Source organism: Balaenoptera borealis (assembly GCF_965194805.1).
Source record: "Balaenoptera borealis genome assembly, chromosome: 4".
NCBI classification, from domain to species: domain Eukaryota; kingdom Metazoa; phylum Chordata; class Mammalia; order Artiodactyla; family Balaenopteridae; genus Balaenoptera; species Balaenoptera borealis.
Window position 1 is genome coordinate 130,819,765 of NC_138861.1, and position 213,447 is coordinate 131,033,211.

The window sequence follows — 213,447 nt, forward strand, 5'->3', positions numbered from 1 at the left end:
ACTATCAGAGAAGGCTCAGCCCTCTATCTCCAATATATGATTGGGGTCTGTCTCACTCACAGGGACCCCTCAAGCTTTTCCAAACGATAAACCTCTTCTCAAGTTCCAGAATGTAACCTCAACAACCTATAGATATAAATAATTACATAAGTACCGTGATGTCCTGTTCTGCTTCCTACCACCCATATTTTTAGGATCAGGCTATTATAAAACATATGCCTCTTCTAGAGAGACTAATAACATGGCAGCCCTATAAAACTATATTTCACAAATATTTATTCAGCACGTTTTAGTGGTAGCAGGATTAATGCCAGCAAGGAATAATTTTTGTGAAGCTGCCATTGTTTTCTTAATTTCTTCTTGAGGGAACTGCCTATGTCAATAGGAATAAGACTTAGCATAAGACTGAAAATAATAACCATATTTTTTTTTATAAAGTGATGAACTTTTTGGCATCCTCTCTAAGAAGTCAGACTTCAGGACCTCCATGAAAAAGGGACAGCTGGCATAAAGAAATAAGATCCTGAAATAAAATGGCAAGACAGGAAAGCAACCAGATAAGAGGGTTGCAGAGAAAGTAAATACCCAATAACACTTATAATTAACTTTGGGAGAAGAAAAGATCAGAATTCACATTATAAAAACTTGAGACCATGAGGGAAAGGACAAATTTGAGACATGGTCTCAAAGCACAGAGAAAAATGATAAAGAAATGAAAACCAAGGAAAATAGAGAAGAGAGATGTAACCTAAGAATTATGTTTTTCTCTCAGGAAGAAACTAAAACAATTGGAAAAAATCAAACCTATAATTAAGCAATCCTCTAAATTTTAAAAAGAGTCTTGGGGTCTCAGATTAAAACAGTTCACCTCATTCCAGGGAAAGCCAACTGAAAGAAATTCATCATTAGACGCAGCCTGGTAAATTTTTTAAATCAAAACAATAAAGAAAAAAAAGTCTTATAAACTTCCAGTCTGATGGAGGTAAAAGGAGAAGGGAAAGTAACACAGATTGGTCTCATTTTTAAAAATTTCTTCTACAGTGCTAAATGAAAAAAAGAAACATCTACAGCTTTTGAATAAGAACAAATTTTATAACCAACCAAGTTGCTTTTCATGCATAAGACAACAAAATGACATTCACAGATATGCACAGATTTTAAAAATATTTCACAAACATCCTTGCTCAAAAAATTCATAGAATATATACTGGCCAAGAATAAGTCAAAATAATAAACACTAATATCAGGAAATCATATATAGTAAGATTGATAAGTCCTTTCTGGAATTAAATTCCAAATTCAGGAATTTAGTTGGATTATCTGTACTCAGGAGGATTCTGCCCTCTAGGGGTAAAGCTTGAGTCTCTCTCTGAGTTCCTCTTCATTCATTTATTAAACAAATAATTTGTAAGCACCTCCTTTGTGCCAGACACTGTGTTGGGCTCTAAGAATATAGCAGTAAATCAGATAGTTGTAATCACTTCCTTAAAAAAACCTGCAGTCTAGTGTTTCACTTCTGTTCCATTCTCAGTAGAAAAGATCATTCTTGGGTCACATTCTTCATACTACATTAAGCAAGAATCTCTTCTCATATCTGCTGTCCACTTAAAATAAAAATAGGTGTTATCATGTTCCAGCAATGTTAGGACAGTTAAGTTATTTTATACTTGGGACACTGTGCCAGAAGAATTATTCTACGAAAGATCTTTGGTTTCCCCTCCACAGAAGCAGAACTGCACAGAGCAAGATAAGTCATTTTCATTGCCAGGAAACTCAAATAATGATTTTCTCCCTCTTTAAAGATCATATTTAATGAACAGAGTCATTTGAACTTTTTAACTGGAAAAAAATGCAGATATTATTTGTCACAAAACACATTTTCATATTGCCTTACATCCAAGAGTCAGGTTGGTTTTTGTGTTGACTATACCTTAAAATTAACTCTTATAGCAACTAAGTACATGAAAATGTTCATGGAGTTTATAGAGGGCCTTAACTGACCTTGGTTTCAGTAGTAGGAAGGGCAACCAGTTGGACAAGGAAGAGTTCAAAGAGGTGGCCCCTTCAGGGGAGATGGGGCAGCAGCTTGCGGCTGGATTTCCAGGAGAAGGCAAGGGGCCCAACGAGGCAGACGGAACATAGTACCAGGGCATCCGAAACGGTGACTGGGGCCTGCCAGCCACCATCACCCTGGAGATGTGCTATACCGTGGCCGACTCACAAGACTGCCAACAGGCGAGAGAAGAGGCTGACACAAGACAAGGTTGCTAGAAAGAGGGATGAAGCAGAAGTGAAGTCCTGGGAGCCTGGGGCAGAAGGGGCAGAAGAAGTGGTGTCTTCAGACAAATCTGGGACCCAGAGATCCGCGGTAGGAATCCCGCCCACAGCCCAGGAGGGCAACTGGTGACCATCCTCCGTGAGGGAGGTAGGGAGGTAGTTTAGAAACCGTCTTCTTTGTCAACCTGATTGGCGCATTGGGAACGGGGTCAAGGCTTCTGGAAAGGAGACGCACTGGTGGTGCAGAGGGAAATAGGAGAGCAAGGGCACGGGAAATAGGCAGGACTTGCAGAAGAGGCTCTAACCAGCACGGGCGCTGACAAAGTCATTTCAGGACATGCAGTTCTAGGTGGCAGTCTGAGTAGTTATGAACCTTGGACTCTAAGAATGAGAATCAAGGCGTTAAAAATCTCACAAAAGAAAGAATGGGGGGGGGGAAGCCATCAGCGCAAGAGAAATGTCATCAAATTTCTGGGAAATGAAAGAAGAGAAGGACAAGTGTTGTCTGATGAAGCCCTAACCAAAAATACACAGAAAAGAGGCTGCACACAATGAGAAAGACAGACTGCCCCACGCACCCCAGAAAAGATTGTGCCTCACAAATATCAAGTAGCATGGAGGTGAGAATGGCATGCAGGACCTAAAACAGAAGAATTAATTGAAAATCTGTATATGAAACAAGGCACATACACACACAATACCCTGGAGCTCAGAACCCCTCTCACCAACTCCTTACCCCTACCCCCAGCCACAAAACAAAAAAGGAAGGAAAGAAGGAAAGGACGGAGGGAGGGAGGAAGGAAACAGAGAGGAGAGGAGAGGGGAGAGGAGGAGAGGAGGGGAGAGGAGTGGGGAAGGGAAGGGAGGCGGGGAGGGGAGGGAAGGGGAGATCTTTTAAAAAGATTGCAGGGCACGTCTAAGCAGAACCAGGTTGGATAGTGAGTATGGCCACCCTCAGAGCCAAGCCATGCACATGCTGATATTTGGAGGTGCCCAGTAGGCAGCAGGTCTAGAGAGAAATCAGTCCAATCAAAGGATGGGGGCTCCAGGAAACAAATCCCAGGAGGAAAAATGTGGGGAAGGTGCCGTAGAGTTCCCACAATGCTTGGATATTATAGACACTTAAGAAACAATAAAGGCAGATATCATGACGTTGGAAGATAAAAATATACCAGGAGGTGTCAGTTTATTTATCTCTTGTAAAAATAAAATACAGTGTGTGTGTGTGAAAAAAAAAAAAGTATACCAGGAGGGAAATAAAATCATAGAACACAGCTAGGTTAGAGATTAGTCAATAATCTGAACTTTTCCATTTCAAATTGTAGGATCAATATACTGACAAAAGACTTAACTGGGACCATAGACCAGAGTGTTTATAGGATTAATCCTGACCATTTACAAAGCAAAATTACAGTTGACAAGAGTTGGAAGATGAAAAGGGGAGAGGAGAGGTGAAGTGTCTCTAGTACCCTTACCTTCCAAATGAGAGTTCTAGAGATTCTTTGACAGTTGTGGGAACAAAAAATGAAAATGTAAATATATTGTTTAAAGGTACATAGGTAACCTGAGAGGAACTAAGAAGAGCAACGTATGAACACTGAGAGGAGGGAGAAGAGAAGATGAAAGGAAAGTGGGGTAGATGAGCTTGATCACCACCTATTACAGCACAGAACCAATAGAAAACCTTGAAATGAATAAATGAGGAAAGAGTAGTATGTATACATAGTAGTATTACAAGTATTACATACAAATATATATATTTGATGGATGAAACTTCCTGGAAAAATTTAAATGGAAAATGATAAAAATGTTTAAGGCTTTAAGGCTATTTAAGGCTTTTGACACCCACCCCAATGAAGAATGGAACAGGCTGGGAAGTGAGAGGATAAGGACTTCTTTTCCTTATACTTCCACATTTTTTGACTTTTTTACCTGGTGCATTTATTGCTTTGATAAAAAATAAAGAAATGTTTCTTTAATAAAAAGAAGTCATTTGTGTAGTAATAAGTTAGTTAGTTCTAGAAATAGGGGAGTAGCAGGAATGGAAAGGAGGGGGCAGATGTGATAGACATAATGAAGGAAGAATTATTTGGACTTGATTGATAATTAGTTTAACATGAAAGACATAGAAAGGGAGGATATAAAAATAGTCCCAAAGTTTTGAGACTGAATAATTAGAAGAATTTTAGAGCTACTACCCAAAACAGGGAATTTGGGAGGGCAAACTTGTCTGTGGGATGTGTGATGAATATAGCTTTAGACATTTGTGTATGAAAAGACAACGGTTTAAAAAAAGTGAATTTAAATTTTTAAAATATTCCTTCATTTCAAGTATCAAAACCCAGAAGACAAATTCATTCTGCAGAAGGGAATTTTTTTTTCTCTATGTGCACCTCTGGCTGTATCTTTAAATGCTGTCAGGTTGAAAAATGAAGAGAAATATACATCATCCATAGAAAATATCCAAAGACTTTACAGGGGAAGGTGACGTGTTCCGTGCTCCATTTACAGGGTTGGGAGCAGGAGAGCAGGTGAGACTTAACTACCGAACATCTCAGGGGGAAAAGACAAACCAGTGCTTCAGAAAACACTGAACACCCTAAACCAGGGAAAACAAGATGATTCTAAGCCACCAAGTGACAGATGAGTAACCAAGTAGGGTATTAAATTTTAAATTCACTTTTTGTCTGAGTGTTGCGGGGAGGAAGATTGTGTAGGAACACCCTCTGCTGCTGAAAAATCAACAAGTTCCGTTAAGTAGAAGTGCAGTTTTATGTGATGGAAGTAAATTTATGCCAACAGCACCACCCACTGTCACAAGATAGACTGCCACAGACTTGGTGGGAGATTCTTCAAAGCGCATGTGTACATACCCATGTTCAAGGCGGGAAAAACCTCCTCAGAGGTTTTTGATCATTAAAATTAAGTATACATTCAAAATCCGGTCATAAAATGTTTTTCCCCATTTATGTCAGCTAAATTAACTAAGGGTATATATCATTTGGAAGTTTCACTTATACGTAGGATGTAGAGCATCATTCCTACCCTAATAAAGGGAAAATACTGTGTATACCACAAAAACATTTTTTGGAAACCATCTGTGGTTGGCAGAAAAATGCCCCCACTCCCACTCAAAAAAAAAAAAAATCCATGTCTTAATCCCGGGAATCTGTGAGTACATGACTTCATATGGCTAAAAGGTATTTGCAGATGTGACTTTGAAATGGAAAGAGCCCCTGGACTACCCAGGCAAGACCAGTGTAAACAACAAAGGTCCTTAAAAAAGTCGGAGACAGAGAAGATGTGAGGTCAGAAAGCAGAAATTGCAGTGAATTAATTGTTGGCTTTGGAGATGCAGGAAGGGCCCAAGAGCTAAGGAATCCAGGCATCCTCTAGAAGCTGGAATAGACAAGGAGATGGGTTCTCCTCTAGAGCCTCCAGATTGGAGCACAGTCCTGCCAATGCCTTTATTTTAGCCCAGTGAGAATGCTTTTGAATTTCCAACCCCTTGAACTGTCAGATAATAATTTGTGTTATTTTAAGCCACTGAGTTTGTGATGAATACGTGATGTCTATATATTAAAAATCAGATAGTGGCACTCCCCTGGCGGTCCAGTGGTTAAGACTCCATGCTTCCAATGCAGGGGGCACAGGTTCAATCTCCCTGGTTGGGGAACTAAGATCCTGCATGCCACAAGGCATGGCCAAAAAAATAAAAATAAAAAAAATAAATATCAGATAGATAGATATTTGAATTTGTAGTTTAAAAGTTTCCAAAAAAAAAAAAGCTCATGACAGGCTTCACTGGAAAATGTACCAAACATACACGGAAATTTTTCATACCAGTTCTACACAGACTTGCACAAGATAGAATAGAAATACTTCCCAACTCATTTTATGACAGTAGCATTACTCTGATACCAAAACTAGACAAAAACATATTTCAGTAAAAGAAAACTGCAGACCAGTGTCTCTCATGAACATAGAAACAAAAATTCTCAAAAATATATTAGCAAAACCAATCCAGTAATATAGAAAAGTGATAAAGCATTATGACAAAGTGCAGTTCATCCTGGGAATGCAAGATTGTTCAAGATTTGAAAATCAGTTGATGTAATTCACCTTATCAATAGAAAAAGAAGAAAACCCAAGAGTCTGGTTCAAGATGGCAACATAGGAGGATCCTGAATTTACCCTCTCTAACAGACACACCAAATCTACAGCTACATAGGGAACAATTTCCTCTGTAGGGTTAAAAGAAAAACACACCTAGCTGAGTGACTCCTACACATCAAACAAATGAGGAAAAACCCCACAGTGAAGCAGGTAGGAGAGGCTGAGACACAATCTCACCATAAACCCCACCCCAGAGCGACACCCCACAATGGGGACGGAACTCAAAACCCCAAGCTTCTCCCGGAGGAGCTAAGGGTTTGAACCATATACCAGGCACACCGATTTTTAACACCTACCCCTGACAAACCCTCAACATATCTGGCTTTTGAAAACCAGTAGGGCTCATATCCATGAGACCTACAAGACTACAGCAAACTGAGAAACAGTTCTTAACAGACTGGCACAGATCACCCACCCAGGGCCCAGCACAGAGGCAGCCAACTGAAGAGTGCCCACACTTTCTGTGAAAGAGACTTGTGTGAATATCTTAAAGTGTCAGCCTGAGGGGCAGGCATCTAACTGAACACACCTCTAAAGGCCTCCTGAAATATTCTCCAAAGATAGAGGCCAGCAGGCACCATATCTCACTCTCCCTGTGCCTCGCTCCAGGCCACTGGTATGTCCAGAAAAGAGCTTACACACTCATCTGGTGCTCCAAGTGTTGCGGCTGCTGCCCAGATGTGTCCACATCTAAATCGCCTGCTCTGGCGGCCAGCGCAGCTCACATTCACAGGTCCCGTGGAACTGTAACAAATGGAGAAAGAGCTCCTAACTGGCTACCTCCAGCGCACAGCAGAGATGCAAAAGACTGAGGCACCCAGTCTCTCTGTGAAAGAGGCCTGTTATACCTTCCTGGCTGCATCCTGAGGGGCAGGTTTCTAATTGAACACACAGCTTAGGGCTAACTGTAATTCTCTCCAGAGACCCTGGAGGGCAGGCACTATCTTCGTGCTCTCCCTCTGCAACGCTCCAGGTTACCGGTATCTCCCACAGGGGAGCTTGGGCACATATCTGGTGCCCCAGTTTTTAGTCTGGTGCCCTGGTTTTTGTGGCTGCCGCCCAGGGGACACCCCTTGATCCCTTGGCTCTGGTGGTCAGCCGCTGCTTGCCTACCTGAGGCTGTAACAAATGTGGGGATAGTTCTTGGCCGACTGCCACTCTCAGGGCACTTCACAGACAGCAGACAAAAACACACCCTCAGTCTTTCTGTGTAAGAGACCTATTTGCTTATCTTGGAGCTTTGATAAGAGGGCAGGCTTCTGGTTTGGCACAATTATAGGGACCTGTAGAGGTGCTCTCTGGGGAAGGATGCCCGTGGGTGCCACCTTTGCACACTCACTCTGCCTCGCTCCAGACTGCCAGTCTCTCCCAGGAAGGAGCTGGTGCACTTGTATGATGCAACAATTTTTGCAGCTACTGCTCAGGAGACATCTCGTGGTTACCTGGCTCTGGTGGCCAGCGGGGCTTGCACTCGTATGTCCCACAGGACTCTTACAAACAAATAATCCTTGACTGGTTACCCCTACTCAGGGCACAGCACAGAGACAGCAGACTGAAAGGAAGAAGTAAAACTGTCATTTTTTTGCAGATGACATGATACTAAAGAGAAAACCCTAAAGACTCCACCAAAAAACTGCTAGAATAAGTGAATTCAGTAAAGTTACAGGATAAAAAAAATAATATACATAAACCTGTTGCACTTCTATACACTTATAACAAACAATCAGGAAGAGAAATTAAGAAAACAATTCCATTTACTATTGCATCAAGAAGAATAAAATACTTAGGAATAAATTTAACCAAGGAGGTGAAAAACCTCTACACTGAAAACTATAAGACATTGATGAAAGAAATTCAAGAAGACACAATAAATGGAAAGATATTCCATGTTCATAGATTAGAATAATTAATATTGTTAAAATGTCCATATTACCCAAAGCAATCCACAGATTCAATGCAATCCCTATCAAAATTTCAATGGTATTTTTCACAGAAATAGAACAAACAATCCTAAAATTTGTATGTAACCACAAAAGACGCCGAATGGCCAAAGCAATCTGGAGAAAGAAAAACAAAGTTGGAGGCAACATGCTTTCTGATTTCAAACTGTATTACACAGTTACAGTAACCAAAACAGTCCGGTATTGGCATAAAAACAGACACATAGATCAACACAATAGAATCGAGACCAGAAATAAACCTAGGGATATATGGTCAATTAATGTTTGACAAAGGAGCCAAGAATATACAACGGGAAAAGAACAGTCTCTCCAATAAATAGTGCTGGGAAATTTACAGCCACATGTAAAAAAATGAAACTGGACCACTAAACTACACCATACACAAAAATTAACTCAGAACGGATTAAAGATTTGAATATAAGACCTGAAACCACAAAACTCCTAGAAGAAAACATAGGTGGTCAGCTCCTTGACATCAGTCTTGGTGATGATTTTTTGGACACCAAAAGCAAAAGCAACAATAGCAAATATAAACATGTGGGGTTACATCAATCTAAAAGCTTCTGCACAGCAAAGGAAACCATCAACAAAATTAAAAGGCAACTTACAGAATGGGAGAAAATATTTGCAAATCATACGTCTGATAAGGGGTTAATATCCAAAATATATAAAGAATTCAAATAATAATAACAAAAAATAATCCAATGAAAAAATGGGCAGAGGGTCTGAATAGACATTTTCCTATAAAAGACATATGGATGGCCAAAACAGGTACATGATAAGGTGCTCAACATCACTAATCAGGAAAATGTAAATCAAAACCACAATGAGATGTCATCTTGCCCCTGTTAGAATGGCTATTATGAAAAAGACAAGAAATAACAAATGTTGACGAGAATGTGGAGAAAAGGGAACCCTTGTGTACTGTTGGTGGGAATGTAAATTTGTACAGCCCCCATGGAAAATAGCATGGAGGGTCCTCAAAAAATTAAAAATAAACTACCATATGATCCAGCAGTTCCACTTCTAGGTACTTATCCAAAGAAAATGAGGACACTAACTCAAAAAGATATAGGCACCCCCATGTTCATTATTTACAGTAGTCAAGATATAGAAGCAACCTAAGTATCCATCAATGAATGAATGGACAAAGAAAAAGTGATAGCTACACACACACACACACACACACACACACACACACGCACAAAGAGTAGAATATTATTCATCCGTAAAAATGAACGTCTTGTCATTTGGGACAACGTGGATGGATCTTGAGGGAATTATGCTCAGTGAAGTAAGTCAGAGAGAGACAAATACTGCACGATCTCATTTACATGTACAATCTAAAAAGCAAACAAACAAATACTATTAGAAAAAGGGGTCAGATTTGTGGTTCTCAGAAGCAGGGGTGGGGAGTGGGGAATTGGAAGAAAGTGGACAAAAGGTACAAACTTCCAGTTATGAGATAAGTAAGTCCTGGGGATGTAACGTTCAATGTAACTATAGTTAACACTGCTGTCTGGCCTTTTGGAACTTGTTAGGAGAGAACCCTAAGAGTTCTCATCACCAGGAGAAACATTTTCTTCTTTCTTTTTTTTAATTTATATGAGATGATAGACATTAGCTAAACTTACTGTGATAATCATTTTTCAATATACGTAAGTCAAGCCATTATGCTGTACGCCTTAAACCTATCAGTGTTGTATGTCAATTATATCTCAGTATGCGGGGTTGGGGGCAGTACAGGCAGTTGATTCTCCACTTGGCTCTGCATTACAATTGCCTATGGAGCTTTTGAAAAAAAAAAAAAATAGCATGTCATATATACATACACATAATTTTCAAAGCTCTCATGGTTATTCTGATGACCAGCCAAGCTTGTGAAAAGAACGATATCACTAATTAAGAGTTTTCAGTAGGAGAGTAGTCCATTTATTAAAATGTCTTATTAATAGCAATCACTTGCTTTTAAAAAAACACATTTATAAGGGAGTAAGTGAAAAAAGGAAATTGACACCAATTCAAGAAGCAGTTTGAAAGCAGAAAACTGAAAGGTAAATATTAGAAGAGAGAAAGAAGCCGCTTCTCTCTTTTTGCCTCTATATCGCCTGCTTTTTTATCTCAAAGAAGGTAGTAGATGAAAACAGGAAAAACAAGTTGATAATAGGAAAGTGAAAAGTAACACTCTGAAATTTTAGGTTAGGTTTTAAAATCAGCTTTTCTACTAAGCAACTAGCATAAGCATTGCTTTAATTGATGCCCACATAAACATGCCACCAATAAATCAGAGACCCCCTTCAACTCTTCCCTCATTCCACACTGCACAGCCAATTCATTTTGCATGTTGTATTTCAAGCTTTTCACCCAAAAGCCAACTATAAATTCAGTTGTCAACTGACAACACTGTCAACTGACTAGCTTGAAAAAAACATATCATTGTTAAGTAGGTAAATTAAATAAGTTTTCTTTAGACATACACCCACACGTAATTCAGGAGGAAGGTAATGTTTATTATTCATTAATCCTTTGAATGCAACCACCATAATTTTTTCAGGTTTAATTTAGTAGCAAACTTGATTAATAACATTTCCAGGAGTTCACAATTTCAAGGCTAAGGTTCCGGTTAAGGTAATGCGGTTATAAATTTAATATAAATGAAGTTTTTAAAAAAGGCTGAAAGCAGTCTGACCTCTTAAAGGAAAATATAAATGATCCAGACTTTTAGTCTTAGTAACATAAGTACACTTCAGGACTACGACAGTGAAAGAGAAGGATTTTAAGTGAAGATCAGAAAGGAGCACCGCTATTTTCTTCTACAACATATATGTTTTGGTCATAGCATGCTAGCATGAATAAGGCCACGTGCCAGGCTCTGGCGTGCAGGAAGTGCAGTGAGATGCACTGCAGGAAGGCAGTGGTGACGGCGGCAGGCACGGTGTGGGGTCTCTCCCCAGGCGCACATCAGTCATCTTCTCCACAGAGCAGCAGGAGGGCTTTCTTATAGTCCCCAGATGTGTCCCCCTGAAACCCAAATGTACTCCGTTAACCCCCATGACTCACAGAAGCCACAGAAAATAAAAAACCAAGACATATCTGGCAGCAGATTTTATTCACATGACGTTTCTCCCAAGTGGGTAATCTCTCTGTGAGTGCCTTTCGCATCAGGAATGTTTTACAGAGAATTTCCTACTGATGCAACTGATGTTTAACTTTCTAATTTTACCCCTTAAAAGCACAGTTCTACCTAAGACAGTGAAGTACGTTCTTCCCTCTAGTAACACAGAGAACAGGGAAGCTTTTACAACCATGTTCAAGTCAAGGTTTCTAAACAAACTCTAAGTCTCTCATCACAGCAGTCCCTAACCTTTTTGGCACCAGGGACTGTTTTCATGGAAGACAATTTTTCCAAGGACTGGGGGGACAGGGGATGGTTTCGGGATGATTCAAGGGCATTACATTTATTGTGTACTTTATTTCTATTATTATTACATCAGCTCCAACTCAGATCATCAGGCATTACATCCCGGGAGTTGGGGACCCCTGTCCTATCACAGAGCATATGGCTGGCTACGGGGGGCAATGCTGGGACCGCCTGCCTGGTATGGCTTTGCCTCGAAGACGGAAGGGAAAGGTACTTGTTGCCTCTGCTGTGTCATGCACAGATGTGTGGGATAAGTTAACGTTTCAAGCTATGAGTCACTGGGAGAACCCTCTAGTACCCTTCAGCCCAGCACACCACGCACACACAAAGTTCAACGCTGTCCCAACTGAGATGCTGCTTTGCACACAGCCCACATTCCCCTTTATCAAAGAGAAAGACCAAGACAGAGAGACAAAAAAAGATAGACAGAAAGACAGACAGAGACAGGAAGGAAGGAGGGAAGGATGGAAAGGAGGCAGGGAGGAAAAGAAAGAATGAGGAAGTCAAAAGGCCTTAAGCCAAATTTAATTACAGGCCACAGCGTCCCTTGCTTTTAAAAGGATGAAAATGACAGTAATACTTAAGCTGTTTACTTACTCCTGAAATGACCTGGTCGGTTCTTTCCTGAACTATGAACCAATACCAGAGATAAGGGGATAACAGACAACAAAGAAAGGAAAGACCGATATGAAAGAAAGGAGAAACTAATAAAGACAGCTTGAACTGATAAAAGACAGGAAGAACAAACGTATTATTATCATGGACAAGACTGGGTTCAGTGAGTCGTCTGTCACCACTACTAAATAACGCGTCTAAGCTCACCAGGAGCCTCGGCCTCACCGAGAGCCGATCTTTCACTCAGGAGCCATCACCCCTACTTCAGGGGACATTACGCCAAACTTTGTAACTCACAGCTCTAAGCACATCCCTAAAATTCTAAACTTAACACAGGAATGAGGCTCTCCCACCCATGTCTTGCAAGCTATGCACTGGTCTGCTGTGGATTTCTAAACATAATTTAAAGAAAGGTTCTACTACCTTAATCATGGAATAAAGAGAGGTGGCAAAATTCTTCCTAAACTCCTTCTTAATGTTACACAGATCGATCTCACTTCTGGAAACCACAACTCTGATAAGGGTATGATCATCTGTCCCAGCTCCCTTTAAAAAAGAACAAAAGAGAGGCACAGTGTTTAAAAATGTCAATTATAGCATCAAACTCCCCTGAGTTGGGGTGAGTCAATAAAGTAAAACAATTTAGTAGAACTGAACTACCTGTTTTAAGGAGGAAAAAACCCTCAAAGTCTATCATCTAAAACACACTAGAGAGATAAATTAATTAGATAGAAGATTCAAGGCATGCACTTACCTTCATAGCATAGTAGAGGGTTTCTGCAAGGTAGGCAGGTATACTGCGAATGGATTTCACTACGAAAATAAGTAATATAATGGTCAAACGCTATTCTGATGTGAAAAGGATAAAGTAATTAAAATCAAAGCTGCCTTACGCTTATAGCTCTACTTAAATACAGTACGAAAGTAACACAGGCTCAAGAGCTGCTCATTTGCAAGCTGCTCTGATCTCCTGACTACAGAGAATCTCCATAGATACCGGCTTGAGTTTTCCTTAGAGTTCTGAGTTCTACACAGAAAGGCACGTCGGACAGGGGCTGCAAGTTTTTCAGTGCCCCTTTCTTCTATGAGCACCTTTTTGCTGTAACAGTTTTGGCAGCCTGGGCTGTTAAGCCACAACCTTCTTCATCCCCAGTAAATTATACAAACCTCCTGGGAGTTTTCATTCCAATATAGTCAAGCAAATAATGCAAGATTACTACCCCATCTAATCTGACAAATCTTAGACTATCTGTCTGGAACCTTAATATAGGTATTCCCTCTGTATTCTATTGATATAACATCCACGGTTCACACAGAGCAGCATGAGACTCACCCATTTTGGTAGAAACATCCAGATGAACTGGTAACAGAAAAGAGCATCTTCCCTGAACACGCACCTGTCTATTGTGTGTTAGGGCTCCTCAGAACTCAGCCTGCTCAGCTTCAGAAACTATCATAAAAATTCCTTAATATGCAAAAATAACAAATCCTTGGTTGGGGGTGGTGTGTTCTTTTCCAGTGCTTATGAAAACAGCCACCAGTAACTAAAACTGTCATAACTTTTATGTGTATTCTATTATGAAGGGGCCATCTAAAAGACTTCTATTAAAATTCATTAACTGTGGACTCAAAGGAAAGGTCACTGTTAGTGCTGGTTCGTGCACACATTTAGCGTATTCTCCAGAAGACGGAGAGCACAAAAACTTCAGCTCAACACCAAATACTCAGAACAGACAGCAGACAGAGGTTCACTCCAAACCCATACGAAAACTGGGACCACAGGGAACTCACAACCTAGATGCTCCCTGGAATTTGGTGAGTACGTAATACGACAATAAACTGCACAAACTCGTTTCTCCAATTTTTCCAGGTTATTCTGAATATTTAGCTAAAATAAAATTCTAAACTATTTACTCAGAAAAATAACTGCTATCACACATCTTCCATTATATCAAAGATACTTATTCTAAATCAGATTCCAATTTCTCAGTCTGCTTCAAAACTGTGAGGATGGTATTCTAAAGAAAAATAAAATTCCACAGATATCAGAAGTAACATTTACAAGCCTCTGAGATAACAATGCCCACATTTCAGGTTCACAATGAAACAGTAATACTTTTAATGCAGCTTCAAAATGATTTTTAAACAATTCTCTTAATGTTTCCATAAGATTAAATGAAATAACCAGATATTTCACGTATTTCCAATATCAAGACAGATTTTGAATTGGAAATTTAGGAGTTTGCTTCACCCAAATATCATGATAAGCTCTTTTTTTATAAAGAAATAGGTGGTTATTTTCAGATACAGCTTCAACTGAATAAAATACTTTAACTCTTAACACCATGAATATTACATACATTATAAAATTACCTACCGACAGCAAGGAGCAGTTGTTCCAAATTACCAGAAGTCTCTCGGTCAATGGTTTCTTCAATTTGAAATCCTGATATAGTCATGTATTTGTCAAACACTAGAAAACAGGAAAACAATTTCTTAATCACATAAGAATCACTCTTTCCAGAAAGATACTTCGTCTAACCAGGTACTGTCCTACCAAACACAAATCTCCCCTTTCTCCTTGCTGACAGACCTTGATTTTGTTCAGAGCCTCAACGTGCCAAGCCCAAAACAATGGACTATAAATGTTCTTTGTTCACTCATTTCCCAGCCCCTCCTTACTGGTTATAACCAATGAGATCTAAAGGGAAATCTGTGGGAGAGGATTCTGAAAAATCTTTCTCTTTCCTTATTAAAAGTAATAGACAGATATGGTGAGTTTACCCCTTTCTTTTCTTCTTGCTGTGAAAATGGTTGGTATGTTTGGAGCAACAGCAGTCATCGTGTGACAATGAGGTACCAAAGATGAGAAAGAGAACCAAAGCACTAAGGACAGCGGAGAAGAAAAACAGAAAGAGCCTAGGTCCTGCCAAATCAGCCAAGGAATCTTACCTACAGAAAGCCCAATGTTAAAGCCACTATTAGTAGGGTTTTCTGTCACTTGCCAGTGAACTTATTTCCACTTGATGCCACAAGTACTGATGAATACCCAGAAGTGAGCTCTTAGGTACCACTATCTAAGAGGAAATACTTGTAGTGAGCTATAGCTCAGTGATTTGTCACTATGAGTAACAATCTAGAGGCCTATCTCCCTCATCACCCTGATAGCAAAGAGTGGACTAAGGATCTCTAAGTTTTGTAAAAGCTACAATAGCAGCAGAGAATTATGAGATTTCTCAAGGTCACCAAAAGGAAGAAATTTAAAAACTGATCCATTCAGTAAGAGCCTGTTATGCAGCAGGTATTTGGCATACTGACTCTTGTACTTTCAAAATTAATCAAAGTACCTGTATCATACATTTTTATCACTCACCCCTTCTCAAATGAGACACACTTCGTGTTCCAAAGATAGTAATAAACTTTTCTTCATCTGTTCCCCATTTAAGTTCTCCAGCCTGAAACAAAGCCTGTGAAAATTTCAACCTCAGTTAATAAATTGTTCTCCCATCTCATTTCCAGGTTCTTAATCACACTTGTGTTTTATTCCCTGAATATTAATTTGCCTGATTCATCACCTTATATTTTTCAATTCTGATGTTTCCTACTCTGAAACTCAGCTCACTAAGTTTGGGGCTACTTGGGAGCTTGCCACTAAACTGTGTCAAAGCAATAAAGCAGAGCAATGGTGCCAGGTTAAATGTTCCCAAAATGTCTACCGTGACTTCCAATCATTCAGGAGCAATGATATGGTTGGTGGAAAGTTCTGATTATCTCACTGCTGATACATCCATTTACAGACTGGGAAAGTTTAACTAGGAGCTAAGGGGTCTGTGTTTTCTGTTTTGCTTGCTCTGTAGCTGTTCAGTAATACATGATGAAACTCCACATTCTCTCTTTACAACTGAAATTTAACCAATGCTAGCTACAAAAAGTTTTCCCATTTGTAAGAGATCACAACGAATTTTTTAAACACTGTGAGTATAGCACAGTGCCTGGCATACAGCAGGCACTTAACATATACTTGTTGAATAGTTTGAGTGTCTACATTTACTTTTTTACATGGAAAAGAATACATGTTTTCCAATGTCCGTATCATTGCTGAAAAAATTATATACAAACATCATCATTAAATCTGAGTCCACTTATTGGGTTGTAGATTATTTATTAAAACCCAAAGAATCAATCTTTAAAATGTCTATACTACCCTTTTAATCGTTTCAAGGTAAGTACACCTATTAAAGCAAGCCAAATGCAATCTGCTGAGACGACTACTCGGAGCTGCCTTTATGGCCACAAGTGGCAAAACAAATGATACGAGGTGATCAAACCACGTGTTTGGATGTAGAAATTTTGATCACAGTATGTTTAAGAATGTAGACTACGCTACTACAGATCTATTTTGTATTACACTTCCAGAGAATCATCTTTACACTCAATTTTGAAGTTAATTTATTTTAATGATAAAAATAAACAACATCAATCCTGGTCACGTGAGCATGCGCTTCAAAACTAAAAAGAGTGTTACTACGAAAGTCATGCAAGTACCTAAACCTTACAACTATATCAGGGTGCTGTAGACCTCTCTTAAGATAACTTTTTTAATCTAATTACAAAAATTACACATGTTCATTGATAAATTTTATAAAACAGAGACAAAACATAAATAAGGAAATTTAAATTACCAGGAGTATCAACATCCCAAAGATACCGGCTACTACCTCTAGTATGTTCTCCACATACGGATAAGAGATGCGTACACATTAACGCCTAAACGCGGTGAAGGGCTCATCCTCTACGATACCGCAAGCGCTGCTGAAGCCTCCTTTCTTATCAATTGTTCTATATTTCTAGGGATGTTCTCTAGTAGCTGTAGCAGTTGTATGGAAAAACCTGGTGAGATGGCTATTTTTAACTATAATCTCTTAATTTTCTTGGAAGAATTACGTCTGGGATCATTACCTAGTCTAAAGCTACTACTAACTAAATCATATGCAATAATAATGACGGTATCATCATATAGAGCAATACTTAAAAGTTTTTTGTTTTGTCTTGTCTTAACGTCAGGCTTAAATGAGGATGCCCAGTATCCAAGGAGCTCTTCTGGATGCGGGACCCTCACACCTCCCCACCCGCCCCGCTCCCTCACAGGGGGCTTGACACTTTAGCCCAAGCAGTTTGATAACCTCTGGTTCAGTGCAAAGTACCGAGGCTTTGGAATCAAACTAGAACTGGTCCTGCCCTATCTGTGAGTCTTAGATGAGTTACTTAATCTCTTCCTGAGCCTCAGCGTCTTCACCTACACAGTAGGAATAATATTTCTATGGAGTTATTAATGGAGATTATATAACTCACATAACAAATGCACTGAACAGTGTCAGGCAATCAATAGCAGGTACTCAATAAACATTGATTCCCTTCTCCCTCCTTCCTTTAAGAGTTCAACTTTCTCTCCAGAGAAAGCATAAAACAAGGATTTGGTAGGGGAGAAAGTAAAATCAGTTCAAGGCATTAAAAATGTTAACAAGTTAAGTGAATTAACTACAAAATGTTCAATTCCCAGGTGAATGACTCACTGAGGCTTATCAAGTCCCTGAAATAGCAGGAATCCTCTTAGTGCCAGGTAGCAGTAGGGAACAAAATTCAGATGCTTAGAGCAGGGCCCCTAGTCGTCGTGGATGGCGCTCAGTTAAGAGATCTGAGGTTCCCATTAGCGATAACAGTCCAGGCAGCCTCGCTACAAGGTATAAATGGGTGTGTTCCCTTTTCATAACGCTGAAAGGGTAATTGTTTTCAACAGGCTGAATTAATTAATAGCATTTTTATGAATCAAAGATCAACAGCCAGTCTGTATTCTGTGTTGTCCCTGGTCACTGAAAAGGTAAAGAAAGCCTGGATACTATTTCAGCGGTATTTTAAAGTAACTTCATAAGTCAGTTTTCAGATGTACAAAGTTTCCCCTTCAGGGCTCTGAATGGTCACGTCCCCTGCAGCAGAGGAAAGTGACGCCTATACAGCCTCAGTACTCAAAGTGTGGCCCCAGGACCGGCACGGGCATCACCTGAGGGCTCGTTAGAAATGCAGATCCCAGGCCCCTCCCAGACCTACTGAGTCAGAATCTGCAGTTTAAGGAGATCCCCAGAGGACTTATAGGCACATTAAAGTCTGAGAAGCACGCTCTACAGTGAGTGCTCCAAGCAGAGAAATCAGTGAAGACGAGGTAACAATGTACTGTTCCCGTTCAGTAGCCTCACGCTGCAGCAGCGCTCTCATCACACCACCTGCTGTGCCGGGAACTCTGCCCACCGCCCGCTAACGCAGGCCTCACTGCAGTCATCTGACACTACTAAAGCTGCTCCTTTCGCCGTGACCACGACCCCTGAAAAGCATCCAGAAGTCCCACTCCTGACAGCAGGAGTGTGAGAACCTGCACATCTACAGACCCACAGACAATGCAAGCCTGGAAAGCAACAAGCGCATCTCAGCAACGAGCAAGGTCACTAACAGCTTGGGAGTACAGGTTTGTAAGGCTGCTCTGGCCCTGTTCCCTCAAGTAGGCAGGGTTAAGCTGGATCTGTCCTTCCAATCTATACTTAATAAGCCCGTTTTACGGTAGCAGAAAGGAGAGAGAGGAGCTAACAGGGAAGAACGCCAAGACTGTTGTCTATGAAAGAGGAAGGGCTTTGGGGTCAGATAGGCCCAGGTGGAAATTCCAGCCCCATTCCCACTCAGTGGGGGCCATGGGCTTGTTTCTCGAACCCCTGAGCTTCAGTTTCCTTATCTAGAAAACGGAAATGATCCCCTCTATGTTAGAGTTATGCACTGGGTCACTCATCAGTGACTCATGGTTACTAAGTGCTAACCATGTGCCAGGGGCAAAGGATACAAACTGAACTGACAGCTCAGAGGGCCCTGCGCGGGCAGCCAAGTAAATAGGCAGCTTTGGTATTAGGTGGCAAGAACTGTGACAGGAAGCTTGAGATGCTATAGTCTCCCCTGTAAGGAGCACCTGACACACACCTGGGGGTCAGGCAGGGAGACCTGAAGAGCAGCGAATTTGAGGACTGACCCCTGAAGAGGAATTAGGTGAATGAGCGGAGAAGGGGCGGGAGGAGAAAGAGAGGGCAAGTAAGAGAGAGAGAGAGACGGAGGCATAAGAAAGCAAGGGACAGATAACGAAGTAGCTTATAAACCACATTCAGGGGCTTGAACTTTATCCTGCGGACAGTCAGACCCACTGAAGGGTTTTAAGGTTTTAAACAGAGATGGGACACAACAGGTTTGCACTTTATAAGGGATAGTGAGGCGAGTGCCAAACACCGCACAGCCAGCCCTCAGCAAACATGCATTTCCTTTCCTTTTCTCTCTCCAGCCACACAGAGATGACAGCGTCCCAACACCATTACGAAATCAACCCACCCAAAATTAGAATAATGTTCTCCTCTTTCCTATTAGCAAAGTCAGATCACACATCCAATGGTTACTTCATAGAGAACAGACAACTGGAGGAGTGAACATAGCTTTTCCCCTTTCAATGGTGCATGACTAGCAATCAAAATTTTACATTTTATTACAGGCATACCTCTTTTTATTGTGCTTTGCAGGTACTTCGTTTTTCACAAACTGAAGGTTTGTAAACCCTGTGTCAAGCAAGTCTATCAGTACCGTTTTTCCAACAGTATTTGCTCACTTTGTGTCTCTGGGTCACATTTTGGTAATTCTCACAATATTTCACACTTTTTCATTATTATTAAATTTGTGATCAGTGATCTTTGATGTTACTATTGTAATTGATTTGGCATTTTTTTAGCAATAAAGTATTTTTTATTTAAGGGAGGTACATTGTTTTTTAGATATAATGCTATTGCACAGTTACTAAAGTACAGTGTAAACATAACTTCTATATGCACTGGGAAACCAAAATAATTCATGTAACTTGCTTTATGGTGATAGTCACTTTAGTGTGGGGGTCTAGAACCAAAACCCACAATATCTCCAAGGTATGCCTATATTTGAAACATGTGACCAGAGAGACAGGACTACGATATGTGATTCTGGGAACCCAAGTAATTCCTTTATTACCATTTTCCAGTTTTCAGGTCTCATGTTTCAAATTTCCTAACACTTATTTCCTACATTTGACTACTTTATAAACCATACTGAGACTATAATGGAATTTAAAAGCCACTTAAGTACAAAATTTCATTAGGGAGTGACTAAAGAGCAACTGACAAAAGAACAATCCTGTTTAGAAGTCTATCAAAGGAAAGGTGGAGGAACTTTCAAATTCTACAATAACGTGTCATCTATTATGTAATAAAACACCATTTACCACTAAAATATTTTTTCTTCTTTATCCTTTCCTGCCAAGTGACATTGGCAGTAGAATCCATAACACCTGGTTTTCTTGTAAAATTCTCTATTTTGAGAATGTCCCATAATCTAAAGGAAAATAACATATCCAGGTGGAACTCATTATTTACATGTAATTTATTTTATTTCACTTCAGCCTTGGGATAAAACATTTTGTTGGCCAGATCAAAATGAGAGACATCTACTTACATGGGTCTTATGATTTGTACGACCCATTAGACTATTTTTAGATGCTATTACAACATGTTATGATTTGCCATTAGCATGGATTCTTCTTTTCATTTATGTCATAATAAAGTCATCACATATTAAGTCGCACTCACCTGAGCATCTTGTTCAACCTGTGCTTCATCAATTCCAGCATCAGCGTCTCTATTAGCCTAGAAGAGATAATATGTCACGTTATTGGATTACATGAATATTTTTGTTCTAAAGAAAAAAACGGTTCCACCTAATGGTTATGCACATAAAGCTTTTTCTCTTAGGAATAATATGCATTAATTAAGATCTTATCAATCCTACAATATTTTTACATTATCACACAAACACTGTCCAAAACCAACCTGACCCTCTTGATTTTAAAATCTATGAATAAAAGAGGACAGTGATATCCAAAAAAAAAAAAAAAAAAAAACTATGAGTTACCTACTACGAGTTCAGGTCAGATATTCTGAAACACAAACACACACTGGCACCACACAGCCAGAATCAAGCAAGTACCAGAAATAATTAAAAGAATTTTAAGTGACTTTACTTAACTAGATTCAGACCAGTCCGGCTTCAGATTTTTTAAGCCACAAATAGCCTCCACCCAGTACCTGAAGGAGGACCACCAACATCCTCTGGTAGTACCCCGAAGTGTCCCCCACCACATCATCTTCCAGGCTCGAGCCATATTCTGCAACAGAATAATTTCACACTTATTTACAGCTTCTTTCAACTAGAAAAGGATATCTTGCCCCATTAATCCAATGGAAGAGACACAAAGGAAGAAATATTTGATTAGCATAATAGTTCATGCTTCTCTGAGCACTCTGAAGACTGAAGGCAAATGTTTTAAGTGGTGAGTGGCTGGAAGAAAAGAAATTAAAGTCTCCCAAAAGCACTCAGTTCAAACCTAAATCGTGACTCGGCCATTTAGAAATGCTCTCAACCAACGTAGTTATTAATCTGTAGATACATGATGGTACTGGAAAGTCTCTAAACTACAGTCAATCTCAATTTTAAACTTTGCTTCCCTTTCTTTCAAATGTTTTACATGATTCATCTACAAAGGTCTTCCACTCTCAAATATTCTAAGTTTTTCTTTTCTTTGGGGCATGGCCATTCCTTCCCCTAATAAGAGTTTTTTCCTCTGCAACAAATAAAGTTAACTCTGAGAGACAGCAGTGATATTTTAAAATATGCCTTTCTCCCCTCCATTTCCAACTATTCGACATAAAGCCACAGCAAAGGGGAAAACCAGGATCTGCAAGAGTCTACAGGCACTTTTCACCGTCTCTCAACCAGCTTCCATTGAAGGAAAGGAGGTATTACTCTAAGGCATTTAAACATTTCATCATTATTTGAAAGGAGACAAACTTTAAAAGCTTGACACTTCTAAAGATACAAAAGAGATACATATTTATTTCAATCAGTTGCTCAAATACAAAACCTTGAAGGAATTTTTTATTCCTTCCTCTACTCCAACACCTATGTATAATCAACCATCAAATCCATTTAAATATTTCTCCTCTCTCTGATTCGCCTCATACCTCCCACCAACCTAGGCTGAGCCATAACTGCCCGGCTTACCTCTCCCAACACAGCTACCTAATCAGCCTCTTAATTCAAACCTTCTTCCTCCCTCAATTGTCCCTTCAATACTCTACTATCCATTCAGGAGCTTACAATGCTTTTGAACCAAGTCCAAACTTCTAATCCAGTCATATAAAACCATCTGTAACAGAGCCTAACTGCACTTATTCAGTTTATCTCCACAATGGGCATGCACATTCCCTCCGCTACAGTCACGTTCTCTCTGTTCCCTCAACATACTTTTCTCAAACTGGTCTCCATGCCATGGCAGACAGTGGGTGCACCTTGACCAAAAATGCCTTCTTCACCCGCTCGAAACCTATCTAGTCTTGAAACCCTGGCTCAGTGTCTGACCTCACTGTGAAGAAGCCTCTCCTGACATCCAAAGCCAAAATGACCTCTCTTTTCTGAATGAATTCTTTCATTAAACATGTTTGATGTTTGAATTTTACTATCCTGTAACTCTTGTAGTTTTTTCTAAGTCATGTCATCCCTAAATAGACTGCAGACTCCTTGAGGACAGGAGCTTTGTTATGTGCACCTTCTGCATCATTCATGACAGCCAGTATGCTGCTGGACACACAGCTAGTGCACAATAGCAGCACGGCTGACTGGACGGACCACACACAGTTACTATACCTCTTGTGGCACCCCATCTGTCATCCGGCAGCACAAAGGTTCATTCATCAATGTCGACATCCCCAGAAGGAGATATTTGAATATTATATCACGTAAAACTCAAGCGTGATCACCTGCAGCTGAGATACACGTATCACCTCTGCCTTAGTGGTTGGGTCCTATCCAACTACAAAAAGAGGAGCAGGAAAGAAAGATTCCAGCACTTCAAAAGGTAATTGTTTAGCTGCCATAAATTTCACACCGTTCTAACTTGCTGGGTTACAGGGTCATTTCTAAGATTAACCAACTAATGCCAAGATAGGGACCCATTTTCCCAGCTGCAGGCACTAGGCTTGGAGGTCTGCTGACTGAGCTGACGATCTGGACAGTCTGACCCTCCTCAGTCACGCAGAGGGCAGAGTCTTTTACAGAAAATCTGATGAGAAAAGAACTCCCTACCTTTACTTTTTATTACATTTTCTTGGTTCCATTAACAGGATATGCTTCAGATTGAAATATAGATTTTTTTTTTCATGCAAAAAAAATTTAAAAATCCAAAAGAAAAGACACCAAAAAGAAAAGTCAAAATGCAGAGTAGTCAAGCACTCCCCTTAGCTAAAATGACATACATTTACTCAGACATTATTGACTCTGATTTGGACAAGGTTTCTTTTCCTTTTTAGTAATTCTTAACTTCTACTAACATAAAACTGAAATTTTTAAGGAAGAAAAACCACTTACATCTTCAATTTAATGTGAAAGAGACAACCTGTATATCCCAACACTGACTGTAAATCCTATATGAAAATAAGTCCCATCCTCATCAGAAGTTTCTTACAAATACTAAAGTAGTTATAGGTATAGAAAAAGGCAGCCTTTTCCCTACTGAAAGAGAAACTAGCTTGAATGGTTGCTTATTTGTTTACTCATTCCTTCACTCATCCAGAAATCACGTATGGCCTGCCCTCCTATAACTCCAAAGAACTGCATTCACTTTAGAGAAATGACAAAGTGACAGCGGAAGTGAAGGGAGACGTAATTCGAAACAGTTACCTTCTTCATAAACTTGTTTTATGGCTCTCAGTTCTCCAGGTGTCCTTGAAGCAATAATTTCTGTCAGGACTTTTTCATTTGTCCCAGCTCCCTGTTTGGAGATTTATTTTTAATAGAAAAAAACGTGTTAATAAGATTAAAAAGAAAGTGATTTTCCCAGAACAGATGTTACCCCAACTGCATAAATACATATATATTATCCAACATAACATTCACTTCCTATATGAGTTCTATTAGTTATAGAAATACGAAATTTCAAATTAGTTTTCTTTCCAATTTTATCCTTTTTTGCCTAATGAAAAAAAATGTTTATTGTATGAATGTGTCTACATATATGACATATAACAGATTACATAAAATTTGTAATTTTATCAGTTTAATTCTAAATAGTTTTAAAGGGAAACATTTTAATGAAACAGGAAATAATAAAAAGGCTGAAATAGTAAAAATGGACAACTTTACATAAATTTACATGGAGGCACACTGATACTTAAACAATATGTACCTCGAAACATAAACAACCCTGCCCTCAAATTAAGTTCTCTATGGACCACAGGGAAATTCTGCAACACAGGTAACAATAAATATAGCATGGCTTAGTTATTAGGAATCAGTTATTGGATCAGCATAAAGGAATTGGGACTTGCTTTCTGGATTTTTAAAGAATAATTGTAGTTGGTTTTCCTTTTTCTGATTATAAGTCATATCTACACTACTAAATTAGAAGATACAAGCAATGACATAGCTGAACTTAATTTTAAAAGATAGCATATTTAAGCCTTAATTTCCTTATATTTCTGTTGCTTTACCAAAAAAATCAAACACTGAAAGAACTAGGTTTATGCTCGGGCAGAATTTTAGCCCCTGCTAATACTTCAGAAGGCTGCAAAAATGCCCATTTCCAGTAACCTAAGATTTTATTTATTCCAAAGAATCACTGTAGGAAAATGAAGACGCACAGAAAGGTTCCTAACTTGATAAACCCTCTCCTCCCTCCACCTGAGCTACATCATCTCCTTGTTGTTAATTTCAGTTTGTCCATGCAAAACCTAACTACTAGTGACTGAGTTATTCCCTGTCCCCTAAGTCTAAACAAATGATTCAATGTAATCACATTTATACAACATTGCGAACACCAGGCAAGGGAATATACATTTAGTTACTTGCTACAATGAAATTATATCAAGTTTACCAGCTGCTTCATTTTAGTATTTAGAAGTACAGGAAAGAAGGAAAGGGTATTAGAAAATCTTTCTTATCTCAAAATTCTCTCCAAAGCTTCATCTTTTATGCTAAAACGATTAACAATATTATTGTTCCCTAATCAGGCAACTTTCTAAACTAAAAGATAAAACACCTAATCTGTAACATTTTTAAAACATATCTCAAAATTAGAAAACAAGCATGAAAATAAAGTACAAAAGGCTGTAAAATACACTAAAATTTTAAAAAACCACTACTACTGAGTTAACTATAGAAAAAGATTAAATGACACACTTGTCATTTTCTCCCTCCTTTTCTTATTGCCTCCTACGCAGTTTCGTCCTTCAAGAAACCCTCAGTGAAATAATTCAATTTGTTTTAATATAAAAATACCATAACCTGCTGTATAAAAAAAATAAATAAAATTAAATTAAAAAAAAAAGAACTAGCTGTTAGAACAGCTAATTGTCATGTATAATGACTGTAATAAACTGATGTGATGATTTATATGTTCCAAAAAAAAAATAAAATAAAATAAAATAAATAAAATAAAAATAAATAAATAAAAGTAAAAATACCATAAAGTAATTACCAACACAAAATAATATTATACACGTGACAGGAATATTCCTCACACTCATCCTTTCACCTTAAGAGCATGCTTCAGTTCATAGGCATCGTAAAGCCGAGAGGGTTTCATCAGAGCCACAATTAATTTTTCAAATTTTCCAGTCAGTTCTGATTTCAGGTCATCCAGAAGGTCCTAACTCACAGAAAATATAAATTGGTTAACCATGCAGAAATTTTAAGGAGATTCTTCTTAAATGTGAATGATAGCCCTTTGCTCTAATGAATTCTTTACATTGCTATCTCCAAGTAGACGACACATGAGCTAAACAACACCCTGTGGCTTTTAATAATGTACTTTTGACATCTGACCTTAAGCTAAAGCAAAGCCACTCATGTGTCAAGGTATTTGTTTTTAAGATGTTTTTCTTAATCTCAGAGTTTTCAAAAAATGAATACTTTTCATAAAAAATATTTATTTTAAAATATTTTAAAATAAGCCTAAAATATTTTTAAAATACTCTTCTGAGAAACATGTCTATCTCAAAAAAAAAATTTCCCCAAAATATCATAATGCATTTTTACAAAAGACAAAATTTGGCCTATCACACCTAAACAAAACAATGTTTTCTTTTCTCTCCATATCTAATAATATTCTAATACATACATAATAGATTATGTTCATTACTATGCCCCTGACTACTTCAGGACAGCTGCTATTATGGTGAACTTGCATAATTATAAAGATAAAAGCAGTATTTCTCATCCATTTCAGTTTCAGCACACAGGCAACTAGAATTTGTGTTTAAAATACTTGCTTTTTTTTTTTTTCTTTGCATTTGTTTCTCGAAATAATGAACAAAAATTTTCAGAATAACAAAACTACATTTAAGTTTTTCACGTCTGTACTAATTCATTTAGTAACAAATTTAATTTTTACTTTGAATTGTTAATCAAATAAGAACATTTAAATCAATGAATTAAAAACTCATTTATTAAAATACCACTCCAAAAGGAACCAAGACTGTGACTGTGTCAGAGCAAAACATATTGCAATACAGGTTTACACCTGGAAAATGATACAACAATCCTGAGTGGGAAACACAGAAGGAAAGAAGGGCAGTTATCCCCATGGGATCTTTCAGCACCTATACAGTGTCAAGTGAGGAAAAACAATCATATGAGGATAAGCTGAGTGAGCATTTTAACCAACAGCTGATAACTAAGAAACAAACTAGAAAAGAAAAAAGGAGGATTAGGAAAGTCAGAATCATAAGATTCATGATATTTACAAAAGAATATTAGTAGATTTCAAACTAGTCTCAAAAGTGAAAGCTGCTCTCACATTCTACCTTGGGATGAAGTACAGTCTTACCCTGCCAAATAGAGTTTTAAAAGCCGCAGCGATCTCCTGGCGCTGAGCATTACTGCGGGATGTCAGCAGAGTCAGGATGCTCTCCTCATCGGTGCCTGCAATTACGTTCCAACCATTACATCCGGGCTCCCACATGCCCACTCTCTCAACAACCTTTGTATCCAGCTCCCCAGTCACTTTAATTCCTTGCCTCATAAAATATACTTTATTAAATAATTTATTAAACTATAAAATTTACAATATCAATATGTTATTTTTCCAACAATACGTACTACCCCTACACATTGTGAAGGAGATGCAAACATTCTCCTGACTTTTTAAAAACTGAGTGCACCCAGCTTTTCTTGCAACAAATAGCTACTCAATTAACAGCTCTTCACAAGGCATGATGTGTTGGGTGTTCCAGGGGGTTGAGAAAGGAGAAAAGATATAGACCCTGGTTTCAAGTTACGAACAATTTAGGGTAAAAAAATACAAAATTCTTTGTGTGAGGTAAGGCAGAATGTGACAAGGGCCTCAGGAGAGGTCCAGGCGTTAAATGGGGTTCAGAGGAGGTGCTCGTAGCGGAAAGGCAGAGGAAGACAGTTTGGGAAAAAGCTTCATGGAGAAGGTGACACCCACCCCAAACAGTCTTGAAGGATGAAAAGATTTTGACAGGCAGTGATGTAAGGAAGAAAGACAGGCTTTTAGAATCCAGGAAAAGCTCAACAGTAGGGAAATACAGAGCTTTCCTGAACGGCAGATCACCTGGCACGGCTGGATCAGAGCACACGCCAGGCAGTAATGTGCGCTGGGGCCGACGAGGTGGGCTGGAGAACCAGGGAGGGCCTTACAAGGCCAGAAAGCCTGCACCTCCTGCTACAACAGGAGATCTCACAAGATGTTCAGAATGGAGAGTGATGGGGTCAGAGCCAAGTCTGAGGAAGATGGATGCCTTCACACGGACACTGGTATAGAAGGAGCCTGAGGACAGGAAGATTAATTATAGGTGGAAGTCCTCATGATGAGAGGTTTTTAAACTGCAGAAAAGGAAAGCAGCGACAGAGAAGACAGCGGGATGTAAGAAACTTACAGAACTGGATATCTGATGGGACACTGAGAGCAAAAGCCTGCACAGCTGATCACCCTCAGGAATGTCTGTTTATCTACTCAGTCAGCTACCATACGGGTAAAGCTGAAAAGCTAAAAAAACAAAGAGGTTGAATTTAACTCCTGTTTGGTTCTAGAGACTAAATACTAGGGGTGGTCAGTCATTATTTTTGTTCCTTTAATGTTTCTCTCTATATACGTTCAGCTCAAAATATTCTAAAGTTAATCTTACTGTAAAACAATGACTTCTTGTTCAGAAAAACAAATGTCACATTTTTTTTTAGAACAAAAAGAAGGCTGAATTTACCCAGGCCCTTCATGGCGTTCCGAAGAGTTTCTGCATCGGCCCGCTCATCAAACCCAGGGAAGTCAGTCACAGTGCCTCTGAGCGCCTGACACGGGAAAAACAGCAATATTATTCACAGCATGACTAATACGACAGACAACACCAACAGTAAGCCGCTTGCTCTGTTTCATGTTCAGACTTTACATAAATTTATCATTTGATAAGATATATCAATACAACCCCATGTGAAATGGGAAACAGACCATTACAATGTGGATTAGCAGTGCACCAATTCAGCGCACGAGCTCTCCTGGCCCACCTGCGATACCATTAGCAGGAAGGCTGGCTTCCAAGGCCCTCTTCCTTCAGGCATCGCCCCCGTGATCAAGCTCCACCAGCACCTCCTGGTTCACGGAGGGCACTTCCTTGCAGGCTTCATTCCCGTTAAGCCTCTCGCCACTTTGATCTGGGAGCATGCTGAGCCTGCATTACAACTTGAGGCCTTTTGTGGCGCATGTATACCACGGAATATTACTCAGCCATAAAAAGGAGCATCACTGAGCTACCTGTAGTGAGGTGGATGGACCTAGAGGCTGTCATACAGAGTGAAGTAAGTCAGAAAGAGGAAAACAAATACGGTATGCTAACACATATATATGGAATCTTAAAAAAAAAAAAAATGGTCATGAAGAGCCTAGGGGCAAGACGGGAATAAAGACGCAGACCTACTAGAGAAGGGACTTCAGGATACGGAGAGGGGGAAGGGTAAGCTGGGACAAAGTGAGAGAGTGGCATGGACATAGATACACCACCAAACGTAAAATAGCTAGTGGGAAGCAGCCGCATAGCACAGGGAGATCAGCTCGGTGCTTTGTGACCACCTAGAGGGGTGGGATAGGGAGGGTGGGAGGGAGGGAGACGCAAGAGGGAGGAGATATGGGGACATATGTAGATGTATAACTGATTCACTTTGTTATAAAGCAGAAACTAACACACCATTGTAAAGCAATTATGCTCCAACAAAGATGTTAAAAACAAAAACAAAAACAAAAACTTGAGGCCTTACCCTAGGCACTGAACACTAAGCAATGCTCTTAATAAATCTAGTCCTGTTTCCTTATACTTACTTAGGGATTTTAAGATAACCTGGCAAAACCTGAAAAGATATTCAGTAGCTCATGTGCCAGAAGAATACAAATTTCTGAATTTAGAACTTTTAAAGATATATTAGAAGATACTGTTTGTAAGAGTTCCTATTTTATGTTATCATACATAATACTTTTAATCATCCAAATATTTTAATACCTCCAAAAAATGTTTGTAATATCATTAGATCTTTAGAATCAGAAGGCTTTATTATTACTGAGCCATAAATTTTTATCTTATGATAAAGGGAGGCTCCCAGGATTTATTTTTACCAATAAATGTTCTTGAAGTACCTCACAACTCCTGTCAAGGTTCCAGCCAAAACTGAGAAATAAACAGCTATAAGGGTTGGGGACTGAGAATACTTGTCTGGTTTACGATCACTTCTGTTTTATTATGAATGCATGGAAGCACGATCACCTACAAGGAAAAAAATTTCTCTTCCACCTTAACATCCAAGTGCTGCATTTGCCTACAATATCTTAACACCAACCACATTAAAAAAAAAAAAAAAAGACAACAAAGAGACACATCCATGGGGAAGAACTTCCATGGGACATGCACCAGAGGTCAGCTCAGAGACCTCTCTTCAGTGGCACTGAATCTCGCCTCCTGAAAAAGCAGCACTCAGGGATGCAGGAGACAGACTCTCTCCTTGACCAAACTTCAGGCAGGCTCCTCAGAGCCCTCTTTTTGACTAGGACTGGTCTCTAGCCTGCCAAGCCCAGCTGTAGCAAGAATCCTGCTAAAGTCAGTTTAGAGAGAATCCCGCAAACCTTCATATCTGTTCAAGTTCCTCATCCTCCATCTTTGACGTATAAATCCATGGGCTGCCTTTAGCAAGAATCCCTCTACCCTTAATGTCTCCTCTTAGTAGCTTCCCATCCACTGACCCCCTTCATCCTGCTCACTGGTTGTAAGTTCCCAGCTGCCTTTGCTATATCTGGACTTGAACCCAATCTCTTCTCTTCTATTGCAATAAGCATGACCTTTACTGCAATAGTTTTGAAAGTCTTCTTTACCATTTAACAAGTGTGAGAATAATTTTTTCTTTAACAATAGTCTCCTCTTGTTCAAGGAAAGAAGAAAGACTCTTCTTTCCTCTGAACAGAGTCAGCCTTGAGAGAACCTACAGGAAAACCTTAGTGTTGTAATTATGTGGCCAAAAGCATACAACCCAAGAGAAGAGGTGTTTCCCAGTTTCATCTCCCAGCCCCAGTGTTGACTGGTAGCAGCTTTCATCCCCCCAAGCCATCCCCCCAACACACAGCCAAACAAAAGATAGTGGCCAAGCAGGAAAAGGAGGGGCAGGGAAGCCTCACTTATCTCATGGGGAGGTCATGAACATAAGCCAGAGCTCTTCATTCTACTAAGTGGGAAAATGCGATACTGTGATTTACAATAAGAAACATATATATTTGGTCTTTGTCCCCATTTCCTGCACAGACCTCCTAAAACCCTTGGAATTCCCGGATGATAAGAGTGATAAATTTCATAACGATAAGAGCTTGATATTCATAGCAAACCCCCTTCAATCACACCTGACTTTGTTAATGAGGCGACTTTTAGGAAGCATCTAAGGATGGGGGTTTGGGGGCTGGTTGCCCGGGGAACCAACCATGCGATTAGAGGGTTGGAACTTTCAGTCCCGTACCCGCAACCCCACCTCAGGGAAGAGAGAGGGGCTGGAGATGGAGTTCAATCACCAATGGCCAATGATTTAGTCAGTCATGCCTATGTAATGAAGCCTCCATAAAATCCAAAAGGACACGGTTTGGAGACCTTCCAGGCTGGTGAACACGTGGAGTTGTAGGGACACTGGTTCACTCGGAGTGGGCACTGAAGCTCCAGGCCCCTTCCCACACACCTTGCCCTATGCATCTCTTCCATCTGGCTGATCCTGAGTTGTATCCTTTTATAATAAACCAGTCATCTAGTAAGTAAAATGCTTCTCTGAGATCTGTGAGCCAATGATGGGGTCATTGGAAACTCCAATCTACAGCCAGTCAGTCAGAATCACAGATGACAATCTGGCCTTGCAACTGGCGTCTGAAATGGGGGTGCGGGTATGAAGAGGGGTGGTCTTGCAGAACTGAGCCCTTAAACCTGTGGGAGCTGATGCTATCTCCAGCAGACAATGGCAGAACTGAGCTGAATAGCAAGACACCCATCTGGTACAGGAGAACTGCTTGTTGGTGTGTGGAAACCACACCCCACATTAGAGGTGGGTTCAGAACCCTTTTAGAAATCCACCCAAAGCCAGGCTAGCCTCCATTTCCACCCTATCTAAAAAGCACAGATGCATAAGGGCCAATAAACTCCCTGCCATTTGTTCTATAGCTTGACCATATGAAAGTGAATGGTTGAATACTGGCAGCTTCAAATGGTTCAACATAATTAAAAGGAGCAAAAGGTTGGGAGAGAAACTGGTAAGATTTGAGGAGATGGCCCTTCAAAATTGGTATGGGTTAGGAAAGTTATTTCTCTCAAGTCAAACTGCAGTTCCTCTCTGTTCGGTAAGACCACTTCAAACTGATGAGGACGACACCATCAATATCATCATAAAAATGAACAAATACCATGGGTTCTCTCACTGTGAGAACTTGGATGACTTAGTTCACCTGTCTGCTTATCTAGTCACTCAACAGCCATTTTCTGAATGCCTTCCACTGCCTATTGTACTAATCACTAGGAAAAAGTCAAGATCTCTTAAGTCAAGAGAAAATGATAGGCATGTAAATAGTCAAGCGCAGTAGAGTATACACACACAGAGGTTTCATCAGGGTAATATGAGCACACAAAGGAGGGACTGAGACAGGAAGAGTGGAGAGAAAAGAAATCAGAAAAACTTCCCCAAGATGTCTTGAAAGTTGCCTGTAATTTTGCCAGGCTGGCTCAGGAAAGTAGAAAAGGGCAGGCAGCTATTTCAGTATGAATTAAAAACATGGAAGAAGTAAACAATGCGGTGCTTTGGACAAAGGGTTAAGTATTTCAACAGACTGGAACAAGCAGTCAAATTGGATAGAAAAACAAACAAGGGAAAGGTCACAGTGGGGAGCGAGGACGGCGGGAAGCCAGGCTGAGAAGAGCAGCCTTCACCCCGTTGGCAAAGGAAGCCCTTGGAGGGCATTTAAGCAAGCATGCAAGGAACAAGGTCGACTCTGCACAGTAATATTACTAGGGCAGCAGTGGGGACAAAAGGACAGAATTGTGCACGTGTGGAGACAGAAAGACTGTTTTAAAGACTACTAAACGTAAGAAGGTTAAAAAAGACCTGATCTAAGTCAGGAGCAGTGGAAATGGAAAGGAAAAGGCAGACAGGAACAGGGCCAAGGCAGAAGGAAACCATTTAGGATGATTCATTTTTTGGATAAGGAACAGGATGGCTGGTTTTGCATTTCTCCACATACTGAAAGAGAAGCAGGCTTGTCAGTTACTAGGGCACATAAGTGGTAACTAGAGCTGTGTGAGGAGGCTTCAGGAAAGGCAATATTAATGGAATGGAAAGAAGAGCTGGAGAAGGGAAGGTCACCTACAATCGGAATGGCAGCTAATATCAGCTCAGGGTGGCAATGAGCTCAGAGCTTCACGTGGACCATCTCAGCGAAACCCCATTTTACAGATAAAGAAACACACTGGCTTAGAAAGGTTTGGCGAATCACCCAGGTGACCAGCAAGCAAGCAAGTAGCAGAGCTGGCACTTGAACACAGGCCATGGGACTGTGGGCTCTTAACTATGATTCTACGCAGCCTCCCAAAGGCAAAAAGAAAATCCAAAGAAGGTGATGGAATGGAAGACAAAGGAGAAAAATGTTCCAAGGAAAGGAAGAAAAGGCAGTGCCTAAACCATAGGGCAGTCAAGTAAGATGGAAGATGGAAAAGGGGCCACTGGATTTGGCAGCTAGGAGGTCTCTGGTGGCGGTAAAAGCCTGACTGGAGGACGCTAAAGAGTGAATTGAGAGGCAGCGCATCTCTGTGAACTCCCATTTTACAAACAGGCTTTTTTTTTATACTTAAAAAAATACACACACTTTAAAAATACTTTTTCCAGCTTATAGGCTCTGAAGAAGTTTCTAGTAGATAGAGAAACAGCGAAGAGGTTAAGAACAGGGGAGACAGAAGGAATTTGCCTTAAAAAGAAGAGACATCTGACCCCTGAGCCTGAAGGAAACGAGGTGAACAATGGAAAGAAGAGACGTATCCTTGAGTCTCAGCTACTGTGAAGAAGACATAACTGCTGGTTGTATTTTTGAGAGCTTTCTAAAGATTGGGAAACACTCTTGCTACATTTCCATTTGAACAGTCATCATGAAAGCTAGCAAAGCCACAGAGCGGTAGTAAGGGACCAGATGTGAATCACAGGACATGACTCACACAGAGAGAACCCTTGTTTGGACATCCTGTCCAAGCTCCATCCCCACCCACACAAAACCATCTACTGGGCAAATGGGACTCTGCATGGCTCACAGAGGGCTTCCCCTGCTTCCCATCTTTGCCACCGGCCTCAAGTTCAACATGTACACCTTCCCCAGATGAATTCCAACCGTAAGCAGCTACTGTTCCCCTCACGCACCCTCAGTTCATCCCCATCTACCTCAATCCTCTGCCACCAGTGCCGCACCAAGGGAATTATTATATATGCTCAGACAGTACGTGGCCAAAACATATAATTCGGTCTGTTAACTCTCAGCTTCAAAATTATCCATTCTTTTAGCTCTATAATTTTGTTGGCTTTTTTCACTTGCTTGCTCTAAATGAAAAAGTTATTTACCTTCAAAGACTAGTTATGCCAAAATAAAACGAATAAAATTAAACCAAAACACAAGTGAAGAGTTGCTTTTGTAGACACAGAATTTAAATGCACAGGAAAATAATACAGAAATAACACTTCAAATTTAGAGATGAGAAAACATTCACCTGGTCTGGGACATTTTAAGAGGAGAATTAAACCCTCTTTAAATTTGTCATCCAGTTCAATGAAATCAACACCTAAACAGCTACCCAACATTCCACATAGTACTAACTAAGAGCCAGAAATCATTAAGCAAAACACTGCAGCTGAGCAACTGTACAATGGTTTTTACCCACGGTTCTTCTGAGGCTCAGGTTTCGCAAAAAGCCTTTCCCCCACTCCCCCAAGAAAGGGTGGGGTGGGGAGGCCAAGGGCAGAGTTCTGCCTTCCCTCTCCAGTCACAGCAGTTCAGGTCTTATCTGACGGACACAGTACAGAACAGGCCCATTAATATTTCCTTTGATAATGGGTCCCACTGGTCAGCAAAGAAAAAAAAATTGAAAATCACTGTACTAAGAAAGAAATGAGATGAGCAAGAAAAGAGGAAAAAGCCAGGGCAACATGATTATGATTTGAGATGCAAAGTAAATTAAATATCAGAAAAAACTAGAACCTCCAAGAGGACTGAGGGGCACAAACACATACCATGAGGGGTCAGAAATAAGGTCTCAAGTCCTAATCTTCACTGTTGCTCAATCCCATCAAAAGAGGTGAAAATTATAGTTCAAAGCCTCAACTTCGAACTGGTCTATAACTTTTGCTAAGTTTCACATAACTTCCTTTCCCTTTCATGCTCCTTCTTATTTTTGCTTCTTTCTATTTTGTCTAATCATCCAACTACCTTTGACCTCTCAAAGTCAGGTGTAAGGAAACAAAGCATCACTATAAAATAGTTTACATTATGTGCACAGTGGTAGAAAAGTTTTTAGTAACTTAATAAAGGTTTTGTCAACATAATTTAGATTTTTGTTGTGTTTCTTTAATGCTCCTATGGCTACCTCCCTGCTAGTATAAGAATGCCTTCCCTTGGCAAATACTAATAAAGTGGAAAGTTTAACTGTCCATGAATAATGGTGATACCTTTGAGTCAGTAAAGTGGGCAAATGTATTAACCTCCGAAGAAGGGGCTATTTTACCTAGTTGTTGAATTGGCCATTTTGCACATAGCACGTGAAAAGCTATTTCACTAACCAATTCATTCACATCGATGCTTCAGAAAACAATCAAGTTTACAGATTTCTCATATTAGAGAAGAGTGTGCATGGATTCACAACTTTACTTCCTTTTGCATCTAAACAAGAGACAGAAATCTAACGAACTTGGCTGGTCCTAGAAAAAGGGAAGAAATAAGTTAGCTTCAAATCTTTAGTTGTAGGAAGAGATAAATAATACATAATCAAATGGATGACCTATAGAGATGAAAATAGATTTAAAGATCACATACACCCTGCTGTGTACTAGATAGCTCCACCTAAATGTTTTATAAAGAACTCAAATTCAACAAATCCACCAACTCTGCTTTTCTCCCACCTCCAACCTGCATTCCTTTCTCAGAGAAAAACACAATCAACCACTCCATCAAGGAAGCCGCTCACATTTACCTTAACCTGGCCCTTCACCAACTCCCACTCACTCATGCATCCAATTTGCCCACTCACTCCTACAGTCCCCTCCTATCTAAAGTCCCAGCTACTGCCTAGTTTAAGCCCTTAAGATTCACTGGGATTACAGCAAGAGATGCCCAAGTAGTCTTCCAATGTCCCGCTTCCCTCTCCCCTCCTCAACTCCCACACCACCATCCCGCCTCTGCAGCCCCCAGAAGCACAATATCACATTGGCCCCGGGGCTATCTTTGTTAAATACAAATCTGACCATGGCATACCCCAACTAATGACTCTCTGGTAGCTCTCCATTACCTACAAAATGGCACATATTCTTTAGCTCCGGCTCCCGTCTGCCTTTCCGGCACCCCTTTCCAAGGCAGGGCTCCATCTCCCCAACTGACTGCAGCTTCACGCCAGCAAGACCAGACTGCCTGCAGCTGCTGGCCCTGCCAAACTCCTTTACAGCCCCAGGCATGTAGTTTTGCTCCTGTTGCCTCTACGTATCATGCCTTTCCTCCTTTGTCCCATATGACTAACGTCGGCTAAGTTACCTCAATTTCCTCTTCTGTGAAACTGAAATAGTAATATTTATTTCCGAAACTGTATTACGACCACTAAATAATGCATAAAAAGGACTTGGCAATGCACCTGTCGTATCAATAAATCTTAGCTCCATTTCCCTTTTTATTTCCCATGTCTAATAATACCTGACACGCAGTAGGAACTCAAAAGCTTCAAATGTTCATGAATGTATGCATGAATGGCAAAGTAAAGAGAACAGTTAGGAACTGGAGTCCAAAGAAAATGACACCAACTGGAATATGTATTCCTTTCAATTAATCAATGGCTTACAGATGTAAATATTATACAAACCAATAAACTGAAAGATGGGTCCATAAAACACAAAGAAAAGGTCTTAGGAGCACTAATTTGGTAAACAAACAAACAAACAAAATCAACTGATACATTTGTGAAGTTTTAGACTAGCATACAGGTTATATGAATAGAATTTATTTCAGAAGTGGACCTCAGACTAACTTGCCACCTGTGTCCAAGGGGCACTAGCTCAAGACAAGAGAATTAAGGTTTACTGAACACCAGTGAATCGCTCAGCGGCTTGCAAAGCAGCCAAGCAGCTTGTGATTTAGTTCTTTCTCAGCATCCAAAATGAAGACCATAGTCAAGGAATCAGGAACGGAGAAAGACTAACCCAAAGCAGCATAGGCCACGGGTAAACAGGTGACCTGATCTAAGAACCCTCAAGGGAATCACTACAGAGAGATGCGGCCGTAAAGTGAATGGCATGAAAAGAGGCACTCAACATCCAGTCAACTCCTCTGGAACGAACCTCCCCTCAAATTTCCTTATTTACATTGGTCCTGCTTGCTCAGCACAGGGCCCTTGTGAATTATCATAGTGCGATGATTTCAAGCCAACCAAAAAAATTTCTATTCAAATTTTGTACAGCTTAAATATGTATCAGGCTGATAACTATGATGTTCATGAAGTTTCTGGTCAAAAATTATGTACCCTGCTTTTGCTTCATGACATTCCTGATGCTCTGAATATATTGACTCTTTGTAAACAACACTATAAATTAAACTGAGTTCAGACCGCCCAAAATGTAATTTTTTTAAAGTTTCATTATCCTAAAGAAAATTAAAGACATAAAAGCCTTAAATTGAATTAAAATGTATTAAATGGATCATTTGTCTATGAAATATAGCCAACTCTTGATTTTTCCAAAGAACACAGAACTACACGATGTACTTTCAAATACTTAAACAAATTAGAATATCTATGAAATAATTTGGCTCTAGCTAAATACTGAGATTAAAAAAAAAAACAAAAACCTGTGTAAGCAAGTAAAGCCATAGGAGAGAAATAGGTCAGGAGCCTATTTAAGAAATCCAAATCCCAAATACTGTAAGTCAGATTAAAGAAATGACCCTAAAACCTAATGAAAAATTCACACTTACATAATCAGAAGTTGATTGTTGAGAGAAAAAAGATGAAGGGATTCAAAAATATTTACTATATATAGGTAACTCAGGCAATTTTAACAGCTCTTTGGCTATTCCTTAGTAAATATCTTCAACTAGCTTGTACCCAAATTTAACATAGTAGATTTTATTACTGATCCAATAATCAAAATAATTTAGTACTCATTTAGCCTTTTATGCTAAAATAACATGGATGCTGTGGTTTCAAACCAGATAAATACAAAACCATTCAAATGAATAGTTTCAAACCTATAAAAAAGTAAATACTGTCCAGGAACTGTTTACATGCAGGTACATTTGTCATTTATATTCTCGTATGTCATGGAGAAGATACAGTTAACCAGTGTGCTCTCTTTGAGAAAAACTGGGAAGCCTCAGGTTAGACTATTTCTCTCCAAATAACAACAGTTAACTGGTTGAATCCCACATATTTCAATACTAATGGATGAGGATTAGGACCAGAAGGAGAAGGGCAGAGCTCAAGTAGTGGTACCCCACAAATGCCTCCAGCTCTGAATGTATTTACCTAACATGATAAGTCACTTTTTATGTTGTTCCCAATATTTGCCCAGTATTGCCAGGCAGGTTAAGAATCTGCCTGCCAATGCAAGGGACACGGGTTCGATCCCTGGTCCGGGAAGATCCCACATGCCGCAGAGCAACTAAGTCCGTGCGCCACAACTACTGAGCCTGTGCTCTAGAGCCCGTGAGCCACAACTACTGAGCCCACGTGCCACAACTACTGAAGCCCACGTGCCTAGAGCCCACGCACCGCCACAACTAGAGAAAGCACGGTGCATAGCAACGAAGACCCAACGCAGCCAAAAAATAAATTTAAAAAATTAAAAAAAAAAAAAAGCAGCATTGACATGAAGTACATTCATTATAATATAATTTATAATTTACTTACAAATATATTAATATAAATATTCATAAGAGTGTAAAATATCCCTAATAATATTTGTTTACATAAAAAAAGAAACTCCAATGTATCTGTCAAAGATCAATCAATGCTTTCTTGTCAAATTCGTAATAAGACAGTCGTGCCCGTGATCTACATATGCGATAATTGATTCCTGGATATCTGCAGACTGTTATCTGCAGGGTGGTCCCAATGTTAAGTAAGAAGAGAAAACCACTGGTATGGAAGATGTAGCTCATAAACATGAAGAATCACTGCTGTGGGAGGCTACATTTTCACTTTTCATTAAATAAGAGACATTAATATTTAACAACATATTTTAAATTGCCAGAATGTGCACCTCTAAGACTCAGCCATGATGCCATTACTCTACAGATGGCCAGAGAGTGGAAGCCCATACTGCACGTCAACAAAAGGTACTACCATGGAAACTGTTTGAAACCCAACACTGAAGTACTTCTGCTTTTCTACAATTACACTGGGGTCCAAAGGAAATTTTAGACAGTAAAAGTGCAATTCCATAATGTGGGCATTCTGCACACCATCAAATGTGAGTATAAAGCCAACAAAACTTCACCTTAATATTAAATACTTTAACAAAATGTTTTACTTCCATGGTTTCCAAGGATAACTAATAACAAAGCTAGTGTAAAATTCAATACTGTATCTTTCTTAATATTACTTGTAATTTTTATGATAACTAAAAACTGTGACTTGGATAGAAAACAGTCCTGGTTATACTGTAATAGAGGTCATGTACAAAATTCTATAATACAAGCCACCATTCTCCCAGGTTTTGTAATATATAAGGGTTTTTACACCATTTTTATTCTTTGAAATTATCAATGTCCACATTTGGGAAAATGTGTTCATTTATGCTATCTTGGGTAGAGTCTACATAATTAAAGGAACTGACTGAAAAGCTTCAGAAATCACTGGGTAAATTTACAAAAGAGACAAGAGAAACAGCCAAAAGAGCTAGGATACAGAGAATTATTCTTTAATGCTTACGAAATCATCATTTACATCACCACACCCGCATATCAAGATAGGAAAAATAATGCTCAGCAAAGTTAATTCCATATAAAAGTATCCTTTATATGGTGAAGAATCTAAACCAAAGTTTCCACTTGAAGTAATATGAGACTTGGTTTATTGCTATTAATACTTAAGTGCAAAAGAGGAAGTAAGAATGGAAGTACTGTATAAATTTAATAAAATTACCAACTCCTCTTAATCCTCCCATCTTCTCTTGGAAAGGATCATGAAACCTTATTCAATTTTGATAAGTCAATCTGATTTTTTTTAAAAAGTGAACTATACATGAAAGAGGGCATTGTTTGAGCAGTTGAAACACTTGTTTAAAAAAAGTTTCTGGACTCTGACAAGCCAGTTAGATCGATGAGATCTTGTAAAATTAGTTTCGGGGTGGAGCTGTCGTAAGCACCGATATTTTCTTCACAAAAGATTGTACAACACGGTCAATTTTTAAAGAGTGCTATATAGATTAAACGATTTTCTCCTCCCCACATTTTTGATAAATGTTAAGAACAGCAAAGAAAGCCGTTATTAGGTAATCAAATTCTGAAACAGTCCCAAGGCAGATTCAATTCAGAACTCGTTCCGCGAGTTCGCTACTTAGGAAAAGCAGCTCTTCGGTTTAAACTTTTTGCTTGGGGGGAGAAAAAAAAAATCAGTGCCAACGACGAACAGTTCCTTTTAGTTAAATTGGGTTGAGCGACTGGAAAAAGCTCCACTACAACTCTACTGGAAAAAGCCAACGCCCACCCATAGTATTCAAATACAGGAAACTTGGCGAAATAAATAAATAAAGCCAAGAAAAGAAAAAAAGAAATGCGTTCGCGTCACATGACCACAAGGAGCTGTACTTGCTCTGGTTCTAATTTCAGCCACTCTCTGGAATTTTAGGAAGGCTCCCTTTTACACATTCACTCACGGCTCCCTTTTACACATTCACTCACGGCTCCCTTTTACACATTCACTCACGAAGAGGGAGCGCCCCCCAAATCCGGCCACGTCACCGGCGTCTGCGCCAGCTGCGCTGCAGCGCCGGGTGGGAGCAGGTTCGGGCGGGCGCTCCCTAGGAAGGGGAGCAAAGGGGAAACAGAAAGGTGTAAGAAATTCCCGAAGGCAGATTCAGTTTACTCCTAAACTCTTCTGGCTTTCCAACAAATTCTAGAACTCCTGAACAGTTTAGAAAGTTGGTAAATCCGAGTGCTGCGCGGGGGCGCACGGCCTTACCTGTGCCATGGCGACTGCCCAGGTCAGGAGAAGGTGATTGATGCAGGACTGCAAGAGAAGAGAGAGACGGCGGGTTCAGCGAGTCGGACTTCTCCGCCGCGGCGCCCAGACAGCCCCCCGGGCGCCGCCGCAGACCCGCCCTCTCCGCAGCTCCCGGGACAGCCCTCCGCCGAGCGTCCGCGCCACCCCGGCGCCCCCGCTGCCCTCGGCGGGCTAGGCGAGCGCTCACTCACCCAGACCCGTACCTCCGGGAGAGCGGCGGCGCAGAGAGCAGGCAGAGACGCGGGCGGAGAACGCTCCAGGCAGCTGCTTTCTGCGGGTTCCAGGCAACGGAAACGGCAACGGCCCCGCCCCGCCCCCGCCGGCCCATCCCTGCGCGCCTCCGACACGCCCCTGCCCGGGCTTCAGTGCGCCTGCGTGGAGCCCGGCCGGTCTGAGTCCTCGCAGCCTGGGCTGGGTGCGGCTCCCCGAGGGCCCCGGGGACAGCCTGGCCTTCGCGCAGCGGGAGGGCGTGGGGAGCTGTCCAGGACTCCGTGTTTGGGATCGCTGGGGCCTCCCTCCCCTCCGTGGCCGCAGGAACGCGGACCTCACCCGGTGCTCGGCCTTAACGGTGCAGGAGCGTGAAGACCAGACAGTCTCTGCGGGCAAGGACAGCGCGTCTTTGACCACGGTCTAGAATTCCCAAGTTTATTTTTAAGTTTGTTTAAAAAAAATAAAAAGTGTCAATCGTTGCTTCCTAGATGGCCTTCTCTTAAATGTATATATAGCTCGTTGGTGACTTCCTTGGGAAATTTAAAAACCTCCGCCTGGGGTCGGTTCCTATTTTCAGAACCAGCCTAGAACTTTCAAATAACTCAAATTTGAGCCATTCCCTATTATTAGTTAAACGTAAAATACATGAGTATGAGAGAGAGAAAGACGGAGACACAGACACTACAGGAGATTGTACTAGGCTGGTGCAGAGAACGCAAAGACAGAAAGACAGTGCCCTTCTCAGATTTACTAGCGTGGCGAGAGGGGAGGCACCGGGCGGGCGCCGGGAGGCGGGAGGACAGAAGCCGGCAGCCCTAGACGCAGTAAGATATTCTAGGATGAGAAGCGCAAAGTGCTGTGGAGAGTCAAGGTAAGACATAAGAATCTAGTCTGCTAGAATAAAGAATAAAGAAGAGCTTTTGTCATAAATTAAATGTAGAACGAATGTGTTCTTTGTATAGATAGAACTTCTCATTTGCTTTCACGTATGAGCCACATGCTTAATCAGGCCTTGACAGAGTCACAGCAGAGTGATTGTTTGCTGGAGAGAGAGGCAAAATTGCAAAGCATGTGGAGCTCGCCACACACACACACACACACACACACACACACACACACTCCCCTTTCAGCTTGCCTTTCCTCTTCCCTGGAAGCCTCTTCCCAAGCAGCTGGCATCTCTACGTGGCCTCAGGCTCCCTACTTTGAGCACTTCTCCCAGAGCACTGTTGACAGGCAAAGGAGTCTGAAGGCAGCCCTTTCCTCTGCATCTTTTTCTCCTCACTTATGCTTATCATTTTCTCTCTGACCTTCACCAAGAGTAGCTCCTTCAGTGTGGCCTGGAGCATTCTTTTCCCCTCACACATCCACTTACTTGAAGTCCTTTTCTTCATCGTCTCTCTCAGTTTCTACTCTCAGAGTAATGGAATGACACCAGAACTCAGCAATCCTATGTTTAACGATGTTGTTGATTTTATAGGAAAATGATGCCCATCACAGGTTAACGACTTGCTGTGTCCTGCAGCTAAATAGTGATAGAGGGCTTCCCTGGTGGCGGAGTGGTTGGGAGTCTGCCTGCCAACGCAGGGGACACGGGTTCGAGCCCTGGTCCAGGAGGATCCCCCATGCTGCGGAGCAACTAGGTCCGCGAGCCACAGCTACTGAGCCCGCATGCCACAACTACTGAAGCCCGCTTGCCTAGAGCTGGTGCTCCGCAACGGAAGAGGCCACCACAATGAGAAGCCCGCGCACCGCAACGAAGAGTAGCCCCCACTCGCCGCAGCTGGAGAGGGCCCGTGCGCAGCAACAAAGACCCAACGCAGCCAAAAATAATAAATTAAAAAAAATTTTTTTTTAATAAAAAATAAATAAATAGTGATAGAATCAATGAATTATTAGACTCAGTGTTTTGATATACATACCCCAGTTGGTATTTCTTTCACTTCCAGTTACATGGACTTATTCAGTTCCTACTGTGGACCGGGTGCAGTTCTAGGCACTGGGGATAGGGTGATGCAGTAAGTGAAACAAAGTCCCTGCCCTCATAAGTCATACATTCTGGTGGAGGGGACAGATAATAAAAAATACCTATTATGTCCAGTATGAAGTTTTCTATAAAAAAATAAAGTGGAGCTGGGGAATCAGGCTGAGGGGAGCACTGTTTTGCAAAGGTGGTCTGAAGCTGTGGAGAAGGCCTGCACAAGAGTCTACTCCCATTAATATTACAGATAGAGCATGAATACAAATACTACAATGGGAGACAAACTGGAGATCATAAACGAGATGCATAAAATGGAATCAAAATGCAACTGGTTTCAGAAGAGAGACAGCTAATATTTTGTCAAGGGATTTAAAAAATTGATGAATGTGTCATTTGAATTAGGCTTCGAGGGAGGATATTTTGTCAGGAAATGAAGAGGCAGAAAGGGTGATCTGGTTAAGTGAACAGCAAAACCAAAGGAAGGAAAGTGCCTTTGTGTGTGTGTGAATTGAATTTCTAAAATTGCTGGAGTGCAAAGTGCGTAAAAACTACCACCTAAAGACTCTGCTTTGAATGGTATATTTAATTGATGGATTTTGAATGAGTGGTGTTTTTTAACTACTGGGTGTTATAAATGATGGGCACTCAGAAAATCTCCTTTATTATGTCTTAAAAACAGTATCTATCATCTATCCCAAAAGTCCCTGCTCAGTGTCCAAAAGGCATCCTCAGGCTCTCCACCAGATTCTTCAGTTAACTCTTTCATCCTCCTAATTTAAACTTTCTCTTTCTTGAGTTTAAAATTAAAGTCTTCTTAGTGCGTTGTCTTTATGTTGCATTAATTTTAAGTATTTTGTGATAATTTTGGTTTGTTTGCTGTACAGTTCTTGTGTACAAATAATGGATTTCAGCTATTTTCTGATGAGATAATCAGGTATCAGTTTACAGCCTAAAATTTTCTTTTCATTGGGGAAATGTACCAAATCTCAGTAACTAATTTACAAACCCATTTTTGTTTTTGTTTTTCTTCTTTTTTTCTTGGCCAAGCTGTGCAGCTTGTGGAATCTTAGTTCCCCGACCAGGGATAGAACCCACGTCCCCTGCAATGCAAGCGTGGAGTCCTAACCCCTGCACCGCCAGGGAAGCCCCCAAACACATTTTGGAACCTCAGTTTATTTGTAAACCAGAGATTTTCCTGATTTCCCTCTTTACCTCAATTATTTGGATCATTTAGGAACTAGCCAATTTATTCTAAACAGGTCTAGCTTCCTTGTGTTGTAATTTCTACATGTCTCAAATCTAATATTTTCATCATATATTCATTGACCTACTGTTTCCCTTAATTATACTCATGCATAAAGAGAAAAACAAAATGAGTATTAGGCTTTGTATAAGTAAGACAATATTCCCTAATTCTAGAAGTGTTAGTCTTGTTTTTTAGAATATAAAATTCTCAATTAGTCTTCTTTTTAAATTAATATCATTTAATAAATATAGTTGTTACAAATTATGATTACTTAAAGAAGAAGAAAAGAAGACAAGATAGTGAATTGCAAGAAATTAAGGATTAAATGAGCTAATTTGTAAAACTGCCTAGCAATTATAAGAGGATTGGTTTCATTCCTCCACAGTTCTTCCTCCTTTGCAAAACCCTCACTACCATTCTCAGCTCCTAACCTGATGATTCAGCCCCTACTCTCACATTTAAAACAAATTAATCTCTGATGGTCCCACTGCCCCGTGCGACAGGACCTGTCCTATCACCAGCCAATCCCTCAGGCCCGGCAGGCCCCAACTCTCCAGGGCCAAGCTGATGCTTCCTGGTTCTCTCCTATCCTTCCTCTACTAGAGTCTCCCATCAGTGGCCCCTATCAAGTACAACTGAATGAGACTCCCACCCTCTATACTCCTCTCTATATGCAGGCCCCCACGGTCCCCATCTGATGTGGCCAAAGACTCCAGAAGCACCGTTTGGAATTTAATTCAAGCCGTCTATGTGGCCTCATCTCATCCATCCCTGAACCTCCCAGGGTGAGAAGGTGAGGCCTCATTCTTCTGCAGATCCTGCCCTGTCCATTTTCACCATCACTTCTACCTCCCAGAAGTAATACTGGAGCGTAGCCAGCATTCTAGTGGCCCCCCGCACCAACCTTGCCCTTTAGACTTAAAGTGGTTGTAATGTCCTTTGGAGAAATAGGTCCAGATTTACTTTCAGAAACTCATCCTGAGCCAACAGTGTGAAATTAGGAGGAGACTTTAATCTCCCCTCACTGAGGTCCACATGCTCACCAGAAATTAAAAGCAGAGACTCCTCAGGAGATTTTTATCTTTAGAAGTCCTGCCACTGTTTTTATTCAAAACAATATTTGTGTTTATCCAGTAAAACGTAAGTCAGCTTCCCTAGCAGGAGACTGGAATATAGATCTTGGGTAAATAATTAGGTTAAAAAAAGGTTCTGATAGGAATCTTTCAGGCAGGATTTTTAAGCTTGATTAAGATCTTCAGAGCAATTAGTAAAAAGAAACCCAAAACTACTCAGCCTGTTTATAAAAGGACAAGCATCCTGTCTCTCTTGTTCATTGCTGAGTCCCCAACACCTAGCACAGTGCCCTTAGTAACACTCAGTACCTGCTCGTAGCAGCGCAGTGAATGTTTTGAATGGATGCGTGAATGGCTGAAGGAATCCATTGTGGTGTGGGTTATTAACTGCAAACCGTTGATATTCAAAATGACTAGGAAGACATGAAAAAAAGTTAAAAGGAAACCTTGTAAGAGAGAATTTTGCCAGTGGAATAGATGTAGTCCCAGACAGGGATTCTGAATTCTGGGGAGGACTCATCCCTGGGTGGGTAAAGTTTTGCTTTATGATCTTAGTAGTGTGTGACCTTGGACAATGATTTGATTTTTCCTAATTTGGGGTGGTGGCTAGGATTAGATGAGCTCACTTGTTTAATGCCTAAAAATAACAGGAAGACTGGTTTCAATTTCCCATCCCTCTTTCTCCTTCCAAAAGCTCTCACCACGAAACCCCACCCTCATCTCTTCCATGCTGATCATTCAGTCCCCACCCATCCCACTTAAAAACCCAGATTAAGTCCTTCTGCATCCACTGCCCCACTGCAGCAGGCTTTACCCACCAACAGCCAGCTTCTCAGCACTGGTGCCCTACCCCCAGCCCACTCCCAGTTCTGGAGCCAGTTGATGGTCCTCTCAGCATTGGTTTCTTTATCTGAAGTTTATCTTCATTCATTCAACAGCTTTATCGTGTGTCATACCCTGTCATAGGCACTAAGGATACAGTGATTTAAAAAAAAAAAAATAGAATCTCTCTAATTACAGTGCTCGGTCTAGCAGATTAAATGAGATGACACAGCAGAATTCTGTTAACCTTAGGGTAGGAGGTCAGAGTAGGAAGTAGGCTTAAACAAGGAAAGCCTTTGCCGGGTGGGTGTGTACGTGCGGGGGTGGAGGGGTGGGAGAAGGAGGGCAGGAGGGTGGTGTCCTTCCCAGAAGTCAGCCTAACAGGAATATCAAGGCACCTGATGGATGGAAGTAGTGTTATTTTTTTCCCCTTTATGCAACCTTATTATTTGGATGAGAGGGAATGAGGGTTCACTCTCTCACACCCTGAACACTGCCATTCTCTACACGGTTCCTCCTCTAAAACCTTACTAATTCCCACCCCCGGCAGCTCCCTCCTTTCCTCCATGTTCTCCTGGCATTCCAGCCACATCTGCTAGTACTCTCAGACTTCACCCACCCCTAGCCTCCCTTCCCACCCAGACCACCATCCATCCTTTCTCCTGCTTCGTTTCTTCTCTATCCTACCTATGGCCTATAGAGTAAGTCATTTCCCCACCGTCTTGTCACTTTCCTCCAGTCTACTCTCTTCACACGTCCAGCTGACCGCTACCCCACCATCATCTGCCCCTATATGCAGGCTGCTGAGCACAGTTGGACACAACAGAATCATACCATAGATTGGCCATGAAACAGATTTGGAGTCATCTGTCTCAACTGGGCCCTTGGCGTTTCTTAGTGACCCTTTAATATGTCCCTGCTCAGCTCTTTTTCCATCCCTCATCATATTTATTTTAATCTTCACTGCTCTCCTTAAGATTCTAGCCCTCATCCTTTCTCCCAGCAGACGACATTAATTCCTACTCAGCCAGTCTCCTTGCCCTGAATTCTCACCCTACACCTACAAACTCATCTTCACCCACGCCCATTCTTACCTCCTTCTTTCTCACTCAGAGGGTGAGAGGACCCTCTTCCTACCCAAGGTTTAAGGTTCATCCTCCAGGATAATGATCTTATTCTCATCTGTATTTAAATCTTTTCCTTTCACTAGCTTCTTCTCAGGCTAAATTAACAAAGCTGTTTAAGTCGGGACTTTCTTAGTTTCAAGTGACAGAAACCCAACTCAAGCTAGTTTAGGTAAAAAGAAAGAGAGCTAAGAGCGTGTCACCAGTCATACTTCAAGGTCTTGGGAAGTGAGTGCTAACTTCAACTTTATGGAAGCAGGATCCTTCCTTCCCACATTAATTTCATAGAAGTTAAAAAAGAAAAACAAAAACAAATGCCAATAAAGGGAAAGTATGACTGATCACACACTTTTAGCTCTCTCTGTCTCATTTTTCTCTCTCAGAGACCAGCTTTCTTCTTGTGGCAAAAACATGGCTACAAGAAATAATAGTTCAGCATGAAATAGAGTCCTAGGTCCTCCTCCAGGGATACACATAACAATCTAATATATATCTTTGAGTTCTGCAGGAAATAAAGCACCCACCCAGGTGGAAGATGGAATGATGATGTTGACATTTTCTGACTTCAATCAAGTAAAGCTTGGACTCCGTCATCCTTTGCCCCAATTCTATGCTGAATTCTCCTCTGCTCAAGCCCCTTCGTTAATTTGCATGTATCCTTAGCTTAAAACTTCCCCAATTTTGCTATCCTGGGAGATGCTGCTTTGGGAAAGATCCCCGGTGTTCTCCTTACTTGCTGCAACTAATAATAAATCTTTTCTTCTCCGGCTCTTTGGCTTGATTGTGTCTTGTGGCTCAATACCCACCAAGAGGCAAACCCAGTTTTCTGGTAACAGCGTTTCCACCTTCTACCCACTGTCAGTAGTACCTGCCCCCCCACCCCTGTTGTGAGAAATAAAAATGTCTCCCAACATTGGCATAAGTCCCCTGCAGGGCAAAATTGTCTCCAGTTGAGAACCACTAACCTATATAAGGGGTTCCTTGCTGAGCCACAGCTCCATGTTCATTCGTTACTGTGTCACCCAGCCTGCAGCAGGCCCGGCCACAACAAAGGACACTTCCAAATCCTCATCTTCAGCTCAGACCTCTCTCCTGCGCTCTAGGCTCACATAGCTCCCTGCCTGCTTCTCATGTCTCAGCCAGGATGGGCCACAGGTAACTCACAAGCAACATGCCCAAACTGAACTTACCATTTTTCCTTCAAGACCAGCTTCTTCCACATTCCCTGTCCTGGTTAAAGACATCACTGTTAACCAGTCACTGATGCAGAATCCCGGCAACACTTCTGGATCCTTCACTTTCCCTCGCCAGCCCCTCGCACCACCACATCTAAGGTGGTAGATTCTAATAACACCCCTCCTTGTCTTGTTCCGCTCCCTTCTACCCATTTGCTTTGCAATCATTTTCTACTGGCCTCTTAATTTCCCCTCTCTCTAATTTGTCTTCTAAATGTGAATCTGATTGTATTACTCCATGCTTAAAATCAACAGATTTTTTGTACATCCAAATTGCTTGCGGGAAATATTCAGAATTCTTTAGCAAGAGGTACTATGGCCTTTCTGAGTTTTTCCTCCAACTTTACCGCACTCTCTACTTTCTCGCTAATGAACCACATAAAAGTTCGTATTTTGCATTTACCTCCTCTGCCTGCCTCAAACACCCACCCCTACATTCTTTCAGTTTCCCTGGTGAGCTCCTGGTCCTCCTTCAAGGCCCGTCGCTAAGCATCTTCTTCTCAATTTTCTCTTAAGTCTCCTCTCTGGCCACGTGTGCCGACACCTTGATGGCAATCTCTCGACAGACCCTGAGCTCATCCACCCGGCTAAGCTGCTCCTGAACTCCAGACCCACACAAATGATGAAATAAAAAGTGTTTACTATTTTAAGTCACCAAGTTAGTTTTGGGGTACTTTGTGACAGAGCAATAGGAAACCAGTTCAAACAGTTTACCTGTAGAGGTCAACATGAACGAAATTCCAGACCCAAGTTTCAAGTGTGGGGTGCTGAGTCCTCCTAACTCAAGCCTCCAGGGGTCTTTAAACAATACCCAGGAACTGTCTTTTATTTCTCCAGTTTCTTTTTGAAACACGGTAAAACTAATTACATTTTTAGTGGATTAACTACTCAATGTTCATACAGTAATATGCAGAGTAACAGTTCAAAATTCTATTATTATTATTTAATATGGCCTTAAAGACTCAGGATGGGAGTTGAGGAAACATCAAGACATTTCTTTTTCTTTTTTTTTTTCTTTTTTTTTGGCCGTGCCACATGGCTTGCAGGATCTTTGTTCCCCAACCAGGGATTGAACCCCGGGTCCTTGGCAGTGAGAGCGTGGAGTCCTAACCACTGGACCACCAGGGAATTCCCAGAAGCCAGCTGACTCAGGAACCTGGGGAGTAGGGCCACAAGGATCTTGACATTCAAGCTTCTATTTTTCCAATAATAGAAGAGTCTATAAGACACAGAGACTCTAATTCCAGTATGTTAGATAATCAGCTAGGGATGTAATTTTTTTTAATTGAAGTATAGGTGCTATACAGTATTATATAAGTTACAGGTGTACAATATAGTGATTCACAATTTTTAAAGGTTATACTCCATTTATGGTTATTATAAAATATTGGCTATATTCCACGTGTTGTACAATATATCCTTGTAGGTTATTTTATACCTAATAGTTTGTACCTCTTAATCCCCTACCCTCTTGCTCCTCCCACTTTCCTCACTTGTAACTACTAGTTTGTTCTCGGTTAGGGATGTAATTTTGATTTTATAAAGAACACTCTCCACTATAAAGAAAAGTTCTAAACCTTTCTACACAGTTAGTTTACACTAGTGTGTAGGAACAGCTGAAATGTCTATCACAATGAGAATAGATAAATAAATTGCAGTATAGTCATATAATGGGATGGTATTCAGCAGTAAAAAAGAACACAACAGGAATAATCTCAAAAACGTGTTGAACAAAAGAAAAAGAAGCAAGACACAAGAAGGATAGATTCTATCTGATCCCATTTTTATGAAGTTCAGGAACATGAAAACTAAGCTAAGGTGATAGAAATCAAGAGTAGTTTTTTGTAGGAGTGAAGTTAACTAAAACAGGAGCAAAAGAATTTCCTGGACAGGATGGAAAGGTTCTCTATCTTGATTTGGATTATAACTACATGGGTGTAGATATTTATCAAAAATCACAATTTACTTATATTCATTTTACTATATGTAAATTTTACCTCAATCTAAAAAAAGACAACATAAAAAAAGAAAAGAAAGTAAAAACCAAACCATGTTTCCCCTTTGGATGGATAAACTCTCTTTTAGAAGGTGTAAACAGGGAATTCAGAACACCAAATAGAAAGAGCTTTCACATCACACAAGTGAAAGAAAGTAAATATTTCCAAATATTTTCCAAAAATTACCTTTGAGAAAAGTAAACCCCAGCCCCTGAGCCATGATAAATACCCACTGATTCATAACACAAGCCCTGCCTTGTCTCTCAAGCTGGCTCGGAAGGGAAAATCAACATCCACCTCTCCTCACTTGGGACGCTGCTCTGCTCATGAAGCACACGTTGCAGGAAGGGGACCCACCATGCAGCAGAAAGGCCGGCAGGCAGAGCAAAGGAGTCAGGGCAGTGGGCAAGAATTAGAGGGCTCCGCGGGTGACTCAGCGTGCAGGAATCCCACAAGGACAGAGGAAGAGGGGTTTGGGCTTAGAAAGGAGACTAAGAAGGAAAAAACATATTGACCAGGCCTTCACAGTTGCAAACTGGGGCTGCCTGAGAGACAGGTGGGATCGGCTGATGAAACAGGAAGGGAGCGCTGGACACGCTTAGCGGAGACTGGAGAAGGCCGGGGGCTGCGACACGAGGGGAAAGCAATTAGGAACAAGGGCTCCTCCGTCCCCTCTGCCGAGGGGAAGGGGAGAAGGCAAAAACAGTATAGCTCGCTGAGACAGAAAGGCATCATGTTAGGGGAAAACCCCTTTGTAAAGAATTTGAGCTCCTGCCAATTACATACTGACACCAGATTCCTCACTCGGTCTCCAGGGTCCTTCCCTGGCCCTGATGCTCAGCCCTCTTTATGCTTCACCTTTTCCTGAGGATGAGATCCAGACTCACAGAACTTGGTTTTATAAGGTCTTCACTATTTCCCCCAACACACATACCACAAATGCCCCTAACTTTCTTAGGGAAACACAGCTCCACCACTCCTGGCGCACCCCCTCCCGTCCCCCCTTCCCCCCTCCCGCCCCCCCTTCCCCCCTCCAGCACTGCCAATGTTTCCCTTGGGTTGTAGACTGCATGCCATCACTCCCTCCCAACTCTTCCCTAACCACCCAGCAATTTGCCTTTCTATGGGTTCCCCAACACCAAGTACCTTCCTCTATGGTAAGCCTTGCCTCAGGGTATTGTGGCTGCCTATTTATCTTCTTTTTAAGTATGAAATATCTCAAATTATAGAAAAGTAAAAAAGGATACTTTGTTCCCAATTAAACCTTGTTACAATTCATACCTTAATTAAACAGATTTTAAAATAAAGAAAATGTTGTAGACATAGAATATTACTATCGTTACTCTCCCTTACATATTTATGTATCTAATGAAAAACAATGTGTAGTATTTCTTGATATGTTTCCATTTTAATGTAATTAGTAACATACTACACGTGCTTTTTAGCAATTGTTTCACTCTACTTTGTTTTGACCTTACATTAACAAAGAAATTAGGACCACGAATAACAGATCATAAGAGGAAAACTAATGCATTTGACTACCTTAAAATTTAAAACTCTGTTGTCTGCTCATATTTAAAAATAAAGCAGTTTTTAAAAACTGCCTGGAATAGACTGGTATACATCCCTGTAGGTGATCTGACTAGGTTTTTGTTTGTTTTTTGTTTTTTTTAACTTTTAAATTTTATTTTATTTTTTTATACAGCAGGTCTGACTAGGTTTTACATTGTTTCTTGTTTGTTCCTTTGCTTTTGTTTTTAGCTAGCTTCCCACAGATGACTCAACCACACTCCCACCAGGAAAGTATAAAAAAATGTTTGGCTGCCCGTTCATTTCTTTTACAGACCAGCAACGAATCCTCCCATTGCCAGCAACACCTGCACCCCTCCTCTAATATTTCTAAATGTTTCTGAGATCCTGTAGTTCAAATCAGCCTTCTTCTTAGCTTTCCTTACTGCCAGCTTTGGTTTCAATTATTAAGTCAGTTTTGCCACTAGTCCCCCTGCTTTCTAGTTTCCAACATTCCATTGCTGCCATATACTCGACTTACAAGTATTTCATTTTTTGTCTTTATACGTTCATGGTTTTTTAAAAAACTCTTTACTGTTACTTTTATGTAATTTTGGGAGGGAGGGTGAGTAAATGTGTTTACTCTGCCATATTTTAACCGGAAGTCTTGAAGTTGCCTCTTTCTTGTCTGTGTTCCCTGTTCAGTCTGGTGGTAGCTGAGCCGAGGACTGTGTCTCATGTATCATGATAGTCTGGTGTCTCGCATATTGCCTGGCGTAGATGAGGCGCTCAGTAAGAAAGTAAGGGGTTATGGAATGAATACACACGTAGCACGGTAATTTTTCTGAAATAGTAACCAATGTTTTGCTTTGTTTTTCTCTCCAGTATTTCATTTTCCCTTTTTCAGCTAGACTAATCTGTTATTACGGCTTCAGGGACTGCATGGGACAACAGAAAGCAAACTCTGCCAGGATTTTGAGTTTCAAATGTTTCGGTCGTTAGGACAATTCAAAGGGCTTGCGGCATAAACAAAATATTGGGGCAAAGCATTGTGAAGCATACCTCTATCTCTCCCATAAATCTGGAGGATTGATCGAAAAGAGAGTCAGAGGTCAGCTCCAGGGAGGCATCAAAATCCTATAGAAAAAACAGACAGTGTGTCTAGACAGTTGGGATCATTTCATCCCACTGGAATGGTTCAGGAGCCCCGGAAAGTTTCCTTTGCATTCATGGATGAAAACAAGGTAAACAGAGAGAGCCAGTGGATCTAAAGGAGCCTCACAGATAAGAATGAAGGTCAAGAAATGCCAGACTAGACCACTGAGTGGGGAGACAGGATGGTGCCATGTCAGTGAATACATCATGAACAGATGATGCCCGTGTGGTAGATACATCGTGGACAGATGACACTGAGATCCCTCCCATCCCTGGTGCTTTGACACTATGTAAGTCCCTCATTATTTAAACACAATCCTAGGGAAATCCCCAAATTGAATGAGATTAGTTTCTGCCACCCAAGTAAAATGGAAGCTCAAGATTGAAAGTAATTTGAGTTACAAAAAAAATAAAATAAAATTATCTGTACATCAGAAACTAACACAAAATTGTAAATCTACTATACTTCAGTTTATATTTCCCCAATATTTCTATTGGTCAGTTGAAATTCATGTATAGTACACAAATATGGTGATTATTGACCACCAGATATTCATTTATAAATTCATGAAAAAATTCATGAGTATTTACACAACAGATGATCAAATATGTTAATATAGCAACATCCTAAATTAAAGTACAGATTTATACTTGTGAATGACAAATCATCCATAAAATCAAGCATGTAGGTAGATTGCTTGGCTAAACTGTTTCTATTATTTGTTAATCTTAACAGAATAAATGAGAAAATACAGAAGCATCTGTCAGGAATGTATGTCAGGACTTTTGCTTTCAGCTGAGATGAAGGCCAATGCTCTCTCTGAGAATGACTAGAAAAGCTGGATAAAATACGCAGAACAGTACCTGTTTGAACGCATTGAAGAACTGCTGGGGAAGCTCAGACTTGAGCAATAAGATTCTGGAGAAGGACGAAACTTGGACAGGAGTGCTGGCATTCTGCAATTGATTTTTCTTTGGGGGCACTTGCCAGTTCTGAGTACCTGGCAAGGGGCCAAGAATCTAAGCCAGAGATTTGGGCAGGAGATCACCAAGGGGCAGATAAGGCAGCAGAATTGTCGGCAGTTTGGGGGACTGGAGAGAAAAATCAGAATCTTGTGAGGCTGGGATGCCAGTGAGAAGGGTGGCTGGAAAACCGAGTCTGACACTTGACCTGTTTTCCCAAGTTCTGACACTACATGGATCAAGATGTTAAGAAACTAAATAGAAAGTCTCTATAAAGTAGAACAGAGATTTTGCAAACTCAAAAGACTCACAGGAGGACAGGGCCACAGTGAGCACCCCAGGTCCTCAGGTGGAACCCCAGGAGGGTGTTTTAGTTGGGTCGGGTTGTGTGACTTAAACAACAAACATTTATTTCTCACAGTTCTGGAGCCTGGAAAGTCCAAGATTAAGACTCTGGCAGACACCGCAATGAGAAGCCCGCACACCACAATAAGGAGTAGCCCCTGCTCACTGCAACTAGAGAAAACCCATGCGCAGCAACAAAGACCCAACACGGCCAAAAATATTAATTAATTAATTAATTAATTAATTAATTAAAAAAAGACTCTGGCAGATGCAGTGTCTGGCCAGAGCCAACTTCCTTGTTCATAGATGACCATCTTTTTGCTGTGTCCTCCCTTGTCAGAAGGGATGAGGGAGCTCTGCAGGGTCTCTTTTATAAGGGCACTAATCACATTCATCAGGGCTCCACTGTCATGACTAAATCACCTCTCAAGGCTGTACCTCCTATTGCCATCACATTAGGGGGTTAGGGTTTCAACTTATGAATTTGGGGGGGACATAAACATTCAGTCTATAGCAGAAGACTACTCTCTAGGAACAGGGACAGATCAGAGATGTAAAGGAGTCTCACAAAAACTGTAATGCACTATATGTCATTCTGGAAAAGGCAAAACTATGAAGACAATAGAAAGATCAGTAGTTGCCAGGAGCTAGGGGTAGGGAGGGATGAATAAGTGGAACACAAGGGATTTTTTAGGGCAGTGAAACTACTCTGTATGATACTATAATGATGGATACATGTCATTATACATTTGTCAAAGCCTGTAGAATGTACAATACCAAGAGTTAACCCTAACATAAACTCTGGACTTTGGGTGATAATGATGTGTCAATGTAAAATCATCCCTGGTTAAAAAAAAAAACAAAAAGTACCATTCTAGGACAAAAAAGATGTGGTACATATATACAATGGAATACTACTCAGCCATAAAAAAGACTGAAATAATGCCACTGACAGCAACATGGATGGACCTAGAGTTTATCATACTAAGTGAAGTAAGTCAGAAAGAGAAAGACAAATACCATATGATATCACTTATCTGTGGAATCTAAAATATGGCACAAATGAACTTATCTACAAAACAGACTCACAGACATAGAGAACAGACTTGTGGTTGCCAAGGGGGTGGGGGTGGGGGAGGAGTGGACGGGAAGTTTGGGATGAGCAGATGCAAACTATTATATGTAGAATGGGTAACAACAAGGTCCTACTGTGTAGCATAGGGAACTATATACGATACCCTGTGATAAACCACAGTGGAAAAGAATATGAAAAAGTATATATATATACACGTATATATATGTGTGTGTGTATATATATATATACGTGTTTATATATATATGTATGTATATATATAACTGAATCACTTTGCTGTACGGTAGAAAGTAGTGCAACATTGTAAGTCAACTGTACTACGATAAAATAAATTTTTAAAAAAATGTATCGCTCTGGTGAGGGACGTTGATAATGAAGGAGGCTATGCAAGTGTGCGGGCAAGAGGCAAATGGGAACTCAGTACTTCCTGCTCAGTTTTTCTGTGAACTTAAAACTGCTCTAAAAAATAAAATCTAAAAATAAACATCTGTAATGCAGCCTGCAGTTGGTTCTACCTCTGATTGGATTAAAGTGATCAGCTCCCTAGGAGAAGAGGTAAAGCCTCTCTGGAGGAAGATTTTACCCCGAAGCCCTATGATTTTTAAAATACTATGTCTGGATCAAATTGGATCAAAATTTCCCAGGCATTCCAGGACATAGAAACAAGTACTAAAACCATAAAGAGAAAGATAGTAATTGAACTCTACTTAATGCTCTGTGGTGACCTAACTGGGAAGGAAATCCAAAAAAAGAGGGGATATATTTGTACATATAGCTGATTCACTGTGCTGTACAGTAGAAACTAACACAACATTGTAAAGCAACTGTACTCCAATAAAAATTAATTTTAAAAATTGCTGCAGCCACTGTGGAAAACAGTATGGAGGTTCCTCAAAAAACTGAAAATAGAGTTGCCATATGATCCAGAAATCTCACTCCTGGGCATATATCCAGACAAAACTATAATTTGAAAGGATCCATGCACTCCTATGTTCATAGCAGCACTATTTACAATAGCCAAGACATGGAAACAACCTAAATGTCCATTGACAGGTGAATGGATAAAGAAGATGTGGGACATATATACAATGGTTTACTACTCAGCCTTAAAAAAGAATGAAATAATGCCATTTGCAGCAACATGGATGGACCTAGAGATTATCATACTAAGTGAAGTAAGTCCGAAAAAGATAAATACCATATATTACTTACATGTGGAATCCAAAATATGACACAAATGAACTTATCTATGAAACAGAAACAGACTCACAGACATAGAGAACAAACTTGTGGTTGCCAAGGGGGGTGGAGGGGAATGGGTTGGAAGTTTGGCATTAGTAGATGCTAACTATTATACATAGAATGGATAAACAACAGGGTCTTACTGTACAGCACAGTGTTCAATATCCTGTGATAAACCACAATGGAAAAGAATATGACAAAGAATGTATACATATGTATAACTGAATCACTTTGCTTTACAGCAGAAATTAACACAACATTGTAAATCAAAAAGCAAACAAAGATAGAAAGACACATTGATCCAGATATTTTGCTTATCAAAAAACAGTTAAATTAAGTATGATTAATATGCTCAAGAAAAATAGATGAAAAGAATGTATATTATTAGTTAAAACTATACATATGAACTGTGGAGTGCAACACTGTGCAGCTTGCAGGATTTTAGTTCCCTGACCAGGGACTGAACCCCAGGCTACTGCAGTGAAAGTGCTGAGTCCTAACCACTGGACAGCCAGGGAATTCCCATTATTCATGTCTGTATTTTCTGTATCTCTCCTTAACATATATAATCTCCATGAGGACAGGAGTTTGCTTTCTTCATTGCTGAATTCCCAGTGCCTAATAAAATGCCTGAACATAGTAGATGCTCAATAAATATTTGTTGAATTAAAGAAAAAACTGTAGCTGGAATTTACCAAACTCTTTTTATGTGTGTGTGTATGTGACCAAACCAAGAACATTCTATAAGGGAAAGATTTTTATAACTCCACAACTTGCCTTCATAACTATGAGCCCTATTGTCACTTTCATCACCATCAATTTTTCCTGTTGTTAATAATTTGTCTCACCTTTTCCAAAATTACGTGGCTACAAACGTGAATGATTATTTTGTACCAAGCATTGTTCTAAGTGATTCTTTGATTTCTCACAGCAATCCTGTGAAAAAAGTACTATTATTGCTCTCACTTTACAAATGAGGAAACTGAGGTCCAAGGTAGTTAAACAAGTGTTTATGGTCACATGCCTAGTAAATGGCAGAGCTAGAATTTGAACTCAGATGGTCCGACTCCAGAGCCCTCACTTTTAATTACAACACTATATAGAGTATGCGTCTTGTACAACTACAGTAGCCATAGATAGTATATGTTTTGGTTAAAATGATGTAGAATCCTGACAGGTCAAATTATTTAGGTCACCAAAATGTTCTTCTGTTTTCTCATAGCCCCAAACCATGAGAATGTGAGAGTTCCAATTTAACCTAAACTAAATAGAGATGTATTTTTGAATCCACGCTGCCCAATAATGTCTGTCTAAAGTACAAAAGACCAAGAAGAAATGTGTCTAATTTTAAGTAGAAGAAAAATAGAAAATAAAAACAAGTATGTGAAATTTGACCAAAAATAGTACCCAATACTAACCACCACCTAAGTTATTTTTGTAAACCTTTGCCTGGACATGCTCTAATTATTATTATTGCAACCTGTGAATTCTTAGCTGCAGAACTACAGTTAATTCACTTATCCCACCTGTGGGTAGATAACTTTGACAGAAAATCCCACCACGTACATAGGTCTCCACTCTTTCCAGCAGTACTCCCTGAAGAAGCCAAGTCTTCATTCTCTGATACACGCTGCTCTTATTGATAGACACACATACCTGGTTTTCCATCTTACCAGGTAAGCATTGAAGAAGTGTATTTGAAAGGAAGGTGGACTGCCCACAGGAAATCCCTCCCTGTCTCCCGCACTCCTTTTCCCAACAATGTCTTTTCACTGACAGAAAAATCTACCATTAGATTTGATTTCTCCAAATCTTCTATACAGATAAACATTTGTCATCATTTTCATGGTAGTATGAATTAATGAAATGACTCAATCTCGGGGCAGCTAGCTGTGATCAGGGGCATAAAGAAGTTAGAGTTTTGACTGGGATGCAGTAAGCACAAGTCATGACAATTTTGAACACAAACTACAGGGTTGTTGTCATTTTCTTAATCACTCAAAATGAAAACAATAATGTAATGCACCTCATAGAACTGAAGTGAAGACCGCATGAGATTAATGAGCATAAATATGCTTAAGATAATATTACGTACACAGTAGGGGGTTAACAAATGATGACTTTTATAATTAATTATAATGATTTTGGAGATAATGGAGAAATGTTTTAAATCAAATATATTTTAAAAGAATTGGCAAGATGGTTATGGCAGTAGGTCTGAATAAAGTTTAATGAAAGAATAAAATTAACCCCTCCATTCACCGTCCAAGATCATTTTTGCTGCTTTGGATGATGTATGAAAGACTAGGAAGCATCTTGTGATCTAACTGTTTAGCATACAGACCTAACTATTCATAGCTTTACAAATCTATTTAATATATTTAAGAAATTCTGCGGAATCAAAATGTCAAGTTTCTCTCTCCATTTATTGAGTGGCTCATCATCTCTCCATACGTCTATTTGCTTGTGAACAAAATACTCACCTAACATAATGCCCACCCACACAAGGTTAGGTGCACTCTTGTTTTTCTCATGTGAAAATTATCTTCCTAACAGTATCCACAGGATGTGCCCATTGAGCTATTGAGCTATATTTCCCAATAATAGTAGTGGATTGCACGTATAAACTCCAGCATTTTCTCATTGAGTTCCTTTTGTGACCAGAAACCTGTTAAGAGATTTTATAGGTGCCATTTGGATGCAGATCAAAAATAAGCTGTCTCCCCAGACGCAAGAACTCAGGAGCTGCCTCATTAGTGCTTTGCTCTAACCAACCGTCTCAGGGTAATTTCCCCCGGGGCTAGTTTTCTGGTTAGCCTTGTGGAGGATTTGTTTACTCAGTCACCTGAGAAGTGTGTATATTTATGAATTAGTATGACTGGAGAAAATGATCTGAAGAGGCAGAAGCCTCTGTTCAAATTAGGAGACCATGCGGGGTGACAGGCCTGGCTGGAGTCCTCGATGAATCATCGATCATTGGTTAGTGGCCCTACCACTTGCCAGCTGTTTGATCTTACGTCATTCACAGGCATCTTCCCTTTTCTCAAAAGATAAACAATACCTGTAGAGTGGAGGTTTTCTAAAATCCCTTTCTATTAATCTTACCTACAGAAGAGAAAATTGAAATTGAAGATTTTTTGTTTCTTATTAAGAGAAGCCACTTTCAAAGGCTGAGATGATAGCTACCTGTGTGGAGATAAAAGATTTTAATAAAATTAAATTACACAGACTAGTGGAAATAAAATCAAAGTCAACTAATTTTCTCAAGAATCACTCTCAAGTGTACCTTCAATGTCAAATGAATTGTCCACACAAATACAGTCAACTGATTTTTACAAAGGCAATTCAAAGGATAGTTTTTAAACAGTGCTGTAACTATTGGACATCCATATGCAAAAATAAATAAAACTAGAAAAAGACCTTATACATTTCACAAAAATTAACTCCAAATGGATCATAGGAGGTAGCGCATAACTCCTTATTCCTTATGTGTGGGCTACAAATAGCAACTTCTTTCCAAAGAGTACAGTATGGAAAGGGGGAAAAAAAGAATAACTTCATGGTGGAAAAACTTGACAAATACTACCTCAGCTAAGTGATCCAGATTAACAACAGCTATGTCACGTGGATAGCATATACTCCTGATACAATTGCTGAGAACTGTGCTTTGCCTCTTTGATCATCTTCCATAAAACCCATAATCCCACTCTAATCATAAGGAAAAATCAGACAAGTCCCAATTGAGAGACCCAGAAAATACTTGGCCAATGGGAGTTCCTTGGTGGCCTCATGGTTAGGATTCCTGGTTTTTCCTGGCTTTCACTGCCATGGCCCAGGTTCAATCCCTGGTCGGGGAACTGAGATCCTGCAAGCCACACCACGTGGCCAAAAAAAACCCAAAAGTTGGAAAAAAATAACACCTGGCCAATACTTCTCATAATTGTCACCAAAAACAAGGAAAGTCTAAGAAACTGTCATAGCCAAGACACGATGACTAAATGTAATGTTATATCCTGGGTGGAACCCTGGAACAGAAAAAGGACATTAGATAAAAACAAAGGAAATCTGAATAAAGAAAGGACTTTGGTTAATAATAATAATAATAATAATGCATCAATATTAGTTCATAATTGTGTTATATGTATCATACTAATGTAAAATGTTAATAATAGGAGAAATTGGGTGTGGGGTATATGGTACTCTCTGTACTATCCTTGCAATTTTTTGTAAATCTTAAACTATTCTAAATTAAAAGTTAATTTAAAAGAATTATATGAACTTTTTGCGTATTTTCGGCAAAATGTTCACACCAATAATATTGCTTTGAATTTTTTTCCTCTCTCCTTCCTTCATAGGGAATGATACAGCTGCTGCATAATACAATCCCACACTTTACTATTACTTGGTCCTTTGAGGATCTTTCCATTTTGGAAATAAGTTGCGCCCATAGAACTACATCTTTGAAGGTAAAATACCACCAACCGAAAACAAGGGGAAGAACAACTCACTTTGTGTGAGTATTTTACCCACAAAACAGTAACAACCACAAACTATCAGGTTACTAGTAAGAAAAAAACATCCTTAGGAGCCCCACTGGTTTCGGGATGATCTTATTTTGTAAAATTAAATTATATGGAGTGTGCCAAAAGAGGCAAAAACTACAGCAGGCTGGATTCTTTATAGCACTGTTTGTTAGTTAAACCTGCCTTATACTTTGATTTGCTGCCTATTAAAATGTTTCCCGGGAATGTGGTCTGGCACATGCCCTGCTATGCTGAGGGTTCAGAAATTTGCATTTTGGTCCTAATTTACCCAACAACAACTGAACCTCCATTTTTTTCCACGTATAAATGTGGAGCTGGGTTGAGCTGGCCTCTAAGGCCTCTTCCTGTTTTGTGACTGTAGACATAAGAGTAACTTATTACCTCTGACTGACACAGTATCATGGATTTGTTTTCCAGGTTACCTGGCCTCACCTGGCACACAGCGGGGTCCTGAGGGATGAGAGTGTAGGATGGGTCAGAAAAAAAAAATAGCAGAAGTTTAATGTAGAAAAGGAGTCTTAGAAGGGATCTGATTCCTGGTATTTGAAGAACGGTCATGTAGGAAGGGATAGCAGGCGTGTTTGGCAGAATTCCAGAGAACCCAGGGCCAACAGACGTGGAGGAGTGGCCTACATATGACCCAGTGTAACCCTTGAGGGGTGGTGGCCTCAGTCACAGAAGTCCCAGAGGAGAGGGGCTCCCTCGAGCAGTAATGACTCCTGGGAGGCTGAGGAGGCAAGTTCCCGCTCACCTGGTTGGGTGGTTTTTAGAATTGTCTTGCTTCCCTTCCCCACCTCATCCCTTTCCTCCCAATGCGCCCACCTCCACCCAGGTTCTGATACCCAGCCCTGCAATGGTTTCTACTACAAATATTTTGTGTCTGTCAAGTGTTTGGTGCAGAGAAAAAAGAGGAGCGGCACGGGTCCAGATCACTTAAAAGCCCCTTGCCATGCTGAACAGAAAGCATTTCTGTAGCTACAACAGAAAGCGTCAGCTCCGCATGGCTTCCCCCCTCAGCAGTCGTCCTGTTCCCTCAGCAGCCCGTCTTCTTTCCAAGTCACCATCATATCCCTGTGTAATATCTCCCTTCACAACACAACACATTGTTTCATAATGAAGGCAATTTCACCACGCTTGGAATTAGCTCTTATTGGTGTTTTTAAATGCTTAAAATTCCTACATATTTTAACCCAGCTACCTAGGAGATCTATGTAAGAAGTCTCCCTTAAATTCACAACTTCCTCTTTTTTTTTTTTTTTTTTTTTGCAGGGAAAGGCCTGTATTGCCAAACTGCAACACTGGAATCCAGAGAAGCTCATTTCTCCGCTCATTTGGAAACCCCGAGGCACTGAGTACGCATACCGATTTTCCATCCCTTAAGTGATGTATTGGTTGAAAGCCACAATGCATTATAGACGGGCGTTCCTGGAACAATGGCTTTTTCTCCAAGACCACAGTTCTCTTCCAGGACATCACTGAAAATGAGAAGAGCACAAACATATGCTCGGTGGGGCCGCCTTCCAGAGGAGTCCTGCTTTTCACATTTTCCCTAACAACTCAGAAAACAAGCACTCTCAGAGGAAGGACATAATCTGAAACATTTCTTTCTAATTCCCTCCTGCTCAGAACAAACCTTGAGATCACCATTTTGCAGCCTACCATGGAAAACACAGTCTTATCATAGAATGTACACGTCAAAGTACAGCACTTTTTTATTTCTATAGCACAAGTTGAGTACCTGCTTCACAGTTTATCAGTTCCATTGATAATGAGAACAATATAAGCAACTGTCTAGCTTCTGAGTCACATGATATTTGATTATTGTTCTTTTCCCAGACAAAGATACCAAGTAGTAAAATTAAGGGCCCAGTGACTAATGACAAGCTACATTATCTCTAAGTAGGTTTCAGACTAAGTTTATCAGGGGTTACCTGTGTCTGACCAGCCACCCCAGCTGCCAAGTACTCACTGCTGTGGCAGGCTGTTTCTCTATTTAATCCCCTCCAGGGGCCCTTTCTCAGGAGGGTATAACCAAGAGAACCCACCACGGCCACTAGGGTGCTTCCCCTGTATGTAACATCGACCTCTGTTGTTGTTCTTATCCCATTTCATGGAAATCATCTGTTCACATATCTGTCCTGCACACTAGATTGTGAACTCTTTGAGGACTTATGTCTTATTTATCTCCAGAGTTTCAGTGCCTAGAGCAAAATAACTGTTCAATGTGTGTTTGTTGAGCCAGTGAACAAAACAAAGAACGGCCATCAGTTAGGCCCAGTGGTTAAAAAGATGCACTCTGGTGGCAGATGTCTGTGGTTTTCAGTTCTGGCTGCCCCACTTTTCAACTGTGAGACATGACACAATTAACCCATCTGTGCCTCAGTTAATCTGTTAAGTAGGGTTAATAATAGAACTCCCTGCATAGGTTTGTTGAGTAGTGTGTATGAAGCATGTAGGAAAATGCAGGCACACTAATGTTTAATACCTGTTCACTGTGGTTGATATCGTCATTAATATGATTATTATTACTAGGCAACAATAATACCGCTACTAATATTGGAATAATTCCTGACACGGGTTCATGGTTCTTTACGTCAGAGCCTTTGACAGTAAGAAGGCAAGCCAGATATATTCCACATGGTGGACGGACAGCTGAGTGATGTTTGAAATGCACTATGTCATCTGTGAACAAAATGTAGCTAATATTGGGCAAGTACTTCCTATGAGCCAGGCATGTATTAGATGTCTTATATATGTGACCTCTTTTTTTTTCAATAGAGTTAGAAGTTTTAGCTTCACAACAAAATTGAGGGGAAGGTACAGAGATTTCCAATTTACCCCCTGCTCCCACACATGCGTAGCCTCCCCAATTATCAACATCCCCAGCTAGAGTGGTACATTTCTTACAACTGATGAACCTGCACTGACACATCACAATCACCTAAAGACTATAGCTTACACTTGGGTTCACTCTTGGTGTTGTATATTCTGTGGGTTTGGACAAATGTTTCCATCATTATAGTATTATACAGAGTAGTTTCACTGTGCTAAAAATCCATTGTTATGTGACCTCTTTTCATTTCCAAAACAACTATGAGAACAATTATTCTTCCTCCCATTTTTAAAAGATGAGAAAAATGAGGCTTGGAGAGGTTAAACAATTTACTAAAGATTATACATTAACCAGTGGATTATCTGGCCCCAGAGCCCATGAGCTTTCTGTTCCTGGTTGCTTCCCAATGGAACAAGCAGAGAGCAGACGAATCACAGGAGTATGATTAATGCTCCCTAGAGCAGCGTCCAATTTATGAGGACATAAGCCAGTGTCACCAGGCCTCTTCAGCCTGTGGTGCTGATGAGGTCCCATGAACAGTAACATACAAATCATGGTGGTTCTTAGGCCTCCTTCCAGCCCTGAATGAAGCCCCTTGGATATATCTCTGGGAGTTGAAGTACACAATTCTTTGAAAAAAATATTTTAATGAAAATCATTATTAAATTATTACACAGTCATAATCAAATAATAACGCACAACATTCCCCCAAGGTGTGTGAACTACACTCTGCCCAGCTACAGAACTCGAAGGATGGACTTCATATATTCTAACCCATGGTCAGCCACAGCTCATTTCCCAAAGAGGCATTGATGTAACTGGGTGTTTTTAAACCACAACATTGTTTTTAAATCACTACAACCATCAAGTTGTAAATACTATTATCTTCATCTTAGGGGTGAAGAAACGGCATTTTTGAGAGTTAAATGCCTTGTCTAAAGTACTATAGTTAATAAGGAGCGGAATAGGATTGAAACTCAGATTTGCAGCTTCCACACTGACTCTCTGACAACGAGCTCTTAGCCAGTTACTGTGGAAAAGCTTTGTGACAGGCACTGTGCCAAGGGCTAGAGGTGGAAAAGTGAGTAAGACATAGTTCCTACCCTTGTTGGGGAGACTGACCTATGAATAATTATAATAATATGTAAATATGGTGGTAGAAGATATACATAAAATACCACTGGAACACATGGAATTCTTTAAAAGGATGTGACATTTGAGCTGGGTGTTGGAGGGTGAGTAGGAGTTTGCCCAGAAAGGGAAGTACGTTGTAAGCAGACGGCAAGCCTTGTGCGTGGAGTGTGCGGGAATCAGGTGGAGTGATTTCTTGATTCACGCTGCATTTTAAAAGGTGAGACATTTTAAATTATGTTATTCATGACACAATACGAATAAAACTTGCAAAAGTGTCCTTTAAACATGTCTACTCGGTAAGTCCTAAAATATATGTAACTAATTAAAAAGTCACTTAAGACTGGTGTATTTTAGGTCTATTATCTTGCCTTTTTTGTCCTTAATTTAGCTCAGTGATTCTTGGTTGGGGCCATTTTGAACCCAGGGGCCATTTGGGAATGTCTGAAAACAGTTTTGGATGTTACAGCTTGGTGGAGGAGGGAGGTGCGACTGGAGTCTAGTGAACAGAGGCCAAAGATACTGCTGAACATCCTGCAGTGCACAGGTTAACCCCTACAGCAAAGAATTATCCTGCCCCAAATGTCAGCTGTGCTGAGGTTGAGAATCCCTGCTTTTCTGCTTGGGAAGCCATGATTCTGTCTCAGACTACCAGCCAAGCCCAGGGCAAGAGCCTCGCTGAACCAAACCACAGACGTTGCAGTTTCAGAGGAATCAGCACCAGAGCTCATGAGCCCTCTCTTGCTTCACAACCTGGCGGAAAGCCTGCTCTGCATTACCTGGGTAAAGAGAGGGCACGGAGAAGACACACAAAAGCGGGCGGGTCAGGGGTCCTGAGAACCCATGGTATCGCTTAAAAATCAATTCACTAATGGTTACCTAATAAACAGAACCACCAAGCTAAGTGCTAAAGGCCCTGGCTCTTCCTGTGAAGTGACACAAGAGCCAACAATTTTTTTTTCTGTGTTGTTCTGTCTTTCCTCTGTTTACTTAATAATGGCAACAGTCCACGTTACTGAGCACTCACCGGGTACCCAGCACTGTGCCAACTGCTTTTTGTGAACTCTCTAACTGAACCTTTCCCCAGGGCACTATTATTTCCAGAGTGTACATTTTCTCCTGCTAGAGATTTATCCTTGTTATGAGAGGAAATACTGAAGACATTCCACAAAGAGGGCAGTTATACCGCCCAAGAAACAACATGTGGGTATCAGTTTTCACATGACGAGGCCGGAGAGAAAACCCAGTCATCAGACCAGCAAAGTTCAATGAGCGGTTACTGAGGACCTCTACCTGTCACGTTGCTGCCGTTTGCTCAGAAGGCTCTTACCCTTAAGGAGCTTGTGGAGAAAAAAATGTATTTATGTCAGCTTCTATTCCATCAAAGTTCACATTTAGATATCCTTATAATAGATGAACCACTTACATTCCTCAATGATTTCAGGCAAGCAAAGTGTTATCCTATAAGCAAAGACATGACGTTTCAGGGAACTTGGCTTACTCCAGGCCCAGTGCTGGGGTTCAAGTGGGAGGAGTTTAGTTGTAAGACTTGCGTTGTTTGAGAGCCTTATTTAGGGCAAAAGGAGGCTAGAGTAGAGGAGAACAACCTAGAAGGAAAGCATAATGGCCTTACCCAAAGACCCCTCTGCAGACTAGTCTCAGCCCTATAGAGCCCTGATTTTCAAATGTTTTTGTCCTTGACTCCAGTAAGAAATGTGTTTTACCTGCTCCCAGCTAAAGTGTCATAAAACACTATTTACACTTTCTATATGTGACCCGCTGATATTTTCTGTTCCGATTCCACTTCACTTTCTTTAATTCTCATCTTGAGCTAGCAGGTGAGCACACGTCCTGCTTTGTCCAGGGCAGTTCCAGTTGACGCCTCTTGTCCCCACGTAGTTATTGATAACTCCCTCCTTACTCACTAAATTGGTTTCACAGCCCATCAGCTCCCGTTTGGAAAAATCCTGCTATAGAGAAAGAAGCCTCAAGCAACAGGTGAAGGAACTGTTTTCACAAAGAGAAAGAGCTGCCTCAGGGCAGAGATGGTAAAAAAGAAACAGCTTAGCAGGGGGCTGCCTTCTCCCAATTTCTAACCCAAGGTCTGGGGCGTCCGAGACCCACCCTTTTCTCAGGGCTCAGGAAGCCAGGACTGCGGTGAGATGTCGCCCCCAAGTGGTTTCTTATGGGGCAAGAGAAGAATCATTGCCTTCACCCAGAGACTCATTGAGAAACTAAAGAAATCTAGGGAAGGGACTTGGGGCCTATAATGTGCAGGTTGGGACAATAACCCAGTAACATTGAGTTATTTCTGATAATGCTTAACCCCAGGGTTTGAAGAAATTAGTTACCATTAATTTTCATAACTATCTAACCAAAATATGCTAGAAATAAATGATAGTTGCTTAACAAAGTTGCTTATTCTTTTTTTTTTTTTTTAAAGAATTTATTTATTTATGACTGTGTTGAGTCTTCGTTTCTGTGCGAGGGCTTTCTCTAGTTGCGGCAAGTGGGGACCACTCTTCATCGCGGTGCGCGGGCCTCTCACCATCGCGGCCTCTCTTGTTGCGGAGCACAGGCTCCAGACGCGCAGGCTCAGTAATTGTGGCTCACGGGCCCAGTTGCTCCGCGGCATGTGGGATCTTCCCAGACCAGGGCTCGAACCCGTGTCCCCGGCATTGGCAGGCAGATTCTCAACCACTGCGCCACCAGGGAAGCCCAAGTTGCTTATTCTTAATAAGCTACTCAAAAGCAAAATAACAAAAACCCCAAATTTTGTTTCCTCCAACTTTAAAAAAAAAATTTGCTCAGAGGTACAAACTTTCCAATAGCTATCCTGTGAATAACATTTAAATTTGAAATGAACAGCATTAAAAAAAGTAAAATTAAAAAAAAATATTATCTCCTATGGAAAAGGAAACTTTTCATTACTTCAAACTGCTTTGGATATTCATTTATTTAACTCCTTCACCCCATTTCTCTGTCTTAAAATATATTTGAAATGAGTGAAATCATACAGAATTTGTTATGATGCAGTAATTCAGGAGGAAATATCTGATCCACATTTTCCCCAAATATTGTATTCTTATCAAGAAAAGAGTCGTTTTCACCACATTTTTAAAAAGTGATTTCACATTTCTGCTTGAAGTTACTAATAACAAAATATGTCAATCCTTTGTCTCCTGAAAATATTTGTTTTAAAATTCCCATTGCCGCTTCCCTCTCCTCAAAAGTCTTATTTAAGAAAACAGAAAAGCATTCTCAAAGTCGGTTGGTAACAAATGGAATTTCCAGGTTGGTTTTAATTGCTGCTGCTGTCTGGGCATGGCTCTAGCAGGGCCTCAGCATAAGCCCAGCGATGGATATTCACACATCCTTCTCATGTACTGTGCTCAGCTGTGGGCTCCAGACAACAGACAGCTTCCGGCTCTTTTTAGCTTTCCAGGCTAGAGTCCAAAAACAACTTGTTAAAATAGGCATTTTCAGAAAGATAGAAATGAAAGAGCTATAGTCCTGATCAAATGCTTTGAAACGTCTTGTATACCCTTGGGTCCCTCCTCTAGAATACCAGGCTTGCTTTGGAAATGATGAGCTGGACCTTTATTGTCAACATTCTGAAGGGATGCAAGGATGCACGTTCTATGATACTCCACTGGCATAAGCCTAGATGCTGGTTAATGTAGATCAGATTCAAATAGCCCAGGGAACCAACTCTGGTAAACATCCTTGAGACCGTATGCCTGGCTACTGCATTCCTTCCGTGGCTCCTCTTGAAGCTCTTTCTTCATTGGGCATCCAGCATAGCTCGTTGGCCTGGATTTCTCCCACCTCTCTGACTGCTCCGTCTCTTTTACTGGATCCTCCTCATTTCCCCACACTCTGACCATGGAGTGCATTAGGCCCAGTCTTTGGTTTGGTTCGTTTTTGTTTTGTTTTTTTTCTTACCTACTCTCACTGCTAAGTGATCTCACTCATTCTCACCACACTTACTAAGCCATCTCATTCATTCTCATGGCTTCAAATGCCATCTAAATGCTAATGATTCCCAAATGCATAACTCTGAAGCCTTCCATGGTCTCCAGGCTCAATATCTGGTTGCTGACTGGATGTCCAACAGGATTCTCAAGCTTATCTTTTTTTGGCCGCGCTGCGCGGCCTGCGGGATCTTAGTTTCCCAGCCAGGGATCAAACCCACGCCCCCTGCAGTGGAAGCACGGAGTCTAAACCACTGGACGGCCAGGGAAGTCCCAGGCATCTCAAGCTTAATGTGTCCGCTACTGAGTTCCCATTATTGCTCCCATCTCTCAGGCTGCTCCTTGCACTGTCTCCTCCATCTCGATGGATGGCGACCCCAACTTCCCAGGTGCTCAGGCCAAGAACCTTGGAGCCGTCCATCACACCACTCTTCCTCTCACATTCTGTATCATCAGATCTGGTTGCCCCTGCCTTAAACTGTAGCAAAATTTGACTCACCCGGTATTGCCACATTACACAATTCTAAGAGGCCCCTCTGACATTGAATGTATTGTGACAGGTGCCTCTGGAAGCCTGCTCTGTAAGATCACCCCCACTGACACCATCCTGGTCCCACCATCACCATCTCTTGCTAGTTGGGTAGCAGCCTCGTCACTGGCACCTCTGCTTCCACCTTTCCCCCTTTGGTCTGTCCTCAGTGATGCCACAGAGATTCTGGTAAAACATATATCATATCACTTCTCACCTCAAAACCTCCTGTGGTTTCTCAGTTTATTCTGAGTAAAGGCAAACGTTTTACAATGACCTCTAAGACCTTACATAGTATGGTCACCTGCCACCAGTCTGACCTCATCTACCAATTCTCTGCTTCCTTCTCTCTGCCCTGGGCATGCTGATCACCTCACTGTGCCTTGAGCATGCCAAGAAAACTCCTGCCATAGGCCAGGGCACTTTCTGCTCCGCCTGCCCGGAATGATCTCACCCTAAATTGCTCTCTTCCTTTAGATCTGTACTCAAATGTCACTGCTTGGTGAGGCCTGCCCTGGCCACCCTATCTAAAATTGTAACCATCCCATCCTATACTCCCTTTGCCTCCCTGCCTTATTTATGTATTTTTTTTATCAGCACATATCACTATCTAAAGTTTTGCGGGGATAGGGTATCATCTTCCAGGATCCTGCAATAAACATTCGACATCAGATAACTTCTGTGGTGCTGCGTTCCCCAGTAGGCAGAATCCACGAGCCCAGGAATCGAGGGATGGAAGCAGAAACGGCCTGTTTACTATCACTCCCAGTGAGGTATCGATACTTTGAGAATTTGTGCTTCCTGTCCTGTTAACTCTGGGTTCTGTGGGTTTAGAGATCGTGGTTCGCAAAGGGGAAACAGTTCCCCCAGGGGACACAGCAGAAGCTACAGCTGCCTCTTGGGCGTTTCAGGCTCCTCTTGCCAAGAGACCAGCGGACAAGAGATAGAGAACCAACTTGGCTGGGATAACTGACCCCAATCATCAGGAGGAGGTAACAGATACTGTTACACAATGGGCCCAGGGAGGAAAATGTCAACATTTGGTGATTCATATAGGCACCTCCACATACTCCCTCACTGAATTTTGATGGTAAACGGACAAGTATATGAGCCATGGCCTGAGAAGGGCATGGTTACCAGCGGCAAAATCATGATGCTAGGGAGGCTACAGAGACCAGTGGAGATGCGGAGAGTGACAGCAATCTAGAATGGATCATACGGGAGCGAGACAGTGGATTTTGGTTGCAGCCCTGAGACCAATGGCAGCAACAGGTGCTGTTGTTCACATCCACCAATCTTCTTCTCATAAGTTTCCCCAGGAAAAGAAGCCCATCAAAATCCTGAATGATATGCTCCCAGAACTTTCATAATGAAATGACTCTGAGCGGCACAAGGGGAAGACTTTAGTGGAGGTCATGATGTGCCACCCAGATACCCTTTGGGACAAAAGGACTTATTCCCCCAGCAGTTGAGAGTGCAGTCATCAGAGGGGACTCCACTGTCAGCTCCCTGGGGGAACTGCCTCAGCTGAAAAGAGTTGCCTTGCCCAAGATAACGCCCCCTTAGAAAGCCCACATCCAAGACTGGTTAATGTAGTATAAAGGTTCCACCCCCGCCTCCCATCTCAACTTGGGACAACTCTGAAAGGCCAGCCCAGCTTCAGAGCTCCCTGTGAGGCTGGCTGAGTCCTTTCTCCAGAATGCATTGCAGTCCAACTTTCCTCCCTGCCCAATCATGCTTTCTTCCCTTCCCTTCCCTTCCTTTCCCTTCCCTTCCACAAGTATAGACCCCAGGGGTTCTCCTTAAACTTCCTGCATACTAATCTCCATCTCAGATTCTTCTTCCAAGAGAACCCAACCTACTGTCCCTTGAAACCCAGGCATCTTGACTACTGCACAGTCCCTTAAAATTGTACCTGGAAAGCCAGTTCATTTGACAATGTACTATATATCTGTACACTGAGCTTATATGTGGGTTTTCTCTAAAATTCTTAGTGGAAAAGGAAGAATACCAAAATATTAGAACCTACATGTCTGTATTTATTAAAAAATAAAATATAAGAAAGGATTTTGCTGAAAATAATCAAGGGCTATAGACTCCAGCTACACTTGCTCTTGCATGACTAATATATTAAAGATATAATAGATACACTATATCAAGGACCATCTACCATTGCTCATGGATAGGTAAAATTGCCTGATAAGATTTCACTGGCATGCATAAAATGGAACGAAATTGGGTCATTTATAGAGACATGGATGGATCTAGAGACTGTCATACAGAGTGAAGTAAGTCAGAAAGAGAAAAAAAAATATCGTATATTAACGCATATACGTGGAACCTAGAAAAATGATACAGATGAACCAGTTGGCAGGGCAGAAATAGAGACACAGATGTACAGAACAAATGTATGGACACCAAAGGGGGAAAGTGGTGGGGGGGGGGCGGTGGGATGAACTGGGAGACTGGGATTGACACATATACACTAATATGTATAAAATGGATAAATAATAAGAATGTGCTGTATAAAAAAATAAATTAAATTAAATAAAAAAAAACAAGATTTCACTGGCATGTCACACAGCTATTGCTAACTTATGTTGCTATAATAAATAACCTCCGAATCTCAGTGGCTAACAAAAGAGATTTGTTTCTCACTCATAATGGTACACTGTAGCTCTGTTTCACATGATTCTCTCACTCCAGGATCCACAATAAAGGAGATGCCCCTCACTGGGGTATGTTGTTCTCATAGCAGAGGGAAAGAGCAATGGAAAAACCACAGGATGGCTCTTACAGTATCTTCCTGAATGAGGCATATGTTACTCAGGCTCACAGCTCATTGGCTGAAAAAAGTTGTGTGGCCAAGCCTGACAAATACAACTCCTTCCCCAGGGTGGGATTTTGTAGAAATAAATCCACTAAAGAGGGGCAGGCACCAGAGGGCAGACAGCAGAAGCAAGAAGAAGTACAATCCTGCAGCCTGTGGAACAAAAACCACATTCACAGAAAGATAGACAAGATGAAAAGGCAGGGAGCTATGTACCAGATGAAGGAACAAGATAAAATCCCAGAAAAACAACTAAATGAAGAGGAGATAGGCAACCTTCCAGAAAAAGAATTCAGAATAATGATAGTGAAGATGATCCAGGACCTTGGAAAAAGAATGGAGGCAAAGATTGAGAAGATGCAAGAAATGTTTAACAAAGACCTAGAAGGATTAAAGAACAAATAAACAGAGATGAACAATACAATAACTGAAATGAAAAATACACTAGAAGGAATCAATAGCAGAATAACAGAGGCAGAAGAACGGATAAGTGACCTGGAAGACAGAATGGTGGAATTCACTGCTGCAGAACAGAACAAAGAAAAAAGAATGAAAAGAAATGAAGACAGCCTAAGAGACCTCTGGGACAACACTAAATGTAACAACATTCGCATTATAGGGGTCTCAGAAGGAGAAGAGAGAGAGACAGGACCCAAGAAAATTTGAAGAGATTATAGCTGAAAACTTCCCTAACATGGGAAAGGAAATAGCCACCCAAGTCCAGGAAGTGCAGAGAGTCCCATACAGGATAAACCCATGGAGAAACACGCCGAGACACATAGTAATCAAATTGGCAAAAACTAAAGACAAAGAAAAACTATTGAAAGCAGCAAGGGAAATACGACAAATAACATACAAGGGAACTCCCATAAGGTTAATAGCTGATTTCTCAGCAGAAACTCTACAAGCCAGAAGGGAGTGGCATGACATATTTAAAGTGATGAGAGGGAAGAACCTACAACCAAGATTACTCTACCCGGCAAGGATCTCATTCAGATTAGATGGAGAAATCAAAAGCTTTACAGACAAGCAAAAGCTAACAGAATTCAGCACCACCAAACCAGCTCTACAACAAATGCTAAAGGAACTTCTCTAAGTGGGAAACACAAGAGAAGAAAAGGACCTGCAAAAACAAACCCAAAACAATTAAGAAAATGGTCATAGGAACATACATATCAATAATTACCTTAAACGTGAATGGAATAAATGCTCCAACCAAAAGACACAGGCTTGCTGAATGGATACAAAAACAAGACCCATATGTCTACAAGAGACCCACTTCAGACCTAGGGACACATACAATCTGAGAGTGAGTGGATGGACAAAGATATTCCATGCAAATGTATATCAAAAGAAAGCTGGAGTAGCAATACTCATATCAGATAAAATAGACTTTAAAATAAAGAATGTTACAAGAGACAAGGAAGGACACTACATAATGATGAAGGCATCAATCCAAGAAGAAGATATAACAATTATAAATATATATGCTCCCAACATAGGAGCACCTCAATACATAAGGCAATTGCTAACAGCTATAAAAGAGGAAATCGACAGTAACACAATAATAGTGGAGGACTTTAACACCCCACTTACAGCAATGGACAGATCATCCAAACAGAAAATTACTAAGGAAACACAAGCATTAAATGACACAATAGACCAGATAGATTTAATTGATATTTATAGGACATTCCATCCAAAAACAGCAGATTACACTTTCTTCTCAAGTGCACATGGAACATTCTCCAGGATAGATCACATCTTGGGTCACACATTAAGCCTCAGTAAATTTAAGAAAATTGAAATCGTATCAAGCATCTTTTCAGACCACAACACTATGAGATTAGAAATCAATTACAGGGGGAAAAAACGTAAAAAACACAAACACATGGAAGCTAAACAATACGTTACTAAATAACCAAGAAATCACTGAAGAAATCAAAGAGGAAATCAAAAAATACCTAGAGACAAATGACAATGAAAACACGATGATCCAAAACCTATGGGATGCAGCAAAAGCAGTTCTAAGAGGGAAGTTTATAGCTAGACAAGCCTACCTCAAGAAACAAGAAAAATCTCAAGTAAACAATCTAACCTTACACCTAAAGGAACTAGAGAAAGAAGAACAAGCAAAACCCAAAGTTAGTAGAAGGAAAGAAATCATAAAGACCAGAGCAGAAATAAATGAAATAGAAACAAAGAAAACAATAGCAAAGATCAATAAAACTAAAAGCTGGTTCTTTGAGAAGATAAAATTGATAAACCATTAGCCAGACTCATCAAGAAAAAGAGGGAGAGGACTCAAATCAATAAAATTAGAAATGAAAAAGGAGAAGTTACAACAGACACCGCAGAAATACAAAGCATCCTAAGAGACTACTACAAGCAACTCTATGCCAATAAAATGGACAACCTGGAAGAAATGCACAAATTCTTAGAAGGGTATAACCTTCCAAGACTGAACCAGGAAGAAATAGAAAATATAAACAGACCAATCACAAGTAATGAAATTGAAACTGTGATTAAAAATCTTCCAACAAACAAAAGTCCAGGACCAGATGGCTTCACAGGTGAATTCTATCAAACATTTAGAGAAGAGCTAACACCCATCCTTCTCAAACTCTTCCAAAAAATTGCAGACGAAGGAACACTCCCAAACTCATTCTATGATTCTACCATCACCCTGATACCAAAACCAGACAAAGATACTACAAAAAAAGAAAATTACAGACCAATATCACTGATGAATATAGATGCAAAAATCCTCAACAAAATACTAGCAAACAGAATCCAACAACACATTAAAAGGATCATACACCATGATCAAGTGGGATTTATCCCAGGGATGCAAGGATTCTTCAATATATGCAAATCAATCAATGTGATACACTATATTAACAAACTGAAGAAGAAAATCTATATGATCATCTCAGTAGATGCAGAAAAAGCTTTTGACAAAATTCAACATCAATTTATGATAAAAACTCTCCAGAAAGTGGGCATAGAGGGAACCTACCTGAACATAATAAAGGCCATATATGACAAGCCCACAGCAAACATCATTCTCAATGGTGAAAAACTGAAAGCATTTCCTCTAAGATCAGGAAAAAGACAAGGGTGTCCATGCTTACCACTATTATTCAGCATAGTTTTGGAAGTCCTAGCCACGGCAATCAGAGAAGAAAAAGAAATAAAAGGAATACAAATTGGAAAAGAAGAAGTAAAACTGTCACTGTTTGCAGATGACATGATACTATACATAGAGAATCCTAAAGATGTCACCAGAAAACTACTAGAGCTACTCAATGAATTTGGTAAAGTTGCAGGATACAAAATTAATGCACAGAAATCTCTTGCATTCCTATACACTAATGATGAAAAATCTGAAAGAGAAATTAAGGAAACACTCCCAATTACCATTGCAACAAAAAGAATAAAATACCTAGGAATAAACCTACCTAGGGAGAGAAAAGACCTGTATGCAGAAGACTATAAAACAATGATGAAAGAAATTAAAGATGATCCAAACAGATGGAGAGATATACCATGTTCTTGGATTGGAAGAATCAATATTGTGAAAATGACTATACTACCCAAAGCAATCTACAGAGTCAATGCAATCCCTATCAAATTACCAATGGCATTTTTTACAGAACTAGAACAAAAAATCCTAAAATGTGTATGGAAACACAAAAGATCCCGAATAGCCAAAGCAGTCTTGAGGGGAAAAAACAGAGCTGGAGGAATCAGGCTCCCTGAGTTCAGACTATACTACAAAGCTACAGTAATCAAGACAATATGGTACTGGCACAGAAACAGAAATATAGATTAACGGAACAGGATAGAAAGCCCAGAGGTAAACCCACGCACCTATGGTCAACTAATCCATGACAAAGGAGGCAAGGATATACAATGGAGAAAAGACAGTCTTTTCAATAAGTGGTGCTGGGAAAACTGGATAGCTACATGTAAAAGAATGAAATTAGAACACTCCCTAACACCATACACAAAAATAAACTCAAAATGGACTCAAGACCTAAATGTAAGACTGGACACTATAAAACTCTTAGAGGAAAACATAGGAAGAACACTCTTTGACATAAATCACAGCAAGATTTTTTTTGATCCACCTCCTAGACTAATGGAAATAAAAACAAAAATAAACAAATGTGACCTACTGAAACTTAAAGGCTTTTGCACAGCAAAGGAAACTACAAACAAGACGAAAAGACAACCCTCAGAATGGGATAAAATATTTGCAAATGAATCAACGGACAAAGGATTAATCTGTAAAATATATAAACAGCTCATGCAGCTCAATATTAAAAAACAAACAACCCAATCCAAAAATGGGCAGAAGACCTAAATAGACATTTCTCCAAAGAAGACATACAGATGGCCAGGAAGCACACGAAAAGCTGCTCAACATCACTAATTATTAGAGAAATGCAAATCAAAACTACAATGAGGTATCACCTCACACCAGTTACAATGGGCATCATCAGAAAATCTACAAACAACAAATTCTGGAGAGGGTGTGGAGAAAAGGGGACCCTCTTGCACTGTTGGTGGGAATGTAAATTGATACAGCCACTATGGAGAACAGTATGGAGGTTCCTTAAAAACTAAAAATAGAATTACCATATGACCCAGCAATCCCACTACTGGGCATATACCCAAAGAAAGCCATAATTCAAAAAGACACATGCACCCCAATGTTCATTGCAGCACTATTTACAATAGCCAGGTCATGGAAGCAACCTAAACGCCCATCGACAGGCGAATGGATAAAGAAGATGTGGTACATATATACAATGGAATATTACTCAGCCACAAGAAAGGAATGAAATTGGGTCATTTGTAGAGACGAGGATGAATCTAGAGACTGTCACACAGAGTGAAGTAAGTCAGAAAGAGAAAAACAAATATCATATATTAATGCATGTATGTGGAACCTAGAAAAATGGTACAGATGAACCAGTTTGCAGGGCAGAAAGTGAGACACAGATGCAGAGAACAAACGTATGGACACCAAGGGGGGATAGCGGCGGGGGTGGTGGTGGTGCTGTGATGAATTGGGAGATTGGGATTGATATATATATCTACTAATATGTATAAAATGGATAACTAATAAGAACGTGCTGTATAAAAAAACAAAATAAAATTCGAAAAAAAAAAGAGGGGCAGGCAGTGTTTCGAAGAAATGATACAATCTACCACAATTGCTAACAGGAAGGTCCAGAATCTGACATCTTGTGGTATTTTTTAATAAATTTATTTGTTTATTTATTTTTGGCTACGTTGGGTCTTTGTTTCTGCGCGTGAGCTTTCTCTAGTTGTGGCGAGCTGGGGCTCCTCTTCGTTGCAGTGCATGGGCTTCTCATTGCGGTGGCTTCTCTTGTTGTGGAGCATGGGCTCTAGGCGCACAGGCTTCAGTAGTTGTGGCACGTGGGCTCAGTAGTTGTGGCTTGAGGGCTCTAGAGCGCAGGCTCCGTAGTTGTGGCGCACGGGCCTAGTTGCTCTGCAGCATGTGGAATCTTCCTGGACCAGGGATCAAACCTGTGTCCCCTGCATTGGCAGGCAGATTCTTAACCATTGCGCCACCAGGGAAGTCCTGCAGAATCTGACATCTTTAATAAATGTTTAGCTTCCCGGAGTTAATCCTATACTGTAATCACGTGAAAGTAAGTTCCTGTGTCAATCAAACTGACAAAATATTCAGCAGCACTCTTCCTGCAGCCATTTACTAATTCCAACATCTCAACTTTAATAAAGGATGATGGGGATGGGGGTAAATGAGGGCAGTAAAAGAAAGCTATAAATAAAACAGTGAAGCAGCAACACACTTCCAAATTCACCCAAACGTCGTTATAGTCATCAGCGGCATTTCTACTCTGAGTCTGGCAAACATTCAGGAAGGATGTCTGAAGATAAAGACTGGGCCTTTAAGTAAGACCATGTGAACTAACATTCTCCCTCGCTGCTTCTTATGTTTACCACTCTTGTTCACCATCACCACCATCATCATCGTCATCATCATCATTATAGATATCATGAATAGTATAATTTTTATTAGTCATGTTTTTCTCCTTCTCCCATTTGTGATGCTCTTGTATGTGTTTATAGGAATCACTTTAAATTTGTTCTGGAAGAAGATGTAAGGCTGTCATACCTATATTATTTAGTTATTTTTAAAACAAAATCTGACAATGTGAACAGTACTAAAATGAGAGCGTGAAAGAATTAAGATAAACCCAAGTTTAATCAGAAAGGTTTAATTCAGGGAAGAGTCTGGGAGTTATCATGAGTAAGTGGCAGCCTCAGGAATGGAAGAAAGGGCACTGCTGAAGGCCAGAAATGAAGCCTGGTTCTTGCAAGACCACATTTAATTGAAAAATAATCAAAACATTAATCGAAACAAATATGGTGGGCCAAAATGCAGAATGAAAAATGATCTAAGCAGCAAAGAGGGGTCAAACATGGAGAAGATAAGGACAGGAAAATCCCTAGGGAGACATAGATTGACGAGCTCTCCATATTGAAGGACACTGCATGTCCAGTCCCTTTCTGCCTTTCCAAAAATAATAACGCCACGCTCCCAGACTGACCAGAGGTTAAGTGTGCCACATTTCCCAGCCATGGCCATGTTACTTAACGCTAGTTTTGAAATTAAAAACACTTATATATATTAAAAAATAGAAAGCAAAATCCACACAACTTGTAAAATGAAACCTGGGACTTCGAAGACATTGCTTTTTTCCAAAGAGCCACTTTAGGCTAGTCCGTAGTTCTTGGGGTACACATTTACTCTCTCTCCTCTGCCGTTAGGAGCAAGGTGGAGAAGCACCAGCCCAGGAAATGATAATCCAAGCTTTCATGGAAACCATTAGAACTAGTAACAAGAACTGTAAGTGCAAGAATGTTTGTGCTTAAGGGTGAATGTGTATGGAGTTACTACATCCAGAAAATCTTCAAAACAATGCAGTGTTTCTGATATATCCCACTCTCTGGTATCACTGCAATAGCTAAAATATGCTTTTATAAAAGAAGTTTGGTTTTGGTTTTGATTTTGGTAAGGCTTTTCACCCACTGAAATCACAAGCAACCTGTCTGAGGTGGCTCACCTCACACACTGAGTCTATTTTCTGGAGGGTTCTTTAAAATCCCAATACTCCCACCTGGTGGCCATAAAGAGTTAAGGTCAGTCAGGGTGGCAATGAGTTCCCCAAAATGTATTTGGGGGTGCCGAGTCCTCTGGTCACAATGGTGGAGCCCAGGGCCCAAGGCTAAGGGCAAATGCGGAAGCACTCTGTGCAGTGAGCACACAGTGTTAAAAGGAAAGGAGGTGCGGGGAAATGACACGGGCCTGAGAACAGCGCCCTCGGAATCCCCGATGCGGGGACTGAGTCACCGTACATCATCGGCACAGAGCCTGCCACACAGCAAATACTTAATATTCGTAGACGCTTCTATCATCATTAGTCTAAGATGAAGACACGTGGTGGGCGCCCGTGGAAATAAAAGACTAACCCAAACTCCACTTTTAAAGGGAACTGTGTTTTCGAGGGCAGATCTGAGAGGTAAGATGAAATACAAAAGGCAGACTCCCTCTCCCAGCACAGAAGTTTCACATGAGAAAACAGAGAGTGAGACTATGAATTTAATGAAATTTAATGAATGCGGAGAGAAGCTCTCTTCTGAGGCCTGAGCTCACATCTTGTTACATATCGTAAATTCCCACAGGAGAAAGGACCCAGTTAAGATTACACATATGGAACAGGCTTCGATTATAATTCAGAGATTCTCTACATGGAATAACACCTCTAGGTATAATGAATGTGAAAACACTTCAGTCCTTGCTCCCCTTGTTCTTCATCACACAACCCACGCTCGGAGCATCTCCAGCACCTTGCTGGGCAGAAACCTCCCGAGCATAATGAATGTATAACCCTTCAGACCCTCCTGAACATCAGAGAGCCCACACTGGAAGTAGAGTCCAACTCTGCATCTCTTTCCTCCCCAACCACTCAGATACTCATTAGCTACGTGCCCACATATTTTTGGCTCCTGATTATATCTGGGTTAGAGTCTGCTGTTGATCAAATCCTTCTAGTACTAACTTCTAATGGCTCATCTGGGCTTATAGACCATAGTCACAACTGTCCAAAATGTCTCTCTGAGAATTTTTGAAGTTCTAGGCAGGAAGCTGAAGGACCTCAGGGCACAAGATATGCTTTTATCTTCCTTCCAGGAAAAGGCTGTGACTTTGTAAGATAAAGGAGGATGTGAGAAGTGACCAGCCAGCTTTCTTTATGGGTAGGGATGAATATAGAATTCTGGGAGAGTGAACTCCTGCAGAGGCTGGAGTGTTTTTGCATGGCTGGAAGAACTACATCTGGCAGAAAAGTGCCAACCTGAAGTTTGCAGGGAAGGAAAAATACCCAGATAAAACTGTACTCAAACGGAGAATACCAGGTAGGACATGAGAAGAACAACAACATCAGAGAAGACTAATAAGTCTTGGCAGAAAACAAGGAATTGAATTGGGAACAGTACTATGACCTCACATGTCTATATACAAATGAACAAAGTATAGGTTATGCATCAAGTTAACTTGAAATTTTAGCCAAAGGAGAGGAATGCTATGTCAGACAAAGAAGATATGGTGAAAAGGGACAAACAGCTAGAACTCGGTGATGGAAGAGTATATCATGTCTCATAGAAACACTAGCTAACATTTATGGAGCACTTACTATATGTCACATATGGTCACATATATTCAAGGTATTTTACAGGTATTATTATCTGTATTTTGCAGACAGGAGACTGAGGCACAGAAAGGTGATGCAACTAGGATTTAAATGCAACACTCTGGCATCAGTGTCCAAGTTTTTAAGCACTGTTTCTCTAACAGATTAGAGCTATCCAATATGGGCTGAGAGAAATTCATAAACTACAGAGTGGAAACATTGTGAGATGATCTCAGTTGGAAGTAAAATGAGAGAGAGAGAAAAGTGAAATTCTTATAAGATTGGCATCCCGGCCAGACATCCAGACATAATGCAGTTTAGTTCAGAGGGAAAACCGGCACTGAGACAAATGTAGTAGAGATTGGCAATTTCGGCTCTCCGGAAAGCTGTTGTCCAAATGCCCTCCCTTCCTCTGCTTGGGTTCGGAGAAGCCAAGGCTGGCAGAGGCGGTTTCACACCAAGACTGCAAGGGACGCAGATGAACCACAGGAACAGGGTGGAAACTTTGAGTTTGGAGGCAGGCAAAATGGCCCTGTTTTCAAAAAGCAGGCAGAGTGGGCTGGGGCGAGGAGTCTGTAAATTATGAAGGAAGGTTTAATGTCAACCTACATCAAAATTCTGTATTTCAAAACCTAGTTTGTGAGCATTCTGAAATGAAGCCATCTGAAAACCACTGAATCATACTTCTTATTTTGCAGGGGTGAAGATAATATTCTAGATGTAAGTCAATGGTTTCCTGTTCCTTCAACGCCACCCTTTCCTGCCTAGAATCTGCTGTGCCCGCCAGGTTAGAAAGCGTACCAACCATCTCAGCATGCCGGATGTGCTGGCAATGGGGAATCTGGAATCAGTCCTGTCACCGACCGGACAGCCAGTAAAATTCTGATTGACTGCCTCTTTCTACTCATTGCTGTGTTGGCCTAGATCCTATGAGTAGGCTTCTAGCCCAGTTGCTTCGCCTTCCTCTCTAATTCTAGTGTGTCCTGGAGGCTTACCCTTTGCTCTAACCCACTGGTCCAGCTTCCTTTAGTTCCAGCCGCTGACCCATTGTCAATGGACTGATGGCCCACACAGTGTTATCTATTGCACGTCTATGTCTTTCTCTGTAAGAGAAAGGAAATGGTAGAATTACTGCTTATGTGCAGTTTCGATGTTAGTAGATACTGCCAAGTTGCCCTCCAATGTATCTGTTCAGATTCACACGCCTGCCAGAGTGTATGAGAGGACTCGCTCACCCACACCCATGCCAACAACACCACTTTTTAAGTGGAATATTATCAAATTGGAGCCCTTCCAGAGGAGAGCAAACAGAATGGTAGAGTAGGGCATCTTCTAAAAGAAACTTCAGATGTTTAATCTAGAAGAGAGAAATTTTAAAGAACCCACATGTGAAAGAATTCAAATTATTCTTTATCACCTCTAGTGCGGGTAAGGTTCTGCTTTCCCACACATAGCCACAAGGCAAGTAAGTCCACCCACACCTGGCTCTAAATTCCATGTTATTACATGTTCTTAAAGATGCTAATGACTCAAATTATTTGTATAATGACCATAGGACAAAATACCAACTGAATAACCTATCTTTTTCGGTATCATGTTTGCTAAGGAGCTGACTCCATCTCATAAGGTAGTTGTAACAATGTAATAACTTCTCATTTTTTATTTGCACCCTGATATTAAGATGACATGTCTTAGATAAAGATTGTCTAATAGCCAATTAATTTGTGAAAAGATGTTCAATCTCATCAATAATTTTTAAACTACAAGTAAGAGGGTTTTTTTTCAACCTATTAGACTGGAAAATATATAAAAAACCAATAAAAACTTTTTGCAAAGGTGTAAGGAAATGAACACTTTGCTGTACTGTTGGGTAGAGTATAAGTGGGTATAACCCTTCTGGAAATAAATCTAACAATGACAGAAATACAAAATGTGCACACGCTTTAACTCAAGAATTCTATTTCTAGGAATTCATCCTAAGAAAATAATTATAGATATGTACAATGACTGAGTTAATAAGGTCATCCAAAGTCATTCATTTATACTAATGAATAATTGAAAACAATCTAAATAGCCATCTATGCACAGTCTGTTATGTAAATTATGGTATTAGGTATAATGGAATACATGTAGCCATTAAAATGTTGAAGTAGATCTGTGTGCTGGACTATTTCCCATTTTACTCCACCCCCAGATCTATTTTTCACCCTTGTCTACCATGCCTGGTGCCCCAGGAGGGGCATGAATGGGTTCTCTTGTCTCTGGCTTCTGGCTGGGTTTGGTCGCTGGGAGGAACTGGTAGGAAATGAATAGTTGGGCAGATTGTGCAATCTGAGTATTTCATCCTGTTTCCTCTCTGCTGAGTCACCCCTGGTGGCTGTGGCCCTCTTCCAAAGACCTCGGCCTCTGTCACGTGGCCTTCTCCTGCCACTACTCTCCTAGGTCCTAGTAACCACACTTCCCTTTACTCTTTAGACCTAGGGGTGATAACAGCTCCAGCTCCCCACCGTCACTATGCTTGGGGAGCTTCACCAGCCTTTGTTGGTTCCCCTTGATCTTACCACAGTTCTGTAATACAGTTTTAGCTTCTGCCATCCACTCTTGACAGTTCAAAGACAAAGGAGTAAAGAAATGAAGAGAATTTCACCTTAACTAGTCCAAAATTGTATATCAAAACATATGTTGCTGCTTATGGGACACAACAAAATTTAGATGCATGCAGAATTTAAAACGCACAAAAATTTGCAGCTTTTTATACTAACTATTGTACCTTGTTTTAGAGTGCCATTTAAAAAGAAAAGTATCAAGCTGAGAGTTGAAGAAGAAAAAGTAATCTGTTACAAAACACTTTTATAATCAAATGGGAACATGTCCTGAAGTGTCAGGGTGATAATAAGGACCCCCAGACAACCATGGATTTAAATAAAGCAGTAAGAATCCCATTAAGTGGAGAAAGGTCAGGTATCTAAACAATTACATAATTACCTTCTTTAATATACTTTCAAAATAAAAACATATAAGGTGATCAGCCTTAATTTTAAAACTTCAGGGAAGGTTTTTAAATGAGAATAGCTTTTCTCTCAACATCAAGACATATTTCTTATACATTATATTTCAAAACATTTTTTCTAAATATATAAGATTTTATTAAGGTTAGCTTTTAAACACTAATAATTTAGATTGTAGCTGGGATAGGAATAATCTCTAAGAAGCACTGGACTTATTTTCATAGGTAATATGGATTCCCTCTACCAATAAGGCAGAAGTTACCTTCTAAATCTGTTTTATAAAATGCAGACCAAGGCCCAGGAGTGGGTCCTGAAATCAATTTAGTGGATGGAGTGGGAGGGGGCAAGCAGTATTTTTTAATGACATAAAAGAGACTAGAATAGAATTAGAGTAAAATAGAAAATATCAGAGTGTATTTCACATAAGTGTACTTTATAATGAAATGTGTTTATTTTCATGTACATGTCTGTGTACTGGGTCACAAGACAAAATGCATTTCTTACTGTGAATCCTGGTCAAAACTGTTTGAAAGTCTCTATTTTGGTCTATGATAACCTCTGGTAATAATTTTACTGCTTTCAACCAAGGCTGTATAGTGAAGCTAATAAAAGCAGCAGACAGAAGTAAAGGTGAAGATCAAAGCAGAACAAATTTATAGCAAGTGTGTTAGAATAGGGAACATTTTACTGTTATTATCCTAAAAAGAATCTTCAAAAGGATAAAAGCCATGCTATTTGACTGCCATGGCTATAATGGCATTAACTATAACTTTTGAAGCAGAGTGAGAATATGTACATGAATAGCTGTATTGATTAATTAGTAACTTGTCTTTTCTGATATTTCTCTGAGACAGGCTATTCATTAAACTATTTTCAAGAAATGTCTGGTGTGATTACAAATAACATGGTCCAAGTTAAAAAGTAATGTGAATAAAAATTGTCAAAAACATTGTTATATAAGAAAAGCAAATAAGAAAAACAACATACAGAGCAGGTTCCAATTTATGGTCCAAAAAATAATATACAAATATGCCAACAGGTATATGAAAATGTGCTCAGCATCACTAATTATCAGGGAAATGCAAATCAACACCATGAGATATCACTTCACACCTATTAGGAGGCCTATTATTAAAAAACCAAAGATAACAAGTGTTGTAGAGGGTGTGGGGAAAAGGGAACACATGTGCACTGTTGGTGGGAATGTAAATTGGTGCAGCCACTATGGAGAACAGTATGGCGATTCTTCAAAAATTTAAAAACAGAACTACCATATGACCCAGCAATGCCACTCCTGGTAATATATAAGAAAAAAAACAAAAACACTAATTCAAAAAGATACATGCACCTCAATGCTCATAGCAGCATTATTTACAATTATCAAGATACGGAAGCAACCTAAGTGTCCATCAACAGGTGAATGGATAAATAAGATGTGGTGTATATATACAATGGAATACTACTCAGCGATAAAGAAGAATGGAATTTCACCATTTGCTGCAATATGGATGGACTTGGGGGGCATTATGCTAAGTGAAATAAGACAGAGGAAGACAAATACTGCATGATATCACATACATGTGGAATCTGAAAGATACAACAAACTAGTGAATATAACAAAAAAGAAGCAGACTCAACAGATATAGAGAGCAAAGTAGTGGTTACCAGGTTGGCGGGGTGGGAGCGGGCAGTGTAAGGGTGGGGGAGTGGGAAGTACAAACTGTTGGGTATAAGATAAGCTCAAGGATATATTGTACAACATGAGGAATATAGCCAATATTTTGTAATAACTTTGAAACTGTATAAAAATTTTAATAAACAAACAAATAAATAAATAAAGGACAACTTAAACAGCCTTGCAATACTAAGGCATTTTAGAGTCTGAGCATAAAGACTTGTTTCCTATGATGTTTTGTTTGGCCAGCATGGTATTTTACAAACTTGTGGACAAGCACACCTAAAAATAGAGCAGGTACGTGTAGCCAGCCATAGTCCTCACCCCTCACCCCATGTGCACCCCTCACCCACATGTGAGTGTGCACAGTCTCACACACACACACACACACACATACCTCTACAGACATACACACAACTACAAACACACACACAATCACGGAAACACACACAACTGTACATATAATCCACAATCATACATACATACACACACAAAACTACAAATACACACAACCATACACACACAACCATATACACACAACTGTATGTACAATCCAAAAACACACACAATCTTACACACATACACACACAACTACAAATATACACATAACTACAAACACACAGCTACAAATATACACACAACCACAAACACACACAACTGCACATACAATCCACACACTCAGCCACACACACATATGTATACAACTATATACATACACACAAACACACACATATATACACACATAACCACATACATACACACAAACACACATAGCTTTACGCCTTTATGCCATCTACCTGACCTCTGAAGGAATCTGAGTTTGTGTCCCCTTTGTTAGAATTTCAACCAAATAGAGGGGACATCAAACAACTGTTAAGAAACTGAGAAGCAGCTGAAGAAAATCTATGATTCACACAAAATTAATAAGTTTAGGAGATAGTGTCATCTAGAGCAACAGAGAGGGGATTACTGGAATTACTAAATTAACCCAAACATATATGTATTTGGGATATGTAAAATTCCTATTTTTATTTGTTCTCCTTCAAAGATTATGCCTTTTTTGATATTGCCTCAGACCAAAAACTGGCAGGATAATGATATGGTCATGACATCGATAACTTACATTTGTGAGTGCAATTTTAACTTTTTAAATACTTTCACATCTGGGTACAAGGCTCTAGGACAGAAATAAGAGCAATTAAAATAATGTACAAGGCCAACAAAAACTGAAATGGCCACATAATTAAATAACATATTTTAAAGCTCATATTGAAACATCAAAAGAAAAACACTTTAAAAAGAAAATCTCATAATATTGCCCACTTTACATTCCCAGAAACCTCTCCAATTATTCTTTAATTCCAAAGAATTTCCCTGACTGCTTAATCTTTGTTCTCCTGGGATACTGTTGAGGAACAAATATATTTCCCAGAAGCCTTAGGACATAGTGAGTCCCTCAAGGTGCTCCGAATCCTAACCATGTTTACTATGCAGTGTTTGGAACTCAGTAAATATAATGACTAAGAAAACCATTTTGGCTATTACAGTGTGATTTCAGATGATTCTTATCAAATTTTATCATGGTTTTATGAATAATTACAGTGGTCCAATAAAAAGCCTATATGTACTTCATGTCCCACATAAAAATTAACACTGTGATAATCTACTGTTAGCATAAATCATATCCAATTAGCATCTATGTTGATTGGAAATTCATCTTTTCCAAATCTTGAAGAATTCAGAAACACCAATACATTAGTAGTATGTAGGAGGAATAAACATGTTGAGTAATTTAGACATTTGTTACCTGAGAAATCTGAAATGAACAGAGCTATTCTCATTTAAAAATTGAGGTGAACAGACTTTGTCCACATGAAATTATACATACATAGATGGACATGAGAAGCGCTCTTCTTATAGCCATCCTATACGTACACACCTGCCATTCTCAGCACAAGCTTCCATCATAAAGGTGGGCTAATGTTCCAGGGCACAGCTGGAGTGGAGGCCACCGTGACCATGCTTCAAGCAATAGAAAAGAGAAAGGCAGAAAGGGCAATAGGGCATGTCCTAGCACTTTCTCCTTTTAAAGAGAGAACATTGTCCAGCAATGTTTGCTTTTAATTCATTGGCAAGGGAGTCTCACATGTACAACTCAGAATAAAATCAGGTTTCTTCCATAGAGGCTCAAGAAATATGAAAGTTGTAAGAGCTAGCTGGTTGGCTCTAATATAGCCTAACCCCTCAAGAATCATGGTTAAAGAAATAGCTTCTTGGAGAATTTTCATAGTCAGTCATCCCAAAGACATAATTAAAAGGAGCATTTGTCACTTGTTTCCCAGCATCCATTCTGCCTTCTCTCAACAACAGCCCTGGTTTTCATTTGGGTATCCAGCCCTATCCCACTCTTAGTCCATGTGGTCCAGTGCAGACCTATCCCTAGTTTTAGGGATGGAACATATTACCCAGGCTTAGGCCCGATCAGCCCACTGCTGGCCAAGTGATTGGTTCATGAGGTAAACACATGACCTAAGCTAGTCCAATCAGAGTGAATCTCAAGACTTTTACTAGAATGTAAACCCAATGAAAGTAGGGAACTTCCTTCCTTGTCTTATTTGCACTGCTTCCACAGCATCTAAAACAAAGTCTGGAACAAAGTAGATAATAAATATGACTGAATGCTAAATATCTGAAAATGGAGCTAAAAGTTGAAGGAAAAATTCAATTTTAATGACATTGTTTGAATCTCTGTACCTCAGCTAAATCTACCCCTAGGTCATTCAGTCAATAAATTTTCTTTGTTTGCTTATACCAGTTTGAGCTTGGATTTCTCTTACTTGCAACCAAAAGGCAATAGGGAAATAGGCAGGACAAGCAGTCTAATCCAGTAAGGGCTTGATAATTCATTAGGTTCAGAACATGTCAATCATTTAGCAAAAGAGATAAAAACAGACAGGCAATTTAATGAGTAGAACTTTGGAGCACGAAGAGATGAGGATTCATCCTCCAATGACATGTTTTGTTTTTTAAAAATCAGTGAGTCTTTTCAACAAATTGTGCTAGACATCCACATGCAAAAAATGAATCTAGACACAGACCTTTCTCCTTTCACAAAAATCAAATCAAAATGGATCATAGGCCTAAATGTAAAATGCAAAAGTATAAAACTCCTAGAAGGTAACATAGGAGAAAATCTAGATAAAACACCAAATCATGACCCATAAAAGAAAAAAATTGATAAGTTGGACTTTATTAAAATTTAAAACATCTGCCCTGAAAAAGATACTGTTAAGAGAAAAGACAAGCCACAAACTGGGAGAAAATATTCGCAAAGACGTAACTGCAAATAAAGAACTTATATCCAAAATACGTAAAGAACACCTAAAACTCAACAGTAAGAAAAAAACCCAATTTAAAAATGAGCAAAAGATCTAAACAGACACCTCCGCAAAATACCTTACCTCATCTGTAAATCTTCTTTGGCAGTTTCTTACAAAACTAAATATATTCTTACCATATGATCCAGCAATTGTGCTCCTTGGTATGTACCCAAATGGGTTGAACACTATGGCCACATGAAAACCTGAATACAGATGTTTGTAGCAGCTTTATTAATTATTACCAACACTTGGAAGCAACAAGATGCCCTTTCAATAGGTAAATGGATAAAAAAAAATGTGGTACATCCAGATAATGGAATATTATTTGAAACAAAGAAATAAAAATTAATGTTTAAATAATCAATGAGAATAAATTTTATAGTAATATTCCCCCTACCTTTATATATCTTTCAAATTTCTATAACAAAAAAATTTATACAGTGTACATATCTAGAAATTCCATATCTAGGATTTTATCCTTATAGATATATGGAAACATTAATCAAAAATTTATGTCAAAGGATTATGTAGTGTTGTTAGGAATAGCAAAAGCCAGGGAACAATTAAATATCCATTACAAAAGAACTGGATAAGTAAATTGTGCTTCCTTTACAAGTGGAATACTACAGGGCAGTTAAAAAAGCAGCCTCTTTGTAGAATGTAAATAAGCTCCATGAGGAAAGGAATTGTTTTTTTTTGGTTCACTAATATATCCCAAATAACTGTGCCTAGCACAGGAAGAGTGCTCAATAAATATTTGCTGAATAAATGAGTAGGGAATAATTGTTATACTTTTTTAAAGCAAGGAACAGGGACTTCCCTGGTGGCACAGTGGTTAAGAATCCGCCTCCCAATGTAGGAGACACGGGTTCAAGCCCTGGTCCGGGAAAATCCCACATGCCGCAGAGCAACTAGGCCCATGCGCCACAACTACTAAGTCTGAACTCTAGAGCCCAAGAGCCACAACTACTGAGCCTGCGTGCCACAACTACTGAAGCCCGTGCAAATAGACCCCATGTTCTGCAACAAGAGAAGCCACCACAATAAGAAGCCCAGGCACCGCTACAAAGAGTAGCCCCCGTTCACCGCAACGAGAGAATGCTCACACGCAGCAACAAAGACCCAACGCAGCCAAAAAAAAAAAAAAAAATCCAATAAATAAATAAATAAATAAATAAAGCAAGGAACAAAAAATGTGGGTATAGTGTGGCTTCATGTATGTAAATTTAAAAGATATAAATATATATGCATGAATATGTATTTTTTAGCTCTACAAGGATACATATGAATCTGGTAACCAGGAAGAAGAAATGGAGACTGGTATTTAGGGAAAGGAAGAGGATTTAACCTCACTGTGGTCAACAAAAAAAATCGATAAGGAACTGAAGAATGCTTCAATAGAAAAATGGGCAAGATATGAATAGGCAACTCACAAAAGAAGAAAGAGAAATGATCAATACTCAAACTAATAATAGAATGAATCCCAGTAAAAACAAATAATCGCTTTTACCTATCAAATTTATAGATTTAAAAAGATCGTCAAAATGCAGAGTTAACAAGGGTAGAGGGAAATGGCACATTCATTCACTGTTGATGACAGTATAAATTAGTATATCCTTTCTGGAGGGCAAATCAGCCTTCAACAATTTGTAACAAAATGTATAATAAAGTTAGATACCTTCCTTACCGTTAATCCAAGCTATCCAACTGCCAAGGATAAAAGAAATGTGGAAAGTTGTTTGCACAAAGAGATTCAAAGCAATGGGAATTCCCTGCTGTTCTAATGGTTAGGACTCCATGTTCTCACTGCCAAAGGGTCCAGGTTTGATCCCTGGTCAGGGAACTAAAATCCCACAAGCCGTCCAGTGCGGCAAAAAAAAAAAAGCAATGTAGATTATTTTATATACACATGGAAAATTTTTTGTTTACCAATAGAAGACTAGGGATAATGAACCCAATTCCACTGTTGGGTAGAGGTGTGTGGTTATTCCCCACACCACCAAGCAATTCTTGGACACCAGTTGGGTGTCCTAACAAGTCAACTCAGTTCTGACACTGTCTACCTGGAGATAGCATCAGATCCCACAGGTTGAGGGCCCAGTCCCACAAGACGGCCACCTCCCTGCCCCACCTCCCCTTCAAAAGTCAGTCACAAATCCAAGTTTTTACCTGTATATCTGATCAACTAGCTATAAACCAAAGGTTCCTCCAACCCCCTCCTTTAGCTCAATTAATTTGCTAGTGTGGTTCGCAGAATTCAGAGGAACATTTTACTTACTAGATCACTGGTTTATTATAAAAGGATATAACTCAGAAACAGCCAGTTGGAAGAGATGCATAGAGCAAGGTATGGGGAAAGAGTGCAGAGCTTTCATGTCCTCTCTAGACACACGACACTCCCCAAATCTCCAAATCACCAGCTTGGAAGCTCTCTGAAGCCATCTTTTTGGAATTTTTATGGAGGCTTCAATTACATAGGTATGGTTTAAATCATTGGTCATTCATGATTAAACTCAATCTCCAGCCCTTCTCCCCTCCAAGTAGGTCAGGGGGAAGGGACTGAAAGTTTCAACCCTCTAATCACAGGGCTGGCTCTCCTGGCAACCAGCCCCCATCCTTAGGTGGGGTCCAAAAGTCACTTCGTTAATGTAACAAAAGACACCTTTGTTGTTCTGTCACTTAGGAAATTCCAAGGCTTTTAGGAGCTCTGTGCCAGTAACAGGGATGAAGACCAAATATATATTTCTTATTATTAATCACAGTATCACAGTAAGTAAATTTTAGTATGTATATTCAATGAAATATCATGCAGACATTTAAATTTGTTTATTTATATACTTCTGGATTTGGAAAGCTGTTCACAGCATATTGTTGAGTAAAAGAAAAAAGATCACAAAAGAAAACAACAAGAATTCCCATTAAAAAAATGAAAAGAAAAATATCTGAAACCTGCAGCAAATGTCATATTTAAAGGTTAAACATTAGAAGTACAATCATTAAGATTAGAAATAAGATAAAAGACAAGAATACTCAATTATCACCAGTAATACTCAACATTGTACTAGCTGTCCTGGTCATTGCCATATGAAAATAAATGAAATAAACTGCATAAATGCAGGTTGCAAAGCAACAAAACTCATTATTTGTACAATATGACTGACAACCTAGAAAATGCAAGGAAATCACTAAAAAAATATTATTCAATAAATAGAGGAGCTTAATAAGGGGTGAGATATAAGATCAATGTATAAAAGTCAATTGCTGTGGTTTATGTCAAAGAGTGTTTTTCCTACGTTTTCCTCTAAGAGTTTTATAGTTTCTGGTCTTACAGCTGGAAGAATCAGACTCCCTGACTTCAAACTATACTACAAAGCTACAGTAATCAAGACAGTATGGTATTGGAACAAAAACAGAAATGTAGATCAATGGTACAGGATAGAAGCCCAGAGATAAACCCACACACATATGGTCACCTAATTTATGACAAAGGAGGCAAGAACATACAATGGAGAAAAGACAGCCTCTTCAATAAATGGTGTTGGGAAAACTGGACAGCTACCTGTAAAAGAATGAAATTAGATCACTACCTAACACCATACACAAAAATAAACTCTAAATGGATTAAAGACCTAAATGACCCAGCAATCCCACTACTGGGCATATACCCTGAGAAAACCATAATTCTAAAAGACACATGTACCCCAATGTTCATTACAGCACTATTTACAATAGCCAGGACATGGAAGCAACCTAAATGTCCAATCATAGATGAATGGATAAATAAGATGTGGTACATATATACAATGGAATATTACTCAGCCATAAAAAGGAATGAAATTGGGTCATTTGTAGAGATATGGATGGACCTAGAGTCTGCCATACAGAGTGAAGTAAGCCAGAAAGAGAAAAACAAATATCGTATATTAACACATATATGTGGAATCTAGAAAAATGGTACAGATGAACCTATTTGTAGGGAAGGAATAGAAACGAAGACGTAGAGAATGGACATGTAGACAAAGGGGGGGAAGGAGAGGGTGGGACAAACTGGGAGATTAGGTTTGACATAAATACACTACCGTGTGTAAAACAGATAGCTAGTGGGAACCTGCTGTATAGCACAGGAAGCTCAGCTCGGTGCTCTCTGACGACCTAGATGGGTGGGATGGGGAGGGTGGGAGGAAGGTCCAAGAGGGAAGGGATATGTGTATACATATAGCTGATTCAATTCATTGTACAGCAGAAAATAACACAACATTGTAAAGCAATTTTACTCCAATAAATATATAATAAACTCAAAAATAAAATAAAAGTCAATTGCTTTCTTTTATGAGCAATAACCACTTAATACTTAAGCAGGAATATCCAAGATTGCCCATATGAGGTGAACAATCTAAGCCATCATTAAAGGACTAAAAGATGTCAATTTTTCTCCAACATTAATGTATAAATTCAATGTAATCCCAACCAGAATCCAAAGGAGTTTTACTTAATGGAAACTGACAAATTCTTAACTTCTTCTTCTTTTTTTTTTTAATATTTAAGCCTGCGAGATCTTCGTTGTGGCATGAGGGATCTTTTTTAGTTACGGCATGCAGGCTCTTAGTTGTGGCATGAGGGATCTAGTTCCCTGACCAGGGATCAAACCCGGGCCCTCTGCATTGTGAGCGCAGAGTCTTAACCACTGGACCACCAGGGAAGTCCCTGATTCTTAACCTCTTATGTGAAATACACACACACACACACACACACACACACAAGAATAGCCAAGAAAATTTTGAAAAATGAAGATAAAATAAAGGAGACGACTGTGCTACCACAAATAGTTATGGCAGTTAAACAATGTGTATATATAGTTTTAAACATCAGTATGATAAAATAAAAACAAAGTTAACACACAGGCAACTGACTAGGAGAAAAAAGTTTCAACTTTCAGCTGATGAATGATTACTGATTGTATGTATATATGCACACATGTTCAGTGATTTTATATATATATAGTCACTATATATGTATTATGTTATGTATATATTCATTATATATGTAGTCATTATATATCTATAGTATATATAAATTACTTATAAAAAGATAACACGTTAGAAAAATAGGTAAAAAATATGAATAGGTACTTAGAGATGAGGAAATTAAAATGGCCAATAAACATGAAACAAGAGGAACAAAGTCCTCTTTGGTTCAGATCAAACCAATAAGGTTCTATTGTTTTTTGTTCACTATAATGGCAAATTTTTAAAAGACCCATAATGTCAAGTAGTATAGGAAAGCGGATGGATCGATACTGACACAGTCATTTAGGATTGAGATTGTCAGTATCTACCAACTCTTGAGATTTCTAAACCAATTAACCCAGCAATCATACCTGTATAAATACAATCTGTAGAAAAATTGGCAATGAATTTCATGTCCATCAATAGCATATACTTGTTAAATTGCTGAGAATTCTAACAGCAATTTAAAATAAAGATGATTCTATTTTTATTAAAATTTTCTAAGACATATTCTCCAGTTACTATTGCGATAACAAACTCTCCCAAACTTAGTGAATTAAAACCACCACCAGGAATCAGACAGGGCACAGCGAGACTGCCTGGTCTCTGCTCCAGGAAGTCTGGAAGGAGCTGCGAGGACTCAACAGTCATTCACTGAGTTATTCATCTGTGGTGATGCTCAACTACAGCCCCTACAAGGGGCCTCTCCCTTTGCCTGAGCTTCTTCAGAAAGTGATGATGGCCTCAGGATAGTGCAATATTACATGGTGACTCAGGGCTCCAAAAGTAGACATTCCATCAAACGATGGAGAAACTGCATTGTCTCTCCTGACCGAGCTTCATAAGTCAGTGTCACTTCCGCCAATTTCTACTGTCACAAGCCTGCCCAGATTCCAGGGGAAGGGACACAGACCCTATCTCTCAATGTCAAAGTCACATTGTAAGAGCATGAAAGTACACAGAATATCATTTCAAAAGATAGATGGCAAACTGTTAAGAACTGTTAGCTCCGAGGAGTGGGGTGAGATTATAGTAGTAGGAGATGGATGCGACCATTTGCTTTTCCTATAATGGGCTGGGACTTCACAATGAGTCCCCAGTTGAGATGTGTAAAGGACAAGAAGTAGTGTGTCTGGAAAACTGCATGCAAATAAAATGGGGCATGAGACATGATTTGGTGCCAATCAAACTACCTCAGCTAAATTTCTAAAAAGCATGATCTGGTATCCAACCACTCAAATGTCAGCCACTGTGGAGATGAGTGGAAAACATCAAAATGGATGTCCTGATACTTGAGCCAGGCAGTCCAATCTGTGGCTAGACTTAGGTTGGTAAAGAAGCTGGGACCCTAACAACTCATGAGCTTCTATGCTTTTTGGTTTGTTTTGTATCACTTTAGCTTTCTAGTAAAAAGTCCCTTTAAAAAGTACAGTTTGTTCTCAACTATAAAAACAGAAAAAAAAGGATATTTTCTACTTATAAGGATCCTTTTAACCAAGTTCAACTCTAGATCTTGATTCAGATTACAGGTGGGGCTACAAGCAAGAATAAAGGAAGCCTGGTTTCATAGTGGGGTTTTCTTACTGAATTCAACCATTTTCAACTGAAATTACTTTTTGCATGTAGACTAAATCTTTAGTAGAAGTTTATTTTTAAAAAGTTCAGATTCATAACATTTTGTGGTGAATACCAAGACTTATTGTGAAAATACAGTAATCAAGACACTGAGGTAGTAGCATAAGGATGACCTTATGGAATGGAATACAGAGCCCAGGAATAGTCCCACATAGTCAAATCAATAGTCATTTGATTTTTGACTGAGATGCCAAAGCAATCCAATGGGGACAGGAAAGTCTTCTCAATAAATGGGGGGAAAACTGTTCATACATATGGGGGGTGGGGAGAACCCAATCCTTACCTCATAGCATATACAAAAATTAATTTGAGTTGGATAACAGACATAGTAAAAGTTAGAACTATAAAGCTTCTAGTCTAGAAGAAAGTGCAGGAGTATATTTTTGTGACCTAAAAGACAGGAAGAGGACATGGAAAGCAATAAAAGAAAACAGTGGATAAATTTATCTTCAAAATTTAAAAATCCCTCTCTTAAAGACATTGTTAAGAAAATGAATAGGCTATCCAGAAAGTAGAAGAAAATTACTGCAAAGCATATATTGGGATAAAGGAGTAGCGTCTAGGATATTTTTAAGAATCCGTACAACTCATTAATAAAAGACAAACAACCCAAAACAGGACACTGAGACGAAAGTCAAGTGATGCTCCGCGTAGAAAAACACCCAGACGCTTGAAAAAATTACTCAATGCCATTGCCACCCTCATATTTTACCCAAACTCTGTATACAGTGAAAGAATCATTTAATATTTTTAAAAAATAACATTAATTGGCATATAAACATGCCCATTATAAAGAAAATCTGATACAAAAATAAATATTTCCTTCCTTCCATTTACCTCATCCTAATTAACTCTTCAAAAAGTATGGGTAATAATAATTCACACACACACCAAGCTGAGTTACATATAATTATGTTTTTATTTCACAGCCTGTTAAAAGTATAAACCACAAAGTATTTTGAAAAACAGACATGAAGTATCATTTAGCAGCCACAATATTAAAAAAATAAAGTAAAAGAATGAATTACACAACAGAATAAAATAATCTCTGCTGACTTTGACTAGGAACACATAATGTTCACTAGGAATGTTAAATGATTGGCACTACCCCTTTCCCATCACCAATTATTACTAAAATCAATCACAGGATCTATTCCCAGGAGACCATTCCACTTATACCTACGTTCAATGTGTAAATGTCAAGTTAACATCTTGAATTTAGTTCCAAAATACCATGTTTCCTTTTCCTCTGGGAGACAAGTTCAATGGCGAGGTGGAACAGTGAAGACCATGGAACACCAAGCATGTGACTTACATGGTGACTCTAACCATCCTCCTCCCCATACACACACCCAGCAAGTTCTAAAACACAGGAAAGAGAAAGGTGTGTACTATGCTGTACAGCACAATAGACACTGGCCGCATGTGGCTATTTACATTTAAATTATTTAAAAGTAGATAAAATTTAAATTTACCTCCTCAATCACAGTAGCCACATTTCAAGTGTTCGCTAACCCCATGTGGCTAGTGGCTACCATATAAGACAGTTCAGATATAGAACATTTCTGTCATCACAGAAAGTTCTTTTGGACAGCCCTGGGTGTGGGAAGTGTTTCTTCTCCCTTTGCTGAGCCAGGATGTAGGCTGCATATGGAAGCAGTTCTGAGAAGCAATTCTTCCAGGATATTCCTAGATTGGTGGTGGAGTCACAGAAGGGAGTAAAGTAGCCTTTCTTCACATAGATTACCCTCCCCGGTGCGTGAAAGGAATGATCTTTTTATGGGGATCAAATACACAACTAGATTCCACCAAAAATTTGTCAGGAAAATCAGAGAAGAGAGAAATGAAGCAGATGTGGAAGTAGCAAGGTAGGACATTCCTCATCCCATTTCAAACCTCCATGAAGAGATTATGTCCTCCAAGACAGTGTGCAGGTTCCCAGCATCTTCCTCTAGAAAAGCCTGATGGGGGCAAGGATGTTGGCTGAGAGAGAAGGTCAGTCCTGGTAAGTGTTTCATGAGAAAACCTAACACGTCTTCACTCTACTCACTCTCTCAGAGCGCAGCAGTGTTGCTTGGAGTGTTGCCAGTTGTGAAGGAGCTACAGTTTTGACATGTTTCAAGCATTATGCTTCTTTACTACTGTATTTTGTATCCAGGGCACAGACTACAAGTTGTTCACCCAAGATCCACCATTATCTTCTTCCTTATCAAGAGAACTCAGATTTTTGTTGAAGGCAGTTATATGTCCAGCTACAAGAACTACCTTTCTCAGCCAACCTTAGACATAGCAGGAGCCAATGACACAGTCTGGCCAATGAGATGTAAGCAAAAGTTGCCGGGCTGCCGAAAGCTCTTTAAACGGAAGCGGACTCAAACTGGCGTGCTCTGTTTTCCCTTTGGGTTTCTTCCATCTTCTTGAGGGGAGCTGTAACAACCACCTTGGAACCTAAGGGAAAAGCCATGGGAACCTCAGGGGCCACCTTGACCCCGACATCTGTGAGCTGCTGAACCAACACCAGTACTAGCTGACCCCCAACCTCCTTGTTACACGAGAACAAAACGAAACCCCTACTTTGTTTAAGCCGCTGTTCAGTCCAGTAATTTCAAGATAGCAATCCACCTTGATTCCCAATAAGAAAATTTTTATCTGAAAGTAAAAAATATCTTGCCTGAAGAATCTGTACATATTCAAGTTCAAGAAACTTCATAGAATCATATTAATAAAACAAAAGTATATCTTGAACCCACCAATGCCTAAACAGACCAAAGGTGGGTGGAGGGAATAATCAGGATTACTGTGTAAAATAGCTGCTATTAAGGCAAATAAGAGGGGTTTTGGCTTAATCCATCAGGAAGTTTTTTTCTGAATGTCTATTATGTTCTCAGTGCTCTCTAAACACAGGTCTGCCCTTCTGCTTACTCAAATTCTTATATGTTAAAATGCTAACTACTCAGATAATTATTCAGATCATTATTTCATCTATAACTTTATTTTGTGTAGACAAAGTAAAAAATGGAGAATTGAGAATTGATTTCACTGATTCAAACAAACAAAAAATCAACATCAAAGATCTACAACTCAATGTTTAATTTTCCCTTTATGTGACACAGACAGCTGACAGTGATTTCCTAATGGTCCCAGAGTTTAAATTGTGGATCTAGCTTAAATAAGCACAAGTACCTCAGAGTAGCTATAAAAATAAAAACAGAGTACAGTATTCTGCAAGTACTTTCTAGGTACTACATTACTATTCTAAAAGTCTCTATATTAGTAGGTATGAATTAGAAAAAATAATCATTTCCCACTATCCTAAATGGTTTAACCATTTACAATGTTTAGAATTTTGGCCATTAAACATTTTTAACCCTATTGCACTTATTTTGAAACTATAGACAAAATTGGAAACATGAAATGTCAAGCTAAAAATAGAATATTGCATATTTTTTACTCACCTAGTTCCAAGTTTCCACCCCTGCAAGTGAACCAAAAACAAATCCTGGCACCTTGTCCATTCCCAGAAAAGCCAGTGCACGGCACACTCTGGGTAAATTTTCTCTCTTATTCTGTGCAATCACACCAGATGGCATCAGTCCTGCATCCACAGCTGTGCCTTAAAACTGAAGTTCAGACATAGGAATCCACTTTGTTAGACATTTTAGATTTCACAGGTATGACTGTGATGTCATTCTCATTCAACTTAAAATGGTTATCTTTCCAAATAGAACTGCAGATTCATTGCACTTACAAGTTTGGAAATCCGTGAAACAATCGAGATTATCCAAATAAGATTTCAAGTCTTTTTAAACAGCTGAAATTTAGAAACAACAATGAAATATGAACAGTTGAAACAGAATACTGATATTATATAACAATCGAATTATGGCCCATTTCCTTATAATGTAAGAAATTCAACTCAGTTTCTAACATTGCTGAAGAGTCACTAAAAACCTCATATTGAAAATAAAATACAGCAATTTTCTATAATCAACTTACCCTTATATAACGAGCAGTTATTTTAAATGTTCCTGACTTTTCAAAATGTTTTAATGCCTAGCTCATATGTACACTGTCTTCAAAAACAGACTTGGTGGAGTGATTGTCAGGACCAGGGTGTGGTCAGTGGATGGAGCAGCCAATATGTACAAGCCTGGCACCTAGGCCATTGTGGGCGTCAGAGTGCTAGATTAAAAATGTATACAGGTAGCACAAAATTTGAGTTCAAAAGTAGTTCTAATGTGAGAGATCGATCTATGTTGCGTTCTTAAAAATGATGATTGAATAAATGAATGGAACAGGGCAGCTCATGTAGAGAAGTCAAAGTTTCAAAAGCAAGACCTCTAACAAAGCAAGCGCAAAGCAGGAGATCAACAGCAGCAAGTTCTGAGAGCAAATGTGAGAATTCTTAATTCCCAGATTTTAGGGCCAAGTTCCAGGCAGAGATTGGGTAATAGGAATAAATATTCATTTTTGCCTGGATAAATGGGAACTTAGTAGTTAATGAATTAGATTCTGAGGAGGTTATAAAATGGAACTGGCCACAAGAGAGAAAGGCAACCACTCTTTTCGTAGGAAACTGAGTCAGTAGAACCAGCAAAGAGATTGGCTTAATACTGGGATGGCAGCAAACTACTCACCCTGAGTTCTCTATAGTCTCCTGTCTAGAAGAGTCAGGGGTGATTTAAACCTCTGGACACCAGTGGCACTGCTATGAAGAATAAAGGATTATAAAATCAAGACAAGCAGGTGGTTAAAACAATTTGCATTCTGGTTATTTATAAAGTATGAAGGGATTGTTTTCCATCCTTGTAAACTATTATTGCTTTTTTTCTTTTTTAATAAATTTATGTATTTATTTTTGGCTGTGTTGGGTCTTCGTTTCTGTGCGAGGGCTTTCTCCAGTTGCGGCGAGCGGGGGCCCCTCTTCATCGCAGTGCACGGGCCTCTCACTGTCGCGGCCTCTCGTTGCAGAGCACAGGCTCCAGGTGCGCAGGCTCAGTAGTTGTGGCTCACGGGCCCAGTTGCTCCGAGGCATGTGAGATCCTCCCAGACCAGGGCTCGAACCCGTGTCCCCTGCATCGGCAGGCAGACTCTCAACCACTGCGCCAACAGGGAAGCCCCTATTATTTCTTATTAATTACTCCCATCAAAGTCCATAATTAATTACTCATCTTCAAAGTCCATATTAACCATACAACTGTATAACTACATGTCACTCCACAGGTGTCAACCAGTTAGAGAACTACTGTGCAAAGTACAATTTAGAATCACTGCAGTTGATTCTGAGATTCAAACTGGGAATTCAAATCGAGTCTTATTATACCTTCAATAGAGAGAGGTGTGTGTATGTGTATATATGTGTATATATATATATATGTGTATATATACATATATGTGTGTATATACACACATATATGCGTGTACATATGTATATACACATATGTATTTGAATTTGCTTATGACATTATATTTAAAATAAACCACTCACTTCATTAACAACAGTTCTATTCTACTAAAGTGAAATAGGAAAGCAGGAAATTATCTGAATGTGTCAGGCCAAAACTTCCCCCATAAATATTCACATAAGTGAGACTATTTTTCCTTCTCTTGAATTATTAAAATAATTGTCTTCCACTTCACTTTCATATTATCGACTTAGGCAACACTTAGTGTTTCACTGTTTTTAGCCTTTCTACATGGTCTGTCTCTGTGCCTAAAATTAATAAATGTTTTCCGTGTTACAGTCACAACAGGGACAGCTTATCTTATCCTAAACATGACTGAACCCAGATCTTCCTTTATTGAAGACAAATTGTATCTGCATTACATATTTCAACTTCAAGAACCCCTGCACTGTTTTCCAAAAGAGCATATTTATTAAAATTGCAATCACTTCTCACATCCCATTCTAATTTTTATGATCCTCTACCTAGACACTGTACTAGGTTAGGAATCAGTTTGGCTCCTTGGTTCCAGTAGAAGCTCACTGGTTCTGAGTGGGAGAGAGCCCTTTATTTCATTGCACCCATTTCCTCCATCCTAAGCTCTCACTTTTTAAAGGGCCTGGGTCTTCAAAAGTTTACCCAGGGACAAAGTGAAACCAAGAGTGGTCCCTGCTTACCATCGCAGAAAACGTCCGTCTCTGGTGTTTCCAGCCCGGTTACCCGGCTGTAACTGCATCCGCGGTCCTCCACACCCCAGCCCAGAGCAGCAGCTCGGCTCCAGAACTTGAGACGGCATAAACCGAGGAAAAAGCATCTGGAAGATAAAGTTATTTCCCAGACTAACATTGCCCAGAGCGTACTTAGGGCACACTGGTGAGCAGTTTACTCCTGCCCGTCAATCTTCCCGAAAAGGTTCTGATCACGTAGGACAGCCTACATTCTTCCTGTCCTTTTCCCGTTGCCCTACAACGCTTCAACTGCCTCTTTTCTCCAGCCCTCCATGGCGGCTCCAAGGACTCTCCCAATGGCTCCCACTCTAACGCTCACCATCCTGCTGTTTCAGACTCTAAACCTACCGCCGCAGCAATCTGCAGGCACCTACGGGGCTGGCGTCTAGAATAGGAGTAGGGATCGAGAGGAAGAGGAGATTCCCCATAAAAAAACGGGCCACTGAGTCCTCGCTCCTTGGCACCGCCAGTTGAATCCCATTTAGCATCTCCAAAGCACAAAGATACTTAAAGCAGTGTTTGGAATACTTCGAGCGCGCCCTGTTTCTTCCTGCCTCCTGTCGCAAAGGTTAGGATGACATTCGATTTTGTTTGGAAGTGGCTGGACTGAATTATCCGAATAATTTAGTGCTGTACCCCTTGGGTACAAGATAAATTGCAGTTGGACTGGAAGAAGAGCTTGCAGGTGCTCAAAGCCATCCCGGCTCCAAAAGCTAAACTTCTCTCTTTTCTGCATCTTTCCCCGCCCCGGAAAAGCTTAGGGTCCCTCCCTAAGAGCACAGCACCAGCCCAGACCCCAGACACCCGCCGTCCCTGACATCCCCGCGCGCCGCGAGCCCCGAGCCTCCCGGAGGAGAGGAGAAAGTCGCCCCTTTGCCAACCCCTCCCACGCCCAAACGGACCTGCCAGCGAGGCAGCCGAGCCTGGCCCTCGAACCCGGGCGGCCAGAGAATCGAGGCCGAGACCCAGCCCGGTGCCCGCACAGCTCCATGCCCTCCTGCCAGTGTCCGCGCGGCGCCGGTCACACCCCTTGGTCGTGGGAGAAGCCCCAAGGCTCCCGGTGCAGCGAGAGGCGCCCGGGCTGGAGCGCCCCGGCAGTGCTGGCCACGGAGTTCTTCAGCTGCTTGATGACTACGAAGAGCAGCAGGAAAAGTAAGAAGAGCAAAAAGAAGAAGAGCGCCAGGTAGAGCAGAAAGTTGAGCTCCCACTCCATGCTGAAGGCGCCGGCGCTCAGGGGCCGTGCGCGCTCCGCACCCGTTGCCTCTGGCCTGCAAGGCGCAGCCTGCCGCGTCCCACCTCCGGTCTCCCCGCGCCGGCGCTCGGGCGCCTCGCCTTGGGCAACGGCTCCGGGGTCCACCCTCGGCCTCCTCCAGCTCGGAGGAAACGCGCCAAGGAGCTGGGGTAATCCCGGCTCCCACCCTCCCGGTAGGCACGACAGCCTGTCTACGCTGAGATCCTCTCCTGAGCTCTTGGGAACGCGAGCTGATTTTTCCAGGCTCAGCCTCCCGGAGGGTGTTAGGGCTGGTGTTTTGCTAATGATCTTAAGGTCTCCACCCGCAACATCCAGTGGGGTCTCTAGCCCCCTCCCTTCCAAATTAATTTGTTTCATTATTTTCCCTTGTTCAAGCTTTCCCAAAGGGCAGGCGATGCTATGGCCCAGAGACCCAAAAGTATCAAAGGGGACAGTGAAGGTGGGGTCTAAAGGGCTGTGGGATGACTTAAGGGCGCCTGAGTCAATGCCAGGTCAAGCTGCCTTGCTCTTCAGAGTTGCAGATGCACTCAGTATAGAGTGCACATTTTTGTGGATAACAATATGGAAAAAAATGTTAGAAAAGCATTAGATTTATTTAGAAAAGCATTAAAGAGAAAATGCATTTCAAGTTATATTGTACAAAGCCCTCCAATGTTGACTTAGCATTCAATTTCTTTGGTGGAAAACAAAAACAACACAACAATTTACTTAAAGTGCTCGCTTAAGCCCCTAACACCTCTCTGTAGTGGATTAAGATCACCCACAGCCCATATGGTGCAGCTCTGAAAGAAATCCAGTTGAATTCTTGCTGTGTAACAAATTACCCAGAAACTAAGTGGCTTAAAACAACATAAACATTGGTCATCTCTCAGTTTCTGTGGGTCAATACTTCGGGAGCACTTAGGTGGGTGATTCTGACTTGGGGTTTCTTATGAGGTTCAGTCAGATGTTAGCCAAGGTGGCTGTCATCTGAAAGCTTGTCTGGAGCTGGAGAATCCATTTCCAAGGTGGCTCACTTATATGGCTGGCAAGTAGTGCTGGTTGTTGGTGGGAGGCCTCAGTTCCTTCCAATGTGGGCTTCTCCACTGGGCTGCTTGGGTGTCTGCACAACCCTCTGCTGACTTCCCCCAGAGCACAAGAGCTGAGAGCACTTCCCCCAGTGATCCAAGGGAACAAGGCAGAAACTGCAGTGCCATTTATGGCTGGCTTCAGAAGTCATATACCATTACTCCTGCAGTATCCTATTGGTCACAAGGCCAGCCCTCTTCGATGTAGGGGTCCAAGGACATGAACACCAGGAGCTAAGGATCATTGGTGGCCATCTTGGGGTCTGGCTATCAAAGCTGCTAATGCAATGGGTTTTCAATGCCCACTCTATGAGCCTCCAACTTTATTTCATTCTTTATTTGTGAAGATCCAGGAGAGGCCCCTGGAATGAATTAGGGGAATAAGGCCTGACATACACATCCCGGATTATTTAATGGGCTGCTTATAATAAATGGCTCTCCCAGTGATGGCAGGGGGTTCAAAGAAGCAGGATAGTATGGAAAAAGCTGTGAACTGGAAGTCTCAAGGACCCAATTCTAGTCTCAGCTCCACGTGTCAGTGGTCACTTCAGCTCTCTGACTCTCCGTCCCCTCACCTGTGACACACCTTGCTTACCTTTTCCTTGGATTTGTTGTGAGGATCAAAAATGAGTGGGATGTTGAGTAAGAATGTGTTTTCCTAAGTAAATGCCAGGCACTATTATTATTCTTTTACTGAGAGTCCCCAGTGTTACAGACTGCTGTGCAAAATTCCCAGGTCCTAGGCCTCTCCACCAAACATCCTACTGTGTAAGGAATCTCTCAGATCTCTCAATCTCTCTCTCAATAACATTATTGATCCACCTCATGGGCAGTAGTATGCTGGAACTGGCTCAAATTTTTTCTCAAAAATTTTGCAAGCCATTTGCTAAATACAGCTATGATTAAAAATTAAATCGTATAAACTTACAATTAAATTGTTAACAAAGGTAATAAATACTCAAAACTCATCACTTCCTCATTGTCTCACCACATTTTACTATCATCTATGCACTTGAGATTATTTACATCTGTTGTAGCTGTATGGCTGAAATGTTATACAGTAGTATGTTACTGTGTATTTCCAACTGTGCTCAGATGTCATGTAGTATCGTGAAATTGGCCACAGTAGGGTTATTTGCCTGTGGAAATGTACAAGTGCTACAAATCAGGGCCAGAGAGCCAGCTGTTAAACACTTACCAGCATATCACTGCTCACAGAGTTACTGAGGAAAATTTGAAGTCTTATACAAGTAAAGCAGAGATCCGTGATTTTTCTGACTACCCAGAATCTACACACCTCCACTCTAGGCACCACATATTCCTACTGGTAGAATTTTCCATTGTATGTAATCTTGGAAAGAAGACAGATCCCAGTGACTGCTTTCCATTGCCACCTCCCGTTATGGAAACCAAGGGGGTCAGAGATATCTTTTACCCACTCCTGATACAGTGCAGGGAGGAGGGCAGGAAGAGCCATGCCAGAAACTCACCCGCATATCCTTGACTCCAGGACTCTGAAGCTTGGGAGCAGATGCAACAGGAGAAAATGTTTGGAGGTCAGCTGCATCTGGGTGGCAGAGGAACTCCCAGGCCAGACCAGTCCCCGGAGTGATGGGGCGTGGCTCTTGCTGCTGCTTCCGTGGCATCCTTGACTCCTGCCCTTTTTCCAAACTGCCTCTTTTCTATTCTGTGAACCTCCCCTGGCTTTCCAGTAAATCTCCTTATTGCAGCAAAGCATGGTGGTTAACAGCAGCTTGCAGATGAGAATACTGCCTGATAAAGAAGGCATGACTTACTTTGCATATGTTAAGCACTCGTAATCAACAGGGTGTTTGGTAGAAAAGGCATATGCCACTTGGCACATTGCCATCCAGATATCCAAGCCATTCAAGGATGGACACTGAAGCACAGAGAGGTTAAGTGAGCTGCCCAAGACCACACAGCTAGCAAGTGGCAGCCTGCATTCTCAACCCTTATGATATATTACTTCACAGAGGAAAGTGCTCTTTTCTTATGCATGACTGTCAAATTAATGACTTTTTTTTTTTTTCTTTTGAGCATCAAACTTGAAAGAAACAAATTTCAAGAGACACATACCTTCTACTTATGTGCATCTCGGCTCCTCCCTTTGAAACCTTGAAGGTCAAAGCTTCAAATGAGCCAGTGTATCCCTGCAGAATGCTGGGGAAAGAGGCCAAGAAATGAGGATTTTATGTCACCAAGCTCGAACCCATTTCAGCCTGCCTAACCGTAACTATTTAGATTATCCATTTATCTGAGCAGCTTAAATGGATTTATAAATATTAACTAATAAATCTTCATATTCACTCTCAATAGAATTTGTATTTAAAATAACATTGCTGCCACAAAAATAACTTATTACATTTATTAGATGCTCCCAATGCTTTTTGCCTCTGGTCATTTTTATATATCTCATAAGATGGTCTGAATTTCAGTTTATATTATCACAAATGACTCCATAGGAATAAGACACCACCTTTCTCAGCCTAAATATGCATACTTCATGGAAATCCATGTGAAGAAAATCCAAGAATTTTAAAAGCCAGAAAGGACACTCGCTGTAGATAAGAGTGTTACGGTTCCATTATCTAAAAAGAAAGCCGTGGTGCACACGTTGGTAAGGTGGAGGGAGGCTGTGTCACTGCAGTCCTATACCACTGCCCACAGAGTGGACCCCACTTGTGCTTTCACTTAACACAGAAAGCCTCATCCACCACTCAGAGGCAGACTTCCCACTCCTCAGTCCCCCTCTTCACGAGTCTCAGAACAACTGCTCCTTGCCCCGGCCTGCGGACATCCATGGTGTGTAGCAGGATAGGGCTCTCCTTCCCTTTGCCTGCTTTGTCCTCCCACCCTCATCTCTAAAACGGAGGGGGGTCTTTTATCATAACAAGCATCAAAGGTATCTATGGGAAGTGATTAATAGTAGCAGTAGAAGAGGTTGTCCTGTGAGTGTGCTTCTCTAAAGAGCCCAGAGCCCCAAGAAGACACTCAGGAAGGACTGTAAAAGTCTGCCAAGATCCCACGATGGAACCTACCTGTTGGGGGTACCTGCTAGTTGGGAGCAGCTTCCCCAACACAAGGGCAGGATAAGAGTAGGAGACTAGAGAAAAAGAGATTTCCAGGTACCTTCCTGAGGCTGATTCAATTTGGCCTGAAATGAATCCAAAAGAAATGAGAAAAAGATTTTGTACCATGCTCTGGCCTCAAAATGTGTTATTGACCATGATTAGTAACACTGGGTCCTTAAGTACCTGTATACCTTTCCAGATACTGTGAACCATACAAATTGGGTTACAGGTTTCTGCTTAGATGGGATGTCTCTTAAAGTACCCATGCATGTGCTGGGGATGAGGTCCATACTCTATGGAAGTTTCCAGGCCCTAAGAAGCTATGTTGTAGCTAGTCAGGGCTTGAGTCAGTCCTAGTGATCCTGGCAACCCTTAATGGCTCCAAAATATCCATGTTCCTTTGACACCTCTTCTCCCTTGCTCCTGCTTCAAGTACAGATATAACACCATGTTCATTTCTAGAAGATACAAACTGGGCTTCCTTGGAATTGCCTCTGATTTATATATTTTATCACCCCTAAAACCCTCAAGACCAGAATTAGAAAATCTATGAGGGCTTCCCTGGTGGCGCTGTGGTTAGGGATCTGCCTGCCAATGCAGGGGACACGGGTTTGAGCCCAGGTCTGGGAAGATCCCACATGCCGCGGAGCAGCTGGGCCTGTGAGCCACGATTACTGAGCCTGCACATCTGGAGCCTGTGCTCCGCAACAAGAGAGGCCGCGATAGTGAGAGGCCCGCGCACCGCGATGAAGAGTGGCCCCCACTTGCCACAACTAGAGAAAGCCCTCGCACAGAAACAAAGACCCAACACAGCCATAAATAAATTAATTAATTAATTAAAAAAAAAAAAAAAGAAAATCTATGAGAATGTTCACTACTGTAGGAGAGAAAAGTGAGTTGTTCTACCTCAGGGAGTCATCTAAAGTTAATCAACAGTTATTGTAACATTCCAACAACAGGGTTTGCTCTCCACACCCTCACCTCTTTCCCCATTCCATCCCCAAAAGCCCCCTAACTTGGGCAGTTATGCAATGCTTACAAAATGAGATATGCTTCAGGAAATAAGTAAAATGCATGTGATAAGCTGCTTAAATCTGAGGAAACATGTAGAAATACCAGTGAGTCAGAAGGAGGGAAGGAAGGAAGGAAATCTAAGGAAGAAATCTTTTTGAGGGGTATGTGGGAGATCATCCTATGTGGGTAGCCTTTGAAATCCAGAATTCGCCACTAAGAACAATTCTACGGAGACAACACAACCACCACCACAATTCTAGACACTGTCCTTAGCTTCAAATGTCTTAAAACACAACAGAAGATACCCAAGTCTGTCCAATATTAAAAAAGAAAAATGTTAAGTGACAGATGTGGTCATGGCCAAACACTATTTCTTTAATTTAGACTCTTTCCAGTAAGTCAGCAGGAACATTGGAGAAAGTCGGTGTGACTGTGGCTGGCCCTAGACTTGCTCAGTATAATGCTATGTAGCAAAGTAAAAAGTCTGAGCATCATAGAGATCAATACAGCCTTTGTTCAGCATAACTTGAATAATGACAGTGGTGAAACTGTCACCACTAATGGCAGGTCTGCAAAGCTTCTGTGTCAGCTGATAATGATCAGAGCTGTGGGCTTGCAGAAGCACGGACACACACACGAGGCTGAAACTGGACTGCCCCAAGAGAAAAAGGTATTAGAAAAAAGTAGAATTTTTTGTCACGCATGCTCCCTTAATGAAATGACAACTTGTGAGCTCTAATGACACAACTAGGGCCTGCATTCCCAGATCTAGTGATCCAAGCTGTCCTCCACGCACATGCAGACACCATAGTTCAGTCTGGCAATGAACAGACTTGGGTCCCAGTTCAGTATACTTGACCCTATACTATACTGTACAGTGCTGTATTTCCAGTCCAGTGGACTTGGACACATATCTTGGCTTCGTTTCTTGCTAGCTGGGGGACCTTGGACACCACTGGTTGCCTACCGAGCACCTCATCCCTCTTTCTTCCTTGTCAATAGAATCCTGACTCTAGTCAGGTATCTGCCTCTTTCCCATGTACCCCATTCAACTTAAGAGGAGACTTTTGGGGAAGTGGGTCCCTGTTGATCTAAAAGTCATTCAGAGACTATGACAATTTTTTTTTTGTACAGGAGGGGGCATATGACCTAAATTGACATAATCTAATTGAAGAAGTGGATTATTAGTCAGTGTCCAAAAAAGAAAACAAAACCCCTGTAGGTATTTAAAATAGGGAAATTTAATACAGGGAATTGGTTACAAGGCTATTGAATGGGTAGGAGGAGGAAAAGAAGAAGGTAAAGTAGCACAAGATTATAGCCCCATGAGCTAGAGGAGCAAAAGGGAAAGTAGAATTACAAAGAGCACATGATCACTGCTGCCCAGAGCCTGGGATCACTGTTGCCATAATTTACATCCAAGACTTCCCCTGGAAATTGCAAGCCTTTAATAGACTCCAGAATTCCAAAATATTGTATCAGACAGATTCTGCTAGTACAATTGTTGTCTAGGTGGGAAGACAGATTCCTACTGCTTTCTAATCCACCACCTTCCCAGAATCCTTCTCTTTTTATTTTTAATTGTGGTGAAATACACTTAAGAGTTACCATCTTAACCATTTAAGTGTACAGTCAGTGATATTAAATACATTCATAATGTTGTGCAACCATCTCCACCATCAATCTCTAGAACTTTTTCATCTTGCAAAATTAAAACTCTGTACCTATTAAAAAGTAACTCCCCATTTCCCTTTCTCCACAGCTCCTGGCAACCACCATTCTACTTTCTGACTCTCTGAAATTGACTATTCTAGGTAACTTATATAAGTGGAATCATACAGTATTTGTCCTTTTGTGACCGGCTTATTTCACTTACATAATTTCCTCAAGGTTCATCCCTACTATAACAGGTGTCAGAATTTCTTTTCTTTGTAAGACTGAATAGTATTCTGTAATGGTTAATTTCATGTATTAACTTTACCAGGCCACAGGGTGTCCAGACGTTTGGTCAAACATTATTCTGAGTGTATCTGTGAAGATGTTTCTGATGAGAATAGCATTTGAATCAGTACACTGAGAAAAGCAGGTTGCCCTCCCTCGTGTGGGTGGGACCAATCCAATCAGTTGGAAGACTGAAAACAGGCTGACCCTCCCACAAGTAAGAGGCCGGAATGCCTTCAAGCTGGGACATCAGTTTTTTTCCCTGCCTTCAGACTTGAACTGAAACTGGGTCTTCTTTGTCCTTGAGCTGCTGCTTTTCAAACTGGAACTACACCTTCATCTCTTCTGGGTTTCCAGCTCACTGACTGCGGACATTGGAACTTCTCAGCCACCATAATTACATGAGCCAATTCATTATAGCAAATCACATCTATCAAAAAAAATCATATCTATCTATCTCTATATCTAGCTCAAAGTCCTATTTGTTCTGTTTCTCTGGAGATCCTTGACTAATACATATGCCATTGTATGTATATACCACTCTTATAAATATGTTTTATTTTGAGTAAAAAAAGAGCTATACCATATGATCTAAAACATTTAAATAATCTACTTTGACTATAGGTTATAGGAAGGCATATATATATGCCTCCTGAAGAACTTTTTAGTCAACCCAGTATTTCCTGAGAAGTTTAAAAATTTTTAATGCAGCAAGTCACACTGCCATTTAGTATATGTGAAAAATATCTCTCCTCAGGGTTTTCTATATTTAGAGATGCCAATTCCACTGTGGTTAAGGTATAGGCCTGGTATTATTGCCTCTGTGATATGTCATATTAGCAGGCCCGTTGTCATAAATACGGGTTGGAATCTACAACAGAAACTCTTGCTGAGAGACTAATGCCCCCACTAGGAAATATACCTGGATATTCCTTTTGTAACCATCACCATAAACCAGCCAACAAATGACCAAATGACTGCTTAACCAAGCCTCCCTCTGCCTTTTGCATCAGCTGTGAATCAATCCAAGGAATCTTCTAACCCTCCCCATGGAAATCGTTACTTCAGACTGGAGGCTGCTGGCTTAGGACAGGCAAAGCCTCTGTATCGCTTCACTCATACATGCTTTCTTTTAACTTAAGGGAGCTGAGCACCTAAACACCAAGATGATTGGCATCCGGGAGACAGCAACCTTTTTTTTTTTTTTTTTAAATTAATTAATTGATTTATTTTTGGCTGTGTTGGGTGTTCGTTTCTGTGCGAGGGCTTTCTCTACTTGCGGAGAGCGGGGGCCACTCTTCATCGCGGTGCGTGGGCCTCTCACTATCGCGGCCTCTCTTGTTGCGGAGCACAGGACAGGCTCCAGACGCGCAGGCTCAGCAGTTGTGGCTCACGGGCCCAGCCGCTCCGCAGCACGTGGGATCCTCCCAGACCAGGGCTCGAACCCGTGTCCCCTGCATTGGCAGGCAGATTCTCAACCACTGGGCCACCAGGGAAGGCCGGGAGACAGCAACCTTTAAAGCACCTTTTCAAGAATTCAGAAGTTACGGATTATAACTTCAGCAATATAGAGATTGTCCTATCATTCTCTATGACCTGTGAAACCCTGTAAAAAGAGAATGTTCAGGGTGTGTGTGAATCTGGTGGTACTAGAATATTAATACCTTCACGAGGTTTTCTTTTGCTCTGTTGCGGATACCGTTGGTTGAGCTAAGTGACGCGATAACCGCAGTTACTCAATAATGAAAATGAAGATTTGTGACATCTGAAGGAAATGCATATTCCTGCCAGCTGTTGCACACCTGGCTCTTCTGCGTGCCCTTCCTAATCATGATCTCTTCATGTGGTGTACGGCTGAGCTGGTGGGCTCTGATTGTCACTAGACACCACCAAGAATTTTGCTTCTCCATCCACCCCAGCTGGTGGTTGAGCTGTTTCTCACCTATGAGAAGAGACGAATACACAACTCATTACACAAAACTCAGAACCTGCTACCAACATATTTTTAGGCTCTTCGTATTTTCTTCTATCTTGTGTATTTCGTTGGATGAAAAATAAAGTCTGTTGCAAGAAGAAAACAGCCATTTATCGGTTTCATCGTTTTGTTGATGCCTTAGTCATACTTGCCAGTATGATTTTTCCTCCTCCTTTTCCACATTTCTTCAGCTTTTCTGTTGTTGTGGAAAGAACACTGGTGGGAAACAGAAGGCCTGGGTTCTAACCATCCCATGCTAGCATAGCCATGTAACATTGGGCATGTCTTTCACTTCTCTATGCTTCTGCTTCCTAAATTAGGGGATTGAACATAATTATCTCCATGTCCCTTCTGGCTGCAAAATTCAAATGACTTATCATTTTTACTGCCAAAACCAGGGAGTGGTAGAAGAGTGAGATTATCTGGGTGAATTGCTCCCAGCTGCCACGATGATGGGGTAGGCTTGGAACCCAGGGCGCCTTCTTTCAGGAAAGCAGTTTCCTCTGGGAAGGGCCTCTGACACGTTAACAGAAGGGGTTAGTGAACCACTGCTCACCCCCCACCATGACACTTTTCCTTTTAACTTTAAGGAAGCAGGGTTTTTCACATGTAACCAACATATCAGTGGCTCCCGAGAGCAACCACTTTTTCACTATGTGCAAATCACGAAGCAGGACTCAGTACAACATGGATTCCTTCAAAAGAGAAAACCACGCTACAGAGCATCACTGAACAACATAGAACTTACTGAAGGAAGAATTTAGACCACAGAGCTAACAAATATGCACTGGACATTTCTGTTGCTCCCAAAGCCCTGGTTGGCTGTTTGGGCAACTTCAGCTGTGCCTTCCTTTTAACCCTTTCTTCCCCAAAGTCATTATTTTCCCTCCTTTGCTTTCTTTGTTAGGCAGGAAACCTGAGCACCAACCTGAGCTAGCTTCTACCTGTAGGTTCATCAGATTCTCTTTTAAATGAAATTTCTGCCCACAGGAATTCTCCTATCAGTTGCCAAGAAGATATTTTCCCCTGAGTATTACACATAACTCTTTTTTTTTAGGTTATTTAGATTTATTAAGTATTTGTTCACATTTTCTTTACATCAGAATATTATTAAGAGTTTTTTTACATTTTCAATTGAAAATGCAAAAAAGCCCAAAATTAAGATTCATCATATTTGTTTAATTTTTATCACTAGCAATTTGATTATTAACAATTGTCCATTCCTGGATCTTCTCGCTTTTTTTTTTTTTTTAATAAATTTATTTTTGGCTGCGTTGGGTCTTCGTTGTGGTGTGTGGGCTTCTCACTGCAGTGGCTTCTCTTGTTGCGGAGCACGGGCTCTAGGCGCGCGGGCTTCAGTAGTTGTGGTTCACGGGCTCTAGAGCGTAGGCTCAGTAGTTGTGGCGCACGGGCTTAGTTGCTCCGCGGCATGTGGGATCTTCCCGGACCAGGGCTCGAACCTGTGTCCCCTGCATTGGCAGGCGGATTCTTAACCACTGTGCCACCAGGGAAGCCCTAATATTTTTTTTTATTGGAGTTATAATTGCTTTACAATGTTGTGTTAGTTTCTGCTGTAGAACAAAGTGAATCAGCTGTATGTATACATATATCCCCATATACCCTCCCTCTTGAGCCTCCCTCCCACTCATCTAGGTCATCACAGAGCACCAAGCTGAGCTCCCTGTGCTATACAGCAGCTTCCCACTAGTTATCTATTTTACACATGGTAATGTATATATGTCAGTGCTACTCTCTCAATTCGTCCCATCCTCCCCTTCCCCCGCCCCATGTCCACAAGACCGTTCTCTACACCTGCGTCTCTTTTCCTGCCCTACAAATAGATTCATCAGTACCATTTTTCTCAGCCATAAAAAGGAATGAACTTGGGTCATTTGTAGTGATGTGGGTGAACCTAGAGTCTGTCACACAGAGTGAAGTAAGTCAGAAAGAGAAAAACAAATCTCGTATATTAACGCATATATATATGGAATCTAGAAAAATGGTACACATAACTCTTCAACCTCTCTGATCAAGCCCAAATCATTTCCAAATAAGAAAGAATGTGAGGGAAAGACTACTGTGTTAAGAAGACCTCCCAGGTAGGCTGCTGAGGACAGGACTTCATGCCAGTGCAATTGCAGGCACTGTTTTTTATTCTCTTTCAGATTAGAGTGAGTAAAACTCCATTGTACAGGCTTAAAAATGAAGCTTTCTAAATCCCCAGCACCCTAAGAAAAAGGCTTTATGAGTTTTTATCTAATGTTGAGCAAAAATTGATCTCATCTTAAAGATTATTTAGTACTAAAGAGTATTGAGTGTTTTTGTTATCAAGCAGTTGACAGTCCATTATTTCATATTGTCTTTAACATCACCATAATCATTTTATGACAGTATTATAAAGCTAGTATATTTGGTGTGCTATTTGGTGTTCCTGCTTTTCTAGTGAGGTTTACTCTGCCACAGAAATAACGGGACAACATTTGCTCTCAACGTCAGCACAAGCAGCATATTAATTTAAAGGACAATAGTTTGCCCATCAAACTATTGATGATCATGTTTGTAAAACATTTCATGCATAATGGCAGTGTGTTTCTAAAACTAGTCTACACACTGTGATTTTTTTTTTAAACACCATGAAATTAAATAGTGAAATAAGCCTTGCAAAGATGTCAAAATTTTACTCTCCAGTTACTGGAATATATAAGGGATAAAATAATCCTGTGTTTTGTAAGTGAACTATTGAATGAAAAACACTCTTTTTCCAAAGCTTTTCTAAAGGAAAGTAAACACACCAACTGTTTAAACTTATTGCTGTAGATACAACTTTGTCAAAATGTAATACTAATCTGTATATCTAGCATGTTTTAAAAGCACATAGAATTGAGCATTGCTTCATTGTAGAGTATGGTGATTAAGTCCCTGGGTTCTAGAGCCAGGCTGCTTGAATTAAGAAGTCTTCACTTCCCTGACCAGCATGTGACCTCAACTCTGTGACTTAATTGACTCATCTGTAAAATGGAGGTATAAAACGATACCCTCAACGTTGGGTTGTGGTGAAAATTAAATGTAGTAATACATATAAAGAGCTTAGAACATTGCCCGAACATGGTAAGTGCCCAATAAGAGTTAACTCTCATTCTCATTATTATTTCACAAGTCAGGATGTTAACAACGCAATGACAGTGCCAATCTGTGATTACATAAACCAGCTGTAGAATTCATTTCCTACCTCACTAATCACACCTACCACTCTCCAGATCATGTTTGTGCTATTACATTTATAGTTTTTCTCTTTTTTTTTTTGCTATGTACAGTGCTTTTTATTTTTTGAATTTTATTTTATTTTTTATACAGCAGGTTCTTATATGTTATCCATTTTATACATCTTAGTGTATATATGTCAATCCCAATCTCCCAATCCCACCACCACCAGCCCCCTGCCACTTTCCCCCCGTGGTGTCCATACGTTTGTTCTCTACATCTGTGTCTCTATTTCTGCCCTGCAAACCGGTTCATCTGTACCATTTTTCTAGGTATAGTTTTTTCTAATGTTTAAATTTTTGATACATCTAGAATTTAATTTTTGGTGAGGTGTGATTCTACCCTTATTTTTTTCCATATGACTACCGTGTTTTCCCCAAACCATTTGTTCAATGAATAACTCATTTTCCTACTACATTTCTTTATCTATTCACTCTCCTACAACCTTAGACCAAATCTTCAAACTAGGTTTCAATTATGCCTGAGGGTACATGAAGACTTTCTAAAGGGCACATGAGAGTGGTTAGTTTTATGCTTATGTACAGATCTTCAACTTCCACGTACTTTTTCCTAAAATCATTTGCCTAAGAAGATGCCAATCACCAAGGGTCTCTCTCTTTCTCTCCCTCTATTTTTAAAAATAGACTATTTTTTACAGCAGTTTCAGATACACAGAAAAATTGAGTAGAAAGTACTGTTCCATACACCCTCTGCCTCTACACACGTGCAGCCTGCCCCACTATCAACATCCTCCACAAGAGTGCTACCTTTGTTTTTTGTTTGTTCGGTTTTATATTTCTTTATTTGGTTGTGCCGGGTCTTAGTTGCAGGAGGCAGGCTCCTCAGTTGTGGCATGTGAACTCTTAGTTGCGACATGTGGGATCTAGTTCCCTGACCAGGGATCGAAACCAGACCCCCTGCATTGGGAGCACAGAGTCTTATCCACTGCGCCACAAGGGAAGTCCCAGAGTGCTACCTTTGTTACAACTGATGAATCTGCAGGGACATATTATTACCCAAAGTCCATAGTTTACATTAGAGTTCACTCTTGGTGGTATACGTTCTATGGATTTTGACCAAAGTATAATGACATGTATCCACCATTATAATATCATACAGAATAGTTTCACTGCCCTAAAAATCCTCTGTGCTCTGCCTGTCTATTCCTCTCTCTCCCACTTATTCTCTGGCAACCACTGATCTTTTTACTGTCTCCACAGTTTTGCCTTCTCCAGAATGTCATATAGTTGGAATCATACAGCATGTAGCCTTTTCAGATGGGCTTCTTTCACTTATCAATATGTCAAGGGTCTCTTCTCATACTCTTCTTTCCAAATTTCCTCCCATTTTAGCAAGAAAATCATCTCTCTTACCTAGTCTTAATCTTAATACTGTACTTTGCCAAATGAATAATCCTGTAAACAATTCCTTTAATCAAGGCACCATAACATATCCTCCCCCATCCATCTCATTAAGAGATACATTTCCAATAAATTTTACTTTTTGGGTGACAAGGAACATACCCTTGTCTGCTGAAAGGCTTCAGTGGCTCTGTCTCCCTGCCACATCAGGCAGCCTAGCAACGGGCCAGCTCAAAAATATGGTGCGGCAGCTTCTAGCTGATATCAGCCTCACTAAGCTCCAACTACGACTCTTTTCTAAGAAAGTCATCCCACCTCTAGGAAGCCACTGTTGTTACATAGTTAAACAAATGCTTCCTGTCTCTTCTCAATGCCCTAGGTTTACATAAGTGAGCTCCTGGGCCTAACCACCTCTCACGGTGGGATGAGAACTTGGGAAATCCTGTGTGCTCTTCTGCTGACTCTTAGATGTAAAACTTTCCATTAAGCCTTGCCTTACGCCCTCTCTGTGTATTGTTTGGGGGTATTAGTGCCAACCAGTGGTCATATAATAATTGTTTATCAGAATTCATAGTTTATGATGTTCTAATCAAATGCATATTACTGGTATTTATGATAAGTCAACCCAAAAGAAATTGTTGTACACATATGTTCATAGGATATATATTTGAGGTGAAGAAGCATGACAAGAATGCCAATAAAAGATGGTCGACATAAAAGCCTATTACATTAGGATAAAAATCTACGGGAGAAGTGGAATAGAAATGGAAGTTGGAGAAAAAGAGACAAGATGAAATTTCTGACAGAAAGGAGCTTGTTTGTTAGCGTTTTAAATGGATGGCAATGGGTTCCAATCACTGTGGTACTTTTATTTCCACTGAAGAGGGATAGCTTTTTTTAAAAATATAGATATTTGCAGCATGCCATAAACAACATCCTTCACTACTACTTAAACTTATAATGAAAAATTTTAATATCAATTTAAAATGTTTCAGGGGAATAGAGTTTTGCAAGAAGCTTTTAGGGGGACTGTAATCAAAAATATCCTAAAAAGAATCCTAGACTGCTTATTTTCTTACATCCCGACCCCCTCCTCCTCCAACCTCACACTCAGTTGGAATTATTCAGGCGCTTTGAGGGGTGTGCGTGTGTGCATGTGTGTTTAGGGGTGCCAGGTACAAAGGTTCTGTAATTTGAGCCCAACTATCCTAAGAGTTGCTCAGTAAATGTTTCTTGAGATCAACTGAATGGAAAATAAGATATTAATAATTTAAAACGAAGGCAAAATAGGATACAAAGATAAGATCCTTTCTCTGTCTCTGCTTTCATAAATTTGCTGTGATAGTGGATTACAGGTGGTCTGCACTCCAGAGAACATGGTCCTTGGCTTTATCCTGCCAAATATTCTTCTTTTTTCCAATCAGCAACTGTTATGAAGGCTGAGAACCTCGCGGCCTGAAGTGTTTTCTGTGGATTAGCGGTGTTGGCATCACCTGGAAGCCTTTTAGAAATTAAGACACCCAGGCCTGACTCCAGGCTTTTGAACCAGAAGCAGCAGTTTCACAATATCACCAGGTGATTCCTATGCGCATTAAAGTTGGAGAAGCACTAGATTGGCAGCCCCCAGTCGTCTAGTTAACTCATGGGTGACAGCCATACCTAGTGAGGTTCCAGTTCTAAATGTACCTAAAGGTATTCTTGGCTGTTCCATGACTACCATCATCATTAACCGTACTAATGATATATACCGATAAACCAACTAACAGGGCACTTCTGCATACATTATCTAATTTGATCCCAACTACATTCTTCAATTTAGAACAAAGTACTTTCTGCAAAGTGCACAAATTCAGTTCCATCAATGTGAAGAGACAAGTAGAGTTTCCTGAATTGTTTTCAAAGATGAACACACTCTTAAGTCCAGAGAGTCATTTGGAATTATTTTCAGATTTAATAATGTCAATACTCTTCACTCAAATATATTTTGTTGTTATATTCCAGAATATTTTAGGAAAAAAACATAAAAAGTAGTGATTTAGAGTGGGTTGGTTTTACTATTGTATCATAAAAATCTAGGTCTGGTAAGCTGGGACGAAGTGAGAGAGTGGCATGGACATATATACACTACCAAATGTAAAATAGATAGCTAGTGGGAAGCAGCCGCATAGCACAGGGAGATCAGCTCAGTGCTTTGTGACCACCTAGAGGGGTGGGAGGGAGACACAAGAGGGAGGAGATATGGGAATATATGTATATGTATTGTTGATTCACTTTGTTATAAAGCAGAATCTAACACACCATTGTAAAGCAATTATACTCCAATAAAGATGTTAAAAAAAAAAATCTAGGTCTGGAAAGCATGTTAATAAAACTATGTTGAGAGAGGTCAAACAGCTTGTCCAAGAGAGATTCACAATCAAAAACACCTAAGAGGCAACTAATAAATCAACAAAAGGATTTTAAAGGTCTAATTGCACATGTACTGTCTCAGGTACTAAGTAAAGAAATAAAAACACTTGGTATTAACACTATATATCTGTATCATCCACACTTCAACCCTTATGCATTAGATAGAATACCAAATCATAAAACATTCATCATCACCTTTAAGGAGTTTTTATTTTCTGCATAAGAAGAGACTGAATTCAGAGATTAAAAAAAGTAGAAAACAATCACAGGGCAGAATATGGAAAAGAGCTTTACAATTTAATATTGTATGTATCAAAGTGATATAAACAAGCAGACTGAGGTGGGATTAGTAAGATAAAATGGTGATCAACATTTATTTCAAGGTTTTCTAGTTCATTTCTTTTGGACCCACTGCTTGTTATTAGGCTGCCAAGAAGGAAGGTCTGCAGGTGGGTGGGATGAACAAAAAGGCAGAAGGATCAAACATGCACCAAGGAGTGGTGGGAAATGAGCCATGGGGAAGATGCCTGCAGTCAGGAGGCAGTTCTACATGGAAGGTCAAGATCTGTATTAAGTGCACCACAGATAAGCAATCAATAGACCAAATACTAATATTTCATTCCTCCTACCAGGAGGTCACTCACTCATATTTAAACGTGTTATTTTCAAGGGATTATATCTGGTAAATTGGACTCCTTAGTCTGCTTTGGCAAGCCTGGTGGAGTCCTGGGGTTCTAACACTGTGTCTCCTTGTAACGCAAGAAGCCCTCTTCTGGGCCAGAAGTCACAAAAGAGCCTTGCAGTTCTAATGGGTTACTTCTTGTGCCAAGACTGCCCTGTCATAGACATGCTAGGAGCCCTGTACATGTCTCTAAACCTCTTGTGTGGAGTCAGAGTGAGCCCATGAGCAAAACCCATCTTGGCTTCATTGGAAGTTCATCACTGAGTATCAGCTCCTCACACACAACAACCTTACCTTATATATGGAACTCACTTAACACAGATTGTGACCCCTCACCTCCCCACAGACACACATAAAATAGCCACTAACATGCCACATCTCTGAGGGCATCTTCTCCATTGCTTAGTTCCCACCCCTCCTTGGAAATTGGCTTGTGTTCTTCCCTTTGCCTCTTTGTTCTAACCACCCACCCACAGTCGTCCTCTTTTGGCAGCTCAAAAGGACCTGGCACTCTTGATGTAACTACCGACGGCACTCTGCTTCACCAGATCGGGTTCTGACACCATGCTCTGCTGCCAAGGGCCCTGCCTCCCTCCAGCTGTTCCCCTATTTTTTCCTCAGCAGTGTGACGCCCACAGGAAGGAGTGGGGGAGAACTCAACCCGCAGCATCCCTGCTTCTATTCCTGGGCTCTGCTGAAAGCTCTTAAGTACCCGACACAACTATGAGTTACTGAGCATAGGGCTTTTACAGAGTTTGGGCTAATCAAATGAGCACAATTTGCTCTGTACTTTGGGACAGAATGAATCTTGTTAATTGGTGTCAAGAGTCTTGAGCCAAAATAGACATCATAGCCTGAGGGGAGTGGTCACAGTGTGGAACCACCTACTTCCGGTCCACAGGACTGCTTTTTAAGAGTTCAGGTGCTTCCATGTCCTGGCTATAGTAAATAGAGCTGCAATGAACATTTTGGTACATGACTCTGTCATACAGAGTGAAGTAAGTCAGAAAGAGAAAAACAAATACCGTATGCTAACACATATACATGGAATCTACAAAAAACAAAAAATGGTCATGAAGAACCTAGGGGCAAGACGGGAATAAAGACACAGACCTACTAGAGAATAGACTTCAGGATATGGGGAGGGGGAAGTGTAAGCTGGGACAAAGTGAGAGAGTGGCATGGACATATATACACTACCAAATGTAAAACAGATAGCTAGTGGGAAGCAGCTGCATAGCACAGGGAGATCAGCTTGGTGCTTTGTGACCACCTAGAGGGGTGGGATAGGGAGGGTGGGATAGGGAGGGTGGGAGGGAGGGAGACGCAAGAGGGAAGAGATATGGGGACATATGTATATGTAGAACTGATTTACTTTGTTATAAAGCAGAAACTAACACACCATTGTAAAGCAAATATACTCCAATAAAGATGTTAAAAAAATAATTAAAAAAAAAAAGAAATTTTAGAAAAAAAAAAAAAAAAAGAGTTCAGGTGGATGTGAGCTAGATACTGGAGCCTGCCCAGGCATAGGTTGCTACGCAGACCTTGTACTTGTCCCTGACTTTTATCTATGGCACACACAGCATCTGTCAAATTAGGGGGAAAATATCCCACCACTCTATAACACGTTCACAGGCTTAAGTCTTTATATAATTCTTTCCAGTGCTTATTGCTATGGATTTATTTTCACACAAAGTTAATCAACTAGCTTGTAGTTCCTTCAGGGTAAAGTTGAAAGTATTGCCATTTAAAACCACTTCATGAAAATATACACCGATCCCATTCTCTGTGAAAATCAGAGTTTCAAACTGCCTTCTCAAAACCTGATTACCAAAATATTGACTAATCTCTTGTAGAAAAATAGAATGAACTGAGAAGCTTGTGAAATACATTTTGGATGGCTAAATATGTTGTGGGGTTTTTTGAATTCTGTAATATTTCCCAATTCTGAACAAATTTCTTTATGCATCTTAAAGCAATAGCCTGGCTGAATGGTGCTTGGTGCTTTGCCTCACCTCAACTGGCTTTGGTATCCTCCATATTATTGTTTATGATGAAAACACCATCTGTCCTTCTTGAGAAGGTTTTGAAACTATTTTGAAGGAGGGTAGTTTCACTGAAATTTTACTTAATTTATACAATATTGGCAAAGGTTCTGTAAAATAATCTTAACAGTTTCCTCATAACAAGGACATATGGCTATTTAAAATAAAATGACATTTTCTAATTTAAAGAATATATTTGTTTATTAAGTCTATCATAATCAGGTTGGTAGTACTTTTACGCAAAATATGGTTAATAATCTATCTTGTTAGACATAGTGAACACTCACATTACCAAAGAGGAGAAAGCCTCAGATTAATAGATGTCTGACTTCTGGCAAGTTACCTTATTTATCTAAGCATCAAAATCCTCATCTACTTAGCGTTGTTGGGAAAATTCAAGGCATGGAGTTGCTTTGAACAGTGCCTGGAGGACAGTGGGAATGCAAAGGTAACTGAAGATTACTTTTCCCAGGTAGCACAATGGCTGTTGGTAAATATGCTTCCACCTCCATCCTATTCTTGCTCTTCTCTCATTTATATAGCATTTACTAAGTACCTGCCATGTCTCAGGCTTAGGTGCTAAGGATAGAGAAGTGAATGAAACAGACTCTTCAGATGGAGCTGAGTAAGAGACACAGCCAGGCAAACAGACCACTTTAAATGTATGCCTTGGAGGAGACCTTCAAGATGGCTGAGGAGTGAGACGTGGAGATCGCCTTCCTCCCCACAAATACATCAGAAATACATCTACATGTGGAACAACTCCTACAGAACACCCACTGAACACTGGCAGAAGACCTCAGGCCTCCCAAAAGGCAAGAAACTTCCCACATACCTGGGTAGGGCAAAAGAAAAAACAGAGACAAAGGAATAGGGATGGGACCTGCACCAGTGGGAGGGAGCTGTGAAGAAGGAAAGGTTTCCACACACTAGGAAGCCCCTTCGCGGGCAGAGACTGCGGGTGGCGGAGGGGGGAGCTTCGGGGCCATGGAGGAGAGCGCAGCAATGGGGGTGCGGAGGGCAAAGTGGAGAGATTCCCGCACAGAGGATCGGTGCTGACCAGCACTCACCAGCCCGAGAGGCTTGTCTGTTCACCCGCCGGGGTGGGTGGGGGCTGGGAGCTGAGGCTCGGGCTTCGGAGGTCAGATACCAGGGAGAAGACTAGGGTTGGCGGCGTGAACACAGCCTGAAGGGGTTAGTGCGCCACGGCTAGCCGGGAGGGAGTCCAGGAAAAAGTCTTCAAAAAGTCTTTGAGCTGCCGAAGAGATAAGAGACTATTGTTTTGGGGTGCATGAGGAGAGGGGATTCAGAGCACCGCCTACATGAGCTCCAGAGATGGGCGCAAGCCGCAGCTATCAGCGCAGACCCCAGAGATGGGCATGAGACGCTAAGGCTGCTGCTGCCGCCACCAAGAAGCCAGTGTGCAAGCACAGGTCACTATCCACACCTCCCCTTCCGGGAGCCTGTGCAGCCCGCCACTGCCAGGGTCCCGTGATCCAGGGACAACTTCTCCGGGAGAACACATGGCACGCCTCAGGCTGGTGCAACGTCACGCTGGCCTCTGCCGCCGCAGGCTCGCCCCGCATCTGTACCCCTCCCTCCCCCCGGCCTGAGTGAGCCAGAGCCCCCTAATCAGCTGCTACTTTAACCCCGTCCTGTCTGGGTGGGGAACAGATGCCCTCTGGCGACCTACACGCAGAGGCGGGTCCAATCCAAAGCTGAGCCCCAGGAGCTGTGCGACAAAGAAGAGAAAGGGAAGTTTCTCCCAGCAGCCTCGGGAGCAGTGGAGTAAATCTCCACAATCAACCTGATGTACCCTGCATCTGTGGAATACCTGAATAGACAAAGAATCATCCCAAAATTGAGGCAGTGGACTTTGGGAGCAATGATATATATATATTTTTTTCCTTTTTCTCTTTTTGTGAGTGTGTATGTGCATGCTTCTTTGTGTGATTTTGTCTGGATAGCTCTGCTTTTACCATTTGTCCTAGCGTTCTTTTTTTTTTCTTTTTTTTTTTTTAGTATAGATTTTAGTGCTTGTTATCATTGGTGGATTTGTTTTTTGGTTTGGTTGCTCTCTTCTTTCTTTCCTTTTCTTTTTTTTATTACTTTTTTTTTTTAGTTTTAATAATTATTTTTTATTTTAATAAGTTTATTTTATTTTTCTCTCTTTCATTTTTTCTCCCTTTTCTTCTCAGCCGTGTGGATGACAGGGTCTTGGTGCTCTGGCTGGGTGTCAGGCCTGTGCCTCTGAGGTGGGAGAGCCGAGTTCAGGACATTGGTCCACCAGAGACCTCACGACTCCATGTAATATTAAATGGCGAAAGCTCTCCCAGAGATCTCCATCTCAACACTAAGACCCAGCTCCACTCAACGACCAGCAAGCTACAGTCCTGGAAACCCTATGCCAAACAACTAGCAAGACAGGAACACAGCCCCACCCAATAGCAGACAGCCTCCCTAAAATCATAATAAGGTCACAGACACCCCAAAACACACCATTGGACGTGGTCCTGCCCACCAGAAAGACAAGATGTAGCCTCATCCTCCAGAACACAGGCACTAGTCCCCTCCACCAGGAAGCCTACACAACCCACTGAACCAACCTTAGCCACTGGGTGCAGGCACCAAAAACAACGGGAATTTCGAACCTGCAGGCAGCGAAAAGGAGACCCCAAACACAGTAAGTTAAGCCAAATGAAAAAACAGAGAAACACACAGCAGATGAAGGAGCAAGGTAAAAACCCACCAGAGCAAACAAATGAAGAGGAAATAGGCAGTCTACCTGAAAAAGAATTCAGAGTAATGATAGTAAAGATGATCCAAAATCTTGGAAATAGATTGGAGAAAATACAAGAAACGTTTAACAAGGACCTAGAAGAACTAAAGAGCAAACAGACAATGATGAACAACACAATAAATGAGATTAAAAATTCTCTAGAAGGAATCAATAGCAGAATAACTGAGGCAGAAGAACAGATAAGTGACCTGGAAGATAAAATAGTGGAAGTAACAACCGCAGAGCAGAATAAAGAAAAAAGGATGAAAAGAATTGAGGACGGTCTCAGAGACCTCTGGGACAACATTAAATGCACCAACATTCAAATTATAGGGTTCCCAGAAGAAGAAGAGAAAAAGAAAGGGACTGAGAAAATATTTGAAGAGATTATAGTTGAAAACTTCCCTAATATGGGAAAGGAAATAGTTAATCAAGTCCTGGAAACACAGAGACCCATACCGGATAAATCCAAGGAGAAACACGCCAAGACACATATTAATCAAACTATCAAAAGTTAAATACAAAGGGACTTACCTGGTGGCGCAGTGGTTAAGAATCCGCCTGCCAATGCAGGAGACATGGGTTCGAGCCCTGGTATGGGAAGATCCCACATGCCGTGGAGCAACTAAGCCCATGTGCCACAACTACTGAGCCTGCGCTCTAGAGCCCATGAGCCACAATTACTGAGCCTGGTGCCACAACTACTGAAGCCCGTGCGCCTAGAGCCCGTGCTCCGCAACAAGAGAAGCCACCACAATGAGAAGCCCATGCACTGCAATGAAGAGCATCTCCTGCCCGCCGCTTGCCGCAACTAGAGAAAGCCTGTGTGCAGCAACAAAGACCCAATGCAGCCAAAAATAAAGAAGTTAATAATTAATTAATTAATTTAAAAAACTAAATACAAAGAAAAAATATTGAAAGCAACAAGGGAAAAACAACAAATAACATATAAGGGAATCCCCATAAGGTTAACAGCTGATCTTTCAGCAGAAACTGCAAGCCAGAAGGGACTGGCAGGACATATTTAAAGTGATGAAAGGGAAAAACCTACAACCAAGATTGCTATCCCCAGCAAGGATCTCATTCAGATTTGATGGAGAAATTAAAACCTTTACAGACAATCAAAAGCTAAGAGAATTCAGCACCACCAAACCAGCTTTATAAAAAATGCTAAAGGAACTTCTCTAGGCATGAAACACAAGAGAAGGAAAAGACCTACAACAACAAACCCAAAAACAATTAAGAAAATGGTAATAGGAACATACATGTCGATAATTACCTTAAATGTAAATGGGTTAAATGCTCCCACCAAAAGACACAGACTGGCTGAATGGATACAAAAACAAGACCCATATATATGTTGTCTACAAGAGACCCACTTCAGACCTAGGGACACATACAGACTGAAAGTGAGGGGATGGAAAAAGATATTCCATGCAAATGGAAATCAAAAGAAAGCTGGAGTAGCAATTCTCATATCAGACAAAATAGACTTTAAAATACAGACTGTTAAAAGAAACAAAGAAAGACATTACATAATATCAAGGGATCAATCCAAGAAGAAGATATAACAATTGTAAACATTTATGCACCCAAAATAGGAGCACCTCAGTACATAAGGCAAATGCTAACAGCCATAAATGGGGAAATCGACAGTAACACAATCATAGTAGGGGACTTTAAAACCCCACTTTCACCAATGGACAGATCATCCAAAATGAAAATAAATAAGGAAACACAAGGTTTAAATGACACATTAAACAAGATGTACCTAATTGATATTTATAAGACATTCCATCCAAAAACAACAGAATACACTTTCTTCTCAAGTAGTCATGGAACATTCTCTAGGGTAGATCATATCTCGGGTCACAAATTAAGCCTTGGTAAATTTAAGAAAATTGACATCGTATCAAGTATCTTTCCTGACCACAACGCTATGAGACTAGATGTCAACTACAGGAAAAAATCTGTAAAAAATACAAATACATGGAGGCTAGACAATACACTACTTAATAACCAAGAGATCACTGAAGAAATCATAGAGGAAATCAGAAAATACCTAGAAACAAATGACAATGAAAACACCACAACCCAAAACCTATGGGATGCAGCAAAAGCAGTTCTAAGAGGGAAGTTTATAGCAATACAATCCTACCTTAAGAAACAAGAAACATCTCAAATAAACAAGCTAACCTTCCACCTAAAGCAATTAGAGAAACAAGAACAAAAATACCCGAAAGTTAGCAGAAGGAAAGAAATCATAAAGATCAGATCAGAAATAAATGAAAAAGAAATGAAGGAAACAATAGCAAAGATCAATAAAACTAAAAGCTGGTTCTTTGAGAAGATAAACAAAATTGATAAATCATTAGCCAGACTCATCAAGAAAAAAAGGGAGAAGACTCAAATCAATAAAATTAGAAATGAAAAAGGAGAAGTAACCACTGACACTGCAGAAATACAAAGGATCATGAGAGATTACTACAAGCAACTATATGCCAATAAAATGGACAACCTGGAAGAAATGGACACATTCTTAGAAAAGCACAACCTTCGGAGACTGAACCAGGAAGAAATAGAAAATATAAACAGACCAATCACAAGCACTGAAATTGAAACTGTGATTAAAAATCCTCCAACAAACAAAAGCCCAGGACCAGATGACTTCACAGGAGAATTCTATCAAACATTTAGAGAAGTGCTAACACCTGTCCTTCTCAAACTCTTCCAAAATATAGCAGAGGGAGGAACACTCCCAAACTCATTCTACAAGGCCACCATCACCCAGATTCCAAAACGAGACAAAGATGTCACAAAGAAAGAAAACTACAGGCCAATATCACTGATGAACATAGATGCAAAAATCCTCAACAAAATACTAGCAAACAGAATCCAACAGCACATTAAAAATATCATAGGGGCTTCCCTGGTGGCACAGTGGTTGAGAATCTGCCTGCTAATGCAGGGGACACAGGTTCGAGCCCTGGTCTGGGAAGATCCCACATGCCGCGGAGCAACTGGGCCCATGAGCCACAACTACTGAGCTTGTGCGTCTGGAGCCTGTGCTCCACAACAAGAGAGGCCACGATAGTGAGAGGCCCGTGCACCGCGATGAAGAGTGGCCCCCTCTTGCTACAACTAGAGAAAGCCCTAGCACAGAAACGAAGACCCAACATAGCAATCAATCAATCAATAAATAAATAAATCTTAAAAAAAAAATCATACACCATCATCAAGTGGGGTTTATCCCAGGAAAGCAAGGATTCTTCAATATATGCAAATCAATCATGTGATACACCACATTAACAAATTGAAGGAGAAAAACCATATGATCATCTCAATAGATGCAGAAAAAGCTTTTGACAGAATTCAATACCCATTTATGATAAAAACCCTCCAGAAAGTAGGCATAAAGGGAACTTACCTCAATTTAATAAAGGCCATAAACGACAAACCCACAGCCAACATTGTTCTCAATGGTGAAAAACTGAAGCCATTTCCACTAAGATTAGGAACAAGACCAGGTTGCCCACTCTTAGACTATTATTCAACATAGTTTTGGAACTTTTAGCCACAGCAATCAGAGAAGTAAAAGAAAGAAAAGGAATCCAAATTGGAAAAGGAGAAGTAAAGCTGTCACTGTTTGCAGATGACATGATACTATACATAGAGAATCCTAAACACGCTACCAGAAAACTACTAGAGCTAATCAATGAATTTGGTAAAGTTGCAGGATACAAAATTAATGCACAGAAATCTCTTGCATTCCTGTACACTAATGGTGAAAAATCTGAAAGAGAAATTAAGGAAACACCCCCATTTACCACTGCAACAAAAAGAATAAAATACATATGAATAAACCTACCTAAGGAGACAAAAGACCTGTATGCAGAAAACTATAAGACACTGGTGAAAGAAATTAAAGATGATACCAACAGATGGAGAGATGTATCATGTTCTTGGATTGGAAGAATCAACATTATGAAAATGACTATACTACCCAAAGCAATCTACAGATTCAATGCAATCCCTATCAAACTACCAATGGCATTTTTCACAGAACTAGAACAAAAAATTACACAATTTGTATGGAAACACAAAAAACCCAGTATAGCCAAAGCAATCTTGAGAAAGAAAAACAGAGCTGGAGGAATCAGGCTCCCTGACTTCAGACTATACTACAAAGCTACAGTAATCACGACAGTATGCCACTAGCATAAAAACAGAAATATAGATCAATGGAACACTATAGAAAGCCCAGAGATAAACCCATGCACATATGTTCACCTTATTTTTGATAAAGGAGGCAAGAATATACAATGGAGAAAAGACAGCTTCTTTTTAAGTGGTGCTGGGAAAACTGGACAGCTACATGTAAAAGAATGAAATTAGAACACTCCCTAACACCATACACAAAAATAAACTCAAAATGGATTAAAGACCTAAATGTAAGGCCAGACACTATAAAATTCTTAGAGGAAAACATAGGCAGAACACTCTATGACATAAATCACAGCAAGATCTTTTTTGACTCACCTCCTAGAGAAATGGAAATAAAAACAAAGATAAAAAAATGGGACCTAATGAAACTTAAAAGCTTTTGCACAACAAAGGAAACCATAAACAAGACGAAAAGACAACCCTCAGAATGGGAGAGAACATTTGCAAATGAAGCAACTGACAAAGGAGTAATCTCCAAAATTTACAAGCAGCTCATGCAGCTCAATATCAAAAAAACGAACAACCCAATCCAAAAATGGGCAGAAGACCTAAATAGACATTTCTCCAAAGAAGATATACAGATAGCCAACAAACACATGAAAGAATGCTGAACATCACTAATCATTAGAGAAACGCAAATCAAAACTACAATGAGGTATCACCTCACACCAGTCAGAATGACCATCATCAAAAAACCTACAATCAATCAATGCTGGAGAGGTTGTGGAGAAATGGGAACCCTCTTGCACTGTTGGTGGGAATGTAAATTGATACAGCCACTATGGAGAACAGTATGGAGGTTCCTTAAAAAAATAAAAATAGAACTACCATACGACCCAGCAATCCCACTACTGGGCATATACCCTGAGAAAACCATAATTCAAAAAGAGTCATGTACCAAAATGTTCATTGCAGCTCTATTTACAATAGCCAGGACATGGAAGCAACCAAAGTGTCCATCATCGGATGAATGGATAAAGAAGATGTGGCACATATATACAATGGAATATTACTCAGCCATAAAAAGAAATGAAATGGAGGTATTTGTAATGAGGTGGATGGAGTTAGAGTCTGTCATACAGAGTGAAGTAAGTCAGAAAGAGAAAAACAAATACAGTATGCTAACACATATATATGGAATCTAAGGAAAAAAAAAAAAAAGGACATGAAGAACGTAGTGGCAAGATGGGAATAAAGACACAGACCTACTAAAGAATGGACTTGAGGATATGGGGAGGGGGAGGGGTGAGATGTGACAGGGTGAGAGAGTGTCATGGACATATATACACTACCAAACGTAAAACAGATAGCTAGTGGGAAGCAGCCGCATAGCACAGGGAGATCAGCTCGGTGCTTTGTGACCACCTAGAGGGGTGGGATAGGGAGGGTGGGAGGGAGACGCAAGAGGGAGGAGATATGGGGATATATGTATATGTATAGCTGATTCACTTTGTTATACAGCAGAAATTAACACACCATTGTAAAGCAATCATACTCCAATAAAGATGTTTTTTAAAAAAAAATGTATGCCTTGAATGCTCTAGGAGCACAGAGAGGGGACTCAGCTAGTCTGGGTTTTCAGGAAAGACTTCTTCCTTTCTCTGAGCTGAAAAGTGAAGAATGGTTAGAAGTTGGTCAGAAAGAAAACGTGGGGCAAAGTACTCAGGCAGAGAGAACCCCTATTCAAATGCCTAGAGGTGAGAGAGAATTTGGTGCCTTTGAGTAACTGAAAATAATTCAATAAAGTTGAAGATTAGATAAAGACAGAAGTGTTCACAGATGGGACTGGGGAAATAGACAAGGACTGAATTATAAAAGGCATTGTAAACCACGGTGTAGAGTTTGGAATTTATCTTAAAAGCAATGGGAAGTCATGGAAGGGTTGTTATGGAAAACAGCGAGGTTAGATTTGTGTTTAGGAAGCATCATACATAATGTGGAAAATGAACTCAAAGAAAAAAGACTGGAGACTGAGAGGCTAAGCTGGTGGCTGATAACAGTAATTTAGGCAAGAGATAGCGGCCTGAATTTCAGTGATGATGATAGGATCAGAGAAAACAAATGGGTTAGGTGTTTAAGCAGGTGGCCTCAACTGGACTTGGTGATTTATAAGAGGTGGGTGTGGCTGGAAAGGAGACGAGAATGCCACCCTGGCTTACTGGCTACTGGGGTGTTGCCATTCTCTAGAGGGAATATAAGGAAGAACAAGCTTGGGAAGAAAGATAATGAGTTCAGTTGTGGACATAATGAATTTCAAATGTCCATAGAACATCTAGAGGCATTCAGAGTCCAGAAGAGGTCAGGGCTGGTACAATACATTTGGGAGTAATCAGCAGATAGCTGGTCATTGAAACCATGGAAGTGGAAAACTGGGGAGAGTATATAAAAAGAGACATTTTCTGGGACAGAATCCCATGAAACATTGACACTTAAGAGATGAACTGAGGAAGAGGAATACCCAAAAGGGATTGAAAAGGAATGGCCAAACAGGTAGAAAAATCAGGTGAATTAGAAGTCACGAAAGATAAAAAAGCATTTCAAGAAAGTCACCAAAGTCATGGGAAACAAGTATCTCAAGAAGACAAATGACATCAAATGCTACCAAAAAGCCAAGTAAGAGATTTCAGTTTTCACTGGTTTTAACAGCAAGGAGGTGTAAATCAATCTAAATGTCACATAAACACACACACACACACACACACACAGACTTACATGCATATACACATACTCACACACACTTTAAATCCTCAAATAATAGGTTATGTTCTTCTAAGATCCACCAAGTCTGCTCTGTCTTGTTTTCCTTCTCTTCCCACTCCCATCCTTTGTAGTGGCACTGCAACTTACCTGAAGCCCTCATTAGACCAAAAGGTAAAAGAGGAAAGGGGAGCGGTGGGCAACTTAATGTTTGGTGACCAAGATTTAATCCATTTCAATGGTACCTGGATTCCAGCTGTTGTATGGAAATGGAAGCCACTTATTATCATTTTAAATGTAAACTGTAGAAATGAAATGCTGACTTGACCAACTGAAGTTATGAATTTTAATTCTCATCTCCTAACAACTCAATTGACCTTTGGAAAATTTAAGAAGGGAGACTACGGACTATACATTTTAACATTTCAGAGCTTTTACTACTAGCTTTTGCTCTAGACAATACCATCTATAGACAGCAAACAAAAGTATGCAGAGCTGAATTTCTTTGCTATATTTAGATGATCAGAAATTATTAAGGAAAACGTGCAGTTGAAAAGGTTTACTGCAAAGAAAATGACTGACCTATTTTTGAAGTCAATTATAACTCAAAAATTCAAATGTATAAAAGTTCTAATTGGTCAAGGGTTTCAATGTATAAAAATTTTATATTTTCTTTTTTTTAACTCCTTTAAAGCATATGGTTTAGTTAAAAGAAATAGGATTTATTTAGACAGCAGAAAAATGTCAGATTATATGACTCATATCCTACCTAAATTTCTCTGTTCCTGCTGGAAAATTTCCTCTAACAGATGAGTAATCTTATTTTATGCTGGATCAGCCCCACAGTTTGATATAGCTATGGGTTTGAAATAGGAGTGAGTTGCTAGTTGTATGATTCAAGTCCTCTTTGAGTACAATATCGTTATCTCATTACTTTAATAAAAAATTGAAATTATATAGAAAATTTCTAACAGTCTTCATCACCAATGATGTATACCAGTAATGTAAACCAGATTTTCATCCTGAAGAGAGCTAGAAGTTCCCCAAGTTCCAAAAAAAATGCAAAAAAGCAAATATGTAAATTATGAGCTTGACACTGATTGCAAGCAAAATTCTAAAATAGGTTCTCAAACAGATGGTCTGTGAGCATTTAGAAATGTAAGAGGTGACCATCAGGAGTCAGCATGGGCTCAGTACAAACAAATTTTGCCAGGTAATCCAATGTCCTATCAAAATAGGGTTATTAGGCTAATGGGCTTGCAAAGCTGATGTAATATACACAAGAGAACCTTAAAAAGTAAAAATAATTGAACCGTTCAGCCATAATAGAGTATGCAGGTATTCTATTTACTATGATATAATTTATTATGACTTTTGACAAATATTTATTGAGCACTTACTTTGCATCTTGTACTATGCTAAGTGCTTATACACCACTTCTATTAATACAGTTCTACCTATGAGGTAGAAACTGTTATTATCAAGAGGCAGTGGAGTGTACAGCTTAAGTGCACAGACTTGGAGCCAGACAGCATTCTTTCAAATCCTGACTCTGGGGACTTCCCTGGTGGTGCAGTGTTAGAGAATCCGCCTGCCAATGCAGGGGACGCGGGTTCGATCCCTGGGCCGGGAAGATCCCACACGCCACTGAGCAACTAAGCCCGTGCCCCACAACTACTGAGCCTGTGCTCTAGAGCCTGTGAGCCACAACTACTGAGCCCGTGTGCCACAACTACTGAGTCCATGTGCTGCAACTACTGAAGCCTGCACACCTAGAGCCCGTGCTCTGCAACAAGAGAAGCCACCACAACGAGAAGCTTGCGTCCTGCAACGAAGAGTAGCCCCTGCTCGCCACAACTAGAGAGAGCCCATGTGTAGCAATGAAGACCCAACACAGCCAAAATTAATTTTAAAAAAACAAAAAACAAAAACCTGACTCTGTCACTTAAATGGCTGTGTGACCTTGAAAAGTCACTTGATCTCTGCCTCATGCTGATCATCGGTAAAATGGGGATGATGATAATAATAATAATAGTAACTCCCTTCAAAAGGGGCTGTGAAGATTAAATGAACTAATGTATGTGAACATCTAAGTAAAGTATCTGGCACATAATAAATGCTATGAGTATCAGCTAACAGCTCCATTTTGAGAAGTAAGATGTGTCCAAGACACTACAGTTTCCCAAGCCAGGATCTAAACCCAACACTGAAGCCAAAGCCCATGCCCTAAACCACTATAAAATTTACATTTTTAAAATGTGTGACATTCTTAGATGATTTCAAAGAATCCTTGATATCTACTCACTTCTTTATACCTTTGTTTTAACAATGTACCTTACACCTAAGTTGTTTGGGAAGCTACTTCTGGGCTCGTGTTCTGAAACTTTCCTAGAAGCCAGAAAAGCTACTTAGGAAATTGGGTTTGCAAATTTGAAGGCTATAGCCTTCATATTTTAACAGGCATATGGTTATACCTCTGGAGAGTGACATGTGCTGACCTCATTTAATAAAGAATAAATACTGTATGGAATATTACTCAGCCATAAAAAAAGAATGAAATAGTGACATTTGCAGCAACATGGATGGACCTAGAGATTATCATACTAAGAGAAGTAAGTCAGAAAGAGAAAGACAAATACCATATGACATCACTTACATGTGGAATCTAAAATACAACACAAATGAACATATCTATGAAACAGAAACAGACTCACAGACATAGAGAACAGACTTGTGGTTGCCAAAGTGGTTGGGGTGGGGGAGGGAAGGATTGGGAGTTTGGGATTAGTAGATGTAAACTATTATATACAGGATGGATAAACAACAAGGTCCTACTGTATAGCACAAGGAAATATATTCAATAACCTGTGATAAACCATAATGGAAAAGAATATGAAAAAGAATACATATATATATATATATATATATATATATATGATTGATTTACTTTGCTGTACAGCAGAAATTAGCACAATATTGTAAATCAACTATACTTCAATAAAATTTTTTTAAAAAAGAATAAATTTATCCCTGGTGGTCCAGTGGTTAAGGTGCTGCGCTTCCACTGCAGCAGCCACAGGGTCGATCCCTGGTCAGGGAACTAAGATCCTGCATGCTGTGTGGCACAGCCAAAAAATTTTTAAAAAAAGAAAAAGAATAAATATTGTAATAGAGGAAACTTAGTAAGAACCATAGCTAATGTTTATTATTGTTAAATATGGGCTGACACCTGTTGTAAATGCTTTTCACGTACTATTTAATTCTCATGACCATTTTATGAGGGTATTATCAGCCCCATTTTATTTTCAGAGAGGTTTACAACTTGCCCAGGGTCACCCAGCTAGCAAGTCGAAGAGCTGGTATTTAAACCAGGCAGTTGGAGCCTGGGCTCTTTATCCATTAAACTCCCTCTCAAGAAACCACATCCAGGGCTTCCCTGGTGGCCCAGTAGTTTAGAATCCGTCTGCCAATGCAGGGGACACGGGTTCGAGCCCTGGTCCGGGAAGATCCCACATGCCGCGGAGCAACTAAGCCCGTGTGCCACAACTACTGAGCCTGCGCTCTAGAGCCTGCGAGCCACAACTACTGGAGCCCGTGCGCCTAGAGCCCGTGCTCCGCAACAAGAGAAGCCACCGCAGTGAGAAGCCCGCTCACCGCAACGAAGAGTAGCCCCCGCTCGCCGCAACTAGAGAAAAGCCCGCATGCAGCAATGAAGACCCAACGCAGCCAAAAATAATTTAATTAATTAATTTTTTAAAAAAAGAAACCACACCCAGCTATACTGAGTACTTGCCAAAGAACCTCAAAGAAGTCACCCTATTTGTTTCCAGCAAGCTTCCTTACAGCCTATTTAGTCATTTTGAATGTTCAAGTCCACTGACGTAATCATTCATTGCCCCCATTTCCATGTCTCCTCAAATGCCTCCTCATCAGGGAGGCTATCTTCCTGACGATGCTGTTTGCACAGTATCCTCCTGGTCACTCTCCCTTACACATGCCTGGCTTGGCTTTACTTTTCTTTCTATCACTTATCACTGCCAGGCATTTTTCATTTGCTTGTTTGTTGATTACCTTAGTGTCCACCTGTCTCTATAACAAAAGCTCCAAGGGACTTTGTCTATTTTGTTTACTACATTATCCCAGTACTTAGAATAAAGCCTGGCACATAGTATGTTCACAAAACATATTTCTATAAGTGACTGAATTCTTATATATTTTTGTTATACAATCTAACTTATCAGTAATACCAGAAACAAAAATTAAATAAAAATGCCATGATCAGATGTAATATATAATCTCTATTAATTTCAGTTTTCCCTTCCAGTCCCTGTTTATAAGCAGATACTATTTCTTCTTACAGATATGTACTCATAACAGAGCTTCCAAGATGTATTCTACCTTTTCAGATAACATTATCAGATCAAATAAAAAATCCAATTCTGAATGGATTTTTGTCAGTGACTTTCAATAAATTACCCTTTCAGGCTCAGTTTTGATTTTTTTTTGTTTTTTTTTTTTTAAGTAAAAGCAAAGTTGGTCAAGGATTTTCCATTTGCACATTAGAAATGATTTTTCCCTGCATTTTATATTGGCAGAGGTAGAAATTACAGTTCTAATCCAGTAGTACTTAACTAAAACAAGATTACTGAGATACAAACCATGCTTTCCTTTCAGGCCACCTCCTAGACATCATTAAAAATTTTCCTGGACTTCCCCAGTGGTGCAGTGGATAAGAATCCACCTGCCAACGTAGAGGACATGGGTTCAATCCCTGGTCCGGGAAGATCCCACATGCTGTGGAGCAACTAAGCCTGTGCGCCACAACTGCTGAGCCCACGTGCCACAACTACTGAAGCCCTAGAGCCAGTGCTCTGCAACAAGAGAAGCCACTGCAATGAGAAGTCCACGCACCGCAATGAAGAGCAGCCTGGGCTCGCCGCAACGAGAGAAAGCCTGCGCTCAGCAACAAAGACCCAACGCAACCAAAAATAAAAGAAATTAAATCTTTAAAAAACAAATGTTCCTGATCACTAAAGAAAGCACACTTCAGTGATACAGATCTAGCACTTTATGTGTTACAAACTTCTTCATAAAATATTTTAGCAGTATTTTGATGGATTCAAAGGTTGCAAAAAATGTCAAATGGAGATTTTCTTTGCACCATCAACAAGATGAGACTAGGCCAATGAAACATGAAGTCCGAAGGTAATGCTTACCTGAGAAGAGTTTGTGGTAGGAATGGCATTAGCTGTCTATTGTTTCTTAGCAGCTTAAACAACACACGTTTATTACCACAGTTTCTGTGAGTCAGGAATACAGGCACAGCTCAGCTGGGTCTGCTTACAGTTCTCTCTAAAGGCTGCAATCAAGATGTAGGCCAGGGCTGGGGTCTCATCTGAAAGCTTAATTTGGGAGGCATGTTTCCACGCTCACTTATGTGATTCTTGGCAGTATTCAATTCCACTTGTGCTGTGGATTGTGGGTCTCAATATCTACAAGGCTGTTGGCTGGAGGACATCCTTAGCTCCTTGCCACATGGGCCCACCAACGTAGAAACTTGCATCATCAAAGCCAACAAGGGAGAGAATCTGCTGGCGGGATGGAAGTTGCAACCCATCTAATCACAGAAGCGTCATCCCCTCAATTCTGAGATTTCTACTGGCCAGAGGCAAGCCACTCAAAGAAGAGGATTACACAGGCCCTGAAGGCAAGCAGGTGGGGATCATTGCAGGCCATCTTAGAAGCTGCCTACCACTGAAGTACTATCTCAAGATAATACCATATTTCTTCTTAAAGAGATGAGGCCACATGATGCCACCTTTTGGCCTTGGCTGTCTACTGTTACCTCCTGGAGAGTCAGCATCATCTGGTGTTTTCCCACTTCTGCTGAAGCTGCTGCTTCTGAAACAACCTAAGCCTTTCTTCCTAGGCAAATTTAAGAAGGTGAAAACAAGAAAAAGTAGAAACTTTTCCCTTGAAATCATTCATTTGAATAAAGAGTTGGTCATGATATAGGTGCAGCATCCCTGGGCTTTGGGCTAAAGGAGAGTGGTGAATGTTGTACAAATGACATAGTCTGTAGGAGCCTCTCAGTCAAGAACAAATACCACATCTGCATGTACAGCTTCTACTGCTTGTTAATAAAAGCTCAATATTAATCTCACTCTTGCTTGTATGTAAGCTTTGGGATTACAGTTGGATCTCATGTCTCTTTACATTAATGAACCCTACTTCATGGTTGTATTTCTAATTGTGTGTCAAGTCTAAGCATAAGAAATTGAGTTTGGATAATCTAATAATAGCAGCTTTCTTTTCTATATAGATGTCAATGGCAAAGTAATCAAGAGAGGAAAGTTAAGATACAGAGAGAAAAATAAGCAGATTCACTGTTAAGGTGAAGTTCATACACTTGGCATAGAAATGGATTCCCATTTACAAGAAGCAGGACAGTGTAATAGTTATGAATACAGTCTCTTGAGACGGACTGCTTGGCTATGAATCCTGGTTGTATGATTTTCTAGCTGTGTGACCCTGGGAAAATCACTCAATCTCTCTGTGCCTTGGGTTTCCCCATCTGTAAAACATAATAATTTTACCTACCTCATAGGGTAATTATTAGGATTAATATTTATAAGTGCTTAAATCAGGGCCTGGCATATAGTAAGTGTTATATTCATGTTTCTTAAATAAAAGAATCTATTTAAAATTTTTACTTCATATGACTTCCAGTTTCTGGTCCAACACAAAGTCAGCTTGGAAATGTCCTGCTGTCCACACACAAGAAAAAAGCTGAACAAACTAAAGGTCAACAACTTTTCTTAGATTCATCACAGAAGTGAGGTCACAGGACAAACCACTGCCACAGAATTTGGAGAGGCAAACCGAGATATACAGAAGACCACAACTTACCAAAGCAGAAACTCACATATAGAAACCTCTACAGGAAGCAGCCTGTGGTAAGAAACCTAAGCTGTAAGGGACTAATTGTTGGAGGCTCAGTTTAGACAAGTCTGAGAGCTAAAACTCCAGCAGGGAGTTTCAACGCAATCCCTCTCAAATTACCAGTGGCATTCTTTACAGAACTAGAACAAAATATTTCACAATTTGTATGGAAACACAAAAGACCCCAAATAGCCAAAGCAGTCTTGAGGGAAAAAAATGGAGCTGGAGGAAGCAGACTCCCTGACTTCAGACTATACTACAAAGCTACAGTAATCAAGACAATGTGGTACTGGCACAAAAACAGAAATATAGGTCAATGGAACAGGATAGAAAGACCAGAGATAAACCCATGCACCTATGGTCAACTAATCTATGACAAAGGAGGCAAGGATATACAATGGAGAAAAGACAGTCTCTTCAATAAGTGGTGCTGGGAAAACTGGACAGCTACATGTAAAAGAATGAAATTAGAACACTCCCTAACACCATACACAAAAATAAACTCAAAATGGATTCGAGACCTAAATGTAAGAGCGGACACTATAAAACTCTTAGAGGAAAACATAGGAAGAACACTCTTTGACATAAATCACAGCAAGATCTTTTTTGATCCACCTCCTAGACTAATGGAAATAAAAACAAAAATAAACAAATGGGACCTAATGAAACTTAAAAGCTTTTGCACAGCAAAGGAAACTACAAACAAAATGAAAAGACAACCCTCAGAATGGGAGAAAATATTTACACATGAATCAATGGACAAAGGATTAATCTCCAAAATATATAAACAGCTCATGCAGCTCAATATTAAAAAAACAAACCGAATCCAAAAATGGGCAGAAGACCTAAATAGACATTTCTCCAAGGAAGACATACAGATGGCCAAGAAGCACATGAAGTGCTGCTCAACATCATATTACAGAAATGCAAATCAAAACTACAATGAGGTATCACCTCACACCAGTTACAATGGGCATCATCAGAAAAATCTACAAACAACAAATGCTGGAGAGGGTGTGGAGAAAAGGGAACCCTCTTGCACTGTTGGTGGGAATGTAAATTGATACAGCCACTATGGAGAGCAGTATGGAGGTTCCTTAAAAAACTAAAAATAGAATTACCATATGACCCAGCAATCCCACTACTGTGCATATACTCAGAGAAAACCATAATTCAAAGAGACACATGCACCCCAATGTTCATTGCAGCACTACTTACAATAGCCAGGACATGGAAGCAACCTAAATGCCCATCGACAGACGAATGGATAAAGAAGATGTGGTACATGTATACAATGGAATATTACTCCGCCATAAAAAAGGAACGAAATTGAGTCATTTCTTGAGACGTGGATGGACTTAGAGAGTGTCATACAGAGTGAAGTAAGTCAGAAAGAGAAAAACAAATATCGTATATTAACGCATATATGTGGAATCTAGAAAAATGGTACAGAGGAACCGGTTTGCATGGCAGAAATTGGGACACAGATGTAGAGAACAAACGTATGAACACCAAGGGGGGTAACGTGGCGGGGGGGTGGTGGTGGTGGGATGAACTGGGAGATCGGGATTGACATAGATTCACTAATATGTATAAAATGGATAACTAATGAGAACCTGCTGTATAAAAAAATAAATAAAATTAAATTTAAATATATATATATATATATATATATATATATATATATATATATAAATAAATAAATAAATAAATTTTAAAAACTCCAGCAGGGAGGCACTCACAGGGTGGCTCCAACGCTTTTGTGAGTTTACCTCCAGAAGCCATACCTGGCTCTCACAGTGATGACTGCGGGGGGAAAAAATCTCTTCATGCTTCTGGCAAGGGAAGGAGCCATTATGATATAGGACCAGAACACCCTGTTCTTCTTAATAAGACCTGCCCCCAGCAGAAACTATTTCAGCAGAGCCCCACAGACTGGGATATTACCAGAGCCTCACTAACCAAGGAAAAGAGCAAGACCGAACTCTATCCCCCCCTAGCCTTATGGTCTCACCTAAGGACCATTGTAAAGGTCACAGCCCAGGGGCCCTGGCTCACTAAAAATCTGAGACCAAATCACAGGACTGTAGAATGCTCCCCTCCCCCACACCTTACCAACACATCACAAAGCACCTAGATACTCAGTTCCTTTTATCCTGTACATGATGTCTGGTTTTCAACAAAAAATTACAAGGCATACTGAAAGACAAAACGTACAGTTTGAAGAGAGAGAGCAAACATTAGAACCAGTCTCAGTTATGGCAAGGATATTGGAATGATCAAACCAGGAATTTAAAAGAATTATAATAAATATGCTAGGGCTCGAGCAGAAAAAGTAGACAACACACAAGAACATAGGAGACAGTCTAGAGGATCTTGGGACTGGAGGAGACTTTTTAGATACAACGCCACAGACACAACCCACGAACGAAATTTTGATACGCTAAACTTCATTAGAATTAAAAACTTCTGTTCTGTGAAAGACACTGTCAATAGAATGAGAAGACAAGCCACAGATTGGGAGAAAAAACTGCAAAAGACATATCAGATAAAGTGCTATTATCCAAAATATGCAAAGAACCCTTAAAACTCAACAATAAGAAAATGTAAAACTCAACTAAAAAAATGGATAAAAGATCCAAATAGACCCCTCATCAAAGTTTTATAGATGGCAAATAAGCATATGTTTGCTCATACGTTCAACATATGTCATTAAGGACTTGCAAATTAAAATAAAAATGAGATACCACTACACACATTTTACAATGGTCAAAATCCAAAACACTGATGCCAAATGGTGGTTCCAGTATGGAGCAGCAAGAACTCTCATTCATTGTTGGTGGGAACGCAAAATGGTACAGCCACTTGGGAAGATAGTCTGGCAGGTTTCTTACAAAGCCAAACACACCCTTACCATACGATGTAGCAATTGTGCTCCTTGGTATTTACCCAAATGATTGAAAACTTATGTCCACACAAAAACCTGCATATGAATGTTTACAGCAGCTTTATTTGTAATTGCCAAAACTTGGAAGCAATCAAGATGTCCTTCAGTAAGTGAATGGATAGACAAATTGTGGTACATCCTTACAATGGATTATTCAGCAACAAAAAGAAATGAGCTATCAAGCCACAAAAAGACATGGAAGAACCTTAAATGCATATTGTTAAGTGAAAGAAGCCAACCTGAAAAGGCTAACGATTCCAATCATATGACATTCTGGAAAAGGCAAAAAAGAGTCAGTAAAAAGATCAATTGTTGCCACAGGGGTTAAGGGAGAGGGAGGGATGACTAAGTGGAGCACAGGTAATTTTTAGGGCAGTGAAACTATTTTGCATGATACAGTCATAGTGGATATATGTCATTATACATTCTTCAAAACCCACAAAATGTACAACATCAAGAGTGAACCATAATGTAAACTATGGGCTTTGGGTAATAATCATGTGTCAGTGTAGATTTGTCAGTTGTAACACATATAGCACACTGATGGGGGATGTTGATGGTGGGGGAAGGTGTATGTATTTTGGGGGTGGGGGGAGAGATATTTAGGAACTCTGTACTTTCCACTCGATTTTGCGGTGCTCTGAAAAATGTCTATTAAGTTTTTAAAATCCATGCTGCTAAAATATAGCTCAGGTTTAGACTGTAACTGAAAGTTCTCCTTCTGCAAAATGAGTAAAGAGCAAGTTGGAAATCACTGTGTGGAAGGCATAACTTTGCTGGCACCAATCACACTGCCTAGCACATAGTAGGAGGTCCATAATTCCTCTTCTGCCTCTACTCACTCCTGAAATCTGTAAGCCCTCAGTTAGCAGCAGCCCCTGGGGAAAGGGGAGTGGATGACACCTGCAGGTATATTTTGCACAAAACAGACTGGAAATCCCAGGGCTATGCACAAGACCAGGTATACCTCTTTCTCCAAGAAATTTAGATCAGGGCTTCTCTAACTTTAGTGCATGTAGGAATCACCTGGAGAGGTTGTTAAAACAGACTGCAGGGCCTCTTCTGCAAAGTTTCTGATTCAGTAAGTCTGGAATGAGACCTGAGAATTTGGATTTTCAACTGGCACCCTGGTGATGCTGATGCTACTGGTCAGTGGATCACATTTAAAAGTTGCAAGAATTTTGATGGTTTTTAAAGATGAAATCTTCTCAGTAGACATTCTGGAACTTACAAAGGAGGAGCTTGGGACCAGCAATCTGGCTGAAAGGGACTGAGGAACTTCTCAGAAGGCTGCATCTGCTTGGCAAGCACACTGTGTTTACTTAGAATAAGAACTTATTTGGATAGGTTGGGGTGATGGAGACTATGAGAGAGGGCCTAAGCAAACTAGCAGTCTATGTTTTGTTTCGCTCTCAGAGAGTTTTAACAATATTTTGATCCCTTTAAACAGGGCATGTGCTGTGTAGGTCACCACAGTCCCCATCACTTCCTATAGTCCTAAACTAACCAGCTTCACTCATTTATAATCTACCTGGACCCTGACGTCGTATCACCTGCAAGCCCTGTACTAGCCCTGACCTTTCTGGCCCCTTATAGCTTTAAAATTATCTATAGATGTTATCTATAGACTTTCCTATTGTGGCAGAGAGGAAGTTCCTTCTAACATACAAAAAAGAGCCTTTGCCACCCAATATTTTCAACTACATATCTTCACACTGCAGTGAGAAATTTTCAGGTAAAAATAGCTTCATGAATACCATAACTCCCCACAACAATATAGTTTGTGATGAACACAAGCATCTTCCTTTAAAAGAAAACTTGGTATATAAAACTAGAGATAGAAATTAATACATACATGAATAAATAAGGCAAATTATAATAATTTAGGGTTGCCCGATTTAGTTTAAAAATATAGGATGCCCAGTTACATTTGAATTTCGGATAAACAAACAAATTTTTTAGTATAAGTATGTCCTATGCAATATTTGGGATGAATTGGACATGCTTATACTAAAAAAAAAAAAAAGCTATTTATTGTTTATCTGAAATTCAATTGTAACTTAGCATTCTGTATTTTATCTGGCAATCTGTATTAGTTTCCTATTGCTGCTGTAACAAATTATTACAAACTTAGTGGCTCAAAGCAACATAAATTTATTATCTTACATCTTACAGTTCTAGAGGTCAGAAGTCTAAAATGTATCCCTAAGGCTACGTTCATTTTGGAGGCTCTAGGGGAGAATCCATTTTCTTGCATCTTCCAGCTTCTCGTGGCTGCCCATATTCCTTGATTTGCAGGCCCTCCTTAATCTTCAAAGCCAGAAGTATAGCAACTTCTCTCCTCACTGACCCCTGCTTCTGTTGTCTCTCCCTTGCCCACATCCCTCTTATAAGCACCCTTGTGATTACGTTGGACCCACCTAGATAATCTCATCTTGAAATGCCCAATTTATCACAACTGCAAAATAACTTTTGCCTTACAAGGTAACATATTTACAGGTTCCTGGAATTAGGACAAGGGCTTCTTTGGGGCAGGGGTGTAGGGGGGGACTATTCCCATAACAGTTATTTGAGTTACGAGTTTAGCCCACAATAATATATTCTACTTTTATTATTTTATTATTTCTAATTCTATTTCAGATATGATTTTGTTTGTAGAAATCTAACTGGCACAGAACTTCTGGTTTGTATTTATTGTTTAGACACCAAACCACATAATTTCCTATAGATTTTTATCAATGAGTATGAATCTTCTTTTTACAGATGAAAATAAATCAAAGAAATTCGGTCACGTGCCTGAGACAGAGCCATATGCATAATTTTCTTTGTGTCCAGGATTACCCACATACTACAACAATCAGTATGCAGCAGAAATCAACATGTCCCCTGCTTCTCTTCCCCCTTATTTTGTTGTATTTATGATAAGTTGAAGACTGATAATTTTTTATTCCTCTCAACATATAGAAAAACTTAATAATAATAGGAGAGATCATATATAGGTTCCTGAGCATAGTGACTGATAAGAATGAAAGGGGAAGCTCTTTCAACTATTCAGTGGAAACTAGAGCTGAACTTGATAAGCTAAAGGTTTTTATTTATTATATGAATGAAAAAATATGGAAGCAAAATATACACTACATCTGACTTATTAGTGTTCAGTTGTTGTTGTCTCAGTCCATTCAGGCTGCTATAATCAAAATACTGCAGACTGCGTGGCTCATAAACAATAGAAATTTATTTTTCAGAGTTCTGGAGGCTGGAAGCCTGAGATCAGGGTGCCAGCGTGGTTGGGTGATGGCTCTCCTTCAAGTCACAGACTTCTTGTAGTATCCTCATGTGGTGGAAGGGGCCAGGGAGCTCTGTGGGATCTCTTTTATAGGGGCACTAATCCCATTCAGGAGGGCTCCACCCTCACCTCCCAAAGGCTCCAACCTTGAACCACCATCAACTTTGGGGGTTAGGATTTCAACATATGAATTTGGGGAGACACAAACATTCAGACCACAGCATTTGTCAATGCATAAAATTTTTTCAGATATTGACTATGTGGTTTCCAGATTGAGTCTTGAAAAACAACAACAAATGTCTCTGATAAAATGTTTGGGGCTTCCCTGGTGGCGCAGTGGTTGAGAATCTGCCTGCCAATGCAGCGGACACGGGTTCGAGCCCTGGTCTGGGAAGATCCCACATGCCGCGGAGCAACTGGGCCCGTGAGCCACAACTACTGAGCCTGCGCGTCTGGAGCCTGTGCTCCGCAACAAGAGAGACCGCAATAGTGAGAGGCCCGCGCACCGCGATGAAGAGTGGCCCCCACTCGCCGCAACTAGAGAAAGCCCACGCACAGAAACGAAGACCCAACACAACCAAAAAAAAAAAAAATGTTTGAATGCCAAAATTCCTCTAAATAAAGAAATAGTTAAATGTGTCAGAACATGAAAAGGAAAACGTAAGTTTTTTTTCTTTTCTTAACTCTTTCTGATCATAAAAGCTATTCATATGCCTTACAGAAGATTTGGGAAATTCATAAAGAAAAAAACTTCAAAAGGAAAAAAATTTTCCCAGAATCCCACTACCCATAAATAATCATCTTAACATTTTGCATTATTTCTTTCCAGGATAATTTCTGGAAAACCAATTTCTATATAGACAAATTGCATGGCAGACATATTATATAGTAAATAAAATGTAAGCTTCCATTTGTTTATTTAGTGATCTGTCCATTAATTTCTTTCAACAGATGTGCTGTGAAATAGGTCATTCATCCACTTATTCACAAGGTGCTCTACAACATGTCTCTTCATAGACTTTTTTTTTTTGGCTGTACCACAAGGAATGTGGGATCTTAGTTCCCTGACCAGGGATCAAACCCATGTCCCCTGTAGTAGAAGCGTGGAGTCTTAACCATTGGACCGCCAGGGAAGTCACTCTTCATACACTTCTAATAGAAGTGTATTTAGTCAGTATTCTTTTGGACACACTTACCAAAAGACCAACTCAAATGTATTGGCTCATCACTGGGAAGTCCAAGAATTTGGTGCAAGCTATTTCTATGTAAAGGATCTACTTCTCTCTCTCTCTTATTTCTCAGTTCTGTCTGACTTCATCTTCATCTTCAAACAGGTTCTCTCCATGTGGTGGCAAGATGGCCCCACATAGTTCTAGACTTTCATGGTCCTTAATGTTTATAATCCTAGAGAAGGAAAGACCTACTCTCTCCCAGAGTTCACACGTCAAGACTGATGGAGGAACTTTTTTGGTCCTACCTGGGTCAACAGTCAATGAGAAGACAGGGATGGGGTTCCACAATTAGCAGGGCCTGATCACAGCCATGCCTGCTATTAACATTAACAACAGAATCACATAGGGTCAGGAAAGGGCATGTCTCCAAGAAATAGAAGGGTGCTGGTCAGACAAAGCAACAGATGTCCAATAAAGAGGAGAGAAGATATCAAATATCTTGTTGAAAACCAGGTTATATTTAGACAGATCATCTAGGTCAATATACTACTCAAACTTATTCTTTTTAAAGAGCAGAATGCACATTATCTGAACCTCTCCTCAAATTAAAAAAAAAAAAAATTCCCCTGTAAGCATGAAACAAATGTCCCTCAGGTGTCTCAAAAGTTTCTTACTAAAAACAAGGCTATGAAGTAAATATATTTTATGATGGTATGTAGATGTGAGTGGAAATGGGTTATACACCTTTGGATTAACTCCAATAAAAGGCAAATGCTGTAGTGCTAAAATTACAATAATATAATAGTAAAAGTAGGAAGGGATGGTGGAAATTGTATAAAAGTGGAAGGTGACCGGGACAAGGTAATCAAGCAGTAATCTCAGAACAGCAATCAGACATGGCATATTTGGACAGTTTCATGGGAAGTCTTGCCAAATCAAAAGCAGAAGGAAACTAACAATTTGAATTGCTATTATGTCCAAAACATGGTGTTTGATGCTTTCCTTCAGACCATTTAACACAAAGTAATTATTTCCAACCTAAATACACAAAAGCCAAAGCTCAGGATTATTTAATTCACCTACAGTCCACTTGATCTGAAGTTTATCTGAAGCCAAAGTCCATTTTTTTTTCCACCACCAAGCTGTTTCTCAGGAAAGGACAGACTATTTCAACAAAGTCCTGTTTCCTTTCTGACGGGAAAGAGAAATTATCAAAAGCCCACTAAAATAACCCAAAGATTTAAATGATAAAATTAACAGCCAGGAGTTCTGTTACGAAACTATACTATAAACATGAATTGTGTTGTTTAAGAACTTAAACGGCCTATACCTTGTAATCCCCTTGCGCCTTTTGAAAATCAATCGGCTGTCTGAGCGTGTGGATGTAGGGTCTGTCCACTTCCCTCCTTCTTCACGATTCCTGTCTGCGGACCATGTCAAGCTCATCCAACCTCAGTCTTGCCTCATGTGGCTCCTTCTGCTTGAAAGACTTTTCTTCTCCTGCAGATGATATTCTGGCTGATCCTTCTCATCATGAAGGATTTACTTAACTCAAATGGCACCTCTACAAAGTGACCTCTTCCTGCAATTAGCCCGATAAAAATAGCCTCCTCATCCTCAAATATTGATAGTATTTAGTATGTTAAATTGTTTTATTTAATTGTGTAGGTTTTAATTGTTTGTCTCCTCCAAAGAGGACATACATTCCTTTCAGATCAGGAGCTTGTCCACCCTGTTTATCCAGCACTTGAATTATTCTTGGGACGTGGGAGGTCCTCACAAGTAGTATATGTAATTTACTGAGTACACAGATTACAAGTGGTATAATGATCACTGGTAGGAAAAAACGCTTGAGAGGAGACAGAAGCGAGATGCAGCCTGTGTAGGAGTTACATTGCCTATCACTCTGAAGCAAATGAAACAAAATAATATGTGAACACTGAACTAGTGCCTGACTCCAAGCCAGGCATTGTTCTAAGCATTTTATATGTACTAACTCATTTATATCTCTCATAATAGATTTATCATTGCTATTTTGTAGATGAGTAAAGTGAAGCATATAGGCTACATTGGCCAAGGTCACAGAACAAGTACAGGGCAGAGTCAGAATTTGAGCCTGGGTAGTTTGAAGTCAGTTCCTGCTTTTAACTACACAGGGTCCTGCACGTATAACAGTTCTCCTTTCAATTTTTCAATGGCTTGAAAGCGATATGCATTCAGTAGAAAACACATTTCGAATTCTGAATTTTGATCTTTTCCCGGGGCTATGTATATGCAGTACGATACTCTCTCTTCATGCTCAACAGTGGTAGTAACCACAGCTCCCAGTTAGCCACCTGGTAAACAACCGGTACACTTACAACCGTTCTGTACCCATACAACTATTCTGCTCTTCACTTTCAGTACAGTATTCAGTAAATCACACAAGATATTCAACACTTTATAAGAAAAATAGGCTTTGTGTTAGATGACTTTGCCCAATTAGATGACTTTGCCCAACTGTTGGCTAATATAAGTGCTCTGAGCAAGTTTAAGGCAGGCTAGGCTAAGCCATGATGTTCCTAGATTAGGTGTAGTAATGTATTTTCCACTTACATGGCTTTATCTGGACATAACCCCACGGTAAGTGGAGGAACATCTGTACTACTTGATTCTGCCTCTCGCAAAGAGCCGAGTGACTGGCAGCACGAACACACTAAAGTTCCTCTACGCCTATAAAAATAAGCTTATCGCCTTAAAATAACTGGAGAGGCTGTAAGAAATAAACAACACATTTTGTTTCAGCCAGCGCGTAGGTACAAATTGCTAATCCTATCAATTCTTATCAATTTTTCAGGTCCTCCGAGGTTTCACCGTCAGCCCGTAAAAATACCCAAGCTCACCATCTCAACTTTCTTCTCTCCCCTCCACTCCACTTACGCCGGCTCATTCCAGTGTTTCTCCAGTGAATCTGCTGAAACTCTGCCTCTACAGCATTTTAGTGGCCAAATCTCAACTTCCTCATCTGTAAAATAGCAATAATACCTGTCTAGCCTACTCCGCTAGAACTGAGGATAGAGTGAAGTGTGAGAGTTGCTCTACTGATATTAATTTGTATCACTGGTGGTTATTTCGGGGTCCTTTTCTCCCCTACACTTTATAAGAAAAGAAACAGATCTTTCCGTTCAGAACTTCGCCTCCTCTCGCTTCTCCAGCCAGCTCCGGCTGGTCCAACCTTGCTTTGAGCCTGCGCACTAGCGGCGGTCCCCCAGCCTTTGCTTTCCCAGCTTCAGCTGCCGCGCTTTGATGACGTCAATCTCCTGCGCCGAGGTACGAGCAGGGTGCGCGTGAAGAGGTGCAGGGTGTCTTCTCCCGACGCGTTCCAGTGCCTGTGCGTCCCCTGACCCGAAAGTATGAAGGAGACGCCACTCTCAAACTGCGAGCGCCGCTTTCTACTCCGCGCCATCGAAGAGAAAAAGGTAAACCGGGCATTTGGCGCTGCGTGAGCGCTCGGGTAGCGCGGCGGCCCGCAGCCTTCCGGCCTGGGCGCACAGACCTAGCTCTCTCAGGCCCCGGGAGCCCCTGGGGGAGCGGCCGGTGGGTTCCCCCAAGGCCCCAATATTTATTTGGCTCCGGTGGGGTCTTTTCAAGGCTCAGGTCACCCCAGCGACTGTCAGTGCTCGGGCACCTAGTTTCCACTCTCCTACGTGGAGTGGTCAGGATCACACTTATCTCCAAGTGCTTAGCCCAAGGACTGCCTAGCACAGAGTAATCAATATTTGTATTAGGAATAAAGGAATGTTGTGCTTACAGCGGCTGGATGGCAGACAAACCTATGATTATAGGAACATCAAGATCTCATTTGGAACAGATTATGGGTGCTGCATTGTGGAACTTGGAAAAACAAGGTAACAAAGTATTCAAATTAGGTATAAGCTCAATAGGGAGGAATTTAAAAGAACTTGATTGACTCAGTTTACAGAGCAGATAAGTCTGGACAGTACTTTGTTTAGCTGCCCGAAATAAATATGTTGTCTTTAATGCAAGACTTTGGGTTTATAGTCACACTTTACATTTTTAATCATGAATATGTTTTCTGTCACATGAGTATCACATAGTTCTTTCTGATCTCTGTGAATCATATATACAGCCAGCAGTGATTGCACTGAATTTGTTCCTTGCATTTGTTGTCATTAAGTAGGGCCTACTTTCCTCCTTTTCCTGAGTGACATGAGAATTAGATTTTTAATATTCATTTGGAAGTTGTGAGGATATTGGTCAGATAATGTTGGTGAACCATGCCGTAAGAAAACTCTTAGGACGTCTCAAGTTTGCATGCCATCTTGTATCACTAAATATTTGTTTTAGAAAAGAGAAGAAATGGTCATTGACTCTTAAAAATCTGTGGCATAGTAAATATTGTAATAAGAGATTTTTTTTTCCCTGTCATCTCTTTGGTTATGCCAATATGTGTTTTATTTCTGTATGTATTCTACTACTGTACTTTGTAGGTAACTTCAACCTTTAATGATATATCATACTGAACATGTTATTACTCAACGTACTGTAAGACTGAAACTTAATTTTTAGATTTCCTTTTTTTTTTAATTGGAAAGGAAATACATTTAATTAACAGATTTGTACTTTATCTTTGCAGAGTTCTTGGACAGGTTTCCTGTGAACTTGTTTCTCCAAAACTCAATAGGGCAACAGAAGGTATTCTTTTTTTTAACCTTGAACTCTCTCAGATGGCTGCCCCAGCTTTTGAACCTGGCAGGTATTTAAATCTTTTTCTTAAGCTGCTTTATCCAGAGGAGAGCCTAACAGGGGTGAGCTGTTGTTTTACTGCCTGGTGTTATATTTCATGACATTAGCCCATTCCTGTTTTCATAGGCAGTCAGATCTCTTGGTGAAGTTGAATCGCCTCTTGGAAAGATGTCTCAGAAATTCGAAGTGTATAGACACTGAATCTCTCTGTGTTGTTGCTGGTGAAAAGGTGGGGAATATGCCCAAAATGCTTAATCTTGGGATGAGTATTGTTGATTCATGGATCCCTGTATCTATACTTTCATTCTCAGAGCTTCAATTAATTCAGTTTTATTCTAGTTCACTTCACTTCACATATTCCTGAGTGCTACCCATAGAACTTTGTGTCATCTCTCTTTGGAGGGACAAAAAAATTAATTGGTGAAAATAGCAACTTGGATTTGTATACAAATTTCTTATTCAAAGAACTTGTGGTTTTTCACATATTTTCATTTATTTTCTTATGTTATTTAAGTGAGTTGATAGAAGCAGGTAATGTTTTCCTTTTTTATGGATGAAGAGCTGAAGAACTGATTAAATCCTTCATTTGGATAGGTTTATTGACTTACACAGGGCTGCATAGTGAGTCATTGGTAGTCTGACATTGGAAATATTACTCTCAATATATTGTGCTACTTGATGATATTAGAACTTTATTCTTGATTTAGGGTATTTTAACCATCTTTTTGACTCCATAGAAGTCACTTGGCCTTTCCACATTCCATACTTGAATATAATACTATTTGCATTACTTGTAAGGTTATCATAAATATTGTCAAGTAAAACCTAAGAGTTTGAGGTTTTTAAGTTAGGAGATACAATAAAAATATCATTAAGCTTGGAGTTAGGGGAATCTTAGTACTAAATGTAGAGTGGCTCTGTGTATTTACAGTATATATTTTACTGTTTTCAAATGACTCATAGAAAGGTAAACTATTGGTATTTCAGGTGTTGGTCTGGCTTGACATTTTCTAAATGTATTTTTATTGATACAATAGAAGGAATAACTGCATGTTTTAACAGCAAGAGAAAAACTTGCACGCAGTGTTCCCTTTCCTTATAAATAACCTCTGGTTGTGACTCTTTAGGATTTATTTTTGTTTCGAATTCACATTCAGGTTTGGCAAATACGCGTGGACCTACATTTGTTAAATCATGATGGAAACATTATTGATGCTGCCAGCATTGCTGCAATTGTAGCCTTATGTCACTTCCGAAGGCCTGATGTCTCTGTCCAGGGAGATGAAGTAACACTGGTAAGCTCCCATGATGTGAGCCAGGCTCCTTATGAATGAATGAATATCCTTGCTGTGCAGACAGCTTGTTTCTAATGAAGTCTTGTTGTAAATGGCAATTAAGTATGTTCTAAAATTTGTTCCCAAGGCAAAAAATATGGTCACAGTTACCTTTGAAATCTCTTAAATCTCCTGTATTAAAGTTTTGTCAATGAAAGCGTACCCTATCCTGGTTTTTTTAGAATAGAACTCGATGACTTCTTTGGATTGAGCATTAGATAAAGTGGTTGGTTTATGCTTAGGGGGCATGTGTGAAAAATCATAATTCTCAGTATTTTCACAGTGAGATGCTTGTTCTTACTGTGTGGCAAAAACCCATCAGAAACACCTGGAAAGACTGTTAAAACATATTGCTAGTCTCCATCCTCAGAGTAGAATGGGGATAGGATGTATGAGTTTGTACTTCTGACAGAGTTCCCAGGTGATACTGATGGTGCTGGTATAAGGACCACATTTTGAAAACTATGGACCTATACTATTTACATTGTCCTTTCTTTTGTGCAGAGTATGCCAATTTCAATTTATATAAATTACATGCTAGAATAATGAAAGTGCACTGTGGTGATAATTTGATTCCTGAAGTTATAAAAGGAAACATCAGATGCCCAGATTCTCTAAGATGTCATTCATGATGCTGTTTTTAGGAATTAGACTGGAGCAGACTCTTGAAAGACTTAGAGGTGTAGACAAAGTTTTATTAACAATAGAGACGTGTCCCTTTAGAGAGGGGAGGTGGTATATGGAAGTAAAAAAGAAAGTATAGAGTGATGAGTAGACAAAAAAGACATTGATTAAAAAATACTGTAGAGATATTGCTGGTGGTAAAGTGTTACAGCCATGTTGGAAGAGTTTGGCAGTTTCTTAAAAAGTTAAGTGTAAACTTATACAGCCTAGCAATTCTATATCTAAAAATGTACTCAAGGAGAATGAAAGTATACATTCACTCAAAGACTTTTATGTGAATGTTCATAGCAGCATTATTCATTATAGTCAAAAACTGAAAATTAGCCAAATGTTCATCAACTAGTGAATGGAAAAACAAAGTGTGGTATATCCACGCAGTGGAATACTATTCAGCAGTAAAAAGGACCAAACTACCGGTGTGATGTATACTTCAAGGTGGATGGAACATGCTGAGTTGAAAGGAGGCAGATGCAAAAGACTGAAAATTGTTTGATTCCACTTACATGGAATGCCCAGAAAAGGCAGATTTATAGAGATAAAGTATTGATAGATCAGTGGTTGCTTTGGGCTGGGAGTGGGAGTGATAATCAACTGCAAACACACTTAAGGGAATTTGGGGGAGTAATGAGAATGTTTTAAAAACTGAATTGTGGTGATAGTTACTTCACTATATATTTACTAAAAAGTGAATTATTTACTAACAATTAGTGGATTTTATGTTATGTAAATTATACCTCAACAGAGCTTTTTGACAAATACATAAAGTTTTAAGGAAGATGAATGGCTAAGTCAAACAGGTAGTTGCAAAAGAAGTTATTTACGTACTCACTGAAGATTAAAGGGATTTCATTTTTTATTTTAACATTTGATGTACAAGATTTTTTGTCTGTTTATAAGTTAGTGTAATTATTGAAGCTTTCATTTTCAAACAGTATACACTTGAGGAGCGTGATCCTGTGCCATTGAGCATCCACCATATGCCCATTTGTGTCAGTTTTGCCTTCTTCCAGCAAGGGTAAGTCTCACCCTGGTCATGGGCTGAAATTATAAATGCAGCTAGGAGCTTTTTTGTTCCATTCAAATGTGCCGTAGGCAAACGAACAAACCCCTTGTTTAATATTAGAGCGCCTTATAGTTCTTTTCTTTCTCTGTTAAGAGCATTACTTGACAAATGCTCAGAACTGAGAGCTTTCTCAGTAGAAGTGACAAATTCTCCTTTAATGAAGAGACTTCACGTTTTCCTTTTCATGGCATACTTATACGTTTATGAGTTTACCACAGCATGGTAGCGTATCTTTCCTAGAGGTGTACAGATGTTAGGCTCTAATTTTGGAAAGTAGGCTGAGAATGACTGTGGATTAATGCAAGAGGACTTTGGAATATATTTGAGGAGCATATTATATGGAATAGTTGTAGGATAGGAGCAGGTTACAAGGCGGAATGGTTCACAAATGAGAAAAAAAAATCTTGTTTTCCTTCAGCTCTCCAGCAGTTTCTTCACAACTCACTGCTAATTCCTTCTACAACAGAAAACCTGGAATCTTAGGTCCATGTAAGGTGCCTTTAAATGAAAGCTTGAGCCTTAAATCTCTTTAGAAACAAAGAGAGGTATAAATATTTTAGCAATTTTATGACTAAGAACTAGAGAAAAGCTTTCATCTTTCAGTCACTGTAGTATAGAATTTTATTAGAGGGAAATAGACCAGCACTGTCCTGTAGAATTATGACATGAACCATATATGTAATTTTAGTAGCCACATTAAAACGGTAAAAAGAAACAGGTAAAATTAGTTTTGATATTTTATTTTACTTGATATATCTAAAATATTTTAATATGTAATCAATATCTTAAAAATTATTCTTGAGATATTTCACATTCTTTTATTTCTACTAAGTCTTTGAAATCCAGTATTTTATACTAACAGTACATCTTAGTTTGGACTAGCCACATTTCAACGGCTCAGTAACCACACGTGATTAGAGGCTAACATTGGACACTGTAGAAATAGGCAGTGTTTTTTTGTAATGAGCCATTAGCAGAACCTGGAAGAATTTCAAAGTACAGGATATTAGAGAAACTTCAAAATTAACCAAATTAATGTTACAATAATTCTGTTGTCTCTTTTCACATTAAAGTGACTCAAATTCATAGGCTCAGACCTACACTGTGTTGACCTTATTATAATGCTATCTTTTAAAAATATCCATTAGCTTAAAATTGACAAGCACTCAGCATCAGATTTGTTCAGGTCCGTTTAACATTCATTTCAGAACATATTTATTGGTGGATCCCAATGAACGAGAAGAACGTGTAATGGATGGCTTGCTGGTGATTGCCATGAATAAGCATCGAGAGATTTGTACCATCCAATCCAGTGGTGGGATAATGCTGCTAAAAGACCAAGTCAGTGCTTTGATTTGATTAATGTTCCATTAAAGATAGGTCTCTTCTTTTTAGAAGCTTTTTCGTGCTTTTTAACTAAAATCCAACAGATATTTTCAATGATCGATTCTCGGATCTGTTAGAATCTGGTTTCAGTACTGTCTGTTGACTTGTGGCTACAAGGTACCCTCCTTCCTCCCTGGCTTCTCCCGTGGATGGCCCTCCAGAGTCTACCCCTCTAGATGGAGGAATACTCTTTTCCTTCCAGTGAGGAAAGAGATTTATATCCTTTCCCCCTCCCCTTCCCCTTCCTTCCCCTTCCCCTTCCCCGCGTTGGGTCTTCGGTGCTGCGAGTGGGCTTTTCTCTAGTTGCGGTGAGCAGGGGCTACTCTTCATTGCGGTGCGCGGGCTTCTCATTGCGGTGGCTTCTCTTGTTTCAGAGCACGGGCTCTAGGTGCGCGGGCTTCAGTAGTTGTGGCACCGGGCTCTAGAGCGCAGGCTCAGTAGTTGTGGCACACGGGCTTAGTTGCTCCGCGGCACGTGGTATCTTCCCGGAACTGGGATCCAACCTGTGTCCCCTGCATTGGCAGGCAGATTCTTAACCACCGCACCACCAGGGAAGTCCGTATATCCCTATTTTTCTTTAAAGTGTCAGAAAGTAGAAATTATGTAAAAAGATAGTTTTACTTTTGGAATTTGGGTACAGTGAGCAGAAGTTCTCAAATCCAGCTACATATAAGATTCACATGGGGACTTTTAGAAAATAGATTGCCATGTACCATATGGTGCAGCTGGTTAGGAGCACAGAGACTACTTAATTGGAACTCCAGCTCTTCCTTATACTAACTGACCTTTGGCAGATGGTTTCATATTTTTGTGCTTCAATCTCTTTATCTGTAAAATAGTAAATAATCTTAATGTCAACACCTTCTTGTTAGGAGAATATAAGGATAGATATGGATATATTGTACTGTATAGCATAAATTAAGTGTGCAGTAAATGTTAGTTTCTGTTATCATCATTGTCATTATTACCAGCATCATGACCACTGCCAGATCCCTATTTCCAGCGATTCTGATCCATTAGGTCCCTGAGGCCTGGGAATCTTTGCTTTATACAAGCTTTCCGGGGGACACCGTGCAGCCCTGTCTTGAACAGAGCTATGGATCACTCACAGAAAGGAAATTAGTGTATCTGTGGCCTCTTCAGTGGTATCTTCTACATTGTCATAGAAAAGTTTTTGGGTCAGTTCCCTTAACATTTAAAAATAGCTCTCACATCTTGCCTTAATTTGTGTTTACAGTGTATTATTTTCATATTTGAAAAAAAAAGTAATGGTTAAATTGCAAAGGTAGAAAAACTAATCTCATGTTTTTAGTTTTGTTAGAGAAAGCTATTTGATTTGTTGTCTTTAAATAACAGAGTTCACTTTTATAAATAGGTTTTGAGATGTAGTAAAATAGCTGGTGTGAAGGTAGCAGAAATTACAGAGCTAATACAGAAAGCTTTGGAGAACGACCAGAAAGTTAGGTAAGTTTGATTTTTTCAGAACTGAATGGTCTTGTTATAGATTTTTCTGTTGAGGATTTTTCTCGCACAAGCATAACTATAGAGTTTTTACACTCAGTCTTTCCTTATCTGTTCATCTCAGTTGAATATACTAAATGTTTTTTGAAAGTTGATTGAACTATTTATTGTATTCCAGTTTACACATAATCTGTATTAAAAAGCCACATAATATTTTTCGTTTAAAAAGTTAACATTTTCTTAGGAAAAAAAGAATCCAGTAGCTCCTGTTAACAGAAAGAATACAAACTGGGGTTGGTTCCCATCTCTTCTTACTGTGTGACATTAAGCAACAGCTATGTCTCAGCACTTCAGTGTCTTCTGTAATATGGGAGGTTAATGCCTACCTGGTGGGGCTGGTTTGAGGATTGGAGAATAATATGCTTTAAGTACATAGCACATGCTTGGCACACGGTTTAATAAATGGTTAATTATAGTAACTTTTTATTATCTCACTTGATAGGCATAATAAATTGGTGGGGTTAAGTTAGTCAAATAGTTTCTCATCCAATATTTCTCATCTATCAAAAGGATAAAATAGTTAACTTTTTTTTCCCTTCCTGTCTTCTCTCCCACCTCTCATTCCCCATTCCCCCACAACTCCCCAAAAAAACCCACACAGGAAAGAAGGTGGAAAGTTTGGCTTTGCAGAATCTATAGCAAATCAAAAGATCACAGCATTTAGAATGGAAAAGGCCCCTGTTGATACCTCCGATGTAGAGGAGAAAGCAGAAGAAATCATCTCTGAAGCTGAACCTCCTTCAGAAGTGTATCTTTACTGGGTGTTTTTGGTAAAAACAAGAAGATTCATAACACTTTGGGCATTATTAGGGCTATGTGAAGCGTGTGCATACGGAAATTTGTTTTCTGAAACACTGTACTTTGTTAGAAAAAAACATTTAAGATATAAGACAAGATAGTGATGAGTCATATTAAATTGATGGTGTAACATCTACCTTCTCTTCAGCTATCCTACCAAAACCAGAAAATTCTCTTATTTTAAGAACCAATTTACAGCATTTCATTTTCCTTTGGAAAACTGTTCTCTAATCTCACTGGCATGGTCAGACACTATACATTACACATTGTTCTTTTATTTTTTAATAAATTTATTTACTTATGTATTTATTTTTGGCTGTGTTGGGTCTTCGTTGCTGCACGCGGGCTTTCTCTAGTTGTGGCGAGCAGGGGCTACTCTCCGTTGTGGTGCACGGGCTTCTTATTGCGGTGGCTTCTCTTGCTGCGGATCACGGGCTCTAGGCGCTCGGGCTTCAGTAGCTGTGGCTCGCAGGCTCTAGAGCGCAGGCTCAGCAGTTGTGGCGCACGGGCTTAGTTGCTCCGCAGCATGCGGCATCTTCCCGGACCAGGGCTGAAACCCATGTCCCCCTGCATTGGCAGGCGGATTCTTAACCACTGCGCCACCAGGGAAGTCCCCACATTGTTCCTGAAGTTCATTCACCAGATTTATTACTGCAACTAAAATGTTCAGAGCGAGTGTGTCTCTTGATATTTCTCACCCATTGTGTCCATAAAATCTTAACCTGAGTTATACACTATTTCTTCTTCACTGTTCAGCCATCCATAGTATAGCTATTAGTAAATTTTTTCCTAATAATTTGAGGCACACTTCAATCAATCTTAAAGGAAGAAAACTTTCATTCTAATCTTTTTCTGCACTGCATCAAATAGCAGTATTTTTGTTATTCAGTTTTCTTAACTTGCTAAGTGTTTCGAAACCTGTGCTGTGGACTCCTGGAACCGCCCAAATTGGAGAGGGAATAGAAAACTCCTGGGGTGATCTTGAAGACTCTGAGAAGGAAGACGAAGATGAAGGTGGCAGTGATGAAGCTATCATTCTTGATAGTATAAAAATGGACACGGGAGAAGTCTCTAATATTGGAAGCCAAGGTATGTGATACTTTATGGCTATATGTAATATATATATATATATATATATATATATATATCCCTATTTTAGGAATCTTATTTTTATATTAGCAGTTACTTTTTTAGAGGGGCTAAATATTTTGTAATTTAAATTTCAACTAAACTGTTGAGGCTAACTGCAAGAATATGCTTATCTTTGAGGAATAGTGGTATTCTTTGGTATGTGAAGGGAGTGGCATTTTTTATTTTAAAGTTTTTTTTTTTTTCTTTTTTTGTATCTTATCCGGGCCAGTTTTAAGGGGATGAGTTTCCTAAAATCTCATTCCTGTGTGCTGTTTTTTCTTTGTATAGTTTCTAGACTCAAACATAAAAAGGCAATATCATAACATATATTAGAGTAGTGCCATCCACAGAACTTTCTGCAGTGTTAGAAATGTTGTGTCTACACTGTCCAGCATAGTAGCCACTAGCCACATGTAGCTACTGAGCAGTGAAATGTGGCTTGTGTGAAGAACTGAATTCTAAATTTTAATAAATCAAACAAGGAAGGATCTAGGAAGTAGGTTGGTGGAGAACTAAAGGATGCAGCTACTAAATCTGGCTGAGAAAATAGTGAAGGTGATACTGTTTCGGTGTGTAATGCATATACCTGCCTGCCTTCAAGGAAGGAGAATATTGCCTGTAAGTATTACTGAGAACATGCTGGGGTTTTTTGTAAGGCAAAAAAAAAAAAAATCCCCATTAATTGGGACCCTTATTCAGCTTCCCCAGTGGTTACTTCTATTTAGTATTATTCTTCCAGACCTCGTTCCATGTATTTACTATATATTTACACCAACATAAGCTGCTTAAACACAGGGACTATTTATTGATAGATGTTACTTTTTTTTTTTTAAACTCCATATGCCTTTATATATTTGTGAAATTTTTCTAATAGGGAGAAAGTAATTGAAAACTCTATTTAAATATAAAGAATTAATGTAATAAGTCTCATGGGGAAAATGGGCAAAAGAATAGAAACAGACATTTCTGTTCTTCTGCCTATTTTTTGTTTCTGTTCCTATTTGTATATGCATTCTCAAATACAAACGGCCAGGAACACATTGGCAAGGGTGTATAGGAAAATGGGTTAATATACTATTCTTGGAGTGTAAATTGAAACGTTTCTGGAGGGATCTGGCAAAAATGTCTTTTGGAAGGTATATGCCTTTTGACCTAGTAATTCTGCTTCTAGGTATTTTTCCTTCTAGTGTTGTTTATAGTAGGGAGAAATTTAAAATCTAGATCTTCAAAATTAACAAATTCAAAGAGTAGCACAAGGAATTCAGTTGGCATATTGACTTGTTTCCAAATTGGTTCTATAAGATGCTCTATGTGTGTGTGTATAGTGTGTGTGTGTATATACACACACACACACACACACACACACACACACACACCTGTATGTAGAATCATCCCCCTCACTTTAATTCTATTAAAGAAGCACACACAAGGTTTTTCAGAGCTCCAAGGAATAACCTCAGGGAAGGGAAGAACCAAATAGTACATCTGTAAGCCTCCACCCAAAATGCTGTTTGGGCTCTCTATCTGAAACTTATATTCCTTTCTTAACATTTTCTTAAAAGATGCCCCTATAGTGCTCTCAGACAGTGAAGAAGAAGAAATGATCATTTTAGAACCAGATAAGAATCCGAAGAAAATAAGGTAACAAATTTCTGGTTTATTTCAAATGTATACATATACTCAAGACTTTTTAGAAGCTTGCTCTCTGGGTTTCTTCAACCTGAGATTTATAGAATTGGGTCTGTAAAACTGCTTGGATGCCTTTCAAGGTTACAGTATTCTTCTGTCACAGTTGGCAAAAGTAAGCTCCTAGTACCAGTACTGTTAAAACTTGTTAATTTACTTTGTTCACAGAACACAGACCATCAGTGCAACACAAGTAAGAGCACCAAGTAAAAAGCCAGTGAAAAAGAGAAAAAAGAAGAGAGCTGCTAATTAAAGTTCACATAGTTGTATATTTGTATATAACTATTAAAAAGGTATTTATTCAGTGCTAACAACCTTGGGTATTATTCACAAACCCATTATAGAATCTAGTTCTTTATACAGTTTTTTACATTATGCTTTAAAATAAACGTCTGGAGAACTCTTTAAAACAGGTTTTAAATAACTGTCACTTTGGTAGGTCAAATGTAGTAAAAGTTGATGAATGAAAAAGCATTTTCATAGTGTGTACAAAGACCTGAAAGAGTCTTCTTAGATTATGCCCAAGTCAGACAGTTGGCCCAGTTCCTTACGGAGGTGAATGTCATCACCTGTGTGTTGGAAGGAGAAGCCTTCCCAGTCCCCATGCTTTAATAAACCAAATTAATTTTTGAGTGAAATCCTGAAGTCAAATTTTTACCTCAAATTAAATTTGACTTACAAACCAAATTTTCCAAATCAATTTATTTCTTATTATCCTGACAGCTGGCATCATTAATACTTTAACAAAAACCACTTAAAATTAGCCAAATATCTAAGATAGTTACATGTACAAAAGATATACAAATTAAAACCATTTAAAAAGTAATAGATACCATAATTTGTACTTGACCATAACTTCTGTATTCAGAAATGATTGTAAAATTAAAACCTAAGATAAAATCTGTACACCATATACTTTGAGTGATTTACATCCTAGAAAACAAAGGCAGTCTTTCACTGTTACACATTTAGTGTCTCTGGTGGGTTGAGGAGAGAAACACCATGATACCTGTAAGCAGGGAAAAAAAAAATCCATTTTTAGTAAACATTCATTGGGTGAAACAGATTATGGAATGAAACATATACTAGGAACTCACAAATGCTATTTCTGTCTACTTGAATTAATGGTTATAAAACCATAGTCTGGTCCCCAACACTTGCATGCATGCCCCCCGTTCCTCTCCCCTCTTCTCCCTCAAATACAGGACAGAAGCTCAAAACACATGGCTGCTAAGAGAACAGTTGCTTAAGGAGGCTGTGCCTGATTTGTGAATCCCTTAAATAAAGTTAAAATGTCAAGGATCTCTGAACCGTACGATAGCCTGGAAAAGCAAGCTTCTTTGGTATCTACTGCTGTTAATTCTTACTTTGAGTTTTTGTACTTTTCTCTTATTGACTGTTGTGCATGCCGCGGAGCTCTGAGGTAGGTCTGGTGAAGGTCCATGAGACAAGGCTTTAGAGTTTCCAGCGTATATCCAGTCTTTTGTACTAATGATTCAGGCTGCAGGAGGGAGGACGGAACCACTGAGTTTTGTTTTTAGTAACAGACACTGAATACAAGTTAGTAGTTGGCATTAAGCTCGAGTTTTGCTAAACTTCAGTCCTAACATGTCCAACTAACATCTTCCAGTTTTCTCAAGCTCTGTTTGCTAACTTCGATCAATTTTTACTATTTTCCTTGCCAGCAGCAAGTCTTATGGCCTGAATTCTTTAAGCACACCTTTCAAATCCAAGTATTAATAGTAAGCAAGCTTTCTACCTAACAGATGCTATTAAACAGGTAAGACAAAACGCTTCAAACAGTGTAGGTGGTTGAATAGCTCTTCCAGTTCAGTACATCTAGACAACTGTCAGTTGTATAGGACAGCTATTTAACCTATCTGGCACAAGCATTTACAGCACAAGGTGGATGTGTGAGGACGTCGTCATACATACCCAGCTTTGTCCCGTGACAGTGTAGAGTGCTAAATGGAAGGCCGCTGCGGCGATAACTGATGGCAAATACTTTAGATATGGGTCAGCATCTATCAAACTTAACTCTCCCAAAAACTGGAATGAAAAAGTAAATAAGCTTTATGATCATAAGAGCTCTGGAATTCAAACCTCAAATCCTTACCTTCTGACCGAATATTTTGCTGTCTTTAAGACTGGCTCTGTAGCAACCATCGCCACATCTTTAAATATATCCACTACCGTGTTTTGCTTCATTCTCATCCTGTATTTTTCCTCCTTTAATAGCTTTAAAAACAACCCTGCTGGCTACCATTTCCCAAGACTTCATCCTCATACCACTATTCCTAGTGCTTTCTCCATTTATGTTTTCTTTTGCCAATGATGATAGGCTTTCTTTCATACTGCAGCACTAACCTGTCCCCAGAATACTAAATCCCTTGACCAAGGCTGTATAATGAAACTAGAGCTTGCCCCTAATTGTGACCTTAGAATCTTCATTCAACAAAATGAAAAGAACTTACCATTGCTAAACTTTCAACTTTGCAGTTTGCAGACTGCTGGTGCAGAAAGTACTGGGTAAGAAACTGATTTATTGTTGGTGCAGCTAAGTCAAAAGCAAGGACTTTCAAAACTAGGTGCTCCATTCTCAGAACTTGTTTCTTGGTATAAGTGTCATCTGTAATGTATACAAATTCTGCTACTTCTGGGGGGTATATTTCTTCAAACTTTCTACAATGAAAGGAGTTTTAAGTAATCAGTCCTTTTATAAGAAAAGCAAGCTTGTTTATCCCGACTTGAAATCCCTTAAGCAGAATAAATGGAACGAATGCAAAACCAGTTGCCTGTTTCCACTGATACTTGACCATTTCTAGCCAAGACTACGTAAATGCTAATTAAAAGCCCCAAATATTTCTCCCACTTCAAAGGAAATAAGTGAGAGACTGACTTCCCAAGATGGGAACAATGCCAGAGTTCACCAAGTAACTGAAAATGTAGGAAATTTCCTTAGAAAAATAAATAATTTACATTTTAGTTTTCATGTCTTAATGGAGAAAAGATTTTGCTTATATACCAGAAAGTACTTTAAAGTGGAAGGAACCACTCTGTAACCTAGTCCTGGTGTATTAAAATGTCACCAGTCTGTAGGTTCATTCAAGGTGCCCTGAAATCCAGATCTAGGAAAATTAATGTACTAAATTTAAAAAGTTTCATCCACTCCACCATCCCTAAAGTAGTTGCTGACTCCCTGCCTTGTATAGTATGTTAAAATGTCACACTTTAAAAGATCACAATTTCTTCCCTGCACAGAAATACTACTAATCACTTTTAACCCAACAAACCAAGTTGTACTTACGAGGCTAACAGCATAGCAGCAGTGCCCACAAGCTGAAGTTTTCCTCTCAACACAGACATTGATGAAAGAAACCTATCAATGTAGTTCACAGCCAAATGCAGGGTCTCATTCTGTAGTTTATATTCTTCTCCTACTTCAACTAACCAGTCCACGAGGATAGCCCTCATACTGTTAGTAATGTCTGGCTGTTTCTTCATGTAACCCACTTTAGGCTTACATTTAACCTGTTGAGAAGGTTACTTAGTATAGTGTTAAAACTGCAGTTAGATTATTTTACCATTAACAGATGCTGCCTATATGCTAGAAACTTAAGTATAGCATTAGAGTAATTCACTGGCAGTTAAAAAACTTAAAAACATTATCCTCTTAATTTCCTTTCACCACAGTGAACAAATAGTATAAAAAGTAGATTCAGAGAGTCTTTACCTCCATTTCCCTAAGGTATGTGTGAATGTCCTCATGGTAGTCTGGTACTTCATTAACACTCACTGGCTTTTCATCTTCCAATACAATTGACATATCCATAGTATGTGGTGACTCTGGGAGAATTCAAAAGTACAGTGAAGTTCACTTTTCATTTTCAACTTAATTTAAGAGCTAAAAGTGATTGCCCTTGTAAGGAGTCCCAAACTACCAATGTGTTTATTTCATCCAACTAAAAGAGCTTGTTATGACAAAGTACATAGAAGATTTAACTCTGATTTTAGTACCTATGTCCACTTACTTTTGGAATGATTTTAATTAACAAGAAAAAGTACTGACAAACCATTAACAGGAAAATGAGTTTGAGGAGCAGGTATTATGTTGAAGTATCATTCATCTCCCATGACAGTACACTGGTTTTGCTAGGACAAAGTTAAAATCCAAGTTTTGAGATATCTAGGATTTGTCATAAGAGAGTTTGCAGACCCCTAAGTCTAACCTATTCAAAGCACAATCCAGGCAATAACTAGAAGTAGGGCTAACAAGTGCGCTAAAGAGAAACTCAGATTTGTTATGGGCAGTTCAAACACATTAACACTAAAATCAACGGGTGATTCTTTTTTGGTAAATTTAAATTATCTTTGAAGGCAAAAAATATCATCCATTATTCTTTTTACTTCAAGGTTTGAGGTTAAAATTTATTGCAGATTTTAAATAAAAGTACACCAATTATTTTATTTCCATAGGACTTCCCTGCTACACCTCTCATCCATAGAACTAAAGCTGAGATTGAATTTAGTGAGCTGTCCAGTGACTCGATAGCCTGATGGTAAAGAAGCAGCACAAACTGTAGTCAGAGTTGTCTATAGCAGCTACTCTGACTCACAGGAGGACAGTGTCCCTCTCTGGTAACAGACAATCACTTAGACTGATTTTACAGAAACAGTTTTAAAGGTGGAAGAGATGTTGGCTATCTCAATATTTAAAGCTGCATTCTCAAATAACACTCTATTTGAGAATGGTATGTACAAAGTGAGTCTTAAGAATACAACTGAAATATATTCTCCCAATCAAGCAAACATTTCCAGGGTCAGATTAAAATAAGTCTGAGATCTAATGAAATTGATGTAATTACCCGTGTACCAGAAGGAGCAGGGGATTAGGATCCTTTTGTAGGTCACTAGGTCTTGCATTAGCTGTGAGGCCTGAGATAAGTCACACCCTTTCTAAACTTGTTACATTAAACCTAACTCATAATGTAGTTAAGGATCAGGTAAGATAATGTTCTGAAAAGCAAAATTTCATTAATCCAGTCTATTCAGTAATTATGATTACATTGATTTGATAACAAATTTTCTTTAAAACTTACCAAAACTACCATCCATTGGGTAATCAAGAGGTACCAGTGGTTTTCTTGGTCCTGGTAAAGTAACAGCTGAGTTAAAAGCCAAGACATCTTCACCTTCTGGTTTTTTAGATTCAGCTGGCCTCTTCTGAGTCTCTTCCTCTGCTGCATCCACGTGAATGGTAAACGAAGGCTGCTGGCTGTTTGCTTTCCAGGCAGGAACGGTGACATGCTCATCATTTACAGGAAGATCCTTAAGAGGTGCAACCTAAAAAATAAATAACTGGCTTTGAGCTTATTAAGTGGAATTTTGTTCTGCTTTCATCCCCTTATACTGCATTTACTCCCAATAGCTCTATCAGGAAAATTAAACTTTAGGGGGGAAAATCCAGACAAGGAAATTTGAGTAGTCGGAGAAAGAAGGGATGTTCCAATTTGTCACAGGCATTCCTGCAAGAGTTTTAGAGTCACACTAAGTGGAATTAGGCAAAACTCATCAAGGCCACGAGATGGGCGGAGTGGCAGGCCGAAAAATGCCAAATTTAGGAGAGATGGCAAAAAAGTGGTTTACCTCTTTCGCCCCAGGGTGGAGCAACAGAGCAAATTCGGTAAGATGGCGGAATTGACCAAAAGCAAAGTATTTTTTATACCCTTTCCTAAAGCAGAGGTAATCTCTTAACCATATGGGGAGGATGAAGGAAGTCCGAGCAGCGCCTGGGGCTTAAAAGCAGAGAAAGACGTGGAGGCGGGCAAAGACCATACTCATGTTGTAGGGCTTGGTTTGACTTCGTTATCTATAGAAAAATACTCCCAGTGGAGGAGAGCGGACAGGCAGCACAAACGCATTGTGCTGGCAGGGAGAGTAATGGGAGAAACTAATGGGAGTAATGTGGCATCCTACACTCCAGAAAACCAGGGATCAAGGGACTCCAGGTCCTGGCCTTCCGCGAAAAGGCCAGGGGATGCTTTCTCGCCACTCTCCTCTGCCGGCTAAACCCATGCAAAACTCCCGCTCGGTCCACCCTCCTGCAGATACGGCTCACTGCTTTACCCGTCGCGTCTTAGGCCTCTGCTGCGGCGCTGGTCCCCGCGAGTTCCCGGCCTTCAGTACCGCCAGCCCAGCGCGGGTCCGGGGCTGCTGGGTGGGCGCCGCCTTCTCGGGGTTGATGTTCTCCTGGTTCTCCTGGTCCTCCTGGAGCGCCGTCTGCTGCAATGTTAACAGCGCCGAGCCTGCCTCGCGGGCCGCAGGCCCGGGCGCGGAGCTGCCCAACATCACTGCTCCCGGGGGCGAGGCGGGATCAGCCTGCGGCGCCAAGCAGCGTGCACTGCGTCCCGCCGACCAGCCTAGGTACACTCCAGCCGTACCCGCCCGCCGCAGCTCGGGCCAGCCTGCCCGCCCGCTGGCCCGCTCGGGATCGTGTAGGACCGAGGAGGTTGCGAAAGGCGGAGGCAGGCACTGCCGGGCGTGGAGGGCCAAGGACGCCCCCGAAACGAAGCGAGCAGCCCGCCGGAGCGGCGGCTGTTCATGCAGTTCAAGTATCCCGCGACTATTGAAATGGACCAATGAAAAGAGCCGAGGCCCGTGACGTCACTCGGGGCGACGTGGTCGCAAGCGAGTGAAGGCGGCTGCGAAGGCAACCGAGCAGGGGCGGAGCGGGGCGAAGAGATGTCGAACGGCGGCAGGAGGAAGTACGCGCGCCCGGCGGAGAGGCGGGGCCTAAGTCTACTGTGACTTTAAACAGGGCCGCTAGGCGGTCCCTGTCTCGGGGCAAGGGCTGTCTCTAGGATAAACTGAATTAAACTTTAACAATTAGTAGCGGGCCGCCCCGGCCTTCTGCCCTAGGACCTCCAGTTAGCTTGAATGACTAGTTTCTCAAGGTCTAAAATCTGATCCGGCCACATACTGGCCTGGTGGTCCTGTTCAAGTTATTCAGTGTCTCCAATTCTCAATTTTCCTATCTGTTAATTGGGAATAATATCTACGCGTTATACAGTTGTCGTTAGTATTAAATAACGTGCATAAATCATTTAACACGCTGCTTATGTAACTGATATAATATTGGAAGACTATAATGTCATCTTACCATTTAAGTGTTTCTTCACAGTCTTATGCTTTTTATTTTTCCTAATGAAGATGCAATTAATTTAAAGTGCCACCTTGAACTACTGTTGATATATGTAACAAACAGTAATGTACTACAAGAAATTCAACTAGACAGTCATTAATTTTTATCTCTTTTTTTCCCCAAGGTGTGGCAGCCAACAAAAAGCATGGAGTAAAATTCGAGTGACCTAGATATAATTCTGTGTTCCATTTAGAAATGAAGGTTGTTTAAACATAGTAAAAACCATATGACCTTATAAAAGTAAAACTCTCTTAGCAATATGTGCCTTTAACAAATTTTCACATTTAATATACAACAAGGCTTGCACATAACTAATAAATATAATGGCATATAATTAAGGAGCACTGTTGTTTTCCAACAAATTCATAAGTGTGCCCTTCTTGAAAACACACAGAATAATTTATTTTCTATTATAATCCTTATGCTATTTTAAACAACCTTTAAGTACAATATTCACCTGAATATGAATAAAATATGAATTAAGATTAATGACTTCCATAGCCTTAAAGTCATATTTCCCTCCATTTATGATAAAAAAGAAATCAGTGGATATTAATGCAGGAAAATCTAAGAAGCTGTCACTATTTCGACACTATTCACATTCACTATTCACTTGTATAGCCCTACTGGTTACAGCACATCAAGTTAAGATCCCCCCCAGTCTATGCAAGTTCTGCTGATTTCCCTGGCCAACTCAAGTATTTTACAAACTGAGCATGGGTCACAAAACATCACCAAGTAACAGCAAAATCAGTTGTAAATCAATCTCAATTCCTAAAACAAAATTTATGTTATTTCCCCTGGTTGACAACATACATAGTAACCAGAACGCAATCCAGGCACCAGAACTTGGGTTCCACCTTTACAAAATAATAGCATGTCCTCTTAAACACTTAACCTCACTGAGAATCAGTTTTCTTACATGATTTGACAAAATAATCAATATATGTTGTCAAGATCAAGTGAGGAGGGACTTCCCTGGTGGCGCAGTGGTTAAGAATCCGCCTGCCAATGCCGGAGACACGGGTTCGATCCCTGGTCCAGGAAGATCCCACATGCCATGGAGCAACTAAGCCCGTGTACCACAACTACTGAGCCTGTGCTCTAGAGCCCGTGAGCCACAACTACTGAAGCCTGCGCACCTAGAGCCCATGCTCCACAACAAGAGAAGCCACTGCAACGAGAAGCCTGCACACCACAACGAAGAGTAGCCCCCACTCACCGCAACTAGAGAAAGCCCGCACACAGCAACGAAGACCCAAAGCAGCCAAAAATAAATTAATTAAAAGAAAAAAGATCAAATGAGGTAACATATGTAAATACATTTTGAAAACTGTAAAGCAGTTTATACATATGTGTGTTAACTTATTAAATATTTGAATATATTTTTATTTTCCAAATAATAGTTCTCAATTATTATAAACATTATAGTTATAATTATTTTATATGATTACTATAAAACATCCACTTGAAAAAAATTCATTAAAATCCCTTATAATCATTCCACTTGTTTTAAAAATAAAAATTCTCTTTATTTTTAAAAAGTTCCATTTGTCAAAAAAATAGAAGCATTACTAAAAAAAAGTCATACCTCATATATTTTTAGATAATATTAAAAAACGCACTTGAAATAAAAGTATATACAATTAGCTTGCAATTCTGTTTTAACATTTTTCATTTAAACATACAACTTCTTTGGAACTTTACCTTATTTATATTTCATGCAGCATCAAAGAAAGCAATCAATGCATTTTGGTCATAACTGTCCAGAATCTCCAGTAAAAGAGGCACTTTGGTTTTTACATTGGTGCCTTTGAATTTGAACTTATCTATGAAAAGGTCGGTGATCATGCCTATAAAGAAAAAATGTTAAGTTTCTGTCATTGATTAATTCTATTAATGACACATTATTTAATGAAAGTAAGCGACTGCTTGAGAATCTATTTCTAAGCACCTGTAATTCCATTATTTAACATACAGAAATCCGAAAGGATTGATGCATTAAAAAATATTTGGGGGGGATTTTAAGGCAAGTTTCAAAATATAAATCATTTGGCTAATAACCCTCTTAACAATTGGTTATAAGCTATTAATTCAGACAATCAACTGCTGGCCAGTTTTGAACTGCTATTGGTATATATAAAATTACAACAAGTGGGTTTTTTTTTTCCACCAGGCTGACCATTTTGACATAGTGTAGACATATTCTGTTCATAACAGCTTTATCTGAATTAAAATATCCCATCTATATGTTGACCATTCTTAGGATTTGACTTGAAGGCAAATATTTCTAGTTTCAAAGATCTGGGCAAATTATTTCACCTTTGAGTTTTTGCATATATATAGTGGGAATAATTCAAGCTATCAATCTTTTATCCAAAACTCTTGATGCAAGATGTGTTTCAGAATTTTTCATATTTTAGGAAGATAATAAAAGGAATATGCCATAATATACCATATATATGGCATAATATACCATATATATGGCATAATACCCGTGGAAAGTGAGTGGCAGCATCTGGTAACAAAACATAACATATCTGCAACAAAATATATGAATATTCATACTAAGTGGAATAAAAAAACTATAAATAACCTCGTATCAGTTTAAGTGAGGTTTTGTCATTAATTCAGATCAAGTCAGATTTATTGCCAAATGATTTATGAACAAAGTGTTTGATTTCAAAGCTCTCTGGACTGTGGAATTGGTGATAAGAGATGGTGGTTCTGCACCACCCATCTTCTAAGTTGTGATGAGGATAAAAGATCATGTGTTTGCCACATAGTAAATATTAAGATAGTAGATATTATTGTTACCGTTCCCGAGCAAGTCTTTGGGCGTAAAATAAATTCATTAGGTAGATCTTAAGGATCAATATGGACTGATGATACCAACTGACTCTACAGAAGACTCGGCACAGTGCAAAAAGCTTGCATTTGGGGGCGAGGAGGTTCTAATGAAGGCCTTGCCACTACCTACCTATGTGACAACACATTCTTAAGCTCAGATTTCAGTTTACAGATGTGAAAACCAGAGATAACACTATCTACCTTGCAGAGCTGTTGTAAGGATTAAATATCCCCCCTGATTATAAAGATGTTATAAATAAATAGGTGTGCTATGCACAATAGGTCTTATATAAAGATCACAAAAAATCTTTCCTTAAGCTGTTCCTTCCTTCCTCCCTCTTGCTCTTGCTTTTTCAATACAACTGTGAAACATTCAACTTCTCACCACCAAAGCAGAATGAGTTTTAAACGTAAATTGACACAGCACATATATACCAATTTTGCATAAAAATATTAAATGCTGCATTTTGATATTTCAGAATAGCAATAAAAACTGAAAATTATTTGTGTGAAATATAGCCTAAATTGTAATGCTTCATAGGTTACATTCATTTCACACTGGGTTTCTTCATATATATAGATTAATTCATTGCATTACACTTATTTCACTTCTTAATGTGTATTTGTATTTTATCTAGTAAAAATATTAAACATTAAAACCAACTTGACAAAATAAATACATTGGGCAGTACATGGGTTGTTACTGGTTCATGACTGCTGTAATCTTTGCCTATCTCCTTCTGCCCAGCTTCTCTCATGTGATCCTTTGCAAACAGCCAGTAGAAAAGAAATATGACAAGGTATTCTAGAATAGTTCACTAACCATAGAGTCTTTCAAGATGTGCAGGTTGCTTTTTGTATTCTTCCTGTAGGTGATCTGCCTCTTCTAGGATACAGCGATATTCTGGTATCAGAAAGTTTGTGTTTCCCTCATGAACCTGCAATTCCTTATTTAAAATTAAAAACAGAAGCACTTAATGTTCAAAATTTAATCCAGTGTAAAGTGGATTTAAAGTGGAAAACTTTAAGGTCTTTACAATTTTAGAAATCCCATCACAATAAAATAATGATCATGAGTCCCGTGACACAAATACTTACTTTTAAAGCATCAATTAATTGCACTTTCTTAGCCAAAAGCAACTGGTACTCCAGCTTTGGGTGGATTAGCTTTAATGTGTGTTTGACTGATACTTCATTTATCTCTAGAAGAAGTTGAGTCAGGCACAATTAGATAAGTCACTTTGATCAGGAACATTCTTATTGTAACAACAACCCCCCAAAAACAGAAAGAACGATTCTTTTTTTTTTTTTTACCATATGATATGTTGAGGTTAATTTTCCTTTTTGTAGCTTCTTTAGAGAGCACATCTTTTAGGATGGATATAGTAGAAATGTTGTCAGATTTAAAAACTCCTTCACCTTTTCTATAAAATTAATATTTTTAAAAGAACAGCTTTAGAAGGAAATACATCCAATAAATATGTCCAGTAAATACATATTTTGCGAATAGGACCTTGTGTTTAGACTTCATTTAATTTTAGATTTCTTTATATAGACATCTCATTATTAATGTAAAACATATTTAAACGTAAACTTTTACTGTTGTAGCAATTCAAGTTCTAAACATACTTGTAAAACTGAATAAAAGATGTTAGACACATGCCTCCGAAAGATACAATTTATATAAGTTCTTCATTTAAAACACCTTTTTTTCATTTTCACTAATAAAATTTCCAATAGCTAACCCCTTATGTATATAAAATGCATTTAGAATTGCTTGCTTTCACATAAGTTTTTTTTTATGTAATCACATAAATTACAGCATGACTATATGCTTCATCCTTAAAAGAAAGCTAATATCAAACCTAAGAGTAACATCTTCTGTTCTTCCATGCCCAGCATCCATTGCCACTTCTTATGTTCACAGGACCCTTCTTTTTCCTTATGGAACCCCTCCTTCTCTCTCTCTCTTTCTCTCTCACCCTTTTCAATCCATATAGTTTCATTGGCACTGGCCCCATCCCCATTTCTGGGACTTCAGGAGGAATTTTTCAGCAGCGTATTCCATACCCCTGAGCACAGTGATTCACGACTCAACGATGATACTCAATCCTGGGACTTTTATTGGAACTAGTGGGAAAGGGAGGCTATGGTAGCTGAAAAGATATAAAGCTGGATGGAGCTGTTGGTGGCCACCATGGCACTACACAGGAAAGCCAAGAGAAGACAAAAACAGAGCTGAGCAATGGAAAGGGATAAAGTCTTGACAATATCAGTTAAGCCACTGATCCAGTTATGCTTGAGGCAGACTACTGCTAGTCTTTTAAGTTATATGAGCTAATAAATTCCTTTTATTTGGTTAAGCCTGCTTACATTTGGCTCCTTTTTATGATGGCCAAAATTTTCCTAATTAATATATACCATCTTTTACGTATTCAGTGTTGCCTTTTTATTTGCTTTTATATTGACTGCTGTAGGCAAATGCTAATTCTTTTTTCTAGAAAGATGAATAATACACACTTATTTTGATCCCAATTATGTGTTAGAAATCATGAGATTTTTTTCACTAGTCTTCAATTTTAATTAATGATATTTAACATTAAATACTTATACAGTACCTGGCACTGTGGAATGACTCACGTGGTTTATCTTCCTTTAAGCATCACAGTTCAGTGAAGTAAGTGCTACTATTTCCATTCGTCACAAAAGAAACTGAAACTCAGAAAGTTAAGTAATCTAGCTAAGAGCAAATAGCTGGTGAGTCACAGAGCCAGATTCAAACCTAAGTATGTCTGTCTCCAAAGTACACGCTTCTATACTTCTTCCATATATACGTATTTTATGGAACAAAAAACATTTATTGAGTACCACTATGTTCAAAGCCATGTGTTAGATACTTGGAGGATACATACAAAGTTAATTAAGAAATAAACTCTGCCCAGAGCTTACAATCTGATTTAGAGACAAGCTTACATAAAAATTTTTATATACTTCAAAAAAATAACAATAAAAATCTAAGGCAGGTAAGAATAAAATGTTATGGGAACAGAGAAGAGAATCAAGGAAGACTTAAAAAATGTAGCTATTGAGTTGGGCCTTGAAGAATAAGTAGAGTTTTGACTATTAAGGAAAGAATATTTAAAGACACAGAATGGTAAAAAGCAAAGGTATGCTATTATAAAAATATGTAGTATGCCAGGGGCCTGTCAAATTGTCTGCTATGATTAAAACGTGAGGTTCGCTGTGGTACTTCAAAACTGAAGTCATGATTCCAGGTTTACACAGGTAAGATCCCCTGGAGGGTACAGTGAAACGCCCCCATAGAACTGATGCTAAAACCAATTAGATTTCTGGAGAGTTCTTGGTCCCAAAGGCTATATTCAGAGGTAAAATTATGTGTTCACTGTTGTTTCCAGAACCTAGCATGGTAAAGTCTCAGCTAGGAAGCAGAAAGTAGAATACCTCAGTAAACTGCTTAGGGAAAGAAGCTTTAAGAGAGAGAGAGACACAGAGAGAAGATAAGAAGCCTCCTCCCCTCCAAACAAACAAAATTAAAAAACAAAAACAAACGATCAAACAAAAACAACCTACAGATGTGAGAGAATGAGAATGCAAAAACCTTGAAGAAGTATGAGCACACAAGCTCAAAGCAGATGTAGAGAAATCAGCCTTACCCAACACATTAAGAAAAAGAACAAAGGAGAAGGAAATTTTAGCCTCTACTATATTCAGAAACAGAAATTAGGGGAGCCTATGGGAGATGAGTAGGGAGTGACAGTGAAGGGGGCAGGAGGGCAACTGGGAGCTTGAGAAGAGTGTCAAGGAATAATGACCTTCACCTCAAGTGGTAGCTTCAAAAGCCTGCATGTTCTAAGCTCTCAAGTTCTTGAGCCATTTTCTATTTTTGCATAAAGAAATTCCATGGTAATTCTTCTTGTAATTCTTACTGGAATTAGGATAAATGTTCAAATCAATTTGGGAAGGACTTGCATGTTTACATTGTCTTCATATTGATAACTATAGAATATATTACTCCATTAAATCAAGTCTTTAATGTCAATAAAATTTTAAAGTTTTCTTCATGAAGTTCTATGTATTTCTGATAAAGAATATTCCTACAGATTTTATATGAACATTTTGTTATTGTTATCGCTGCTCTGAAAGAATCTTGTTAAACAATTTATTTTCTAACTGGTTATGGCTGAGAATTGGAAAGGTATTGCTCTTTCATATTCATCTTTAGTCAATCATTTTTTAAACTCATTAATTCCATTTGTTTTTCAACAGATTCTCTTAAACAGTACAGTTTTTCAATCATATTATTTGCAAATTATTACTGCCTTAAAACTTATGAAAATTTAGAGGTTCCATTTATGTAAAAAACACTTGTGAACCAGGAATAAGTTTTATTTACCTGTAGGTACTTTCAAGTTGTGTATCCAGGAAGGTGTTCTGAAAGTAAAATGTCACACATTCTCCTGCTGGAGGTTTTTCAGGAACTTCAGGCAGGCAAAAAACCACCCAGGAGTGAAGTTCAGCAAAACTGAACTGGCCTGTCAAAGTCAGTGTATTCATGGGTCTGCAATTTAATAGCAGAGGTACACATATTTGTGTGGGAATACACAGAGGTATTATATGTACTCAACACATTAAAAAACAGAATTTTGCAACAGTAGTTACAAATAGAAAAGCAGCCATTTAATTTTTCTCAGATTAATCTTACCCATCAGATAAACATTTTGATTTCAAGGAAAAAAAAAAAAAGAATGCTTATCTATACCTGTACTTTTAATATTCAGTTAAGTGACATAAATAGCTTGTTTTCATTATAACATGCCTTCACAAATACAATTCAGTTTACTCAGGTAAATTCCATTTTTTAAAAGTTCATCTCGTGTTTATATTATAGGAACTACAAAACATAAGAATCTCCTAAAGGAAAAAATCAGCATAATGTGAAGGCAAAGAACTGGGCTTTTAAGTGAGATGGACATGGGTTTGAAACGCTGCATGCCACTGGGAAAGTTAGGGAATGATACCTTCTATTTTGCAGGGATATGGAATTAACTTTCTATCTGCAAATTACACATACACACAAAAGGTTGTAAAGTAAGTCAAATAAATTTAAAATAAATCAAATGGATAAAGAATTAAGAAAATGCAAGTTTATGGAATTAAAGGTACAGAAAGAATTTTAAGAGAATACAGAATAGAAAGGACTTTTGAGATCGCCACACCAACTCTATTTGCAGATGAGAGAACTAAAGCCCAGAGATTAAATTATTTTCCCAAAGTCATGCAGGAACAGATATAAGGCTATAATCTGAGTCTCCTGAGTTCCAGTTTGCTGTTCTTTCCAGAACACCACACTATACCTCCTTTAACAACTCTGACTTTTAAGCAGGAAGACACACTCAGAGAATCCATTCTCTTTAATGTTTTCCCAAAACCTTCCTTAGGAACTTTTCTCCTTACATCTTATTTAAATTACGTATCTTTAAAATTACAAGCTGCAATAGAAAAAACATAGGCTTTGGCCTCAAATCTTCACTGTTTCTCATATCAACAAGTTACTTACTTTTCCAAACATTACTACTTGTTTTGCCGTAAGACTTAAATGGTAACACCTAAGCACTGAGCACAATGCATGGCACAGGGAAAGTATTCACTAATTGTTCATTTCTTTCCCTTCGTCATTTAAGGCCACGGTCTCTCATTTTCAGAAAAGAAAGTGAAAAACTATAACCAGGAGGATGATTAAGTTGGAACAGAAGTTAGAAATAATAGGGACTATCACAACTAATTGCTCTACCAGTATTCCCTGAGGTGAAGTAGAAAGGAAATACAATGTTTGAGGCTAATACAATAAGGTCCTGTTTACAGAGAACTCAAATGCTAAACAGTATTTCCTCACCATAGATGTTTGAGACAGAGAACTGTTACTCTACTGATTTCAGAATGGTAAATACATGAGAAAGATAGGAAAGTCCGGCTCAAATCAGCCTCTAAAAGAAGACAAAGACTCTTACGTCTATTAGAAAGATTAATACAGGTATCCCCTGCTTTTTGAAAGTTCACTTTATGCCACTTTGTTTTTACGAAAGGCCTGCACGAGTGCCCATTTTCGGTAACCAAGAGAAATCCAAAGAGGATTTTTGCTTTTACCAAAAAAGGTGAAAAGCAAAAACAGCCTCAGCGTTTGTTGTGCAGCGGCTGTTACGGAAGCAGCACGTGCCCCAGCAGCACCGAGAGCGGCCCCGCCGAGCTCCTTCTCTAGGAACTACACTCAGCTCCTCAGCATCAGGCCACGTAGCTCTGAACTGCCTGTGAGCATCTGTGCTTTACCCCAATTTATTTTGAGCATCCACTATCAAGATGTGTCCTACAGTAACTGCTTCTATGCTTTATGCTATTTTGGCTTATGAAAGGTTTCACAGGAACACTCTACTTTCAGATAGCGGGGGAAACCTGTACACAGCATTTAAATATTTATTTAATTTTTTAAAAGTACAACTAGCTACCAGAATTTACACTACTAAAATAAAAAGCAACTTTATCTGCATCGTGTAATATCCTAAAAATAAACTTCTCCCTCCTTTGTCCTACCTGTCATGATCAATAAAGTGAGTTCTTTGATGGAGTGAAAGAGGTTTGATAAGGTACTGGCGGACCTGACATGTTTTGGGTTGAATTCTTGGAGTCACATATGCTTGAAGTGTGCCATACTGGCCTTCAATTGAGCGAATCTGAACACAAAAGAGGAAAGAAAATTAGAATAATCTAGCAACATAAAGGCTATCTTTAAAATGTTCAACACAAGTAAGCAGGTACTCAGGCCTTAATCTCTTCTGTGATATGCTGAAGGAAATAAGGACATTCTATTAAACAAGAACTTTTTACCTCTATAGTAAAAGAAAATTTTAAAAGATTTTGATAATCAAAAGCAAAATTAATCCATCTATGAAAGTCATCCCCACCACATATTTTTAGGTCTGTCATTCCAAAAGACAGATATTCTCACACACCACCCTATCACATCTAAAAGTGTAGGTGTATAATATATTGTATAAGATTCACATAAAAAATGGTTAAAATTTAGACATTTTTGTTGAAGGGATAAGTGGGTCAACAACTAATACTTCATTTTCTCAGAAATGGGGGTATTATAGCATATGGCTATTGTTATAAAACCCTACTGACAGAAAAAAAAATGTTTCCAAGAACTTAATTCTTGACTTTCTATGAAAATAGAGAAGCATATTCACAATTTAATTATGACATATTTGGATTAGGAAATTCTTTTTAAGCTATTTTGAATATGGCTAGTTGGATATCCTGAGAATTTAAAACACTTACAGAAAACCCTAATTCATGAAATTGTGAAGACCTAATTTTATGAGTTAGAAAGCGGTCAAGTTTCTCCCTCCTGTCCCTTTCAGCTCCTCTCTGTTCCAATTCATGAAGTGGATTGTAGTACCTCTTGTATTACAAAGGCAGCTTCTCTAATCTAACTGATACATCAGCTCATACTTCCCCTGGCATGTGAGGGGGAAAAAAAAAAAAAATCAATGTTTTACCTAAATGGGAAACATAAATAAAAGTTTAAAGCAAGAGTTTTTGCAAATTTTATACTGAAAATATTGTTCTGAATGGGAAGAGAGAAAAGATAAGGAAAAGAATAAAAATACAGAAGGAAAATAAAAAATCGATCTGATAAAGCTATATTTTAGGGTTTCTTTTTAAAGGGTAAGCTTACACTGGCACATAAATTTTTGCACAATAAGTTCACAATTAGTACAACACGGGGAATATAGCCAATATTTTATAATAACTGTAAATGCAATATCAACTTTAAAAAAAGAATATAATTGTTCATAATATTAAGAAAAGTCATAATGCTTTCTCTGATTATATACTTCATATTCATTATTTTAAAAATCCACACAATGAAGAAAAATTAGGATTAACATATAAGTAATCTAAAATCCTACCACCCAGAGATGTTCATTATTGCTATTTTGATAGTCAACCTTTCATACATCTCTCTATGCAGATGTACAAAAATAAATGCATAACTTCACATGACTAAATTCTATTTATATCATAGACATCTTTGTTTTTATTTCTAATAATCACATTTTTCCCTTATGTCTGCCTCTCCTAATACCATCACCTCCCTCCCACTCCCATCCCACCCATACCTTCCCCCTATTGTACGACCTATCATATCAGACAGGTGTTTCTTTTTATGCATTTCTTCATATTATAGATAATATATATATACATATGTAGGACTTTTATCTGCATTTTGTGTTTTTCATGGAATTTGCTCCATGTTAACAGGAAGTGACCAACTCATTCTTTATTGCAGCTCTGCAATATTCTATGAAATGGATAAACAGCTATTTATTCAAACATTAAATTACTGAGTGTTCCACTTCGGTCAACTTTTCTGCCTCTACAAACAATGCTGCAGTTAATTATATACATATCTGTGTGTACAATACTGTGATTTTATTGCTATGAAATAGATTCCAACAAATGGGATTATAGCCTATTTTACCAAAGTAGCAATAACAATTTTTATTTCCTTCAGCTATGATTGAGAGTGTCCTTTTCCTCATCCTGCCACCTGGTAATTCTGCTTTTTCAAAATTTTTGCCTATCTGTTAGACAAGCAGAACTGATTTTTTGTTATTTTGAGTTTCCCTAACTGATAACGAGGTAGAATATGTTCTTTTAATATTTGTTAGCTATTTTGATTCCCTCTTCTGTGAACTGCCTACCCATATTGGCCTATTTTCCTAATTGGATAGTCTTTTTTTTTTTTAAGGAAGAAGATTCTTTCTTTCTTTGGCTGCGTTGGGTCTTAGTTGCAGCATGCGGGATGTTTCATTGCAGCGTGCGGGCTCAGAAGTTGTGGTGCGTGGGCTCTCTAGTTGTGGCATGTGGGCTCCAGAGTGCATGGGCTCAGTAGTTGCAGCATGTGGGCTCTCTAGCTGTGGCACGCAGCCTCAGTAGTTGCGGAGCATGGCACTAGTTGCCCCGTGGCATATGGGACCTTAGTTCCCCAACCAGGGATTGAACCCGCGTCCCCTGCATTGGAAGGTGGATTCTTAACTACTGGCCCACCCTGGGTACTCTTTTTAAACAACTTATAGGCAGTCTTCATATTCTGATATTCACCCATTATCTGGAAGACAGCTTCTTTTTGAAAATAACTAGGTACTTAATTCATCTGAATTTATATTTTATAATATATGGCATAAGAATCCACTTAATATTCTTCCAGATGGATGCCAGTTGTGCCAATAGCAATTTTTATTTTTATTTTTTTAATTAATTAATTTATCTTTGGCTGCGTTGGGTCTTCGTTGCTGTGGGTCTAACCACTGTGCCACCAGGGAAGTCCCACCAATAGCAATTTTTAAATAAAAACAGTAATTTAATAGAATTTTCCCTACCTAAAAATGCTGTGCATTAAATTCCCATAAATATGTGCTGGGCTCTATTTCTAGACTTTATTTTGTTGCGTGACCTATTTATTTAGGCCTTGTAAATAACCCACATTATTTTTATTATAATAGTTTTATAGTACATTTTACCATAGGGCAAGATAAGTTCCACCTTTTCTCCTTTATCATAGTTTTGTTGGCTCTTTTCAGGCATTTACTCTTTCCTCTGAACTTTAAAGTTATTGTATCCAATTTTAAAAAAGAACATAGGTTTTTAATATTTTTAGGCCTACTTCCTAATTTATTGGCACAATCTAGCTCAGTGAATGGAATCTAAATGTTTAATTAGGTTACATAAATATGCTGAAGTATATTCCTTTAGAACTTATACTAGTTTTCAATTCTTCTTTCAAAATACATGAAAGGGGACTTATACAGATGAAAATAAATTGTTTAGAAAAAAATTACATTTTAACTGGAACTTCCTTAACCAGATGTGAAAAAGTTATTGTGCAATAGCATCTCTCTTGAAAAAAGCATACTTTGAGTTTCAGAACATCAGGAAAAAGTTATAGTGCTTAATTTTTGGATCATAAACATATCAAAAATAAAAATTTTTTTAAATTTCACACTAAAAATTAAGTAACTAAAATAAACTTGTGTGCTACAATCAGTATTTAATTATAAAAGTGATTATGTTAGTAAATTGCAAAAGGAAACTTCAAAGATTTTCCCTGGAATAGTTGGTAATGACATCACTGGAATGCAATCAGAAAAATCCAGATAATAGGAAAATATAGGGCAAACGCTCAGGGACTTCAATAACCAAATTACCTTATTTGGACCATGATTGGATCAAACAAACTAAAAACAAAAAACACTACACTAAACATTTGATAATACTAAGGAATTATTATTATTTTTCTTAGGTGTGATAACAGTATTGTGGTTATGTTTTTTTCTTTTTTTTTTAATTAATTAATTAATTAATTTATATTTTTGGCTGTGTTGGGTCTTCGTTTCTGTGCAAGGGCTTTCTCTAGTTGCGGCAAGCGGGGGCCACTCTTCATCGCGATGCGCGGGCCTCTCACTATCGCGGCCTCTCTTGTTGCGGAGCACAGGCTCCAGACGCACAGGCTCAGTAGTTGTGGCTCACGGGCCTAGTTGCTACGCGGCATGTGGGTCTTCCCAGACCAGGGCTCGAACCCATGTCCCCTGCATTGGCAGGCAGACTCCCAACCACTGCGCCACCAGGGAAGCCCTGTGGTTATGTTTTTAAAAAGAGTTCTTATCTTTTAAGTGGAGATATGTATATGCATAACAGATTCACTTTGCTGTACACGTGAAACTAACACAACATTGTAAATCAACTATACCCCAATAAAAATTTTTTTCAAAATACAAATTTTACATAATCACTTAAAAAAAAAAAGAGTTATCTTTTAAACATATGTACTGAAATATTTACTAATAAAATTATAAAATATCTTGTATTTGCTTCAAAATAATTTGGAATGGAGAGTGACAGCATAAACAGGATTGTCATGAGTTGATCATCGCTGAAACTGGAATCATTACTTTTGTGTATGCTTGAAACTTTCCATAATAGAAAATTAGAAAAAATATTTCCAGTTAGAGGAAATTTAGGATTGGTAATTTTAGAGAACGTGACTGGTTGAGTGCTAACAGAAAAGAGAGTGGTTTGGGCTGAATTAAAACCTAATAGGTCATTCAAAAGACATTATTCCAAAATGCTCATTTTAGGGAGAACTTTAATGCAAAGAAATGATATCATATGTTGCAAGATCTACCAAGGAAAAAAGAAAGTTCAAACTTTCAAGTAAAGGTAATCTCAAACAGTTTTACCTTGAGTTCCAGCCTTGTGGTATTTGCCTGGCACCGATAAGTGGCGAGAAGAAAGTTGTCATTTGACTAGGAAGAATTCAAAGTTGAGGAAAAGGATGAATCTATGTTTTTAACAATAACAACAGCACCAACAGTAATAATAATATTTATTTTTACTGAGCACCTATCATTTGGGTGGCACCATGCTATGAGCTTTACGGTTATTCCTACAAACAACCCTATGTGGTTAAGTTTTAACAGATGAAGAAATTGAGGCCTGAAGGGTTAGGTAAATTTCCTAAATGCTAGTAAGTAATAACACTGGTATTCAAATTCATATCTTTAAGACTCTAAAGCTCAATGCTCTTTCCATATTAAATCTCTCCAATAACACTTTAAAATATTAATTGTTCTCCCAAAAATTTAACCAGCAGTGCAAACTCCGAATGTTTGTATTATAAAGGTAAAAACATCAATGTTCAGTGTTGAATGTATTTGATTTTCACACATACTTATAGACAACTGAGAAATATCTCATCTATGTATTCTCAGCAAATAGCATAGTGTCAAGTAGGCTGTAGGCATTCAACATGTTTGCTGAACAAAATTGGAGAGGTTACTTCAAGTATTATAACTTCTTAAAATTGAATAATAAACTACTAAAAACAGAAAAGTATATCTGTGTGCATGAACTGCAAAATCAGAAAAAGCAACATGAACTATTTGATATGCAATTTTCAGGCACTGCTATTTCCCTATTTTTAATAAATACCTGAAGAAATAAAAAGAATGCTAATGTTAAAAAGAAAATTCAAATGTTTTAATTTCAAATAATTTAAACTCAGCAAACACAGAGGATCAGTCAACTTAAAAATAAATATACTTCTGTGTAATTAAAAACAAATGTTGTATATTTAAGTATTTATGGATAAAATTATATAGATTAATTAAAGGGGATAAAATGTCTGGAATTTGGTTTGGGATGGGGAGGGGGAGGGTAAAGAGCATAAAACAAGACTGGCCGTATGTTAAAGTCAGTGATGAGCACATGGAGGTTATTATAGTATTCTTTGTCCTTCTGTATATACTTGAAATCTCCATAAGATTTGTTTTTTAAGCCATCATTCTAGAAAATAGGTTTTAAATTAGTATGAAATACTCATTTCAAAGAATCCTGCAGTGATATAAACAGGTTAATCTTTCACTGTAATTTAGGAATTAAAGATCTGAAGTTCATACTAACTTGTTTTTTAAATGATCATAAAAATGTAGATCTTAATCTTTTATGTTTTGTTCTCAAACAGGGATGACAAAGCACATATGATAACATAATACAACTGCTATAAAATCTCTTGTCAAAAAAAAAGCTTTACTCTGAAATTATTTTGAAAATTATTCCCTAATATAACTATCAACTTTGTTCTTTATCTACTCTTGTCATCCTTCCCTTTTTAATGCCAGCTCCAGTCACCATTTCCTGCTCTGGCTTGCCTTCTCCAATGCAGCTGCTCCAGACCTTCTCTGAACCTAACTTCTCTTCAGGAGCCACACCTAAGCTCTGAGACTGCTAGTCAGCCAGCACCACGCAGAAAGAAGTGATACAGTAAGCGCGTCCAAAAGCTCTGATATGGTCTCATCCCGGGTACTTGGCACATAGTAAGTGTTCAATAAATGTCTGTGGAATGAAGGCTAAGCAAGAGTCAACAAGAAAAAGTGAGGAAAGGCAGGCAGATGGAACAGATCATGTTTAAATGTAGGAATGTGTGAACTGTATAGCATTTTCAAGAAATTTTAAGAACTTCAGTTTGGCAGAAATCATGTGCATGGGAGGGAAGGTAGCAGCTGGTGAGAGATTAAGTTGGAGATGTAATCAAGAGCTGAATTTTGCAAAGTTTTTTATGCTACAGTGAGGAATCTTGACTTACATGCAGCTCAGGAAATAAGGAATCTTTAAAAGGCTTTGAGAAAAGGAATGACACGGTGATGTCTGTCTTTTAGGAAGGCCTCTCTGGTGGCAGTGCACAGCATAGCCTGGAGGTGAGAGGCAATACTGGAGGCACAGAAACTGGCAGACGAGGAGTTCAAGCAAAAGCATTATGAGGGCCAGGAAGGTTAACAGAAGTGCAAATGAAGCAGAGTAGATGTAGAAGAGCAAGGAGGTGGAAATGACAGAAATTAGTGACTACAGCAGCACCCCCCTTATCTGTGGTTTCGCTTTTCAGGGTTTCAGTTACCCACAGGCAACTGTGGTCTGAAAATATTAAATAGAAAATTCCAGAAGTAAGCAATTCATAAGTTTTAAATTGCACACCGTTCTGAGTAGTGTGATGAGAACTTGCGACATCCCACTCCATCCTGTCTGGGACACGAATCATCCCTTTGTCCAGCATATTCATGCTGTATATGCTACCCGCCCATCAGTCACTTAGGAACCATCTCAGTTATTACATAGACCAACCTTCATGGTATTGCAGTGCTTGTGTTCAAATAACCCATGTTTTACTTAATAGCAGCTCCAAAGTGCAAAAATAGTGATGCTGAAAGAAACATCGTATCATACAGGGGTTCCGTACTATTCGTGATTTCAGGCATCCACTGGGGGTCTTGGAATGTATCTCCAGCAGATAAAGGGGGAACTACTGTAACTGGATTTAACAGATCAGAGAGAGGAAGGAATTTAAGACAACACTCCAGCTTCTGGATTTTCTGAGGATAGGGAAAGAGAGTAGAAGCAGATTTTGAGGGAAGGGTTATGAAAGGAAATACAGAAGAAACATCAAACACTAGTAGCATTTATAGGCTTTATACAAAATGGCATAATGGAAAGAAAGCATTTGAAGAATTCTTTATATTTTTACTCACCTCAGAATCACAGCTGCTAAAGCTGACAACAGCAGAATTTTTATCCACATCTAGTAAATCTATTGGAACATCACTCTGCAGTCAATATTAAAAAAAAAAAAAAGGTTCAGATGAAAAACTAAGAATTCTCACAGCACATATTTTCACCTTTTGAGATTATCTACCTCGAAACTGATGGTGAGTGAGCAGGCTGTATTAGTTTAGTAGTTGGAACTTAAAAAATTCTAATAAGGATATAAAATACTGGAGTTTTCTAAGTCACATCTCTGTTAAGATTCTCCTAAAGGCTAATCAGAGAACAAATCTTTAATGTCCTTTCTAGGTCTTCCTGAAACTTAAGTCCATTGGTCTTTTGTTTAATATGTACGGGATAAATAAAAAGTAAAGACATAATTTAAATAATCTATGAGCCAACTGATTAGCTAATGGAAGATTAAGATAAACATTTAAAATCACTGTTTAAAAGTGTTCAATAATAATTAGTGCATATGCCTAGTTTGCAAAATAGATCCAGCCATGAAACAAAGAAATTAGACATTTTGCTTACCTGTATTAAGACATTATCTATCGCTGTCTGCACCTCTAAGATAAGGCTGTAGCTGGCATCATCTTTATTTAATGTAAACTTGTCATTTACACTAAATGAAGGTACTGCTGATTTTGCTTTGCTTGACTGAGAAGACTGTTGATATTTTTCTCTTTCCTGTAGTACCTTATATTGCAGATGTTCCAACTCACTCCTAGAGGAAAATACATACAACTTTGTCACCTATAAGTATAAACATTTGAGATCCTTAGAATTACAAAAGTCTGAGACATTTACTGCTGCAAAATGCATTTTTATTGGTTGAGTTAGAACTATAACACTAATAGGAACAAAATTTTTACTTCTATGACTGACCAAATGGTTCCACATTATTTATCTCTGATCTAAAAATTAAAACATCTACTCAGCCCCACACCAGCAATATTAATAAGGCGTTGTAAGAATCAAGGCAGGCTGCAAATAATCAATCCTAATACATGAATCTGGTTACAGTCACATATAGCACTAATCAGAAAAGAAACTGATTGTTCTGGGGTAGAGGAACATATTAGATTTAATAAGAAGAAACAAAACGTGTGAAATCAGTAAACATGTACCTTTCAGTAAGACATTAGGGGTGATAGACAAAATAAGAAGGCTGCTGAGTATGAGTATTTTGGAGACCACAAGGATAATCACGAGCCAGAGGTACAGCTGAAGTTCTACCAAGTGTTGGAGATTGAACAGTGCAGGCATTGCTTAGAGCTGCTCCAGTTAAAGGGAAAGGAAATGAAGTAAATAGTAACTAGGGTAGAACAACATGAGGTTTAGCTACTAGCCCCAATTTAGGGGGGAAAGTCTGGGAAGGCGCTTGGAAGGGATCTGTGCACTAAACAAAGGAAAAGATTCATTCGCCCAAGAAATATTTACTGAGTGACTCTATGTACTTATGATCCGGGTGCTGAATGAACAAAATAGACATAAGCTTCTCGTGAACATACACTGCAGTGGAATCAGGAGGGGGTTGACTTGGTTATAAATATGAGGTATTGTACTGAGGACATGAGATAGTAGTTCATTAACTCTCCTTGGTGTCCTTGCTGCATGAACATTAGAGCTTTCTCTCTTGGTGACTTTGGTGAACTGGTTTGTGGTGAACTGGTGGTGTGGCTTTAGTGAACTAGTACTTGTGGCATTTTGTTGCCTCAAACACTTCTGTAGCCATCAACTACCACCAAAGAAGGATCAGCCTCACTCCTGAGGGCTGAGGGCTGAAGGGCTAGGGTAAGGGGACTAGTCATTACAAGTTTCAGCGACTCCCACTTCTTCATTGTATGCAGCAATTTTCCTTGAGGCCATTTTCACAGGACTTGTCAAACTGAACAGGCCATGAAAGCAATCCCTGTGTCTAAGAGAGTCAACATTACTCATTTCCAGTAAGAAAACTTATAAGCCAAAGTTACAGACTCAGAAGGGTCCACAAGAGCAGGAAACATTAGAATTAATGAGGAATAGAGCCATCTGTGTTAGTTTCTTTCTAATGTCTATGAAAACAGACAAACAAAAAAACCACTGTAACTGTTTATAATAAATGAATGAAAAAATACAATTCTTGATCTAAGAAAAAAATCAGCATAGAATAAAACATATAAAAAGTGTATTTCTAACTCCAAAATATTAATCAGCACTTACTGCTAATTTTCTCAAACTGATAAACTTTCATTAAAAAAGGTGATAAACTAATTAAATGTATAATTCCTTCCAATAAAATATACTGCATTTATAAATAAGAAAAAAAAATCACACACTTTATGAAATGAAAAAAAAAGAAGTAAATAAAATTCCAAAATTACCGTAAAGAAGAAATTTTATTCTGCATCTCCTGATTAATTTTTAGTTCTTCTCCTGGACCACTTTCCTTATGAATAGGCTCTGTTGTCAGACCTGTAATCCAGCCTGCAGAGGTGAATTACAATCGTGCACCAGTAAGTGCTGCTAGTGTTAAAAGAAACCCAAGATACATACCCCTGTGTCCACCAACATCAACCTCACTTAGTCTTGGACTTATTTCTTTTCAAAAAACAAGACAAAACAAAACGCAAAAGAAATCAAGCTAGAAGATATTCAAACCATAAAGAAATTACTTTGGATACCATTTTTGTTTTGCCTGAAATATTGTAATACTACGATTAAGGAAATCTTTCACTTCTTAATTTAAAGTTTTAGTTTTCAAGTATGGAATAAGTCAACACATTCTAGTAAATGCAAAAACTGGCTGATGAATAAAAGTTGTCTTTCAAAAATTATTTTCATGGGAAGTTAAACTCTCATATAACTATTGTGAGAATACAAAAATGACCTACTCAAAAGCAAGTTTTATAAGAAATGTACACAGTAACAAAACAAACTAAATTTCAGTAAATAATTCTTTTTAAACCAAAGGATAGCATTTAATTTTCAAAGATGCTAGAGATATACTAAGTACTTTTAAAAAGTATTATCCAAATATTAACTGTTTTATAAATCAATACACCTACTCCTTCCTTTCTTATTTTTTAACCATTAAAGCTTTTAATGCTGTAGGTAAGAGTGACTTACTAATAAACATTTTAAAAAGTAATCGTCAAAAGCAATTTATTAAATTTATATTTTTTATTATTGATTCTTTCTTCAACTAGGTATTACCATTTACCTTACCTGAATATGTGGATACCACGATTTCATCATAGCCATCTTTCCCTACACAACCACCCTGGATAGATGTGACACTCTCAGACAATGTCTAAAATAAATTTAAGATCAAGCATGTCATCAATAAAATTTCACAGATATGTGAAATAATAAGCCACAAAACTTATTTTCCTGTCTCCCAACATTCAACATATATTTATTGAATACTTATTATGTGTAGACACCGAGATTGGAAAGGTGAAAATCCTGCACAAATGGCTGAAAATTCCAGTGCTTTTTAATTTGGGGAAAGAAGATTGAAAATGATTCATATATTTGTGGGTACCACTCAGCTACAGTAGTCATCTAATGAGCAAAATCATTTATTTATATAAAGAAATATTTTTTTTAAAAAATGACATAAGCAGAAATTCCCTGGAAGTCCAGTGGTTAGGACTCCATGCTTCCACTGCAGGGGGCCCAGGTTCCAATCCTTGTCGGGAAACTAGGATCCCACAAGCCACGTGGACAAAAAAAAAAAATTACACAAGCAAAACTCTCAATACATTTAGTTTATTATCTGAATTCCACAGACCACCTCTCATGTGTTTTCTCCAAATAGTTTTTTAGAAGAATAAAGAAGATGCTAGCTTACATGGAACCTTTAGACAATTAGCTACTATGGAGAGAAACCAAGTTTTTCAGATGGTTCAGGGTTTATATCTCTTTTAAGCAATACTTCCCAAACTTGTCTGACAATAATCACTTGGGTGAGTCAACTAGGAATCTGTATTTTTAACAAGCACTCTAGGTCAGTGGCTTTCAGGCTATTTGGAAAGCAAGCAATAAGTTTCATATTGCAAGCTGGTATAATTCACACATGAACATATACAACAACAGATGTAACTTAAAAGGTTTTTGTTATATTCTGATATATTCTAATCTATTCTCTTTCATTTAAAAAAAAATGTGTTGGCAACCCATTAATGGGTTTGACCAGTAGCTCTGCCAGGTAATTATTACCAGGCAAGGCCCAGAACCATTGTCCTAAAGGAGAAGGTAGAGGGAATGGACACCAGCATTAAAAATGATAGTGCTCTTCATCCTCCCTGTAGGAGGCAAACCTCTGAGCTATTCTGCAAATCAGACTATCTTAGCTGTTCCTGAGCTAATTACCTGAGAGATTCAAGTAACAAAGGTTTGATTATACGTTTGCATGAAGTTAGGTTCATAGGTGCATTTTTTTTTTTAACCGCACTGCACATCTTGCAGGAATCTTAGCTCCCCGACTAGGGATGGAACCCGTGCCCCCTGCAAGAGAAGTGCAGAGTCCTAACCACTGGACCACCAGGGAATTCCCCAATAGGTGCATTTTTAACAAGTGTCCCAGTGGATTTCATATACACTAGAATTCTTCAAACTTTTTTGTTCATGTTCTCGCTAAAGTTAATTCTGAAAAAACAAACAAACAAAACTGCATCCATCCCTGTGTACATTTTTAAACTTTCAGACTTTCAGATTTTCATCACCACTTTAAATAGTTACAAAGAATGTAATGTCTGGAAGTTTTAGAGATTTTAATTTTAAAATAAAACTGTCACATAATCACATCCTAATCATACTCAATGAACCTAAATATCAAGACAAATTTATATACACAATTGACTTAAAAATGAAAAAACAAATCCTTCTTTCACAGCTGGAAATTTTACATTGTTCCCTGAACTTCTATCTTCACTCCACTTCCCCCACATGTATTTATCTTAATGTAATGTACTCATATGCTTGAAATTCTTTTATACTTCTCTGCAACCAAGAAAAAAGAAATAGAATTTTTTTATCTTCTGTGATTAAAAAGCTCTAAGCATTAGAAATTTCTTATTGTCCTAATTATTAGTATTTCACAATTGATCGACAAATATATGTTTTATATTTTTAAATAATAACTAACCACTAAAACAAAATTCTATAGGAAATGTATCTCATGAGATGAATGGGACATTTTTTCCTTCTAAATTATTCATGTATCACAAATGAGTATTATTTATATATTGATAGAATGAGACTGAGTTCAACATCAGTCCTATTCCTTTTTTTCATTTTCATAGATAGAAGCACTAATCGAGCTTAAATATCTTCCAAGTTACATATCTAAAATCATCTGATCTACCACTGAAAATGTTTAATGATGTATCATCTGACACCTTGATTAGGTCCTCCTTCTATTTATTGAAAGCAAAACACTGGAAACCAGCTGACTACAGAAGAATGTTTTATTGAGTCAATAGAGTCACACACATTCTCACTTTCTGAGTGGTTTATTGAGTGACTATTAATTATAACTTACTCTTTCACTCACTTAGAAGTACCTTATTTAACCTAATGTACTCAGAAAAAGTTACAAAAATTAAAAAACTGTTAATTTCTACATGTTTTTTGCCAATACAACATTTTAATGAAATTCATTTATCTTATGTACTTCAAGTACCTTTTTATAAAAGTCTTGGAGTTGTAGATTTAGTTAATTCAACTTACACCTTAAAAAAAACACTCATAGAACCATAACACAGGAGATCCTAGACAAGATAGTATAGACATGTTTTATGTAAGTAACAACATGGAATGCCAATTAGGGGAACTCACAAGAATAGACCTTGGTCACTGCTCAAAATATTGGTGAATAAATATATAAGTTTAAATTAAAATGTGATGTTTAAGGTATGTACATATTGTCTTTTTATGATCTGCTCCTTAACTTTTTTGATTAACCAACCATCAGTCCAGACTATGTCAGATAAGAGGACTTCTCGTGATTAGGAAAACAATAAAGAGAGTGATGTCATGAATCAAGATGAGGCAGCATATTCGCAGCCTTAACACAACATGGAAGCAGTACCTCTATCATCAGACAAACAGAAGAAAGATTGGGAAGACAGGAATTCTTAGTGCCACACGTGGCAGAGGGGAGACATGCTATGTCATTACTGGGGTTCGGAATAGAAGTCAAAGAGGAAACTTGGGGTCTAAATGGGAAAGTTTCTCAGGGGTTGATGAGAAAAAAATGGGAGATCACCAACACAGGATTATTATGTACTTTTAAGCCTAAACTATTATTTGCATCATTAGCAAGGTAACTTTTTGCACCAAAGAAAGATGAACAAGTACAAAATAAATCCAGAAAATAAGTTGTATAATGTTTTTATCCCCATATTATCTATATAATAATATACTTTATCTATGTATCAAAATATCTGTTATTTACTGATATGCAATTGAAGTAGTTACTGGGAGAACTTTTACCACTATTAGAGAAATTAGACAAAGAAAGAAAAGTTCATACTGAATTGTGGATTTTTGCTGCTGTTGTTAAACAGCCTCAATACATCATGCATGAGGCAGGATGGGGAAACCCTGGACAGGAGAACACCACTTTATGAAAATGCAAGATTCAGTTTATGCCAGAATGCTTCTCCATGTGACTCTGCACCTTGGGATAAACAAGCTTAATTACACTTAAAATTTGTGAACTAAAAATTACTCTTATCTAGTATTTCTTCTCATACTGTGGATCTTGGGTGGCGAGAAGTGAAATTGCTACTTTTCCCTCTCTGCTTAAGGATATTTTTGATATTGTCTTAACAATACGAAGTTTATTCCTAAAACCTTATTACTTTAAAACAACACAATCTCATTTATGCTACCTAAACATATAAATGTTACTCCTGTAATCTATTATGCATTATAGAAACTAAGGTAATACATTTAATAATTTGGATATACAGTATTTAGAAATCAAGTAAATAAGTAATTTATTGTTCAACTTGAGGGCAATAGTCATTTATTCAAACATAAGAGTAGTCTAGAGAAGATTTTGATAATATCAAAGCAGAGATATTTTAAGCCAAACACAAGATTTTAATATATTTCCTTTAATAAAACACAAACTGTCAGTCATCTCTATAATTGTTTGATGAATAATAAGCATATATAGTCTTTATAAAAGTGAACTTACCTGATCAAATCGTAGAACAGGCTCATTTGCATTATCAAAACTATACACTTCCACCATTCCATCATCTCTTCCAACAAGTAAATCTTTAACCCCATCACCCACAATGTCAAAGCTGTCAATACACAAAATACCTTTAAAAAGGTAAGTGATAAGTTATCAATAAAATTGATATTATAGTAAAAAATATACCAAGTATGAATGAAAAAATATATATATCAAATCAGAGTACGAAAAAAAAAACCAGGGTAAATTGAAACAACTATAGGGCTTCCCTGGTGGCGCAGTGGTTAAGAATCCGCCTGCTGATGCAGGGGACATGGGTTTGAGTCCTGGGCCAGGAAGATCCCACGTGCTGCGAAGCAACTAAGCCCAGGCGCCACGACTACTGAGCCTGCGCTCTAGAGCCCGTGAGCCACAACTACGGAGCCCACATGCTACAACTACTGAAGCCTGTGCGCCTAGAGCCCGTGCTCCACAAGAGAAGCCACAACAATGAGAAGCCCACGCACCACAACAAAGAGTAGCCTCCGCTCGCCACAACTAGAGAAAGCCTGCGTGCAGCAACAAAGACCCAACACAGGCAAATATAAAAAAACAAATAAATAAATAAATAAAAATTAAAAAAACAAAACAAAACAGAAGAACTATAACAATAACTTCCCAATTGAACTCCATGCCTCTAATTTTGACCTGCTTCCCTGCAAACCCACTCTACACGGAGTGTTTTTGTTTTAGTTTGGTAAATTAGACCACATCGTACCCCCACTTACAATTTTCCAATGACTTCCCACTACAGTTAGATTAAAATTCAAACCCCTTTACCAAGGCTCATGAGGACCTACGTGATTTGGCCTTACCCTACCTCTGTGACTTCATCTCATGCCATATGAATATATTTAGCCACATTGGTCTTCCTTCTCCTCCTCAAATGAATCGAGTTTACCTCTGCCTCAAGTCCTCTGCCTTTATTTTTTCCTCTTCCTGGACATTCTTTTCCCTTAAATCTTTTACATTGTTAACACATTTTCTTGTCAATCAGATCTCATGCTGTACTTATAAATAGCCATCCAAACCTACCAAGTCAGATATAAATTCCCCTTAGAAAGGTATAAATTCCTTAGAAAAAAGGAATATTCCCTGACCCGACTGCACTTCTTTGCCTCACACCAAGTACTCCCAGATTCCAATTAATTCCCTACAGCAAAAAACGAAAAATGGGGCTTCCCTGGTGGCGCAGTGGTTGGGGATCTGCCTGCCAATGCAGGGGTCACGGGTTCAAGCCCTGGTCTGGGAAGATCCTACATGCCGCGGAGCAGCTGGGCCCGTGAGCCACAATTACTGAGCCTGCGCATCTGGAGCCTGTGCTTCGCAACGAGAGAGGCCGCGATGGTGAGGGGCCCGCGCACCACGATGAAGAGTGGCCCCCGCTTGCCACAACTAGAGAAAGCCCTCCCACAGACATGAAGACCCAACACAGCCATAAATAAATAAATAAATAAATACCTTTCATCCTTTAAAAAAAAAAAACGAAAAATGGATTTGAGCATAGATTAATGTCATAGATAGACATTAGTCCATAAAAGCCTATCCATCCCAATTTACTATTAGCATATCTTACTTTAAAAATTATGGAAAAAGTATGATAGACCTGCTAAATAAACAAACAGTAAATAAACCTGAGGCAGCTCTGTAAATTGCTAAGTCTGCTATACATTATGAATAAATAAAACAGAATGAACTATATAATGTAGGTTGACCTATTTATCTATCTATCGAACCCACGCCCTTGGAAGTGAAAGCACAGAGTCCTAACCACTGAATCACCAGGGAATTCCCAGTATATTTTATTTAATAATCACTGAAATTCGGAATCTGAATTATATCAAAAACATACCCCCCGACTTCCCTGGTGGTGCAGTGGTTAAGAATCCGCCTGCCAATGCAGGGGATACGGGTTTGAGCCCTGGTCCGGGAAGATGCCACATGCCACGGAGCAACTAAGCCCATGTGCCACAACTACTGAGCCTGCACTCTAGAGCCCATGAGCCACTATTACTGAGCCCACGTGCCACAACTACTGAAGCCCGCGCACCTAGAGACCGCACTCCGCAACAAGAGAAGGTATCACAATGAGAAGCCCGCGCACCGCAACAAAGAATAGCCCCTGCTCGCCGCAACTAGAGAAAGCCCACGTGCAGCAATGAAGACCCAATGCAGCCATAAATAAATAAATAAATTAATTAATTAAAAAAAAATACCTCCCCTCTTCTTCTCATTTCGAATTTCCCACTTGTGTATGGGTTTGGATGTAGTGATCTGAATAAGCCCAAGTTTTCCATCTGACGTTCCATACAAAAGGTCTTCTCCAGAGTCACCTAGTTATATTTAAAGTCAACATATTATATTTACCCCACAACTCACACTATTTCTTTAAAATTGAAATATTTTCATATGCATTGTCTTTCATGTAAAAATCTCATATAAAATATTATAAAAAAGACAGATTTTAATTAATTTACTTAATTTAGAAGGATGGTTATACATTCACAGAATTTATAACCGTAAGAGATAAGACCTTTCCTCGTCAACTAATTTTAAGATGAGGAAACTAAAAAATTAAAGTTCAATAACACATTACTGTTAGCTACTGGCAAGTTAGAAGACAACTGTCTCTATTCCAGTTCATGTTCTTCCTACAATTTCCCATTTTCACTTAATATATAGTTAAATGATTAAAAAACCTGAAATATCTAAACTTAAATAACGTAACTCACTCCCTTATTTGATTGTCAAAAATAAAACTCTGATTACCGCCATTTCCATTATGTAGGGCTAAAACAGTAGGTGGGCCAGGAACTTCAATTTCATACATCACATCAGATCCCTGAAGGAGAACAAGTATTTTAAAACTAAAACAAAAGACAAATTTAAAGTAATAGAGGTATTCATAGATAATATCAATATTCATATAAAGAACCCTGGAATAAAACTACTGAAAAATACTAGATTGTGAATATTAACTTCTATTTGTTAGCAATTCTGCACATGTCGACTCATTTTATAATAAAAATATACACATATAAAATATAAAGAGTGAGGAAATAAATATTTCAAATATTCTCCACTTTGAATACTTTTCACTTTAGGTACTTTGTTTGCCTGAAAACTTGACACTGGTAAATTTCCCTGTCAAAACTTTCCAGGAACAAGTTGTTTCTTCTGTCCTGTCTAACTCAAGGGCTTTAACTTAGAGCACATTCAGACAGACTCAAAGTTACTTCCTAAGGAAAATTCTGGCCTTGTCTTTGGATATTTCCGAAACCCACTCGAGTAAGAGGCAGAATGACCTGCTATTTAGATAAGAAAACAGCTAAATCCTTTTATTTGTCTTTTTTTCAATTTTGTCACTTATAATGCATAGTATTTGTGAATAGTATTTGTGAAGCTGTTAAAGAATGAGGTAGAAGTATTAAATTCACATAGAAAAAATATGATAAATCACTCAATGAAAAAACATTGGCAAAATTACAGTAAATCTGGTATACCATTATTGTTTAAAAATTTTAAATATATATAGAATATATAAGAGCCATATGCTTTATATTTTATTTAAAAAAACATTAAAAATTCACAGATATCTATATGTAACTATAGAAACACAAAAGAATACACACAAAACTCTAAAAAGGCTACCTTTGGGGTAACGGATTGCCTACAAAGGCAGAGGGGGAGTAGGGGAAAAGTGTGCAGGGCAGAGGAAAGACTTCAACTTTTTACTTTCCACAAAACCTTAGTGATTTTTTTTTTTTTACAATTAGCATACGGATCTCTTGTTAAACAAAGCAGAATCCTAGAATTCAGCCAGATCAATTTCTAAATGGGTGTGAGCCAACTTGTTAAAAGCCTTATTCAAACAACTCATATTTGGGAGCATAGGCTGGGGGAGAAATTAATCATTCATGCCCCTAGAGTGAACCTTGAACATTACTTTAATTCCCCATAGAGAAAAAAAAAAAAAAGAACTTCATAGAACCACTGGATTTCATCTTCTATAAAAGGGCTGGTGCCAAGACAGGCCATCTAACTACGAAATTCCAAAGAGTGAGATAGCCTTTGGTGGCACAGAATAAACAGCTAGACTTTTTGTTCAATTGCACTATCATCCTAAATTTTGATCCAATTAATCCACTTGTTATATGTTATTTACATCTAAACTTTGTTTTATGGGTCCTGGGGTGTGTGTGTGTGTATGTGTGTGAGAGAGAGAGAGAGAGAGAGAGAGAGACAGAGAGACAGAGAGACAGAGAGACAGAGAGACAGAGACAGAGAGAGAGAAAGAGAGAGAGGGTACGTCTTTTTTATTGAAAGTCACTTTTGGAATTCCCCGCTGGTCCAGTGGTTAGGACTCAGCGCTTTCACTGCCAAGGGTCTGGGTTCAATCCCTGGTCTGGGAACTAAGATCCCGCAAGCCGTGTGGCGCCGCCCAAAAAAAAAGTCACTTTCAAAAAGACAGTTGTAATTAGTACTACTAATAACAATGGCCTTAAGTAGTTGTTTTAGCCAGTCATGGTTTTTAATAGAAATATAAAGATAGTAGATGCTTTTTCAAACATTTACTGAGTGCTTATTCTGTTCAACATACTGTCATAAATGCTGGGTAAATTCAAATGATACAACCCTGATCTCAACTCTCTCCTGTTAAAGCCTAACACCCTCTCCCCAACACAATTTCTCCTTTAATTTGATTTTTTGGGAGAGGGGAGGGTGATGGAGGAAATAAAAAAAAAAAAAAAGGAAAAGCTAGGAAGGGTTCCCTGTAGCAAAGGCATTAGATTCTTACTGTACTAACTCAGATATTATGTGTGGGGAGAAAAGTGTCCTTTCTTCCATATATGCCTCTCTAAAAACTTGTCAAAGATTTCTACACATTTGCCTCAAGTAAAAAAAATAAAAATTAGTTTGTCAATTAAAATATTAAAAAAATTCTTCAAGATATAATTTTAAGATACTTAAAGTGGTAGTAGTCACTAAAGTAATTTATCTCAAGTATACACTGTTCAGCAATAATTTTTTACCTAAAGTATGAAAAACTATAAAAATGCAAACAATAGCAACCTGTAAAACTCTGAGTACTCTGTCCTGGCAGGCCAACACTGGTACATCACGAAGTACTCTTTCCACTGGAAGGCAGATGACGTCACTGATTTTGTCTCCAGAAAGGTAATAATGTTGGTCTTTGCAGTCACAATAATGGTTATAGATGTAACTTGCACTGAGAAAAAGGTCTGAGCCAGATATGTGCCTGAGAATATAAGAAGTAATTTAAGATATCAACATTTTAAAAAATTAGCATAGGAAGCTCCTGAATTATTTTCAGAGATGAAAATAAAAGTTTATTATATACAGTTTACTATGATTTTATCACAGACTCAGAGGACACTTTTTGTTTTCATTTCTCCCACTTAATTTCTAGCCTTTTGGTAAAGCAATGATTTTGAAAGCTGAAAATGAGGTTCTACAGGCCTCAGGCTTCTCAAAAATTGAGCTCAGAAAAACTGAAAACAAAGACAAGATAATGGTAATATTAATTGTCTATATCTGAAGACAATTAATAAATCAAAAAGTAACTTTTTTGAATGTGTACTATGTGCCAAACACTGTCCTAAGTGACTTACACGTATTAGTTCAATCCTCGTAACTCTATAAACTAGGGACCATTATCATCCCTTAAGGAGAGTAATAATATGTTAAGTAACTTGCATAAAGGCACGGAACTAGTAGACAGTAGATTGGACTGCAACTCAGTTTTTAACTCTACAGTGAGCTTTCTTACTACCACACTGAATAGAATAAGGCTATTTGAACTGAATCTACTTGAAACTAAATAACAAACAGTGGAAAAAATGACTTCATTAGAATTTTAACTTGAGAAAAGAAATAATAAGTTCATTTCAAATTATATTTAACAAAATTTAGATAAAGAATCACAACTATGTTATAATTCTTAGAATGAATCAAGTTTTCACTGGGGAGCTAACATTTTCGACAAAAACTATATACTAGTATATTATCTTCACTTCTAGATAGCTATCACCACGTGATCATAAAGAGGGTATTTATTTGACGGTTTCACCTATTTTTCCACATCTCCTCTAAGGTCTATTTAAAAAATTTTTTGATACTAAAATTATTCCATATCCTATAATGATCCTCATTGATTTTCTCTTCTTCAATTATTCTTCAAATGGATTCACTTTGTGGCTCTGCATACGATTTCAGAAGTTCTCTTAATAGAGGGCAGACAGCAAAAGCAAGAAGAACTACAATTCCGCAGCCTGTGGAAGGAAAACCTCATTCATAGAAAGATAAACAAGATGAAAAGGCAGAGACCTATGTACCAGATGAAGGAACAAGAAAAACCCCAGAAAAACAACTAAATGGAGTGGAGATAGGCAACCTTCCAGAAAAAGAATTCAGAATAATGATAGTGAAGATGATCCAGGACCTCGGAAAAAGAATGGAGGCAAAGATCGAGAAGATGAAAGAAATGTTTAACAAAGACCTAGAAGGATTAAAGAACAAACAAACAGAGATGAACAATACAGTAACTGAAATGAAAACTACACTAGAAGGAATCAATAGAAGAATAACTGAGGCAGAAGAACGGATAAGTGACCTGGAAGACAGAATGGTGGAATTCACTGCTGCAGAACAGAACAAAGAAAAAGAATGAAAAGAAATGAAGACAGCCTAAGAGACCTCTGGGACAACACTAAATGTAACAACATTCACATTATAGGGGTCCCAGAAGGAGAAGAGAGAGAGAAAGGACCCGAGAAAATATTTGAAGAGATTATAGTCGAAAACTTCCCTAACATGGGAAAGGAAATAGCCACCCAAGTCCAGGAAGCACAGAGAGTCCTAGGCAGGATAAACCCAAGGAGAAATACGTTGAGACACACAGTAATCAAATTGGCAAAAACTAAAGAAAAAGAAAAATTATTGAAAGCAACAAGGAAAAAATGACAAATAACATACAAGGGAACTCCCATAAGGTTAACAGCTGATATCTCAGCAGAAGCTCTACAGGCCAGAACAGAGTGGCAAGATATATTTAAAGTGATGAAAGGGAAGAACCTACAACCAAGATTACTCTACCCAGCAAGGATCCCATTCAGGTTCGATGGAGAAATCAAAAGCTTTACAGACAAGCAAAAGCTAAGAGAATTCAGCACCACCAAACCAGCTCTACAACAAATGCTAAAGGAACTTCTCTAAGTGGGAAGCACAAGAGAAGAAAAGGACCTACAAAAACAAACCCATGACAATTAAGAAAATGGTCATAGGAACATACATATCGATAATTACCTTAAACGTGAGTGGATTAAATGCTCCAACCAAAAGACACAGGCTCGCTGAATGGATACAAAAACAAGACCCATATATACTGCCTATAAGAGACCCACTTCAGACCTAGGAACACATACAGACAAAGTGAGGGGATGGAAAAAGATATTCCATGCAAATGGAAATCAAAGGAAAGTTGGAGTAGCAATACTCATATGAGATAAAATAGACTTTAAAATAAAGAATGTTACAAGAGACAAGGAAGGACACTACATAATGATGAAGGGATTAATCCAAGAAGATATAACAATTATAAATATATATGCACCCAACATAGGAGCACCTCAATAGATAAGGCAACTGCTAACAGCTATAAGAGAGAAAATCAACAGTAACACAATAATAGTGGGGGACTTTAACACCTCACTTACACCAATAGACAGATCATCCACACAGAAAATTAATAAGGAAACACAAGCTTTAACTGACACAATAGACCAGATAGATTTAACTGATTTTTATAGGACATTCCATCCAAAAACAGCAGATTACACGTTCTCCTCAAGTGCACGCGGAACATTCTCCAGGATAGATCACATCTTGGGTCACAAATCAAGCCTCAGTAAATTTAAGAAAATTGAAATCATATCAAGTATCTTTTCCAACCACAACGCTATGAGATTAGAAGTCAATTACAGGAAAAAAAATGTAAAAAACACAAACACATGGAGGCTAAACAATACAGTACTTAATAACCAAGAGATCACTGAAGAAATCAAAGAGGAAATCAAAAAATACCTAGAGACAAATGACGATGAAAACACGACGACCCAAAACCTATGGGATGCAGCAGACGCAGTTCTAAGAGGGAAGTTTATAGCTATAGAAGCCTACCTCAAGAAACAAGAAAAACCTCAAATAAACAACCTAACTTTACACCTAAAGGAGCTACAGAAAGAAGAACAAACAAAACCCAAAGTTAGTGGAAGGAAAGAAATCTTAAAGACCAGAGCAGAAATAAATGAAATAGAAACAAAGAAAACAATAGCAAAGATCAATAAAACTAAAAGCTGGTTCTTTGAGAAGATAAACAAAATTGATAAACCTTTAGCCAGACTCCTCAAGAAGAAGAGGGAGAGGACTCAAATCAATAAAATTAGAAATGAAAAAGGAGAAGTTACAATGGACACCACAGAAATACAAAGCATCATAAGAGACTACTATAAACAACTCTATGCCAATAAAATGGACAACTTGGAAGAAATGGACAAATCCTTAGAAAGGTATAACCTTCCAACACTGAACCAGGAAGAAATAGAAAATATGAACAGAACAATCACAAGTAATGAAATTGAAACTGTGATTAAAAATCTTCCAACAAACAAAAGTCCAGGACCAGATGGCTTCACAGGTGAATTCTATCAAACATTTAGAGAAGAGCTAACACTCATCCTTCTCAAACTCTTCCAAAAAATTGCAGAGGAAGGAACACTCCCAAATTCATTCTATGAGGCCACCATCACCCTGATACCAAAACCAAAGATACTACAAAAAAAGAAAATTACAGACCAATATTACTGATGAATATAGTGCAAAAATCCTCAACAAATTACTAGTAAACAGAATCCAACAACACATTAAAAGGATCATACACCATGATCAAGTGGAATTTATCCCAGGGATGCAAGGATTCTTCAATATATGCAAATCAATCAATGTGATACACCATATTAACAAATTGAAGGAGAAAAACCATATGATCAAAAAAAAAAAACCATATGATCATCTCAATAGATGCAGAAAAAGCTTTTGACAAAATTCAACATCCATTTATGACAAAAACTCTCCAGAAAGTGGGCATAGAGGGAACTTACCTCAACATAATAAACGCCATAAATGACAAACCCACAGCAAACATCATTCTCAATGGTGAAAAACTGAAAGCATTTCCTCTAAGATCAGGAATAAGACAAGGATGGCCACTCTTGCCACTATTATTCAACACAGTTTGGCAGTCCCAGCAACGGCAATCAGAGAAGAAAAAGAAATAAAAGGAATACAAATTGGAAAAGAAGAAGTAAAACTGTCACTGTTTGCGGACGACATGATACTATACATAGAGAATCCTAAAGATGCCACCAGAAAACTACCAGAGCTAATCAATGAATTTGGTAAAGTTGCAGGATACAAAGTTGATGCACAGAAATCTCTTGCATTCCTATACACTAACAACAAAAGATCAGAAAGAGAAGTTAAGGAAACAATCCCATTCACCATTGCGACAAAAAGAATAAAATACCTAGGAATAAAGCTACCTAAGGAGGTAAAAGACCTGTATGCAGAGAAGTATAAGACACTGATGAAAGAAATTAAAGATGATACCAACAGATGGAGAGATACACCATGTTCATGGATTGGAAGAATCAATATTGTGAAAATGACTATACTACCCAGGGCAAACTACAGATTCAATGTAATCCCTATCAAATTACCTTATCAAATTATCAAATTAGAACACTCCCTAATGCCATACACAAAAATAAACTCAAAATGGATTAGAGACCTAAATGTAACACCGGATGCTATAAAACTCTTAGAGGAGGGCTTCCCTGGTGGCGCAGTGGTTGAGAATCTGCCTGCCAATGCAGGGGACACGGGTTCGAGCCCTGGTCTGGGAAGATCCCACATGCCGCGGAGCAACTAGGCCCGTGAGCCACAGTTACTGAGCCTGCGCGTCTGGAGCCTGTGCTCCGCAACAAGAGAGGCCGTGACAGTGAGAGGCCCGTGCACCGCGATGAAGAGTGGCCCCCACTTGCCGCAACTAGAGAAAGCCTTCGCACAGAAACAAAGACCCAACACACCCAAAAATATAAATATAAATAATAAAGGCCTCGGAAAGCAGAGATTCTCCTAAATTAAAAAAAAAAAAAAAACTCTTAGAGGAAAACAGAAGAAGAACACTCTTTGACATAAATCACAGCAAGATCTTTTTTGATCCACCTCCTAGAGTAATGGAAATAAAAACGAAAACAAACAAATGGGACCTAATAAAACTTAAAAGCTTTTGCAAAGCAAAGGAAACTACAAACAAGACAAAACGACAACCCTCAGAATGGGAGAAAATATTTGCACATGAATCAATGGACAAAGGATTAATCTCCAAAATATATAAACAGCTCATGCAGCTCAATATTAAAAAAACAAACAACCCAATCCAAAAATGGGCAGAAGACCTAAGTAGACATTTCTCCAAAGAAGACATACAGATGGCCAAGAAGCACATGAAAAGCTGCTCAACATCACTAATTATTAGAGAAATGCAAATCAAAACTACAATGAGCTATCACCTCACACCAGTTAGAATGGGCATCATCAGAAAATCTACAAAAAACAAATGCTGGAGAGGGTGTGGAGAAAAGGGAACCCTCTTGCACTGTTGGTGGGAATGTAAATGGATACAGCCACTATGGAGAACAGTATGGAGGTTCCTTAAAAAACTAAAAATAGAATTACCATATGACCCAGCAATCCCACTACTGGGCATATACCCAGAGAAAACCATAATTCAAAGAGACACATGCACCCCAATGTTCATTGCAGCACTATTTACAATAGCCAGGTCATGGAAGCAACCTAAATGCCCATCAGCAGATGAATGGATAAAGAAGATGTGGTACATATATACAACGGAATATTACTCAGCCATAAAAAGGAACGAAATTGGGTCATTTGTAGAGAGGTGGATGGATCTAGAGACTGTCATACAGAGTGTAGTAAGTCAGAAAGAGAAAAACAAATATCGTATATTAACGCATATATGTGGAACCTAGAAAAATGGTACAGATGAACCAGTTTGCAGGGCAGAAATAGAGACACAGATGTAGGGAACAAACGTATGGATACCAAGGGGGAAAAGTAGCGGGGGGCTGGTGGTGGTGGGATGAATTGGGTTTGACGTATATACACTAATATGTATAAAATAGATAACTAATAAGAACCTGCTGTTTAAAATAAATAAATAAATAAATAAATGAAAAGTTCTCTTAATATAATTTTTATCAACTTAGTGAAATTCTAAATCTCTTATAAGATTTGAAATTTCATTTTCAAATCCATCTGCATTATAAGCAGGGAAGGATTAATGAGTGGTAATCAATTTTATAAGTGGTCAGTTTTCTTACTGAATATTGTCAAGTTATAATCTTGTTTTCCCACGCAACCTTATCAATGTGGAGATTCAGATAATAAATTTTCAAAAACTGAGTAAAGAACCTTTCCATCCTACCTCTGCCACTCCAGTAAAAACATTTAAGAAACTAGCTAAAGAGACTATTGGCTGGGAAACTCCTTAGCTTCCTCATACCTCAACCCATATACCTTTCTGAATGTGGAGGTATGCTAATAATTAGCTAGTTTTGTTTTAGTATTTCACAATTATCACTGGCCATGTCTATCTAGAAAAGCATTTCAAAAGAACGATATTCTTATTAAGCCACTGAAATTACTTCCATTTGCCACTGTTTAATTCTTATCTAATCTCACCAAACCTAAGTTTTATAGCCCAGACATCAGGACACGTGCTGTGCATTATACAGAATTACATAGGACAGCTATACATTAATAGAACTCTGGATCAGTAGTTTCCAAACCAAGGTCTGGCTGCTTATATAACACGGCTGCATAGGATTCAAATGAAAAACTGTTCTTTTAACCTACTCCTAATAATTCTGATTCTGCAGGTATGCGGTAGGACAAGGAATCTATTGTTTAAAGCTTCCAAGGGATTCTCCTAAGTAGCAGGTTTCAAGAACAGTGGATTAGATAAATTTAAAGCCTCTTCCAGTTCTCCATGATTCAAAAACTAAAATTTTAATTGCAAAATTTCACATAACAGGAAGCCATTAAGGAAGTTATTTTTCTCTTAAGAGTCTTACCTGACTCACCTGAAATTATACCTTTTTGGTAGTCATTAACTTTGATGGCCAGCCTTTTAACAAAATGATGCTACCTCAAAATCAGAACTACCAGAGACAGCAAAGCAACAGGAACCTAAATATCTGGAGATTTTCTTTCACTTCTTTTATACTTTGATGATGAATCGTAACTGAACTAATTAGTCAAAAATGAAGCTATAAATACTATAAATGTCTTAAAAAGATAAGATTTCAACACCCAATTGATTCTGTATTGACTCCAGGTCAAATTTAATTTCCGACTAATAAAGTATCTTTAATTATTTCCCAGATAACCTACTAAGATATGATACTTAATCTGATGTCTGTCACCTATCCAAAATATTGTAAATGGATATGTAAAAATAAAAAAGAGAATAAACATACATAGCTTTAATGCTTTCAGTGAGGTTTGTTTCAAAAGAGAGAAACTGTTTTCCTCTCTTTGTGAAGCCTCTGATTTCAGATCCTGCAGCAATAAAAATTTTCTCCTGGGGCGTGTTAAGAACCCCTCCTAGTTCCAATCTTGCAATCTTCTGCCCAGGTAAAGTCTTGAAGACTGTCTGCAAAAATCATTGAGGAAAAAATTAAGTACACAAATTTATTCCAAGTATTTTCTTTTACCATAAAAAATGCTGTGATTTTAAACTTACAAAATATTATAGTTCTAAATAGGAACACCTTTAGATACAAATGTATCCAGTGGTCTTCTGGGTTTTTTGCTAAATATCTTCAAACTTTGCAACGTTTATTCCCACACACACTGCATTTCAATGACATCATTAAAATCTAAACTCTTGCAACTCCAAGCAGGGTTCGCTAAGCAGCAGCATTAGCGTCACTTACCTTATTAGAAATGCAGACTCTCAGGCCCAACCCCAGAGCTACTGAATGAGAATCTGCATTTTACCAAGATTCCTCAGCTGGTTCCAGTGGACATGTTTTTATACCTTAATCATCTTTTTAAAACTAGTCTCTCCTGGTTCCCTTACAATTTTATAAATTTTAGTAGTATAAATAAAGGACTGTAGAATTTACTGAAAACCTGAGCATATAACTTCATATCTCTCTATTGAATTGGAAACACTTGCATCCTTACTTTATTCCTCGTTATTTTCTATTTTATTATCGGCATCAGTTTCTTCCCTTCACCGTCAATGACTTATACACAGAGAATAAAATATCTGGAAGGATATATGAACAATGGAAACACTGAGTTTCTGATAGTTTTTACCCTCTTCATCTTTTTGAAAATTTCATATAATGTAGAATGAATATAAGAGTTCACATCTCAGACTCATCACTTGTAAACTATGATCTGGGAACATGATGATGTAAAACTCACTTCCTTGGTTAGGCTATATTAAGTGGCAAAGGTGATGCGATGGTCACGTCCATGTTACACTGTTACATAAGACTCCATCTTAGCAGACTGGACAGATTTCCCTGTTGGCCTGAAGAAGCAGTTCACCATGTTGTGAGAGAGCCTGTGAGAAGAGAGCGCATGGCAAGGAACTGTGGGGGGCCTCAGGATGCTGAAAGCAGGCCCTGGCTTATGGACAGCAATAAAGTGGGGACCTCAGTCCAACAACAGTAAAGAACTGGATTCTTCCAACAACTACATGGGCTTGGAACAGGACCCTGAGCTCCAGAAAGAAACAGAGCCCGGCTGTACCTGTGTTGCAGGCACATGAGGCCTCGAGCTTGGACTCCTGTCCCATGAGATAATAAATGTGTTTCGTTTTAAGCCCCTAAATTTGAGGTAACTTGTTACACAGCATAAAAAACTAGTATATCACCCTAGGCTGTCAAAGATGTTTTACGAACAGCTAGCAAATGACTCTCATGCTGCCTGTAGCCTCATACTTCATATGACCACTTCCCTCAACCTGTTTTTCATTATGCTTTAGAAAAAATTTTAATGTAGGAGTATTCAAAAGGTACACATACCACTGCTTCTCCCTTCTTCATGCCAAAGCACATAACTACTCCATCATGATCTCCAACAACCACCTGTAACAGATTGAGGAGAATCTAAAATTACTGTTATTATGCCCTACTAACTTATATGGGGAAAACAAGATTCTCAATATATAAATTATGATTTTAAAAGTAGAGATCAGAAAATCTAGTAAAGACAGCCCCACAAAAAATATCCACCAAAGAATTGTAAGAAAGGGCCAAAGAGAAGGCTATGAAGAGTCGTTATGGAAGTAGCTGGCTTTCTGTTCTGTTCCTACAAGGTAAACAGAACAAGAAAATCGAGACAAATGGCAAGGAGGCAATTAGTTTTTTCCCTTAACTGGAGCATAAAAACATTTTAAGATTAACCTTTAAAACATTATCAGGCACTTCCCTGGTGGCGCAGTGGTTAAGAGTCCGCCTGCGAATGAAGGGGACACGGGTTCGAGCCCTGGTCCGGGAAGATCCCACATGCCACAGAGCAGCTAAGCCCATGCGCCACAACTACTGAGCATGAGCTCTAGAGCCCGCAAGCCGCAACTACTGAGCCTGAGTGCCACAACTACGGAAGCCTGCGCCCCTAGAGCCCATGCTCTGCAACAAGAGAAGCCACCGCAATGAGAAGCCCACACATCACAGCGAAGAGTAGCCTCCACTCACCGCAACTAGAGAAAGCCTGCACGCAGCAACAAAGACCCAATGTAGCCAGAAATAAATAAATAAATTTATATATAAAAAAAAATTATCAAAATGAGGTTGTGACAGACCTAGTTGATATTTTTAAAACTTTTTATTTTTTATTTTTATTGACGTATAGTTGATTTACCTAATTAAACTTAAAAGCTTTTGCAAAGCAAAGGAAACCATCAAAAAAATGAAAAGACAACCTATCGAATGGGAGAAAATATTTGCAAATAATAAGACCAATAAGGGGTTAATATCCAAAATATGTAAGCAGCTCATACAACTTAACATAAAAAATAACAAACAACCTGATTAAAAAATGGGCAGAAGACCTGAACAGACATTTTTCCAAAGAGGAAATGCAGACGGCCAACAGGCACATGAAAAGATGCTCAACACCACTAATCATCAGGGAAAGCTAATCATCAGGGAAAGCTAATCATCAGGGAAATGCAAATCAAAACCACAATGAGATATCACCTCACACCAGTCAGAATGGCTATCATCAAAAAGAACACAAATAACAAATGTTGGCGAGGATGTGCAGAAAAGGGAGACCCTCATACACTGTTGGTGGGAATGTAAATTGATGCAGCCACAGTGGAGAACAGTAAGGAGATTCCTCAAACAACTAAAAATAGAACTACCATATGACCCAGCAATGCCACTCCTGGGTCTATATCAAAAAAAAAAAAAACCATGAATTCCAAAAGATACATGCACCCTAATGTTCACAGCAGCATTACTTACAATTGCCAAGATATGGAAGGAACCTAAGCGTCCGTCAACAGATGATGGATAAAGAATACTACTCAGCCATAAAAAAGAATGAAATTTTGCCTTTTGCAACAACATGGATGGACTTGGAGGGCATTATGCTAAGTGAAATAAGTCAGACAGAGAAAGACAAACTGTATGATAACATTTGTATGTGGAATCTAAAAAATACAACAAACTAGTGAATATTAAAAAAAAAAAGTAGCAGACTCACAGATATAGAAAACAAACTACCAGTGGTTACCAGTGGTGAGAGGGAAGGAGGAGGGGCAACACAGGAGTAGGGGATTAAAAGATACAAACTACTATGTATAAAATAAGCTACAAGGATATACAGTATAACACAGGGAATATAGCCAATATTTTATAATAACTGTAAATGGAATATAACCTTGAAAAATTATGAATCACTATATTGTACACCTGTAACATATAATATTGTACACCAACTATATTTCAATGAAAAAGAAATAAAATAATAAAATGACCTTTTAAAAAAAAAGTGTAGAAGAGTCCTGAGACCAAAAAGTTTGAGAAGTGTTGCTCTAGTTGAGTGAATACAATAAATGACAATCAAAAATCTGTTGATTTATCCTGATAAAATGTTAATATATAGGAATACTGTATTTATTTTGCAGCTATTAAAATATCCTACCAGTCTACCAAGAAATTATAATTGTCTCATGGAAATCACAGGATTAATATTTCTATAAAAATAATCAATATTGTTAGTTAAATGTAAAGATTAACATCAATATATTTAATTACTCTTAAAAATATGATAAAGTTTTTAAAAAGCATTTTCTCTACAATCTATTGTGATTTTTTATTTCTTTTTTCATATACACAATCTGGTACACACAAGTACACACAGGGTAAGTTATTACCAGAAAAATGGAATATGGTTTTCAACTAGTTTGCTTATACTATTTACTAATTGTACATAATAATTATAATGTCCAAGAAACTTACTGTCTATAAATGTCCCTTGGTATTCCAATCTCTGTTCAAATGAAAAGAAATTCATTTCCATTTTAGCCTTGGAATTTAAAAAAAAACTTATCAATAATGAAGGAAATATAAACCTCTCCTCTGTCAGAGCTGAAGAGATATGGAGAAATCAGTATCTCTACGTTACCTTTTGTGTGGCTCTATATCTTGAAGCAGGAAGTAGCTTCATAGTCTTCTGAGAGGTCACTCCCACCTAAGGAAACACATCAGCTGCCTGGTGAGTGATTTCTGATGCACTAATTTGAAGTTATTAAATCAGAGATTAAAAGGACCAGCAGATTCTAATCATAGTAAGCCTCAGTTTTTTTATTGCAATTAATTAGTGATATGAAATAATTATTATCAGCAATGAACTTACTTTCTAATGAAATATGCTACAAAAGTCAGAATACAGGAAACAATCAAAAATAGTAAAATTTATGCTATAAAGTTGTCAAGTCAAAAATAATAACGTGGCATTACTGGTAAGATACTTCACACCAAAAAAATATTTCTACAAGCCTTCTTTTACAACTTCATACAGTTGTTAAAGTGTGTTTGTAATTTAAAATCTTTGGAATAGATTCGTTATTATTGAAAACGAAACATAAAAGATTTTAGCTAAAATACCACCATGCTGATGACAATGACATCCAATCTAACTGATGATGAAGATTATTTTACAAAAGGTACAGAAGATGAAAACAGCACGGTTTGCTCAGCAGGGCACTGTCACTAGTGGTGCATGGTTAGGGCAGGAGAATGGGACCAAAGAGAGAGAAACTGGAGGAGACAACAGACCACGAAAGAATTTACATATAGTATAGGTCTATCCTTTAATTCTGTATTCTAGGGAGTAGTATTAAAGTTTAATCTGATTCGTATTTTTGAAACATCAATCTAGCAATGATGTGAAGGATGGCTTGGAGGGAGGTAAGCTGGAGGCTAGGAGCTATTTCAATTATCCAAGCAAGGGAAGATGAGGACTGAACTAGGGGTAACAGAGATGGAGGGAGCAAATGGGACTGATTCATGAGATATTTAGGAGATAAAAGCAGCAAAATGTGGTGACCAGATGGATATGGAAGATATTAAGGTGGGAAGTACCTAGCGTGACTCTCAAGGAAAGTGACAGGACAAACATTTGTACCATTAGCCAAAACAGGATTACTGAAAAAGGAGATGGAGAAGGAGAGAAAGTCTAGGGCTGAAATACTGAGAGGCAGGGTGGTGTAACAGAAAGAACACCAGCTCTGGAGTCAGAGACTTTGTTTCAAATAGGAACTCCATCCTTTCCGCTATCGTGTAAATCACTTTCTCTGAGCCCCTTGATCCTCATGTACCTACTCTGGGAATTTTTATGAGGATTAAATATATGTACGTGTGTTAAGATCTGAGAATAAACCAGACGCTCGAAAACGGCTGTCACTGCTTTTATTATGATCTGGCTCGTGGGGTCCAGCTCACAGTAAGAAACAGGTGTCTGGCGCTGCGCAGAAGGGACTGGGTACAGATGGAGATCAGGGAGTTAGAAGCTGCAGCCGGGGAGGAGGAGAAGGGCCCCGGGGAGGAATCCGGGAGCGCATCAGGACATTCGGAGCATCTTCAGGACCTGGCAGACGCCAGCACGGCGGGGGCGCGGGCTCCCTCTTTCCAAGTCCCCGTGGACCGTCACCAACAAGCCGGAGTTGCCCGTGAACAAGGTGTCTGGAGGGTGGCACCCAGATCCGCTCCTGTGCCGCCGCGTCGGCGCCGAGACACCCCAACAGACGCCAGTGGAAGGATCGAATCCTCTCAGGGAGCGCAGCTCACCCCGCGCAGCGACCGCCCCAACCCCTCAGGTTTACCTGTAAATAATCCGCTCGGTTTAAATTCAGATCCATGACGGAGGCACGGACGCGCTGGGCAGCGCCAGGCCAGGACAGGTGAGGTAGAGGCTGCGGGACCCCAGGCCTCCGAAGGGAAAAAGCTCGCTTCCCACCTGAGGGCCAACGCCAGCTACTAAGGGCTCAGTGGGGGATGCAAAGGCGGAGCGTCAGGGCAGCGGCGTCCTGCGTGACGTCCGTACGTTCCTGCGAGAGGGCCCCGGATGGAAATGAAGCCCCACCCCCCTCCCGACAGACCGCCCACTGACTTAACACGCTCCAATGAGAGGCGGAGAGGAACGGAGGGCGAGGTCCAGGAGACCTGAGAAGGGTGGTTCCCAGGGAGACCGGAGACGCAGTCTTGGCTACGCCTCCGCCACCGCCCTGAGCCCCAGGTCTTAAGTCTTTTCTGTGTAGAGCCTTGACTTGAAGCCCTGGTAGATTCTGACCTGTTTCACCGCCACTAGAAAGGATCCCTGAAAGAATTAGGTTTCACCGCCATAGGAGTTAGCTTACAGCAGCATAGGAGTTCTCAAACTTTTGGCCCTAGGAGCCCTTTACAAAACTCATATATGAGGACCCCAAAGACCTTTTGGTTATATGAATTATCTATTGATATTTACCATATTAGAAATTAGAACTAAGTTTCTAAAAAATATATTGAAAAAACTAATGAACTCATTATATAAATATTTTAATGAAAAATAACTATTTTACAAAATAAAGAAAAGTAAAAAGACTGGCTTTGTTTGCAAATCTATTCACTGTTCACCTGAACAGTGAACAGGGGAGTCCCAGATCTACTTCTGCATACAATCTATTGGTATATGTTGTTTTTTGTTTCTTTGTAAGTATATGAAGAAAATGTGGTCCAAACTCAACAAGTGGTAGTTTTTGAAAAGTTAGTTGCAATGTGGAATGTGGCTTCATTATACAACATCCCCAAAAGTCCATTTGTTAATATCATCACAGATTCCATCAGAAAAGTTTTCAAGTGTTGGAAAGTTGTCAACCTCAGATGGCGGATACAAATTTTTGAAAAATTCTAATTTATGTCTAAAAGCTTGAATTTGAAGCATTGGCAACAAATGTCAATTATTTTCCTTGAAATGATAGTTTTCCTTCTTGAATTCACAAGAAAGTGTATGCCAAGTCTAAATAATCATAATTTGTCTGTCAGTCGTGCTTTCAAAAAAAGTGTTCCATGAAAAAAGCAGCGAGTTCAGCTAGCAATTCAAATAATCATACAAGTGCATTTCCTTGAAACAACTAATGTACTTCCGTATTCAGTAGAAATGCTTCATGCATACTTCCCATGTCACCCCACAGAGTATGTACTCGGACTTCCTTGGTGATCCAGTGGTTAAGACTCCGCCCTTCCACTTCAGGGAGCCCAGGTTCGATCCCTGGTGGAGGAACTAAGATCCCACATGCCACGTGGTGTGGCCGAATTAAAATATAAAAATGATATGTACTAAGAGTAGAGGCTTTCATAAAGAACATTTTTACATGAAACTTTGTTTCCCATCAATGTGTGGCCTTGATCCACGCTTAAGTACCAGCAGTATTAACCAATGTTGCTTTTGTACCCTTAGTACAAATGTCAACACAGTGAAAAAGGTAAGTAGCATCTTAGTGTTATGAAAATACCTTCAAAATCACAGACCCCCCCGAAAAGGCCTCAGGGACCCTCTGACTATTGCTGGCCTATAGTGACCCATGATCTGATTGAAAGCTGACCTTCCTTGACTCACTTTCATCAGTCCTTCCTTTGTGCATACCACACTCTGCCTACAGAAATACTACAGATGAATAAGTGGTTTCTGTGGTCTACTGGGGAGAGTTCACAAATGATTTCTGTGGTCTACTAGGGGAGAGTTCACAAATGTTTGTGAAACAAGAATTAAGCC

General features: G+C 39.2%; 5 protein-coding genes and 1 long non-coding RNA gene across 21 annotated transcripts; 1 reads left to right on the forward strand and 5 right to left on the reverse strand.

Moving 5' to 3' along the window:
- Positions 1–10,903: 10,903 nt before the first annotated feature.
- On the reverse strand, positions 10,904–41,941 carry ANXA5 (annexin A5). Of its 2 annotated transcripts, none has more exons than XM_082389722.1 (13): positions 41,783–41,941; positions 41,538–41,585; positions 28,830–28,914; positions 27,434–27,528; positions 26,141–26,254; positions 24,289–24,379; positions 21,639–21,718; positions 21,144–21,200; positions 15,824–15,917; positions 14,828–14,923; positions 13,205–13,263; positions 12,874–12,996; positions 10,904–11,435 (listed from the first exon to the last, which is right to left on the reverse strand). In XM_082389722.1, the coding sequence occupies exons 2-13, from the start codon at positions 41,544–41,546 to the stop codon at positions 11,376–11,378; spliced, it is 963 nt and encodes a 320-aa protein (XP_082245848.1). In that variant the 5' UTR covers positions 41,547–41,585; positions 41,783–41,941; the 3' UTR covers positions 10,904–11,375. The 2 variants fall into 2 exon arrangements, with proteins under 2 accessions (XP_082245848.1, XP_082245847.1); XM_082389721.1 differs by having other exon boundaries at positions 41,771–41,941.
- Positions 41,942–97,765: 55,824 nt separating this feature from the next.
- Positions 97,766–150,432, reverse strand: LOC309627583 (uncharacterized protein). 13 transcript variants are annotated; one of them, XR_014243817.1, is made up of 6 exons: positions 148,521–150,425; positions 106,851–107,541; positions 102,991–103,127; positions 101,507–101,577; positions 100,618–100,680; positions 97,766–100,482 (listed from the first exon to the last, which is right to left on the reverse strand). XR_014243817.1 is itself a non-coding variant. In XM_082389700.1 (5 exons), exons 2-4 carry the CDS (start codon positions 107,004–107,006, stop codon positions 101,517–101,519), a joined length of 354 nt encoding a protein of 117 aa, XP_082245826.1. In that variant the 5' UTR covers positions 107,007–107,541; positions 148,521–150,425; the 3' UTR covers positions 97,766–100,680; positions 101,507–101,516. The 13 variants fall into 13 exon arrangements, 4 of the variants coding, with proteins under 4 accessions (XP_082245826.1, XP_082245823.1, XP_082245824.1 ...); XR_014243818.1 differs by having other exon boundaries at positions 97,766–101,969; positions 106,851–107,133; positions 107,458–107,541; positions 148,521–148,690; positions 150,073–150,416; XR_014243819.1 differs by having other exon boundaries at positions 97,766–101,969; positions 106,851–107,133; positions 107,458–107,541; positions 148,521–150,414.
- LOC309627627 lies at positions 109,298–118,897 on the reverse strand. Its single transcript, XR_014243869.1, has 2 exons — positions 112,922–118,897; positions 109,298–112,599 (listed from the first exon to the last, which is right to left on the reverse strand). It is a non-coding gene; the product is annotated as an uncharacterized lncRNA (long non-coding RNA).
- Positions 150,433–150,485: 53 nt separating the features above from the next.
- EXOSC9 (exosome component 9) lies at positions 150,486–170,022 on the forward strand. 3 transcript variants are annotated; one of them, XM_082389680.1, is made up of 13 exons: positions 150,486–150,648; positions 150,983–151,077; positions 151,827–151,946; positions 152,063–152,165; positions 153,094–153,231; positions 154,887–154,969; positions 156,226–156,358; positions 157,779–157,867; positions 158,526–158,672; positions 159,630–159,811; positions 161,416–161,494; positions 161,708–161,832; positions 168,865–170,022. In XM_082389680.1, the coding sequence occupies exons 1-12, from the start codon at positions 150,583–150,585 to the stop codon at positions 161,790–161,792; spliced, it is 1,320 nt and encodes a 439-aa protein (XP_082245806.1). In that variant the 5' UTR covers positions 150,486–150,582; the 3' UTR covers positions 161,793–161,832; positions 168,865–170,022. The 3 variants fall into 3 exon arrangements, with proteins under 3 accessions (XP_082245806.1, XP_082245805.1, XP_082245804.1); XM_082389679.1 differs by lacking the exon at positions 168,865–170,022 and adding an exon at positions 166,747–166,912; XM_082389678.1 differs by lacking the exon at positions 168,865–170,022 and having other exon boundaries at positions 161,708–161,853.
- CCNA2 (cyclin A2) lies at positions 162,223–168,847 on the reverse strand. Its single transcript, XM_082389681.1, has 8 exons — positions 167,666–168,847; positions 166,639–166,882; positions 165,273–165,385; positions 164,847–165,070; positions 164,014–164,221; positions 163,475–163,588; positions 162,907–163,040; positions 162,223–162,548 (listed from the first exon to the last, which is right to left on the reverse strand). Exons 1-8 carry the CDS (start codon positions 167,885–167,887, stop codon positions 162,500–162,502), a joined length of 1,308 nt encoding a protein of 435 aa, XP_082245807.1. The 5' UTR covers positions 167,888–168,847; the 3' UTR covers positions 162,223–162,499.
- A 237-nt stretch (positions 170,023–170,259) lies between the features above and the next one.
- BBS7 (Bardet-Biedl syndrome 7) lies at positions 170,260–211,727 on the reverse strand. Its single transcript, XM_082389641.1, has 19 exons — positions 211,520–211,727; positions 209,821–209,886; positions 207,210–207,272; positions 205,647–205,822; positions 198,076–198,262; positions 195,772–195,844; positions 195,219–195,335; positions 192,961–193,091; positions 188,976–189,060; positions 188,132–188,234; positions 186,300–186,492; positions 185,753–185,827; positions 182,912–182,977; positions 178,197–178,336; positions 176,005–176,169; positions 172,905–173,014; positions 172,689–172,792; positions 172,414–172,537; positions 170,260–170,593 (listed from the first exon to the last, which is right to left on the reverse strand). The coding sequence occupies exons 1-19, from the start codon at positions 211,553–211,555 to the stop codon at positions 170,460–170,462; spliced, it is 2,148 nt and encodes a 715-aa protein (XP_082245767.1). The 5' UTR covers positions 211,556–211,727; the 3' UTR covers positions 170,260–170,459.
- Positions 211,728–213,447: the final 1,720 nt, after the last annotated feature.

Coding starts and splice junctions, on each gene's coding strand:
- EXOSC9 (XM_082389680.1), top strand. CDS start 150,583: ATGAAGGAGACGCCACTCTCAAACTGCGAGCGCCGCTTTCTACTCCGC. Junction 151,947..152,062: donor CCAGCTTTTGAACCTGGCAG/GTATTTAAATCT, acceptor CTGTTTTCATAG/GCAGTCAGATCTCTTGGTGA. Junction 158,673..159,629: donor GCTGAACCTCCTTCAGAAGT/GTATCTTTACTG, acceptor TAACTTGCTAAG/TGTTTCGAAACCTGTGCTGT.
- CCNA2 (XM_082389681.1), bottom strand. CDS start 167,887: ATGTTGGGCAGCTCCGCGCCCGGGCCTGCGGCCCGCGAGGCAGGCTCG. Junction 166,883..167,665: donor AGAGGCCTAAGACGCGACGG/GTAAAGCAGTGA, acceptor TTTATTTTTTAG/GTTGCACCTCTTAAGGATCT. Junction 165,071..165,272: donor CATACCTTAGGGAAATGGAG/GTAAAGACTCTC, acceptor CCTTCTCAACAG/GTTAAATGTAAGCCTAAAGT.
- BBS7 (XM_082389641.1), bottom strand. CDS start 211,555: ATGGATCTGAATTTAAACCGAGCGGATTATTTACAG. Junction 195,845..198,075: donor GAGTACTCAGAGTTTTACAG/GTTGCTATTGTT, acceptor GTTCTCCTTCAG/GGATCTGATGTGATGTATGA. Junction 172,538..172,688: donor AATTAATTGATGCTTTAAAA/GTAAGTATTTGT, acceptor ATTTTAAATAAG/GAATTGCAGGTTCATGAGGG.
- ANXA5 (XM_082389722.1), bottom strand. Junction 15,918..21,143: donor AGGTTGAACAAGATGCTCAG/GTGAGTGCGACT, acceptor AAATTTTCACAG/GCTTTGTTTCAGGCTGGAGA. Junction 11,436..12,873: donor CTCTTTATTCCATGATTAAG/GTAGTAGAACCT, acceptor TTTGGGTTTCAG/GGGGACACATCTGGGGACTA.
- LOC309627583 (XM_082389698.1), bottom strand. CDS start 107,006: ATGCCACGGAAGCAGCAGCAAGAGCCACGCCCCATCACTCCGGGGACT. Junction 103,128..106,850: donor CTGGAGTCAAGGATATGCGG/GTGAGTTTCTGG, acceptor TTTATCTTCCAG/ATGCTTTTTCCTCGGTTTAT. Junction 99,318..102,990: donor GACGGACGTTTTCTGCGATG/GTAAGCAGGGAC, acceptor CTTTTCCCTTAG/GTTCCAAGGTGGTTGTTACA.